The sequence below is a fragment of the Aulonocara sp. 'chitande type north' Nkhata Bay genome, linkage group LG4 (assembly GCF_057382095.1).
Source record: "Aulonocara sp. 'chitande type north' Nkhata Bay isolate Kocher_YH1m ecotype deep benthic linkage group LG4, A_spYH_male_GT1.1, whole genome shotgun sequence".
Taxonomy (NCBI): domain Eukaryota; kingdom Metazoa; phylum Chordata; class Actinopteri; order Cichliformes; family Cichlidae; genus Aulonocara; species Aulonocara sp. 'chitande type north' Nkhata Bay.
The window spans coordinates 33,985,832-34,254,961 of NC_141347.1; the positions used below are offsets into that span (position 1 = coordinate 33,985,832).

At 41.0% G+C, this 269,130-nt stretch overlaps 13 protein-coding genes, 1 long non-coding RNA gene and 1 pseudogene across 22 annotated transcripts; 8 read left to right on the plus strand and 7 right to left on the minus strand.

Annotated features, from left to right (window-relative positions):
* The first annotated feature begins 933 nt into the window (after window positions 1–933).
* On the plus strand, window positions 934–28,193 carry radil2a (Ras association and DIL domains 2a). Its single transcript, XM_086290098.1, has 16 exons — window positions 934–1,472; window positions 2,394–2,738; window positions 3,043–3,278; window positions 5,516–5,844; window positions 8,655–9,347; window positions 10,249–10,286; window positions 11,289–11,458; window positions 11,533–11,645; window positions 15,628–15,847; window positions 16,062–16,234; window positions 19,381–19,525; window positions 22,400–22,581; window positions 22,682–23,039; window positions 25,841–25,974; window positions 26,697–26,836; window positions 27,420–28,193. Exons 1-16 carry the CDS (start codon window positions 1,345–1,347, stop codon window positions 27,520–27,522), a joined length of 3,507 nt encoding a protein of 1,168 aa, XP_086146224.1. The 5' UTR covers window positions 934–1,344; the 3' UTR covers window positions 27,523–28,193.
* Window positions 28,194–32,354: 4,161 nt separating this feature from the next.
* Window positions 32,355–39,690, minus strand: LOC147333132 (uncharacterized). The gene is made up of 5 exons (XM_086290099.1): window positions 39,680–39,690; window positions 37,276–37,426; window positions 36,299–36,419; window positions 36,101–36,214; window positions 32,355–33,084 (listed from the first exon to the last, which is right to left on the minus strand). The coding sequence occupies exons 3-5, from the start codon at window positions 36,412–36,414 to the stop codon at window positions 32,724–32,726; spliced, it is 591 nt and encodes a 196-aa protein (XP_086146225.1). The 5' UTR covers window positions 36,415–36,419; window positions 37,276–37,426; window positions 39,680–39,690; the 3' UTR covers window positions 32,355–32,723.
* Window positions 39,691–49,440: 9,750 nt separating this feature from the next.
* On the plus strand, window positions 49,441–51,207 carry LOC147333133 (uncharacterized). The gene is made up of 5 exons (XR_015128946.1): window positions 49,441–49,545; window positions 49,788–49,933; window positions 50,010–50,091; window positions 50,180–50,291; window positions 50,366–51,207. It is a non-coding gene; the product is annotated as an uncharacterized LOC147333133 (long non-coding RNA).
* Window positions 51,208–53,199: 1,992 nt separating this feature from the next.
* Window positions 53,200–58,990, plus strand: LOC147333134 (GRB2-related adapter protein 2-like). Of its 2 annotated transcripts, none has more exons than XM_086290746.1 (6): window positions 53,200–53,279; window positions 54,982–55,094; window positions 56,324–56,415; window positions 56,768–56,887; window positions 57,622–57,814; window positions 58,519–58,990. In XM_086290746.1, the coding sequence occupies exons 2-6, from the start codon at window positions 55,017–55,019 to the stop codon at window positions 58,696–58,698; spliced, it is 663 nt and encodes a 220-aa protein (XP_086146872.1). In that variant the 5' UTR covers window positions 53,200–53,279; window positions 54,982–55,016; the 3' UTR covers window positions 58,699–58,990. The 2 variants fall into 2 exon arrangements, with proteins under 2 accessions (XP_086146872.1, XP_086146871.1); XM_086290745.1 differs by lacking the exon at window positions 53,200–53,279 and adding an exon at window positions 53,294–53,451.
* Window positions 58,991–76,098: 17,108 nt separating this feature from the next.
* unm_sa1261 (un-named sa1261) lies at window positions 76,099–99,999 on the plus strand. 3 transcript variants are annotated; one of them, XM_086290101.1, is made up of 4 exons: window positions 76,099–76,232; window positions 92,128–92,355; window positions 96,444–96,646; window positions 97,849–99,999. In XM_086290101.1, exons 2-4 carry the CDS (start codon window positions 92,184–92,186, stop codon window positions 98,668–98,670), a joined length of 1,197 nt encoding a protein of 398 aa, XP_086146227.1. In that variant the 5' UTR covers window positions 76,099–76,232; window positions 92,128–92,183; the 3' UTR covers window positions 98,671–99,999. The 3 variants fall into 3 exon arrangements, with proteins under 3 accessions (XP_086146227.1, XP_086146226.1, XP_086146228.1); XM_086290100.1 differs by lacking the exon at window positions 76,099–76,232 and adding an exon at window positions 78,650–78,742; XM_086290102.1 differs by lacking the exon at window positions 76,099–76,232 and adding an exon at window positions 90,545–91,300.
* LOC147333136 (uncharacterized) lies at window positions 85,565–88,164 on the minus strand. Its single transcript, XM_086290441.1, has 2 exons — window positions 87,827–88,164; window positions 85,565–87,416 (listed from the first exon to the last, which is right to left on the minus strand). The coding sequence occupies exon 2, from the start codon at window positions 87,410–87,412 to the stop codon at window positions 85,565–85,567; it is 1,848 nt and encodes a 615-aa protein (XP_086146567.1). The 5' UTR covers window positions 87,413–87,416; window positions 87,827–88,164.
* Window positions 100,000–106,365: 6,366 nt separating the features above from the next.
* Window positions 106,366–112,272, minus strand: LOC147333137 (uncharacterized). 2 transcript variants are annotated; one of them, XR_015128873.1, is made up of 7 exons: window positions 111,899–112,272; window positions 108,983–110,862; window positions 108,477–108,570; window positions 108,350–108,399; window positions 107,448–107,516; window positions 107,053–107,175; window positions 106,366–106,959 (listed from the first exon to the last, which is right to left on the minus strand). XR_015128873.1 is itself a non-coding variant. In XM_086290104.1 (6 exons), the coding sequence occupies exons 2-5, from the start codon at window positions 110,858–110,860 to the stop codon at window positions 107,475–107,477; spliced, it is 2,064 nt and encodes a 687-aa protein (XP_086146230.1). In that variant the 5' UTR covers window positions 110,861–110,862; window positions 111,899–112,272; the 3' UTR covers window positions 106,366–107,175; window positions 107,448–107,474. The 2 variants fall into 2 exon arrangements, 1 of the variants encoding a protein (XP_086146230.1); XM_086290104.1 differs by having other exon boundaries at window positions 106,366–107,175.
* A 1,374-nt stretch (window positions 112,273–113,646) lies between these two features.
* On the minus strand, window positions 113,647–137,427 carry LOC147333138 (uncharacterized). Of its 3 annotated transcripts, XM_086290105.1 has the most exons (23): window positions 136,955–137,427; window positions 133,550–133,627; window positions 133,401–133,466; window positions 132,873–133,024; window positions 131,986–132,070; window positions 131,055–131,226; window positions 127,815–128,001; window positions 126,803–126,896; window positions 122,159–122,257; window positions 120,755–120,811; window positions 120,586–120,654; window positions 120,407–120,496; window positions 120,218–120,327; window positions 119,529–120,024; window positions 119,326–119,364; window positions 119,148–119,240; window positions 116,993–119,029; window positions 116,760–116,907; window positions 116,556–116,673; window positions 115,680–115,839; window positions 115,041–115,142; window positions 114,481–114,567; window positions 113,647–114,115 (listed from the first exon to the last, which is right to left on the minus strand). In XM_086290105.1, exons 1-23 carry the CDS (start codon window positions 137,081–137,083, stop codon window positions 113,975–113,977), a joined length of 4,809 nt encoding a protein of 1,602 aa, XP_086146231.1. In that variant the 5' UTR covers window positions 137,084–137,427; the 3' UTR covers window positions 113,647–113,974. The 3 variants fall into 3 exon arrangements, with proteins under 3 accessions (XP_086146231.1, XP_086146233.1, XP_086146232.1); XM_086290107.1 differs by lacking the exon at window positions 122,159–122,257; XM_086290106.1 differs by lacking the exon at window positions 119,326–119,364 and having other exon boundaries at window positions 136,955–137,426.
* Window positions 137,428–138,891: 1,464 nt separating this feature from the next.
* On the minus strand, window positions 138,892–154,128 carry LOC147333139 (splicing factor U2AF 65 kDa subunit-like). Its single transcript, XM_086290108.1, has 11 exons — window positions 153,947–154,128; window positions 151,017–151,191; window positions 148,884–148,987; window positions 147,752–147,903; window positions 147,556–147,672; window positions 146,895–147,033; window positions 145,850–145,929; window positions 142,189–142,311; window positions 142,028–142,114; window positions 141,633–141,875; window positions 138,892–141,500 (listed from the first exon to the last, which is right to left on the minus strand). The coding sequence occupies exons 1-11, from the start codon at window positions 153,993–153,995 to the stop codon at window positions 141,369–141,371; spliced, it is 1,401 nt and encodes a 466-aa protein (XP_086146234.1). The 5' UTR covers window positions 153,996–154,128; the 3' UTR covers window positions 138,892–141,368.
* Window positions 154,129–155,041: 913 nt separating this feature from the next.
* Window positions 155,042–162,448, plus strand: dhrs7ca (dehydrogenase/reductase (SDR family) member 7Ca). Of its 3 annotated transcripts, none has more exons than XM_086290112.1 (7): window positions 155,042–155,161; window positions 157,156–157,321; window positions 157,439–157,551; window positions 160,325–160,535; window positions 160,607–160,699; window positions 161,457–161,606; window positions 161,704–162,448. In XM_086290112.1, the coding sequence occupies exons 2-7, from the start codon at window positions 157,159–157,161 to the stop codon at window positions 161,907–161,909; spliced, it is 936 nt and encodes a 311-aa protein (XP_086146238.1). In that variant the 5' UTR covers window positions 155,042–155,161; window positions 157,156–157,158; the 3' UTR covers window positions 161,910–162,448. The 3 variants fall into 3 exon arrangements, with proteins under 3 accessions (XP_086146238.1, XP_086146236.1, XP_086146235.1); XM_086290110.1 differs by lacking the exon at window positions 155,042–155,161 and adding an exon at window positions 155,198–155,495; XM_086290109.1 differs by lacking the exon at window positions 155,042–155,161 and adding an exon at window positions 155,518–156,685.
* A 1,197-nt stretch (window positions 162,449–163,645) lies between these two features.
* Window positions 163,646–165,274, plus strand: LOC147333141 (protein NATD1-like). Its single transcript, XM_086290114.1, has 3 exons — window positions 163,646–163,885; window positions 164,558–164,676; window positions 164,764–165,274. The coding sequence occupies exons 1-3, from the start codon at window positions 163,732–163,734 to the stop codon at window positions 164,878–164,880; spliced, it is 390 nt and encodes a 129-aa protein (XP_086146240.1). The 5' UTR covers window positions 163,646–163,731; the 3' UTR covers window positions 164,881–165,274.
* A 765-nt stretch (window positions 165,275–166,039) lies between these two features.
* LOC147333142 (germ cell-specific gene 1-like protein) lies at window positions 166,040–176,178 on the minus strand. The gene is made up of 5 exons (XM_086290113.1): window positions 175,634–176,178; window positions 172,566–172,613; window positions 171,513–171,665; window positions 169,241–169,352; window positions 166,040–167,586 (listed from the first exon to the last, which is right to left on the minus strand). The coding sequence occupies exons 1-5, from the start codon at window positions 175,935–175,937 to the stop codon at window positions 167,283–167,285; spliced, it is 921 nt and encodes a 306-aa protein (XP_086146239.1). The 5' UTR covers window positions 175,938–176,178; the 3' UTR covers window positions 166,040–167,282.
* A 7,065-nt stretch (window positions 176,179–183,243) lies between these two features.
* Window positions 183,244–185,051, plus strand: rcvrna (recoverin a). Its single transcript, XM_086290115.1, has 3 exons — window positions 183,244–183,746; window positions 184,018–184,129; window positions 184,225–185,051. Exons 1-3 carry the CDS (start codon window positions 183,366–183,368, stop codon window positions 184,341–184,343), a joined length of 612 nt encoding a protein of 203 aa, XP_086146241.1. The 5' UTR covers window positions 183,244–183,365; the 3' UTR covers window positions 184,344–185,051.
* A 6,297-nt stretch (window positions 185,052–191,348) lies between these two features.
* On the minus strand, window positions 191,349–224,689 carry gas7a (growth arrest-specific 7a). The gene is made up of 10 exons (XM_086290116.1): window positions 223,977–224,689; window positions 217,308–217,397; window positions 214,931–215,046; window positions 211,215–211,289; window positions 207,600–207,678; window positions 205,327–205,458; window positions 203,087–203,210; window positions 199,739–199,818; window positions 199,103–199,201; window positions 191,349–193,792 (listed from the first exon to the last, which is right to left on the minus strand). The coding sequence occupies exons 1-10, from the start codon at window positions 224,103–224,105 to the stop codon at window positions 193,679–193,681; spliced, it is 1,038 nt and encodes a 345-aa protein (XP_086146242.1). The 5' UTR covers window positions 224,106–224,689; the 3' UTR covers window positions 191,349–193,678.
* A 28,347-nt stretch (window positions 224,690–253,036) lies between these two features.
* LOC147333145 (myosin-1B-like) lies at window positions 253,037–265,524 on the plus strand (annotated as a pseudogene).
* The last annotated feature ends 3,606 nt before the right edge of the window (window positions 265,525–269,130 follow it).

A 269,130-nucleotide genomic window follows, 5' to 3' on the forward strand; every position in this document is an offset into this window, starting at 1 on the left:
CATAGCAGTATTTAATAAAGGTTAAAGATGGGAATGAGATGAAGTGAAGCCTTTTTATTTAGTAAGTCCTGATGTAGCTGCAAGGCAATTTCCTGCCACTAGATGATGCTCTTTGTACATAAATTGGCCACAATTGAAAGAGTGACGCTTCAGATTTAGCAATTTCATAGGTATCATTTTTAAATATTTCTAGGACACACAAACCTATAATTTACATTTAAAAATAACAGCATTTACAATTACAGGTTTAAAAGGCAGGTGAAACTCTATTCTTTCTCACAAATTAGAATTCATAGTGCTTAAATAACCTTATATCCTGTACTCTTTAGAGAATCTTTGCTATATTACTATTGTTCCCTCATTTCAATTAAAACATCTATTTTTCAATAATATTCCTTATTTAATTATTTACTCCTTAACGTTGCCAAAAAGTCTCCAAAGTTAATTTAAGGTTTCTTTTTTAAATGAACTTAGTTATATAACTTAGTTATATCACCTTGTTTCACTAATCTGTTTGTTGGACCCAGTAAAACAAGAAACCAAAAATAATGTTTTGTTTTTTTAAATATTGCTATTACATTTTTAAAAAATATATGAAAGGGCACTCCTATTTGCATATGAGATTCTCATAGATATAAAGTAACGTGTGTTCATGTGTATACCTGTCTCTATACATTTGTGGGGACCGATCCTGATTTAAAACCAAGCTATTGAGGACATTAAAACGTTTCTGTTTTTCACTTTCAGGCGCGTGTTTATTAAAGGTTTAGTCGTGGTTTTAGTGCTTACGTTAATGGCAGGTTAATAGTATTAATAGAGACTCCGCTTTACGTGCCCGCAGGTCCTCACAAAGTAGGAAGAACAGTTGTGTATGCCCGTGTTGCTGTGATTAGCTCCGCCCCCTCGCTCCTTACCGTGACGCCGCGGTGACGTGTTGCTGTAGTGGCTCGTGCAGCAGCAGGTAGTTTCATTCAGTCCGCTTCAGAATTCCGGACGGAGTTAACGGCTTTCTTATCATGGACCTGGCTTTGATTTCACTCGTTTTACAGCTCAGAAACGGATAAAAAGCAACGTAAGCGTCTGTTTTTTTGTATTTCCTCCTTAACGTCGACTCCAGTTTGGATTTTACCCTCCAGCGGTCCGATTTTAGCAGCTTGAAGTTGGTTCTCCTTCAGCATATGTGGGAATGTGAACTCTCATGGATGCCGATACACTGTTGGAGTACTTACACACTTTTTCCTGATTTTCTGGGAGTCGAAATAGTAGACTACGCTCGCTGAAAACTAGTTGTGAATAAAGCCATGTTCACCATGTTTATGTAGAAGCTGAAAAAACGTTAAAATAATGATTTCGGAGGAGAGAAGCAGCCACGTAAATAAACAAACCCTGAACTTTCCCGTGGGTTTACTCATCCGCTCTCCCAAAAGGCGCCTGGCCAAACTGGGAAGGAAACCCAGCAATGGATCTGTCCAGTAAGTCTCTACATGCTTTAATCGAATCTATTTTAATTAGTTTTATTTACATATCGCCAATTTACTACAGCAGTAATCTTACAGTGTAGAATACTGGAGAGTAACTCCAACCTATGATAAATGCTATTGGCAACGGTGGGAAACAAGAACTGCCCAGTTTTCTACCTCCAGTAGAAACATAAAGGTTTATAATCGCAGCAGCATTAGTTTTAGAAGATGTAATCGTTTTAAGTATACGCATTAGCCAGCTCCAGTTATAACTTTGCACATTAAGACATAATTTATATTGCTATATCTGCATTTTATACCAGTGCACCAAGAAATTAAGTCATTTGATGTTGAGATGAATATAAAGATGTGCATGATTAATGCTTGTAATGATGATAATATTAGAAATTAAGACTATGGGGAAAATATTGTTAATAAGTTAACATTTAATTTCATTTACGTTGCGTTTAACTTTATTTTGAGCTGTTGTACTAAAGGATAAATGAGTTATATCTGGTCTTAGGTAGGAGACCTATAATGAGAAAAAAACGAAGTTATAGCTTTAATTGCAACTATATTAATTAAAGGAGCAATTACACAGCCTTAGTAATGACTTTTTATATGTTAGCAGTATTTTGGCCCATGTTTTCTTTTCAGTTAGATTTTATGACTGTATTTCTGCTTTTTTTTTTCAATAGAAATGCTATAAATGAGAATAACATAGTTGTCTATTGATTAAGGTAACATAATGACTTATGTAAAGGTTTAAACAGGTTCACAGAGACCAAACAATTAGCTGATGAGTTTAGATAACTGTAAAAACAAAATCCTGGTTTGTTTCAGTTCTAAATTTGGGTCTGAAGTGGAGAACTTTAGACAGATCATGGTTCGTGTGCAGGATCTTTTAGTGTTCTGTCCTCTCACTCCAATCAGGTCCAACAACTCGAACAGCACTGTCCGCTCTGCTGAGAGCGTTGGCGTCCGGCAGCCAGCCAAGAGCAAAATCCGCCGCCACAACAACAGGTTTTCCACTGTGTTCAACCAAAGCCCCAACCTGAGAGACGGTGGACGGCATGTCCAGGTGGCGAGTGGTAGTGGCGGGAGCTTGTCTGGAGACCTCCAGGTTGTGGACGACCCGGCTGAGCTATCCAGCCAAATGTCCATTCCTGGTATCCTGAAGATCTTTGGCAGTGACATCTGCCAGGGGACCAACTACAAGAGTGTGCTGGCTACCACTCAGTCCAGTGCAAAGGAGCTGGTGAAGCAGGCCTTGGAAAGGCAAGAGGTTTTCTCTTGGTCCTAAAACATGTTGTTGAGTCCTTGCAATAAGATTTATTCCTAAAAGAAACAAAGTAAAAGTGAAGTAGTGCTACTTTTAGGTCAAACTAGATTTTAACATGTGAGAATTTACTGCTTTTGTCTATTTGATCTAATTGTAAATTAAATATGTCTGGATTCTGAGCCGATGTTGAGGACAAAAAGGGGAAACTTAGAAATCAGAAACATTTACGACTGCTTCAGTGTGAAAAACAACTTCCAGACTTATTGCTAATGCTTCATTTCTCTGTTTTTTTCTCTTCAGGTACTGTCTGGAAAAAGAAGACCCCAACAACTACGTGCTGTGCGACGTTATTGGCCAGACGGGGGCTGATAACCAGTGGAAGAGAGAGTGCTTTAGGGTTGTGGGTGACAGCGAGAGGCCCCTGATGCTGCAGTCGCTGTGGAAGCCGAAGGATGGCTTCTCCAGGCGTTTTGAGATCCAGCTGCGGGCGAGCGTGGAAGAGCAAAGTTTAAAGGACAGGGACACGATCACAGCAGGTATGCATGGTGCCTAACACCTGCACCGTGACCCTAACATCCTCCCACTGGGGTTATCAATCACTGAGCCTTAGCCTTGGGAGCCTTAGATGTTTCTTATTGCTGGGTTTCATTGTGCCTCTTATCACTGGTTCAAACAGTCATGCAGCAGAGGTCAGGAGGAAACAAAAGCTGCCCTGCTCTTTGCTTTAATTCAAGGGTCCATAAGGTCCTCGCAAAGCATCAAGGCACAACGCAGCTCTTCCCACCAGGCCTATAGCTGCTGTGTTTTTCTTTCTGTCAGAACTGACTTCCTGCGCTCTGGGGGCTGAGCGGTCCTGTTGACTTTGGCTCACGTTTGTTGTGGTCCCTTTCAGCTCTGGACCGACACTCTGACGGCTTTTTAATCAGGATTGGTCTGATAGCGCGAAGCTTAAATTACAGATAACCTTAATTATAATTTGATTTCTACTGAAGGTTTTCTTCATTTTTTTAAAATTACGGTTTTTGAGCTGATTGTACATTTTAAAAAAGGTACAGTGTTTAGTCTACAGTGTTTATTAGTTTTTAGCGTTCCAGTTTCATTTTCAGATTGAGTTTTCTCATTTATTAGTTTAAGAATGTTTAGGGGTTTTTTCCTAGTTTGTTTTAGCTGTCAGGAAACTGGTTGGTATTTGTCAGATTTTAAGATTTCAGAAGTTTAGTATAAACACAGGCAGTCACAGGTTTCATTATAGGGTAGACCAAATTAACAAAGACAAAAATTAAAGACAGATATTTTTTCCCTGTATGCAGAGTTTTTGTTAGATTCTGTGTTGTTCTATGAGCTGGTAATTTGTTGGTGATTAATAGACTCCATTTCTAAGCTAGCATTAGTTAGTGTTGCTTTGCTTTCAGTTTTCATGGAAAAATTCATGCAGGGTGATTCACAGAGAAAGCAGTTGAGAAGCTGTTGGTGACACATGAGAGTATTGGGTGACTACAAAAATGGTTTAATACATAAAAGACTTATCTAAGTCACATTCAAATATTGGCGTTTAGAGTTCTATATCTGTGCAGCTCTGCATTGGTTCTCATAGCTCTGTGATCTACCCTCCCCTTCCTCCTCTCTGACCGGGGGAAAGCTGCCTTTTACCTCCGCCGGGTTTTTAGGCATCAAGCCCAGCCTGTCACAGCAGTGCTGAACAATGTGGAAAACACCCATTTCCACAGCTGATAAGGGCAGTGGAGCACCGGGTGTGAAGCCGGACCCTGTGGACATTCCACCTCGCTTAATGGCTCCCAACGAGCTGAATAGTGTTTGTGTTACGTCAGGCCGACAGAGCGGCTGCTGGTATCTGATAGAGGTGGTCACATCTCACCTTCCCTGCACATTTCCCCCCTTTTTCCTGTAGTTATGTTGCATTTGAACTGAAGCCAGAGCAGAAAAGTGTTATGCTGGAGTCAGCTCGGATGACCGGAGTAATTTTGGGAGGATTTCTGTTTATCGTAAAGATAACTTTAAAAACACGAGAGGTAGTTCTTCTGTTTTTCCTGGCGCCGATTCAAAGTTTGTCTAAAGCTGACATTATTAATAGAGGCCACACAAATTTGAGAAGTCCAGTCTTCTGCTGTGTTTGTCCTGATTTAATTTTAAATGGTTTATTTCTGAATTTGAATTAGTTATTTTTTAATTAAGTGACACGAGGCAACTGGAGCATCAAACACTTTATGTATCTCTATTTTAGTATATTTAGTTTGATCTATATGATGTTCTTTATTGTTGTTTATATAATTAAGTAGATGTTATGAACTAAATTATACAAAAACCTAAGTAACATAAGCTGTAGTCGGGCTAGTATTACCTGTGAACTACTACTAATTTGTAATAATCACAAAAGTCATCTTTGACCGTAACCCTGTGCAATTCTGCCTTGAATCTGTCAGTTAGAAATATCACTGCAGCGCACCTGAGATTGATTAATTGAGATTAAGTATACCACAAGAAGAAGAGCTGCCGGATGTTTCTAGGTAATGAAGATCTGATAAACTAAGACGTCCTTGAGCTCTGTGGATTTTATTTTAGATCATTTTTTTCTAAGAGACTAACAAGCGGATAGAGTCTAGCATCATCAGCATAGAGTGAATTAATTACTGCACCAAACTTTGGAAGCTTTTTATAGTAAGAAGATAAAGACTTTTTAAAAGTCCAAAATGAGTCGTGAAACATACTCAGGTGTCAACACATTCGATGACATAGCATCTTCTTGTCCACCCAGGGATCAATGCCCAGGCTCGTAAGCTGCAGAAGACCCGCTCCAGAGTGACCTCCCTGTTTGTGGACAGCAGTGGGGAGGACACAGATGGACTCGGCATCTGGAGGAGCCTCAGCGAGATGGATTTGTCCGCGATGGGCAAGGAGGCTAGCAAGGCCCAACAGAGTGCGCTCAGAGAGGATCCCGAGGCTGAGGCCGACAAGGAAGTGCTGCGTCTTGGCATGGAAAAGGAAGAGACGGAGAGCAGCGATGATAACACAACCCAGTACTCCATCCACCCACCCTTTGACTTCCCTTATTTCCTCCTGCTGCAGGGCTACAGCCACAGACAGGTGAGTGGCAGACCAACTTAAGGTATCTGTATATAACTATAATTACCTTAAGCAGATGAGACCTTTCTGAACTCCAAAGTTTCAGATAATGAGGTCATTGTAGGAAACAGTTATCCCTGTAAGCTCAGACTTCAGCCTGCTCTAAACACTCAGTTTCAGTTACTTTTTTTCCTACCCTGGGCTGTGTATGATGTCACATAGAGGATAAGCCTAATTTGGTCAACTCAGGGAAAGAAGTCCCACCCACTTGCTTATTTGTGAGTGGTAGCAAATCACATGAAAGTTAGTCTAAAGTTGGAGAAGCTAAAACAGCTTGTTTTGGATTGAGGTTGAACTGAGGGGCCTGCACGAAACCCCGTGTGAGAGAAATAAGGATTTTATTTGTTTATTTATTTTACCTGCCACTCATGCAAAACTGCTCTGGTATAGTCAAACAACAAAAATATGGATCTGGAAATGAAGAGAACGATGTGCTGCTGTAATATCAGCTACAGGTGGGTGCTGTTGTTCTCTTTCAGTGCTGTTTTCAGCCTGGTCACATTTAACCAAGTTATTGCCAATAATAGTATCCACAGTTTAAAGCTGACCTACAGATGATTGAAAACTTATAATCAAGCAGATTTGCAGGCAGTTTCTGGACTCCTTCTTTGACATTTTAAAGACTTGAGGTTGATTTTTATTGTAAAGTTTTAGTTAAGTATAATAAACCTGGTTCTGTGAAGACCTGTTATTGCCCTTGAGTGTGTCCTGTGAGCGTGTAAGCAAACAAGCTTAAAAGAGACAAGAGGAAGAGAAACATATAGTGGCGAACTGAGCTTGTTATGTAACGCAAGGAGAAAATCCCTCAGTCAGAGAGTCAGACAGGGCGGAATCACTGCTACACAGGTGTGTTAGGACCAGGTGATCCTGTTCAGGCTCAGGGTGAGCCCTGTGTCATCATGTGTCAATGAAAGGATGAAGAACAGAGTGCTCAACCTTCTGTCAGAAGGAAACCTGCTTAGGATCTTTGGCAGAACAAAGAGGCAGTCCTGATTAGAAGGATAAACTGTAGCATGTAAACACTGCTGTGCTGTAATCAACATACCAGTGTACCTGACCTCTGTTTCAAACTGTCCTTACTTCCAAAATCTGTCCTTGTCAACATCGCCTGTTTAAAAATCTCTTTTGCACAGTAAACCAGAGAGCACGCTGTGGCTTTAGCCCATTCCCAGGAACAGGAAGCTCTTTCTCGCAGTGTTTTTATCCCCGCTGCTGGGGATTGCTGACTGAGCAGGATGCTGGGAGCACGGCAGCACACTGAGAGCTGCAGCCGACCTAATCTTACTCTGCAACAATGGGTCGACCCAAAGCCAAAGCAAAGGAACGAGGCGGGTCTGTGGCGGACCAGCAGTCGTGCAACAGGAACTGAAAGCTGATTTTTGGGTTGTTTTTTGAAACTGTGTTGTTGGAGACCAAAGAAACAAAACTGAATTTGGCTTTCCTTGGCATTTATTTCATTGGAGAGAGAGTTTTGATGCTGAGCCGCAACTTCTGCGGTGGCGCGATGCCCATTAACTTTTTATTGTTATTGAATGAGCTGCGTTTTTAAGCAAGCTTGAGTGTGTTTCAGTCAGGATGGTGGAGTCAGCATATGTTTGACTGGTGGAATATTGGTTGATGGTGGAATATTGTTTGACTGGTGGAATATTGGTTGATACCATTACCCATTACAGCAATGCATCCCAGTTATTAATCATTTTGTCTGTAAATAGCCTTTATATCTTAAAAGTAACAAAGCAATAACACCCTCTCATATGAATGCTGTTGTAGCCCTGCCTTCACGCTGAGGCTGCTTGGCTTTAGGCAGCAGAGATGATAGGCTATCATCGCCTGACTAAGAGTCTTAACGTGGTGACCCTGAGCTCCTGGTCCTCACCGTCTCGCTCATAAGCCCTTCCATTCCTGTCCCGCCTTGCTCTGCCAGTTCAAGTTGTACTTTTACCAGATGATCCTACTGCTGCTTGCACGCACACTCCTGGTTTATTTCCAAAGTGTTACACAAGGAAATCAATCCCAGGCTTCCCGCTGACTGCTACTTTGAATGAATGTTTGCTTGAAGAATAGAATTGCATTAGAGGAAGAATTAAGGTTGCAAAATGAAAGCTTGTGTTGTTGCTGTCATGGAAGACACAGCAGGAAGTCTTCGCTGGTGGTACAGAGTCCAACAGCGAGAGCATTTCACTCGCAAAGAGCTGCGCTCGTTGCTGTAATCACAGCCAAAACCTGTGCAGATAAACGGAGAACAAGAGTCTTTTTACTGCTTTCCATCCACCATCAGTTTTCTGTGTACAGGTGTGATTTAAGGAAAAGCTAAAACTGTTGGACTCTTTTTGGCAGTTCCACAAACGAGTTACAAATCACTTCCTGTGCCCAATAGGTGGCATTAGAGAACACCCACTACTCCTATGGCTTGATCGGAACCCACAGTGACAAAGTCATGAATGTTGGATTGTGCTTATCACATTTTAGTCAGTACTGGCAGATTAAATGAAAAGTTTATGCCAGATTGGATAAAGTATATTTGAGTTACAACTTCTTGTGTCATAGAAGTTGTAACCTAACTTATATGGCTTCACAGTTAAATATTGCCAAGGTCTTCAGTTAGAGCTTACCAAAGATCACTCCAGGAGGAGTTGGTGGCGCGTACCAGTGTAAACGGGGGATATTACAATGGAAACCGAAGCAGTTGATCTGCCAGATTTGCAGCTGAATTTATTGTGCGAAACATTTGATACAAATGTCTTCTTCTTTTTTTTTCTTTTTTTTTGCAGGATTTTGTCATCTATCTCATGAGTGGGACCACCACCATCTTTGGCTGCTGCAGGGAGCATCACACTGGAGAAGATGAGGAGAGGCTGAAGGTGGACATCCTCCTGTTTGCTCCAGATGTGTTACCACAGCACTGCTGTGTCAGACGACTGGACTCTAACAGCCAAACTTCCACAGGAGGAGAGCACAGAAAGGCGCTGACGATGCTGAAGCCCCTTCATGGAGCTCCCGTGACCCGAAATGGTTTACTCCTTAAAGAGGAGGTTGAACTGAATCCAGGAGATTTGGTTGGCTTGGGGAAACACTACTTGTTCATGTTTAAGGATCCTACAAGCAAACCAGGATCACTCCACACGCCTCCTTGGATGACCAGACTCTGCCCAAACTCTGACTCAAAGACCTCTTGTTTTTCATGCGGCTCCTTGGTGGCTAGGAAAAAGCTCCAGAGGAAGCCTTTACCTCCTCGTTGGAGAGACCTGGAGGGCACTGAGGCTTCGCTGAGCTATGAACTCGACCAGGAGGAAAGAGTCCTACAACAGATCCTGGACATGTTGGACCCCAGTGGGAATGAACCGAAGCTGACACCGGCTTTCCTGCTGAGTCTCTGCATCCAGCACTCAGCCTCCACATTTGAGCTGACGCATTTCAGACAGCTGCTGCTTCAGCTGTCCAATCAGATCCAGCTCATTACATGGGTAAGGACAAAAACTCGGCAGCACGTTAAATCTAATGACCAAAGCATTATTTGGCAGTTGGGTTTCCAGTCAGTTTTTTTCTTTTTTCTTTTTTTGCTTGGGGTTAGGGTTTTCAAATGTGAGAGTGATAATAAGATTAAAAAGGTTAAGGTTAAAAATCTAACAGCTCTGATACTAGAAAGAAGATTTAGAAGAAGTTTTAAAGTCCATTTTTGATGTCGCAGAGCTCTGTGTATGTGTGCACCGCTGAGAAAAATCACACAGATGCTATTGTGCGCTCTGCAGTTTCCATTATGGAGCAATTTTTGTTTAGAAATTGTCACTAAATACTAGAAAAAGTAATTTGGTTGCCTTTATACTTTGTAAGTAACGCTCTTTATCAGGTTCAGTTGATCTCTGCTCTGTTAGGTTCAGTTTTAAGGACCTGAAATATGTGAGATTTGACTCTAAACATTCACACTGAGGACTGAATGAAGAGCTGCAGGACAGAACCAAATGCCCAGGCACTGCTCACAGCTTTGAGCCTTCCATCTACAATAATTACGCACTCATTCTGATAACAACTTCCCCTGGCTTTCCAAAGAAATCAACATTCCTGTCACAGCTGCATCACGCGGAAAATAAAACATACTTTTTGGGGAATAAAATTTAGTACAATTTACAGTAAATTGTGTGCAACAAACATTATCAAATCACATCTGTATGACTCATTTAAATGGTCATCCACTCCTATTGCATGTGCAATAAGGCCAAAAATGCCTGTATCCATGCTTTTCAGTAGCAAAACTGACACTGCTTTATGTTCGGATATCCTGACAGCAGCTTTCCATCCCATTACATCCCATTAGTAAACTTAAAGCAGCCATGAAATAATGTCTTATCTGTGTTTTGTCCCCCTTAGGAGAAGACAAAGGAACTTGCAGCAATCCAGCCAGAAATGTGAGTACAAGATATATGTCCTCTTATACTTTCTGAATGAAACTAACATGATCCTCTAGAAAAGGGTTAAGTTATTTTAATTTTAGGTTGTGCACAAAAAGCTAAGTTTGTGTTGTGATCACGAATAATCATGAGAATTAAAAACTGTCTGTCTCAGCAAGAGAAAAGCTATCAAAGGTCAACAGATTCTGAGTCAGAGGTCATTGTGTGGGCTTCGATAAAAGGGAGGAATCCAAAGGATCATATGACCTACATGACATGTAGAGCGAACAGCTGTGTAGCAGTAGAAAACACAGCGAGTCATAACAAACCCATAAAAACACCTCCTACATTTGCTTTCAGTCAGTTAACTAATTAGTCCATCACAAATCAGAAACTTTGACTCATTTTATTGGGAAAAGACAAAACGCAGCTTCTTGAAGTGGAGCAGGAACTTGTGTTTAACTGTGCTTAACCACGCACAGTATTTTGCTGATTTGCAGAAATTAAAAAGGAAGTTAACTGTAAATGGTTTGAAGCAAGCAGACATGGAGACCACTTTTTATACTAGATAACCAAAGACTACTGACTAGCATGGCTGTCATGTTGGAGGCAAAACATACGTATAGTAAGTTTAAATATCAGTTAATCTGCAGAATTAATAGTAATTGCTTGATTTTTAAAACATCCCACATTTAATTGTTTAGTAAACTCAAACCTCCCAAAACAACACGTGACTGGTTATCAAAGTACTAATCAGTTAAATGTTAAACCTTAACGGGGAAGTTAAGAGTGAATGGATAGGATAAGATGGAGTTTATTTATCCAGAAAACCAGTAAATTAAAATTTTCATTAAACACAAGAACATAAAAGTTAAAGTAGTTCAATAAAATGCAATAAATATCACATTTGTTGAACGGACACTTGGGTCTTTGTAACAACCTTTTTCTGTTTATAGACAGCTCACAGTGTCTTCTCAGGCTTGCTTCAGATCTAATCTCCCACTGGTTGTTTTATATCAGGAGCTCTGGCGACGAGCAGTCGGAGCAGCTGCGGCTGCTCAGTATGAAGGAGCTGATCCCGGGCCTGCAGCCGCTGGTGCTGTGGATGGCTAACTCCATCGAACTGCTGCACTTCATCCAGCATGAAGTCCCACAGCTGCTGCCATGGAGGCTGGACCAGGAGGATGAAGGTGGGCATTCATCCTTCTCACCGCTGTCTGTGTTTGTGTGTGTGCTGTTAAGACTTATTTGTATGTCTCTACAGGTCTGCTTGACTCTGAGATATCATCCACTCGGACAGCCTGCGAGGAAGCCATGACAGTCTTGGAGGAAGTCATCATGTTCACCTTCCAGCAGACCGTCTACTACCTAACAAAGGTTGGCTTGATAACATAAAGAGCTCACATAAAAATTACATCACATCTCCTTTGGCCTCTCTAATCTCAGTGTTGGTCACACATGAACCAGGAAGTCTAGTGCAAACAGCGTATTCTGTTTTCATTGAGCGTTGTCCAGACAGAAAACACAATAACAGAATGGAAACACAAACTCTCAGGCAGGAAAGGCCTGTGAGATACTGAGCGAGTGTCTTTTCCACTGACCACGACATAAACACACACACAGTCCTCTCCCTCGAGGCTACACTGGTTTGTTAAATAACATAAACCAGAACTGCAATGTGAGCATTTTCTTTAATGTTGAAGCTACATTGCAAAACGCTTTAAAGAACAGCAGGTGTGTTTTAGTGTGGTTTATAGAGGATTTAAACACAAACAAAAATGAACAGCGGAATTATTATTTTGCAGACTAAATGAAAACATAATTAGTGTAAATGTGGCTCTTTAGCCAGGACACAGCTGATGGTGGATGGAGAATATCTGACATAAAATTGAACAATTAAAAGCAAACCAGCTTGTCGCTGTTTTTGTCAAAAAGATAATTAGATGGTGTCTGCTGGTCTTTAAAATGTTTTAAATGTCTTAAATACACTGTTTTCCACTGAGTGCAACATAAACACAGTCTTCTCTCTCTGGGTCACTTTGGTTTGTTGATTAACAAAAGCAGACCCACAATGTGAAAATGTTCTCCAGCTTTCGAGTTACATGACAGAATATTTTGAAAAGCAAAATTAAACGTCGAGAAAAATGCAGCAAACAAAATGAAAAACACATTTTCATGTTCATAATCAGCAGGACTGACCAGAACATATCTGGCAATTGCTGTGCAAAGACGCCCAATGATGCAAAGCCAAAAGTGGTAAATCTGCATCCGCCCAAGTTAAAAATATGCAGCTGTAACTGTAAGATTCAACTTCAGATTAAGATGTGATAACCAACAGACTTTAACAACATGTCCACATGCATCTATTACAAACAGTTTTTTTAGGTCTTTATAGTCTCAGGCATGAATTCTATGTTGTTATTTCACGGGGATACGGTGGTTAGCAGTGTGACCTCATAGCTAGAGAGCATGGTTTGAAGCCTTCCTGTGTGGAGTTTGCATGTTCTTCCCATGAGTTCACTCCAGGTACTCTCTTTCTCTCACAGTCCAAAGACTTGCATCTTCGGTTAATTGGCGGCTCTAAATCGCCAGAAGGTGTCAATGTGAGGGTAATGGGCTGACTGTGTCTGTGTCATCCCTGTGACAGCTGGCTCCAGCATCCCCGTGACCATAACCCTTTCATGCATGAATTATGACAACCTCAATCAGGATTTTTTTCTTAAGTATTTTTATTCATCTTCAGGCATGAAAAACAGAGTTTTGAACTCTTTTTTTTTTTAATATGTACTTTTCAGAGCGTTTTATACATGTACACTTAGGTGGACAACATATGTTTTGACTTATGAATTTGACAAACGCACAAATAATATTCACTCTGTGTTGTGTTTATGTGCAAGTATATCATCAAATACAAGAAAACAGCCTTTGAATAGCTGTACACTGTAGTGACCACTATGCTTGAAAGGGTTAAAAAGAATAAAATGGATGGATAAAAAAAACATGGCCCTTAAATAGAGCCCTGAGGAACACCACAAGATACTGTAAAGGGAAACGTGAGAAACTGACAGATGTTAGGAAGATAATTTATTCTAAACCCTTAAAACCTCTGGGCACACTCTTTGATTTAGACTTGTGAATGTTGGGAATCATCTTGTGTCTGGATTTGGATTTGACAGCAGTCGGGTTTGTAGTTTTACAGCCTGATGAGACACTCCTAGGCTGATTTTATGTGACTTTCCCAGGCTGAAGTGGCACTCTAAGGCTGTCTGGTTTACACCAAATCCAGTCAACATTAAAGCACAAACATTTAAAGCTCTTGTCCACTCCAAAATGATGGTGGATTAAGGTTCATTGGATTGGGTGTTTGAGCTTTATTTTAGAAAACATTAAATATGAAGAATTTAGCAGTGGAAGACTGACAGAGAAAGATAATCCACCTTAAATCTGAGCATAAGACACTACAACTCATATGTTAATGTTAGAGATTTTAAAAAGGGGGGAGGGGTTGGAATTTCAGTTGTTTTTAACTTTAATAATTGCCTTCTTAGAGATAAAATGCCAGACAGCATATTTTTACAAATCTGAAACCAGTCTGGGATGTTGAGGATTTTTATGAGTAGAAACTGCACCACCGCCACAACCCTGCAACTTCTGAGGAAGGAAGCAGGAACAGCCTGTCCTGTTTTGTTTACTCAAAGATTTTTCGAATGACTTTCTGAAAATATAATTCTCTTATTGTATGTTTTTAGTCTTATAAAGTGTTTTGTTTGTCAGACATTAATTTATCACTTTTGAGGCTCTGTATTCACTCAGCTCCACCTTTACTGAGAATATAATGTACTCTGAATTGTCTTGACATGTATTACTTATACATGTTTCACTTGACTGTTTTTCTGTTGGAGAAAGGGAGGATTAGCGGCTATGAGTCTGTTTCCTGCAGAGGAAGACAAGTTGTCATATGAGAAACACCCAAAAGACAAAAAGGAAGGGAGGAGGAGTCAAAAAGGGTCTTTTTGTTAATTTCCTGTGAAGTATGACTCTTCAGTTCTTCTTTTTCTCCCTGCTAAAGCTATTTGTGACTACACTGTAAATAAAACTGTGGAAAAAATGTGTTAAAGAAGCAGAAAAAAGGCGCCTATGTGCACAGAAAGTAATTTTAAACCATCAGCCCAGCTCAACACCTGCAGGTCTGCTGTGTTTCACTGTAAACTATCAGCTGACCTGTTGCCTCAGGCATGCAGGGTTACGGCCTCTGTCAGCGTGTCTGAGCTCATTATCTTAGTCATGTTGTGTGAGTGTGTTGGTGTGTTTGATGAGGCAGCGGTTGATGTCATGCGTGTGAAACAATGGCAGAATTGTCTAAGCAGCAGCACGAGGAGTGATAAGAGCTGACGGCGAGGTAGTATTCAGTACGAAAAGCTTGCAGGTTTATTTATCTACACTGTAAATCTGTCAGTGTAGAGTCTGCTTCCTTCAAGCTGCAGGTGGATTTTTGAGCTCAAAGTAAATACAAACTTGCTGCCATGCAGCCTCAGATTTTCAGCATGGAGTTCACTTTCTAGGAGATCAGAAAAATGCCCACGTTTTCCACACAAACAGCAGGGAGGGTCATGTTTGGGTTATGAATGCTGCAAATATAGCACTACCATACAGTCATTAAATCTGTGGGAGAATGAAACTGTTATAAACAGATTATGTTGTATGAATCATTTTTGAGTGTTTAGTTAGCTTTTCTGGGCACGGCACAGATTTACAAGTTTAAAAAAAAGAGGCTCCGATCAACAATTCAACAGGTGCTCTTGTTCAGTGAGACATATAGAAGCACCAAGAACAAAATGAGATGCAAGTATAACCGTGAAATTATGCTTTAAGTTTATTCTTTGAGCAAATTAGCAGAAAAAACAGACTTTATTCTAGGAGAGCCAAAAACGGTGTGAAAAAGACTTTAAAATACTCGCATGTGTGTCTGAAATAAGTCAAACTGTGGTGTAACTGCAGCATTGGGCTATTCATGTCTCTACAGCTGCCCTTTGTGCCGTGAGCCTCGGGCTTTTCTGCAGGGCTTCCTGTTCACTCTGTGAATGCCTTCCTGTCTTATTATGATGTCCTGCACACCTTACACGTGATTTGTGTTGCACCTCTCTTTGTGTAATTACTTATAAATTAGCCTTTTAGAAAAAAATACACAAGTTTTTCTGCGTATTTAAATTTGCCCTTTTTTGTAAATTCACTATTTTTACTGTTTTTACCTTCAGAGGGCCCTAATGTGCCATTACATGCTTTCAGTTGTTTCTTGAGTCACAGCATAACAAAGGGAGTTCATGTCAGTAGTTCATGATGTCTCCTACCCCCTCCACAGAGCATGTATTCAGCCCTGTCTGGCCTGCTGGATGGGAACCCTTTCTCAGAGAGCGGTCAGCTGCGAGTGCCCGATGGTCTTGAGAGCATCCTGGAGGTCCTGAAGGAGGCGCTGAAGCTGCTGACGGCCTTCCAGGTGCATCCAGACATCGCGTTACAGCTCTGCGCCTACCTGTTCTTCTTCATCAATGCATCGCTCTTCAACACCCTCATGGAGAGAGGTAAGATCTGTTATTTCTCATTTAATGCACATAATATAATATTAACTGTGAGTTTCTTTGTAGTCTGTCTTCTTATTGTTTTCTCATATTTTGTCTTATTTTGCTCTTTTATATGTATGAGAATGTTTATGCTTCTCTTTCTTTAACTTCTAATGAAAGCTGACGTGCAAATAAACTTAAATATCATTCATGTCCTCTCTCTGTTGTTGTTCAGGATCTGTCGCTGGGTTCTATCAGTGGTCCCGAGGCGTGCAGATCCGGGCCAACCTGGACCTGCTGATGGACTGGATCCAGAGCATCGGTCTGGGTGATCTGGCCACAGAGTTTTTCCAGAAGCTCTCTGCTGCTGTCAATCTGCTGGCCACACCCAAAGAAACCCTGCTGCAGGTCAGAGGACATCCTCTTTTCCTTTCCTGTTTGTCTTACCGCAGGCGGGTGTAGCCGAGCGGCAGAGTCATGTTTACGCCAGCCCGAGTATTTCCTCTAATGTGTACGAGTTAAATGTTTCTGGCTCATTTAAAACTTTCCATTTTTGGGGAAATCTAAAGCTCAATTACATTTTCCAAACTCTTGGCTCCTTCTGTCAAACATTATGGTGACCAGTAACACCGCAGAGCAGCGTGTCAGTCATTTTAGATTGTGGTCCCCTTACAGACCAGTTTGATCTTAAACTGGACGAGTAAAAACCAGTTATGAGAAGAGAAGGAGGAAAGGGAAGGGGCACACAAAGGAAAGAAGGATAAAAGGGGGAGGAGAAAAACAACGAAAAGCAAGCGAAGGAACAGAGGAAATACAAGAATAAAGGAAAGACACAAAGAAAGGAACAAAAGGAAAATGAAATGAAGGAGAGAAAGAAATGAAAGAACAAAAGAGAGAAGAGTAAAAAAGAAAGAAAATAGATAAATTAGAAAAATAAAGACGGAACGAAAAATGAAGAAAATGAGCATTGAAAGGGAAGAAGCAACAGAAAAAATGAAAGAAGAAGAAAGGATTTCTGTTTTACCACAAAATAACCGACATCATATTAAAAGAAAAAAGAAAACATACAGCGGGCTGAATCAGACGCACTGTCAGGCCTGTTCTGGCCCCCGGGCCACATGTTTGACAGCACTGCCGCAGAGCCGAGGCCAGTGCTGTCTGTGGAAGCACGCTCTTGCTTTGTGGTTATTGTCCCCTTGAGAACAGCTGCAGTATGAGGAAACAGAGTAAACACACTAAAATGTTTTAAACCCTGATGTCACACTGCCAGTGAAGGTGTGGCTGACTTCACTTGGCTGTGATGAGGATATCCTGTTTGCTCGGACTAACACTTCAGAAATTATCAGGTTAAGGCCTCGTTTAAGGAGCTGTTCAAACACAGAGCGGAGAAAAATCATCTTAAAGGCTGACAGACAATCGGAGAACAACCTGCTCATATTTGTGTCTACACTTCAGCCTGTGTGGTGCTGCGGTAGCTCGCCACTTTAGTCCGTCCTTAAGCAGGCTGTTCACATAGCTACCTATTCAGATCCTGTTTACTCTAAGAAGGAAGCTGAGCTCTCACTTAGTATGTTATTAAACACTGAGCCACTGAAGGGAAACGGACCTGCAAAGTTCCCCAGGTACAAAGCACCTAGAAGGTCATTCAGTTAGTTAACGTTACTTAAGGACACGAGGGCAGTTTAAGCTGGCCCTGACTGAGGGGTGGGCGGGTAAGGAGTTTATATTTAGGCCTTCTTGTGTCAGTCTGAGGTCACATGGTTTGTCTTTAAATAACCTCAGTCATATAAAACAACCATTATTTTTACCAGTGCATAACCTCAAGAAGTCTTTCATCTACAGCACACTTATTGATTATTAAAGAACATGATGTACACTCTCTGTGTTTCATATACCCAGTTTAAAAAACGGAAACATTTACTGACTATTGAACCATAACTCTGGTTTCACACTGCGAGGCTGACACCTGTTTTTACTGCATGACGCGCAGCACCACCCATGACTCATCTGACGGGCGCAGCGTTTTGTCTTTTCTGCCTCGGAGTTGCTGCTTCTCGCCGCCCCTCCCCCCTGGCATGAGGTCGCTTGGTGGCTGCCGCTAAACGGCACACCCTCTGAAGATTTCTGCTTTTCCATCTGGAGCTGCTAAGAGCTGAAGTGGCTCGCTGGCACAGCTGTAAATTACCAGATGTGGGAAGTGGTGTCGCTTGTTGTGCCAGAGAACATGGCATCTGGAGGGCCTTATTTTAGGGGGACATTAAATCTCAGACATCTTTAAAAATTAGACATTTTTAAAGTTTGGGTTGTTTGTAAGTGGAACTTAAAGTTCATCTTCTTCTCCTCGGCTCAGCGTGGCGTCTCTGTGGCCGAGCAGCTTCCAGCTTCTGTTGGCCCCAGCAAGTCTGAGCACTGTCTTTACCTTCAGTAGTTCAAGTGGGAGCAGGCCGAATGAAAGGTGTCATGTTTGTAAAGTTTGTCCTGTAACAGATGCATGAATAGTATGCAGTGAATCACCTGTTTCCATATCCTCAAGCTACTTCCAGCAGAAGGAATCCTCTGTGTTTCAGGAACATCAGCAGGCAGAGTGATGTCATAACATGTCATCATACTAACAAAACAAAAAGGATATAATAAAATAAAAAAGGACAAAGATGATTGAGTATGATTTGGTTATGTTTTTGTTAATTTTGCATCATTTTGGACTTCAAACACACTATGACGCAGCCAGGCGACTCGCCTGTTTCCGTGTCCTCGAGCTACCTTCAGCAGACGCTCAGCTCAGATCAGCTGGCAGGATGACATCACCCGATGTTTCGGAAAAACACTCATTATCAGCGTCTGTCTGTCGTTAAGGCCTGTGCAGCTGAACAAGCACATCTCCTTCTGGGATTCTGCTCATCGTACAAAGAAGACAAAGACAAACTAAACTAATGTTTATAAGGATAATGTTTTTTTTAAGTATTTAATTTTGATCCTTTTGGACTCCGTAGGTTCAATAACACAACCAGGTGACTCACCTGTATCCTTATACTGCTGCACTCATCAAAAGATCAAATATCAAATATTGTCTTAAGTGTGCTTGAGTGGCTGCAGCTGTGAGGCGATCACCATGTTTCACGATGTGGACTTTCCCGCTAAGAGTGTGGAGATAAAGGCGAGTTTACAGTTCTCACGCTGCACAGAACACGCAGGACGAGTTGATTAGTGAAACTTAGCGCGCACCTCTCACTGGAGAGTAAACACAAGAAAAACTGAAACTTTAAGTGCTACTGTGGACACATTTTTCCCATGAGGCCGTGTTACCACAGCTTCCTGTTTGCATGTTATCTAGTTAGTTTAGAATACTTTGCATGTAAATGAGAGAGTTGCTCATATGGAAGCATGATGGGAAAAATACAGTCCAATAAGGAGCTTTTATGACTCCTACTTAAAACTAAAGCATCAGGGAAATTCTTTTATGAACCCATATTTTAACCCATGAAGAGCTTCAGAGGAGCTTTGCCTCGTGTTTATTGATGTTTTTGTCTTTTCTTTGTCGTTTTATGTCCTTCCAGGCATCCTGGGTTTCTCTCAGGACCGAGTTCTCTGCTCTGAAACCCGCCCAGCTTCACCACATGTTGAGGGAGTACAACTCTGGGAAGGCCTGCCCCCCCGGATGGAGCCCGTCACTGGGTGATGCAGAGGACGCCTTCAGAACGGGTAAAGAACAGACTTACTGAATGATGACGTAGCAGCCTTGTGTCCCGTCTGTGGTCATTTTTAGCCTGTCCGGCTTTTTACCAGCTCTGTTCGTGTGCAGCACGTTTTTAGTTCTCTGTGTAACTACAGCCCACGGGCTCACAGTGTCCCAAACACCAAATATTTGAATGCTTCAGAAAGAATTGCTGTTGTGGACGGATCATCGCAGATGTTTTCTTAGCTCAAGTTTGGTCCTTCTCAGTGTCTTCTTCCTGCCATATTATGGTGTTTGAGTCTCTACATGCACTTTTCCTGAGAACAAGTTAACCTTCATTCTATCCTCCAATTCTCATAAATCTTCCCTCTGCTAATGTGTTTAAGAGCCTAACCATATTTCTTTAGGAAGCACAGCACTGTAAGTCAACCCGTCTGACCTCAGCGACCCTCCAAACCTCGCTGCTGCTACATCCAAAGTTATATTAATGCTTTCAAAGTCATGTCAAGTTTTTCTTCTTACTACTAACATGAGTCATAGCCCCATAAATTCTCTCTATTTTATTGTAACACCTGAGAGGACAGCCACACTGATCGATTTATTGTAACTGAAAGAATTTGAAGTGTTTTTAAATCTCAGTGCTACTCAGAGATTGTTTTTTTTTTTTTGGAACAGACACTTGGAGCATTTGGGCCCCAGTATAGTTAATAACAGTCGATTTAACGAGCAGTTTCCAGTTAAAATCGTTCTAAGGATTAACTTAATGCACAGATTCTAAATGATCAATTTTAGAGGCCTGCAAAGGTCACATTATGAGGTTGGAGGGTTAGCAGTGGCCTAGTCAGACCTTTATGTTTTGGTTTTTTCGGGCCTTAAAAACATCTTAGTCAGGTTTAGGAAAACCTTCTGTTTTAGGGCTAAAGCACGGCCCATCACTAAAGTAACCCTGCAGGCTGAAAAACGATGAGTTTGGACTCATCTCAAACTTCAAAGAGCCAAACCTCGTCTGTAATTGAGAGCGTTTAGCACCTTTGAGAAGAATGTTGTTAATTGACTCGTGGCAGGTATGAACGAGCTGCTGTTCTTCAGCTGCTGCCAATCAGAAAAATAAACCAACATTTTCTGATTAAGCAAATTAGCACAAAAAAATATATTTTTCTAATGCCCCTAATATGTATGCAAATATTTGAATGTTTCATATTTACAAATGTAAAAACATCACATTGGGTTTTGGCTAACTGTGATGCCTTTTTTGTAATAACTTTTATTGGGAATGAATAATAAATGCAACTGCCTAATACATTCTCCTGTCATCAACAGTTCCCGTTACTTTTGCTTGGATTTCATAATTAAAAGGCTGTGACAAAGAGCTGACAAAGTGCATTTTAATGCAGTTTTTGTGAAGTTCTTCATACTGCAAGTGTTGTTTTGTTACTAGAAACATTTTCAGTTTTGTCCTCCCTACAAGACGACCTTGTTTACAGCAAACTGCAGTAATCAGACTCCTCACTCAGGAGGAATCAGAACGACCTGTTGTGCAGCTTTGCATGCTCAAACTTGTTGTCAGACAATTTTGACTGAGGAATATGTCATTATAAATAACAGGGCAGGCAGCAGGTTTAATAATGTGATTAAAAAACAAAAAGAGAAGAAGAGACTCTCCTCAGCAGCTGAGAAGCAATCTTGAAATTCCTGAAACATCAGCTGACGACGCCTGTTTATTGTTATACTCACTATATTGTCAGGTATTTATCCTGTGCAGCTGTGAGCGCGTCTCCTTTCATGGTTTTGTGCATATTTATTTAGAGGTCGAGGTGTAGAGGTGTAACATTTACGGAGGCCCAAAGCTGTCAATCTCAACAAAAATCAAAGTTAAAATATAAATGTAAAACAACCATGGATTTCAGATGTCAATCAATATAAATCAATATAATAATCAATAATCAATATAAAGATTATTATTTCAAAAAATGAATTGTTAATTATATCTTGTTAGTTTTGCAAATGAACTGATAACAAAACTATTCCAGAAAGTCGAGCAAACTTCAGAGTTAAAAGATTTACACTCTAACTCAGAGCTGCTGGAGTGAAGCTTCTTCATCGGGGGAGCAAGACTCCGCTTAACGAGCTGAAACTGAGAAAAAAAATGAACATTGGCAGGATTAATGTGGGCGTACGGTGGAGAGTAATCCTGGCCTGTCAGCCTGTTTCCACCAATCACAGTTAACTCGCAGCCACCACCACCACCTCACTCTAACCTTTTTCACCTCCAACTTCAGATTAACCAGATTCCATCAAAGTGATTTTGTTGAGAGGTATTCATCATGCGAAGGATACAAAATATTTAACTAAGTGAAGATAAAACAACCCTTTTATCGCTGTAACCATAAAAAAATGTTTCAGCCGGCACGTCTCCTTCTGAGCTACAGCTGTTTGTGAGAACCACCTTTCACCAGTTTGGCTGACGTATTAGAAGTTTGCGCTTTAATGAAGCTGCATTTCTTTTTATTTGTGGTGACTTCAGATTTTCCGTGTAGGCAGCGAACGATGGTGACTAGGGGATCGCCCCTGATTCAGCTCTGATGCCCTCTCTACAGTCACCATTCTGGTTTAGTGCAACATGCTGCCTGCAGAGCTACTGATTGGTTGCACGTCACAATTAAAAACATAATTTACTGGTCTCCTTGATTACAAAGAATTGGTATCAGTCTGGTGACCCGTGATCAAAGCCTTTCTTAACAGCCTGTAGTGTATGTACTGCTTTTAATCAACGTTAAACCAAACCCAGCAGCTCCACATAAACATGCAGGATCAAATTTTATTAGAGTTGTAATGAAGTTCAGGTTGTTTTTGATGGATGGTGATTGGACTTTCCCTTCTCCTCTTCTTCATTTGCGCAGCCGACATCCTGGAGAGCTTCGACAACCACCCGCCGCTCATCCTGCCCAGCAGCACGTTTCACCTGGAGCTAGGCAAACCCATCGTGGAGCCGGCGCTGTTTGAACAGCTCGCACGTCTGCAGGACTTCATCAGCCAGCTTCCTCGCAGTGAAACCCGAGCCGAACCCGAAGCGGAGGAGCAGGTAACGAGCTCTCTGCACCGCCATAACGAGACGGCAGTAAATGAGACACTTTGATGTTTCCGCGTCTTCTGTTGATTAATTTTACTTTGCCCAAACTCAGCCTGTCAATGAGACGACTACAGACAGCCAGTCTGCGACCTCGGCCTCGGTCAGAGTCGCCCAGGATCCCGCCGAACAGGCGGTCTCCGACCCGGTAGACCCAGACTCTCTTACATCTGCGGAACCAGCTCAGGCCCGAGTCCCTCCCGGTGACCTGAGCAGCTGTGAGGCCGTCCTGGCCCAGAAGCTGAAGAGCCTGGAGCTGCAGAACACCCTCCCAGGACAGGCCGACATGGGCTACCACAAGAGCCTGGCGCTGGACCCATCCTGCCTGCTCACGCCACCCAACACCCCACAGGGGATGGAGCTGGCTGAGCTGGAGGCTGACCTGCAGGAGGGCACCCGCCAACTAAAGAAAGGTAAGAGTGTGCTACAAATCAGGAAAGAAGTATCAGTCTGAATCTCAAGTAAATACAAACCCAAACAAAGCTCTAAATATCTATTTATCTACTCTTTGAACCCTGAACATCAGGCTTTAACAAACATTCACCTTCCATAGGTTTGGTATGAAGTTACTGTCATAAAAGTTATTTATATTTTGTTTCTGCTGTAAAGATGTTTCAAGAACACAACAACTTCCATGTGGGATACGAGGGCCTGAAGCCATTGATGAAAATATATGAGCGTTAATCAGTACTGCAAATCATTTTCAGAGCTCAGCTTATGTTTTTCTGGCTTCTCAGATGCTTTAGTGGGTTTTTTGGTTGTCAGTGAGCGTAGAACATGTTCAGCAGTCACTAAAACAAAGATTGAGCCCCCTTAGTTGGTGCACATGCCAACAACCTGACCACATTTTTGTAGTTCTTTCTTGGCTTCATTGGCACGCAGCACGTTTTAATTCAGATGACACACAGGGTGACTCCCACCTTTGTCTCCTTCTCGAACCCCCTTTAAGTCTTTAGGGGAGTATTTAGCAGCCTGACCCTGTGGGCCGGCTGCATATTTGTCCACATAAAGGTGGCTTCGCCCTCCTCCTCTTCCTCTTCTTCTTTTACTGACTCTGGAGGTCAGGAATTTCAAGTGGAAGGCTGCTCAGGGTGGGTTCACTGTGCAGAGGAAAGAGAGCTTCCTCTCCCACCCCTATTGTTTATGGACGCCTCCGTCATGAGGTCATCTGTAGGAGTGAGAGGGAGTCGCTGAGAAAATAATGAGTCAATTCCCAAGTTTCAAACATTTTTCGACCCAACTGTGAAAAATAACGACATCCAGAGACTGTATATAAAGACGGACAACACGGCATGACGCACACTCACACTGTGGTGGAGCCTTCAGGGGAAATTTGGGTTTCTGTTAGTTGGGGACTCGCGCCACCTCTTGAGCCACAGCCACTGGAGCTGCTTGTTGCCTTCAGCTCTGAGATGTGTTTTTAGTCCCAAAGTAGGTAGAAAAATTTCCTCAAGACATTTACCAAATACACACCAAAGACACAACATGCATATAAAACAGAGGCTGTAATGGTTAAAAGTGCTGTAGTGGATTCAGGAAGGAGGATCTGCTCCAACGATCCCTCACATCTGAACCTTCAGGAACGCTTTTCATCACCTGTGCTAAGGCGCTCGCTGACAGATGCCCCGGTGGGCCTCAGCGCTCCAACAGAAGCAGGATTTGGTTGATCTTAATCAGACGTCTTTACTCTCATTGGTCACTTGTTGCTTTGTGTTTTCCCTCTTAACGCTTTTAACAAAAGTAATTTGCTGAGAAGCTTTGAGGATTACACTGGACCTGAGCCATCTGGCACCTTCTCTCTACTTAAGGGCAGGAAATCCCTCAGTTTAATCTGCACCGTTTATACTTTTATATAAAGGTGGATCCATTAAATGTTAAATGTTCATTTCTTCCACTGTTTGAATAATTTCCTGCTTCTCCTTCTTCCATTACAGATAAGCACTTATGTGTGTGTGTGGGGGGGTTGTTGGTATTTTTATTTAGCCTTTATGAACTAACGATAAAATTGTTTCCAAGGAAAATAATTGGCACATTCCTATATGATTTTAAAATCTGCAACGTTTAACTGTAAATTAAACTAAGACCAAAGTAAAGAGGAAAAGCTTTAGTTTTCTTTTCTCTTTACAGTTTTATGATAAAAGCCCATTGTTGTTCAGTCTAATTGCAGGGGAATTTGAACGCTTCAGTATTTTCATCAAGTATTAAATAAATCATTATGAGAAGTGATAAATTTGTCCCTTCCTAGACAGTTAAAGTTAAGGTTACCCAAGTTCATGTGATAACAACCAACGGCTATTTTTTTCAGTTGTTTAGCTTCTAAAACCTCCAAAATCACATGAAAACTTTATGTGGCATGAATATAACTTCATAAGAACTGAGACACATTCTGCAAGGAAAGCTATTTTTAAAAGTTTTCTTTAAGAATATTGGCAAAAAAACAAAAAAAGAACTTTGTTTTCTTCTGTTTTGTCCTTATAATAATAATAATAATAATAATAATAATAATAATAATAATGATGTTGTCAGTGTTTTGTTTTTTAAAATGAAGCAAATGAATAAAATGAAGCGTTTGAGCATCATGCTGTAAGTTATGTAAATAGAGTTTTTATATTCGTCCTGCGCTCGCCTGCATCTAGCTCTGAGGTTTCAGGTACGCGTGATGATTGGTGAAGGTTTGATGACAGAGGGGAGGTGATGTCAGGGAAGGAAAGCAGCGGCGGATCCGTCATGGGAATTTACAGCTGGGTTGGTGCGTGGAATCTTAATCGGCAGCGGTATTGTTCGGGGCAGGTCCTGCGTGGGGGGCAGACAGTGGGGGAGGAGGGGGGGGGGGGGATCAGGGTTTATTTTTGGGGAGGGGGAAGGCTGCTGTCGATGGTGTTTTGACAGGACGACCCCAAGCGGCAACTTCAGGACAAAAATAAAATAAAATGATGTGAAAATCTGCAGTTCCTCTAATGCTCACTTGAGGCCTCAGATTATGTCATGTGAAACGCTTGTTAGCTTCCCTAACAGCTAACGCTCTGGCCACGCATCATTGGCTGACGTCACTGTGGCTACGTCCATCTTTTATAGCAGCGTGAAAAAGACTGAAAATAGATTCAGTCTGTGATGTACATGCAGAAGCTCCACCCACCAGACTTATTGGAGAACAGTGTGGGAATCAACTCCTGGACGCCTCTTTGATCTGATGTGTTTGTCTGTGTTTGTTTAGTCAGTGGAAGTGTTGGGAGGAAGACGGGAAACGAGGAAGCAGCAGCAGAGGAAGAAGAAGACAGAGAGGAAGTGTTTGCGGTGGAGCTCCACAAAGGGCCTCACGGTCTCGGGCTGGCACTCGTAGATGGGACGGTACGTATTCACAATCACTGTTTGTAAATAAAGTAGTAGGCAGGAGGAAGTGAGTTTAACTGATGAGATCGGACGCTAATTAGTTCAGACTGCAAACTGCTGGAAGGCTGAAAGCTCTCATTTAATCACTAAATGTTCCTGCAGTCCAGACTCTACAGATCAGTGCTTAACACTGTAATGACACTGTGACAAATAAGGTGCTACAACACAATAAAACTCTTACAATGAACTGAATCTGATGTGTTTGCTTCCTTATGCTTATCCCGAAATACGTAGTTAAACAATTGTTTGGCAGAATGATCAGAAAACACCAACATGTAACAAGTTCCACCTACACCGCAATATTTGCTTGATTTTCTTCCATTTTCTTTTTATGTCATTTTTTTAATCTGTTGATTCTGACAGACATCTTTTAAGCTGTGTAATAAAAATACAAATCCTCCTCTTGGGAGCTTAAATATCTTTTTCTGCTTTACTGCAGAGCTTCTGCAGTGTGTCACTCCTCTTTTACAGCAAACTTTCAATCAACAAATTTTCTAACCACCTCTCTAATGTGTTTACAGCATCATGGCAAAATTCTACTCCCACCAGGGATGAAAAAATATTTAGCAAATATGAGGGGCATATAGATTTAAATTATAACTTAATTATAAAAATGTTGTAATCCCTTCAATGCTCCAAGTTATCACATTTTTTTGTCATGTTTTTATGTCTTCATGTAGAAAACACCGCTGAGAATGAGCGGCATTTATGTGAAGTCAGTCGTTCCCGAGTCCCCGGCCGCCAAATGTCAGAAACTCAGAACGGGCGATCGAATCCTGGCCGTGAACGGTGTCAGCCTGGTCGGGATGGAATATAGCATGTGAGTGTAAAAGTACAGATGGCATATCAATTGCAATTGTGATGTTTGCAAAAACTCAGTCCAACATAAACACATGAGAGACCGAGCAAAGAAAGCTAGCTAGCAATAGTTAAGGACAGGAGGAGTCGGTGTCTGATGTAAGTCTATTTGGATGTCGTCAACGTACAATTGATTAGCAGTGCAAAGTTTTTAAAGGTTGATCTAAGTAGTAGCACATATCATGGAAGTGGAGCCATATTGAGGTACAGCACAGGTCATGTAGGCCGTTGTTGTTACCAAAGCTTTAACAACAGCAAAACACATGATAAACTGTGCTTAATAAAACATATACCATGTAAGTAAAGTATAAAAAGCACAAAAAAGAAAATCATATAAAGAAAACTTAAGACATCTAAGAAAACAGTTCACAGATTAATGTGAGGTATCATGGAAATCGCAGCACTGTTTGTATTTTTAATCTTTCGACTCTAAATATAAACATTTTAAATAGAAAGTAGCAGAAATCTAAAACACGTCATTATGGTATCATGGTAAAGCGAAAGGCTCAACAACTGACTTCCAACTTATTGTGTGTTCGTTTCAGTGGGCGGGAACTGATTCGCTCATCCGGAGACACACTTAAACTTCTGGTTGCCAACATGGACTCCAAAGCAGGCATCAAAGCCTCCACTTTGGCAACTTGCTGAAGGAAGAGCGTTAGTGGACGATAAAGTGCAATTTGGGAATACCGGAGGGCGTGAGCTTCATCCCAAAGTCAGTATTTCTCACAGGATGGATTCCCCCCCAACCAAAGGAACACGAACTTCCTCCTTTTTGTTTGTGACTCATTGTGGGATGGAGACAATCAAACTGAACTCAGACTGTAGGCGCTTTGCTGGCAGGCAGAGGGGGAAGACAAGTTTTAAAAGCTCTTTTTTTCTTTACCAGCTTCTAAAAACAAACTCAAAAACGGTGAAAGGGGGAGTAAACCAGCCCCCAAAGAGCGCCGCCAAGCCGCTCCGTGATCCCTCACGTCTGGCTTCAACTGGAACTATTTCCAAATTCATTTTTAAATTCTATCTATTTAAAAAAACTGTGAAGCTTTATATGTTACACTCCAAAACCAAAATATGTTACCCAGTTGTTTACTTTGTTAGAGAGAAGTACCTGCCTGTGGGCATGTCTCAGATCCACATAAGTTTCCAAAACAAGGAAAATTGTCTTTGTGTTGCAGCGTTTGTTTCATCGCAGGAACGACTGAACATTAACCCTCAGTTTTCTGCTGTTTCAGGTTCTTCCTTCTATAGATTCATCATCAGTCTGCTGCTGTAACACCAGAAAATATTATCAGTCGTTTAAAAGTAAAATCTAATTAGCACTTGTAGCGTGTTACTCATTTTTCCACACACACAAACACACACATAAAAAAGCAGGTAAAGGTGTGTTTGGTTTCTTTAACTTGCAGGCAGATTTTCCCCCGAGCAGATTATGTTTCCAGGTTAAACACTAACTCGTGCTTTAAAGCAGCGGTTCTCAAACTATGTCAAACACATACGATTCAGGGAGAGTTATTGCGAGGAAGCTTTAATGTTACGGATTATAGGAAAGTGGATCAGCATGATGTGTAGGAAGCATCATGGTTAAGAGAAGACCGACTCTGAAGATGACATTTTTGATTGACCAGCCATTTTCCAACCCTCATTTATGTCTACGAGTTGTGGGTAGTGACCCCTCAGAAGAAGAAATGCACTTCCTCCTTAGGTTGGCTCAGTCTGAAACATGTGGTGAGGGGCTCAAAGTAGAGCCACTACTTTATGTCATAAGTAGCTGTGGTGGTGCAAACATTCGATCAGGCCTCCTTGAGGCCATCCTTTGGAGGTTTTCCAGGTAAACCCAACTGGGAGAAGATTGTGGAGTAGACTAAGAGTTCCTTGAAGAGATGATCTATTTCTTCAGGCCTGATGACGCCTCAGGATCCTCCAGAAGAATGGGAAAATTTTACTGGGGTAAAGGCTTTCTGAAATACCGTGCTGAGTGAGGTTTAGTAAAATTCAAATATCTTGTTGACTCTTCCCGTGTCAGTCCACTGACTTTAAGTGATTTGAGCTGTTTAGAGCTTCGTTAAAGAAAACAAGAAGCCTTGAAAGTAGGTCCAGAGGAAGCGGATGACATGGAGGAGATCCACATCAGGGTAAAATGAGAAACTGCACCAGATATCCTCAAACCAAAGGCAGTTAGGGTCAGACACATAAAACAAGTGGCCAGGGTTAGGAAAAAAACTGCTGGGTCAGCTTCAAGTTAAATTGCAGGTTAGGTTTAGGCACAAAAACCAAGTGGCTGGAGTTGGGATTAACCATGAGGATCTTTTTTAGGGTATAGTTACGTTGCATCTTTGACCTGTTGGGCATATATGGAGAGATCGGTAACTTCTTCTGGTTTAGACTAAGCCAAAGTGGTTCACCAGGAAGTTAAGAAGTTAAATTAAGACGAAGTCAGAGGATCACAACTAGCACTGCAGGTTATATTTATTAGTTACTCCACAGCTTATTTTCTTTATCTTTTTGCTGTACAAGATGGTACAACCCTTGTTTGTTAAGCTGTGGACAACCAATTAAAAAAACTTGATTAATTTTTAGAGCTACTTTTTTATTTTGTATTAACTGATAAAAATATGTAGGTTGTGAATCTTTGTGAGGCATGTCAAGAGAAAACGTTTGAGAACCGCTGCTTGGACGTTTTGCTGCAATCCAGAGAAACAGAAAAATAAGTTATTGGTAATCATAACCACAGTGAAGCCTCTTTATTATCAATTATTCTACAGGTTATTTGCTTCATTGATCTTTCTATAAAACAATAAAAAAAACTTCATGAGTCCAAACCTAAAGAATATTTTCTTTTGTTTACTTAAATGAAAAGCTGTTTACATGATACAGAGCCATCTGTAGCCTGGCTACACAGAGGTCAGGGTGACGTCGTACACCTATTCCACTTACTGATGCATGACCCACATTTCGATAGGATCAGTTTTTCAGAAGAAAGCTCTGCAGAAGGGGAGGCGTCTGAGGCACCCACACTAAGTCCAGCACAAAGAAAAGAGAAACGCAGCTACTTTAATGTTAAATACCAAACATGGTTCATGTTGTCTTATTTTTTTATGTCAACACACCATTAACTCATTGAGACCATTCAGCAGATTAGCCTCACACATTTTCCTACACAAACGCCCTGTTTGTCCCAGCTTCTTACTGGGATAGTTTATTGGGATTTTGGCACCATAGATGTCGGATTGTGGCCTAAACCATGCAGAGTATTCCTGGTAGTTTGAAGCAGATTTCTTCCTGCTGTGTTAAACATGGAAAAAAAGTAAAAGCACTAAACTTCATGTGAGAAAGCAACTTAAAAGTTGAAAAGCTTTTGGGAACATGACAGTACACATTTTATGAGGTATTGGGTTAATTGCCTCATTAATGTGGCTCTAATTACAGTTTAGTTTCCCTCCAAACCGCAGAGCTCAAATAAATAAGGCCAAAAATAAAAATGAGACATTTAAATTCCAGAACTTCTCCAAACTCCTCTGGAAGAACTCAGTTTATTATAGGAAACATAAACCCGACTTTGTTCTGCTCAGCATTAACGTGTTCAGCTGGTTTAATAAATGAAAGCATAAAACATCTTCTGATGTATTAAAAAAAACTGCCACAGAGCTCGATCACCTGACGTCTGTCTGTGTTTTTCATCTGTTTTGTAATATTTATACTGCGCAGTATTTTTGAGCCTGTGGAATAAATATTATTTTGACTTGGAAAACCTGCCTCATTTTACGGTCTGTTTCCTTAAATCGGGCCTGTGTTAGTAAACAGGAGGAGGCGGCTTTGGGGGTGAAGCTGGGATGTAAAAGCTGGGCTGGGTGGAGCAGCAGCAGCAGCAGCAGTAGGAGGAGGAGGGAAGCTGTGGGGTGTGGTAGCTGCATGGCACGCTTTGGTGGCCACTGTTTATAGCGACTCTGCGGTTTCCACCAGCCAGGCACTTTCCACTGATTCCAGCATGGCAGCGTTCAGCCAACGAGGCCCTGCAGGGAAAAGCGCCACTCTGACCTGGTGTGAAGATTTGCACATGCCGGCTTAAACTGCATCCCCGAGAGTGTAATTAAAGCATGAGCTGACCGCGAGGAGCTGAGTGAGGCGCTCCCTGCAGCTTTCTTACATAAATCCTCCTTTAAATGTTGCTGAGGTCTCACTCGAGGCGCTCATTAGCTTTCATTTATGCTTTGTCTTAATTTTTATTTCTTAATTTAGTTTGTGCGGAGTTCAGTTCTTTTCAATAATAAAATGGGAAGACCTGAGTGAGGTCATGAGGCATCTATCGCCATGTTTGTTAACACTAGCAAACAAAAAAGGGATACTGAAGACATACCTGCATATTTTTATATTTTACGAGCAGCAGAAAACATCTTTTAAAACTGGTTGGCCGACTTACCAAATTACTTGATTCATGGTACTAAATTGTGTTTAATAAAACAGTACTGTTGTATCCACCAGTAAAGCTGTAAAGCTAATATTTACATTAGTAACTGCCAACATGGGGGTGGTTATCCAGCTAGCTGTCACTGAGGTCATCAGGGGCATTAATGTTGTGGTAATTTGGGGCTTTTAATGATTTCTTCAAGGTGTTCTTTAAAGGGAGAAATGGCTGCACAGCATACATCTTTAATGACTAAAACAAATACAAGAACTTGGTTAATGAGTTTGAATTAATTTGGGATTTTCTCTAATCCACACAGGTTCAAATATATATACCCGTTCTGGTTGCCATTAACAACCTGTCACACTTCTGGGTGGATATGTGTCTACGTGGCAGAACTGACAGAGATGATATAAATTGGTTGGTTTGCTGTTGCAGACCTGATTTTTAAACATAGTCCACACAGTTTCAATAGGGATGAGGTTGGGGCTTTGGTTTGGGATCGTTGTCTTCGTGGATTCCAACTGTGTCCAAGTTTAAACTGTCTAGCTGTTGTTGATATCTCTTGTATGATTACAACTGGCAGCGAAACAGCCCCAGAGCGTAACGCTACCACCGCCATGCTTGACAGTTGGGACAGTGTTCTTAGGTTTAAAGGCCTGTCATTGCATTTGCAGCTGCAAATTTCAAGCTTAAAGGGTTTTTCTGGATTTTAGAGCAGGGTCTTCTTTCTTGGTGAGCACACTCTCAGTCCGTGGTGATGTAAAACTTGCTTTCACTATGTAAAGCTGGTTTTACAGCAGTGTCTTGAGTCCTGGTTCCTTGGTTGTTCCTGAACATCCTAACAAGTTTTCTTATTCCAGACCTTGGTAAAGTGATGACTCAGTCACAGACCTTGTTCTTAGGTAAATCTACAATTCCCCTTAGATCTTCTCTGAGCTCCTTGACTTTCCCATTGTTCTGAGTATTTGTCAATCCAATGAATGTTGTCAAAGAAATCATTTTTATCCTGGTAAAGAGGAACTACCAGCTGAAGTCAATCATGACCCCAATGAGAAGTTAATAGCCTTTGGACTTGTCAGGATAATATATTATAGAAAACTCAGCACCCACGTATTTAAAGATTTAAGTGAGTGTATGCTGTATATTTGAGCCTGTGTGGATTAGGAAAATCCATATTAAACATGTGCACCAAATTTTTGTTTCATTAAAGTCATTGAAGATGTCTGTTGAGCAATTATTCCATCCAGGAAAAAGAGGATCCCTGAAAGCCCAGAAAGAACACAACATTCATGTGTATGATTAGGGTGTGTTTACTTCTGACCTCAACTATGTGTGACATTGGGTGCTGTTCGAAGTCACCTTTGTTGTTGTTATATTGAAACTCAGGTGTATAACAAAACTGGTGTCTGCAGTAGGTGCAGGTACCTCAAAACAGCTTTGTAATTCACAGACCCCGATTCGATGCAGAGTCCTGATTCGACCTAATGTAGTGGTCGTAGTTGAGGATGGGACAGTCTATAAATGGCAGTCTGTAGTCATAATACACGGTGGCCTCTGGAGGACTCTCCTCTGGCCCTCCTTTGAAGCCGCACTCCTCCAGCGTGCTCTCCAGGGGCAGGCGGGCCTCCTCTGTTGGCACTCTGCTACTGAAAACCTCCAGGCTCGAGGTCTGGATCCCAGCTCGGTCCTCGATCACACTCATCAGACCAAAAACTGTGCGGTTGCTCGATAAAACAACCTCAAAGTTTCCAGGGTGCGCTGTGGCCGAGGTGAAAGGTATCAGTCGGACACTCAGACGGATGAACCTGGCGGTTTAAAGAAAATGAAAATTTAGTTTTGAGTTTAGACTCTATAAAACTATGTGACTACACTATATATTTTTTATTGAATTGAAAAGAAAAAACAAAAACAATTTCCTTCAGGGTCAACCTTCGGGATCAATAAAGTTTTATTGAATTGAACTGAATTGAATTGAATATATACAGAAGATGGCTCAAAGGTTGGTTAAGTGGATTTGAAAGTCCAGATGAGAGTAAAGTATTCAGATTACTTAATATATTATCATGCTTTTTACAACTACATGAATGTACTATTGCTGTGTGATTTATTACTATTACTGAAGGATACGCAGCGTACCAACACCAACTAGATTTTTAAATCTTAATATAAATGAGTAACAGTAGGTGGACATTAGGTAAGGCTGCACTTTTTGCAGGCATCTCGTAGAGAAAACTATTCTGCGCTTATATAAAACAGGTCCGCGGCTCCAAATCGTAGTAAAGGGACCTCTGACTAATACGTTGGGTTCTGCGGGCTCATAGCTGAAAACTAGCTTTACTTTGTTGTCTGGGTCAACTTTTAATAGCTTACTTACAACTGGACTACACTGCCCATGAGGCTGCATTCTTTAGGGCTATGCCTGTAACACTCTGCCTATTGCCTTCATATTAAATAATTTTTTGAACAATAATTTTTAAAACTATTTCTTCACGTCATTGCGGGCTGCAGTTTGAGATTGAGACACAGGCATTAGAGCCTCTTAATGCGCGTTTTGTTTGGGTTTCCACCGGCGTGGAATTACCAAAAAAAGAGGGGACAGCCTAACGCATAGGTGTCAAACTCTGGCCCGCGGGCCAAATTTGGCCCGCAGGCTAATTACATTTGGCCCGCGAAGCCATACCAAATTACTATTAGAGCTGGCCTACTGGTATTATACAGCTAATATATATATTGTTTAGTATTATGCTTTGCTTGTTCCATATTCAGTTTTCCAGCAAAATGTATTTGAGTCCATAAGAAAAGATTCATTCTTATATCTGGAGGAAGATTTTTTTTTCAATAAATATTAATGTTAGCCCGCGACTTTGTTCCAGTTTTGAATTTTGGCCCACTGTGTATTTGAGTTTGACACCCCTGGCCTAACGTATAAAACAGGAAAAGACCGCCGTGTAATCCATTTATTTCAACAAAGTAACTGTATTCGGAATGCCACCTTTTTAAACGGTAACTGTAACGGAATACAGTTACTCATATTTTGTATTTTAAATACATGTATTCCGTTACTCCCCAACACTGTTTCTAATTAACCAGCAGGGGGGGACTGCTGTGGTATTAAGAATAATGTGAGAATCTTGTCATTTGATTTACAGCGTCCTGATGAATTTCTGGTCTGAATCACTAGTTTAATGTCTGAATGGTCGTCATCATTATAGTAAATTAGGGAATAATTTAGAGCACAGCACTTACATTTGCCATTTGTGACCTGTTGCCAGTTAACCTGATTAGGTACAAAATGTTTCTCCCATTCTTTCTTTTTAGCATAACTTAGTTTTCCAGCCTTTATACTGCCCCCATCCCAGTGTTTTTTAAGGTGTGTTTCGAAAAGAGCCAATGTTTTTCATGAAACATTAAAATATGTCATTTTAACCATTCGATGTGTTTTCCGTGTTAAATCAGATAAACAGAAATTATTCATCTCTAGCTTTTGTTAACATCAGACAGAACGCATCAAGGCTAAATGCAAATAATGAAAATACTGCAAAAACATGTTTGTTTCAGCATCTTAACCACACGTCCGAGAAACAAACTCCAGGCCTAAACCCCTGGAGACTTTCCAGACACGGCGTGCTGTTTGCTAATGTAATCAAGCAATCAGTGGGTTTAAATAACATCAGCTTGTGAAATGTAATGTTTTTGACTCGAAGTCTAATTTTATCAAACCAGTACAGCAAAAGAGGGGGAAAAAAGTGAATTCAATTCAACTCGGGCTGTGCACATTATGTTATGTGTGTGATTTACTGCTAAAACATCCTTCTGTGGCACAGGAAAACAATCACAGCAGCCAGGTCAGAAAAAGGCAACGGCACCTGTCAGCGGGCCAGCTAAAGGTCGCCCCGAGTCCTTTGTTTTCAGAGCTGTTGAGGCTGCTTGTGTCCCAATGTTGTCATTTTGGGCGTCTGAGTTACAGGAGCGGAGTCACAGTGTGATTTACAGCTGAGGGTCAGGAATAACTCAGCCTGGTTAACCTCACTCATGAGGTTTGGAATGAATGTCAACACAGCCTGATTGTGTTTCCCAGGAGCTGCCCAGTTTGTCCCAGTGCAGCCACAGAAACTGTCGAAACTGCTTTTCTCCAGGACATGTCTGATGTCTGTCTGGCTTTATGATATTTTAAAACCAGCTGCTGCTCCTCCCACTTACTCTAAAAACAAGTCAGAGGGATTTTGTGGCTTCATGTCTGCACTGTATGCAAATTTTAAAATTGTAAATCTTTTTTTCTAAATCATTTTCTAGGTAATAAAATCAAGTTAAATTTTAATTGATGATTTACAATCAAAATATAATTTTTTCCACATATTCCACTAAATATTTATATTTATTTTGGTAAATATAAGGCAATATGAACAGATAATAAAAAATAAAAACAAATAATAAAATTGTACATAACTTATAAATAGTAAAATTTATGAAAATAATAAAATATTTAACTCTTTAAAAAATATTGAACTTCAAGAAATTACACAAACAGGAAAACAAGGTTACATTAATTAATTTTTTTTATTTGAAAATTTTCCAATTGCTAAAATCAGCTAATTTTGCCAAAAAAATACACTTGAGAAAACTTTACAAAAATAAAACTGTGATATTTTTCAAATCATACAAACTCATGAAATACCAGAGCCACATCTGTCACATCTATGTTTGTGTATTTGTAAAACGCGGCACTGATTCTTTTATTTGCAAAACTGCGTTCACCTTTATTTTTATCTTTATAGAATGAATGTTCTGTTCATAAAATATAACACATAATGAGCTCAATACCTCTGGGCTTCAGTGTTTTGCAGTCTCTGCTGATGTTTTACATTTTCTGTCTCCACTGGTTCTTGTCTTTTTATGAAGTGCCCTGGTATCTGAGCGTGGAGCTCTGCACTGTCACTGTGGGAAATAAAATCAAGTAAACTCATAAACCTATAAAAGGAAAGATAATCAAATACTGATAGAGAAATAAGTTTGTTTCACCTCAGAGACTGTATTTGTTTCATCAAATCTTCATAACTAATCGTGTCATTGAAGGTCTTCAGCTGCTGAGTCAGCATGTGGAGCTGAAACTGCTGACAGGGGACACCCAAACTCATCAAACCTGCAGCACAGTAAAAACATAGAGAGCGTGCACGTGTAAGTGGAACGCCCTCCTCTGAAATCCAGTTTAATAATAACAGCACAGCCTTTACTCATCTGCACCGAGATTTAGATGGTTGTTTAGTTTTCCTTTTAGGGCTTCAAAGGCCAGGATCATGTGGTGCGCAAGCCATATTTTGCCCACATGTGAGTAATTATCTTTAGGACATGAAAATATCTTAATGGTTAAAATGTGATTCCCTCTTTTCTCCTGCAGCTCACGAGTGCCCCTCACAAAGCTTCCAGATGCTGGCCAATAAAAAAAACGCTTTTATGGAGACGTGTTAAAGACGCAGAGACAGTTTTGTTCAGAAGATGAGATAACCTGAGGTCTCTCTGTGAATCGTGTATGATCTATAAACCTGGAAATGAAGCTATAAATGATCACATTGGATGTGCTGTAAAAGTAATTTATTGATTATTAAGACCTACAGCAGTGATTCTGTGCTGTAGGTCTTCCCAGTCAGAGTCATAGCTGCAGTGTTATGCTGCAGGTCTGCGCCGTAATCTCTCTGGAAGTTTACTCAGTGTGTCTGAAGTCAGACTGACAAAAGGAACATTGTCCTGGTTTTGTTTCCCAGAGCCAGCTACTCTTATCTGTGAGGAGGAAATGAGGCTCCGCTGACATTACCAAGAGCCTGATTCACAGTACCCTCCATAAATACTTCAGCACAATGACACTGTGGCATTTAGTACTGACTCACATATCTCCTTCTCTTCTGCGATTATCTTTATGTGTCACTCAAAGAAGCGAGAGAGCCTTCTCCCATCCTGGCAAAGAAAATCTCGGATTATTCAGGTCAGGGGTGATGGATTACCCAGCTCAAAGTCCTTCAGGCTGACTGATTCACTTCTGTCTTCGTCACCGCAGATGAACAGCTGATCGAACTCCTGCTGATGATCAGAAAACCACCCGATCAACTCGTCCGGGAAGCTCTCAGACTCCCGCTTGTTTGCGTTCACGGAAATCTTTAACCACAAGAAATACCACGTTACAGTAAAATCAGTACAACCATAAACTTTAGAGATGAGACACAATGTAAACATAAATAATAAAAAATTAAATGAGAAAAATCTGTGTGAAGAATGCATGTGTGCAACATGTTTATTTGCAGCGCTAAAAGAGGTAGAACTTCCACAATTTCACCCATTTATTTGGGCCTATCAATAAATATGTGAAGATTTCAGCGTGTTTGCAGCTTTTTTCTCTTTAGTGTTTTTTAATCTGAGCTTTTTTGTAAGTCTGACTCTTAAAGACTCAGTTTCCCAGACATGGTTTGCTCCTGGTAGTGTTTGGTTATGTTTGAGGAAGAAGACTGTCCTTTGGTTTAATCAAGAAAAAAAAAATTCACGTGAGAAGCAATTTAATTTACATTCAGCCAAGACCACCTTATTTCCTGAAGTCGATCAAACTGCCCCACATTTAACCAAACAGACCACCATCTCGATTTTAAACTCGCTGTAATGTGACACTTGCAGGCTTTACAGACCCACCATCCACCCCAACAGCCACTTTCTCAAAGTGTTAAGAGTCACAAGCAAATCTGTTTACACCCAACAAACCAGGGGCGGTTAACACCGTACTTCCTAGAGCTTCATCTTTTTCCCAGAAACACGACTCACGTATCATTCAGAGTAATCGTGCATCTTCAGACACATTTTTCATAGCCTTCTGTTTAGAATAGAATAGAATAGAATTCAACTTTATTGTCATTGCACATGCACAGGTACAGGGCAACGAAATGCAGTTTGCATCCATCCAGAAGTGCTTTAGTGATATAGGTATATTACAATATATATTAGCAATAGTATAGATATGTAAGTATATTACAGAAATGGGTCTATTATGGTATGTTATAATGTACACGGTATGAAGTATGTTGTGAATATTCTATAACTAAGTATGTACAGGCTGTAGTGAGTACAAGCTATGAACAGGATATAAATATGAAAAACTATACAGAATATGAAATAAATAACTTTACAGAAATCTGAGATATACAGCTATACAGAAATGGGAACTATGCAAGTTGTAAACAGTTGTAGGATTAAAGATTATTGAATGTACAGAATGATTATTTACACAGAGCTATACAGTAGTGCAGTTAAGATAAGTGAGGGTGTAGATAGTTTCTACAGAGGCTATATAAAGTGCTAGTGGTTGTGAGTGGTGGTTCACTCCATGTTATTATTGTGTTTGAGGGTACAGTTGTCCATTGTGGGTGTGTGTATGTTCAGTCCATGAGTTTAACGTGGGTCAGATGTCAGGAGGCAGAGTTCAGGAGTCTGACAGCTGTGGGGAAGAAGCTGTTCCGGTACCTGGTGGTCTTAGTCCGGAGGCTCCTGTGGCGCCTCCCAGAGGGCAGGAGGGTGAAGAGTCCATGTGATGGGTGACTGGGGTCTCTGATGATTTTCCCAGCCCTTTTCAGACACCGCTTCCTGTAGATGTCTTTTATGGCAGGAAGTGGTGCTCCGGCGATGCGCTGGGCAGTTTTCACGACCCTCTGCAACGCCTTCCGGTCCGAGGCAGAGCAGTTCCCGTACCAGACTGTTATACAGTTGGTCAGGATGCTCTCGATGGTGCAACGATAGAAGTTCACCAGGATGTCTGAGGACAGGTGGTTCTTCCTCAGAGTCCTCAAGAAGAAGAGGCGCTGGTGAGCCTTCTTGACCAGCTTGGAGCAGTTGGTCGTCCAGGTGAGATCCTCGGAGATGTGGACTCCCAGGAACTTGAAGCTGCTCACACGCTCCACAGCCGTCCCCTTAATGTGGATGGGTGGATGTGGGTCAGCATTCCTCCTGTAGTCCACGATGAGCTACTTGGTCTTCTCGGTGTTAAGCAGCAGGTTGTTTGTGTCGCACCACTCAGCCAGACGATCCACCTCCTCCCTGTAGGCGGCCTCATCGTTGTCACTGATGAGGCCAATCACCGTGGTGTCATCTGCAAACTTAATGATGGTGTTGGAACCATCAGCAGGTCTGCAGTCGTGGGTGAAGAGGGAGTAGAGGAAAGGGCTCATCACACAGCCTTGTGGTACACCGGTGTTCATTGTGATGGTAGATGAGCAGTGGTTATCCAGCCGGACATGTTGGGGGCGGTTGGTCAGGAAGTCCAGTAACCATTTGCAGATGAGGGAACTGATGCCCAGGTCTGTCAGTTTCTTCTTTATCTTGGATGTTCTGTTTGAGAGTGAAACTTTGTGATGTTGGAAGTTTTCTTACATTTTTTAACTTTTTATGCTGATTTTTGGTGCGTCTGACGCGCTGCTGCTTTTTCTTCTTCATGCTGTGGTTATATGAAGAAAGCTGCTCTCTGAGCTCAGCTCGGTGTTTCCTGTCGATGCCACTGTGAAAGAGCAGATGTTGGACAGTTCAAAGTATCAGTATAATAAAGGTCTACGACGTAATTTAAGGTGGACTTGAGAACTTTTAAGAATGCTATGGATTCTATAAGAAACAAAATTGGAAGAACAGTTTGTTTCTAACTGAGGATGATTATGAAAACATAAAGTAACAAATACGGCGTGCAGGGCAACAAACAGGCTGGCAAAACCTGATTCTTTACATTCACAGATGTTACTCTTTCATCATCCCTGAAGTGTGAGCATGAAAGAATCCACTTCTGGTGAATTATTAATGACGGAAAATCCCGGTGTTCCTGTTAGTTATTTATGACGTTCAGAGAAAAAACTTTACTTCTACGACTTCTTATAAAAACCTGTCAGAAGCTATGAGGATGTTGTGCATTGTTTTTCTACTTACCTTCAGTTCTTTATGCTATTGTACTGTTGTATTCTGTCTCTCTTTGCCAACAGTTTCAGCAGTTTTTTGTTTTTATCTGATCCGAATTCAGGTCAGTTTCTGAATTTATATTTTTAAATTTCCATTCTTTCCAGGGACGACAGCTTACGTCACTGGTATTCTTTCAGCCTTTCCCCGTGACAAACAAACCCAAACATGATGACACAGAGTCCAAATGAGCTCATCAGTGACTGGAAACACGCCCCAAAAAGCTTAATGCTCTGCAGAAAGCCTGATAAATGGTTAATCCTGCTCAACCCCACATCACACATCACAGCAGCAGAGTGACAGAATAAAAAGGATAGCCAAGATGGTTTCGTGATGGCTCATCCTTCCTGCTCATCTCAAACAATGAAGGCAGGAAACAAAGCTACGGTGACCAGTCTGCTGTCTCCAGCTTCCTCACTCCCAGTACCGGTCAGTGCCAGTCACAGGGCTGGGACCTCCTGAATCCAGATATCGAGCCCCTCTTTCAGGTACAGACAGAAAATCCTGTCTGGAGATGAAGGTGTATGACCTGGACAGCCAGGAAGATCTCAGTGTGACCAGTTTGTTATTAAGCTGAAATTACACACTTACTGAAAGTGTTGATATATTCACTCCATGGAGTCAAGTCCTGGTACTCGTTATTTGGAGGAAAAGAGTGTGAGTGTTGTAACATACATCAAAAAGACCACAACAGTACTGAAGTGAACAACGCTCCACATCATGTTAGAAACCAGTCTTCTGCCGTGTTCTAGACCAATCACACCCCCAGTGCCAATGACGCTCCCCAACAGCAGCAGCCTCCCCCTCCATTAGTGCTGCCCTAATCCAATCCACCAGAACAAGCCTGATCCACGACCCACTGCCACCATCCTGGAGCTTCCACTTCTTTTGTAAAAAAGATCCACATTTAAACGTCTTCTAAAGGTTTTGTAAAAGATGTGGTGAAGGACAGATAAAGTTATCTTTCTTCAAATGTTTTGTTTTGTTTGTAGGAGACATAATCCACATGATTTTTATCCAGGAAACTGGGGTTCAACTTTTCTTGTGTACTTTTTAACTTTTAAGTTTAGTTTTCCCTCACAGTTTGCTGAGGTTTAGAACAAAACGATCTCGGTAGTTTCCCGACTCTTTAGTCCTATCTTGAGATTTTGATTAAACATAGTGGACGTGAACTTGTTTCATACTTATAGATGCCCCTGAATCCCCCTGTGAAACAAGTTAACGAGCTCCTCCTCTCCTCTGATAAAAAATAGGTGGTGATACAGTTCGTACGCTGATGATACGACTCTGCCTGATAAGTCTGCACCATCTTTTTTATGTTATGTTAATATACTGAAATCCCTCCGAGGGTCAACATGAAACACTGTGAATGAAGAGCTTATTTTATTTTCTGTTTTTTCACAGCTTCCTTTGAGGAAAATGTGACACATGTTGAGTCTTTGATCTCCCGTCCCATAAAAATCCTGCTGGTCTCATTCATATTTATGCCTTGGATTGCTTCAAAGTGCATTTCAGGTTCAACCAGCGTCTCTGGCGCGCTCTTGGTATGTTAGGGCTGTCATTAAGACAAATTCAGGAACACATTCATTCACTTCTGCACAAAGTTATTTATTAACGCAGCCCCGGGTAGCAGCAGTGATGACGCTATGGGCAAAACGCTCAAAGCAGCTGACATGAAACTATCAAAAATCGAAACGCAGAAGGTTTAATCAGACACAAACCGAGCTTCTGTCTTAATGTTTATTCTTCACTCTTTGAACAAACATTGCATTTTGACTTTAATAGCTTTAAGCTTTAAGAGCTTTATCTGCCCCCAGGTGCAGCCCAGGATTTATGCTCCAAAGCACCACCATCGGGGAGCTCTGGATGTTTGATTTGGCAGAGTTTTAGCTTTACTTCCTGACCCAACCCCAGTGCTGTGTAAACCTGAAATCTGTGAATAACACCTGACCGTTAGGATCTGTATAAGAACAGTTCTATCAGTTAACATCAGGTCATGATTGGTCTGTAGGTCAATGAAGTTATTCCCTGCAAGGCTGCAGCTGTTTACAGTATTAAAGTCAACGGGGAGAATCTGACTCACAGCCACCTGTGAGACAGAAAATCCTGAAGTAAATTTGCACCTGAACAACATATTTTGGTTATGCAACTTTACCAGACATGTTCAGTCCTCCACAGAAAAAAAACAACAACCCACCACTGTGTAACTTCACGGTGACGGAGCTGTGCATAGGTGGGATTTGTTTCTGTTGAAAACTGAAAATGTAAAAGCTGAAAACATTTCTAATGTTCTCGGCATAACAGAACACGACCTGAGGAGAGAGTAATCCCGCTTATGTCGAACACAAAGATCAAATCTGCAGTTTGGACTCCTGCTGAGATCCTGCGAGCCTCAAAATCCTCTCTCGAAAACTGATTTTACTCACTTTATTTTAGCTTAAACTCACGGTCACTGCTGGAAATACACCGCAGGAGTGTTTGTGTGCAGCCTGTAGTGTTTGGCACCATAAAAAACCTGATGCGCTGAGTGACTATGAAGTATACGTGAGCCTATAGCGCCCTCTGCTGAGCTCAGTAAGACCTGGAACCAGGTTACTTCTGACATTGACAGGTTAAATAACCATTTATTTATATGATAATTATTTGTGTAATTTATTAAAACCCACAAGAACAGTCACTACAAAAACAAGTTTAATTTTTACAATAAATACATCACTTTTTAACAGTTGAATAAATACTTTTATATAACCCATAAAGTTAATTAATTTTCAATATTTCTAAGGCACTAAAGAGTTCATGTGTTAAGGTTAAACTGTGTGAATCACCTGACACAGTAAAAAAGAGTTACAGTAACAGTTTCGAAAGGTTTCTGAAGCTTCCCATGCAATCAAATGTACATATTTGTGCTTTTTCTTCTGGATTTCAAGGTTAATTATCATTTTATTTTAGCTAAAACTGTGACGTCTGTCTTACGCATCAGTGTTGTGAAAGGGATGGGTCCAAACTTTTGCGCCTGTGTGGATTAATTTGCATTTTAAGTAATTTTGCCAGAGAGACTGGAAATGAAATACCAGACCTGTGTCACTGTTACTGTCTAAACTCCATGACACAAATTTATGTTCATCTTTCCTTCGGTTATATTAAGGCACTAAACATGTAGGACTGTTCCTTTAAGGTGCAAACTTGTAAAATCACCTGTTGGACGTGGTTTTTAGGCTAACATTTTCTAAATCCGCATGTTTGTGTCTTTATTCTGCCCTATGGTCGTTTTTCTTCTTTGTTTAATGGCTTTTCATCTGTAACCAGCGCTACAAAGACAAATAAATACTGCTTGTTTTTCTCACTCGCTGATAAATATCCCCCCCAATCATTTTTATCAGTTCAGCATCAGAGAGGAAACAGACTTACCCTGAATGTGACTCACAGCTAGTCAGTGATCAGAGCTTCTTCCTGTTTGTCACTTTGTTTACTGGTTTCCATGCTGACCAGTTTCAGGCATGGCTGGCTGCTCCAGTACAAAAGAAAGTCTTTTTGTTCCCTCTCAGAGGATTGACAGCAGGCTGTGGTTGGTTTTGTTCAGTTTAGCTAAAGTGAGAAGTAAAAGCAGTGGATGAAGGTCCTGCTGTCTCTTCTTTGTCCACTAGGTGTCGGTAATAATCTGTGACAGTTTTCATTTCTGTAACGAAAATGTTTAGTTTTCATCTTTTATTCTACTTTTTAAATTTCACCAATGAAACCAGAACTTTTAATGACACATTAAATACAAATTATTTGTTTTAATGCGAATGTAAAGTTATTAAATAAATGCAGAAACATCAGGAGATTTTCAGTAAAGTATCTACGAACCATAATATTTGAGGAGTTTATATAATATACAGATTTTCTTAGACACTATTGAACATTTATTTCCTGTTTAGTGAACAAGTGTTTTGTGATATTTCAGTCAATCTGCATTTTCACTCCTATTAGCAGTGGTGGAAAAGACATAAATACAAATATGAAACACGGTGCTGTGCAAAAGTCTTGAGCTGCCAATGATGTTTTTATAATGAGAAACAGGTGCAAGCATACGTGGAGATACAGCATATAAAGCAAAGAAGAGTTTGTCAATATTTGATATGACCGCCTTTATTCTTTAAACACCGTCTGAACTTTATTTCTGTAAGCAGTCTGCAGGAATACTTCCCCTAGTTGATTTGTAATCACGTTCTCTTGTAATTCAGTTAACCTCAGCCTTCACCCCTCATTCAAAAGGGCTCTTTGACAGCTGCCCTTTCACTGAGAGTATTTGTGATGAAGCTTCAGTGAACAGTAGCTGGACCAGCTGAAGGGTCGGGTGCATCTCTCAGGCCCCTTGCAGGAGTTTTCCCAGTCTCTTGTGGACATGACTTTCAGATACTTTCCATCTACTGTAGATAGTTTTTTTTCGGCCTGATACTTTTTCTTCTTTTGTCCTTCACTTGTCCAGTTTGCTCAGACAAATGCTGCGATATGCCAAGTTTTTGGCTGTTGGAGCAGAAATACTATTTTATGTCTGTCAAACTGTGTTATATTTGGCATTTTTCATAGATTCAACTAAGAAATTGGGAACAAAGGATGTGTTTCTGTGACAGGCTGAAACAAAGTGTCTACAGATACAGTTAAGTGGCTTAAACAAAAAAAACAAAACATTCCTCTGAAAATAGTCAGATGGCGTGGACTTACTGGCCCTGTGATTGGCTGGTGGCCCATCCTCACCCTCCAAAACTTTGGAGAATTATTGCTCAAGACCGCTTTAAAGAATTACAAGAATATCTGACAAAAAATTATGGTTGCTGGTGTCAGTATGTCAGTAATTTACTGAAAACTGTACTTTAAAGTTTGTATTTTAAAACTGATCAAACATAAAACTTTACTTGTAAAATTACAGAGTAAAACGTCGTTAAACGCAGTAATAGTATAAGTAGATTGAGAGCGGAGGACTTGAGGTGCTGAATTATTTCTTGTAGACGATGTGATATCTCGGCCGCTCAGACTAGAAGCAGCTCTGTTTTTGTTGGATAAGAAGTTTGATCATGAATATTCAGAACCAGCAGCAGAGAAACATCAGTGGAAATGTTAGAAATGAGTCACAGCTCCTCAGCTTTTTTTAAATGTCCACATCGCTTTGTAAAAGCACTCTCTGCAGGTCTCGTTGGAGAGGTTTGTGTTCTACTTTCTTCTGTGATTCTATCTCTGTCAGGGCGTCATGTTTGACGAGGACGCACAAAACTCTCATCTGAGCTTCCTGATCATTCACTGGAAACTCACTGAGGAAGTTGCACATCATGGATTAATGGGGAAGTTTAAAATAGATGCAAAGATTTAAATTATAAGGCCTCCTCTAACCTCCACCCACTCAGCTTCACATCCTCACTTCTCTGCCCTGATCAGCTGTTACCTCTGAAAGACTCTCCGAAGCACAGCCTCAGTCAGTTTGGCCAGCCAGCCCTTATGCCTTAATAAATAATGTTTTAATACATTTAAAATAAACTTTCTGCATCGGAGGTTTGAGTTTATCCATCGCTGATGTAGTTTTCTTGCATAAAAAAAGTCTCTCCTCATAAAGTACGAAAGAGTAAAAGTAATGATAGAAAGGAGAAAAATATGTATAAAAATGAATAAATAAAATTTACACAGAGTCATTTCAATGTGACAACATAAGCTGTAAACATATCAATAACAATAACTTCACACCGTTACGCTCCCTTAGCTGTAGTCACCTGGCTGTGCCGTATTCTGCGACCTGTAGATCCACCACAGCTGCCATCCATCATCTGGATCTCAGGATCACTGAGATCCAGATGATGGATGGCAGCTCTCCTCCACATGTCTCATCCGGATCTGGCCAAGTGTCTGATTCAGCAAAAGAGCCGAGGTTTGTGCCGGCAGAGAGGTGACGTATTTAGAAAAGAGTGACGGCAGGTCCACGTGCTGCAAACCGTGCAAGGTGAAGGTGATGGAGGGGCGATGATGTCAGAGGACACAGAGAACAGGTGTGCTCTTACACTGTGTGCTGATCTGCAGACAGTTATCTTTACATATGTGTGCATGTTTATTCATTTTCATGACATCTGACATCATATCATCTGTTTCACATTAACAGTAACACTTTTACGAAACTTCTTCTCCTGCTTTGCTCTTGTTTTTTCATCCTAATGACGCTTTAATCTATTAGCCTACTTTTTTTATGTAATACACTCTTACTCAACATATTATGAAATTATTGCTTGCATATTTTTACATAACTCTGCTTCCTTCTTTTCTGCTCATTTTTGCCTGTTATTAATAATAATTTCATGCTGTGACACAGTTTTCTTTTCCTTCTTCTCCTTGATGGATTAATTAAAGATTCAAATGAAGTCATCTCCACGCTGATTAGATGAAACTGAATTTCATGAATTGAAGCCACAAGGGTTTAGATCTTCATACTAGCTGAAACTGTCAGTTTAAATTCTTAAACAATGGTCTGAAAATGGTTTTAACTGGACTACATTTAACATGTGAGCATGAAAACAATCATAACTCATAATCATAACACCAAAAATATCTGAATAAAATCCATCCTTATTGAATGTAAGTGCTGTGTTGTTGTCTCCTCTGAGACTCGTTTGTATTCCCCTTCGGTCTGACGGTGCGGTCGTCTTCCTGTCCGTCCGTGGCTGGACTTTTGAGCTGGCCAATGCTTGCTGATGTCATCCCCCAGACTTCCTGTATCCAACACAACCACGCTCCTTATCCCAAGTCTTCTCTACCACCTCATTTTACAACATGTGGTTTGTTTGCGTGGCTGTTTCTGGGTCTTTTTCATTGTCACGCATGATTCCTCTGTATTGATATCATGTTCTTTTAGTGCTTAAGGACACGTATGTGAATTTTAACTGAATTTAAATGTGGATCCTGAGTTTCCTCATTTGTGTCCTTGTACTAGTGTGCAGAAATAGCTCCACAACTTTTTATGATCATTAGTTTGGCTTAAATAAAAGCCTAAAACGGGCAACACAGGTACCAGTGCAATTTTCCATAAAAGCATCTTATTTGGTTGCACTGCCTTTAGCGAGAAAGACTAAAGAGACTGACCTCATTAATTAGATTTTACTCCTTGTGAAATTCCACATCAGTAAATGCAAGTTTTCATGAGGGAAACACAACATGTGGCTACAAGCTGCTCTTTGCATAGAAATAAAGCTTTAAAATGGGCATTGTTTTTAATGTCTTTATTTAATGTCACTGTAACTCGCGCATCTTTTTTTTTTAATGTCATGTTTGCATCTGTTATGATCTGTTTATTTTGTACACTGTCATTTAAAGAGCTTTATTCTGTATTCAGTACCTCTTTTTATAAAATTAAAGAGTAAAAAAAATAAGGAAATGCATTCGGCTTAGGAGTCTGCCTCCAGTGGCCATTAGAGGAACCGCAGTTTTTGGCTTCATTTTTCAGATTTGGAGGATTCTGCTTGAAAACATCTACAAATCTCCTCTTTTCAGATGCTCATATTTCTTATTTATAATTGTAATTGTTCATTTTTTATACTACACTGTAAATATTGTGTTGATGTATTGTATTGTTCTTGTTTTCATATTTATGTTGTTCCTGATGTGTGTTATTGTTGGTCTTCACCGAGGTTTAAGTGCCGGATGTGCGGCAATCATAATAAAAACCCTTGAATCCTTAGGGGTCACTTCCATCTCACCCTATCCCAGCATCATCCTCTGTCACACCAATCCTCTGCATGTCCTCCTTAACTCCTTCCATAAGTCTTCTCTGAGGTCTTTCTCATTTCCAGCAGCCTGGCAGCTCCTTCTTCTCTTTTTCCCATATATCCACTAAACCATCTCAGCTTTGCCTCTGATAGAGTCTCCTCGAGTCATGTCATCCCCGTTTCTTTTATCTTGTACCCAGAATAATCTGCAGGTAAATTAAAACCTCATGTCAGACCGTCTTTGACCCTTTTTGCCAGTAATGTAAATTGATGGAAATGCGTTCCTGTTGTTTGCTGTCTCTGGAAGCATCCGGTGTATTTCATGAGTCCATTATGCTCGGGCATGAATTAGTGCCAGCAGCAGCTGAGCAGCAGGACCACAATAAAAGGCTGAATTATTCCTGACAGTGAGACTAATGGCAGTATTTTTCTTGCCTCACAAATTCAGTATAACTAAATTTCACTTACAGAGATGGATTAGCTGTTTGTTTCCTGAGGCTTGAAGTGCAGCAGCTCCCGCAGAGCGGTGATCAGTCCACTAATCAAGCAGATAAATTAATAAACATCTAAGTTTCTGTTTCTGCTGAACTTCACTGGAGGAAAATATCAAAGCTGGCCTTGGCAAACGCACATGATGGCAGGCTGACGTGGCACAGAGAGGGCGACGTGTGCAGAGTTTCACCTTAAATAACACAAAATCCTCTAGTTTGGTGCCAGAAAACAGCACTCGGCACACTGAGTTAACCAAAAAGGACAAAAAAGGCTGCAGACTGGTCACTGAGAGCAGCTTTTACTAAACAGCCAGATTTGGATATGTAGAAGTGATTCGAAATAGAAGTACAGGTCATACGTCCCATTCTCTACCCAAACATTTCCAAAACCATCAGATATATGCTTACAGCTCATAACCCTGTATCATATTTGATTTGTGAGTTTTTGTGAGTTTTTCACATTGTCAGTGTGATTTATGCACCTGTGCTGAGGAAGGCAGACTCATCCTGAGTACATGATGTCAGTCAACACTATGAGACCCATAGAAAACTGCAGATTTGGGTCCAGTTTGGATCAAACGCCCCTTGCTATCTGGAGCAATGCTCAGTAAATGACTGGTTTCTTTTTTTTTTTCTCCTATCCACTTCACTGGTTAAATTGTAGGAAAAATATATCAAAAGTGGGATATCTGCTCTTGTGAGGTAATTTTATAATACTTTACATCGATATTTATAAGTTTACAAAGTGGACGTAAGAAATTATTTTTGTTGGCGACTGGCAAATAACAAAATGGTGCATTAGCGCCACCAGCTGGTATGGAAAAGGTCGTGTTTGTAATCAGCACACCTGCTTTATAATTGTTTGGCTAGACCAAGTAACACACAAGGGGCAAATACACTAAAATAAAGCTCATGACTAAATAGACAATGACGCCAACCAAACCCCAAATCACCCCCATGACATGCAGCACATGGTTTGACCCAATAAGGTGGCTTCAGGATTTAAGGGGTCTCAGGCAGCTCACAGGTGTTCCCTTTGTGTCATTTGGGAGAGTCTGCACCTCCAGCCACTTCTGCAAACGTGGTGGTAAGTTTTAAAAAAATTTGAGTTGTTTGTTTGACTCTGTAAATGTAGTTTTTGGGAGGTGGGCTCACTAAAAGTCAAATTTTCTAACTGCTTAAGTGTCTGATTGCAAATGAAGTGCGTCTGTGTGGGTAGATGACGTGTTGGGCCTAATCTGTTCTCGTGGGCATGTGTGGCTATACCTGTAAAATATAGTTTTCTGGCTAAGTTATGAACAGTCATATCTGACTCTTTTATCCCTGCAGGTGAAGCACTTCATGGAGGATTCCCTCCCTGATGGCACCTCTTCTCGTCGCCGTCTTTAACCTTTCTGATGCTTGATTGGCTCGCAGATAAAATCAGAGGGGGACATGGTTTTACACTATAAATGATGAGCTCAGCTTCAAAAAGGGTGAGGCACTGAATATCAGTGTATAAATTGGGGACTCGCTGCTGTTATATCTCTGACTCTTTGTGCTTCTCTGCAGACTCCAAGCCCTGAAGACGGTTGGTGTAAAATGGACGAAGAGACGAGAAAGATTTCTACTACAGTGAAATGCCAACTCCAGCGTAAGAGGCTAAATGCTGATTATCAAGTAGAAATGTACTGGCTGTAAACTGGTTTGTTAAAGGCTGAGGCTTGTGATTATGTGTTCAGGTGGTTCACAGAACAGCAGTTGCAGCGCTGCAGAGGAGCTCCTGAAGACCAAACATGGGAGAGTTTGCTCTGAGGATGCTGGAACTTCACTGGAAACTTCTGCATTTGTCAAGTGAGTTTAAAAACTGAAGCCTCAATGGTTTAACAGATCCTGGTTTGATACATCACACTTGTTTCTTCCCACAGATGGCGTCCATGGTGCAGGCGATGGACTAGCACATCAAGGTGGCTTAAAGCAGGACAAAGCCCCGGTGATGCTTTCACAAGACCTGCGCATACAACTCCAGGTCCACTGGCTCTCAAATGGCTATTGTCTGCACTGCATTTCAGACTTCCCCAGGCAACTGGGTCAGTGCAGCTTCTATCTACAAAGGAGCAGAGATGGACGCTTCCTGAGCCTCCCACACAGGAACCGCATGTTATCATTCAGATGATCGCGTGTTACATACAAGGTTTTTTCTGGTATCGGTAACTTGAGGTACCTTCCTCAGCCAGGAGACGAGGTTTGGAGCTCTACGTTTAGCACTTAATACTCTCCAACTACTCTGTGGTTGGTTTCAGGCACTTACCGAGTCCTCTTAGGTTAGGATTAGGCTCTTATTCCTCTTTGGTTAGGAAATTGTATTTTTTTTAGCACTACATATCGCTCTAGGTTGAGTTAGTCTAGACTCTTCCTTTATTGAACAAAGGCACTTACCGAGTCCTCTTTGATTAGGATTAGGCTCTTATTCCTCTTTGGTTAGGATTTAGGCACTTAACCAGATCCTTAGGATTTGGCTCTCCACACCCCTCCTCGGCTGGCATGAGGAACTCCAGATTCCTCCATGGTTGGTTTGTTACTCTGCTGCTACAAGACACTTTGTATGTAACTGAGATACCAGCGGCTTTAAAACTGCTTTGATGGCTCCAGAAAGAGACCATGCTAGAAATGCCAGACCTGTCTCAAAGCTTGTGGAATCATTTGTGGCCATGTTGCTGATGGAATGGACTGTCTATGTTTTGACTAATAAATAATTTTACACCACTAATCTGCTTGAGTCCTGGAGTTTACTAAGGTGGCTGGTTCTAAAACAAAGATCGCAAATCAGTCCAGCTCAACTTGTGGCTCAATTACATGTCAGAGTTCGGTCTGTTACCTGTTGAAACTTAAACCTACTTAACTGGTCTCCTCCCACCAGTGTTTGCTTTGTCAGATTTCTGCTGCTCTTCTTTAATAGGGGGATCTTGGGCTCTCTGAGAACCTTCAATGATGGAGAACTGCATTCACTTTAAACAGATAGTTGTAGTGAACTTGGCAAACTAAACTGCCTCAAGCTGCAACTCAAAAGGGTTTTAATATGGTGCATGAGTGCATAAATTTCCACTGTACACAATGAGGCTGGAAGTCCAAGCTGAGTGCACATATGTAAGGCTAATGTGCAGCCCCACCACTAGTGTAGTTTTGCGTTCTTGGTGAGCTGTCGTGACAGTCTAAACCTAAAAGTAATGCTTTGGTAGTTGCTTCCAAGAAGTTTGCCTGTCAGTGCCATTTGCAACACTCGGGTTATCTTTTCCTCTAAAGGAGTCTAAAACACTTAGACGTTAGGTCAATGTGCTACTAAAAAGGAAATCTGAAACTGTAATATTCTACAAGTGAGTAAGCAGAGTAGGGGAGGAACAAAAGCAGTTCAGTTATTTTGGGTTGAAGTTGTAAAACTGAAGTTTTCTCAGATTTGACTGGAGCTTCTAAACTAATGTTGAATTAAACAGTTTCGATTTCAGTCTTTAACTCAAACAACATTTAGTTTCATGGTGGCGATCGTGGCTCAACAGCTGGGAGTTTGCCTTGTAATCGGAAGGTTGCCGGTTCGAGCCCCAGCTTGGACAGTCTCGGTCGTTGTGTCCTTGGGCAAGACGCTTCACCTGTTGCCTCCTGGTGGTGGTCAGAGGGCCCGGTGGCGCCAGTGTCCGGCAGCCTCGCCTCTGTCAGTGCGCCCCAGGGTGGCTGTGGCTGCAATGTAGCTGCCATCACCAATGTGTGAGTGGGTGGATGACTGAGTGTGTAAAGCGCTTTGGGGTCCTTAGGGAGTAGTAAAGCACTATACAAATACAGGCCATTTATTATTTAGTTTCAATCATCTAGACATCGAAATGCTTTTAGATTTCGTCAACTACATCTAAAGGTATTTGTGTATACGTCTGTACTTGGGAGGCTTCCCCTGAAAACATCTTGCACAACATTAAATGCAAAATATGTCCACGTGTCTATTTATGAGAAACAGGAAGCTAGTTATACAGTTTCTAACCTTACTGCACAAGGAGCTTACTCCTGATTGGATTACTTCCAAATCGCCTTTCTATACCACTTAATTAGCTCTAATTGGATCTCACCCTACAAAATATTTTCATCTCATTCTTATTTGCTGACTGAAGTGTCAGAACATTTTTTTAGTTATCTTCTTGTTTTCGTCAGCAAAAAACAAATTTGTTTTAACAAAAATGATTGGTCAACAAAACTTACACTGCTCTGTACTTCCTGTTTTTCTTCATTCGGGTCCTTTCAACATTATTTAAACAGAAGCTTCAGAAAAAACATCTAAATTCAGTCTGAGGCTGCTGAGCTGTGAGACTTGGGCTGTGGGTGAATAGTCCAAATAGTCACTTTACAATAGACAGATGTTATTTATGACTTTTTTTGTTTTTTGCTATGAAATTGTCCATAATGTAATACGAAGCATAATTTTATCACAGCAGCATCTTCAGAGGTCAGATGTGGGTTTACAGCCTGATGTTCAATGAACAATGAACAAAAAATATCCTTTTTTTCATCTGAAGGTTGTGAAATTCTTTCATTACAGCAGCAAAAAATGAAAAGCAAACAAAAAATGAAGTAAATGAATAAAAGGGGGATGTGGTTCAGTTATATGAAACACAATGTTACCAAACAAACATAAGAAACCTACTTAACTGATCCTGAAGCCTTCCTTATACATATACTACAGGTACCTCATCCTTGCACCCGCACTCCCCACAAGCAGGTGGTAGTAATACACCTAACTGCCAAAAGGAAGAGGAGGAGGAGAAGAAGAAGCAGCCACGCCCTTTCATGCCACCTGCAAAGGTCTTTATCCCTACCATGACCTCACAGATCACTGGTAACTCACAGAAACAAAGAATGTAATAATTTCTGTGTAACCCTGCAGGCTGAAAGCGTGTGCGTCATCTAAACAGGTTAAAAGCATGATGGTAAAAGTTTGACTTTGAGTAGCTGCAAATGAAATAAACCTGTGCAGGTAGGTGACCATGTGTGGCTGCCGCCATGACAGTCAGTGACTTTTGTTTGTTTAACTGATTCTTCATGCGGACTGTTTGCGCTATGGTATTTTTCTGTCACCTCTATTTTAAGCTCCCAACTAAGTTTGTCCACTCATGTTCTTGGGTTCAAATCAATCTGCCCACTGGTTTGGGTTAATGGTTTAATCTACAAATATTTAGCCCCCATTTAACCTCTAAACCTTAATGAAAAAGCAGCAACAGCTGGAAAAGTTTAAGACGTGCAGCGATTGACGCAGGAGTATGAAGAGCATTTTACAACTCTGCAAATTACTGAATTTAAATATGTTTTTTAAATTTGTTTGTTTTTTGAGGTTTTCATTGGAGATTTTCCTCTAATAACAAACTTGTCTACCTTGTGCTGACCACCATGCCATCCTCTAATCAGTGATGTTCATTTACATTTTTCCATTCAAATATCTTAATTATTTACAGCAGGTCTCCCAGACATGGATTGATGGGAAATGGGTGGAAACATATGTGAACATACAGTATATAAAACAAAACCGGTTTATACATTTTAATGAGTTTGGAAGTCAATATTTGGTTTGACCACCATTGTTCTTCAGCACGGCCTGAACTCTGTTGGGCCGCCTTCTGGTAATTTCTTTTTCATGTGTAGTTCTCCGGGCTTCTTGAAGGACATTCAAAGCTCTTCTTTGGGTGTTTCTGCCTTTTCTTCTGGTCTCTGTCAATGATGTTGACGTCTGTGGAGGCCGATCCATGACTGAGTTTGTGTTCCTCTATCAGAGTGTGCTTTTACCACATTGGTGGTGTGTTTGGGATCACTGTCATGCTGATCCCAGCTGGTATTATAAAGTGGATCAAAGTGGCCACACTGCACACAATGCTGAGATATGCTTTTAGGAATCGCTTGTTCAATTCAAAGAATTGAGAGACAAAAGCCAACAATTAAATGACTCTAAGCACTATGTGGCAATGAGAAATTAAAACGGGAAGAAACCTCTGGCAGAGCCAGGCTCATGGAAGAGCAGCGATCTGCCTCAACCGGTTGGGGGATGTGTATGCCTGTCAAACTGTGTTAATAGATCAGCAAAAGAAATGAGAACAAATTGTGCTTTTCAGACGGGTGGCTGGTAACAAAGTTCCTAAAGATGTAATTTAAAATTGGTTCCTTGCTAGGTTTTCTGTTAGTTGTAGACACAACACTGGCTAACCTCTTGAGTTAGGAGGCTTTTTATACTTGAATGATTCATAGGGTTAGCATTAAGTGGCTTAGCAAACAAAACTTTCCTTTGAAACTGGTAAAAGAAAAGACTGGAAGTGAGTGTAAAAGCAGCCAATGTCAAAAGACAAATTTTGAAAAACCTTCAGAAAGCCTGAAGAACCTATTGCTCAAGACCGCTTTAAAAGTTATAAAGTCTGAGTGCTTTGAAGACAATATAAAGAAATGCAGCTGGGTTGAGACTTTTATCGAGGACTGTTTACTGGAGACCTTTCTCTGATTGAGCCGCTTGTTCTGTTCGCAGTCTTCTAAACCTTTCAGACGCTTGAGCCCCTCCCAATGGAAGCCAAAGGAAAGTTTGACTTTAATGCAGTAACAGATGATGAGCTGGGCTTCAAACAGGGCGACATAGTCAAGGTCAGTGCGTAACTTTACTCAGCTGTACACAGTTTTCATTAGTGCTGTTGTGCTTGTCTTCATAGTAAAGGTTGTGCCTCAGCACTACAAGCAACCCATTTAACAGGCGCAGCTTTTACTTTGAAGGCAAACTCTCTCCTTTACCAGTTTGTGTGGCACTCTTCAGTTTCACAGCTGCTTCGTGAGTATTTGTAGGTAAGTTGCAATCGAGGTGCCAACCTGTGGGTTACTACAACAACCAAAGCAACTCAGTGAAGAGCTCTATACCTCTTTGTGACCAATTCCACCCAGTGACTAAGAACAACCACTGGTCAGTATGTACGACTCGTTTTTTAGGGGTTTCCATCAGCTGGTAGTATTCCTTTTTTTTTTTTTTTTTTTTATATTTATTAATAAAATACCTACTCAGCCAGGGTTCCAAGTGAGGTGAGTTGAGCTGAAAATGTGCTGTCAGCAAACTGCATGCCACTGATTGGTCAGAGAGTGACATCACTGGATTAGCCATGAGAGCGCCTCATTCACGACTTTTGAAACCCCATCCATCCATCCTGATATCCATCCATACTTTTGAAACCCGGCAATGAAAATGGCTGCACACAATCAACAGGTACACCATCACATGGTACGCATTCCCTCAGTTACTATGTTGTTCGTGTCACATGATGTCATGGGAATTTTGGGCCGGGTTGCTATAACAACACCACCAACACAGAGGTGGTAATTTAACTGTAATGGAAAATGACCAAACGCCAAGTTGAGGTGAGTAGGTGCTAGTGGAAAAGAGGCATTAAATTCTAACTCGGCATTCCTCCCATCTTTTATATACAGTCGATGTATGTTGCATGTTTGAAACCATGGCAATCGCCACCTGCTGGCCAATAAAGAGTTCAGGTGACTTTCATTTCTACAGGTTACCTCCAGTCTGTCCCAGCTTCTCAGTTTAAACTGTGGTTTTGTTTCTTTTCCTGTGTTATTTTTCATCATGTTCTGTTCTGCTTAGCTTGTGACTCACAATTTCCCCTTTATTGCAACCGATAATAATAACCGCTTTCCCTGCTTTCATCACAGCAATCGGACGTCACTCCCACAGATGTCCGACTGTGTTAAATTTAAAAACTGTCTGGGATGTTGTCTCAATATGTGGGTTGATGGATGGGAGGTTAAAATGTGATGCAGTCCAAGAAATCTGATACTCCTGTATGAAGTTTTATCTTTTCGCATCTGGACAGATTATACGTTATGACAACATCTGGTGTAAAGCAGAGATGAATGGACAGGAGGGGCTTGTGCCACGTAACTTCCTTGACATTCATTTTCCAAGGTAAGAAACAGATGAACAATAATCCGCTGCAAAAGCAGAAATCCTTTTCATTCTGTGTGCAAACCATTTAAAATGACTACAAAGCAGGAATGAAGAAGATGCCCTAAAGTCAGCTGCACATTTTCCTTCAGTAACACGAATGTACCTGAAAAGTCTCAACATTTTCACACTTTTGAGCTTAGAAGTTCATTTAAGGTCTTAAAAAGCCCAAATTTAGATGTTAAAATCGTACAGGAAAGGCCCAAAGGCAGGATAGTTTTGCTCTTACAACACTGGCTGGTAGGTGTGTGTACTTGCATGTTTGATGCATGTTTGCATCAGATAGTCATGAGCACAGGACCTGTTTCTGCAGATGGTTTCGGGAGGATGCCACTCGTGGAGATGCAGTGGAATTCCTGATGAACAAACACGTGGGAGAGTTTGTGATCCGAGGGTGTCGGACCAGCCCCGGAAACTTCTGCATTTCTGTCAAGTGAGTCAAGTGTGTCTCCCAACTAAGTATTACACACATTACATTGTACCTGATCATTTAGACCTTTTTATTGCCTTAAAAGGGAGAAATAAATACAGTTCATAAGGCGTTTATGATAAGGTCACACTGGGGAAAATGGTGGTAAAAAAGAAAATGATTCTGTTTGCTATGAACTGCCACTCGCAGTTTCCATCTTCAAATTCATTTCTGATACATCAAGACGGTGTTAAAATGGAAATAAAACTGAGTCAGTCTGCTATTAGTCTGCAATTGAATGGGGTCAAATTGGCCGTTGTGTGCAATCTGGTTCATATAATGTGGTGATTAACTTTGATAAACTGGCAAAAATCTCACGTCTGTTGCAGTCTGCACACACAAAAATTGACTTTAACTACTTCCATTCAGTGTCCAGCCAGAACTTTCTAATAAGGATGTATAATTTTGAAATGTGTTTTTAATGTTGTGAGACAGACTTAAAGTTCATAAATTCTCAATTTTTTATTTTCAGTTCAAAGACATTTGTTTGTTTCAGTTGTTCTAAAGAGGTTTATGTAGTCAAATGTCAACCATTCGCCCATTCCCTGTGTTCTTTTCCTCTTAGCATTTTACTAGCATCATTTTTATTCGCGTTTCTGTTACTTAACTGAAACTAGGTTTGAAATAACGTTAAGTATAATAAACTTGGTGTGAGTGATTTATAATAAAGTTATTCTGACTCTTAAATCTGTTCTCAGGTATGAGCAGGGCATGATGCATTACAGATTGCTGAGGGACAAGAGAGGTCATTACTTCCTGTGGAGCGAAAAATTCACCTCTCTGAACAAACTGGTGGACTTCTACAAAACCAACTCAATCTCCAAAAGCAGGATAATCTACCTCAACGTCAATGGGAGCCTGGACCAAGGCGGCCCCTCCGATGATCAGCCAGTGAGACATGATTGCTTTTATTGAAAACCTCAGATTTAAAGAGCAGTTTATGACAACAAGCAAGTTACGAGGCATGCTGCTTCAGTCAGTTTCAATTAAATAGTCCAAGAACATCAGTTGTCTCAAGGTGCTTTACATTTTAAGGTAAAGACCAGTCGATACCCTATGAGGAGCACTTGCAGGATGGAAGAATTCCCTTTAGATAGGAAGTGACATCCAGCAAATGCACGTTCAGGGAGGGACCACCGTCTAATGTGACCAACCAGCCAGTAACTGAGGGAAGACTCACAGATACAAGTTTCAGGCATCTCTCTCACTCCTTTCACTTAACAGGGTGGTGTCACATGTTGGTTGTTTTGTTTGCGCAGTGAAAAGTTAAAATGGTGCCAGCATATCACATCTCGCTTATTCAAATATTCCAGCGTTGCAGCTGTCAAGTCAATTCACTTTATGGAATTAACCTGAGAGGACGAGAGAGTCCGTGCACTTTCAAACTCTGTTAGCTTGCCTTTTGATTAATTAGATATTTTTGATAAGGTGATCACACCAGCAAACATTACAACTTTAAACATGTGGAACACCATCGAAGTGTAGATGCAGCACAGGAGGGCTGATCGGGATGACCTCATCCAGCCTAAACTGTGCAAGCCTCATCAAGAAGTTGTCTGTCGGGTATTGATCAGTGTTTGTTTTTCCTCCCACAGACTAAGTCTTGTTTTCAAGTGATGGCGATGTGCGACTTCCCTGCTATACAAGACGACGAGCTTGGTTTCAACGCAGGAGACGTCATTGAGGTGCTGGATATGTCTGATCCTTTTTGGTGGAAAGGGAAGCTGAAAGGAATTATTGGACTGTTTCCTGTAAATGCCACGAGACCACTGTGAGGAAATCCACCCCTGATGCTTTTACTACACCTGCTTACACTCGGACTCGGCCTGCAGGTGCACCTGCCCTCGATTAAGAGTTTCTAAACCTTAATGAAAAGCAGGCTTTTAGATAATATGCTGCACATCAGCCTTCAACCAGAGGAGTGAGTCAGTACAGCTTTTTATCTACAAACGAGCAGAATAATGATGAATGTCTGCTCATGTTTTAACACATGGATGTATGCCCTACACACACTTTTTTTTTTTTTTTTTAACCTTTTAAATAAAACATTTTATGTCCAAGATTAAATCTGAACTCATTATGAGGGGAGAATTTTTTCACTTTTCTTATTACAAAGTTGATTCCTGTCAAATCTATCCTGTGACATTCCCTGTTACTTATTTCCAGCTGATAGACTGTACATTGAAGATGGAAATGGTTGGTGGTCTGAAAAGTGAATTCCTAAAGCTGCATTCTTTCTAATGGCCACCAGGAGGCAACACCTGCGTTTGGGGGGGAAAAACAAAATCCTCTGGCTGTATTCTGTCTTCTGCCCCATCCATGTTTTCATGGTGGAAACAAAAACACAAAGGTTACAATGTGCTTGTTAAGTGATGATGTGACAGCCCTGTATTTATAGGTCCAAGCATCTCCTTCACTGAACAATGGCCTCGTCTTTTAAACACATCGAGTGGATAAAGAGAGAGTAATTTATCTGCAACCAATCATGTCCCAGGCACCACAGAAAATAATATTCTCTGACTGACTTGGTTAAGGAGCTGAAGTTTACAGATGTAGGTGCAGGAGCAGGGCTTGCTGCTTGTTTCCATTTAGTTTTCTAGCAGATAAGCAATTTAATGTTACTTGATTATTATTATTTATTTATTTTTTGTTAGCAAGATTTAGTATTTATTTATTGTCATTGTCAAGAACAATGAAATTGCGTTTGGGGCTTCCATACAACCCAAAAAAAAAAAAAGAAGAAAATAATAAATACCCCTTAAAACCCAAGTGTACATATTTAACCCAGTGTGACTCCAATGCAATAAGACAATCCTTAGCAATAACATGAGAACATGACAAGTAGTGTTCGTAGAAATTCAGACAAAGACCTGAGAAACATGACAAAGTGCAACAATGCAACCCATTCAATATTATTGTACTGTGAGATATGATATCAGATATGATAGTTATCTATTTAAGAAAGAGGGGGGGCAGGAGGGGGAAGAGAATAAAGATATGATGCACCAATGCAGACCAGTTCATTGCTATTAAGAAGTTGGATATGGTTACCTTCTCCCTGAGGGCAGCAGATGGAAAAGGTGGCGCGCAGGGTGATGTTGGTCCCGCAGGATACTGTGCACCCTCCTCAGACAGCGAGTGGGGAAGATATTGCTGATCTCTGGCAGACTTGTTCCAATAATTCTGCCAGCTTCCTTCACCACCCGCTGGAGTGCTTGCTGATCGGCTTTGGTGCAGCTGGGGAACCACACTAGATTATACCAAAAACTCAGCAAGATCAGTTTTATAAAAGTGTTGTTGAGGTGAAGTGTGGACAAACAAAAGAACCCATCTGACGTACATCAAAGTCACTTTACTTAAAAATCAGCAAAGGAAGGGGGGGCATTTACATAAGTGGAAGTTCTCTACAGGCTTTTAGTTACTACTGGGCCCAAGAAAACACAACACATGCTGTCAAAATGAATCTGTAGCACTAGTAATGGTACTATCAGCTTATTTTATTGCATTTTGATTGTTTAGTTTTCGGAAACAAAATAAGCCACAAAATACTCAGAATTTCAATTTTAAAAAGTTATGGCACACCTAAGGAAAGCTAAATACTAAATGGAAACATGAAGGTTTTAACATGTTACTGTATTTCATATCTTACTGTAAACTATATGTGCATTTTTTTGCATGGTATTAACCATCCTCACTCCAGTGGAAACATTTTTGAGAGCTGTGCTATTTCTGGTTTCCTCGGACAGAATTGTGCAGATGCACACTTCTCTCTTCCAAAAGCTGTCATCACTTTCTCTGCTTCACCTGGAGGTAAACTCTTTTCTCATATACAGAAATTTGGTGTGCTGAAGATTGCACAAGTCAGTTGGTTCAGAATGCCCTGATATGATATTCACAGTGGTAAGAATAAAACAGACTGGTGTGCGCACCTTATAAATCTAATGGGGAATTTCACGTCCACACTAACCAGAATGCTGCAGAAGAATAAGTGATGGCCAACCACAAACCAGTTTCTCTTAAAGTATTTCTTCTGGCCCATTCTGCATTTATCATCATGGTCATTTCTATTATTTTAGTTGTATCCAGAATAGGTTAGCCTGAGGTTGGCTTTAAAAAAGAAAAAATGGAGATTGACCCTCGATCTTGGGACAACCAAACTCTTGAAAAGGTGATTATGAAAACATTCCTTAGAAGTTGCTTCAAAGTAAAGGTTAATGGGCAGGGATAGCTCAGTAGGTAGAGTGATTACCCCATGATTGGAAGGTCGGGGGTTCGACTCCACTGAGCGGCTACCTTGAGGTACCCCTGAGCAAGTTTCCGTCCCTACACACTGCTCCCTGGGCGCTGCATTGGTGGCTGCCCACTGGGTGAATGGGTTAAATGCAGAGGAGTAATTTCCCTACGGGGGCTAACACATACACATAAAAAAAACAAAAACATTAATGCATTGCTTACCTCCCAGTGGATATAAATAAATAAGAATATGAAGAAAGAGGCCGACGGCAGCTTTTAATCCACTGCTTTGATTCTGCAGCTGAAGATGGATAAATGTCAAACTGTGAGGCTAACAGCTGAGGAGCACTATGACCTCACCTCACTGCCTTGTGGAAGTGTAGCTATAAATAAAAGAAGTGTTTATTTAAAAGGCACAATGAGCCTGCAAACATACGTGAATTAATTTTCATTTTCATGTTCAGTTATTTCAGATATATTCATAGATAAACAGTGAAGGTAATTTAAATTTACAGAAGAAAAAATAAACCATGCAAAGGGCTGAAAACTCATCTTTGCGGTTATTTAAATGTTCAACAAAAGGAAGAAGAAAATATTTTATTTTCATTCTTTTATGTAAAAATGGTAAGATTGATTCATTTCAAAATAAAATAAAAATATGTAGTTTATTGTTTATGTTTAAATTTAGGTTTTTCATTTGTTTTGTTAACTTGTGGCCTGACCACTTTTCTCAGTGGATGCATACACTGACCATTGTACATTTAAAAAGGTTGTGTATGTATGTTATCTAATAATCTAATTAGATTGGTAATCTAATAATTGTATTTTTCTGTCCATCCACTCCCTCCTCTCCTGGAGCCTTACATCCTCTCTCAGGAGATTTTAAATCTCACCCTGTTTATTCTTATGTTTGTCGCTGACTGACTCTCACCCTCCTCCACCTGGAGTGTCCTCAGGGATGGAGGCAATTAGGACAGGAATCTCTATAACAACATGTCATCCATGAGGCTAAACCAAGGCCAAGTAATAGAGCTTCCCACTCACTCCCTCACCTGCACTGACCCTGTGCATTTGCAGTCCTGAAGGAAATCCTCCACCATGACAGCTCAACAGAAACAGCAACAAAGAACATTTAAGTTTATTATATATTAATATTTTATATATGGTTTTCTTATAGTCCCAGGAGACTGACCTTCACATGCAGCTCCAGGTTCTCCAGAGTCAAAGGACAGGAGCACATGTCAATTACGTTAATGTCTGAATGCAGCAGGACACACACCATCTGACAGAAATCATTATAGCTGGATGCCCTATTTAGGGTTTAAAAAAGAAGAAGAAAACCAGCAGGGGTACTACAGGCTGATTAATTATAATGGGCTCTGCAAAGGAAGAGAACTAATTAAACACCACACTGACTGAATTCTTGGCCCTGGTAAAAAGGTAATGTTCACCTCTGAGTGTAATGTAATGAACTCAACAGTCTGCTCTCTGCTCAAACAAAACAGCACGTTGGAGTATTTTTGGCTTAATAATAACAAACAAAATCAGGCGAATTAGCAAACAATGCTAAATGAAAGTAGCTATGTGTTGAATCCTGATGTCTGAGTGTGAAAGTGACATCTGCATGAAAACGAAGCAGGCTCCACTAGTTGGGGTTCATTTGTATGCATGTATGTATTGTAAGCAGCAATGTTATATAACCTCCATGATGTCTGTAAGACACATAAAAAACAAGACGCTCAAAAACCAGATGTGCTTTTAACTTACTGTGAACATCAGACCTGTTTATGTTCAGTCTGTTGTGAATCTTACCAGAATATTCAGTCCTTAAACCTCATTAAAAACAACGTATTTTATTAAAATCCAACCATCTGTATTTCTCTGCTTGTAACATTTCTAGAAATCTGACTCATTTCCCCGTTACAGCACCAGACTAGACCACAGATTAGTTTTCGAGCTGCTGTACTCTCTTATTTTTGAAATAATGTGAGTGGCCTTCCACTTCATAAAACTGCATTGTGACTCACCGCCTACAGCACAAAGCTCCTCTTATTATTTATCAGTCTTTGAATAAAGCTGGTGGCCATCATCTGGACTTCAGCTCACCTCGGACGTTTGTACTTTTTGTCTCCTACGGGAAACTTTCAAGGTATTCTTGATGGTTGGATTTGATTTTCTATCTGAATGCATGTTCATTCAGCAGGGGAGACTGTGCCAGGTTTGTCTCATCCACACAAATATGTCTTTAATTTGACCGTGAGGATGAATGGACCTGGAGCCGTCCTTTTTAGAAATGTAAATCTGTTTCCAAGGTCATGGTTGAAAGAGAGAAACAGAGCTGCTTGTAGTTAGCTCTTACTCAGACCAAAGCCACTTAAATTTCACCCATTAAATGTAACAAAATTGTGGAATAATGTAGGAATTTGTAACAACAAGGTCTGAAGCTCTCTAGCTTTTATAAGCTGCAGAAAATTATGTCATAATATTGCTTGCTGCACTTAATGAAAAGCTCCTGCTATAACCATAAAAAACTCTCAGGACTCTCATAGATAAACGGAGCCACTGAGAATAGTTCAGTAAACTCCAAACTGCTTTGAATAACACCAAAATATTAAAGTGTGATAAATCAGCAAACTCTGAAACACATACAGTCCATCAGTAGTTGTTATATCATCATAACAGAGAAAAATATCAACCATAAAGCCTTCTTGTGACTTGCTCTCATAGGAACAGGGCTGGTTATTTATAACTGGTTTATAAACCAGTCAGAAATCCTTTTTAAGATGAAGAGACCACAGTCAGAGCCAAGCCAGAACATATCTAGAAGAGTCTTTCCACTTTCTGTTAACCCCATTGTGCAGAAAATCAAATCATTTCAACCAGAAATGCTCACAAGATAGTTTCCAATGAGTAGGAGTGAATGGAGCTAAATGGCTAAAACAATCTGGTTCTAGTTTTTCTTCTAGGTTCTCAGTCGTAGTCGTTCGCGGTCGTCTTTAAAGCTTGAAAACAGAAAACAACTGGACTTCTTTAAGTCTGTGAGGTCATTTTACCTCTTATCCAAGGGGCTTCTTCAGCTCCAGCTCACTGGTAGAGATGAACTATGTTGCCAAAAGTATTTACTCACCCGTGAATTCAGCTGTTTTAAACACTTCTATGACCACAGGTGTATAAGTTGCATCATCCCCCAAACTATTCCCACAAAACTGGGAGAATGAAAGTGTCCAAAATGTCCTGGTATGCTGAAGCATTACAGTAAGAGTTTTTTCACTGGAACTAAGGGCTGACCCCAACTCCTGGAAACAACCCCACACCATGGCCAGCTGTTTGGCCATGGAAACCCACACCATGAAGCTCTCCACACACTGTTCTTGAGCTTAATCTGAAGGTTGCTTGACGATCACTTTTTGGCACAACTCCTGGAGCTAAGGGGGCAAAACAATTTAATGTGCTAATAGGCAACGTAAAAGCAGAGTCATGATAAACAATATATATATGCGTGTTTGTCCTGAATAATTTCGCCACGTTTGCTGTCTAAGGACAGCGCAGCGAGCACTCTCTGCTTATGACAAAAAAATAAACAAAACAAAACAAAAAGCAGCCCGTTCGTTTTGGTGGAAAAATGCATCATGTCAACCAATCAAAAACTGATATGGCAACATGACATTTGGTTGTTTAGGAAGAGGGGGAAGTTTTTAGAGTGACAGCGAGAGAGAGAGAGAGAGAGAGCGAGTTTTGAGATGTGAGAGATTTGTGACGTTTAGCGTGTTTGGAGTGTGTAGTTAATGTGTTGTCTTGTGTAGTTAGCGTGTAGTGTTGTGGATAGTTTTGTGTTGTGTGTCAGAACAATAAGGCGACTGCTGTCTCCAGGTAGAAACAGGAGTGACACACCTGCTGCTGTCACACCTGCAGGTATCAGGCTGTGATGTTCTCCTTTATAGTGGACAGAAATTATTTTTTTGGAGTGGCACAAATAATTTGTGCGGCATCTTATTGAATGCAGAACAGCTGATTGTTCTGTAAATAGTTTGAAATGGTTATAAAAAAAGAGTAAAAGGTAAATGGCTGCAAATAACTTTGTTGTTTGCAAAACTTGTGCATATGATTTTAAAATTGACAATTTATATTTGCATTTAAGGTTATGAAATATGACTTAATAAACATGTTTGTGGTTGTTACAGTAAAAAATATAACTTTTTCTAATCAGATTTTATGTTTTTCCCCTGATTTTAGATCAATTGTGTTAATACAGTATGTCAAAATGAAAACATAACTGTAAATTCAGACACCCGAGGTTGTGCTGAAAAGAATGATACCAAACAAGGCAAAGTAAATAGTTTTTAAAGGTGAAAAGTAGAAGTAAAATCAAAAGTGGTTAAAAACGGCCAATTATACCCTGGACCCCAGAGGGTTAAACATTTTTCTTTAAAGTAACGCAATAGTTACTTTTCAAGTAATTAATTACTTTTAAAATCCTGTAACTCAGTTACTAACTCAGTTACTTTTTTGAAGAAGTAACTAGTAACTATAATTAATTACTTTTTCAAAGTACTTGCCCAACACTGCTAACAGCTGACTGTGGAATATTTGGTAGTAACACGCTGGAATTCACTGAGCTGGGAGCGACCTGTTCTTTGTAGAAGCCGTCTGAAGGTGCTAGATTATGCCTGTGGCTATGATGTGATTGGAGCACCTGAATCCACTGATGGGTGGATGGGTGACTGAACACTTTTGGCAGTATAGTGTATTAGTTATTAGTGCTTTCAAATCCTAAAATCAAACAGATGAAAACAGTTAATGCTAAATGAACTTGTGGCCTTTTCTATTCGAATGAACAAACCCGTTTTATCCACTTACATGAAGCTTTTACTGTTCAAACCAAACGGAGAGAAGCGTGACATAAAGCAGAGTTGTTTACCACAGCGCGTGACGCTGAATCGCTCTGTCTCTGCAGTCTGCTGATAATCAGACGGTGTTAATATTCTGAGCAGTGAGCTGCAGGGTCAGGAGGAGCTGCCATCCCCGCTGCTGTGAACACCCTGAATATCCTGTTCTGCACGCCTGACCAAACTTATGAGATTCTGCGTGTTTGAGAGGAAAATAACACGAGCATGTTCGTGCACACACATTCGTTAATTATATACAAGCACTTAAAAAAGGACATGCTGAATTATACTCATGAAGAAAAGCAGGTATTAGCCTTTCAGCCATGTGATGTGCTTCACAGAGAAAACAGCTTTTTCTCAAATTTTGTCATAAACTGTGTGACACGGCAGGACGCTGCCAGGAAACCAATCGATTTAAATGAACTATGAAGCCAGAATTTGGCTTTATTCAAAGCTATTACAGTAGAGTTCAGAAATGGAAATATTGAGCTTAACAATAGACTGTAAATTATTTAAAGTGATGACATTAAATGGCTTAATCCTACATTTTTTCTAATGTCCAACAGGGCTGACTCATTTACAGGCACAGCCTCAGACACTTTAAGTTAAAATACAGTTTTGCATTTTTACCTCACTTTTAATTTACTTTTTACTGTAATAACCTTCCAATTACTGTATTTAAAAAACTGCCATACTTTTTTGGTTTCTAGTGTTTGTTTTAATGTGGAGCATCCTGTAAGGTGGATTTTGAAAGGTTAATTAAAATGGGAAGAATAAAATGCCAATCCATATAGCTGGACTTGTGTGTGAACATCCCGGCAAATCATTTAATGCAGATTTACTTCAATCCACGAGTGCAGCGCCTGATACTCTTTATAGCCTCAGGATGCTGCGGTGTGTTTCAGCCAAGAGGATTTTAATCATTTTAATCCTCCTCCTCTCTGGATTGTTAACACGAGAACAAGCTAGAATATTTATGTTGTTGTTCTTTGCGAATTTAATGATTATCATAAACCACTTCAATTAACAGGACGGTTTAGGACGGAGGCAGCGGCAGGAGAGCCTCGGAGGATGGGGAGGCGATGAAAATAAATATTCTCCCTCTACGCAGAGATGTCATCAAGGAGCCGCTCGGGAAGAAGAGCGAGAGAGAAATTAACTCCAAGCGAGAGCGGTGTCAGAGTGCAGTTTATCTTCCTTCAGCACACGTGTCCACGCCGTGTTGTGTCTGCTGCACGAGCTGCTATCATTCGCTGGTGTGTTTTAGCCTGTGTGGTGGGGGCGCTGCTGTCTGCGCTGGTGAAAAGAGCACATGGCAGATGTTCGGTGTGGCACATCCCACCACCCTTCACCTGCTCTTACTTCTGTCCTCTGCACATGTGCAACAACGGGAGGCAGGGAGGGGATGAAGGATGGAGAGTTCTCTCCAGCTTTTTGTTCCATTATCCCACGATGTTTGTAACATGTTAGCGAGGATGTTCTGAATATGAAAGTCAGAGCTGGGGATTTAAAAAAGAATAATCTGTGGATTAGTATCTGAAAACTGTGTCTAATTGAAGAGCTACAGAGAAGGAACACTTTGCAAACACTTGGTCAGACAATTTGTCGTAACCACAGTCCTCACTTCTTATTTTTTGCATATTTGTCACATTTTAATGTTTCAGATCCTCAGAAAATTTGAATGTTAGACAAAGATAACCTTCCTGAATACAAAAGGCAGTTTTAAAATGATGATTTCCAGGAGAGGTCGTCCTCCCAAAATCACTGCAAGAGTCCAGTAACAGAACATCTAAAAACCTGCAGGTCTCACTTGGCTCAGTTAAGGTTCAGAGTTCATGATTCAACAGTAAGAAAGAAACTGGGCAAAAATGACATCCATGGGAGAGTTCAAAGGAGGAAACCACTGCTGACCAAAAAGAACACAAAGGTTTGTTTTTCTTTTGCCAAAAAACATCTGGATGATCCTCAAGACTTTTGGAAAACACTCTGTGGGCTGACAAACAAAAGCTGACATTTTTTGGAAGTTTGGACTCCAGTTACACCGGCATTTCATGAAAGAGCATCATATCAACAGTCAAACATGGTGGTGGTGGGATGATAGTCTGGGGCTGGTTTGCTGCTTTAGGATCTGGGCGACTTCCCATAACTGATGAAACCATGAACGGTTTGTTAACTAAAGACCGACGGCACTTGGGATATTTGATTCTGTTCATTGTTGTCAGTGTTTGAGTTGTGATGAAAACTTACATATTAACAATTATGAAACTGAGCTTATTCCTCATTGTTAGTCAGATATGACATTAAATGCTAGTTTCGGTTGCTATTCAAGGTTTGGGAGACGTGCAGGCAGCTGAGACTGAGAAAGTCACCTGGCTGAGTGAGGAAATATTTCTTCTACTGAAAACTCCAGAAAGTCCAGATGAACAGAATCAACTTTCTGAGATTCAGTGATTGGGCATGCAAGACACACCAGCCAGCCCACCTCTGAATGGCTAAAAAACAAAAGGCTGTGGAGTGGCCTAGTGAAAGTCTGGACTTAAATCCACCTGAAATGATTTAGAATGATTTATACTCAAAACCCTCCAATGAAGCCGAATTAAAATCATTTTACAGTAGGCCAGTTATCGCAAACACTTGATTGCAGTTCTTACTGCCAAGGGTGGCAGTGTTAGCTTTAGGTGGCAATTACTTTTCACACAGGGTCAGGTAGGTTTGGATAGCTTTTTCCCCTTAATACATAAAATCATCATTTAAAGACTGTATTTTGTATTTACTCGGGCTATGTTTGTGTAATACTAAAACTATCTGATGGTCTGAAATATGGCTAATATGCAAAAAACTAAGAAATCAAAATAGAGAGCTCTGTGCACGCATGTTTTGCACATAAATGTTGTTTCTTCACATTCCCATGATGGCTGTAGTTAACATGGGATTTATTAATAGGTCTTTAGAAATGCGGTGAGTAATTACCACACACAAAGCTGAAGTTTTATAGCAATTTTCTGTAATCAGTCTTCACATCCTCCCAAAAACAAATCACTTCTGCAGCATTATAGCTAATTTATGCAAACGCAGCATTTCCAGTAATTACACAACAGCAGCAATCTTCCACCTGATCTTTGCCTCGGCCTGCCGCACTCACACAGATTGCCATCGGACTGAGAAATTGAGTCTGGTTATCTGAGGAGAAGCTCGAACAGACAGGCCGGCGAGCGACTCCTGCGTCTGACTCCTGGTGAGATTAAAACTGCTGGACGTCAGCCCACAGGGGATTCAGGGTGCTGCGTAGCATTCTGGGAGATTGCTACCGTAACCTTTACTGAAGGAATCCCAGTGTTTAGAGGATTTTTATTTTTACCCAGCAGTAGACAGAGCAGTTCGGGTGAGGTCAAACGTGAGGCACAAATCCCTCTGGGATAAATGAATGCTGTTTTTCTGCATGCAAATGTAATCCACGGTGCTCAGGTTTGATTCACCTGCTGACAGATGGCATGTTTGTTTCTGCTGCATGCAATGTGGAGCAGCAACTTCCTCCCAGCTCTGGGATCTCATTATTCCTGCCCAGGGAGAATTGATCAAACAACGTAGTCAAACACGCCGCTGCGATAATGAGCCAACAGCAAGCTAATTATCTGCTCTTAGACCTCCTGCAGGAAAATCACCTCAGCGTGCCCAGAGCTGCTCCTGAGTGCCCTCCAGAACAGTTTGGGCTTCACTGTCAGCCAGCAGGAGCTTTAAAGCAGCTACAGTCCAAATGAAAGGGACGGATCACCTTCAGGATGACAAGGGGACAGCGTGAAAGCTGGAAACCAAGAACAGAACCTTCTAACATGTCTTATACCAGAGAAATGTTTCATTTTTGACTTGAAATCCAAACAGCAGTGTCCCAGTTGATTAACGCACCTTTTAATGGAACTGAAACGCTTTAACACTCGGACGCCTGCGCTATGAAGCAGGATTTGGGGCTGAGCATCAGGTTTAGTCCTGGATTTTCTGTCTTATGGAGGGAGTTCACTTCTTACTGGGCTACGGAGACCTAACCAAAGTACAGATGCATTGACTGACCAATCATCCGTGTTATATAGAGGGACCAGTTTTATAATCTATGTTTCAGATTTTAGGACCAAACATAAAAATATACGCATCTATTTTCTGCATCCTTAACTGAGTACATGCAAATTCACATGAGTTTGCACTGCTGTAAATTTACTGCATGCAAACTCATGTGGTGGCAAATTGTATCATGCATAAAATGTATCTCTACAGCAGAGAATCTGTGTAGCACCTGAAACATACTATAAATTAAATTATAAAGGTGTTTAAGGTGCCATATAATCTAGACAGGTAGAAAGATTCCAACCATCCAACCTTTAGCTCAGTATGTCTCGCTAACCCATTAATCTTCCTTTAGAGTGTTTGAGATAAGAAATCACCACCTACTGACCAATCAATTCCCCAATAATTAGCACCACCGTTACGAGAAGTTCCCTCGGACCTTGCTTTGTAGGTCGGCAGTACTTAAAGTGTTGTCTGTTTGACACCACCAGAAGCAGACTCACAATTAAACCTCTTAAAAGCTTAATTTCTGGTGTGGAACCTGGATAACCTGCCAACAACAAACAACAACCACTCAACCACCCAGTCAATGGCTTCCTCACCTCAAAAAAAAAAAATAATAATAATAATAAAAAAAATACTAATAAATTAAGAGTTGGAGAAATCTGTTCATATTTCATGTCTCAAAAATATTTATAGTGTAATACTGAAATTTTAAAACACCAAAAATTGGTCTTGTTGTTAAAAATGTTATAGCAGTCAGGAAATGGACCAAATAAGCCATTTTTTTCTATTTGGCTCTTCATGTGCATGTTGGATATTTATGGCCGGTTGTTTTATATCTTTTTACCCTTTATCAAAAATAATAAAGTTCCTCTGTCAAAAGCTCTAAGCTCTACAAGCTGTAAGTAATTTCTTCCAGTGTAAATCATAAAAGAGCAATGTAATCTTAAAACCGGGCTCCTGGGCTGTGTGTTGTTTCCTACTTATTGTTGTGATTTCTGTTTTTATACTATTTTTGTAACTGCAGTGAGATGAGAAACACGAATCGGTTTTACAGGGATACGCTTGAATTCGTGCAGACGCTGTTATAGAAGAGTCCAACTCAGAATTAAATGTGAATTAGTAGGAGTAGGATTTCATTTTATCCTCTGTTTGCTCTTCATGATCCTGCCTTGTACCTGTTTTTAACGATGCTGCCAGTAAATGAGAGAATTAATATTTATCCGGGCTGTAGCAAACAAAGATGTTATATTACGATGATATGGTATTAAGACTGTTCATGTTGTCGGTATTGGAAAGACTGTTTGGATTCAGTGTGGCTGCTGCTGGAGCGTGGAGGAGGTAGGACACAGGACGCCCACTCGCTCACTCTGAATGCACCAGACAATGACATGTGGGCTCAGTCGGACATCACGTGGACTTCATGCTGCAGAGCTGGCAGGTTAAAGACTTGAAGTATTTGTCAGTAATGACAAATAACCCTACCTGTTCACCCTTTACTTTGCAGAAAAGCATTGTTTGAGGAAAAATGTAAATAATTTTTTAGGCTGGGTCGCTTTTAGCTCTGAAATTGCCAAGACATTAGAGAATATTTTCTTGAAACTTAAATTAAACAGAGTTTGAGTAAGGGTTAGCATCACTCAGCACTTTTTCAGCTCTTATATATTTATTCCCGTACTACACTGGAGTACCTTTGGTTAAGTCAAAGTTCAAAATAATCTGTATTCATCTTATGGGACCTTGGTGCAGCCCCAAGCTGTTGCTCCTCCCCCTTTAAGACAAATTTCTTAGGTTTAAACAGCAGGTGGGTGGGGCTTCTGTGCATGAAACCATATTCAGATTAACCTCTCTTTATGACCTCACAGAGAGCACCAAGTAGAATAAACTGTTAGAAACCGAGTGTTTAGAGCTATTTGAAGCCTGAGCTTTCCACTCACAGAGATTACATGTGCATATGCTGCCCTCATTATTTAAAAATCTGGCCATGTTTAATGGGAATCCACCATTTTTACAATAAAAAACAGCATAAGGATCCACTTTGTGATGGAAAAGTAGCTCCTGAAATGCTGTACTATATCTTTAATGGTGTAATGGACCCTGTCTTTGAACATGTCCTCACACCTTCACACTTCTGAGATTACTTACTGCGAGGTCACAGCGGTCCATGGAGAAATTTCCTCTCCTCTTCCCATCCTCGTCTTCAGGGATTTGTCATCTGATTTAAAGCATCGTCAGCTTGTCAGCTTTTACAACCGTTCCCATCCCAGGGAGCGAGGAGAGCAGCTAGTTTTTCTCATATAGCAAGATTTAAAAAGTGAGGGGTAAATTTACGACATGGGCTGCTAAGAGAAGCTGTTGGATACACAGCACTGACATGTTGATGGTTGAATAATCAGCTCTGGGATTATCTCAGCAGTGACAGCACAGTGCAAAAGAAAAGGAAAAAAAAATCAATGTTCTTTTCCATCAACACTGTTTTTGCTTCTCCCTGGCTTTCGAGTCACCCGTCTCCCCCCAGACACTATTCCCTCTGCCTGCAGAATAGCAATCTGCTGCGGTGACACAGCCGATGAGTCAGGAGGCCGTGAATTAAAATTATCGTCTGACTTCATCTCACCCAGCGAGCGTGCCGTCGCAGGTGAGAGCGGTCGTGGTGATGCTCTTACAGCTTTCTTTTGTGTCCAAATGGAGACGTCTGACATTGACGAATAATTATAGTTTCCTGATGTTTTGAGGGTCACTCCAAAAATCAATCAGTCCCTCCCACCCGACTGCCTCAGAACTGCAGCTTCGATTCAATGATGTCATGCAAAGATTTTACCTTCGTTCCAGGACTCATTTCTGAGTTACACGCCCTCAAAGTACACAGGGTGGGTTGAAATTTGGTGCTTTTTATCGCACTTTGTATCAAGAAAAGAAATCCACGTGACCTTTACAAGGCTAAAAAATACATTTAAGCTCTGATGATCAGTTTTTACTCCAACTTAAAAAAAGATTCTTGCGTCAGATTGTGTCTCTTTATCAGCAGACAAATTCTGAACAGTATCATGGGATATATCATGTCCACACATACATGGGTATTTTGGTAAATGTAGATTTAAATGCATTTTGTACACACGTAAACAGCATTTTGATTGTATGAAAACTGTGCTTTTACCACAGCTTATGCCAGTGTTTAACTCAGTGTTTAAATCTGAGATTTTGTCTCCCAACGTCAACGTGATGACCATTATTTTCATTTTTATGTCAGACTGTGTGCTGTTGTTGTTTGTTGGCATTTGGTTGTCCAACATTTCCTCACAGTTAGTTTTTTTCTTTGCATTTTTATTTGAATCGGGATATTTTTAACAAACAATCTCACTTTTAATAAAGTCCTGTGTATGTGTGAATGTTACCATGGTTTCAATAATGTCCATGATGTAGAGGAACAACAACAAACATTGGTTTTTCCATAATTGATTGGAGACAACTTCAAAAAGTGCATTATGTCATCATGTATGGTAGGTAGGGTAGGTGGTCAAAACACATTACCGTGTAGCATATAAAGATTTTGATACCAGCCTCATCTTCTAACCAAACAGTTTTATAATATAATCATGTTTAGTGAGTTTAGCCTGTGATTTCACCTTGAATCACTTTTTGAGACCAGCTTCTTTGGTTGATTTTGAATGTGATCTTCAAATTTGGCTTTAAAGACATAAACCTTTGAATCAAAGAGCACATGGAAGCCACATTTTCTCCTGTTGTGTTAATTTAAGTACATGTCATTTAGTGATTAACTACCTTAATTCACCCTGGAGTAATTTGCTTTTTTACTGTCACGTTTTTCTTATACACGTGTGATTACATTTGCAAAGCTGTGGTCTTCCTTTAACACACTTCACAACATCATACAAAGGACTGTGATGAATAGCCTATTACTGACTCCTAATAGACAGCATCGTTCTCTGGTGATTGATTTTGGATTTTAAAACGCCAGTTTAGGGGTTTTTTTGCATTTTGAATATTTTTTAAATCCTCCAATTACCCTGCACTAACAGCTGACTGTAGCCCACAGAGAGCCTGATCAGGTCAAGAGTAGCTGTTTTTACAGCCTTTACCACAACAAACGAAAGAAAAATTTCCATGATCATTCACTTACATTTCCCACTGCAGAAATAAAACATCTAAACACCATCAACGAGTCATTACTTTTTTAAAAGCACACTTAAGTCTCGTTGATATCTTCTCGACAGGCTGTTTTCTTTAACCTTTTTCTGTCTGAAGGAGGTAATAAAAGCACAAGCCGATACTCACACCTATTCATAACCCTAACCCTAACCCTCATTAATTTCAAACTGCATCTGAGCCACAGCTGCACGTTTCTCCGTGCTAACGCCTGCTCTGCTTTCCTTTCGTGCTGCATTCATGGACGTGGGATAAACTGGAAGCCAATTTTTGAGCGTCTAAATTCGATTTTTTAAAATAAGTATTCATCTCAGCTCATTTTTGTAGCTAACACTGATGTATTACGTGCCGCGGCTATAGCGCCCTCTGGTGGAAACATAATTAGTAGTTGCGTTTGCAGCTTGATTTAGACTTCTGTGTGGAGTCTTTGCTGGTAGCTGAGCTACCAGATTTTTAAATCCTTTTGGGAGTGTCCCTAAGAGGATTGTGGACCCCCTATTGTTCCACTACCTAACCACACGAGCCAAGGTGTGAAAACGGGTGTGGGTCACAACCAGCCAAGGTTTCAGGTGAACCCATTGTGAGACCTAGCCCCACCCTATTATGTGACTTACTAAGATCAAATCTCAAAACTGGATTATAGATACAGACAGTTGGTGTCGTAAACCGCCCCCTCTGTTCAAAGATGGTCGTTCACAGTGGACATAAATGGCTTCTTTCTGTGAACAGTGGCATCCTCGAAAGAGTGACCTTTGTCCTTCAGATGCAGATATACAGCTGAGCCTTGTCGTGTCGAGGTGGCTCTTCTAAGTGGCTGTTTGGACTCTCTAATGTAGAAGCCTGAGCACTCCTCACTACCCTGTACAGCATACACTACGTTGTTAAGTTTGTTTTTGCGAGTTTTGTATTGGGGATGAACCAGTTTTTGTCTGATTGTGTGGCTGGGTCTGAAGTAGACTGGGATGTCGTGTTTGAAGAAGACTCTCCTGAGTTTCTCTGATAAACCACTACATAAGGGATGACAACATTGTTCCGTTTGTCCTTCTGATTCTCCCTAGTTAGTGTCTGATCTTATTTTCTGTGCATTTTCATGATTAGGGCCACTCCGCTTAAAAATCTGGGACTCTCCACCAATTTCTCCCAGAACTGAAGAAGCTTCTTGGACAAGAGGTGAAATGTCTTCAAGAAACTTAAAGAGGTCCAGATGCCTTTCTCCTCAAACTACAATGACCTGGATGACTGACAATAGGATGGATAGTTTGTTTTTATGCTAAAAGTTCAGTATGTAGCACACAAAATTGCAATAAATATATTTTTTTAGTTTTAAAAATATTTTAAAATTACATTTAAAAAAATATAGCTTAAACATGCACTATAAAATGTCTGAACTTTTTTGTGCTACCCACCATATGTATTTTATTTATAGCCTATAGCACATTTCATTAACAGAAGTTGACCCAAGTGTTTTAGAGACAGGCACATTCCAGGTCTCCAAAAAAACAGTTTCAAAATAGATGAAAAGCTGAAATGTTGTTTTATTCTATTAACTAATTATTATGGAAAATACAAATCTCACTGATTTAGTGGTCTGTAAAAAGTGCCTTTATAGGTTAAACGTATTGATAATGGTATCGGCGATTTATACAAAAATTTGCAGTATTGTAAACCACTACTGTTGACAGTTTTACATCTGAATTTTAATTCGGTCTAACGTGTAAATTCCTGCAATCCGGGAAGGCGTCACTGACGCTCTGTGCTCTGATTGGAGGTCAGAGGCGGTGGGCGGGGCCGCCGGCCGAGTGCGGAGACAATAGAGAGGGGCTCGGGAGACAGACCACGGCGGATGCACGGTGACAGACAGCAGCCGGTCCCCGCAGAGCCTTCACTCCCAGCCGGTCTCCTGAGTCGCTGAAGGATCCGAACGTTGTCTGAATGGACTGACAGCTTCCAGCACTTTGTCAACGGTAGGAGAAGATTTCGTTTTTCTCCCAGTAAAACCAGTTAACAGCTTACGAAACGCTGCTCGGTGTGTCTTTTCAAGCATTTAAAGCTCAGATTCAGCTTGAAAGTGATGCCTCACTGCTCTGAGGCAAAAGCACAACACTCCACGGCTGTTGTGTGTCTATGCACGGGCACTATATTGGGCTTTGCACTCTGAAAACAATGTATTCTAAATATACAGCTGTAAATCTAAAACAAAGTTCACCCAACCTGAGCAGAACAATAGAGCTGCTGTGAAGCTATTGTCTCAGAGCTACAATCTCTGGTATTGACTTTCCTCCCTCTACATTTACAGAGCAGATTTCTCGCCACAGACATGCTCATGTGCTGCACGCTGTCATGGATATAATGCATGCACGCTTTGTGTCTGCAGATCACATCCATAGTTGATCTCTTTGTGCTGCAGTTTTTATGTCTGAGTGTCTGTAAACAGTGTTACTGACTCCAGATCTGCATCAGGGATACAGACATGGGGATTTATGGTGTTAATGGAAGGTGATTAATCATCAGACGTGGTTCTGGTTCTGACATTTTAGATTTTTTTTTTCATGCAAAAATTGGACAGGCTTGCTAAACCCTAAGAATTCAGCATCTCAGATGACAAAGGTTCACCAGTGTGTTGACTTTGATGCTGATGCTTATCGGTATTTTCGTGCAAAGTTTATTTTTTGTCTGCATCCTCCCTGCTGAGGGCTCCTTCATCGCCTCGCTCTGGCTCCCATAAATCCATCGAGTTTAGAGGAATCTGAAACTTTGTGGGATTAATAGCCACGTCTTGTTACTAGTAGTGGATATATAATTGGCTGCAGCTCAACACGAGACGCCAAACTGCTTAAAAAATAATTTACGCCTACTTTCACAAGCATAGCCTCAATCATATGTCCAAATATAAACAAAGGGACACTTTTGGTGACGCTGATTTTACCTGTAAAACGCTAGCGTGCTGCTAACTCAAGCTGATTGGTCGCTTAAAGGTTTACAGGACACGCTCCCTCACCTTTTGCAAACGAAACACTGAAGCGGCTGGCTGGCACTTGGAGATGATTGAAATGGAAGTGGCGGTGATTCGTGGTGCTGTCGCAGAAAGGAATTTTGCGACAATCGAATCCCTAAAATTGTCTCTTTTGTCTCAGCTTCTTCTGTCCGAAGCACGATGAAAGCCCCCTGTGGAACCTGAAGTCCAGAGCGCAGGAGTTCTTGAGTGCCAGTTCCACACCTTCATCCACTCATGGGCTACAAGCTGCTTCTTTCATGTCGCTTTTAGCTTCTCAGATGACAGGATTTCTTCTTTCTGGTTTTGTTTGTATGTTTGTACAGACAAACACAAACACAACCAACACCCTTATTCAGGGCGTTATTAAACCTCTTATGGGTATTGATAAAACTATTTAAGGTTTCATTGACAAAGTAGCCCCACGTGAATGAGCTTTGAGTGTTTGTGTTGTTACAACAAGGACTTTAAAACATGGATGTAGTCACTGCCATAGATTTTTGGACTTCACACTTATTTGGAGCCAGAATATTGAGATAAGAGTGCAGAGTGCATACATCAGCTAAACCTGGTGAGCTTTCATAGCAAACTACAAACATAAACCTGAGCGCTAGCATTCAGACACAGATGGTGAATAAAACACTAGATTTTCTTTTCACAGAAACTGCAGCATAAACTTCCTGGATGGCCTGCACCACACAGCCCATAATATTTTATTTCACAGAAATATTTGTTAGTTCAGCCCTGCAGAGGAGACGTGAAAATAAAACCATGCACATCTCCTCGGCAGGCAGGAGGAAGACGGTTAGAGAATGTGAGATTAAATCAGACAAAGAGTGTACCGCTGCCTTCTGTTGCGTGGGGATCGCAGCAGCCGAAATGCTTTGGCAGTAAAGGAGAGCGCCCAGTGATGCGCTGCTGAGCGCGCAGGGACAAAGCCTCAGTGTTCGCAGGCGATGTAGGTCGAGCCGGTTAAAGCCGGCTGCTTTGATGTGCTGCACAGCTCCGTGAGCGCCGTGGGAGCGGACGGCCGAGCCTCGCCGGAGGCCGCCGCACAAGAGGACGCTGAACTCCAGCGCCGTGACGGCTGGCGTGATGCAGTCTGACTTCTGCAAACATTTCCAGAGGGACGAGCTGCTCACGGGGCAGAAGTAATCTCTCCGGTTTTGTTGCTTCTCAGTGAGCAGATTTAAAGAACAACAGTTCACACGTTAACATTAGATCAGTGGCGGTGAGCTGAATGACTGAGGATGGAGCTGAAAGGCCAACAACAACCAGCACAGAGAGGGGAAGAGTCAGCACTTTCCAGGGCTGATAAAGGGATAAGTCCGAGGGAGGATGAAAACTCTTTAGCTTTAGTAATATTTCTGTATGATTTCAAACTGATCTCACCCATACTTTTTGTGGCATCACTGAAGTAGACATCTGGTCTTTACTGATGTCTGAAGGTGCCGAGGATGTGGTTTGTACATCTTTCAGTCAGTAGGTACTCGTCTTCCAAATGACTCTTTACTCGTTGTGTAAAATGTAGCAGACCTGGACATGTGCAATTGTTATGAGATGATCAGTGCTGTTTGGAGTTTTAGCCAAGAGGCAAGAAAATCTGCAGTTTCACTAGCAACCACTTGAGGCTTCTCTAAAAGTGAGTCAATCCCCACAGACCCCACGTAAATGTCCAAAATCATCCATGTTCTAATGTCAACGAGCAAAATGCAGAGTCCAGAACCCAATTAGTGATAACCACAGTGGTTACATCTGTCTTTTATAAATAGTGTGTGGTTTTAGCTCATAGCTGTCAGGTGTGGGTCTTTATATTATTCCTTTTGTCATAACCAAAAGCCAAAAATCTAAAAGCTGAAATGATTATTTCAGGATTTTATATACAACAAAAGAAATGTAGTAAATCCTCAGATTAGAGAAACTGAAACCAGGTGATAAGTTGACATTTTTAGAAGCAGTGTCATTTATTAGTTATGTAAGTGGTTGGTCATCTTTTCAGTAATTATAATCTGTATTAGGGCAGGGCAATATGGCCAAAAACATTTATCACGATATATATTTGAAAATTTGCGATAACTATATAACTGACGATATAATGCATGTGAGACTCCACAACTTTAAACTTAAAAGAGCTTATACACACACAATACGGTAACATTATGTTGAAGCACAGTACGTATCACTCCGCGAGGCTACAGTAGCTGTAATGCTCCGACAATCCATCAAGCTGTGCGGCTTCGTAGCTTAGCAAAGTCGTACTGAAACATTTTTTTGACAGATTTTTAAGCGCCGCGTACCAAATTAAATCGGTTCGGTAATAACGGCGGCCCGCTAGCATGCTCTACCAAAAAATGTGCTTTGGTGTGTATCTGACGGACGAAAGCCAAACCAGTTCGACTGAAGTTGCAACATTTTTACAAACAAATTCTGGATCATCCGTTTCATTCAACGATCCACTTTCGCCCTTCTCATTCTCCGTCGCCGCCATGCTCTTTCTGCCATGTGCGCATGAAAACAAAGGCACTGCGCATGCGCGTTTTACCCATATTCTATCGCGATATTTGATTTTCTTATCATTGCCTAACATTGTATCGATATTACCGTGAACGGTATCTATATAGTAGCAAGAACCCACTGTACACACGGTTTTTGCCATGCCCACAGGGCTCGTTTGCTGTGCTTATGTATTCAAAAAAATTTATGTATCATGTTATTCTTTATATCTTCAATATAGAGTCAGATGGCAAAAATGTCTTTTTACAAATGAAATTTGTTCCTAGATTTGTGTTAGAGGAAATCTTGACACGTTGTGATGGGTATTTTTGTTTGAGCTGCAGATAACCTGACAATCACTTCCTTATTTAAATAATCAGTTATTGTCGCGTTAAAAATGTTTTTATGAAGTGTTGTTCATCATCTGCCCTGGTGAGATCTTCTCTGGGTGGAATAGGTGATAATGAAACTGTCATTCTTCTGCTCTAAAAAGAAGAATTGAGATTTTTAAAAGCTGTGACATTCACAGTGTCTCACAGCAATAATTCATGTTTATCTTTTGTTACCAAAAGCCCAAACTCCCAGATTACTCCGTTTACAATCATACCTGACAGAAGCAAGTCGACATGCTTAGCGTGAACCATCAAATGTATGGCATTTGTTCCTAAAATAGTCAATTTATGGCAATAAAAAGCTTACAGGTTGTGAACTGAGAGGAAGGGTCATCAGTAATGGCAAAAAGTCACCATTTTCTTACACTGATTGGCTGTTTTCTTTTAGTTGATTGATTGGACCTGTCGGTTCACAGAGTTCAGTGGACTCAGCTTGACAGACAATGACTGATGACCAACAGCAACCAGAAGACATTTCAGCCCATTAGAGCTCAAACTGAAGCTTTTTTGTAGCATTAATAAAATATACGGTAAACACAAGAAAAGCCCAAGGCTGCTGCTAATGATTGCTTGCGTTATTGATCACTGTAAAGACTTTAGTTATTCTGTCTGTTGAGAAAAGGCTCAAGGAGATGGCCTAAAATGTATTTTTAAAAATAAATTTTTTGGTCACCCCAAACATACTTTGGTCACTGTGAAATAGCTATAGGCAGTGGCAGAAAAACTAAACTGTTGTTGTTGTTTTTCAAAATGGCACATTATTAATCACCTTCTCCTTAAGTGAAGCCATTATTCTCTTTATGGAAAGCTTTTTATGCCTATTTTAAGTACATTAGCTCAGACAGTTAAGCTGCCAGACTGTCGCATCTCAAATCCCACGTGTTTCGTCTGGTCCTGGATTCTGAACATTGCAAGACCGAGGTTATTATCAGTCATTCTGTCAGGGTTCATGCTCTCTGCTTGTGCTGGTAAATACCAAACATTTCGTTTTGAGAACTTGAGTTTGTCTTCAGATTGTCTTCTATTTTTTTGTCTTTAAAGTGGAACAAGGTCCTCCATTAAAAAGGCTTGTAAAGCTTTACTCAGAACACATAATAAGAGCTTTGACACCTTAAAAAGCAGATAATTTGGTATTTTTGTTTTTGTGCTTGATCTCTCTCCAAACAAAGAATAAAACTATAAAAATACTGACACATGCTATTCCTCAACCTCCTAGTAGATGCACCTATCGTATAAATGTGAAAATCTGTGGTGATGTTTAAAAAGAAATTGACCTTTTAGTAGCTGCATCTACGGTATGAATGTTGAAATCCTGCATGATCTGGGTCCCGAGTTATCACATTGACAAACTTGGGTGTTCACGCTGCCTGAAAGATATGTCAAGGACTTTAGAACTGGGCACTTTCAGTGTAGTCACACTAGTTAGCGATTAGAAGTCAGCCATTGCTAAATTCTCATAGAGAACTGGCAAAACAATGTGAGAGATATGGATATTCATCAGAAACAACCAAAATAAAGAAAATACACCTCTAAACCTATTTAGAAATCTTTGAAAAGAGAACGCCTGGCGTCAGATGGAGGCAGCCTCTGGTGTGCTGTTGAGACTGTTACCAAGTCATCACCAAAGAATCCACCAGGGATGGGCTTCGCCAATCACTAATTAACCAACCAGTCATCCAACTTTATTATAGGCCTCTGTAGCATCAGTTATATCGGAAGTGGAGGATATCTCGTTACTGAACGAAAAGTTAACTGAAAGCTTTTTAAAAAATTCAGCGAGACTTTACTTTATCACTTAGTTGTGGTTATTTGTTTGTCATAGGCTAACAAACAATCAGATCAAGTATTTTTCCAAAGTATTTTTTTTTCTTGTTTCTTAATATTTTTTTTTTAAATGTCTACCTTTTTTTCCCCCAATAAGATTCCAAGATTAATTCCACCAGATGGTTGTGAGTAACAAACCATCTGCTGCGACATATTAATAAGCTACATGATGGTATTGCTCTTCTTTAATTTAACAACAGATTTAATTTCTTCCTGTCACCATATTATTGGCTAAATAGACCTGCTCATTGGTGCTTCCATCAGATCTTTTTCTTCTTCCATGTTCTAATCCACTTTTTAAAAACTCATGGTGGGATTTAGATTGGGATTATTTTATGAATTGTTACTTTGACAGCAGTCAGAATCCTTCACATGCTCTCCAGATAGGATTAAAGTCACTGACTGTAGCAGGAAATATTAAAATCCCCCTCTAGCATAAATCCCATACACTTTAATGCTCCACTTAGGCAAAGAGTATTTTAGAGATGAAGGCTAACATCAAACCTGTAACATACCCACTGCGCTAAGTGGGTTTATGTTCTGTACTTGTAACTGCTTTATTTAGCATGTTAGCATGCTAACATTTATTGATATAACGTGCACATGGGGCTGATGTGAGTCTTAATAGAACTGCAGGCTTTTTCTTCAATAGATTAGAATTATTCAAACTTCCAAAAACGGAATAGTTTGTACAACGAAGTTTAGAAGAATAAGACAAATCTTTATTTATTCATTTATTACATTTACTATAGTAGTGCAGTTCAAAGGCCCTGAGTAATAGTGAACGATAACATTTGGAGAAAGTCTTACAAAACTGAGAAATTATCACCAAAAGTTCTTGTTTTATGTTCTCAACTTCAGAGTTGGAGGAGTAACCAACAGGTATTTATCCACTTGTGTTGGAGTGACATAAATTTCAGCACCACAGGGGGAGCACAAGGTGGACATCGATAGTCCTGACAGTTTTTGGCACTCAATGACACCTCACCTCCAACCGACCGTGGCAGATGGCCGCCCCTCCCTGTTCCTGGTTCTGTCAGACGTTTCTTCCTGTTAAAAGGGAGTTTGTCCTTGCCACTTTCGCCAAAGTCCTTGTCTCATAGGGCTTAGTCTGATTGTTGGGGTTTCTCTGTGTTATTCTAGGGTCTTTACCATCGGCGTAACTTTGTGTTGAACATTGGGGGGGGGGGGTCAAGATGTCTGTCTAAATAAATAAACAAATCTAGCTAAATTCCCAAATGATTAAACATGCAACTATTTTGCTGGTAATACCTGAAATGAGTAAAGAAAATCAACAGCCTATATATGCAAGATAATTCATAATTTTATTGGGGGGGTTATTTTGGTTGAGTCGGATAATTGGGGGGGGGGGGGGGGGGGGGGTCATAACCCCCCTGGAAATTACGCCTCTGGTCTTTACCTTACAATATTTAGCACCTTGAGGCAACTGTTGTTGTTATTTGGTGCTAGATAAAGAAAACTGAATTACATTGAACGTTGCAGACTTATAAAAACGAATCTCTGCTCAGATAAACATATAAATTGTACTAGTGGAGCTCAAAGTAAAGCAAAAACCAAAAACCTAAGAGGTCCTAAAGGTTAATAACTGTAGATATGTGTAGCGGTGCGCTTTCAAAAAAATGTTCTTGCTCTTTTGAGTGTACTGGGTACAAAAAGAAAACCACTGTGGTGGTTTATGTTATAATTGTTAGTAAATACCTTGAAATCTTTAAATGTATAAGACATAAAAGATTCTTCAGACTGTGAAGGAGGTCATCTAAAGCTCAGGGGTCTTTTCAAGTGTTTGGCCTGTTCGTTTAGTGTGTTTGAGCACAAATGTTAACCTTATGTGAACAGTCAGCAGCTCAGCAAAGGCGTTAGGATTCATCCTACAGACATCCTGGATATGTGCACCAAATTTCATTCCAGCCCATCAATAGCTGGAGAAATCTGGAGAAATCTGGAGAAAGTCATGATGCTGCTGTTTCACCAGACGTTCACGAAGCAGACATCAGTTCTTCTTTTGTCTTTTATGTCCAAATCATCCCTGAATAGGTCATTTTTTTCCCCTCTTGTTTTTGGAAACTCTCTGAGGTATGAAAGATTTTTGTCGGGAGGAAGGCATAGAGTAAGATGGCAGCCTTTGTTCATAAATATTTTTTCAGCCTGGTGACGCATTGATTTCACATTACAAATGATTAATTGGGTGCCGATGTTTTGCAAGTCGATGCTGGCCTGAACACACACGAGGTGGCAGAGGCTGTTTTTCCTGCGGCACCGGGAGACCATTACTCAGCACTTCTGTCGAGTTTGTCAGGTTTACTCATCGTCACAGCGGCAATACTATTCTTCCTGTAAGTGATCAGTGGTCTCCTCGGATTACTCTTTAGATTACACCTTAGAAAACACAGAAGGAAGCTTCTGACTTTGTCTTTGGCTCAGGTTTTGTGGATCTTTGAGTTCAGGAACAAATCCTAAAACGAAGAAGAAATTTCAGCTTTAAATCTGTCCCTATGCAAACTAAATGTACCTATGGACTCAAACATCAACCATGTGTCCCAGTTAAAACTCTGGCACTCTCTACAAGCTCCAGCATTCCCAGCATTGAAACCAGACCCTTCAATAAATGTAGTCGGTTTGTTTTACTGTGAACGAGACATTATTAGAAACAAGAGTGTGACATTTTGGCAGTCCAAGAGAAGCTCGAGTTCTGCAGGGAACCGCTAGAAACACAAAGCATCGTCAGGCTGTAGCCATGGCAGCTGTGCCACCTTGCTGCTGCTGTTGCTGCAGGAAAATCAAAGCTCATTAAAACTCACAGCTTTCTGACTCTGTGCCACTCCAGCTTTCCATCAACAGGCGCTCTCACCGTTGGACTGCACCCACCTGCCAAGCGGCGCAAAAGACAGGTAACCTTATCAGGGCATAACAGACGTAAAGCAAACTGGTTGAATTCCAGCCGGGCTTTGTTTACCGACTGAAAGAATGATGGGAAGGCGGTCTCGCGCCGCTCATCAGAGGCAGACATGGCTCCTTGATGCCCTTGGGGGAGCCGGGAGCTGCAGCTAAAAAACGTTACACCTAATTAGCGGTGGTTGTGACTAGGGTTGCAAAGGGGCGGAAAATTTCCGGTAAATTTCCGAAAAGTTTCCGGTAAATTTCCATGGTAAGTTAAGCTTGGGAATTTTGGAAATATTCCATATTGGAAACTGTCCATGGAAATAATGGGAATTATGGAAATTAATGGGAATTTAGGAGAACTAACTGGGAATATATTATTTCCAAGCATAAATATAAACAGAAATCATAAGAAAACCTCCATGCAAAATGTTTTCAACAGATATTTAAACAGATTTATTTGTAAGTACAGTAGAATAGAACACGTTTCAATAACTTGTTTCATGGATGAATAAAAACAGAAATGTTGAGTTCAATATTACCATCCCCTAACCCCGCTCATTCAAAAATGCCCCCTGTCCAAAAATCTCCACAAAGTCCCATTCAAAAGGTTAAATGAAAAATGCCACTTATCCTCCAAAACGTCCCATTAAACATTCAAATCTTCCTTCAAGCAATCCTCTTTTCTCATTTTTGCTCAGTCAATAGACTCTTCCTGGACCTCATCATCATCCAACAACATGTCCACTTCCTCAGCATCCAACTCTGAGTCTTCCTCTTCAGTGTCACTTTCCAGCTTTGTTGAGGATGGCTCTGTGTCAGGCTCAAAGAGCCGTAGGTTTGCCTGAATGCCGACCAGCTTTTCCACTCTCACATTTGTGAGCCTGTTGCAAACCTTTGTGTGGGTGTTCCCAAACAGTGACCAGTTGCGCTCGGAGGCGGCTGATGATGGTGGGATTTGGAGGAGGATGGAGGCTACAGGTGCAAGGGCCTCAGATTCACATAGTCCCTTCCACCAGGTGGCTGCAGATATGTGCTGGCATGACTGCCATATTCCATCCCCTTTCCAAAGGCCTTGCTTTGTTCGATACTTTGCCAAACTGCCTAGAACTTTGCCTTTATCGAGACCCAGGTGGTCAGACATGGCTGTAATGACCGCATAGGCACCGTTGATCTCTTCCCCGGAAAGTATGCCCTTGTCATATTTGGGGTCCAGCATGTATGCTGCTGCATGCACTGGCTTCATGCAGAACTCCCTCTGCTGTTCCAATGACTTGACCACAGCCGTTTCCTCTGCTTTCAGTAGTAGGGAAGTGGGCAGAATTGTCTGGATTTCTTCTTTGAGTTCTGCAAAAAGGCACTGGACATCTGACAAGATGGCACCATCCCCCTCTATCTTCGCTATTGCTGCTGCAATAGGTTTGAGGATTTTCTGACTGCTAGATACTCTTTCCCAGAACACATCATCCAAGATGACCTTCTTGATGTCACTGTCGATGCCTACAGACTGGGATATGGCCATCTCTTGCAGAGACTCCTTTCCCTCCAGAAGGCTGTCAAACATGATAACAACACCACCCCATCGCGTTATGCTGGGAAGCTTCAGTGTAGTACTCTTGTTCTTTTCCTTTTGCTTTGACAGAAATGTAGCGGAAGTTACTTGTTTGCCTTTAACATATTTCAGAACTTGCTTCACTCTCTTATTCAGAGTGTCCATTGTTTTTAGTGCCATTATGTCTTTTAGGAGAAGGTTTAGTGTATGGGCTGCACAGCCAATAGTAGTTATATGAGGGTAGGTCTCCTCCACATGTGCCCAGGCAACCTTCATGTTGGCTGCATTGTCAGTGACCAGTGCAAAAACCTTATCTGGTCCAAGGTCATTGATGATCACTTTTAGCTCATCTGCAATGTATTGGCCTGTGTGTCTGTTTTCCTTTGTGTCTACACTCTTGTAGAACACAGGCTGAGGAGTGGTGATTATGTAGTTAATAATTCCTTGTCCCCTGATATTGGACCATCCATCAGAGATGACTGAAATACAGTCAGCTTGGTCAATGGTCTGTTTCACCTTTGCTTGAACTCGACTGAACTCTTCATCCAGTAGATGAGTAGACAATGCATGTCTGGTTGGGGGAATGTATGCTGGTCGGAGAACATTCAAAAATCTCTTCCAGTACACATTGGATGTCAGCATCAGGGGTGAGCCAGTTGCATAGATTGCACGAGCGAAACACTCATCTGTGTTTTTCTGGCTAGTGTCATCCATAAAATCAAAGAATCCTCTGATGCCAGAGGGACCAGGAGCTGATGAGTGGGTATCTGACTCTGATACAGCTGAAACAGATTCATTTTCCCCTTGAGTGGAATTCCTGGCTGCTGCATGTGTTGGGCCTTGAGGAATTTTTTTGCACTTTGCAATGTGCTGCTGCATTTTTGTGGCATTCTTCACGTACGTCTTATCACAATACTTACACATATATACAGATTTCCCTTGTACATTAGCTGGTGTAAAATGTCTCCACACATCAGATAGCGCACGTGGCATTTTTCTGTAAAATAAAACAAGAGCTTGTAAAAATGCTAATGCAATGCAAGAGATCGTAATAATACAATTGCAATATGATAATAAACAGATATAAATAGTAAGGCTAGCTAAACAACTGGAATGATCTTCAAAACAAAACAACCAAATGAGGAAGCTAGCATCTTCTTTATGTTATACTAACTATGGCTTATTTAGCATCTAACAGATGCTAGCATTTTATTTAGCATCTAACAGATGCTAGCATTTTATTTAGCATCTAACAGATGCTAGCATTTTATTTAGCATCTTATCAGATGCTAGCATTTTATTTAGCATCTTATCAGATTGCTATCTACCAGATTAATACATTTTATGTGATATTCACAATTTAAACATTTAATGAATATATTTTCCCATAATATCATCAAAACTTACCTCACTTGTTAAGTCCACAGGCTCAAATGTGTGCCTTTAATACTCTTTGTCCTTCAGGCTCAAAAGTGTGGTCCATGTGTACATGTGATGGAGGCATGCACAGTGCCAGTAGGTGGTCTCAATAGCCATGCAGCAAGCTTGTGCTCTGTACATGTGATTAAGGAATGGCATGGATATTCAAGTGTATTTGAATTGCATTTGTTTGTTTTTGTCAATATTATGCTAAAATATACTTTCCTCAACTATATTTAAGTTCCCTAAGAAGAGCCAACCTTCAATTTTGAAAATTCCCACTTTATTCCCATAAATTCCCGTTAATTCCCGTTTATTCCCATAAATTCCCGTTAATTCCCGTTAATTCCCATGGAAAGATTCCATCTTTGAAAATTCCGGGAATTTTGCAACCCTAGTTGTGACTCCTTTCATCTCCGGGCTGTTTGATAGGACTTCAGTGTGAGAGCACGTGAGGAAGTGTTCACGCCCGGATAGCAGGAAGACACCGAGGGTGAAACATAATTAATGCATATATGTCAAAGTTGCTATGGTTAGGTAAACGTAACGATAGAAAGTAAAAGGATGGTGAGTTCTCTGCTTGATCTGACAACAAAATGCGTCTTTTGTAGAAGACCAGCATTCATATTTGGTCATTTGGTGACATCATTCGACTTGTTGTTGCCAGGTTTTAGTTTTCTAAATTCTCACAAAGTTTCTAGGAAATCAGCAGACCTGAATTAATGAATCATTGAGCCCAGAAATCAAGTACATGATTTAATTAACATGATTTTTTTTTCTTCTTAAATTTTAGTGGGCTAATTTTTAGTGAAAATACAAAGGAGGTGACTTTAATGTTTATTGCTAGTATTGCTCCCATGAGCAGTACTAGCTAACAGTATAATGGAGGATTATGGATAATAGAGTCCAGTAATCTAAAGTCAAGACAAAGTCCAGAAAAGGACAAAAACTAACAGTATAAAGCATAGATAAGAGCAGTTTTCCCAAAAATTAGGAGATTACTGTGGTGGGTTTTTGTTGTTTTGGTTCTTTTGTCTGATGCAAGCTTGTACATGGAGTACTTGTTATTTAAAATAATGATTTGGTTTCACATAATAGCAGCAGTGTCAGTAATAACAATGGTTTTCTGGGCTCCTTTAATGCTCCAAATGAAAGTCTGAAACAGAACAGGTGTGTGGAAAAAACATTTACTGTCCTTTAACAAAAGGTCTCTGCAGTGTCTCTTTGTGCTGTGAAAATGTGTTTGACACACGAACAAAGAAGGGAGGCGCAAAGTGCTCCTCCTGGCATTATTTGATCATCCTGAAAGCAGAGGTGAGATGCTTCGTTCTCTTTGTGCATCTGGTCTCGTGTTCATTTACTGGGCCCTCGCTCTGACCCTGTGAACTGTACTGCTGGCTGAGCAGAAAAACTGTGCAAGAAAACGGCCATTATTTTGAAAAGGGCTCGAATTTTAATTAAAAATCTACCTACATATCTAGCATGTAAAATTGAGATGCCCGAGTGTGTCTGTTTGCAGCTCTAAACACTCTCTGGCTGTCTCATCCTTTCTGTGCTTTATTGACCTTGTCAGAGGGATGCTGAGAGGACCGGTGATAGACAGCCAGTTGGCTCCTTTGGGTTCAGCTGAGTCCTCATTTTTATCAGCTTGTCGTACTTTAATGCTCAGCACATACTGTTTATTTCGAGGGCCATTTCCATCCTCCGCTGTCACTCCAACACAGCCGAGCTCACGGCTTCCTTTCACTGTTTTTTAACGCAGTGTTTTCAGCATGTCAGGGTTTCAGTTTTGAACATGTCAGTCCTGCTTTATTTAGCAGTAACAGAGGTTCTGAAGAAACAACAAGCACAGTTAAATACTACATTTTGTTCAAAGCACAGCCAGACTTATACTGTTAGCTTAAAAATTCAAGATATTCATCACTGATGTCAGTTTGAGTTTTTCTGTGTGTAACAGATTGATGCATTACTGAGATTTGGAGGCAAAGACATAAAACATAGTTGTGTAAGATGTAAGTAGGCTATGAGACTAAATTCACACCAAAAGTAAAATGTTGCTGTAACAATACTGTTTGATAATAAATTTCATACAGTTGGAAAGCCTGTTTATTTCCCCTTGAACGGTGCCGCATATGTACCCACAGCTGCTGCTCAACCCACAGTCATGGGTTGAGCAGCAGAGTTGAGTATGTGGGTTGAGCCCATGGAAAAACTTGCCAAAAATCGTGTTCTGTTCTCAACTCTTGTTCGGTGTCGTTTATATGATTGGACAATTGAAAGCTGAAGAAACGAGACACGTTACATGAAAAGTTCTATTCATGTAACAAACAACTCGGTGGAACGTGGAAGAACCCGACTCACCTACAAACACTCAACGTTTACGCTGAGCGGTCAGTGCAAACCGGAAACGGAGACCTTCAAAGGCTCAACTTTCAAAGTAAGTTGCGCCTTTTGAGTCATGCTCACAGGATGACTTTTACTTTGAAGGTAAATGGTCTGTTTTTACAGTTTCACTACCACTTGGTGAGCAGTTGCAGACAAGTCGGCGTCTTTCAAAAATGAACAGAAAAAAAAATATGACATTAAATTCTCAGAAAAACATTTTTTCCTGTGGGTTGTTGTTGTTGTGTTTTTTTTTTTTTTTGTTTGTTTTTTTTGTTTTTTGTTTGTTTGTTTTTTTCCACAATAAAAACCACCCTGTGAAGCAGCAGGAAGTGTTGGGTTAATAAAGGCTGTTGTTTAATCCAGCTTGAGTACACTGCAAACACTGAAGCTGAGATCAGTGACATTAAAAAAAAATAGACGTCCCGGTTCACGTGCTGCATTTGTTTCAGTAAAGTAAATCTGCATTAATAGGCTTTTATTTACTCAAATCACAGTTTTACTCTCACTGTGTTTTTTCCAAGCGGACCATACTCTGTTGTTGTTTGGGTTCATTGTTTTCACACGCGTTACTTGAGTTTCTCGTACACATTTCCCCATCGTGCACACTCACACTGTAGATGGGAGCCAAGTGGGGACAGATGGACCCGAAACACAGGATGTGGCTAGCATCCCGTCTCCTTCAACACTTTCTCATCCCTGTTAATGAGACATGGTGCAATTCTGCTGGGCCATCAGGGCTGTGAAGTCTCCGCATTCATCCAGAGATCTGAAGTGTTGCTTGGCTCCCCTCGGCAGCAGAAGGAGCCGGAAGGCGAGACAGATTTGCTGAGTGAATGGCAGCAGGCGTGACAGAGAAGAAACACGTCAGTTCGGAATTAGACGTTCGTTAATGTGGAAAGCTCGTTAATCAGCTGCAGAGGATCAGCCCTACAAATAGTAACACTTCTCTGCTCTCAGGGATGGACTCGTTCAATTAATTTTCTTCATTTTCTTTCATCAGTCAGCATCAGGACGTTGTGCCGGGGTTATATCGCCTATCTCACCCAAAGCTATTCAACTTGGATGTCTTTGCACAAGGTTAACAAAAAAGTTTGCTGCTCGGCGACTGAAGTTCTAGTTTTATTTAACACAAATAGAATAAAGTAGAAACAGAACTTCGGTGCAGGGAGATTTTCTGTTTTAACCTTGTGGCTGTAGTAATGACACGTGGTGCTTTTTCCATTATCAGTATTATCTATACAAAGCTAGTTATGTAAGAGTTAAAACCCTTTATAATCTAAAGCAAATGTCCTAAAATATTATTAGAGAACCAGATAATTAGATCATTTTTTTTAAACAAACACTTGGCAACTAAGAACTACCTTTTAACAGGAAGGAGAGACATCTATATCATCTTATATCATCTATATAAACATTTTAATCTTGCAAGGATGCTAATTTACCTTCATTTACCAAACTTGCATCATTTTGTGTCTTTTGTATACTGAATGTAATACAACGTGAATTTGTGTCTGATGCATTATTTGTGCCAATTTTAGTTTCTGTTTAGACTTTGAAGGTAACTGAGCTGTGTGAATAACGAACCTCTGTCTGCATCTGCATATATTAAATGGGCTTTGATAGAAAAATTCCCACCTTTTGTTCTTCGATTATGCTCTCTTTATTGCTATGAGGAGCTGTGATCTTAGAAACTATATTTTCTCAAAGTAAGAACACAGTGTAAAGATTACATAACGGTTCACTGGCCTGGACTCAAAGCGTTTTCACTTTCCCTTTGATACCAGTACAGTACACACATGCAGTACAAGATATGCTTTGCAAAGCAGTGGTGTATAGTTTAGGAATGCAGCCATGGGTGGATAAGTTCCCTCACAGTAAACCTCGTCTTCCTTCCTGCTCTCCAGGAAAATCCATCTCCAGACCAGCCCTCGGCCCCCCTTGCCCCGTCCCTTTAACCAATATGAACTCCTTGCCTCATGGCTCCCGTGCCTCCATCGACATCCTGGAGGAGCTCCAGCTGATTGCTGCACAGAATCTGGAAAAACTGGACATCAACAAGTACTATGAGATCATCCGTGAGCTGGGAAAGGGCACCTATGGAAAGGTGGACCTGGTCATCCACAAAATCAGAGGTATTAACTGTGGCTGCTACTGTAAAGAACAAAAAATTGTATTAATATCTACAGAACAAACCAAAATAAACAACTGGTTGATGCAAGTTTACCACATTTCAAACAAGACAAACATAAAATCCTGGTGGCTATAAATTTTAAAGAAATCACTTTAAATATAATTTCGACTAATAAATGTTCCTGTTTTTTTTTTTTTTTTTTTTTATATATTAAGTAAATTTTTGCATTCTTACCATAAAACACGACCATATTGGTAGTAACAGTGAAACATGGAAGAACAGGTTGTTGGGGGGGGGGGTTCCTGTCAACAGACTCTAAATGGCAAAGTATCTGAATTTTTATTTATTTTGTTTTCCAAAATACAAATTGCATAGAGCACAAGGAAAAGCTTTTAAATGGTGTACCCATGTTGGTACTCTGGGCAGCTGCCTGTAGTGATCAAGTAACTCAGTGTCATTTTAAAACAAATCCATTTACAATAATTTTTAAGACAAATTAATAATGTAAAGGTTTTTGTTTGTTTTCTTGCTCTTGGGGTTAATAGTCAGTTGTACTTGCATTTATTAACTTCTTGGTATTTTTGTCTAAATTTTATTGAACAAAAATACCAAAAGCTTTTCAATAAATAAAAATAACAAAACAGTAAATGGAATATATTTGAATTTCCTAATTCAAATGGCTTTTTAGTTTGGGATCTGCATTAGCATTAACTTCATGATGTAGCGTCAATTAAATAAATTATCATTAGTTTCATTGGCTAGCTAGCTGTAGCTAATAAATGCCATGATGGTTGTTTTTAGCCAGAAAGATGGCTATGATCTTTTTTCCATGTAAGTAAATTTCCTCCTTTTTTTTTTCACATCTGTTTCATCCTCATCTTGCATAAGAGGAAAAATGAACCAGAAGGTAAAGCCCATGAAGACAGTTTTCTTTTTGATATTCAGATCCATCGCTTCTTCTGGGGAGAGATTTTCTGAGAAATTCATTTGCCCACAAAATAAGCAGATCTGCAGGGTTGCACTTGCAGGAAATGAGATGTTGTCCTCATTTGTGGCCCTGTTTTGTGACTCAGAGTAATAACACAGTCTAATATGAAAGCAGCTCTCGAGTCAGATGACGGCGTGTTTGTGAAGGTAAAGTACTTCTGCTCACGACTGAAGTGTTTACTTTCAAAAAAGCCAAATTGGAGGTACTGGAGGTCGCTTTCTTGCAGGGATTTTTAGCCCAGGTCGAGATCCAAACTGCCTCAATTCACCACTTAACTGACTGAAAATCTGTTTAACCTTTTCACATTAAAATCCAAATTGTTGCCCATCTGTTCTCAGCCTCTTAATAGTCTTTTTTTTTTTTTTTTTTTAATGGAGTCACAAAGCCTCTGCTTCACTGCCTATTTCAAGTAGCAGCAGACTCTTGGAGTGACAAATGGTGACCTTTTCAAGCCATTTGAGGTGTGCCGTTAATGGATTTATAAAAAATGTTATATACCTTTTGGTTTCATAATTTGGTAGTGAACCGCCAGCTTCTTCCCAGAGCCGTTAATAAGTGTAGCTTAAATTATCTGACCTTCAGTGTGGAGCAGAAAATCAGGCTACCTGTGGAAATGGATGGACTGAAGGTATAACATTTAACCTTTTTACTTTCTTTTTTTTTAAATGAACAAACTCAAGTGTTTCATCCCCAGATGTTTCTGCGACATGTGTAGAATTTGCGAGTTTTTTTTTTATCCCTTTAGCGACATTTTAAGCAGTCACATGCAGTCTGAAATGCATTTTGTATTTCGAAGTTAAAACTCAATTAAAACCTTAAAAGGTTGTTTTCACAATATCTTATTAATTCAATTCAAATGTCTGTTTCTCTTTGTCATCCTTTTTGATGAATTTGAAATTTGAGTATGTCAATCATTGTTTTTATTTCGTATGTATAAGTACTGATGGTGTAAATGAATCTGTGATATGTCAAAGCTTGTTAATTTAATCTTATCACAATAGCAAAGTTCTGACAGTTTACCGAAGTGGATCGTTAAAAATTTTATTCATTTATTCTTTTTTTGTTCTTTATTTTATTTTATTTTTTTAGATCAAACTTTGAGCAGTTAAAGTCAAATGAGATAAAAATACGGTAACACGGCCAATCAGAGTAGAAGTGGTTGGTTTCAGTGAAAGGATGAAGTGATGGCTGCACAAGTATAAAATAAATAAGGATTATTTTGAACTGGATGTATCTGGAAATGTGTAACTGATGCCAGTTATGAATTATTTACTTATAATTTTAATCACAGTTAAATAACATTAGACATAATAGTCTAATAAAGTCTTAAAAAATGTTTTTCTATCAGTGGTTTGAGATTTGAATAATATGGCAAATTCTATTAACATTATTTTCTATGTATTATTATAATATTTATTTTCAAAAATGTGCTAGCTATATTGGACTGACTCACTTACATAGATTGAATAGTAAAGTATGTAAGCAGAGATTCAAAATGAGAAGGTATATTTCAGTGTGATAGTGACAAACTAGAAACTTAGATTAGGTTATAGAACATCTGTTTTTTAAATCGCCAGTTGCCAAAACAATAGGTTTATATTTACATGAGCAGTATATTTACCTGATGATGAGTTTGTTGTTATGTAAAACTGTAAGTAAGTCACGGTTTCAGAGGAAAACAACCCCAACATCTTTGATGTTTTGTTCAGGGACTCGATTGTTCAGTGGGGTAGATTTATTTCGCCCTAAATATAGGTTATATTTAGTTTCTGCTCTAAAACTCTCAGTCGTAGCTCAACAGGAATCAGCCGAGTCTCCCTGAACAGATGTTGTTTATTTTTGCAGCTTAGCCATCAGGATCTTTTACAAAGCAACTAAACATGATGAAATTCCTGCAGACGACCTGCTGTTGTTGGAATCGGTGCAAATCAGACATGTTGGCGCTGCACAGCCAGGAAGCTGCATTTATTATACTTCAGTCCTGTAGTAATGTTACTAGACAACCTGCTGGTTATTGGGTTTGGTGTTCACTGCAATTAAACATCTGCAAACCCATTTAAAGTGAAATAAAAAGGGTATTTTTTTTTAAAGTCTAGTAACATTTTCTCTTATCAAAGTAATGAAATAATACACTGCAAACAAGAACACATTTTTATGTTTAAGCTAGCACTTTATCATATTTAACTGCTGTTTGAGTTCTTATCAATTCATTTACTTCCTTCAAATGCATCAGGATAGGTTGGCAGAGTAAAAGGATGGACGGTGCTTGTGAAAGACCTCCAGTGGACATCTTTGTAAATATGACTCTTTAAATTATTTTAGATATGATGGAAAGAGCTTTGAGAGAATGAACATTTTCTCAAATAGCTGTTTCATGGATCATGACAATCTCACGAACTGTGGTTAGATTCTGTTGATCTTTTCTGTACAGTCTGTGGTGGCACAAAGTGTTGCTACCAAGAATACCTTTTAATTTATTTCTTTTTAAACCGTGTCACCGACTAACAGAAAATCCCCCTCGACCTTTCTAAAGTGGCTGGATGCTGTAAGAAGCACAAAGCACTTTAGGAGAGCTGATCCGGTGGTATTGGAGAAGTCTCTGCTGACACGCTGCCTGTTGGAGGGGAAATTATAAGCAGACATGGCAGCCGTCCAGGTTATTGTCTGGGGGGTTTTCCCCTCAGCGTTCAGATTATCAGATTAGTCCTGGGAATTCATGTCCCCTCGGTGCTTCTCTTGTTCTCGGCCACTGAGCGGAGGTGAGGCGGCTGAAGACAACGTGCTGTCGTGCAAGTTTTACATTACATTTCCATCTGTAAACGACGCTTTCTGCAAAACTTTAAACATGAAAGCAGCGTCATCCTGCTCACACAGTGCAAATATAACTACTGCAGCAGAGGATTTTAAATACTTAAAGCATAAATCATCAGGATTTGACTCTGTCGAGATTTTAATTATTCATCAAATTGTTTTAATTAAGTTTCTTGGAAGCAATTAGACAGCTGTGAAATAAATCCCTAAACACTTTAATGGGGTGCAAAAGAACAAGAAAGGAGGAGTGAGACTGGAGGTTATGTAACCAGTCCTGTCCTCGTTTTCAGGCACGAAAATGGCGCTAAAGTTTCTGAAGAAAAAGACCACCAAGCTGAAGAGCTTCCTGAGAGAGTACAGCATCTCCCTCTACCTGTCGCCCTGCCCGTTCATCATCAACATGTACGGGATCGCCTTCGAAACCGACGACTACTACATCTTTGCTCAGGAGTACGCGCAGGCGGGAGATCTGTTTGACATCATCCCTCCACAGGTGAGAGCTTAGCCATTCCTGTAGTTTAACAAATAAGCTGCTCCAAATCCTAAGGAGCCAGGTCAGGCGTTTCAGACATGTCCGACTGGGAGGAGATGCCGGGCAGACCCAAGTTGTATTGAGAACACCTCAATATTCCCCTGGAAGAGTGAGAAGCACAGCAGGGGTGGCCGACTGCTGCCGACACGATCCAGACCTGGATAAGAAATCTGAGTGGATGGATGGTTTCTATATTTGATGTAGGTTTATTCAAATAATCCAGATGATTATCCCTTAATCCTCCTTGAAACTGAAAAGCCCCAGCTGCATACATGCTGCAAATTACACATTGGCATTCAGTCCCGACAGCGCTCGGGGTCCTCTTTTTGTGCCAAAACACGAAAATTCACGGACTAAAATGTAAAGCATTATTAAAATAAAAGGCCGTCAGAGAGAAATATTTTATGTGTTTGCTAAAGAGGTTTTTATAGTGCCAAGACCTAAATGAGACGACCTTAAAAAGACATTCTGTAAATTCCCGTCTGTAGTTAACGAACCTTGCACCCTGCAAACAGAATCCAGTGAATCCATCAGTATGAATTTATGTCCAGAATATCTGTTTTGTATTGAAAACTGATGGTAAAAACTGGCCCGTCTGTACTTTATGCTGGTCTATTGTGTCCCGGGAAATGGTGTAAAAGATGTAGATGCCGTGACGTCACGTTTTGCCTCGAAATGAGTGTTCTTGTCGTCAGCAGCCAGCACTCTGCTTCCTGTTTACACTGGCCAAACATGAGCCCAGTGTAAAAGGTCACTATGATGAGCATTTACATAGATGTGTTTGTATAAAGGGAGATTATATCTAAAACTGTGTTAAAGAGCTTTTACCACAGTTAATGGGGATTTAATCTAACGTGACCTACTGTTAATATAGTAGATCGCAGGAAGTGCAGATGTTATCTTGAGGGGAAAAGGAAACGCAAGCACCACCTTTATTGTGTCATCTACAACTGGTTTCATGTTTTTCTATGAGTTATGTAATGTTCAGTTCCCAAAACACAATGTGGGCAGCTTCTCAGGATGCATGGCGCCGGTAAGAAAGTGGTAAGTATGAGGTTTGTTAAAGCAAGATTCAGATCCTCTGAACTTTGTCCCATTTATATGGACCTAAACTTCAGTTTCATGTACACGACCTTCTCCTACTCCTCTTGTTCTCTGTTCAGGTGGGACTTCCTGAGGCAGTGGCGAAGCGCTGCGTGCACCAGGTAGCCATTGCTCTTGACTACCTGCACTGCAAGAAGCTGGTGCATCGTGACATCAAACCCGAGAACGTCCTCATTTTTGACCGAGAGTGCAGAAAGGTTAAGCTGTCAGACTTCGGCATGACACGACGCGCCGGATCACCAGTGAAGCGCGTGAGCGGAACCATCCCGTACACGGCACCGGAGCTGTGCGACACTTCCCGACATGAGGGGTTCTGCGTGGATTACAGCACAGACGTGTGGGCATTCGGGGTGCTGCTCTTCTGCATGCTGACAGGAAACTTCCCCTGGGAGAAGGCCATGCCCAATGATGCCTTCTACGAGGAGTTTGTCCGCTGGCAACGCCGTCGGACCGCCGCCGTGCCGTCGCAGTGGCGCCGCTTCACCGATGAAGCCTTGCGAATGTTTCGTAGGCTCCTTTCCATCGAGCAGGATCGCCGCTGCTCTGTCAAAGAAGTCTTCAGTTACTTCAACCAGTGCTGGATGCTGGATACCGAGAACGGGAACTGTAATGGCAGCAGCGGGGCTTTGGCGAGTAGCGCGCCTCCTCTGGACATCAGCTCATCGTCATCAGAAGAGGACGTACTCGTGGACAGACTGAAGCAACAGAGCCTGTCGCCTGCCTGCGTGGCGGCAAAGGGAGGGATCATGATGGACACCCAGTACTCCTCCATGTCCACCAACAGCTCGCCGTCCTCCACCGGCAGCTACGAGCGAGTCAACAGAGAGAACAACGAAAGAGGGCGCATCCTGGTGACCACGCCCATTGAGATCTGCGTGTAGAGACGGCGCAGCGCTGCCTTCGTGCTACCTGCTCACGCGTGTGTGCTGACGAAAAAGATTTCTCCGAGCGGGAGAAAGAGGTGCGGCGAGCGATGTTTGGCATCGGGAAACGAACGACAGTCTGACGTATGTTGTAGCTTTGTCGTGGATTTGCTCATTTCTGATGAAGATGAACTCTGAGGAAATGACCCGCGACACTCACACAGCTGTAGCTTCCTGTGTGTGGTTTCAGTTACAGGATAAAAAAAAAAAAAAAAAACCAAGAAAAGCTGAGGACAGGAAAACAAAGAAAAGCAAACATAATCCACAAGCAATAGGTTAAAAAAATAAAGAAAGAAAAGAGAAACTGAAGAAGACGACGAACATGGTTTGTGTGTAACGAGACCGTGACTTTGTGTTTAACGTGCTAGTTATGTTCACATTTGGTAGATTTGTTCATGTAAAGCGTTTTTTATTTGAAGTTAATTTATTTATTTATGTCACATAAATTTATTTAGTATTTATTTTATCAAGTGGGACCACAGAGCTGAAGATTGTTTTGTTCTTTTTCTTTTTTTCTTTTTTTTTTCCCCTATGAGAAATAAAAAAATTAATTTTCAGCTACAACAAAAAGAAGAATTGTAGAAGCAGGTGGATTTTCCAGGCCAATGAAAACGTTCACCACAAGGTGGCAGTGTGGTGAATGTTTTTGCATTCTATTTCTGTTTTTTTTAAATTATTATTATTTTGTATTTTGTTGAAAGACTCCTTCAAATCAAAAATTTTCTTGTCTCGAGTCCCCCCCCCCCCAACACAAATGAGCTAAGACTAGCTTAAATAACATTGAAATAGCTCGTGTTAGCAGGATGCTACACTGGCTTACTGCATCACTTTGTGGTTCAAAGTGGTATTACATTAAAGTACCGCCTTGTTTAAACAGTACAAAGACGGCTTGGACATTATGCCGTAGCTGTTTTTCTGTTCGTCCAATTCTTTTGGTTTTAATTTTAGAAGCTTTTAATGTGTTTCTACAAAATTACCTTAAAGTGGCCATGATGTTGTGACCGCTCATAGAATATTTAAGGTTTTGTTTTGGTTTTTTGTTTTTTTTCCCCCATGTTTTCTCATGATTCCCAACAAGCTGTACAGTAGTCAACTTTAGCCTACCCCCATTATTTTGAAGTAATCTAAATGCACACTTTTTATGGTCTGTCAAAGATTATCTGCTAATATTATCAAATAACTACTAAAAAAAATTCTAAACAGTTTTTCTAGTTGCATGGTGCGAAAATGGAAAACTACCCTTTCATTGAACAGTTGGTTATTCTGCGATATGTTTGGACTGTTTTGGGGGGGCGGGGCGGGGGGGGATAAGATGTCACCAAAGCTGTTCAGGTAAAAGAGCAGATTTGATATTTGGTGATACTATAAGTTGTCTTCTTTTTTTAGTATTGGTTTAATAAAAAAAACAAACTGTAAACGCTGAAAATGTGACAGGAGACACAAAATGCTTCTTATACCCCTTTTTTCTTTTGTAAAGTATTGCATGGAGTAACGTTACTGTGGTGAAAATTTGCTAAAATAAAACTCTGAATTAAAAGACTTGTAATTATTAAATACATTTATAAAGAGTAATCAGCAGATCTTACCTGAGGCAAACTGATCCCAGCGAGAGGATAGACTAAGCTTTTTGAGACGTTACTGAAATGATTGAGCAGCTGGAAAAGGGGCCCCAGGTACGTTTTTGGAGCAAAACCTGGAAGGGGAACTTCTGGGTCAAGCCTTAGCCCATGGATCCACCAACCAATAGGGGACCCACTTTGCTTTATAACCAGACAGGCAGCCAAAGGCAAAAAAAAAAAGGCTTGATAGAACCTACTTCCGATGTGTAGACTGGTCCGAGGAGTCTGGAACTTCCCATCTTTGGTAGGAAAGGAGCCCAAGCTAGTTCAGTAGATGGAGTGGTGCCAACTAGATATCACTGTTGGATAGAGAGCTCTATAATTGTCATAGGAGACAACACCACCTCAACAGCTCCTTTGGAAACAAGACTGTCCAATGCCTGGTTTTACTGGAGGTTTCTTCCCGTTTAACCTCCTAGGACCTGGTGTCCATATGTGTGGACGACACATTTTGGGTTGTCTCGACCAAAATACCAAATTTTGCTCTACAAGCGCCTGACATCCCCTTACGAGGACATTATACTGCCACTGTTCCATCGAGATTTAAAACGAATGTCCTCATATGTGGATCTCATTTTTCTCTGAAACAAAAATCAGGTATATATTAAAAAAAAAAAAAATCAGATAATTCTTAGTTTTCACATTCATCAGGTCCCAATCAGCCCAAACGGCAAAGAGAAACTAAATCATGCCATGAAAGATTTTGGGTCTTAGGAGGTTAAAGGGAGTTTTTCCTTACCACTGTTGCCAAAGCGCTTGCTCATACAGGGCATCTGATTGTTTTATCTTTATTATTGTGGGGCCTTTACTTTGAAATATACATTTTCTGAAAACTGAATTGAAAAAGAGGGCTCTGCTCTGAGGTGTTTACAGATGGCTGAAACTACAACTAGCAGTAAAGTTACAATCAGAGACCACACTTATGCAATCACTGGTGACCAACAGTTGGCTACAACACAATGCAGGATGAGTGCATCACATTGATTTATGTGGACGTAAATTAATCAAAGCCCAGCTGCCCCACAGAACAAACTCCTTTCGGCTATTTCTGTCAGTGACCTTGACCTTACCCAGATCACAGGTTAAGGAAGGAACACTGACCAACTGGTCAAGCGACCAGTTCACCTCTTCACCACGAGTGTCTAGCACGTCCCTTTTCTCCCCAACATTGAGGGTTTAATCCCAGACTCTGATTTACCAATGACAGCAGGAAGTCTTTCTGTGTTTTAATGTGATGTCTGTGGTTTTTTATTCAGCAGATGAAACCTTGTGCAGTGATTCCAGCTCATACTCTCCCCTCTCTGATCATTAAAAAAATGAAAACTGCCAATCAGAGTTGGCGCTGGATTTTTCTCTGCTCGGCTTTGAAGCAGGGAACAACTGCAAGCTAGATACTGTCGTTTCATTTGATCAAACTGTGGCTGTATCAGCACATGCATTACTGCTTCAGTGGTTGAAAGCACACTACAGTGTTATTTTTAAGCCTTAGATCAAGCTTTGCTATAAGTCGGTCACATAGTTATGCCCCAATTAACTCATAACGCCCTGCGAAGCTGTAAAAGCACTGAGCCATGTTTGAGGCTTGGCTGTAATGAGCAGTGACTGCCTTCAAAAACTGGCTAAAGAAAGAATTACATAACCCTCCTACCTCTCATACAGTGTTATCCATACATCAACCACAGAGCTACAACAACCTACAGAGGCTTAAACCTAAAGCAGCTGAGCAGGACATTTAAACTGACGCATTTTACAGGCTGATGAGAACGAGCAGGGTGAAGCGAGCCTTTCTGATGCCAGTCCGATAAAACAATCTGCCTGAATACAAAGGAGACGGGAAGCTGAGCTGGAAAGCAAATCATTAGGCATGTGCAGCATAGTAATTACAGCAGAGGCCTGCACTTACTGATCTCAGTTTCTCCCACCAGCGCGTTTACATATTCCGCAACGCCAGTGAGGCGTTTGCTTGTTTAGTTTTATCAAGAAACAAAAAGTAAAATACCCGAGGACTGGAGGTCACGAGGGTTACGCCGCTGCCTTTGATCTGCCTTTGTAGTTGGACCTCAGGCCTTTTGTAAAAGTTTTCACATGTCGAAATATTTAAATGGTGTATATATAGCAGCTGGTTCAGTTTAGCGTAGTGGTAAGCCTACACGCCTTTGAAGCGGGAGTTGTAAGTTTGATTCCCAGCTGGGACATCTGTATCCTGTGAGGGTGCTGGGCTGGAAGACTTGGTAGTAAGCCCTAAATGCGATCGTGATATCGGCTATGGACGGCTATGTGCGAAGATGAAGCCCAAGCGGGGCTCTTGCTAGAACCTCAAGCTCTTTATTCACAAACCAGGTGAAAACAAGTGGCAGGAAATTAATAACCAATTGTAGCTCAGGAAGTAAAGCATGGAGGATAGTTTGATTTGATTTCCAACACCGGATGCAGACAGATGTTGCACACACTCCTCAGAGTAGTTGAGGAAAAATGTGGGCAGAGTTTTTGTAGTATTTAGAACATTTGTCCCAGACCCAGCATTTGGAATTGTAGATGAAATTAAGGCACCACCTTCATCAATTACCCTAAAAAAACCCAAAGGATTTGATTTAAATGTCTCTCTTAATGCTTATTCTTTTTAAAGTAAATGTTTATGGGCTTTTGTTGCTTCTATGTTCTGCTGATGTGCTCCTACATTACGTAACAAAGCGTTGCTCCGAGCGTCGTTCACGTCTTTGGTTCGTCTCGGTGTCAGCAGCAGTTTGTGCTGAGCTGCAGAGACGAGAGGAGGGCTGTGCTCAGCCCTAAGACAAGAGATCCGCTCGAGCAAAGCGTGGCTTGTCCTGAGGCAGGAAGTGAAGAGACGGACTGAAGAGGAGGAGTAAAAGACAGTTTGTGTAAGATTAAAGAGGCAAATGTTGGGCTGCTGTGTCCTTATAATTTGGTTTAAAATGACATTTTTACATTAAAAACCCCAACAAAGCATTGGGGTTTAAAAAATTCTTATCCATTTGTTACTTTTCTGACTCTGACCTTGTCCTTTTGTTGGAAGGATCTTAATATGGAAAAGTTCAACAAGCAAGTCATCGAAAGATCAAAATGAACCAATGAAAATGCAAAGGAAATGTTTCATTTTTAGCTCATGTGATGATCACAGCTGTGACTAAAGGTTTAGTTACCATTTCTTTCACTGGAACATCCAAACAGTCCAACTGAAGTTCAACGTTCGGCTTTCTCAGACCATCTAAAGGAGATGGGGGTCTACGCGCCTGGATGCAGCTTCTGCAGGCATACTAACAGTGTCTTCTGATTAAATGCTGAAAATTTCCATTTTCTCATATTCAAATGACCTCAAACAGCACAGCTGCACATGCAAAAATAACGCCATCGCTATGCCACTACCGCCGCCACCGTCTCCAACAGCCAGGCTTTTTGAGCAGGTGAGACCAGCAGCCCGATGATGATGATGTGACGAAGCAGAGGTGTAAGAAACTCCCAAATATAGAAGCCATCTCTGTGACACGAAGGCTATTTCTATCCAAATGAGTCAAACGGAGCTTCAGATATAAACTGTTGAACATAAGCGATGCAGCAGCTTGCGGCCCACATGTCCTCTACCACCAGGGAACAACTCTGAGACGATCGGTGCAGGTCTATAAAAATCAAAGCCTTACCTGATTTAAGTTTGGCCCGGCTCACCTTCAGGGTCACCTTCTCAGGCCTTACTGGACATTTTTAGATCATTCCCTGGAAGTCCTGTTCAGAAAGCTTTCAATGGTAAACATCAACACATTTGGTTGAAACTGAAGAAGCTGACATGGCTTTCATGTGGAGGATCATCTCTGGTAATGAGAGCCCCATCTTCAGCTACAATTGAGTTGGTTTGAGCAGCTTTGAAGCCAGATTTGAGTCCGTTTGAGTTTATCTTCTTCCCGAAAATGAAAATCAAGCCCATCGCAAGTTAACTAGTGATGACAACGGGGCTTCTGAGACATCTAAAATAGCAGCCACGCTAAGAAACCACAAACAGAGGCCACCAGATTTGACCCAGCCTTACGATTTGGTTATCTGGCGTCACTTTAACATCTGGAGTCAGACTAAGCAGTCATAGAAAGGTGGTTATTATCTTGACAAGCAGAGTGTGTTCACATGAAAGCAACCGCGCCAGCAGCATCTGACTAATCAGACACATGGACAGGTAGCAGCAGAGCCACTGATCAGCACTTCAGACTGTGTGTAAAAACTAGTCCTGCCTTCACACTAACGCCCACAAAGAAAAAGAAAGATGTTACAATAAAGAAGTTAACATTACTGAAATTAAACTCACGTCTTACTTATTGGTTACAAATACTTTGAAGACTTGGAGTGAAATAATCTCCTACGATCGTCTTCTATTAAAGAGAGTTTGTTTCTGATCGTTAAACTTCAGATACCAGCAGCAGGATGTTTTCAGTTGTTTATCAGCAGAAAGACTTAAAGTCTGAGAATAAAACTCTTCAGATGTTTTTTTGCCGAACTCACTACCTGCCCTGCAGCATCAACCATTTTGCTCCTGTGTGGGAGCAGGAATGAAATTTCGGCATGAACAACATTAATAAACTTGGCGAAGCTCAAAGTCATTCGTGCATTTCCAGTTCAAAACACAGACGAGGCTTCAGTTTAACAGACTTTTATTATATAACTTTAACGATTTAGTAATTAATTAAGAGGAAGTGCAGGCATGAAACCAAACGGACCGTTTCCTTAAAAGCTTTTTAAACATTTCAGTCCAGCAACGACAAACACAGACGGACAGTCAAAGCTGCACTAGGCCACTCCAGCACTGCTAAAGGGTCAATTCACCCAAATCACAACTGATCATTATTATTATTAATTTTAATATTATTGATAATGATATTATTATCATTATTGAGGACAATGCATAGACCCTGGCAAAAGTTAAATCACATTTTTTTTTACCCATTCGCTGAACTTTTTAATCACCAAAACCTCCTCAGGCTGCCTGTTTTGGAAATTCTGACGTTTTCTCTTAGATTTTAAAAATTTGTTTTATATTTTAAAACTGTTTATTTTCATAGCTGCTTAACATTGTATTGCAAAGGCTGAATACAACAGCTGAAATAAACTGTAATGGCCCTTTAGCTTTCCAAATTCATCATTATACAAACAACTGAACTGGTTTTTGTCTGGGCTCAGCATCGGTGGTATAGAGTTAGTTACTAGTAATACAAACATTTCCAAATATTTTTCCTGGAATTAAAAAAATTCTTGTGCTCACCAGAGACGTTTTGGCCAAAATTAAAATTATCAGGACTGACAAAACTATTCAAACCAATTTTTAAAGGTGAAGTTTCTCACACTTAAGACACAAAACACTTTTGTTTATCACCTAGCCTTAAATAACAGGAAATTGATAGAAGTCAGCACTGACTAACTGCTGTTTACTGGGCTACAGAGCCCGACTGACTTTTGCCAGCAGGTGGCGCTAATGAATTGACAGTTGAAAAAAAATAGACCTTAAAAAAAAGACTATTGAAAGTCGATGATAATTAAGGGGCTGGCAAGAAAGCAATGTTCACGCTTAAGTCAGAAAAAAAATACAAACTTTAGGAATTTAAGTGTAAATTTCTTCCCAAATATACAATAAAATGAGATATGATGTCATTCTTAGATTACAGGGAATTGCAAGTTTCTGCCTTGTAAAATTCACATAAATCATAAATCTTCCATCTGCATTTCTGATTAAACTAATTTTTGGGGTGTAAATTTACTTTATTTACTTTACTACCATAAATATTGTAGATTTTTAAAATACATTTATTAATTGGGTGTTTTCTCAATTGCAAGGGTTTTTTGCCTTTTGTAAAACTCCTAGCATTAAAAGTAAAATCACCCACCTCAGCTATGCATTTAATCCACCCCCTTCAGTGGTAATAATATCCTATCATGTATCCCAGAAGCTTTACATTTATATCTTAGTTCAGCATTTTCCCATCACCCAAATTTCAAACCTCTAAATAAACGTGTGATTTGACTGAACAGACCCTTTAACTTTCCTTTATTTTTATTATTTAAAAAAATCCTTCTATGTGAGATAAACACTGATAAACATCTTTTTAATGGGTTGAATCTTTTCCTCTATTTGGAGAAAAACAAACTCCTGACACCGCTGAATGAAATGTGCTTGACTCTGGTGAATGTGCAGCTTGTTATCTCCATCAGCGAGGACAGGACGCCCTCGTTTCTAACTGCGAATCTTAGCTTAGTGCAGCTTTATTTAAATTTAAATAATTTAAGTAGAAAAGGGAAGAACAGACGGACATAAATAACAGCTGAGTAATAACTAGTAAAATTAGACTATAAAGTGCATCATAGCAAACAGCCGTGCATGCAACTGGAGGAAAATAAATTATGTTATGACTGAACAGGAATAGAAAAGTAGTACAAAAACAGTAGAAAAAAGTGGCCTCATATAAAGATATTATACTCTATACCGTACATCAATAAAGCTTATTTAAACTCTAACGTAATGTTCAAATTATAAACTATCTTTGTGGCTAGTCCAAGTGTGGATCTCCAAGAGGAGGAATAAATAAACACAAACCATCTCAGCTCAGTCCAGTTGGGGTAAGTGCCTGTTAAAGACCTACAGAAACAGAACCAAAGACACTTCTTACTGAAAATAAACCCAAAGTGGCCGCCTGCTTCCATCTGTCTGCCGTGATGGGTGAAACCTTACCAGAAGGTTTGTTCTTCTGCTCGAGCACACACGTACTTTAATTAGTGTTTGCAAAACAAGGGGAAAAAGAAAGATTAACAGCTGAGGTGAAGTCAGGCAGCTCCCGTCGCACCCTGAGGAGATCTGAGGACACAAACACAGGAGGACGACGTCAGGCAAGGACGCGATTTTTTTCTTTTTAACGCTTTGAATTCACCTTATTTGGATACGTGACACAACTTTTGGTCCTAAATAAGCTCTTCAAAGTCCCCAGATTCCATTTATCAATTTAAAATGCATTAATAAACAGTGTTAGCACTGCTGCACATCCAGCGCACACACCCACAAAAAAAGGACTCTTAAACCCAAGTTTCATGTCCTGGTTTAAAATAAAAGTAAAGGTCGACAGTACAAACCTCCAGTGCCCTCATGTGTCCTCTGTGTCACCTCTTCTGCTGTCTGGTCGCACTTATGAACAGTTTGTTCTGTTGGAGACAAACGAACATCAGCCGCAAATAAAATGCCAAAATCAGGACGTTCACAAAAACAGCTCAGAAAAACAAAAAGAAGAGCAAACGTTTAACTCGTGCTGAGCTTTTAGACAGCATCAGCTACGAGGCTAATGCTAATGGGGTCAAATGCTGCAGTTCCTCTAACGTCCACTTGAGGCTTCAACAGCGAGCCAGTCCCCAACATGCAACTTTACAGCAGAAATAAACGTTCAGCCTGCTACAGGGTCCAGTTTTGACCTCTGGTTTCATCCTACAGCAGGTGGACTGCTTTCTAAGTCAGCTGAGGCTTAAATTCCAGATGTGGCTGCTGCGACTGACACACTTACTCAAACTCCAGCGCCTCGGACTGCAGCTGGCATCGGCAGCGCTTGTTCTGCTCTGTAGATCTTCTGCAGGCTCGAGGGCCTCGTGAAGCAGGTGGAGCAGAACAAAGACTACTGCCGCCAGCTGCAGTTACAAGACGATGGAGTTTGGGAAGAAATCCACTGGAGAGACAGCCGTTTAAATGAATCAAAGTACGACCTCCTTATAACCATTTAATAAGGCATTTAAGGAAAAGACACTGGACATGCACTTTTGATTTTAACTCTTCTGTTAAATAATTAAAAAAAAACAAAAAAAAAAACAGACTAAAATGTTTTAATATCCAGTTAAATTTCAAACTGCTTCTTTGGCCTCGCTGTGTGTAGCATGTGGAAACGTCCCTCTACTTTCACACACGCCTTTAAACATCTGCAAAAAGCAGCAACAGTGACCCCTGCAGGCCAAGCAGCTCCTCACACTCCACCTCATTGCTATGTTTTTACCTTGTGCTCTGGACATCTCATTGAGAAGTTATCCTCATTGAGGACACAGCCTGGAAAAACAAAAGCAGGACATGAAATAACCAAAGGAAAGTCAGTACTGAGCATCACCGAAGTGCTGAACTCGTACCCGACTGGATGGCACATCTGTAGTGATAATTCCTGGGGCAGCCCTTCTGGAAACAGCCCATTATTGCGCCTGTTTGCTGGCAGGTGGAACAAATCTAAAAAAAGAAAAAAGAAAAAAAATATTTAAAAAATATTCATATATTTATTCTGGCTCTCTGATAGAGTAGCTCTGCATGATTAAACAGTTCAGAATAATCCATATTTATGGCTGGCTCTCAGAACAGACATCTCCTCCTCACTTTAAGCCAGCTTTCTTCTGATTGGCTGTGTGTCGGAGATGACCCCATGAGGGATATCCACTGTTTATGACATCACACAGAGCCATGAGAAGAAAAGAAAAAAAAAGTCTGTACCTCAGTGTTTGGGCTTTGAGGAGCTACTTGCTCATACACTGACCTCATAATGTGAAACTGTGAATGTTCATAAGAAACACGACCATCTTTGGGACTTTCAATAGATTAAAAAAAGAAAATCGTGTGATAAGGATCATATGTTCTCAGAACTCACCGTTTCCTGCGCGAGCCGCGCTCCCTCCTCCAACCCGTACAGCTTTCCTCGGATAAGGAAGACGCCGGCAGACCAGATGCCGCAGTCCTCGTGGATCCAGCACTCATCCAGGTGAAGAGGCACCTTTGGGGAGGCGTTGCCATCAGCAGCTCTGCTGTCGTCTGAGGGATTTACCCCTCGGCTTTTAGAGAGTCCGTTTAGCTCCTCCTTCTGGGCGTCCACGCTGGGATAGTAGGGGCCGTGAAGGTCCCCAAGGCCCATGACGTTGGCGGTGTGGCCGCACAGACAGCAGAACAGCGATGACTCGCACCGGCTGTCTGAGCTGAGCCGACCCGGCTGAAAACAGGAAGTGTTGGGAACAAACCCGGACAGAGACTTGCAAGCAGCCCGCCTCCCTCCTTCGCTGCTCCGAACAGTTGCCTCCTCCTCCCGGTAGTTGACCACAGTGCACGCTCGCCGCTCCAGGTGAACAAACGGGCAGAAACCGCCCGATTTCTTCTCCTTTTTGTCCTCTTTAGTTTTCACATATTTGAGCTTGATCTCAGTCTCTGTCGGAGAAAACAGAGACGAAGGCCCAGTCTGACGGTGGCGTTTCCTCCGCCACCTTGCGACAGTTTTTTTGCTCGCCACCGCACTCCTACAGGCTGAAGCATTCTGGTGCGGTGGCGGCGATGGTGGCGGGATCCTACGCTTCTGTTTTGTTCTTCTTAACTCTTTTGTTTTAGGAACTGCAAGCGGCTTCTTTCGTTTGTGATTAACGGTTTTTGCATTTGAAGCTTCGCGCTGATGCTGCGTCTCAATCTGCGGGGACTTCCTGTCCGTCCCAACATCTGCGTCAGACTCCTCTGAATGGCTTCTTGCTCTTTGTGGCGACTTCACCAGCAACTCGTCTGAGCTAGACACCCTCAAGACGTAGTCCATCACTTCATCGGAGTCGCAGCTCTCGTTGTATATACCCACAGCGTCGTGTTTGACTCGCCTGCTCAAGCTATGACGAGATACGTTACAGGTGAGCGGCGGGATTTCTGAGGCCGGCCTTCGTATCCTAGCGCTGCGGCGGACTTCGCTTTGCGGCGCTTTTTCGCTCTCACTCTGAGGAGGAGGAGTCTTCTGGTAGCATTTGTTTTTCTTCTTCTGATCAGTGACAGAAACTTCGATGATGTCGCTGTCATCGCTGGAGATGTCGACCGCAGATTCAGCTGTGTTGGCGTAAACGGCACCGAGGTCGGATAGGAGGACGACGGGCCGGGTGTGATGTACAGGAATGTCCACCGAGCTGTCCGAGGAATCTTCCGAGTACGAGCTGTCAGGGCTGGGCGAGCTCAGAGGCTGAGGTAGGTGGTAGCACGCTCGCTCTTCGTCGAGTGAGGACGCGGCGGGGGACAGGGGCTCCACCATGTGTGCCACGCCGTCCTGCATGAAAGAGCCGCACAGGAGCGGCTCCTTCGCAGCGGACACGAGGAAGATGACATCAGAGCCGCTGTCGCTCTCCTCTCCACCGCTGCTTTCAGGAACGGGGCCACCGCTCTGCTCGGGCCCACAGAAACCCCGATGCCACAGGCTGCCATGGACTCCGTCGTGGTACAGATCCAGCCCTGGACCTAGCGTCGAGTTCATGTAGCCCCCCAAAGACTCTGGGCCGTCCTCCATGTCCCTGCAGCGCACGGGCGCTCCTGGCTGCGTGGAGAGCGAGCCGTAGGAGGAGGAGGAGGCTCTGGATCTGTACGAGGAGGCGAGATCTGTGCTCACTGGGCGTCTGTGGTACCACTCGGGCTTCTTGGCCAGGTCCATGGCTTCAGCGTGGCTGCGGGTCAGTGGGTTGTAGCTCTTTGACAGGTCCATCGCCATGAGAGGAGGATCCTGGGAGGACACATCCATCACTGCAACACACAGACGAGCAAAACCCTGTGATCCAGTTAGCACAGCTTCCCAGTGATTAAAAAAAAAAACACCCCAAAAACACACAGACTGAAAACTGAAAACAGTCAAACCAGAGCAACTGAAACTTTAAGAGCTGTTTTGTTAGTGGGTAACAAATAAGTTAACATTTAAAGCCACACGTGCAACTTAAAGAATATTTATGGAACAGACAAAAACAATCAGTTCAGTGTTGGTAAACAATGGATGGTCATATGACCTGTTTGTTATTAATATGAGTTTACAGGTAAATGATATAATAAAAAAAAATGTATTAGAAAATAAGCATACAAACGCAGATCTGCATAGACCTTTATAGCATGAACACATTACGATAAATCAATGAAAATTTATTTTATTTTTTTAAATTTCTGCTGTCAGTCTCCAGTATTATCAGTAACAGTGATTGGCCCACAGTGACACTGTAATCCATCATTCAATTACACTATCCTTCTTTTTGCCTTTGTACAGCTATGACTGATTACAGACTGACCATGATGCATTTCTGTTTTGTATTTTTGAATCATTTCCCCCCAAAAGCCACGCAATCAATAAAGTTAGACACGAAGTATCATTCCTTTTTTTAAATTTGCATTTTGTTCTTTTTCTTTTTTTTATCCGTGATAATCGTGACATGAAAGCCAGCTCCTATCCAAGAAATATAAGACGATAAAGGATTTAGTTTCACGGTATCGTCCTTTCTAATCAAATTTCGATGTAGATGTAGCTTACTATTATTTTATTTATTTAGCCGGACAAGCAGTAAAATATAAGCTACTTTTAAATAATACACAGGAAATAAATGTAAATATCACAATAATTTATATCTGATGACTAAGGATATGGCTGTAGTGACTGATGGATGAGAAAAAAACCCAACTAATTAATCGATAAGTTATGTCAGCTTTTCCTCTAACAGGTAGGCCCGTTCACTCAGATGCCTCCTAAAACCTGCCTGTTACAGATGTTTTGCTGTTGTCAAACAGCTGGGGATCTTACCCCTGAGGTGTGGGCGGTTGGGGCGGACCTCCCCGATCCTGACACTGCGGACTTTAGGGTGACACCTTCCCCGGAGCAGCGCGAGTAGCGCGGTTAGCTAACGCAGCTCTCCAGGCCCATGGCCCGGACTGGATGTAAACAGCAGCGACGCCAGCCCCAGCTCATGCTAGCCGGACAGCAAGCCGACGTCGGCCCGCTACGCTGCTCCAAAACGCAGCCGATACTTGACGCGACGATGACCCGTGAACATTTCCGCGGAGGTGAAATCCACCAGGTAAACCCCGACCTGCTGCTACCATCGGTATTTTAAAGTTGTCATCATGGACGTCTCTTCCCTCCTTAGTCAAGCCACCGCGAAATAAAGCGGAAAAGAAGGTGGCGTCTTCAAAATAAGAGCTTCAGGAAACCGTCAACATCTATTTGTATTTCAACTTCGTGTCACCTTTGCAGTCACACCGAGCTCAGCACTTCTGTTTTGTTTGATTGAAAACTTTGTTTGTAATCGTGACTTCACCAAAATATCTGTCACTCATGTTTTTTTGATCATTTTCTTTTTAGTATACTTATACTGAAGACTTATTTCACACTTTACCAAACTACTATCCCATATCACCCATAACATCCCCCCCAAAATCTACAAATGTGCAGCTCTATGGGCGATTGTTTCTGCCACTTTTGTGGTGAAGACTTTTGTGGAAAAAAAAATGTGCCAGAAACAAAATTTCCTAAAGTATAGAATTTTGCATATTAATAATTTATTAACTGCATTCTTTTCAATAGTACTATGTAAAATTATGTTCATGGAAATCTGAAATAAACTCCTACGTCACACAAATGGGGCTTTTATTGTGAAATATTCACTTGGAAATCACCTTTAACTTTTTCAGGTATCTTCACTCACTCCTTCTAGCTTTCACATTCTGATTCTTATTTACTGCTGCATCTTCACAAGATGTCAGAATAACTTAATTTAAAAAACTGTTACATTTATCTATTTATTTTTGGTACAAATTATTGCTGTTTTTTATTTTAATTAGAGGCAAAATGACGAAACATGTAGCTCTATGATACGGAGGACCACAACTGCCAAAATAAAGGTAAATGTGTTGATAAAAACTTCTTATATACAGTGGTCCCTCGCTATAACACGGTTCACCTTTCGTGGCCTCGCAATTTTTTTTTTGTGCAACTTCGCATGCTTTTTTTTTTTTTTTTTACAGCCGTTCTGCGTCCTGATTGGCTGTAGACCATTGTCAATCAATCTCGTGCCTGTCTCCTGTCCAGTACAGAATGCGTTCAGCTCGTCAAATTTACATAAATCTTCGATGCTAGCAGTGTGACTCTGAAGTGCTGTACTGTATGTTTGTAAGTTTTCTCCCCAACAAACACAACAATGTCGATGAAATGTTTTGCACCGTCATAGGCTCCTGCGGGTGCCTTTGGTTTAGTTCTATAATACTGGACTTATTTTTCTACGAAGGTTTGAACTTTAAGAGTGTTTAAACAAGAGAGAAAATTCTGAAAATGTTCGTGCCTGTTTGAGTCAAGTGTATAAAGTGTGTAGTGAGGGGTTTTACGGCCTTAAAACATCCATAATAATTGTAAAAAATAAAGTTGGCTACTTTGTGGATTTCACCTATCGCGGGTTATTTTTAGAACATCACTCCCGAGATAGCTGAGGGACCACTGTATAGGAACCCAGTGCAATAATGAAAAGCATTTCACCTTTAGCACAATGGAACACAACATCGCTGGTTCAATGAGACAAATTCATTTAATAAAAATAATAGTTTTACAATAAAAACACTGCAGTGTTAAAGCCTGAATACAAATATAAATTACAGTGCAGCTGTATCAGCCAGAAAAGGAGTTTAATTTAAAATATTTTCCTAAAATGACAAACAACAAAACAAATATTTTACAGTTTTTTATATGGTAATATTCAGCAAATACAAACACATCACAGATTCAGTGTCAGAAAGGTTAAAGCAGTAAAAACATCTTTATCTCTATACAAATCTGAAGTAAACTGTGGGGCGAGGTGGCATATAATGAGAAAATAAAACTGACAAGTCGTCACGGCGACGTCCGTCCCAGCGCCTGATGAGCCAGCCTCAGGTTTTCTCTCAGCTCGTCTGCCTCTCGCTCCGCTTTTGCCCGAACGATGCTCAGCTCCGTGTACATGTCCTTGTACTTCTTTGTCGCGTTCCTCTTGTCCTGTCACACCAAAAAAACAAAACAAAATCTGGTTTATTTAGCCGTTTCGTCCACTCGATTCGATCGGCTCCAGGCACAGATCACCCTCAGTCCTAATTAACACACTCGAACCCTGCAAGTAAGTCACCTGTACACAGATCGTGACTACAGCTAATGTTTGGAAGCCCCGCGCTGGTAGAAGCAACATCATCTGCTTATTTAGTCTGATAGTATGAGCTGTTCAGGCTCAAGCACTCCTTCAGTTCTCAAAATCAAACACTGAGGTTTAAAAACAGATGAAACTCTGCAGCACGGACTGGTTAACTAGCAGATTACAATATTATTAGTAATATTTGTATTATTAGTGCAGCTGCTGTGAAACTGACCCTTTGAGCCGACTGCAGCTCGTCCTTCAGAGACGTGATCTCCTGCTTCAGACACTGGACCTCAGACTCCTTCACTCGCAGCGTGATCTGAAATGAAATGTGTTTTTAACCTTTGAGTCGGCTCACGAGCACATTTACATAGTTTACATATTGTACGTGTGAGCCAATCATGAAAAACCATCATTCTTTATGTGGAATCACCAGAGTGGGTGTAATTTCAGTTTTTACTGCAGTTTGTGTTGATGGAGCCAGAGGGTATCACATGCCGAAAGTTGACACCAGCTCCAGAGTAGCTTTGCATGACTCACAATTCAAAATAATCCTTATTTTTCTGATCCTGGGCCTTGGTGCAGCCTCAGGTTCATCCTCTCCCTGAGCTCCTCTTTCTTTTAAAGCCACCCACCTTTATGCAAGCCTTCTTTTGATTGGCTGCCCCTCTATTTGGACAGCAAAATAGAGGGTGGGACTTCTTCATACTCGGTCCTTTTTAATAACTTTGAATGCTGGAAATAAAGCTGTGGCTAAAATCCTCTCGATGACCATGCAGTAGCCGAACTCACCTCCATCTCGTACACGTCCATCCCCTGACTGAGCGGCAGAGCGTCCTGTTTGGCGAGCGTGCACAGTCTGGTGATCTCTGCTGCCAGGTGGCCGCTCAGCTCCTGAACAAGTAAAAGTGAAAAATAGGAGAAACGATCAAGCTGCTTCACCTCTGACCTCAAAAACACTTTTTTAAAAGTATTTGGAGACATGTTTAAACCCCTACAGCGACAGTCGAGCTCACACCTCTGGTCTCACTGGAGTCTGTGAATATCTTTCGCCTGTTTTTTGACTCCTGCAGCTTTTATTCACAGTGAACAACAGCTCAGCTTTTTAATGTGCGTGCAAAAGATTGTAAAGCCACAAACACTCAAACAATGAATGATTTCTGACATGATCCAAGTACAAAAGTCCATGAATCTACTTAGGAACAGTAAAAACACTGAATTATCCTGATTAGTGTTTCACCAAAGTGTAAACAAAGGCTGCATAAATGGACCTAAACAGAGAACAATCGTCATGTGGAGATTTTTACAATGGCGGCCGCAGACTTAGACGCTAAATCAGAAAGCTGCAGAGGAAAATGAGAGTGATCTGAACTGTCTTTAAATTTCAGGATGTCAGAAGAAGCCGTTAACGGCCTTCATTGTGCGTCTCACCTGGTTTCTGGTCCTCAGGTCCTGGTTTTCCTGCTGGCACTGGCACAGGGCCTTCCTCTCGGCATCCAGAGCCTGGACCAGATGTCCGTTCTCCAGACACTTCAGAGAAAACTGCTGCGATAAAACCTCAAGCTCCCGCTGGCAGGAGGCCAGCTCCTCACTGCAAAGACACACACTGAGAGTCACAACCTATCCGTATTTTCTCTGTTCAGCTCTCCTGTCGGCACACCGAGGTGTTCCCAAACCAGCTGATAGACTCGATCTGTACTGGGCCTGCACCGGGTCCCAAACCCCTCACTGGCATCCTGATCACATGCCTGAAACACCTCAGCTGGCTCCTTTTGATGCAGAGGAGCAGACAAAGGTGCCAATTCTCATCACTGCTGCTTCCCACTCAACTGCAGCGGTTATGACAGGGTGCTGGTTCCCAGTCTGGATCCAGTTTCACTCATTTCCATCAGAAAATAGACTGATTTAGAAACCTGCTGGGAGTATGAGAGCCTGCTGTGATTTACATGTTCTATGTTATGTACGAGCACCTCCTACCTGCCTTCACAGAGGGCAGGTAGGATTTTTTCGGGCTCTGATTGTTGAAAAAAAATATCATGGGATTTAAAACATTTGCCAGCCAGTTCAGTTCAGGCTCTGCACCAGCACCGTGTTGGTGGGGAAAAGGTTTCCTGTGGATTCTGGCACAGAGCTGTGAGCTGCAGGTGCTTTTGTTCTCCCTGTAAAAAACATCTTTGACCACCAGAATCAACAGTCTGCTCTTTGTCCTGACGCCGGCCTGCGGTGATGATTTTTCCAGAATGACATTTTGGTTTAACTCCAGTGTTTCCCTCCTGTCTTGTAAAACCTGCTGGGATGCTCACGTACCTGTGCTGCCTGTGGACTTCCTCCAGGTTTGAGAGCCCATTGCTGTTCTCGAACTCACATCTCCTCTGCACCTCCCTTTGCAGCTCCAGGCGGTGAGCGTTTTTGATGGCTTCGATCGCTGAGAGGAAGAGGAGGAAGTCTGAATATTTGAAACTGAATCGATTTTGGGCAACACCTCATCTCTTACTGGGCGCTTTCCCTCACCTGTTGCAGTAGCAGCACTCTCCTCCTCTAATAGTCTGTCCCTGTCCACCAGGAGGCGCTCCACTTCCTGTTTGTGTCGACGCTGCAGCCCCTCAACCACCTTCAGGTGAGATTCCTCCATGCAGGCGAGTCCACGCTCGCAGGTGACCTGCAGGCACAGCGGACGCTCACACAGGTCACACACAAAGCTCGTGACAGGAAGTCAAACAAAAGTGGATGAAAGCGGCACCTACCTTCAGCTTCTCCGTCTCTTTCTCGTGCTGTAGCTGCACCAAAGTCATTTTGTCCTCGGAGACCGTCAGCTGCTCCTCCAGCTCCTCCACCTTTCTTCTCAGAGCTGAAATCAGCTCCACGTTTCCATCTGGTTCATCGCTCTCCTCTAAGCTTTCATCTGAGACCTTCTGTGGGATTTCCATCTCACCTATCAATTCCTCCTCCTCTTCTTCACTCTCCTCTGCGCCCTGAAGCTCCGCGTCCTGGAGGTAAATCTCATCAGTCTGGCAGCCTGCGTTCATCTTCGATGTGCGTCGTTGTTCAAGGTTTGACAGTTTTGCTTTGAGGTCCTCGTTCTCCTCCCGGAGTTTGGCGCATTTTGAGCAGTTGGCGTATTTAGCCCAAAGCCTGCACAATCGATGGCGGTAAAGTGCTTCGGTTGCCGCCGAGTAAATGAACGACGCTATCCAAGGATGATCTGAAGAGTGAAACTCATACAGTCTGTCTGCTGTCGGCTGGAGTTCCTCGTGCACGGCGGCGGCGCTGAGGGAGGCGGCGAGCTGGTCCAGCATAGACATTTTAATCTGTGTGACGGCTTTGAAACGCTCAAAGTCACTCAAGTCACTCATGCCGCTCTCCTCCTCCGTCTTCGTGGTTTCCAATGCTATATCGTTAGCCTCGCCCTCGCGTCTGCCCTCTCTGCCTTCCTGCGCCGCCTGCTCGGTCTGAAGCAGACGGTGGCCTATGAGCAGCATTCGTGTCTCCAGCACCATCTGTTCTGCCGCCTCGCCGACCCGCACATCTGCGGGCTCGATCAGCTTGGACGGATCCTCCTTCAGTTTCTTCAGCAGCAAACTCCAAAAAGCCTCCTCCCACTCCAGCTGGCTCACCACAGCAGGACTCCTCTCCCCCTCCTCCACCTTCGCCTCACCTCCTTCCAACGTGTCGATCGCCTCTAAAAGTCTCCCCAAAGCGCTCAGCCTTGCGACCATCCCCTCTATCACCTTCTGGGTCTTTTCCTCGGCAGAAACACTTCTGTCTCCTTTCAGCCTCTCCTTCTCTAACTCCTCATTCAGCCTCCTGATGTCAGCCTCCGCCTCCGCCGCTCGTTGGCAGGAAAGTTTCTCCGCTTCCTGCAGCTCCCTGCAGTTCAGCTCTGATTGGTCGAGCTGTCTCTCCAGCTCTGTCAGCTTGGCCTCGGTCGCTTCGAAACACCGCAGCAGGTATCCCTCCGGTTTCTCGTCCCTCTTCTTGTTTTCATCCTCTCCTACCGGGTCGCTCAGCTGCAGCAGCACCTCCGTCTCCCTGAGGGTCTCCTCCAGGGAGCTGATCAGCGTCTGGGCCTCCTGGAGCTCCTGGTTCTTCAAGTTCAGCTCCATCTCCAGATCTTCCACCCTGGTCTTCCCTTGCTGCTCCACATCAGGGAGGTCACGGGGCTCTGAGTACCTGCTGCTGAGCTCCGCCTTCAGCCTTTCGATCTCGCGGTCTGCCTCCGTCAGCTGGTTCAGCATCTCCTGGTTGCGCTGGTTCAGAGCCTCGTTCTGGCTCGTGAGCAGCTCCACCTCCAGGGAAAGCTTCTCCAGGGTCACCTGATCAGGAGTCACCTGCTTCAGCTGGGACTCGTCTCCCTCTGCGGACTCATGGGCCCACGAGCTGAACTTATCCGCCTGTGTCTCTGAGGCAGGAAACAGCTGACGGGCGTCTGCGTGCAGCTGGTCCTGGAGGTCGGCTGTCCTGTCATCGAAGCTCATTCCCTCACTCTGAGAGTGTTGGCTGTCTGATGCAGGTGACAGTAAAGGTGAGGCCGCTGTCTCAGATAATAAATCCTCCAGTTCTTGCAGCTCGCCCCCTGTATCGCAGAGCCAGATGCTGGGCAGCTGTGGTGTTGGTGAAGGTGTTTCCTGGCCGAGCTGCTCCATCATGTTCTGTCTCATGACGTTCTGCTGCTGCAGGAGCTCTCTGTACGCCTCCTTTAGGCTCTTCGTCGGGTCTTTGAGTGGCTTTTCTTTCATATCTGATGGGTAAAAATCAGCTTCAGGACTGACGGGAGAATCCAGCTGGAAAAAAAAAAAGGTCATAAAACTACAGAAACCCGACTGAAACAATCAAAGTCAGTCAAACACAACAAACATCAAACACCAAAGAGTGTCTGAGATAAAAGCTGCTTTCTCACACCTGCTGATGTTGAAATCTTTCTGTGCTGAGCTGAGCTTCCAGTTCCAGTCGTCGATGCTCCGACTCCTCCAACTGAACCTTCAGATCTTCCACCTCCAATAACACAAAGTACACAAAGAGTTAATCTACACAGCCTCACACACCCTCCATCAGGTGAGCCTTACTTTTCATTTTATACCTGTATCGAAAAGAAACAGACGAACTGATTGTATTTTCCCTGTGAGCAAACACAAAAGAATCAACTGTGTCAATTAAAGATATACTTGCAATAATATCTGCATAATTACCTGTTTTTATGGTTTAACTTACACATCAACAGACTCTGAGACAACTTATCATTTATTTCTGGTCATGCTTCTTTAAAACTGAAAGTCCACTCACCGCCTTCCTGTAGCTCTGCAGCACCTTCTCCATCTCCTCTGCATCTCTCCCGTCAGAAAACAGCGGGACCGTCCTCTCCAGTCTGAACATTGTCTTCTCCACCTGCTTCCAGCACTCCTCCATCTCCTCCTCCATTCTCTGCTGCGATTTCGGACTCAGCGCTCGGACGCTGCCGTCCTTTTCTAGCAGAGAGAAGCCCAGCATCTTCTCATACCTCCTCCTCCTCTCCTCGCGCCGCTTCCTTCGCTCCAGGTCACCCAGCTCCAGCGAGCAGGGGGATTTCTGTAGATCGGCGTCCACCGCCGGCTCGCTCTCAGGCTTGAATTCAGCCCAGTCGAAGGTCTTGTAGCAGCCTTCGCGCCGTCTTTCCGTCACGCTGCTGGCTTTGGGGTGAGGCTCGCTCTCCGAGGAGACGTCGGCCGAGGGAGAGTCCTGAGTCACGTCTGGTTTGGGGAGGACCTCAGGTGGGCTGCAGGGAATGTGCTGGCCAGGTAAACTGAGAACAGGATGATTTAAAATTTAAAAAGAATAATCAATCATTTTTATTATCATTTAAGTGCTTTTAGTACGTCAACATTTTATTTTAGCTTCACCTTATCTTTCATCTACTTTTATCTCATCTTTAAATCACCTGTAAACACTTTAAACTGCACAACCTGCACAAAACCTGTTTGATTTGATTTGATCACCTGGCCACATCAGGGGCGTTGGCCGGATGGACGTTCTTCATCAGCGCCTGGATCCAGTTCTTTCGTATCCCCGCGGTCATCGCCGAAAGCGTGAAGACGCCCTTCGGAGTCTGCGACATAAAAACATGTGACTAACCTCCATCTTTAGAGCAGAACATGAAGTGATGACATGCAGAAGCGAAGACTTACGTGGATCTGAAAGCCGTAGTTTCTTTGCACCTGGTACTCAGACACATTGTAACACTTCATTAGGTTGATCTCTCCTTCCAGATCTGAGGCCTGTGAGGAGACGAAAGAAAACGTGGTGAAGATCTGGAAATGCACAAAAACTGTTTATATTCTACTTTATGAAGCCGGGTTTAAAGTACCTCCTCGGCCGTCGAGTCCTTGTAGTATCTCAGACTGTCAGTCGACAACACAAACCAATATTTCTTCCACTAGAGGGAAGCAAAGCACATTTCACACAGGCTGGTAAGATCCTTTAAATCATCACCACAACCTGAAACAGCCAGATTTGGATTACTTTAAAATGTTTACCTGGTCATTTTCATCCAGTTTGACCATCCAGCCTTTCTTGAAGTTTAACAAGTCTGGCTGTACAGAAGATAAAAAATACAAAGTTTGAATAAAACACACAGAAAAGAGAAGAGCTGAGACTGTTTGTTGCTTCCATCATTTTTGACCAGTAGTTTACTTATGTGATCAATTTTAATACTAGACAAAGACAAACCGAGTAAATACAAAATGCAGTTTTTAAATGATTTGAAAAGCTGACTTCACACTCGGCCACACTGTCAGACCGGCTGGATCAAGAAGTCACTTAAATAAACCTGTCTGACAAAAAGCAGCTGCGATCTCTAGAAACAAAGTCACTGACATCTATCAGTCTCAAAGGGATACAAAGCCATGTCTGGGACTCCAGTGAACCACGGTGAGAGACAAAACTTGGAACAGCGGTGAACGTTCCCAGGATTGGCCGGCCTATCAAAATTATTCCAAGAGACAAAAGCATCCAGAACAACATTTAAAGGACTGCAGGTCTCACGTGGCTCAGTTAAGGTCAGAGTTCATTATTCAACATTCAGAAAGAAACTGGGCAGAAATAGCATCCATGGGAGAGTTGAAAGGAGGAAACCACTGCTGACCAAAAAGAAACAAAGGTTTGTTTTTCTTTTGCCCAAAAACGTCTGGACGACCCCCAAGACTTTTGGGAAAAATTCTGTGGACTAACGAGTTGAGTTGACTGCCGTTACGTCTGGCGTAAAGCTAACACAACATTCAGCACCAACAGCCAAACATGGTGGTGGTAGTGTGATGGTCTGGGGCTGTTTTGCTCCTTCAGGACCTGGATGACTTGCCCATCGTGCTCAAAAAACAAAAACAAAATGAAGGTTTTGGAGTTTCGTAAGACTGAGATGTTTTTTTTACCACAAACACTTGGTTGCACGGCTTGCCAAAAGTGGCACATTTGGGTGGCAGTTACTTCTACAGACAGGCCCAGGTAGGTTTAGATCGATTTTTAGTACTGTAGTATTTCCATTTGCAAAACTGAGGGCTGGGTAGGAGGGGGGAACTCCACACCATCTCATGTTTGAATCAGATATCAGTCTGAGCCTGACTGATCTGTAGGACTGTGTTTATTATGCCACAGGTCAGCAGAGTAGAGTTTCAGCAGTTGGAGGCATGTCACACCTGCTCCACCGACAGCTTCTCTCTGTGTGTTTGCAAACGTTTTTGGTCAAAGCGAGTTTAAACGTGCCTGAAAAGGTCAGAACAGACGACGCTTCCCCTGATGTTTCCTTACAGGTAAGAGGAGGGTCTCTACCTCAGCTTTCTGCTGGGATCAGATCAATAATCAGTATCAGGTATGAGTAAAAAGTTGTGCTTAGAGTCACTTCTGGAAACTTCGAGGCTCAAACTGCCCTCGGATCAGTGGCTCACCGTCATGGCCGTGTCTGATGTCCTGTGGTCCAGAGACCTGGCTCTTCTCTGGGGAGGGGGGGCAACGAGAGAGGACGAATCTCCACACGACTGAAGTTTCTACAGAAGGAAAAAAAAAGAAGCCCAAATTAAACTTATAAGAACTTCCCTCACAGGAAGGCTTTCACTGATGAGAAGACGTGACGCGTTTCCTCAATCAGGACGGAGGCTGTTTGCATGTGCTGCCTGCATTCCACCAACCAGAGTAACCGATAGTCTGGACGCTTGGCACAGACGTCAGCTGTGAGGATTAGGCCCGCCGCGGAGCACCACGGGGAGCCCGGCGGGCTTTTCTCCACTGCCTGTTAAACTCTCACTCGCTGAAGCGGGTCTGACCGTGGAATGCATGAAAAAGGTTTTAGAGGATAAATAATCCCCGGGACTCTGCAGCTTTAGTCTTACTTTTCAAAATGATGCTCCAAAACTCAGAGTGAGATTGCCGCACGCCTGTTATGATCAGATTTCATGCCGGCTCTAACAGCACGTATCAGACTCTGGATTACACGCATTAAGTGAAACAAGGGTCCCCTTTTTTTGTTTACTTGAGCCTCCGCTGTTCAAAAGATTCATTCTTCTTCCTTATATAACCACTTTAAAGGGGAAAAATGTCCAGTTTAATCACAACAAAACATTCTTTGTGGTTTTTTTCCTGGCATTTATATTGAAAAGTATCCAAAGCCCCGACACACGGAGGAGCGCGGCGCTCTGACTGCAGACAGAGCCGCTCCTCTGTTCCCTGAAGGCCTCCCAAAACCGAGGGGGAGGAAGTGAGGAAGAAGAAGAAGAGGCTGACTCGAGAATCTCCAGACAGGCTCTTTTGACCTTCTCATGACTAGAAAAACAAACGCACCCAAAGACACATAAATGAACGCGTGGGCCTAAATATTCTGCTGCTGCTGTATTTAAAAAGTAAATCCTCTGGAAAAGGAGAGTGTGTTTAATCAAAGATTAACCGCGGCCACTGAGACGACCATCTGTGATTTAACAATGTTTCTGCAGCAGCTCCGGCTGCTGAAAACAACGATTTACTGTGAAAGGAGCGAACAAACTAAAATAAAGAGCTGAAGGAAGCAGACTAATGTAATGCACTCACGCTGTTTACTCACTGTACACGACCAATTTAAAAAAGATCACCAGCTAATCCAACGTGTACATCTTTGAGCTGCAAGAGGAAGTCGGAGTACCTGGAGAGAGCCCAAACAGGCCTCGGGGGAACACGTGAACTTCACACAGAAGTTCTCAAACTTGAGTGTCCATGCCACCTCCCCACCGGCCCAGCGGGGTGACAAACAAACCCATCAGTCTTTTACAGCTGAGGGGAAAAGAAACTTGCCTGGAGACGGCAGTCTGAGATCTGACTGTCCGTTATAAAATCCATTCATCCGTTTTTTTTACTGGTTCAGAGACACCTGTCCCAGGTGGGGTAGACCTCAGTCGGTTGGGGGGTGGGGTGGCAGTGAACCCGCTTAGAAATGTGAAGCCATGTGTGACCATTTTGGATGTGAGGATGGAGAGGAAAGTTGTCAGCTAAACTTTATGTGTACAATGCACAAACACAGACTTCTTGCAGAGTCAGCACACAAAGCGAGCCATGTTATGAGTCATAAATAAATTTAGAGGCACCAACAACACAATGACAGTTGACTTGAATTAGCAGACACCAGTGAGCTCCAGTGCCGGTGTAACTCACTGGGTAAAGCAGGGATCTCATGTGCCGTAAGGCTAATGCCTCAGGTGGACATGAGAGGAGGGCCAGCTTTTGGCTGAAGGTTGCTGCTCGGTCGATGGTCCCTCTGTGAAACAGCGAGTTAATCTCATGTGTGCTGCACAACACGCTGCCCACAGGCCTCTCCTGCTTCGTTTAATGGACTCTCCTTTAAATCTGCTTTTCTGGCTCATCAGGAGGAATCTGAACTACTAAACCCTCCTTTCAGAAACAGAAAATCCTGAAAACATTTCTGGATATTTACTACAGTGAGCCCAGTTTAACAGGTGATCTCGCTTTAAGTATCATCCGTGGGAATGTTTGTGTTTTGCCGTCACACAGACTCCTGCTGGGGTTTGCTCACCTCCTTAATCACCGGGGTCTAGCCCTGACACACTGACTAGCATTCACAAACAGATGTGCGCTTGGAAACCGGGAGGCGCTCATTCCTCCGAGTTTATCAGTAAATACATGACATCATGTGTTTCTTCAGCCCGTCAGCAGCACTTCAAGAGAATCGCGAAGAATCCCCGAGCGCCTCGGGTCCTCACATTTAATTGGTTTATTCCGAATCCCTGGAAAATAAAGAGGAACGGCGTCTGAACTGCTTCAGGGCATCAAAACCAGTTCTGCTCACAGTGAATCACCAGCCTCCCTCCCACCTGCCGACACATGTGCTCGCTCATGTGAAGAAAGTCATGCCCGGACACGGCCCGAGCGGCTCGTCCACGCGTTTCACGCCACGCTCTCATCACCGGCTTAGACCGAATGAGCGCTCTGAAGACCTGAACGGGTCCTCGGGTTGTTTACACCCACACTGACAGACTGAAGCAAACAGCCTCAGACTGTAATTTGGGAGATTTTCTAACTCTGGGCAGCGTTTGATCAGGTCGGACCTTCGGCCTCAGAGTGACGTCTTTCATGGATAACACCTGGCTGCTGCCTGAGTCATGTTCAAACCAGTCCAACCTCGCGGCCCGTCCCGGTGCAGCCTGAGCACAGCTGGATACGACGGCTGGTCTGAATCACGGCAAACCCACACTAGGATTAATCATTACCTGTTCACGGTTAGCCAACGACCACAGGCAGGAAGCGGGTTTTTAATTGTTGGATGCCGGCGTTGAAGGACTTAAAATTTTATTTTCTCAATCACGTTTTTATTATAAGCTCTGCGCTCCTGCACAGCCTCACCACAATAAACGATTTCACTGAGAATTTTTCTCATCTTGTTGTTTATTGTTACTCTTTTCTCACCGGGTTAAAAATAGGCCTCTTTTGTAATAATGTGAAACCAACCTCCCAGTTACACATTACATAACAACACTGTCTCTGTGTTTGTTCTTGTCTTTAGTTTTCTAATTTTTGGATGTTTCCGTCTGTCTGTGCCGTCACCAGTTCACAGCGCTCTCTGTCTGTATACTGAATATTACAGTGGCCAGCGGTCAGTACGGCTGCCCGCTCATGGCAAAAACATCATTTATTTACCAAAATTATTAAAGAACACCATCTTTTTTGTTTTTAAAGGGGCATTCCTTTAACTTTAAACATGATTCAAATGAAAAACATTCGTTTGAATTGTTAAAAAGAAAATGTGGGTTATTAAGCAGAGACCAGAGCCCAGCGGTGTTTTACAGATGAGCTGAATATGAAGCCTTCTCACACCTCACAGGAAGAAGGTTGTGGGTTTGAATCCAGTGGCTGGTTGGCTATGTGGTTTTTTTTGTGTCCACACAGGACTATGAGTGTTTCACTCTCTTACTCCTGTGATACTGACGACCTGTTCAGGTCTTCCTTCTCCAATAATAACTGGATAGACCAGGTTCTAAATATCGTCGCCCAGTTTGACAACAAAGAAAGAAAACCTCACTCAGATATTTTAACTGAATCTTTCTCTTTGCCTCCCAAAGCCAGCCAAGTTCCGCAGGAAGGCCACGAGATAAATACGTCCCATTGTCTATTAAGAAACTTGACGGTTAAACTAGTTTTAAAGAATGAGCTGTGTTTGTAAACCAGGGTTGTTATGATGCTAGATTTTCAATATCAGGAAAACCCTTGAAGTGTGATGCCATTTTCACTTCCACAGGTGAAAAGCATGGTATAAAATTAAGAGACAAATGTATTACAAACATATTAAATAACATCAATGATGACACTATCTTTAAACTGTAAACCAAACACCCCACAGGCACAGTCAGCACGGTGGTGGGGGGATGACGATTTGGGCATCTTGCAGCCTCTGAGTTGATGATGAGCTTCTCTTTATAATCAGTCAGATGTGACTCAGCAGCAAATCTACAGCAGACTGGCTGAAAAGGAAAAGAACGGAGGAGCTGCAGTGTCCCGGTCAAAGTCCAGACCTCACTCTGACTGAAATGCTGTGGTGGGAAGAAGAACAAAATGCCTCCACAGCGATGTTAAAGACTGTTATTTGAAGTTAGACCTGCTAAAGGTGACTGTACAAGCTACTGAACACTGGGATGTACTTTGTTTGTCTCAGGACTTGAGTTTTTTCCAGAGTCCTGGGAAAACTTTCTTTTTCTCATGGCTGCATAATATTGAGTACTGTTTCATAAATGCATGAACATGCAGAAACCTGCAGAAACTGAACGACACGCCCCATTAATCACTGACTTTAAAGAGGGCTTCTCACAGAAAACCTGAAACATGCTGGAAGGATTTCACTCTCCAATAAAAATATTTTCTATTAGAATTTAGAGGATATTTGAAAAAACTTTATGAAACTCAGCACGCTTGAAGATGAAGATGAAGATGGGGTAAAAGAAGCTGGACGTCGCAGATTTTTGGGCTCACAGTTTCAGACACTCACACTGACCACTCATTTAAAGAGAAAGGAAAACAGATGCAGGTTCTGTGTCACAGAAGCAGTTTTTACATCTCACCTCTCGTTTGTTGGTACGAGTCTCGCTCCTGCCCGTCCTCAACATGGATGCTCCCGTTTCCTGCTCTTTCCTGGTGGCCTCCGATCTGTTTTTGCTGGAAAACAGGAAGAGCTGATTAGATTCTCCTTCCACTCAGGTACAAGGACCTTAACGGGATCCTATACTAGTCTGTGGATGCTCTCCTGCTCACATTCATCCTCCGGGATTTCAAAAGGTCAAAAATGGCATTTTTCTATTAAATCGAGGCAAAAGTCACCAAACAGAAGAACTATAAACCCAGACTTGTGGTATTCATATAGATAAAGACACATGAGGCTGTGTCACCTTTAAAGTAAACCTGGATGAACCTGAAATGAACTGAGTGTTTCTTCTTGTCATGTCCAGCACACTGTGGGGGCTTTTTATAAGAGGCCGGTTTCTTTAACTCCTTTCTGAATGTGAGGATTTGGTGGGTTCAGACACTTCCGTGCCCTCAAACTGAGGTTCGTTCCCTGACTGGCAGGCAGACTGTCAGTGTTGAGGTCCTGAGAAACAATGCCGAGGATATCTAATTACACCAGCGTTTTGGAATTTCTGACCTTATTTGGGGGGGAGGGATAAGGATTTTGTGTTTTCGTTTCCCAAAAAGGCAACAAGAGCGAAGAGCTGACATGATTTCTCCTCACGTCACCCGTTCGCATGCTGCTGGGGCACAAACTGGGAGGGTTTCTCTTGGCTAAATATAAAAATGCAGCAGTCAGATCTCTAATGGAGGGGTAGAGCGTGAGGCTTTGATCTGCCGTTTAGCGGTGTGTGATGCCTGTTCGGCTTTATGCTGGGGGAGGCATTGGATGTCCTTTGTGCTAATTGCTTGCACATTTCTCTGCCAGTATACTTTAAATGGCTCTGATGAGTTACCCACAGATTACACACAAACATAAATAAGAAAAGAAAAAGCTGCTTGCTCCAAAACACGAAGATTTATGTAATCATAAGATGTTTAAAATGAGCAGGAAGCAGCTTCGCTTCTAACCTCCCGTACTGCCTCTGGTTCTTGTTGTTTGCTGATGTTTGGATGTTGTTGGGTTCAGTCAGCCGGTTGTTTCTGCCGGTGTCGGAGCTTTCAGAGGCCGCCAAGTCTGAAGACCCGACCGAGCCGCCGAAGCCGGCTGAGGTCAGAGAGCCCCTGGGGTCCAGGCACAGGTAGGAGGAGGCGTTGCCTGGAGATAAAACCAACACAAAAAAAGTTTCAGACTGTTAGATCATCAGAGAGCAGGAACATCAAACCACAGCTTGGTTTAAGTCCACGAAATTAGGCGTCCCTTTGCCATAAAACCTCAGCCAAGCTTTATTCACAAACCACAAATCATTTCACTCATCCCAACCTTCTCCCGCCGGCTTTTAAGGAAACACCAACACATCAGTGTTTTACCTCATTCAGCACCATTTAAAATAACAAAAATCACAGTTTTTTACCACTCTGATAAAAAGAACAATGTCAAGCTGATGCTTTATATTCAGACTTTTATCAGCTTGTCATCACTGCATCAGTTCAACAGTGCGATAAGCCATAAATCACAGGGTGAAAGGAAAATCACTGCCCCTTAAAATCAGCAGATTTTCACTCTACAGTAACTGTGTAGTGTACCTTCACACTACACAAACAGTCTGAGTTACAGGCCCTCAAATACACAAATCTGTCACTTTCTTCTCTTTAACTTTTTCAGCTGCTTTCGACTTCCTACAGTTTCTGCTACACATTCAACCCACTTCCACCCCAGCTCCACCTTTTCTTGCAGTTTCTGTAATAATGTGTGTCAGTTAGGCAGCTCTGCATATGGAAATAACCTTCCTTTGGCTGCGTCTGAATGAAATTTTTTTTTTTTTTTCGCGATGAGCAAATGAATTAAGCAGAAAGTTAAATCCGATCATTCTGTGTCTATTTTTAATGACTTTAAAGCAGCTTCTCTTGGGAAAAACACGCAGAAAAAGTCATGCAGATGGTTCAGGTGTTTTCGCTTCCTCCCCATTGTGGAGAGGATAATCCCACATTTAGAGTTAATGCTGTAAAGTTGCTATGGTAGCATCAACAGAGAAGTACTCTGTTTACTGTATGACAGCCTATTAATCATTTTGTTTTGGCTGCTACGATACAAAGAGACCCTTAACACTGACAACACTGTGAAAGCGCAAAAATAAAAGCAAAGCCCGACTAAAGAAGCAGAAAAGACAGATTTCAAAGATTTCCCGTCGAGTTTAAGTCAGTAAATTTTCTCTAATGTGCAGGTCTTAATTTAAGTATTCGACTTAGGAAGCTTTGTGGGGATATATGTTACTCATGCAGTGTTGGAAGGGTTATCAGGCCCTTTGTAAAGATCCATAATTCGACAGTGAGAAAGAGTCACGGGTGGAAAATATTCAAGACACTTTGCAGTTTTTCCCAGGAGTGGACGTCCCAGCAAATTCACCCCAAGGTCAGGTAATACTCAGGGAAACTGTAAAAGACCCAAGAGCTCCATCTCAGACTCTGCAGGCCTCTGTCAGCATGTTAAAGGTTAAAGTTCATAACAGTCCAACTAGAAAACGACTGAACAGGTGCGGCGTGTTTGGAAGTGTTGCCAGGAGAAAACCGCGGCAGCATGGTTTAGTTGGCAAAGCTGCATCGACTTCTAGAACAACGTGCCGTGGACAAGCGAGGCCAATGTGGAGATGTTTGGCCACGGGACCTGGGCCCCTTGCAGTCACTGACTCAATCACGAACTCCTGTGTAAACCAAAGTATTCTAAAGTCAAGCGTGAGGCGTTCTGTATGGCAGCTAAAGCTTGGAGCAAATGAAACAGGACAATGATCCTCAGCACAGCAGCAAATCTCCAACCTGACTGAAGAGCTAAAGAGCTGTGCATAAATTAAGGACTGCAAACTTCCATAAACTGAAGCCACACTGCAAACAAGACTGGACCAAAGTTCACGTTTTCTGCCGATACTGATAAAGTCGTACAGAAAACGATTGTTTTGTTGCTGGTAAAGGTGGTTCTACAGGCCGCCAAAAAACCAGGCGCACTTTTTTCACAGGACTGCACATTCACCAAACGTTTAAACATTTTATTAAAGACAAAAGAAAATCCACTCTGTAAAAAACTAAAAAAAACTTTGACATGTCAACAATATGAAACAACAAGTCTGAACTCGGGTTTATCGGATTTCTGTTTGCCTAGTCTGGAAACAAAGAAAGCATCAGCATGTACTGATTAGTGTACTTCTTGAACATTTATTGACAGGCAAAACAATCGAGCCACAAGCCGTCATCATCATAACTGATATCTGTTCAGTGCAAAGGTAGAAGACTCCCTTTTAAGCTGATTTAAGAATAAGTGGATCCATTGTGATTTTACGGTTGCCGCTAACCCTTATTTGTAGCAATAAGTCTGCCGACTATTTATTTAATTATTCCCTGAACCTGCACAACTAACGGTCAAGTTTTACGATCTTTTATTTTTGTCTAAAAATGGTTGAGAGCATCTGTAGAGCCATTTAAAAAGTATTTGTTTCTGAAAACGCAGAGCTTTTAAACTGGAAGGTCAAAGAATCAACTGACTGATGTGTTTGTTTCAGTAAACATTAGAAATCTCCAAATGTTGAAAACATAATGAAATGGGATAAATGTGCAAAAGAAATTAAAAAACTGGATGAGTTCCCCAGAGGAGAGCCTGTTAAGCAGGGGAATCCTGACAGAGGGAGCTTTGTGTTTAGCCTCCATCTCTCTAATGAAGCAGCCTGTAGTCAGAGTCAGCAGGAGTTAATCCAGAACTTCATTATGGGACCTTTCCAGACTATGCAACAAGCCTGATGCCAGATGGGCACTCGTGTCCATTTTGTCGCAGCCTGAAGCTCCAGCAGGGAAAAATACCTGCCCTGTGCCGAACATCAAGCCCATTAGGACTTGTTTAAGAGGCCTTGGAGGGCTCATGTCTGCCGTTTGGCTTTTATGATGCCTGAAGGTCAGAGGCTCAGGATTTCCTGCACATCTCTCCAAGTAACTCCACTTCCTGTTAAAACAGAAACTCATCCAGCCCGTTCCCCCGACTGCCCGCGAGTGAGCGCTCAGCCGGTACGCCTGGTTAGAGGAGGGTTAAACGAAACGGACAAATAAAAATCTGCGAGTGTGCGAACATCTGCAGGACGTTAGGATGGTGCGAGAGGACAGGAAACGGCTGTGATTGGCTGATAGACATGAAAGCCTGTGTGTGTGTTTGTATGGTTTCCTCCGCTGCACCTGCAGGGGTCCGCTCAGGGCCCAGATGCTCGGTGTCCGTGACAGTCCAGATGGGAGTCACATCTGGCCCCCCGTCCCGCTGGTCTTCCTGCCACTGGCCGGGCTCTGGGCGGTCCCTCCCCGAGGATGGAAAACTCGGATCGGTTGCTACCATTTTTGCTGGACTGGGCTCCTGAAGTTTGTTAGAGAGACAAAGAAAATTCACACTTTTAACATTAAATTAATACAGGTACAATAATGTGGCTGTAAATTAACAGTTCATTCATGTTTGAAAACAGATTCTGTACAAAAACAGACACTTTAAACATTCTCATATGCTTCATTCTGCTCTAAACACTAATTTTTTAGACACTGTTTTCTACTCTTGTCACTGTGTCTCTGTGATGTCATGGAGGGGGGATATGCCTAATTTCTGACCACAGATCCACAAACTACCTGCTGTTTAGGAGGGGCAGCCAATCGGAGGAAAGCTGGCTTAAACGGGGAGGAGCTAAAACACATTATTTCAGAGTATTTTCAAACAGAGGATGAACTGAGGGGCTGCACTGAGGCTAAGAGTCAGATAAATAAGGATTATTTTGATCTGTGAATCATGCAAAGCTGGTTTACTGTTACATATTTTAGAAAGTCACCATGAACTCCTCTGATTTCACTCAGAGTTCTCTAAACTCTTTTCTTCTGTCTTCATTTGAAAATGAAGTTGAAACTTTCAAAGGCATCAGAAAGTTTCTTCCTTGGTGTTTCTTTCAGGTTTTCACTGAGGAAGTATCGTCTAAACGTCTCCTGACAGGTGATTATTTACTGGCACATTTGTGGTTTTCATCTTAATAAGACCAGTCTTGATTCTTTGGTATAAACTTGTCTGAAATAAGTCTCATAATCAGCATGCGTGAACACAAAAACTGGACACTTTAACACATGAGCACAATACCTGGTTGGCCACAGGCTCAACTTTGCGTTTCTTCTTCTGATTCTGTTTGTGAGTTCGCAGATAAACTGCCAGCTGCTCACTCCACCTGGAGACAAAACATGACACAATGCCATCAGGACGCCTCTAAATGTAATTCTTTTCAAAATAAAAGCCTCCAAGTAGGTATAGAAAGCTACCAGGATGACAAGAGGTATGTGAGAGTTTCTAAATGTGAAGCCCTATTTAGATCAGAGTTGTCACGCTCATTTGATCTTGAGGAATGAAACTGAGCTTTCTCTCATTGTAATAAAGTTTAACTACACATTTCATCTTAATATAATAATAAGCAGAGTAATTTCAAAAATCTATTTCAGTTTTTGTACATGATAAAAAATCCTTTTGCAGTAAATGAAAGAAATATGTCAGCATGTCTCTTGACTTAAATTGTCAAAAAAACAAACCTACTGATAAAAATGGAAAAAACAGTAACTTATTAAATGTATGAAAAAGCCGTTAAATGTCCAGGTGGCCTTCCATAGCCATCCAGGGGGCCAGACTGTAGATTTTACTGGGATGATTTTGGTCCCTGAGTCTTATGTTTGACATAAAACAAGACCTGAGTTAGACGAATTTATCAAAATGCACTTATATGTCCAGTTTTCAAAACAAAAGACTGTAGTTAGATACAGGAAGCAATGAAGATGCTTCAAGGCTGTCAGAATTTCAGAATAAAGGCCCTTAGTTAGTCATAGTAAATTACCGCTGGCCTTTAACATGCCAACTTTTCAAAATAAAGGCTTTTTTTTTCAACTTATGTTTTCAAGAAAGCTTCTCCCTTTTTGCTCATTTGTGCCCACACATGTTAGCAATCTCTTTTTTTAACGCTACTCTGAGGTTTTTATACCGACCCATTAATGATGTCTTTATTGTCACCACGGATGAATACTTCCTGCTCTGGGGTGACGATGCAGAGGGCGTTCTTCTGGCCCGTCCTGGGCTCTGCATCGAAGATGTCTGTGCACACGTTCACGTTCACCGTCCCCTGTGGCAAAGTGCTGGGCTGCAGGAGAATCAGAACATCCAAATTATTCCTCCAGGGGTCAAAGAGCGAGTTAAGACGTCATGTTTACTAAAACTTCAGATTATGGCCGCTAAACAGAAAGCAGTTTGTGGTGTGAAGTGTGGAATGAAAGGGAACGGGATTTAAGGGGATGACAGAGAAACAGAGAGGGGGGATGTGTGCATTAAAGGACGGGCTAAGCCCACATCATCTGCTGTGGTTGTGTGCACAACATCTGGCTTAAAGATGCCTTCTGGATCCCAACAAAACATACAGTAGATGCAGATGCATGCACAGGCTGGGGCTTACTGTACACTCCGTGTTATGTTTTATGTTTGCATTTGTTTGTAATTTTAGTATCTGTGCTGTTTCTCACCAGCTCATCCAGAGCGAAGCTCAGGCTGCCGTCCTCGTACAGGATAAAGAAGCGCCGCTGCCATCTCTGACGATGAAGGACAGGAAACTAAAATCACCACAGGATCACACTAATGCCACACTCGTGTGTTTTTTAAAAAGTTGACCTACCCTTGACCTCTGCATCGGGTTGTTAAAATCTGTCCCCTCTGGAGCCAAACACAGCCAGCCTGCATAGATGGGTTTGGCCTGGAAGGGCACAGGACAGTGATGTCATATATTAGTCAGTGTTTTGAACTGTGTGGATTTGATGCCTGTTGTTATTGTTGTGGGATTTGAACCTGTAGTCTGACAACAGAAACATGTACAAACCCGCCAAAAACACCTTCTGTTACGTCGTGGATCTGTGGGCTCTTTGTTTTTCCTCTTTCAATATTCACATGTTTGTTTGTTTGTTTTTTAATTTAGAAATATAAAGCGTCTCAGCAGGTTTAAACTTTTTTTCTGAGTGACAGTACATCAGTGATCCAGCACTTTGTAGAACCACCTTTAGCAGCAATAACCTGATGCATGGGTAGCCACAAAACTATATCACAATATTTCAAGAAAATGTGTAATAATGATATTTATGAACATTGAAGAAAACACTGGCAGCGCTCAGTGGTACCCCTCAGCCTCCTGATAGATACACCTATGGGATTAATTTGAAACTCCTACGTCGCTTCGTTCTTGAGTTATCACATTCAGAAACTTGGGTTTCCACTTTACCCACCTGCCCGCCCTGCCGGCAGCGTGGCGGCAATATCAGCCTTTTACATCTGACAGATAAAAAGTACCTAACAGTGTTTTATCGGAGACTGCAGCTCACAGGCAGCAGAGCAAAACAAAGGGCATTTTCAGTCCATGTTCTCTGATGAGACAGAATAACTCATTCAGCAGTACTGTAGTGCAATAACAGTGCCACAGCATAAGTCAGATGTAAGCACATAAATAGCCTGGGATGTGTTTCCCCTGGTAATTTTCAGTAAAAGTACAGAATAACTTATTCAGACTTTAGTTTAAATTTACAAAAACAACCTTGTAACTCTTCAGGAGCTGCACAAAACCCTCATAACAAAACAGAATCACACATATCTCAGACTTGCATGGTTGTGGGGGACGTCTGGCCCACTCGTCTTTACGATGTCACTTCAGTTCATTAAGGTTTGCAGCACTGCTTTACATTCAGCTGTCTGCAGGTCCGACCACAGAGTCTCAGTCAGTTTGAGGTCTGGACTTTGAGTTATTCCACCACCTTGAGTCTTTTCTTTATCAGCTGGTGTGTTTTGGATTATTCTCCTGCTCAATCACCCAGATTGCCTCACATCTGACTCTAGAACACGTTGGTATGAGGAGTTCACAGTCTACTGAATGAACACAAGGTGCCCGAATCTTCATCCTTCCACCACTGTGCTGACAGTTGGTATGAGGCATTGATATGTTGATATGATAAGTCTGGTTGCGTGCATTGTGGTCAAACATCTCCTCTTTACTCTCATCAGTCTAAAAACATTGTTCCAGGAAGCTTTGCAAACATAAGCCCTACAGATATTTTCATTTATCCTGGACCTCTTCCAAACCATCCACACTTGTTCAGTCTCTTTCTAATTTTACACTCATAAACTTGAACATTTATCCTGCTAGCTGAGGCCTGTAGAGACTGAGACTGAGTTCTTGGGTCTGAGCATTGATCAGTAGCACCTGGGTGGTGTTTGCCCTCTAAGTGAGGTTGTACTTAGTTTTCAGTTTTAACTCATGCCATGCTTTACACATTCGCCTAACAAGCAAAAGATCCCTGGTTTTGATTCCATGGGGAGACACAAATCCCCTTAGGATTCAGTCAGGAAGGACATCTGGCCAAAAGAAAAAAAATCTGCTGTATCAAACATGGTGAGCTACCCGCTGTGGTGACCCGAAAGTATTAAATAAACATATTTATATTCTTTGTGCTTCCTCCTGTCTCAGACACTTGGGTTCTTTTGTTTTCAAAGTCATTTTAAACATTAAAACGCTGGGGAAAAGTGCCACAATTACAGCAAAACAAGGTGGTTTTCTCTGAGCCTGCAACGTCACTGGAAAACCGTGTGTGGTGTTTGCAGGTTTGATGAACGGTGTTGAAATTACAGGGCCCGGCAAAAGCAGGCGGGAGGGGGGACACAAAGTGATGGCATATTTGAACAATGTGAGGCATGTAGGAAGCTGTCACTATCACCTCCTTACATCACCTCGCCTTCATAAGCGTGTTTTCAGTCCTGACATGTTTTGCTCAGCACTAAGTACACAGGGCTGAAGCACGCCTGGTAAAAAGATGATGTAATTTATTTTTTCCTCAGGCTTTTGTTTGACAGATTGATGCATTTAAAAAATTTACAAGTAACAGAAAACCAATGAATTCCCAGTCGTTCCTTCATAAACAGAATTAAATCTTTTATTCCATTAGATTTGCTTAGTAACTATTTATAAGTACTGATCCCAAAATACAAAGCAACAACCCTAACAGCACACCTTTAACTGGAATAACAGTTAACAGAATTAACAGTAAACACTATCTATGCATTGATGCATCAGTCTTAATCACATCATGTAATTTAATCAGAGTTCATTTACATATTCGGGTTTCCAAAGACTGCTACTCTGCAGAACAATGGGATAAGGGACTGCAGGGAGGTTAGTGTAGTGGGGCTGGGTGGTGAAATCACAGAATTAGTCATGACTTTTAATCTATTCTGGGTGCAGAGTTTCAATTTTTGTTTCTCCCTTGTCCTAGGAAACTCATTACCCAGCCATATTTTTGCATAGCTGTGGAAGCATTTTTCACATAATAAAACAAACCCCGATCCCTTACCATATTCATTTGGACACAGCTCCTAACATTGATGAAATGGTTTAAAAATGAACTAAAAACTTAAAGTCAACATTTCTTTTTAAGTTTTTTACATTTGTAATATTTTAGGCTATATAAAATTATACCATATAATCTAAAAGTAAAGAAATATTTAAAAAAAAATCATGTTAAAATAAATAAATAAATAAATAAATAAATAAATAAATAAAGAGAATATGTTACATAGTAAATCTAGAAATCCATTAATTAAAAACGTAATAAAAAATAAACCGTTGGTTTGGTAAAATAAAGATTAAATAACTTTAAAAGTCTGATTTTTATGCCGAAGACCACGGAAAATAAGTTTTATTTATAGTTTATAGTTTTATGTGGACCTTGTGGCCCTTTCGACTTGAAGGGAGGCTGATGTGGGACTTTTATATATTCTGGGAGACATGGGACACTTTGAATATATAGACTTCCTGACAAGAACATTTCAGAGATAAAATAAAACAAAATATGACCTTTTCTGATTCTTTTACTGATCAACCAAAATGAAATCTTAAAGTTAGCATCTTCATATTTAATATTTGCATGTTTTTAGACTAAAGCTGGCGGTTTAATGATAACATTTTTTATCCAGAAAGCTCACTAATCCAAACAAAAGTGGCTAAACGTTATGACAGGAGCACCTGAGGTGATCGTGAACTCACCTGCTCCAGGTCGTGGTCGTTGAGCAGATGGAGCTCGCGCGACTTGAAGCAGTTCTGACATTTGCTCTTATTAAAAATATTCGCCTGGAACTTGCTGCAGGGAGTCGCCGCCGCCTTTTCCCCGGACATGTTTCGGTGAGCGCCGCTTCTCCTCCGCGGGGACAGATCCAGACACGGCCCGCTCTCCTCCTCCTCTTCTCGTCTCCCAGTTTAGTAAAGCGGTTTCTCCTCGAACAACATCTGTCACACTGAGCCGCGCGCTCCTGTCGTCATGGCCTCTGACGTGATACCGCCACTCCGCTTCCGATCGAAACCTTCAAAATAAAGCTGGTTTTTAACGGTTTGTTTTAGCTTTAAGATAAAACACACTGCTAAAAAAACACATACAGCTATTACACATCCATTAAACCGTAATGTTTTATAAAAAAAAAAAGAGAAAGGTAGAGTTTACAGCGTCATCTACTTCTCTCACAGCGGCTTAAGTAAGACCTGCGCTCAACTTCCGGCTTACACCTACAAAGTAAAATCGATTATTAATGGAGTTTCCTTCCTTAATTCTTAATTTTTACAGAAATGAATATTAATTAACTAATAATGATTGATTAATAATTAATTATGTTTAAAACAACATATATTTGAGCAAAGTTGAGGATAAAGTTTGAAAAAAACAAAGCGGCGAAATCACCTCATCTTCCGGTCACACCTACAAAATAAAACTCATTATTATAGTTTTTTTTTTTTTACCATTTTGTTTTTCAAAATACTTCACTCCAAACACACACACACACACACACACACACACACACACACACACACACACACACACACCTGACTAATAAAGTTAATTTAAAAAGTAAATAAAAATATTAATTCTTAAATAAAATAAGTGAAATCTGACTTTGTACCAAAATATTACACCTGGACAGAACCTACAAAGTTATTGTTTCCTTATAAATGAGACACATACTCTAAAGAAATACATCAGAAATACATAATATCAGAAATAATAAACTGCTGTTTTCATGGCATTTCAACAAAAGTACAACATACAAAATATTTTTTTTCTTAATGTCCCCGAAACAGCTTCTTGTTTATAAAATTACCAGAAGATCCAGTATGCTAATAATAACAAAATCAGTTTTAAATCATATTCATGTGGGAGGTTCCGATATTACATAGAACTCTGATGAAGATGAAAAAAACAAACATATAAAATAAAAAAAATAAAAATTGTTTTTATTTATTTCTCCAATTGTGAAATTTTGCTGAAACAATAAAGATTTAAAACATAGCACATTTATTCTGAAATGTAGACAAGCATTGGCCAGGTATCCTATAATATCAGTACATCATACCTGCATTGACAGGAGTCATACGATGCATATCTACATTAATACTGTAATACTGCGCTGTAATAGGCTTTATTTATTTTGACAGTATAAACAGGAAATGAAAGGACACATTACATCTAGTTTGAATATAGAAACTGACCTTCAGAGCAAAACTTGTTGTTCTTACCAACACTCATAATTTGGATACTAACACTATACACAAGTTCAGAACAGCAGTGATGCAATCACATTAACTTAAATCTTTCAAAATAAAAGACTGCTTTCTAAAGTTCTACCTGTAATGTTTACAGCACTTAGAATCAGAGGGAGAGCAGCTGGATGTAAAATTTATCTCATGAAAATAAAGGAGGTGAAGGACCACACAGTAATTAACACCACATATATTAAGCCAACATTATAATCAGTGAAACACAGCAGGTGCTCATAAAAGAGTGACCTCTGGTCTCTCCATCCATCTATAAAGGGTTAACATTAAGGAGAAACTAATTATTATATCAATAATCTTATCATTCATCTTTATTTAATGGGTATGTTCAAATACATCTCACAGATAGTTCAGAAATAAAAACATCACAGCAGCAGCCAGGCGGTGGATGCAAGCATTTATTTGAGGCGATGGCGTGGAAGGATGGGGAGTCGTACAAACTAAACATGTTTTAAACCTTTGAACCATTCAAAACTGTAGAAAATACAGCAGTGTGTTTATCACCATCTGATGTGTTCTGTTTATTACAATAAAATACACGTTTGCCTACAGAACATCGCTGCATGTGCAAATACGGGCTTTCCTTCCAGTCTCTGGTGTCTTAGTTCATATTTGTGCCTGCACTTTCTAAGCAGATTTAAGATACTTCAGAATAAATTAATTTCATACATTTTCTTCAACAGATGCAAAACAGCAGCACACAAACAATAAAGCTTAAAAAATGCTCAGTTGGCTATCTACACAACTTAAAGGTGCTTTTCTCAGCATGTGTTCATCTGCTTTGTGGTTTTAATTAAGACCATGGTTACTTCGTCTGATTTTGAAAATTAATTTCTGAATATTTATGGTTAGACGGACACAAGTCGACCTTTTGTTAAACCCTTGCACCTTTTTTTACTGTCACTACAACAGGTTATTCACAAAAATAACGCAGGAAAGTGACATGATGTGTGGAAACTGATTAAAACCAACAACGGAAGAAGCGAAAATTACTTTTTTGAATTTTAACTTCTAGTCCCCCAATCATGGACTTCCTGTTTAATAGAAAGAGACCCAGTCAAGCAGCAGAAGGCGAAGATTTTATGAGCCGAATCTGCCTCCCTGTAAGAAAAACTAACCATTTAAGTTAGGACATTTTATCAACACTAGGTACTAACTAATACTAAAACTAAGATACAACATAAACATTTTTATTAGCTGTTTGGCTCCATTCATTCAGTTCATTGAAAAAGTCACACTCAGCCCCCTGCTGGTCTTCTGGATGAACTACAGCCACCTTTGGGAATACCAGGAAGTGGAATCGCTCTCTAATAAATGTAGAAAACGTGTTAAAATGTATTTAAAAATCGTATTTAAAGGTCTGAAACACTGCTGCATCCCCTATGAAGGCAGCAACGTATAAAATATTTCTGTATCCGAGTTTTAGTAAAACCGCTAGCTTTCATGACTGATCACGAGTTCTGATCTTTACCCAGGTCAAAGTTATCAGTAATCAATAATAAATCAAGCTGAAAAGTGCTGCAAATAATGATGGAGCTACACAGCTTGGCCAGAAGGAGGCGTTTTTGTTTTTTGTTTTTTTACCTGTAACCTAACAAAGTATCACAACAGCCAAATACACATTTGTTGCTCTAACAAAGTTCCTCTAAAAATAGCCTCACACCTTGGCAGACATCCTGAAACTGCTCTGGGCACTTTTTTTGTGAAGCATTATCAAAATTTACTTTAATTTCAGTGACGAGCGGCACATTAAAACTGCTTGTGGAGAATCACAAATCGAATCTGATAAAAAAAAAATTCCCCAGATGCTGTCTGCACTTCTCACATTGTATTTTTTAAAAACTTTGATGTTTTTTTTTTCATTCTTCCCAAAATTGGCTAATCAGAATAAGGTAAGCTTTTTGGGAAGGAAAGGGGGGGGGGGGGTCTTAAAGACGCAGGATCTACAATGGTGTGTTTCACAGAAAGGATGAAAGTGAATAACAGTGTTTTTGAACAGAATCATGCAGAGCTGCTTTAGTGGAGTCCCAGAATAAAGGTGCAGAGTTAGAAATGAGAATCACATACACCCCTCAGGTGGAGGGTTTAACCATGGGTCAACTGTCCCTTTGTCTGATCAAAAGTTTCCAGCTGAAACTTTTCAAATTTGGTTTGGATTACTCTCGAATTAAAGCAGCTTTTAGTGTTTCGCCAATCGAATGTATCTCTGACAGTATTTACAAAGTCGCCATTCAGGCTTTACTGACATGAAACAAGTCAACATTTGGTCTATGTAAGCAGCACACAGCACTGTATATGTTTAAGGAACATTAACATGTGACATATATAGCAGGAAATATTACTCTCGAAAAATAAATAAATAAATAAATGAACACCTTTCTTTTTCTCAAAGCCACGGAAGAAACATTACGATGGCTTTTCAAACCCGAAATGAACGTTTGTGCTCAGGAAGAAAATCCAGACATTTGACGGTTGTTTTTTTTCTCGTACAGTGCATACTTGATAGATAGCTACTCTGAAATTGTCAGGCAGTATTAGTGTAGGTAAGATACATGTCACATTCATTCTACGGCAAATGTTATGTATACTACAGTATCTTTTAAGTTCAGAATGAGTTCACTCACAGTCTGGGTGTTAGGCAAAAGCTGGAAGTTATTTAGTACTGAAGACACACACACACACACACACACACACACACACACACACACACACACACACACACACACTGCAGTCCAGCAATAAAACTGCTCCAGCTCTGGTCTCTAAAGGACAGGATCACGACGATCAGAGGAGGAGGGAAGCAGACTGACGCCCAGCCCACAAACAGAAAACGAGGAGGAGGGACGTGTCTGTGCTTTCAGAACTCGTGTCTGTGGTACATGTCGGGGTCGTAGTATTTGGTGACCACCACTCTGTTGGCAAACTTGCGTCCAGTGAGGGCTTGCATGGCTTTCTGACAGTCTGCAGCAGAGACGTACTCGACGAAGATCTGAAATGAAAAAGCGCCGGTGAGTCCCGAAGAATCGATGCTACTTACGCTTTATAATATATTTTCTGGCTATAAATCCAACGCCCCCTCGATGGCGGCTCACTGGACATGTACAGAGTGTATAAACATCACCTTTCCGCAGCCGGGTACTTCCACGCCGTCGACAGGCCTGGGGATCTCGATGGAGCGGACAGTGCCGTACTTGCAGCACTCCTCGCGGATGTCCTCGAGGATCTCCTCGTAGTCCTCGTCGTCCACCAGCTCCTCGGGCATCACCATATTGAGAAGGCACAGCACCTCTGTGGGCATGCCAGAGTTCTGGAGCCTCTGAAGCCCAGGCACCTGCAGCGTCACCGGCGTCTCTATGATGGAGGTCTGCAGCGCACACACAGCATAAAAACGCTAAAGCTGAGGCCTCAAAGTGCAGAATCCAAAACCAGCGACTGGCAGCATTCCTCTTTTATACACAGACTGTGCACATGATGCAAAAAATGAGACCACAGGTTCATGTTGCCACTTGTACTCACAGGATTGGCGTTTTTAGCTCCCACACTCGCCCTCTGGACGATCAGCTTTTTGTCGCCCAGCTGCATCCCATTGAGCCCGGCTACAGCCTGATGAAGAGCAAACAGACCTGTAGCCAAACAGCACAGCTCAAGATCCCACCAAAACACTTCGTCACCGTTACCTGATCGGTGGCGCTGATGTCTACGTATTCGCAAAAGGCGTAACCTTTCGACAGTGACGTGGCACTGTCCTTCACCAGGTTGAACGCTTTGAGCGGCCCGAACGACGTCAGGAGCTCCTTAACCTGCAAACAAGAGTCCGGGAGCGAGATCTGAGCTGGAGAACTCACCGCTGAATGTGTTTGTCTACTCAGTGAATTCTAAATGTCCATTTGAGACTCGAAAGCAGTTTAAGACCACGACACATAGAAGCAGAATGTGAGTCACTCGTAAGGTGCTGGGCTGATCTGTACACACTGCTGGAGCATTTTACACTGTAAAGATTTCTCACTACTACGCTGCTTCCTGGGAAAACTCAGGAACAACACCAGCACATAAAACTGTTCAAAGTCCTGAGAATGATCAATAACCCTGCAGCTTATTTCACTTTGTCGGTTAATCAATTAAATACAGGCTTTGAGTCATTTCCCCATTTTGCTGAAACAGTGTTTCCCACATATAGAATTTCCTTTGGGCTGGTAAAGGTATATCTGGGGATTGATTTAATAGTGCTGCTTATATTTTGAAAATGTAATCGCTGCTGCCTGGCTTGATGTGCAGGAAGCTGTGATGGCGGCCTTTCACGTCATTCAGCTGCTCACAGGAAGTGACAATTCCTCGCTTCCTAGTCATAATCTATGAATAAACCATACATGCAAGCAGGGTGGCATTTTGGTAGATGAGCCACGGAGTCGGCACCTCCTCATTTACATTAACTATTTGGGCTACTTTATGCAAATCAAGCTAATCTGGTTATACGACTCCTCTGAAAACTAGAATAAACACAGAGATGCTTGTGTGTTTTTTCTGTGTTTTAGTAACCTGCAAGAAAGCCTCCAAGCAAGCTGCCATGCTGGTTTTGTTTGGAAATCTACATCAGTACAGGAGGCTAAAGGAGAGGCACAGCACTGATGTCTCTTTCTAATCACTCTTGAAAAAAGGTTGTACCAGGAGTTTATCATCCTGCAGTCCAACGGACTAACCCAGCTGCACTGCAACTATCCCTGGCAGCACCGGTCCTTCTCCTGCTCTGGAGAACCTACTGTGAGGCTGCAGAGCAGGACGAGGACGACTGTCACCAGCTGCAGTTAAAGATGGTGGAGTCGGAGTCTGTTGTGCTATTGGATGATAGACTCCCTGGAGAGGCAACAAGCAAGTACTACATAATCCTCATTTCTGATTCTTTCCATGACCATGATTTACTAAACGTTCTATAAGACCTGAAATTAGTGACCGAGGCCATAAAGTCATTAGGAAAACGTTGCTGAGGTATACAGTCGACACTCTCCTGTCCAACCAAAGGAGGAGAGAGGAGTCGCCCCCTGGAGGCTTTTACGAAGAAGGCATGCTTAAAGTTATATTGTAACTTTAGAGGGGGTTTACCTTACAATAGAAAACACTTTGAGGAAACTGTTGTTGTGATTTGGCCTAACATAAATAAAACTGAACTGAATTCTACATTGGCTTTCAGATCAATAGGCTACATCCATGTTTTATACCATCTGTGTCTGTAACTTTGTACTGATTATTCGTAACCTTTAGTGTGTGCGTGGCTCCTCCCGAGCGCAACCACTACAAACTGAATTCAGATCTGTGGGAAACACTGTAAAATATGGAGTCTATGGATAATTTAGAGGCTGGAATGACTTAATTTTGTGGTATTTTAGCTTCAAAACAGACAATCGATTGAAGTGTTCAAACATGGTCAAATATATAAACAGATATGCATATAATAGTAATCCCATATTCAGTAGATGGTGTTAAAAAAAATAACTAAACTCCACCAACACAACCCCCAAACCTCAATGATCAATCCCTGGATCTTAAACGCGCTCCAAAAGCATGATGGGAGAAAGAAAGTAGCCTGTAAGCGACCTGCGGACTCGGAGTGTATCCGTGTGAGGACCAGAATGTCTTACTTGCCTTGTGTTACATGTTGGCATGGCAGCAGTAGATGAGTACTACTGAACAAATTATGAGCGCAGACTTAACGATCTTACAGGCCCCTAGCTGGGGACAAAGTGGGGGAACAAAAATGAAAGAGCTGTGAGTATCAACGCAGTGGCAGTGACTGCAAGTATTAAGAAAAAATAAGTCAGAGAATCACAGACATCAGGCTGCATGTGCTCTGCAAACTAACTGAGGCTAAATGAGACAGAATGGACAGTTAGAATTAAGTTTCTCTGCGTACAGGTGCACAAAACAAACTGTTTTTTTAGTCTTTAGCAAAGGGAAAGGCCACCTTTTGTTTGAGCTGCTGCAGCGTTTCTGGAGTTGTTTACTGACTTTCTACGTCCTTTCGTGAGTATGTAGTCAGGCACTAAATTTCCATTTAAAGGCATTTAAAGGTACTTTTTGTAATGACTCTTATTTTAATTAAAATCAGGGGGTGTATTGAAATGTTTCTGGGAAATTCTGATATTATTTCCAGATTTGCCTTTCCCATGATGCCACTGTAAATAACAATGTTCTTATCATTCTAGTAACTGAATGGGGTGTTTTATGAATCCTTCTGTATATCTATGAGTCTCACTGTTCCAAAACTGAGGGGTCCTGATCGCAGAACCACTTTACTCCAACAGCCAGGCCTCACCTGACACTCTGAGGCTGCGAGCTGGCTCATAAGAGCTCAGCATTTCATATTAAAGTAAAACTTTAACTTCTGAAACATGCAGGAAGCTAGTGCAGAGATGCCCTATTTGATGAACTGCTTCATTATGAGGCTAAACTGACATTTAAATGTTACATTTTAAATTGACAAACTGCACTATCTGGTGGTAAGAATTAGTACTGCACTAAAGTACGCCCAGCTGTAGCTCGATTTCAGTCGATATCTCCTCAACATTCAGAGGAATTCTCCATATAAACTTATATATAAATCTTATATATGAGTATATATAGCATTTATATATATTAGTGCTGTCAGCGTTAATCTCGTCAAAATGACGTTAACGCCATAACCGCATTAATGCGGCAAATCTCCGTTAGCGAGTTAACGCGGATCGCCCCGTGCAAGGGCTGCACGGCGTCAACGTGTTAGCGAGTTAATGCGTTAGTGCCGTGCAGCTATATATATATATATACATATATTGTTAAAGGCACCTACCAATCAACAAACAACAGAAAAATCCAGAAAGGCAAAGAAGAAGAATTTTTTTAACTTCTTAAGGTGGACTTTTTCTTTGATAATGACCCACTGGAATAAATACCACAAAGAAGTAAATTCATGTCACTTTAAATATACTGGACTTTGCTTACCTGTCTTAAATCAGTAAGCTTAGCATGAGAAAGGTGTAAGGAGTTTACTTATATTTAATGATTAATGTAAAATCAGAGATTCACCAAAATAAAAGCTGTGACATTATGGAACACAGGCACAAGCACTGTATGTTGTGTTGTTTTCTATTTTGTGCTTTTACACCATGCGGTCCCTTCAGCTATTTTGACTTCCATCAGAAGCCTTGTTACTCGAGACTAACCATATTTTTTTTATATATTTCTCACGTCACAAAGAAATGTGAAACGTAAAACATACTACGCATGTTTCAGGGTGACAAAAACCTCATGTGAGCGTAAAGTGAGGAAAGCTGAGCGCAGCTGTTCAGCCTGCGCTCAGATAAATACCTGGTCGTCATTAAGATAGTTGGGGAGGCCTCCTATGAACAGTTTATGAGGGGAATCGGGAACAACAGTGGAGACGACGCCTACACAAACCACGAGAAGAGAGAACAAACAAATCACAAAACAAATATGAGCTTACAAAGCACAAATGACCCATGAAGTAAAATCTAATCTGCTCATTTCCAGCTAGTAGAGTAGCTTTGCATGACTCACAGTTCAACAAGCTCCTGCCCCTTTAAACTATCTTTCTTCTGATTGGATTTCAATCAAAAGAATGTGTGGGGATGCTAAGGCTGTGTGATTAGTCAATAACGGTAATCTTGACTATTTAACACGATTATTTACTAAGCATCACATGTAATTCAAACGCAAATAAAGAAACCAATGTGGAGGTGGTGTAGAATACAGGCTTGTTCAGAAGGGGAGGTGGGGTCTGATTGGGGGGGTGGTGTTCTTGACCCTAAATCCCATCTCACAAGGTCATCCCAGGACGTCCAGGCAGCAGGACTAACATGCTTTGGGAGACCTGTGACAAAGAAAAATGGGCCAAGACCCTGAGACTTCCTTTAACCATGTGCTCATTGGGCCTCATGAAATCACAGGTGTTGTCAGATATAGATGGGATCAAGATCAAATCTAGACTGAACTAAATCAGATCTGAACTGGATTTCTCGGATAAAGCTGTGATGTCTCAATTATAATAAGAAGTTTATTCATCTCCGTCCATTTTCATCAGTCATTGTTTCATCCCAACTAGTCTACTCCCAAAATCAATACTGAAACTAAACAGAGGAGTGGCCACAGCAGAGCTAGAAGCTCACTGTGACGTCCTGCAGAGGTCTTAGCTCACATATACCGGTACTGATCTCATTATTAAAACCTCATCCTGGCTAACATGAATATCCACCATTAAAAGAACTTGTATATGTCAGGAAATAAGGTCTGGCTTCATGTAAGAACAGGTCATTTTAACTCTAACTAAATTTAATGACGTTAAATGACACTAAATAACTCTGAAGAGAAGAAGAAGAAAGCATCGGAGTCAAACCTGGGACGTGGAACGCCGGCTGCTCTGAGATTCCGGGTAACGGCCGATAGTCGTGAGGTCGTCTGATCTTGAGCGACTGACCCTGGAAAATGATCCCATCGAAGGCCATGGCCTGCGTCGTCTCATCCACAGACCGAAACTAGGAAAGAAAGTCACACTGAGTCACAGCGCCAACAAAGAACAATTCTAATAACACGACTGCTTCAGCAGGAATCTGATAAATCCTACAGTGAGCCGTTACGGAGGGTGAGATTTAACCTTCGGCTCGTCTGTGAAGAATCGCAGCAGAAGCCAAAACTGCGCAGACACCACGCACATGTATGCAGCAGCCGTGAGAGCCTGCAGCAAGTCAGCACGTCGGTGCGCCTCACGTTAACTAGTGCTAGACAGCAGCTCAGACCTCTCAGACAAGCTGCTTGTGCTCAGAACTGAACATGACGTAATGTTACTGTGAGAAGGACGGGCGATTTCAACGGTCAATAAAAAATAAACAAATGAAAATGTAGATAAATAATAAGCACACAACAAATATTTTTTAGAAAGTTTAATTATCTACCAACAGAAAATAATTTGTTAAAAATAGTTCGAATAATAAATATATAAGTGTTATTTATATATTCTTTACCAACCTAAAACACTGAACAGTAATATGAACCCTCACCTCTAGGAAAGCAAAGTTCTTATCCTGGTTAATCTGCACGGCGAGAACGGGGTTACTCGGGGCTTGTGAGAGTCCCGCGAGGCGCATCTGGGCGTTAAAGAACTCGGCCATGGACTCCTGAGGAGACAGAAATCAAACCTGAGGCGCCGCACCAGCAGGTCTGTTTGGTACGAATCTACAGCGACCACGAGAGTACCTCAGTCACTCCAAACGGGATGTTGCCAACGTAGAGGCGCCTGGCTTGTCTCGTCATCTGACTGCCAACTATGGGCACTTGTGTCGGGGCTGCAGCTACTCCAGTAGTGGTGGACGTTGCCAGCAGAGCTATTGTTGGAATCTGGCCGGCCGCTGAGGAAACACGAAGGAGGGACAGTGTTTGCTGCCAAATAGCTGCACACAGACGCCACTATTAATGTGTTTCAGGGATAATATCCCACAGTCAGACTGCAGAGCAACAAACACGTAGTTTTATGAAGCACAGCGAGTGTTTAAAGGTGTCAGCGTGGTTCAGAGCTCATCACAGAACAAACACGAGCATAGATTCTGTCAAATCTGATTAAAAAACTACAAAAAACATAAAATAATTTGGTCTAAATTAACACAAGCATCTCTGAATCCTCCAATCAGAGTGCTACCAGAGACCATGTTAATGGGTTACAGAATGAGATGATATGCTCATATGTTTCCTGGTTTGGCTGCCGATTGGCTTTTGGAGCAGGGACAGCACTACCACCAGTACTCAAAGAGCGCCATGGCTCTCTCACAGCGTCCCTGCATTAGATAATAACAGCAGACATCTCCATCGGCCATCCCAGATCCAACCTTCACACCTACTTCACGCTGTCGCTGACCAGCTGTGCAGAAAAGAGGAAGAAGCCAAGCACTGCCTGTTCAGATCAAGCAAAGCAGAACGAGAAGCACAGACTGACAGTTTTCATCGTTTTTTAAACTCCGGTTACAAAGAAGCTCTTTGTGCGTTTTAACCTGTCTCCTCTGCAGCCGAGCTGAAGGATCAACAACAGCACAAACACAAACCAAAGCAACCGATTCCTTTATTTTCTTTTTACACTGGACCCTGGTGGCAGTGAACAGCAAAAACACGCAGACAGCGCTGTAAACACGACTGTTTCAGCTGGTTCAGGATTTACGGCAGGCTGTCTGACTTCTCCAGCCCACATGTAAAGTAGCAAAGCTCAGATCGGGGTTCAGTGTTGGAGAACAGATGAGTTAGAGAGCTGGGGAGCACAAAGCCGCGAAGCAGAAACTCACTGCAGCTCTGCTGAAGTCTGATTTAGAGGCTAAAGAGGCAAAGAGAACAAGTCGGGTACCTTGCATAGCTTTATATTGCATTGGTGTGATGTGTTCAAAGCCAGGAGGAGGCACGTCCCAATATTTGCAGGTCCTTTTCTTCCTCGTTCGTCTTGGAGAGTGGCTGCACGCAGAAAACACAAAAACATCTGAGTGAAACCTTTCAGTGGTTACGTGAACACACAATTAATTATTGACACATTTAATTATTGACATATTTAATTAATAACACATTTAAATAATTATTGACAGTTTTAATTAATTATTTAATGATTTATTTATTTAATTCATTTTGGCACTTTTGTCCCCTTCATCTCTCTCCTTGATATAATTTTATCTGTCAGCCTCACCCATCAAACTAAGTGGGCGGGGTTAACACTGCCCATGCAGCTTCTCTAACATTTGATTGGTTGCCGTGCAAAGTAAGTCAAGACAAGTCGATCCTAGATAATCGATTGCTTGTGTGGGGCAGCCAGGTATCCCAGAATGAACAGGCAGCAATGGTGGTGGTGTACAGTTTTAGAATACCCCGTTTTTTTGTCACCAGCTACACTTTTAACAGTGTTTTAGCCGCGAATGTCATGGCGGAATCTTCACGTCTGGTCAGGTTGTCAACATAGAACATGTTCACAAAAGTGCTCAGATGTTTTCAGAGATGTCACTAGCTCTGCTAACAGTCAGCTGACAGAGTGCACCGAGCTCACAGCCCCCGTGTTCCAGCTTAACGGGGGGGTGGGGGGAGGTGTTACGTTAACCGGTTTGTTTACATATTCCACTCTCCGTGTTCCACATGTTGCATTCGCAGATTCTCATTTTCACCGAACGATCGTCTCTTTCCGCCTGGTCTTGTGTCTCTGTGCTTCTGTAACATAAAGAACGAGCTGACATTTTTCTCACGACACCAGCGATCAGCTCAGCAGACCCTCAGTTTACCTTCATGCATCCTCCTCATCTGTCAGCTGTTTAACACCTGCTGCTAATTCAAGAGACACGCCTACGTTACCTGGTGATAGTCACAGTTTGAGTGGGCAGCCGGTGCTCGATATAACGCAATGTCGGCGCATTTTTCTGCACAACATAAGTAAATATAGTTCTTTTCCCGAGCGTAGAGCTGCTGGAGCTTGTTTCCCAACAGAGCACTTTATAGGCGAACCAGCTTTATCAGCGGCTGATGTCCAATCACCGGCACACAGCTTTGAAACCTCACCTGAGTTTTAACTCTCAGTGGTTAAACGCTGGACTTCATTCACTCAGGTTCTGTCTGTCGGGTCATTTTTACTTCGCTGTTTTATTTACAACTGAAAGAATCGGTTTGGCTGAGGTTAAAGTTACGTTTCATAACTGCATAGTTTTACTGAAGTTTAATGGTTCACTCTGTTAGACTTCATCATGAAGACTGCAACCTGGACAGAAATATTACATCATCAGTTTTTGCCGTGAGACTGGGCTGGGCAGACATCTCCGAAATCATCGAAGCACTTTTGCAAAGACGCTGTATCTTGACAAACCGACCAGACAATATTAAAACGGTATTTGGTGACACACAAACAGGGTTTTTCCAAAGTTCAGTTCTGTTAGTTTCAACATGCCGGTTGTTGTGTGCTAAAAACAATGGCCACCAGGCCAAACCAATGGTTTTGACTCCATCAGTGTTAACCCCGCCCCCTGGGTTTGATGGGTGAGGTCGACAGATAAAATTATTTCATGGTGAGACCTGAAGGAGTCAACTGTGCCAAAATGAATTTAATAAATTATTTAATGGTGTATTTAATTCATTCATTATGGCGTCCTGGCGTTCCATACAACTCTTTAGGTTTAAATTGTGATAAATAAATGTGTAAAACTACAGATAAAGTTCTGGTAGCTCATTGGCCAGGCCGTCCTGAGCCTTATGTTTGACACCCCTGTGTTTACTGTTTTGGCTGCAGGAATATCCAAATCTCTGGGGTAAATAAAGAGTATCGTATCTTTATGTGACAGTGATTGGAATGACATCTTTTGCTACTTTATGAATTCAAAAATATTGAATTCAGAATTCATTCATTCAGTAATGAAAATGAACATTTCTTTCACTTTGTTTATGGTCTGAGGATCTACAACCAAACACGGTGTACACGGACTCATCCTTCCTAGGAAGCCATGCAGTTTTCCACCTGTGCTTCTTGTGGTCTCGGGAGGAGCTGCGGCGATCCCGGCTCTTCCTGTCCCGGCTACGGCTGCGTTTCTCCCGGCTGCGGCTACCTCGGTCTTTGCTCCAGCTGCGATGCTTGTCACCTCGTCCGGGAGATCCGCTGCGACTCCTCTTCTTGTGCCGCTCCCTCTCTCGCTCTGTGAGGTCAGGAAAAACACGGGATGACAAACACGACAGAGCAGCGGCGCTTCTTTTTTGAGCAATAAAACCAAATGTTTTCAGGCTGTACCGACACCGCTTTACTTCAGGTACACTCCGAATGATTTTACTCGTCCACCTCACCTGAGATCAGCCTGGTTCCCAGGAAATAAAACTAAGTTGACATCTCTAGTTTCACAGGAGTTTGCCCGGAATATTGGAAAGCTTCAATAAACTCTGAGTTCAACATAAAAATTTTCCCCAGTGAGCATCCAGGCCAGTAGATCAGAGTTTTACTGGCCTCTTTTACTTACCGGCAGCTTAATTTCAAAGAATATTACTTAATTTATCAGCACATTTAGGGGATAATATAAAAGTATAAGAGAGGAAAAACATCAGCTAAAGCAGTGCTAGAGCAAATACTGAGACCGGTGGCTGGATTTAAAGATACAGACAGTTTTCATTTCTTCCTCATTCAGTTGGCTGTCGTGTCATCGCCATCAGTGACCAACCAGCCCTAACCTGCTGCTCTGGAGATGGACAACAAGGACCTTGTTATGGACAAACTTTAAACAGATGTGGATCCATGGCAGTCAGAATTCTTATTTCTTTTGTACCTTAAAGACTTGAGAGAAAAAAGACTTTACACATATTCAGACAGACAGCACAAGGTTAGGGTCTCTGCTGATGAAGTCCTGAACATCAGAGGGTTAATGATGTCTGGTGGTTTAATGGCCTTTTAATGTGAAAATACTGACTCTAAGAAGAAAGTAGCCATTAGTGAAGGTTCGTTTTGATCGGTGGAAACAGCGTCACTTGCCCGAATGGGTCAGCAGCTCATAACCCTGGTGTGGTTGTTTTTTAACCTCACAGGCTGTGATATCGCTGTAATTTTCCATCAGTAGAAGCACAATTTACTACTGTGGATGTGACAGTGCAAACAGCTCTGCTGGAGATGAGTGGGGGTGTCAGCCTCTTTTTGCAGAATTGATTATTTTCATGTCATTCCATTAACTCTTTAATCTTTTGAGTTCTACAGATAATTGCTTCATAATTATGGTGTAAATATTTAATAGATCTACCCTTTTCACCGCTGATAATTAAAGAAATTCTCCTTTCTGTAGTACCTGCAGGGTCTGACACCCTTGGATATGTTGCTGATCATATATCTCTGAGAAAAGTGGCAGTTTAATGTGGCCTTTCTTCTTGGCTGTACAGTTCTTAAGACCTTTTAACAAATCGATAAGAGGTATTCTTGTTTTCTGTGTGGATCTGATCCAGCTGTACCGGAGCTCTTTGATTAAATGTCAGGCTGTGGACGAGGTCTGTTTGACTTTTTATTCTTTCTTTGTGACTGGAAACCTTGTTTAACTTCGCTGGCATGTTTTTATTATTGCAGGTATATTACGCATTATAAGAGATTAATAACACCTAAATGAATGAATATAATAGCAAATATTCACTGGAGAAGCTGGGAAAAAGTTAAAAAGATTCAAAATTGATATTGGGTTAAGTCTGACTGCTGTGACATCATTCAAAGATGTTAGTGATGGGAGAGTTGGACCGCTGCATAAAGTTATCCCAGCTTATCCCAAGTATTCTCAGTGGCACCGGGTGTGCAGTCTGCATTGGCCAAGAAGTGTGTGAAAATCATGTCTCATGCTTACTGAACCACTCTTGCACAATCTGAGCCCAACGAATCCTGGCATCATTATCTTGGAATATGCTGACCAAATGAAGGAACATCTGATCACAAAACAATATTCTACTCTTTTCTTTACAATTTTTAATACACACACACACACACACACACACACACACACACACACACACACACACACATGTATATTTTCATAGGCACGTGAGCTTGTGAAACATAATATATTTTTAATAATATATTTTTTTGACTAACACGACTTGAATGAATTTTCATTCATCCAAGTAATAAAAAAATTTTTAGCCAATGAAATATGAAAAAAATTTCAATTTCAATTAAAATTTTAATTATTAAAATGTATAAAATAAAATGACATTTTGACAGAACTTCAAAACAGATAATAAATAATAAATGAAATAGGCTTTAAAATAGTATTAAAAATAATAAACTAGTGTAGGGATTGCATATGCAGATACACGCAGACATAAGTATAAAGTGATGATAAGTATGTGTTAAGCTCAGCTCCAACTCCTCATTATTACTAAAACAATTACAAATAAACTGTTTCCTTCATTTTTTTGTCCTTTTCTAATTTCTTCCCTAGTGATGCTGTTCGATCCATCACTCAAAGATTATTTTTTTAATTAATTTGTTAATAACGCGTTGCAATACTTGTTAATGGATGCCGAATTCAGAAACAGTACCAAATGATTCAGAAAGTGCCGTGTTACTACATTTCTGCCCGCAGGTGTCTTCACGGTGCAGGAGAAAACTATAAAGAGGTGCGCGGTTTTCCTGGAGTTTGGCCTCCTGCTGCCTCAGGTAAAATTGACTGTGCGCTCTTACCGGCACCCAGACTGCGTCCAGGGCTGTGTGACAGATTTAGCAGCTTCAGAAGCAGGCTGAAGTCTAATCAAAATATGATCGCACAGATAAGACAACTAAGCTGAGTCATAGAGAGGAAAAGTACGCGCTGAAGTTGGTGTCAGGTCGCGATATTCATTCATAAAACCAACTGAGCGAGCTAACGGTCCGCGCCGGCGCTACGCTGCTAGCTTGCAGAACGAACTGGGGCACAGACGGACGGCAGCACTCACCCTGTCGATTCTCGCTCAGCTGTTTCTCAAACTCCTCGAAATCCGACATGATGTGTGTCACGCTGCTGTGAAAAGAAAAATACGGCGGCTCCGATGTGTCTGACGGGAAAGATGAAGCGACTTGTCCGCTCTGTCAGCGCAAAATCCAAGAGCTCCTCAGAGTCAAGATAGACTCACAGCATCCGGCAAGCCCTTCAAAATAAAATCAAGCGGAAGTTTAAAATTGTAACATTTAGCGGTCGCAAAAGAAGAAATTAAAATCCTAAAACAAAAAACAACATTGCATTTTATATTGTTTTTGTTGTTTTAAATCTTCCCCGTTATCAGTATTACTTTATTATTTTAAATTATTTACCTGCTGTTTTATTTATAGCTGGTATTTAGTCCTTTCAGCTTAAGTATGTCACACAGTGTTAGAACTCCTGAATTTTTTAACGTTTTGGTGCATTAATTTTCTGCACATTTCAAACATGTTACACATATCTTTGTTTTGGAATGACTTTTAGGACATAGCTTACCTGACGTGGACTTCAGTGAACACTGAGCAACATTTTCTTCTTTTCTTCATCCCCACAGTTGCCAAGTTATTGAGTCCACCTGGTGGTCTGCTGCTTTTAAAGTCCTGTTAGCACCAGGATTGTGGTTCAAAACTTGACTCAGTATCTTTAAAATAGCACATCAGGTTATCAGATTTCATCTCTGTTAGAGCTTGTGTCATACTAAAGACACATAGGCCAATTCATATCTGGTCCACCCGCTGACCTTAGTGTAAAAACACTAACACAACATTAATTTGGGATTTGTAGGTTTTCAGTAGGTTGTAGTAAAATTGAATTTGAATCCCTTATTTCAGGTAAAATGCAACCTGCAAGATAAGAACCACAGACCTCGGGATGCTTAGAAATACTTACAGTATGTGTGCTGTTTTATGCAGCAATGCGTAATTATTTATGGGTCACAGAAGAGGGGCAGCCTCCTGTAGCCAGTAGGAGCCCCATCTCCTCCCCACCTGTCATTCTAAACATACCATGTTGACAACATACATGGAAAATAACTGACTCAGCTGTGCTGCTATTAAAAGAGCTCAAATCCTAAAGTATTGCAATGCCTGGCCGGTTGGGCTGCTGTCATGTCACAGGAGCTGTGCTGAGCAGAGCAGCTACAGCTCCTCAGGAGAGGAATTAAACTCGACTACCTGCAGAGGCCCAGGAAGCGGTAAGCGGTGGCTGCTAATTCAATTCCTTGCAAATGTCGAGGTTGGGTGGCTCAGCCACTCAGAAATGAGCTGCTCATTATAATCTAGCTGTGAGTTATGCAAAGTGCAGAGACCATGTGAGGACGGTGGGGAAACTTTGCTTTAATGTAAAATTCGACCGCAGACTCAGAAGGCAGAGGGACTGAGAAGTGCTCCGTTATTTCCCGACTTTGTTTTGGAATAACCTGGCGAGTCCGGGGTGACACTGAGCCTTTGTGAGGGCCACAGCATCTATTTTTAGTGCAGTGTATTTTTAGAAAACTCTTCTTGGACGAACAGCCAGTGCTTGGCATGGTGAGCCTTAACTGAAAGGTTATCCTCAAATTCCTGGTTGGATACAACATGCAAGTGTCTGTCTTCACTGCCAGATGAGAAATGTGTAGAGTTAACGGTGGTATGAGGTGGCCAGTGGACTAAACACCAAGTAACTTTACACTGAAGTCATTTTGTGTCTTTTTGTTGCTGTTTTTTGTGCATTTGTCGTACTTTCAATCTCAGTCACCAAAGACTGAGTACAGAGTAATCCAGACTCACACTGGACCTGTTGTCATTTTGTCTCTTTTCACAACTTTTTTTTTTCTTGTGTCTGTTTGCTTTTTTATATTTGTGATTGTGTTTTATCTCGTCATTTTTTTCTCTTTGTTTAAACTAATTTTGTGTCTCTCTGTTGTTATATTTTTTTTGTTTTGCAGTTGCCTTTTGTGTGCGTCGGTTGGATAAATATCTGTTCCTTTGTTATTTTTCTCTTTTCCTGCAACTTTGTCTTTTCATTGCTTTTTTGTGCATTTGCTTTGCAGTTTTTTCTTTCTTAGTTTTCCCCTGTTGTGATTTTTTTGTGTTTTGTGTTCTAGTGTTTACTGTCATTTTTGTCTCTTATTGCAGGCTTGTTTTTTTCTCTCTTTGTAGTAACTTTTTGTATCTTTTTGTTGCCATTTTTATCTTTTGCGCTACATAAACAGTATAAATGATGGATGTACCTAGAGTGACGTCATCCACTGGTTTCTGAGGTCGTGTTTTTAAGCCTCGAGATGAGCATTTTCTCCGTTGCCATCTTGGTTTAAAAAAAGTGGATGTGATGAGGACGAGCAGGTCCAACTGTCAGACGGTCACTGGCTAGTGGTTATCACAGATATGGTAACCCATCCAGGGATCTGGCATCATTTCCTAATGCCTAACTCTAACCCTACGATTCACAAGACAAATTTGTTTAAAGACTTTAAATAATAGTGTGAAAAGCTGGACTTGATATCAAGTAGTTGATGAGAACTTGTGTATAAATATTAAAATATCCAAGTATACTGTCTGTACAGAAGAAAGACATTAATGATCTCTCATTTGTCTTTATTTTGATTACTGGTGTAAGAACGTGGTTTAAAAACTCTTCTCTGTTTTTGTTTCAGAGTCATAAGAACACATAGTTAGACTTAAAAAAGGTTGTAAAGGGTGAGATGGATTCCAATGTAACAGAGCCGGAGAGCTTCTGGGTATGAAACGCATGTAATGACTCACTTCCATCCCATCTCATCTGCATCAGTAAAATTCAAATAATATTCAATTTAAAACGTAAATCCATGTTTCAGACTTGAAACATGCTTTTTGTGCCTAACCACGAGTTCAAGAGCATTTGTGGCTGTAAATGAGCACCTACCAGCACCTGTACAGCTCACACAGCAGCTGGAGTCCCATTGTCGTTGCTAAGACGCAGAACAAAACCCTGACAAAAAGGCAGAATTACATTTTTACACTTTGGTAATTGTACTGACTGCCAACCGAGGTCATTAGAGGACTGATTTTTCTCGGCTAGACTAACAGTTTCCCACGCTGTGTTAGAGGTGTGTCTGTGTTTCCTCAACATTTTGTCAACAAAATGTCAAACGTTTGACATATATCAAATATCTAGAAAGAATCATCCTTTAATTTCATTCCTACATGTTACAACTAAAACATTTTTCAGGAGATGGACTCGACGTGGACCACCACTGTGCTCCTGGTGCCCTGCGTGGTCCTGCTAACTGCTGGATTTTTCTACCTCTATGGTGTAATCATGGGACTGTTGTCCAAAAAGTCTGTACGCAACAAGGTGGTGGTTATAACTGATGCTTTATCTGGGCTTGGAAAAGGTAACACACACACACACACACACACACACACACACACTTTGGTAATTTTAGGTGAACCTTTTCACAGCATCTTTAAACTGAACTTGGTTTCTTAGCAGTTCTGTATGTTGTGTGAAGAGTGTGCAGGCGTGTTTCACAAAGGAGGCGCGAGGCTGATCCTCTGCGGGAAAAACTGGGAGAAACTCGAAGAACTCGCTGATGATTTGGCAAATTCTTCGGATCCAACAGTGGTAAGTCTAAAAGCACTGAAATTAGAGATTATAACAGCTCGTAGACCGAAGGACCGTTGACAAAGTACTCAGTGAAGTACACTATATTGCCAAAAGTATTCACTCACCCATCCAAATCATTGAATTCAGGTGTTCCAATCACATTCATGACCACAGGTGTAAAAAACCTAGGCATGTAGAGTGATCCCAACTTTGTGCAAACAGTTTGGGGATGGCCCCTTCCAGTTCCAACATGGCTGGGCACCTGTCCACAAGTCTGTGCTGGAGACTTGTGAAATGGATGAGCAAGTTTGGTGTGGGAGAACTTGACTGGCACAGTCCTGACCTCAACCTGACAGAACACCTGTGAGATGAATTACAGTGTAGCCTGTGACGCAAGCCTTCTCGTCCGACATCAGTGTCTGACTTCACAAATGGGCCTCTTGAAGCATAGTCAAAAATTCCCAGAAACAATTCTAAACCTTGTGGAACGCCGTCCCAGAAGAGTTGAAGCTGTTGTGGTTGCAAAGACTGGCCCAACATCTCAGTAAACTCTGTGGATTAACAATGGGATGTCAGACGAGAAAAATCCTTTGGGCAATATATTGAATCAGAACACTGTAAAAGATGTAATCACTAATAATGTGCAGTAAAGCTTCCTTTTCACTGGCATTTATTACCAGGCTGCATTTTTTGCTGGTGGAGCTGCTCTTAGGGTCTTTGGTGGATTGTAAATGTCAAAGTAATTTAAAAAATGAAGAAGTGAAAACTTACATTTTCTTCCCTTTTAAGATGATGAAACATTTTTGAATTAACTTGAACCACCTTTTCAGAATTACTAGGCTCCACATAAAAAGAGTAATTTCAGAGTTTTTGCTGTTCAGTATAATCAGAGTTTGCAGTGTGAAATAATGACTTAAATGTTTGAATGCAACAAAGCCAGAGAGCTTCTGAGTATGAGACACCCGTTTTTCATATAATCACATTATGTGAAAATCACCTTAATCGGATCCTAATTAAGGGTTTGACTGAAAAGATCAAAGTGAAGCGACAGATGTGCATGAAGACTTGATGTTTCATGAGCTTCAAGCTCTTTTATCAAAGCTTCATAGATAATATGAACCCTCAACGGTCCTAGAACCTGTATCTTTTCTGACCCTTAATAGGCCAATCGAAAAGCTCTAACTCTCGTCACGATGTGCTTCCCTCTCGCATTATCAAAAATGCCCTGAACACTATAGGACCCTGCATCTCACTTCTAATGAATTCATCCCTCTTATCAGGCTAACCCTCGCCAACCTTCATTGGCTCCCCGTCAAATACCGTATGGTTTTTAAAATCCTTTTATATACTTTTAAAATTTTAAATAAATTGGCACCCAGCTACTTAATCGACCTCCTTGACCTATACATCCCCACGAGAGCACTCAGATCCTCTAACCAGGGGCTCTTAATGCAACCAATGTCTCGACGGAGGAGTAGGGGGGATCGTGCTTTTGCTTTTGCCCAAAACTCTGGAACAGTTTGCCGATTGATGTCCGTGCGTCGGAATCCATCCAATCCTTTAAATCACGTTTAAAAACCCACCTGTTTAAGCTTGCCTTCCAAACAACTTGGTTTTTAACTTTTCCCTGGTTCATGCTTGTTGCCACGTCACCATCTTATAACTGTATATCTTTTGCTGATAATTGTATTTTCCTGCTCCTTTACTGCTGTAACCCCGCAAATGCGGCTTGTCTGTGAAACACTTTGATGTACCTGAGACTTTTAAATGTGCTATAAAAATAAAATTGAAACAGAAACTGAACTGAATATCATAGATAACTACAGCATCAGGAAAACTAGGAAAACACTAAGAATTTACTGGGGAAAAAGAGGTAGAGCAGACAGTGAAGACAACAGTTATGAATATACAAAGACTGAATACAGGTGGAAACAGGTGGAAACAATCAAGGGATAACAAGATAAAGACAGTAAAGCTAAAGACAGACAGCACAAAAACTACCAAAATAAAACAGGAAGTAAAACAGGGAATAAACAAATCACTGGGGCACAGGGGAGGCAGGATAAACAGAAACTCAAGTAATTACATAAAAACAAAACCACAACCAAGAAGAGAACAAAACTCAAACATGTGAATACAAACATAAAGAAACCAACCAGGAAACAACTTATAAGAATACAAATCTCAAAACATCACCACACAAAAATCCCAAAATTAAAACCACAAATCAGGCACAAAATCCTGACATGATATTCTTAGCGTAAAGAATGATAACATGAAGCCAGCACTTCAGTGCATTTTGTCAATAAGAAAAAAAATTCTTCCACTTACACAACAGGAATTAAGAAGACTCGAATATAAATTGGCTGTTGTTCTGCTGTCACATCACTTCCTGTGACCACTATTTGGCTTTATAGAACAGCCACTAATGTTGCTGCAGGTCACGTAGAGCCCACCGTGCAAATGTCACACATGATGCTACACTGAAATTCACCGTAGCACCACACCCGTCAAGAAAAACTCAAAACCTTCCACATTTGTTCTTCTAAAGACTTTTGTGTATGAAACACAAACAATTAATTATATTATTTCTGTCTCTGCACATTTATGTAAATTCTGTGTTTTTCAGCATGTTAGCTATTATTACTGCTATTACTATTACTACTAATAATAAACAGATTTTAATTGCTCAAATCATAAGTACTGCATTACAAGTGAAAGTAAATGAGATGTAGTCACCATACAGCACTTTGCTGCCATGCAGACCTCCTCTGCTGTTTCTCCTCTTCAGACGTTTCCTCCTAAGTTGGTGCTGCTGGATTTTGGAGATACGGACAGCATGCCTGAGGCAATCGCAGAGATCCTGGACTGTTATGGGTGCCTGGATATTATTATCTTTAACAGCAGCATGAAGGTGAAAGCTCCAGCACAGACTGTGTCTCTGGAGGTGGACAAACTGCTGATGGACAACAACTACTTTGGGCCCGTCACTCTGGCTAAAGGTAGATGATGGGAACATGTTCAACTTTGACCTTCTAAGGGTGAGACGATGAAGGCTGAATTTCTCTTTCAGGCGTGCTGGCCTCCATGATCTCCAGGAGAAGTGGTCACCTGCTGCTGGTTAACAGCATCCAAGGGAGACTAGCTGTGCCTTTTCGCAGTACCTGTGAGTTTTTAAATTCCCTTTTTCATGAAACATCAGATAACTTCAGTCTGCATAATGTTCGTATTACAAAAACTGGTTTTAGTTTATGGTGAACTCATTTGCTGTATGTTGAGGTAATCTGTTGTAAAACTGCTTAAACTGTTTCTGTGGAAACAACAGAAACGTTAGTTCAGTCTGTATTTTGTTTCTGATCAGTTACAAAGCAAACTCGAGATTTTTGACAAGAATCAACAGTTCTAATTACTCATTTCTTTGATATTTGGTAACAGCAGAATTAATAATAATCTTAGTAGCTAAATGCAAGAAATGGTGATGTGTTATTTTCTCTATTTTTCTGCCAATAGTTTTTCTCAATATTGCACATAAACACAAAAAAATATGAAAAAAATATCTAAGTTACTAAAAATTATATATATTTGAAAAATATTATTTTATTGAAAAAAATTCAAATTGGTATGAAGAAAGTTCATTTTAAATAACTAATGTTAGCCTAACGCTAACATTGAGTTACCATTAACACTTAGCATTAAGCAGCAAGTATTCAGATTTGGACTTTTTTTTATATATATATATTAAAAATGACTTAAAACAATCCATTATCAAAGTTTTCAGACTCCTTCAAAGACGATTTTTAAAAATTTGAATGTAAACATTTTAAAATTCCAGTGCAGAGTTTAGATTAGATTAGAAAACAAGTTTAGATTATTCCTGCTGTTTCCTCAGAGAAGATGATGACAGGTTTCACTCTGTATCTTAGACGCAGCCTCTAAACACGCTGTTCAGGCCTTCTTTGACTGCCTGAGAGCGGAGGTGGAGGAGTACGGCATCTCCGTCAGCACCATCAGCCACAACTTCATCAGCTGCTCTGCGTCTGGAGCCCCAGCCACCTCCAAATCCCTGTGGTCGTGTGAGTAAACTCAGAGGAGGCAAGACAGATGTTCAAACACTTCTTTTATTGTTGAAAATGCTGAGTGTTATTTCCTCTTCCTGTCGGCTCACTGCAGTGTTGTACACTAAGAAGCCCCTCGGCGTTTCTCCTGATGAAGCCGCCGCGGAGATTGTGAAGACTTTAAACAATAAGAGGAAAGAGGTGGTGATTGCTCCCTCGCTCCCTAAGATGGCCATTTACGCCAGGTCCTTTTTCCCAAATGTGTTCTTTGCTGTGATTGGTGCAGGGGTGAAGAACGCCGCCATCGCCGCTGAGATGTAGATACTGCCTCAGCACCGGGATGATGGGACACATGACATGAGGTTTTTAACAAATCAGTGGAAGTCAAAGATATTTTAATGATGTTCGTGCGCATGGCGCATCAGTTCCAGATTTAATCCACATCACATTATCTGTTGCTGTTGGTTTAATTGAATTGTGGGAAAATCAGCGATATGATTTTCATGAATCATGAAGCTGCCACACAGAGTGGGGGCCAACAGGGGTCCAACAACAAATGTTTGCCTCTGAGCTCCTAAGTGGGTAAATCCAGCCTGTGGATTAGTGTTTTGTCTTATACTCAGATTTGTGTGTAAAATATTGATTTTCTTCATTTTAATAAACAGAGTTTCCTTAAAACTCAACAATCAGGAGTTACAGGACTTACAGCACTTACTCATATTTATAAATGTTCACTTCTTCTTTAGTTTTCATAGCAGTTCTATCAGAAGGTGACGTATTGAAGAGATTTTGCATCTGTTGCCGAATTTATGGACCTATTGCTGTAGGTTGTTGTTGTTGTTTTTTTTGTTTTTTAAAAAGGCTTGTTAACATATTATTGTTGGCACCGAGATCATATGTAAGACTATGGACAAATGTTATTTTACAAGTTTGGAATTTTCACATGATCTTAGAAAGAATTTCCTGAAAATGACCACATAATTTAGTACTTATTATGGCGACAATGGAATTTTTATTGTATTTAAACTATAATCAAAGTATTAACTATGAAATATTATTAAAAAATGAACTATTTACTCATTATTCATTCATCATGAAATGTGTCATTTACTGTATGAGTCATGGTTTGAAGTGTAATAATTACTTTCACTACTGCCACTGAAAATAAACTGTACAAATAACAAGCTTGCTAAAAGCTCAAAATTTCAAATTATTTCTGAATAAGTTGACATTTCAAGAAACTAACTTGAAATTTGTAACTTCAGAGTGGCGTTTTTTTTTTCAAGAAGAAGAAACCAGCTTCCATACCTTACTGACTAAATCTCACAGAGAACTTAAAATTGTATCTATATCTATAGATATAGATATATATGTTTATACATATACATATATATATTTACTGCTCTATAATTTACGCCACACTTTGGAAATGTTTGTACTTACTTGATTCAAATTAACAGATACATTTACAAACAGCTTTTACATGAAAGATGTTATTGAGCTTTAACAGAACGCTTGGAAATAAGATACAGAAATATTTTCATATTTGGGTTCATGTTTATGATCGAAATAGTTAGGGATGTTTCATGGTCATGAAATTTATGACTGTGAAGAAACACACAGCTATATAAATATATCCTGGCTGCTTTTGTCCGAGGTGCTCTTTGAAATAAAATCACTGGGTTAAATAAATCAATCATCTTGAAACACCTCTGGGCTCTTAATTGAACAGTTATTTTGAAGAAAAATCGAAATTAATTTGAACTTGAATTTCAATTGTGGGACATAAAAACTTCATGCATGGAACAATTATTCTTAAAAATCATTTTATAAACTCTGTTCCCAACCACAGATGTCAACTTGTGGTTCTTTCAGTGCCAAATTTCTCTCTTATAATGTCTCTCAGTAGAGAGTTACAGAAATGGAACCAATAATTATAAAAAATACTAGGATTACTGTTCTGATATGACAGTTTTCAGTGAGATGAATATCCTATGAATCCCATTATTTTGTTTTGAAGGTCAAAGGAATTTAATGATTAACTCCTGCCTCATGGCGCACTCTGGCGGACAAGTCAGAGAAGACCTGATCGTCGACGCGCTGTCGTGTTTTAGCTGTTTATTTAATTTAATTTTTAAAATAAATGGCTTTTAGAATACTTTCCAGAGTCTGTACACTGAGTCACGGACTGAAATCCTCTCAGACCGCCTTCAGTACGTTAAGCTCCGCCGGCAGTTTAAAGGTTGAACATGACCGACGTAACCAGCGCTTCACGGTCACCGCAGGCAGCAGTACTGGTAAGCACACAGCCCGAGTTGCAGCTCCCCTTCCCGCGTAGAGCCTCTAAGAGAGCCCGAGGTGTCGTCGCGGCCTGATGGAGGACATTTGAGATGATTAATTATTTTAAATTCAATATTGTGTTGTGTGATGTGTTTCTCTTTCAGTTGTTTATTTGGATCCCTCTCACACATAAATCCCTCTCACACATAAATTGTGTGTAGCAATCAGAGCGCTCAGCGAAATTCCATTTAAAAATGTGTGTTTTAATGGTTTCTTTGGTTAAAGTCAGCTTCTTTTTAACCCATATCAATGTCATATATTTTAAAGGGTTCAGTGCCACTTAGCTAAGAGATCGGCATACTTATTGTGATCTGTACTAATGTATTTTGGTGAAATCTTTGCTAAGTCAAGACCTAGCACAACAAGTTGCAGGGGAGAAGTTGGGGTTTAAATTAAGGTGTTTTTGATGGGAATTTGGTATTTTCTGTTCCAACTGATTTAATTTTGCTGAAAGTTTCACAAGTTCCCCATTTGAAAGAAAATGAGCTGTATTACTTTCTATGAAATAGCATGAGATAATTTAATCTAGGAAATACAAAAATCATGTGGTGATTTTTAATTTTTTTTTCTTCCTATAAGCATCTGCTTAATATTATTGTAATAAGGAGCCATTACTGTCCTCTTTCTAGCGGACCATGAATGTGGGGTGCTGAAATACAGATTCACTGGGGAGAAGGAGGTGGACCTGATGTCGACCTTCGTACCCGAGACATACAGGGGCCATGGTGTTGCAGCTCTGCTGTCGAGGGTAAAACTCCAGGTGTCAGTCAACTCGTTTCAGGTCATACGTGATTTTTTTCTGAGTAGTTTTAATGTTTGTTTTGTTTCTTAACAGGCTGCGCTGGACTTTGTGGTTGAAGAGAACTTAAAGGCTCATGTCTCCTGCTTGTACATAAAGAAGTACGTTGAAGAACAACCAGAGCAGAGATATAAAGAGTTTGTCATCACTTGACTGCAGCTTCTATGGCACCTACATGCTGTATGTCTGTGAAGGTTCTCAGTCATCCAGGTCTTCATAGTTTAAGGAGTCCAGACGCTTTTCTTTCCAAGCTCCTTAGACTACATACTGTAATTCTACCTCTAATTAACTACACTCGCACAGTGTGCAATGTACAAGTGAGAAATCTCACATCATTCAATGTACATTTAAACAATTTTAAATGTAATGTGGACTATATTTGGATAAAATAACCAAAAATATAATTAAACCAATGGGTTGAAGGTGATATTTGTATTATAATAAGAACAGTTTAACAGATAAACTGTGATTCTTTTAAAAATATCAGACTGTGTGCATGCATGACTGAATTTTCTACCAATAAAATTCATTAAAATGTAATTAAAAACCTTTGTTATACTATACAAGCGTATTATTATATTATACATGCAGAATTATGTAGTTGATATGTAGAGTAAATAATACAATTTTTATATTAAAAAGTTTACATAAAGGGACATCTGCTCATTTCCACATGTATATTTATTCCTGGACCCCACTAGAGTAGCTTTGCATGAGTCACAGTTCAAAATAAGTTTTATTTATCTCATACTAGGCTTTGGTGTGACCCCTGACTTCATGCTCTGTTTGAAAGAAGCTTTCTGATGATTGGCTGCCTCACATAAACAGCAGATGAGTGGGACTTCAGGGTTGATTGACCATAAAGTGGATATCCCCACTGTATGAGATCATACAGAGGCAAGCGTGGGGAAAAAACCAAAACAAACTAGTAGAGTCTGAGATTTTAATTTACAGGAATTACTTTTATATACACTGACCTCATAATTTGACACTGTGGCCAGAGACTTTATGTATTTCTGTCTGTATATTAAGAAGGCAGTGTAGGTCCTAATCTGCAGTTAACAGAAGTGGACTAAAGCTAATTAGTGCAGTTGATTTAATTTTTCCTGGCTGATCAATCCAGCTTTAGACTGAGAGATTGCTTGCAATTAGCATAAATAGTAACTAATCACAGAATCATGCAGAGGCAAAAGTAGAAAAGACTTTGTAAACCTTAGTGTTTAAAGTATCCTATCTCACATGTATTACTTGTACATACTTTGACCTCTTTGGTTGAAACTTTGGCCTTGTGTAATACAAACCATATGGAACTAAGACGCAGTGTAATGTAGAAGCTTGTTTAGGTATCAATGTTATTAGTAATATAACTCTGTTATAGTGAGCCTACGTTAATAAATGCAGCAGAATTAATCACAAAAAGAAAGATTGTGGGGAAAATGGGCTCCGGTGTTACCACGAGCCTCGAATCACAGATGAAATCAGCGTGTTTGGCGAGCACAGCTGGATTCTCGCCAGCTGATGAGATTAATTCCCCCACAGCAACAGCAGCAGCAGCATGACAAGAGATTGGCCACAATCGAGCGTTTAATTGGGTTTGCTTGCTAGTTTTTAGAAGAGCAACAAAGTCAGTGAAAAGCACAGCTGTATTTAATTTCATCTTCATTACATCCTCAGTGACACAAACTGTGAGCTCGAGAGATATTGTGCTTTTTTTATTGTCTGCTTTTGTTCCAACAGATGTCAATCTTACTCCTGTAAACATGTTTTCCTGCACTTCTGTGTCGGCCTGATGCTGTCAGCGTTTGAGTTACAGCATGTCTCACATCAAAAGTACCAGAGTATAAAGACAGCAGCTGTTTCAGGGGAGTTGACAGAAAAGGCAAATTCCTGATGTAACATCTTATCAAGAGATGTTCTTTAAAAAAAACAAATCCTGAACAGTCAGTCGTGGAGAATATCTACAAACTTTGCAGCTGTCTTGGGTTTTTTCATTGTTGGAGTGGCTGTTTTGTGGTTGTTTCACAGGTTCAGTGGTTGTTTTGTATGTCTTGGCAGACATTTGTGTCCCAGTTTGCTATTTGACATTAATTTGTCATCTTTTTAAAATCTTTTAGAGCTGACCGACTGTCCAACATCAGATGTTACTGGACACTTCAAACAGAGTCTAGTCTGTGCAGGTAGACCTGCGGTGATTCGGCGATACGTCCCTGATGGTACAGAATGAGGTAATTTTCTCTTCCTCTTGCTGAGCAGATCATTGAGCCTCGTTCTTCAGAGGACAGTTTGATCAAACATAAATGAAACAGGCTGGCTCAGCAGAAGCTAAAGCAGAAATGAAGGATCAGTCTTTCATCAGGAGCATTTACATCCAGTTTAGTGGGAAATGTAGCCCGTTTCCCTTCCCCACTTCTCACATTATCTTTTTTTAAGAACCAGACACATCTGGTGTGTGGAGAGGAACAAAATATACAAAAAAAGTCCTGAAGTAAATATTTAAATCCAAGAACAAGAGTCAGTGTAGGTCCAGGAAATCAACCCCAGAAACGTTTCCATCTTTAACAGTACGCCTCTCCTTGTGGTTCTGGTACATTGCCCATTTCGACCTCGTACGCTGTTCCTGTGGACGGCTTGTGGCCATTGACCGGCAGTTCTAGAGGTGCCTCGGCATCAACCGGCACAGTAGTCAGGTACATGTCCCACATCTGCTCGGGGACGTTCATCTCCATCATGTTCTGCTTTATCATCAGGCTCTTCTCGATGTTCCGCCGTTTGTATTTAAACTCGATGATTGTCTTTGTGTAGCGGTTCAGTGCCGTCACTGCAGACCCCATGCAGGTGCCGAAAGAGCCCCATGCTAATCTGTGGAGAGGGTTAAAAAGAGGGTTAGCCTACTGCTGAGCTGCAGCTGTAAGAACCCCAACAATAAACACGGCTCTACACAGACGTACCAGCAGTGTTGTTTGTGCTGTGTGCTATTTTAGTTTACAATCAAGAACTGGTAAAATGTAATCCCATTCCCAGGGCTTCTGTCGCCTTCCAACTCAGTAGTTGTAACTGTATCCAGTCCTACGGATATAACCAATCGTGTCAGCTACCTTGACAGCCGAGAGACAGACCTTTGCATTGACGACTTTTCAGTAACAAGTCCTCAGCTAATAAACATGCTCTTGATACTCCTCTTCTTCTGACTCTAACACTGATTATAATCTTCAGCTGTTTTTAGTATGACCCAAAATTAGCGATTGGGCCCATGAACTCACCAGCAAAGCATTTACTGAGTCTTTATTGTGAATAACTGGAATGCATGCATCCATACACTGCAGTCATAATATCAACCCATCTGTCAACAAAAATAAAAACACAAATGGCAAAACTAAAACTCCCAGATTTTTGGGCAGGTATGCAACACTGCACAGTGTAGCAACAGACATGCCAAATCCTTCTCTTTAAATGTGCCCGGTACCCTTCATCTTCATTGTTCAGTGAGTACCATCTCTTCTGCACATAATCGCGTAGTTTTGGTGCAGTTAGTGAAAGCCAGTTGAACAATCTGACTGTTCCAGGTGCTCCTAATCAAATGTACCAATTAAAATGATCAAAAAGTGTGAGAATTTTTGTAAAAGCTGACGTTTTGGAAGTTTTTCATTCATGTGAAATACGTAAGTAATGCCACAACCAGGTATGGGCATCCCAGCAAATTCATCCCATGGTCAGACCGTGCAATGCTCAGAAAAGTGCAAAAATCCACAGAGCTAAAACTCACTTAAAGTTCATGACAGCAAAATTAAAAACATTCTGAACGACTATTGTGTGCAAAGGTTGCCAGCACAAAGCATGTTCTCTCTAAAAAGAACATGGCAGCATGGCTTAGGATTGCAGAGGTCAATCTGAACCAACCACAAGACTTCTGGAACAATGTCCTGTAGTTGACCATAATGCACAGCGCCACATTTAGAGAAAAACAAACACTGCATATCAACACAAACACTCCATACCAACTGTAAGCACAGTGGTGCAGGGGTTATGATTTAAGCTTGTTTTGACAGGTAAAAATCTTGGCCCAAGCTGCACCATACAACAGTTTATTATTTCAAACACAGGAGCAAAACTACAATAGAATGGCTATAAAAAGAAGAATCGAGGTGCTGTACCTGTGCAGAAATGTGAATGGGAAAGCATGCCTCACCTCAGAAGTGTGACTCCTGGAAACATAAACTACTGTTACAACCTCAGAAAGAGTCTGCTAGAGTTTGGCTGTGGACAGTAGAACCACTGTCTACCAATGTCCGGTTCATCATGGAATTTTTGAACTCAGTTAAACCCACAATACTGCTGCCTAGCTGACTGATCGAGCGCCTGCATACAATACGGTGGCTGTGGATGAGTCTCAAGCCAGAGAGGCAAAAGATTGTTTAGAAAATGGAAGGTAGTGAGCCTTAATTTGGGCCGTGATTATTTGATCTAGTGAGTAAAAATGTCAAAACAGCCAGAGATGAAGGTTAAAGTTGCTTACAAATAAGACCAGCTGTAGTCCCATGTTTTGGGTCTCCAATCTTCTGGCCCGGTGGCAACAGCCAGCTGGAATATGGTAGTAAACATCATGTGGGCCACCATCCCACAAAGGCCTGAGAACAAAAAAAGATAAAAAGACACCAAGTCAACAAGTGACTGCTCATTCAAACCGCAAAAAAAGACCAAAACTAAATTTAATAGAGTTGGGTTTGTGAATCTGTGACAACCGAGAGAGGACCATACTGATGGCTCTTTATCGTAAAAGTTATATGAAGCAATTTATTTGTGTATAAGATTAATATTTGGTTCTTTTAGAGGCTCGTAGTGCTAAAGTATGAGTAAAAGATCACCTGTTTTAACATGGGAGTAGACAGATCCCTACTTCTTTAAGATTCCAATCTTTCCAGTTTTTATGCTGGATTTTTATGTTTTTCCTGCTAATATGTTTTTGTGTTATTTGTTTTCTATGCCTTTTGTCTTTTCAATGTTTTTTTTATCCTAATGTTAATCTTGTTATGCTAATGTAGTGTTAGCATAACAAATTAAGTGTTTTAATACTGATATAATGTATTTCTGTTTTTAATAGAAATACATTGGTTTTCTAAAAATAATTTTTATGAATTAGGAGGGGTAAGAAAATAGAATTTAGTTGAATATGAACTGCACGGCCCCTTAGTTCCAGTTAATGAAACTCTTATTGATTCAACATATCAAGAAAATTTCATGGTCCCAACTTTGTGGGAACAGTTTGGGAATGGCCCCTTCCTGCTCCAGCATGACTGCACAGCAGTGCACAAAGCAAGCTCAAGAACAGTTTCCTCCCAAAAGCCATAACCATAAACACAGTTCCACCCCCCATTCCAAGGACTTCCTTCTATAAACCACCACCGTGCAATATTTAATTCTACGTGCAATAACTCAAACTATATATACATAACACTATTTATTTACATATTTATTTCCTTTTTTTACTGGATTGTATATTTGTACATTTTATATATTTTTTTCTCTAAATACTGTTCATATGTATATAATGCTGCAGAAACTGTGCATCTCATTGTACATCTGTATAGTGACAATAAAGGCATTCAATTCTATTCTATCCTCTAAGCTCCATAAAGACATGGGTGAGTGAGTTTGGTGTGCACAGAGTCCTGACCTAATTCATAGAGGACCTTTGGGATGAATTAGAGTGGAGACTGTGAGGCAGGCCTTCTCATCCAGCATCAGTGTCTGACTGCACAAATGTGCTTCTGGAAGAATGGTCAAAATTCCCATTAAGTCACTCCTAAACCTTGTGGAAAGCCTACCAGAAGAGTTGAAGCCGTTATGGCTGCAAAGTGTGGGCTAACATCATAAAGCTAATGGATTAATGGGATGTCACTGAAACTCATATGCGTGTGAAGGCAGATGAGAGAATACTTTTGGCAATGCATTGTATTTATGATTTGTGAAAAATGATCACATGCAGTAAAAGACATAAACTCCAAGTGTGGATGATCCACATTTGTAAAACATTAAAAGAGTACATGAAATGACTGTAGTGACGGCTGAAGCCTGAAACATCCCTGTACAACGCATACGTGATTTTCTGACTGACTCTGGGTGAGGTGGACTGGCCTGCCTGATCCAGGCTCTCCCTCAATCAGCAGCCTGCCCCTTCACAGCTGCTTTTCTTGGGATTAACTAATAACAACAGGGGGGATGGGAGTCGGGGGATGGGGGGAGTTGAGGGGGCGGGAGGATGCTCCTCTGGGCAGGTCTTGGCGCAGTCCAAAACCGCAGCCCCGGCTTCAATCGGATTAGTCCAGAAACCAGCAAATCCTCCAAGGCAGCGAGTGGACGCAGAGCAGTTAGCTGCTGCGAGCGCTCGCTCACTGTCAGCCTCATCTCATCCAGCCACCATGACCTGCTGCCCTGCTGCTTTTATTTACCGCCACACGAGCTTCACCTATAATTTATCTCCATGTTTCTTGTCGATGTTAAAGGCTCTATACTTTAAGTCTCTCCTTATTTAGTATTTAAAGATTTAATCACGGGTTTAGGATAAAGTTGATTTAAGCAGTCAGCAGCTATAACTCCTCTTATGAGCAACTGTTGGCTTTAATAAACATGTCCCACCAACATCCATTTACAGAACATTTATCAGCAAAAAACAAAAAATTGTTTAAAGGTTTAATTAAAAGTAAAGAGGCATAAATGCTTAAGGGGAATTTAAGTTGTGAACATGAATGTTTTTATAACCTGCACTGGAGCTCATTATGCAGTGTTACCTGACAGGGCAGTGCACATGGCAGCAAAGGCACTGAGCTTCAGTTTGTTCATGACACTGAAGCAGGGGCACTGCTCCAGAGTCATCAGAGCCCCGCCCGCGAAGAGCAGGGTGAGGTACAGGGTCTCCGCCACGATACACAACCACAGCACTCCTGTGAATACAAAAAACAAACAAAAACAGGGAGGAAGCATAATCCTGCATGTCTAAAGGCAGACAAGCATGCATGTACAACAGGTCTGCTCATTTTATGTCTGGAGATCTGAATGAGTCTGTCTAGACTGCATGGATTTATAAAATCAGGACAGCAGCTGCTAATTCTAGATTCCTTACAAGCAAGACTTGCAAAGGTAAGATTTCTCAGTATGAGTGTAGTCGAAGGCCCTTTCCCAACCATTGTACTGAAACTGCATTAAGTTTTATAGCATTATTAGAAATAATGTTGGATAACATATTTAGAAAGTCACTGATACTTAGATATCAAGCATGTAAAATACTGTAAATCATCTTGAGGCATTCACGGTACATGTAAGTGTAAGACTGTGTCTTGGTTTAGAGACAGAGACATAATGTTTGTCGTTGTGAGACTCGAGTGTTTTATATGCCCCACATCCACCCTGGACTCCTGAGCTGCATTAAATTAACCCAGTTAAAACTGGAATAACAACAGGTCAACAACAAGTCCATGTAATTTACATTGATTTAATTCATATTAGTTTATGGCAATGTTTTTAGTTTAAAATCTTCTTTAATACAAAGTCATGTTGCTTTTGTAAATTATCGTCCCGTTAAGCATCAAATAGAAACTAAAGACGGGCATAGATACCTAAGACCATGCAGCATCCTTGACTTATATTCAGATGTTTTGAAGCCCCAAAATGGCAAAATTGGAGATTCCCGAGCGGGCCTTTATGAACTAATGGTTGACATCGTGGGAACTATGTCCATCTTTTATATACAATCTATGTTATCCTCTTGAGGTCAAAGTACCCATAAGGTAACAGAAAACTCTAAGAAATCAAAAGACAGTTAAAAATATAAAAATCTCACCAACCTCTTTCATTTTCAGGTGCAATATCTGAGAATTCTCGACATTCAAACCCTGAAAAAAAAGGGGAAAAAGTAAGTTTTCTTATGTAGAAGAATCCACTTTGACACTAATCACGAAAACACCCTTAAAAGCTGCAATCCCCAGCATCAGTTGTACGCCGAAATTATTCGCTGGGTCATTCCAGCTCAAATCAACGTGGCCATTCTGCTCGACCATCTCCCGTTTGCTGTAAATTTCATTATGCACAGTTTGGACAAATACAAGAAAAAAGTTCTGTATAGATGGATTTAAAATTTCATAGCAGTCATTTTATATGCCCAAACTTTGGACCATAAACTTTTTATGCAAATTGAGCAGAAAATGTTCTACAAACTTTGCTGATTTAATATGGAATTCTTTTTTAAATGTGTATCTGTAAGAAAATCTCACATTCATGGTTATTTGTTCAATCAGCTATGCAATTCTTGTGATTGTTAATAAAATGAATTAAGTGCACTCAGTAGTATCAAAAATACTTACAAGTATTTTTTTTACATGAAGTCATGACTTTTGAATATTATATATTTTTAAAAGTATATTTTGATATAATGTGAGTCCACAAACACTGACATCTTTGCACCGCAGCCGCATATATAAAACTGATTGTAGCATCTGATGATATTGTTTTGTGATACGTAGAGCTGGGCGATATGAGATTTTTTCATATCACGATATGTTTTTTTCATTTCAGGCAATAACGATATCTATCACGATTTAAGCCAAATAACTATATTTGTAAGATTTAAATGTGCCGTTGCTCACAAGTAAAATGTGAAATAATCAGCAGCTTGTTTTTATTTAAATATTTATTTCCCATAATAAGTTCAACAGGGTAGATGTACTTAAGGAACATGAGACTTTTTCAGATAAATAAAGGCAAATATTGCAAACTACACAAAAGGCAGCCGCTAAAGCGTTTAAGTTTCAAAATAGAACAAACGAAACAGACTAAATTGTCAATTCCACTTAGAAACAAAATATTAATTCTAAAAATAAATCTTAGTTTGTTTTACAGAATAACAGACAAAACTGACTAACTTTTGTCAATATCAAATAAACTGAGAACTAAAAGGAAATTCTCAATCTCTCCTTGTTGTATAGCTGAGCTTTTCAAACAGTTTTAACAGTTACTTTAGTCTGACAAAAGCCGAATGACGAATTAGCGCTTCCAGTCAGAGACTGAGGCTACGTCCACACGTACATGGGTATTTTTGAAAACGGAGATTTTCCGTTTTCGTTTTAAAAAATAATCCCGTCCACACATAAAGGCAGAAATGAAGAAAAACGCTGCTATGAACATGCCAAAGCAGCAGGTGGCGCTAGATTCCTAACCGTGCAGAAATGTTGGCCAATCAGAAGTCTAGAAGCCTCGGTGGGAAAAAGTAAACAAAGCTGGGGCATAGAAGCAGAACCGAGTCGTATGTGTGGAGGGACAGTAACTGTGTGTACATGTAAGCATTTAAACACTGCAGAGAGTAGAATTAACAGTAACAGTATTGTAGAAATCCATTTCACCGAAACAATAACGCGGCGCACAGTGTGACGCATGCACCAGTTTATTGTATTTCCAGACTTGCTTTCGGCACAATTTACAGTGCACGCTACTCTGTTTTTTGTCAGACTTGAAATAGCCGAAATACCTTCACACTACGGAACTTCTATGGCTCTTCCGTTCGACAATCTCTCCGGCATTGGAACCATCATCTGTTTTCTCTTCGGTCACGCTCGGTTGATTTTTCTAGTCGGCACACTCATTTCCTCCATTACGCGCTGGCTCCATTACCCGCTGGCTGCTTCCCAAACAAACACGTGCGGCTTGGCACTTGTGCTGTACGTAACAAGTCACGCGACGTGACGCTGCGGCTGTGATTGGTTCGGCTCTGCGCTACTTAGTTTGGATTGGCTGACCTTTTTTTAAAATTTTTTTTTAATTTTTTAATTTTAAGAGGACAAGAGCGGCGAGGTCTATCGCGATAGCTTAATTTCTCTATCGAGTAAAAGTTATATCGCGATACATATCGTTATCGTTCTATCGCCCAGCTCTAGTGATACGGCACCTTGGTGTTGGAGCTCCCAAGGAACTGACTCTTGTGCTCTGATCATATTGGTGAAAATCAGTAGACAATTTGGCTCTTAGTTGCATGCAAATCCTTATAAAAATGTATTTTTCTGAGATTTATTACCAGAGCTTATGAAACCAACTGGGGCGGCTTGCATGCAACAGCAATGGCTGTAATCTGGAAGCTTTACTGTTTGATTATTTTGCTCTGTAACAATGACACTTTCATACACCCTACATATGTCCTGTAACGTGAAATTTTTATAGTGAAATTTATTTCTCTTTGAAAACATTTGTATTTTTCTTCCTCCATACCAGGCAGATTGCTGCTTATCTGTCAGTATGATTCCTGTGGAAAGCATGTACACGTTTGTAATTAGGTTTTATGTTTCGCTTGATGAGATTTAGCTTTGACCTCAAGTAGAAAGCTGTAGTTATGATGCAACATGAAGGACCTTTTTGCAGTACCTGCATGCAGCATGTCACAGCTTTAATCCTAATCTGTACTTTGTCTTTTTCATTTTCCTCGTGCACTACCTTACCCCCTCCACAGGTGTAGCTTTTTCATTCGTTATTATTGGTCATAATGACCCAAAATATTACTTAAGAACAATATTGCACTGTTTGAAATGCTATTTTCCTATACACAGGCATAAAACAATAGGAAATCTAGCTAAAATGTGCTGAATTTAGACCTAAAGAGAATTTAACCCAGCTTACTCGAGTGCCAAAGCACACTCGCAGCTGTTTATCTCACCTTATCTGTGCATTATACATAAATGACCTTAAATGACTCAAGAGATTGCGTCCAGATGGTGCGATTCCAGTAACTGGGTTGACATTTATAAGCTGTAGATTAACTTGAGAGACTGTCTTGTGCGTTTACAGGAGCTGCTTCCTCCATTAGCTCTTCCTGTTTTTGAACGTCTGCAGCCCCAAAGCTAAAGGGCTGAAGAGCTTAGGGTCATCTTACCGTTCATGTCGGCCGCCTCCTCGCAGGAGAAGAATATCCCCGTGTGGAACTTCCTCATCAGAAACTTCTCCTCCCCCGTCTCAAAGATGTACTGCACTAGGCGGCTGTCGTTGAGGTTGGTGCTGTTGAAGCGGATGCAGTACCACTCCTTCTTGTTCACCGGTGGGCCTGTGCAGAAGGGTTTGGCCACCTTCCTGGTTCCCTCGCACCAGTAGCTGGTGGTCACCGCGGATAAGGCAAAAGCAAACGCCACAAAGTTGAGGGTGAGCGCCAGAGAAGCCCGCCGCCCGCGCTCTAGCCTCATGGTCAAGGCAAGGCCAGAGGAGATGAAATGAAAAGGCAACTAATCCTGGCTTTTGATATGTAGCCACCGTGTTTCGCCTCCCAGCGGATATATCAAATCTTCATAATCTTGTTGCATTTGGGGCTCCTTGGGTGAGAAGTGTGTACATCCCTCTGCCGGCTCTTCTGATGTGCTGCCACCTTGATGAAAGGGTGCATCCTCTGCACTCCCACAGAGACAATAGAAACCCATGGCACTATTGGTTTTCCTTCATTTGAACTCGTAAACTGTCCCCTCTGTGCTGCCACTCCAAACTCATCGCTCCTCCCCTTCTACAAAGCTCTGCCTGCAACATTATCCATTACAAATGGCAAATTATAGTCCAGACTTCCTTTGAACATATTAGCAAAAAGCAAAGATTACAACAAGCTTAGATTGTAATCCAGAAGCAGGCTCTTCCCTGAGTTTCCTGCATTTGCAAAGTAATTGCAGCCGCAGGCATAAGATCAAGTCCCTTTTTACAGTTGGTGACCTGTGACATAATGTGGACAGTCTCATATGAAAATCCATTCACTGCGTGTGTGTGCAAGCACGGCAAATCTCTTCTAATAGCCTGCTGATGTAGCACACAAATGAAGACAAACTACTTAGAAGTACAGTATCTGAAGGAGACAGATGGTTGGAGGAAACATCTGCTGCCTTTACTCTGATGCTTTTGTCTATAATTTGCTGTCTTTAAACTTGTCGTAATTTTCTGCAGCTCAAGAGTTTCGCTAACAAATGTGTCGTCTTTGCTTTGACCTATAGACAAATGACTTTAAAAGCTGACATGCGCAAGTGTCGTGCGTAAGTTCCTCAAGTCTCATCTATTATTAGAGACTTTCTATGGAGAATGTCGAGTAAATCAAACAGACTTGCTCTACTTAAACGTGCCTTTGGAAACATTTATCATCCATCACAGTCTTTTCATTTTCAATGTCCCAACAGATTTTGATGTAAACAAAGACTTTTGCCTCAAACAGCAAGTAGGCAGTGCATGAAAAACAGACACTTGGCCCTGTGAAGCTCTCCAAACTTAGCTGATTCCCAGCTGTTAATGGTGTTTTACAGATTGTGAAGCTGGCATTCACAGGTGGTGAACTCCAACGTGATTACCATCACGAACTCTAACAAAAACACTGATGTTGTCTATTGTTTTGCTACCATCAAAATTATTGTTTAAGGGTACAAATAATAAGTACAAACTACAAAAATTATGCTTCCTGTATTTGCCACTTCAGGCTGATGTTAAAATACGAAAATGGCACTTAAGCATGATAATTAGTATGCTAACTGTGTCGTACAATAAACCACGTAGCAGCTTCTATGGACAGTTTCTCTCTTTGTAGCAATTGTAGAAGTTGAACTGCTTCATAATGCTGAGTGATTGGATACTGCAAAGCCAATCCACCATAACACTTATTCTGGAAGAAATCAGTGTCTAACTTTGTAAGCATTTTGGCAGAAATATTTTGTTTTCATTTAGGGATTTGAGATTACATAATTTTTCTAGTTATGACTTCAGAGTACTCTGAGACAGTAGCAATGTCTATTTCAAGTAAAACTACCAAAACAACAACAACAACAAAAAGATGCCATTTTAGAAGACCTGTTTCTTTATTGTTTTGGTAGTTTTAGCTGTTAGCCTCGATGAAATTAACTGTAATAACCTTGGTGGTCCCTGCATTAGGACAAATCACAAGTGGACCAGAGAGGGTTCTAGAAAATCATCTCTTGGTGCCCACAAGAGGCAAAACTAATGCAGCGGCTAGCTCAATGGGGCGGCCCCCAGAATCCCCACATAGGGGTCCAAAAGGGCAGCCCACAGTTCACCTACAACCAAGCTTGCTAGCTCAGCCGATAACTTCAGTTATGTACATATAGGAAAACTATTGTTAGCTAACATTAGAAGAAAGCTAGTTTTATGTAATGATGCCCATCTGGGCAAAAGTGGAAAGCTGCCAAAAGAGCACTCAACTTTATTGTTTTCAAAGGTGTCTCTGAGCTGTTGTGTCCAATAAATAATGCTAGCAAACACTGATGTCACTGCTCACACAGTCAAACTGCAAGTTATTGCAAATTAAACTAAAATACTGTATGAAGTAGATGAGACTGTGTAATTGTTTCTAAATCTTAAGGCTGATTTGGTAACTTTGTTTGCCAATTAATTATCTCCAGGTTACCTGTATCTTAGTTGCTAACATTATCCTTGCAAGTTTGCTAGATTACTGTAGATTACTTTGATAACTAAAGTAATTCCAACTTACTTAACTGATTTAGCCATCAACAAATCATGTAATGGCATGAAACAAACATATATTGTCACGGTTTGGCAGGGCAAACCGTGGGGATGTAGGGAAGGAGGACCCAGGCGCGGAGCTCTGTGTGTAAACAGTGCGTTTATTTACAGTGAAAAAACAACAATAAATCCCCGTGCTCTCCCCTGACTCCCGTGTCGTGTCTCTCCGTGAAAAGTCCGTGTCTTAGTGCTCTCCGCTCCCGTGTCTCAGCACTCCTCGTGCTGGCTGCTGTCTGGCGCTCCACACTTCTCCTGGGGACACAATAACAGCAGCCGTCAGGACACATACAACCGTGGGGACACACACATTAACTAAGCTCAACTGGATGACTAACGTGGAGTCTCACACAATGATCCCACACCAATGGGAGCGACCAAGACTCTCCTAAGTAGCTCCCCCGATGAGCCCTGATCAGCAGCAGGTGTGTGGCAGGAGCTTCGGGTGTGGCCAGTCCCCTAGCAGGGCCACACCCACCAGGCCTGCAGGTGCTTGACATCCATCCTACAGCCAAACACATATATACACACACCCACACCTGCCTATACAGAAATGTGGACACAGAACAGCAGCACAGTATCACCTATACATATAACAATATAATTCATAACTGCTGACATAAATAACTAACAGCGTGGGGCAGTTAGCCAGTTAGCTGTAACCTAACTGTGCAGCATGTATTTGACATTTTGCCCAAGCTGTTATAAGTACTGAAACTCAGGTGTACAGTATATGCACTGGTCTCTCAGTTTTTGTTTACACTGCCCTGTGTACAGTAGTGTGAGCACTGGCAGCTGTGCAGATCATTTAACTGCCCTGGATTTGTAAACTCCTTTAAAGTATCCGAGATGTCGAATTTTCCCTCTCATCATCCTCATCATGTTTTTGGAGTCAAATCGAGTCAAATCCAGAACACACTCAAACGATTCATATAAACTAAAACACAAAAGCTTAAAAAGAAACTGTACTCCGGGATTAGTGTGATGAAAATCCACAGTAATGACCACGATAAACTCATGTAGGGACAATTTGACTTAACCGTGTTACACAATGTCCACTACAGTCATAAGATTTAAAAGACAAGGCCATATTAAAATGGGTTTCATCTGGAGTAGACACTGATAGAAAATAAACAATAACAAATAATATAAGGGGGATTTTTGACCGTCTGTATGTTTGCCTCATTGCTGGCATTTATATGGTAAGTAGGCATAGACTTTTAGTGATTCCTCTGAATGCACATAGATTATACTGAACATTAGCTTCCATGTAATAAATTACAACCACAGGATACTTAAGTCCAGCGTTACACTTGATGAAGTGGTAAGCCGGTTGGTACAATGAACAGTTCCCAGGCTCATTGCTTTTTACATAATAATACCTGCCAGTTTGCGAATGACAGATGTGAGGTTTGAGCGAATGCCTTTTCCCCTGACGTACAGATGCTCAACATTTTGTGCAATTGTGAACTAAACCTAAACGATTATGTAAAAGTATGTGATGGTATTTTAAATGTGAAATGAATGACCTGGACTTTACCTAATCTGATTTTGCAAAGGTAGATGCAGATTTACACAGAGACTCTCCCGGATTATGTTTATGCATAAAGGAAAATTTAGGATTGCTTTGTCCAACTTTAACTTCATTTAAAATGCAGAAAAATCCAAATAAATGTGCACTGGCTTTCACTTCATTCACCAAAGCTGGTACACCTTGCACAGGATGAAACAGGATTATAATCAGCTGTTATGTGTGTCAGCAGTGACCTCTTGGTCCCTGACGCGTGAGAGCTGCCGATAGATTATTGTAGATTAATTCTGATGCTGATCACAGTATAGCACAAATACTCAGTTGTGGTTAGAAGTTTACATACACTCATCGTGGGCATGAATGTTGTCATTTTGGGCTTTTAATGATTTCTTTGAATTGTTCTTTTTCAGGGTGTAATCATCGTACAACATAAATGTTTAATCACTTTTAAAAAACATGAATCGGATACACCAGTTTTCATTTATTTTTGATTTTCTCGAATCCACACAGATTAAAAAGTATATGTTCAGGATCAAGTATATACATAGACCCACTTGAATCTTTTAATAAGTGGTACTGAAGGTTTAAGAATGTCTTTAATCTTGATAAAACCCTCAATTGGATTGACCAGTGCTGAGGACAATGGGAAACTCAGGGATCTAAGAAGGAAACATGGCGATATACACAAGTTGGAAGGTCTCTGTAGATTTGAAAATTACCAGATAACTGTATTGAAGTACAAATTATTCAATGTGTGTGCCAATGTCTGGAAGGAGACCGAAACTGTCTTTATTTGTCAAATTGTTTGACATCACAAACTGATTGTTATTGTATTGTTTCTTAATGGTTTCTTTAATGGTTAATACACCAGTACGCATAAGCTTTCAATATGATGTCTTTAATGCTAAAACATAATTGTTGTTATCTATGATTTTTCAAATTTACTGTTTTACAAATACTGTTATATTAATACTACTTTAAATATTAGTACCTTATAACATACAGTTGATTAATTGTTTTCCTAAAATTCAAAATGCAATAATTTGCTTTTTAAGTCTTCCGATTTCTCTTAAAATCAGAGACATTTTTTTATTTTGCTCCTGGTCAGTTTCATTACTTTTATTCTTTTTGATTATTTTTTTAAAAATGGGGCTTTTCTTCCTCATTGGGCTGCAAAGTTATGTTTGCACTTAATTCGGAAAAGGCGTATCATCGGGCGTAAGTATGTTTGCGGCTGTTTGTCCCCAGATAAGATTATCTGTGTCTCCACTATAATAGTCTTGGACCAGATTACAGCACAATCTGCTGCAGTGGTGGGAAACCTGCAGTGACTGAAGGTAATTACAAATGGACAGTTTCTGGTGTTTAAGCCTCTGCAGCTCTCTTTAGGGCAACCAAACTCAAACACTTGGCGACAAATGGCCCAAACCACCCAGTAACATATGATTAATTAACCTCATGTGGTGGCTGGATCATCTCTGACACCCCCTTCATTGCACTTTGAGCTGTTTCTTTGTCTTTTTCCTGTCACATCACATTCAGGCATTTGACCTAACTGACCCACATCGTGAAAACAATTTAATATTCAACCTAAGACACTGCTGTTCTTGATGCGCGCTCAATCATGCAGGTAAGTAAATCCCAAAAAGTTGATTCTGTTCATCTGGACGTAGCGTTTTCAGTGGGCGAAACGTTTCGTCACTCATCCAAATGACGGTCTCAGCTGACTGCATGTTTATCCAAACTTGGTGGGTGATCGTGGCTCAAGAGTTGGGAGTTTGCCTTGTAATCAGAAGGTTGCCGGTTCGAGCCCCGGCTTGGACAGTCTCGGTCGTTGTGTCCTTGGGCAAGACACTTCACCCGTTGCCTACTGGTGGTGGTCAGAGGGCCCGGTGGCGCCAGTGTCCGGCAGCCTCGCCTCTGTCAGTGCGCCCCAGGGTGGCTGTGGCTACAATGTAGCTGCCATCACCTGTGTGTGAATGGGTGGATGACTGGATGTGTAAAGCGCTTTGGGGTCCTTAGGGACTAGAAAAGCGCTATATAAATACAGGCCATTTACCATATTTACCAAACTTATAAACAGTACCTTTTCACAGTGGCTGAACTTAGCACACTGAATAACCAATGTGCTGTGAGATCAGTTCCTTGATCATAAATATGGAAAATATCATGACCACTGATCAACAACCACTGATCAAAGACCATGAGTACCATTCACAGAGAGCTGGGGAATGGCTGCAATCACAGCATTGTAAGATGGTTAAAGTGGTTACCCTTAGGCCCCCTCCTCGATTCAGAGATGGTCTTTTTCTTCTCAGGTAAATGGTCATCCTCATCATTGAAAGAGTGTCCACTGGCTTGTAGGTGTAAATAGACTGCGGAGTCCTGGCCTCCGCTTAGCCAGAGGTTTTTGGTTTCCTCGATGTCTGCCACTTTTCATATCCTCCCCGTTGAATTAGATGTTTTGGTCCCCCGAGTTAATGTGATCCATGAATTGTGGTCCTGAGATGTATCATCAATGAACTGACTCACAGCCCGTTATTAGCTCACTGGGTTAATTTCAGTCATTGTGCAAAGGTACTGTTTATAAGGTTGGCAGTCAGCTGAGACTGAACAAATCACTTGGATGAATAACTAAACATTTCTCCTACTGAAAAAGTTCCAGATGAACAGAATCAACTTTTTGGGCTAACATTGCAGAAACAATGATTAGCACGGTTACCAGCAAGAAGATCCTGTAGTCCAGGGTTTTCTGTGTGGCGTTTGCATGTTCTACCCATGTTTGCATGGCTTCTCTCCAGGTACTCCGGTTTCCTCCCATGGTCCAGAGACATGCAGTTAGTGTGGTTAGGTTAACAGACGATTCTAAGTTGCCCATAAGTGTGAATGGTTGTCTGTCTCTTTGTTAGCCCTGCGACAGACTGGCAACCTGTCCAGGGTGCACTCTGCCTATCGCCCTAAGACAGCTGGGATAGGCTCCAGCCTCCCCTTGACCCTCAGTTGGATAAGCAGAAGAGAATGGATGGATGTATTAACATAAAGATGATTTTGGAAATTACCAAAACTGTTAATTTAGGACAGCTGTAGAATAAACCTTACATTGGGTGGTGGTCTAATACATTTGTTTAACACTGTCTGGTTTAGTGTAAGCAAATTCCTCCATAGTGGCAATGATAAAAGATGGCACCAGTCTATGCTCGTCTTTCTTTGGCCCCAAAGTCAGTATTATTATACTTCAACCCTGTAACTAAATATTAGAGTGTATTTACACAAATTCTGCTTAAAAAGGCAAATATCCTCCCAGATGTTGAGCTTCTAAGTAACGGCCACCTGCCGCCTTTAATCCGCTGCGCTTGCCTCCTGTATTTAACTCTGTCTTCAATATAAAGGTGTCATAGCAGTGTGACGCAGTTATCCCCCTTAATCTTCAAGACAGCTGTCTGGATTTAGGCAGTGATGATCATAATCCCATTTGGCACCTTGAGGGGCTCGACAGAGCGAACACAAGACAGAGCGCACAAACTCCACAGAAGTTTAACGGCCAATCGCAGGAGATACAAGAATTTAACCTTTCTTGATCAGGATGGGGAATACTAAGAGCAGCGCTTTGTCAAAGGAGCTCCTGGAAGAGCTGAAGTCCAACACCAAATACACAGAGGCCGAACTGTGCACCTGGTATCAGTCCTTCCTCAAGGAGTGTCCCAGTGGGAGGATCAGCAAGCAGCAGTTCGAGGGCATCTATGCCAGCTTCTTCCCAGACGCGGACCCCACGGCGTATGCGCGGCACGTTTTCAGGAGTTTCGACACTAATGCAGACGGAACTTTGGACTTTAAGGAGTACATCGTCGCTCTGCACCTCACCTCCGGGGGAAAGACTCTGCAGAAGCTGGAGTGGGCTTTTGGCCTCTATGATGTGGATGGAAATGGAACCATCAGCAAAAATGAAATCCAAGAGATTGTTCGGGTACCTATACTTCATACTAATTTTATCTGTTCTGAATACACTAAAATTACATGACTAAACTGAATTCGCGTTACATTCATCTATTGAATAATCACGATCACTTCTGTGAATGTGTAAATGGACCTTTGATGATTTCAATTTTAAGCCACAGCCTCCTCTAAATTATTCCACTTACAATTACTCAAAGAAAATGTAATATTCCGACGAATATTTGATTAAATTCATCATGAATCATTGGTTAAACCTATAAAATGCGTTTACTCTCCTGCAGTCAATATTCAACATGATTCCTGCTGATGCACAGAAGAAGCTCCCTGAGGATGAAAACACGCCGGAGAAAAGGGCTGAAAAAATCTGGACATTTTTCGGAAAGAAGGAGAACGGTAAACCACACTTTATTAACTCTCATCTCGTTATCTGCTGCACCTTTACAAGGCACAAGCATTTTGTTGACGCTTCTTTTTTTGGTTCTTTGCAGATAAAATCTCAGAGGGAGAGTTCATTCAGGGCGTGATGGACAACAAGGATATCCTACGCTTGATACAATATGATGAACCTCAGAAAATCAAAGACAAGCTGAAAGAGAAGAAGCAGTAGAGTACAGGCTAAAGACAGAGCAGAAAAAAACCTCACATGGTTTTAAGACTGATTTCTGTGGCTATATTTTAACCGCTTTAACCACATTTCTCATTTTTTATTGTAATTAATCATGTTCATGTTCTTTCTGGTAAACTAGTTAAACAGTGTTTCATTTTTTGTCATTGCAAGTAGTAATTAAATAGGGTGATTAGGCACATTTGATAAAATAAAATAAAATAGAAGCTGAACAACTGTGCAATGGATGAATTTTAAACAGTGTAACCGCTCAGGCTAGAACAGGGATGGCAACGTGAATGTTGGGAGTCAAAACAGTGTTCACGTTTAATTGACCAGAATCAATTTCTTCACATTTTTACTTGTGTTGCAATAAATTTTATTAATAACTCCTTTGTGGATCCATATTCACACTTTACAAAGGTATCCATAGGCTGGATTGGACGTTTTTGGCGTGTCCGTTTTGTTTAGCCTCCTTGGTTTAGATGTTGTACTTTGTGTAAACGAGCTGATTTCATGCAGTTAAATCTTTAAATCACACAATTTACAATGGACAGCGCACAAGTTTGTTGGTTATTTTAGTTTGTTCAATTTTGTTCAAATATGTTTTGTACGTTTTTTGTGTAGTTGTGGCAGTGAACACGTTAACTCATTATTTGTTTAAATGTTCTCTTTTGTGTACATGAAAATGAAAACCTGTCTGTAAAGGTGTATGTGTGTTATGTGTTGTGCTTTTAAAGTGTCGTTGTATAACATGGTAATATCCACCAAGGACACTTCAGCCATGTCCTCGACTCTTTTAAAAAGCAGTGTGTCTGAAACATGCATTTTGAACACACTTCCTTTCCACTTGGAATTTGTTTTAACTGATATATTTGTAGTGTTTGCACTGTTTCACAGAGTGACTCATCTCAACCAACTGTAGTTTATATACAACTTTATTTTGGATTATCTTTACACATATATTTACTCTGGTTTGGTTTCCAATGAAACTTAGTTTGGTTTCTGTATTTTAATTCTTAAACGTTTTTAATTACATTTATATTATCTGGACTATTTATTAAACAGCCACTAGACACACCACTGATTTTTATATTAAACAGGTGGAAAATACAAATGAGGACAGAATTATTTGCTCCCTTGTGAAAATTCCTATTTTTAAAGGTAATTTGGAGAGGGAAGGAATTTGCAAAAGCTTTCCCAAACATCCTACTGTTATTTTGGATGCTTATATTTCTTTACTTTGTATACAGAAACAATATTATTTCACATTAACTACCCCCGATGATAACAGTCACTGTGTATCGTTTTTCCTTTTCTGCAGTCTGTTGTTTTAGTCGGTTGATCTGATGGTCTTCTGTCATGAACTTTGGACTTCAGTTCACCCCACAGATTTTCAGTGGGATTCAAGTCAGGGCTTTGTGACATAATCAGCGTCACTCTGAGAACGGGGTATAGTTTCATTCAATCTTTCCTCGGGTTGTCCTCGGCATGCCTCAGTCTGGCTTGAATGTGCCTCTTCTGCAGAGTTTTTCTTGGTCCACAGTCTCAGAGTGCATTTCTCTGCAGGCTTCTAGTGATTGTCTTTTCTGTGAATACACATCCCTACTTGGCTAACTCCTTCACTATCGTCTTGGCAGTTGTCCTGGGGTTAGTAGACACATCTCTCACTAGTTTTGTTCACTTCCTACCTCCACCAGACTTGTTCTGTACTGTATGGCTCTTTTTAAATATCTTAATACTTCTCACTCCAGTTCTTGAAATGCTGTGATAACTTTAGATCTTCATCTCCTGCTTCGTCTAAACTGATTTCTTTTGTTTTTAGAATGATATTTTCTCAAGTGACAGCTCAAACCCTTGCTGAAGTTTTTATACTGTGTAAATTGGAAGATAACACATAGTTTTAGCCTGTTTTACAAGCACAGCAATAAAAAGGTCAGTTTGTCAGGGCGCTAATATTATTGCCCTTTAAGGTTTTTTATTTTTTCTGGAATAATTCGATGGTTGTTTCCAAATAGAAATCATTTATTCGTTCCAAGGAAAACAAGTATGATTAAAAATGGAGAAATCCCTTGCTCTGTTAACAAGCACTTGGGGAAAAGAGATCACTTTTGATGACAGGAATATCCAGCCTGGTGATAGTCACCTCCTCTAACATGTATACCTAAAGACTCCGTTTCCTGACTCTGCAGTGTTATGAGCCGTCCTGACACTCAGTGGTTGCATGCCAGCCTTTTATTGACAGCCAATTTACTCTCTAATACATCTGGCAGCTCTCCAGCGTGTTTTTTTCACACTTGGATTCATTCATTAGATTGAAAGCAAGAAAATCTGGATGAGAGCTCCTTATGAAGGGAATTAGGCTCAGGTTAACAATCCTTCTGTATCAGCCAATCCTATTAGGAGCTGAAGGTCAGTTGAGACACACAGCCAACTCACAGTTAGGATAATGTGGGCTTGGCACAGAGAACGATACACTGCTCCAACATGCTCCCCCGCATAGATCATTTGCTTCCCGCGGTCCAACTTGAATCCATTAGTATATTTTACTTTTAGTTTAACTTTTCTTTGTTAAGCTTAGGCTACGTCCACACTAGCCCGGATAGATGTGAAAACAGCGTTTTCGTCTGAAAACGCTCCGCGTCCACACTAGTCATTTTCAAAGAGTCCACACTAAAACGACCGAAAATGGTGACGTTGCAGTTCTGTGCATGCGTGAAACGCAAGATGACTCGACCTGCGTCATTTCCCTCTGCCGTTTATTTACATTCCGGCTCTTTGAATCGTGGCAGCGAAATGGCAAGACAAAGCAACGAATTTTTCAAGTGGACTGATAATGAGGTGGAGTTGTTGCTCTGAGTCACCAACGAGTACAAGGTTTCCAAAGCAAACGAGAACATCGACTGGGAGACGGACCAGAACAAATACGCAAAATATTGGACCGCCTCAAAGAACAGTATCCGGTTGTTCAGTGATGACGCGACGAATCCTACTTCCGGGCCTAAAGTAGTCTGCGTTTAATATGGCTTTTGTGTTGTTAACATGTTTAATGTTTTGTATTTTCTTCTATTTAATCTCAAAAAGCTCCTAAAACAGTCAGTGATCACTGTTGACCTCCCTCGGCTTTTATTACCGCTAATCATTTATTTAAGCTCAGTTTTTAAAACCTTAGGATGTAACTACAGCCCAGCCCATGCAGCAGTATATGAATGACTAACCTCGTATTGTGGATGGATTATCTCAGTTGTTCTCCTGGCTGAAGTTTGGTCCTTTTACAGCATCCTGCCATGCGATTACATTTGTTCCTGACCACCGAGAACACTCACGTTAACTTTTATCGAGTGGAAAAAAAAGTTAGCTTGTTTAAATTATGCTAACATAGCTGTGTCGCTCGCAGTCACGTAGCACATCATTATATACCAGCTAGCCAAATTTCAGTAACCCTACAAACGTCACTGCTGTTTAGCTTTCTGTCTTCATTTATGTTGGAAGTGATAACAGAGCTGTACGTTTGAATTTGTTTCCAAAACCCCGCAGTCAGGACATGCTATATTGTATTTAGATAGAAGCTAGCGAGCTAACTCCCTGCTAACTTCTAACTCCGTTAAATGTCATAAATTCCGTTTTCATGGATGCCTGGATGTTAAACTCAATTGTTACACCTGGTAGAGCAGAACGCTGATCATTTTATTAAAGATGAAAGACTTTAGACAGTTTTTCAACTCTCAGTAATGCCACAGTGATCGTTTGATATATGGACCTGCAGCGGAGTTTAGGTCCAGACACGGCTAGTGATGTCAGACTGAACAATCGGATTACATGACTGGGTAAGTGGTCACATGACTGCATCATATGACCAACATGCGTCATCGTTTTAGAAAGTCTGCGTTTTCAAGTGTCCACACTGCGACGGGACAGCTCCGTTTTGAAATGTATGCGTTTTTGAGAGCGTTTTCAAAACGCCGTCTCAGTGTGGACGGGAGGCCAAAACGGAGAGAAAACGATGTGTTTTCAAACGAAAACGCTTTAGTGTGGACGTAGCCTTAAAGCGATAAACAAGAAGACAGTTTGTGTTTGAAGTGACACACAATCCCTTTTTTATGCTAATTAAGAAAGATTCAGGTACTTTTTAGGCATATATTTCAATTTGTGATTAATGCTTAAATCTCCCTTGTTGTTGACTGCCACCTATCTTTTATGGTACTCTGTCACAAAGACACCCAGTGATCTCTAAACACAACACACAGAGCTCTGAAACTCCCAAACTAAATTTAAAGGAAAGTATAGTTAGTTCTCCCTGTTTTCTCTGTATTATTGTAGAGTCTCTACGTTACCTTACAATATAAAGAAATATCAGGGAACTGTTGTTGTGTTGCTATATAAATAAAATTGAATTGACATATTTCATTTGTAGTTTAACACAATAGATAAAGGACTGCTGTGCAGTCAGTTAATATGGAATCTAGCTCTTATTTCCTAAAGTGGGATGAGCTATGACTATATAGACAGTGTTTACCTTTCAGTCTGCCTTTGGTAGCTTTTAGGCCAGGATCTAAGGTTGGGACAGCGGGCACAGGAATGTGATCAGCTCTCCTGCTCTGAGGAACACTGGCTGGTCTTGTCCATGCCACAAAGCTGACACACCAAGTCTTTGTGTGTCATGGGGTGCACCTGCTTGGCACTGCTCATCTCACAGTGCAAAATGAAGGCATTTGTTGTTGCAGTGTCCAGGAAGTGCAGCAAGATGATCCTCTACCAGGGAGCAGTGTTTCTGTGGGTGGAGTAGTGCAGAATGAGCTGATCTGACAGGTCAGCTCCACCCATATCTTTGTTGTAGGCCATGATTGGTGGCCTCACTTGCAGTTTTAACCTTGCTAGTGTTTATCTTGAAGCTAATAGTGTAGCCACTGCTTGATTCAGCCAATAAAAAATGTCATCCCTGATTTAGTTGGCTTGGCCTTCATATATTGTGTCAAACCAGTTTTTGCCGCCTTTTTGGAACATGTTGTTGGTCTCAAAGGTACAGTTTTATCTTGGTTTAAATCCTATCTCTCAGAGAGGTCGTTCTCTGTTGCTATGGGGCAACACTCCTTGGCTTCTGCCCCTATTTATTGTGGTGGTCAAGGGTCCGTGCTCGGTCCTGCTCTTTTCTCTTTGTACATGTTGCCGTTGGGATTAATTTTTAGAAAACATAACATCTCCTTTCACTGTTATGCCGATGATATCCAGATTTATTTACCTTTGAAATCTGATGTGACTGCTTCTTTGCAACCTCTGTTCAACTGTTTGCATGAAGTTAAAATTTGGTTATCACATAATTTTCTTACATTGAACGAGAATAAGACCGAAATCATAGTCTTTGGTAGTCACACTCCGCTAGACCAGTTAGCTGATGCCCTAGGCCCTCTCGCTAGCCATCCTTCGTCCACTGTAAGAAACCTCGGAGTGTTCCTGGATGGCTCTTTTAAACTCGAGAAACAGGTGTCCACTGTGGTAAAAAACAGCTTTTACCAGTTGCGTCAGATTTCCAAAGCAAAGCCGTTTCTTCCTTTAAAAGATCTTGAAAAGCTTATCCACGCATTTATTACATCCAGATTGGACTACTGTAACTCCCTCTACTCGGGCCTCCAACACTCCTCTCTTTGCCGGCTCCAGTTAATTCAAAATGCAGCTGCGCATCTTTTAACAGGTACGAGAATTCATGAACACATAACTCCAATTTTAGCCAAATTACATTGGCTCCCTGTTAAATATCGTATAGATTTTAAAATTCTTTTGTTCACTTTTAATATTTTGAATAATTTAGCGCCCAGTTATATTTCTGATTTACTCCATTCATACAATCCCAACAGGGCACTTAGATCATCCAACCATAGGCTCCTAGCACAACCTAGGACTCGAATGAAGTCGAGAGGCGACCGGGCCTTTGCATCCGTGGCACCCAGACTCTGGAATAACCTCCCCGTTCATATTCGCACTGCCGAGTCTATCCAGTCTTTTAAATTACGTCTTAAAACTTATTTTTTTACTTTGGCTTTTGATTCTGTCTAGTTGGCTGTTTTAGCTTGTTGCGTTGTTACCTATTGTTTGTTGTCCTCTTCTATTGTTTGTTTTAATTGTCTCATGTTTTTATTGACTGTGAAGCACTATGGTCAACACTGTTGTTTTTAATATGTGCTATAGGCTATAAATAAATTTTGATTTGATTTGATTTTGATTTTTTTCTTTTTTTACCCCCGTCCTTTTATCCGTCCTCAGGTCTTCTACCTTGCCTTTTATACAGACTTCACAGTGTCCGTGGAATAGCTGAGTACTCACCTGTAAGCTTGTTTAACTTAACTATTTAATGTTTAAATCCAATCTGTATGTTGTACCAGTCTGATCAGGTCTCATATTTGCCATCATTTGGCAATTATTGGCATTATTTGAGGTTTAAAGCTGTTTTTGAAACTTGCAAAATGCGAGTATCTGTGGGCTTGTTAATTTAGCCTAAGTCGAATATAATCACTGGTTCGTGTGTCCATGGGTTCTAGTCGTTGGTACTTCAGCCTGACAGCGGCCTCCTCCTTTTTCCAAATATTTATTTATAAGTGACTTATGTATGTATGTATGTATATATATGTATATATTGTACTATTCTTAGTTAGCGTATTGTCTGTCTTGTCTTAATGTTGGTTTAAAATGGAGCACTGTAACAAAAAATAATTTCCCCCAGGGATCAATAAAGTATTCTGATTCTGATTCTGATTCACTTGTGTGACCATCTGGGCCTTATATTCATTCTTCCAGTGAACAAGTACTGAATGCAAGTTCAACACCTGGAATCAACTCCAGATCTTGTATCAGTTTAATTCAGAATAATGAGGGAACAGATCTCATATGCTCATCAAACTTGTCAGCTGTTCAGTTTAGTTAGAGCAGAGGTGTGAAACATAAGGTCAGAGGGCCTCCAGTTTTGAAACTTTTGGGGCTTATAAAGTATTTTTTAATAAGTATTCCAGCATTTTCTTAATGATAAAGACATTCATTTTCATTTTTCATAGTCATTCATGTTACAAAACACAGATAAGCAATTAAATGACAGAAGATTTCCTGTTTTGTCACTACTATAATTTTTTTTCTTTTCTTTTTTACAATGGCTCCACAGTACTTAAAAAAGGACAATTTCTGTAAATTAACAAACAAAAATCATTTTTTGTAATTACAGGACAGCCTCGGCAATGAGCTACCAGAACATTCTCTGTAATTTTACACATTTAATTGTTGTAATTTATGACCAAAGACTTGTGGCAGCATTTCTCTGTTATGCAGAAAAAACGAGATGTACTGCTGAAAATAGACTTTCTAAGATACGTCAGGGTTAAGAGTGTAGTTTACATATTTACATTGATATAAAGGGGAGTTTCCCTGATCCGGTCCACAGACGGCTATATAACTTTCACATTGCTGCTTTTTATAAAAAACATCTATAATTCCCAAACAGTTCATGCTAGATGTCTGGAAAACCTCGTGAATTAAAGCTGATATTGATTGTGCCATTGTTCAATAATATAATTCAGGTGTAAAATGTAAAAAAAACCAACCCCATAATAATCATATTTGGATTCATTATATGAAAATCTGTAAGAAACACTTGAGCAGTGTTATGAGCTGCAGGTTTAACATAAAACATGTTCACCAGGTTTATGAGTTTAAATTTTTTTTATTCACATCAATCAGATCTTAAATGAAACATCTTGCAGATGTAACTGCCCATTTCTAAACCCCCAGCCCCCCCTGGCAGAGTTACATAACGACACGCTGTGGCATTTAATTTTCAAAGAGGAGATTTATTTTGGACACTGCATTCCTCACTACACCGTTGGGACAGAGGTCACCTGTGATCCAACATTCTTAAAAACATTGGGAAAATCGGATTAAACTCACGTTAATGAAAACAGTCACCACAGAAGGGCAGTTAACTCAACCGTTATGTCATTGTGGATTCTGGTCAAGAACATTTAGTTGGAACATAACTCGTCACACTTAGTGCACAACATTGAGACACACTTATAAAAACCTCTACAACAAATACACTATTTCAAACCTACACATGAAGCCGTTTTGGGGGTGGGGGTCAAAGCAAAGTCTGAATGTGCTGCAGGGGACGAACGGTCAGTGTTTTTCATAAGGCAGCTAAGCATTTCTTTACTTTTTCACAACTTTTTTTGAGTGCCTGGCAGCTGGATTAAAATCTTTATTATTTAACTTTGTCCTTCTGGGAACATAGAAAAGAAAAATTATTCCAAAACAAACAAAATGTAAAGACCGCGACAGACAAACACATATATGTAAACACGGACACGTAGTCTACATGCAGTCTCTGATATTTCTATCACCTCGCACTTCCCGCTGCATGTCGACCCTTAAAGATCTTCTCTTTAAGGGTCGACAAAACGTGAAACAGACGACGTTGAACAGTGCAAACATCGAACCAGTATGTACAAATGTACACCGATGCAGAGAAGAATAAATCAAGGACATTCCAGGTATATAACCGTTAGGCACTAAAAGGTGTTTCAGTGTAATTTGGACCACCTTTTCCTCCTTCGCGCTGATTCAAAATAGACCCTGGCCTAAATCTTGGGACTCCATCTTGGGACTTGTGCTGAGTGTAATCAAATCCCGATTGCAAAATGCTTGGAAAAGTTGAGGTTTCTGGATATTTATGCTGTACACTTTCCTTTTTTTAAGTGGGAGAAAGCTCCAAAATTATGGACAAGATAGAGAATACCTTGTTTAACTTCCATAAACTACACCGAAACAGCCATCATGGTTCCACAGAGTGTGCAGCTCTCCACGTACAGTGAAAACAATATATTCAAAACATGCATTTCCACCAAAATGGACCAGCAAATTATGAAAATATATCATTCCAAGCTCTCAGTATGCTTCAGTATCCAAAATAATATCAATAATCAGACTTTTTTTTTGTTTGGTTTACTCAGACTGGAAAAGTGTTGGCTGACGCTAAACTGAACAATTCAAAATACGTACATTTTTTTTAATAATCTCAACTTTACAACAGGTAAACAGCAGAATATGTTAAATGGCATTCAGTAAGCTAATGTGGATTATGATGGGGTTTAAATTTAGAAGGAACATGCTGGTACTTGGGTCCGTTACTGTTAGCTGGACTGTTTTCCTCCTCACTGTTCCACTCAGAGAGAGGATGAGCAGACCTCAGGGGTCTGAACATGCACCGTCCCCGAATCAGTGTCATCAAGTGTTCCTGGATTCTGTGGATGTGTTTTAATACTGAAGACAGGACAGCTGATCCCAGGTCAGGCCGGGACGAGCTATATGTCCATATCCACAGGCCGAACATCGCCGGTTTTGTTCTCCTTCACCCACAGCTCTCTGTCTTTGGCGGGATCCACATTCTGCAGCAGCTGGTCGACGGGCTCAACCATCTGAAAAGATATTAACAGTAATGTGACCCCTTAAAACTTCAGTCTTCATTCAGAGTTAAACACCTAAAGGTCAGGTGCTCAGGAGGTGCTGAGCGGTCAATTGATTGGATAATCTGCCCAAAAATCCCAAAAGAGTTTGGTGACAAACTAAACCACAAACTTTAGTGACAGTTTTTATATAACAACATGTTTCATTACTTGCAAAATCAATGACTTTGACCCAAATGACTTCTTCACAATCAGCTGATTTTTTTCAGGCCCCCAAACTGCAGTGGAGGAGGTCGAAATGCAGCGTTTTTGAGCCCTCATAACCCCACAAGTACAGGAGATATCCACATGAAATGTTCAGGACTGAAAATCAGGAAGCTCATCACCCAGTGTCACAAATATTAGCACATTTTTGAGTCTGTGTGGCCTGGATGTCAAAAAGGAGACCTTATTTTGAGCAGCTACCTGTCCCACCTGGTGACATGAGGCTTTTAACTTTACCCAACATGCACCTTTTTAGGTTTTCTCTTGCAAATGATCAGAAAACAATTTAAACATTCAGGAGAACAGTGCTTCTTTTCCTGTTTCTCTAATTCTCTTTATAAGGAGCTCTTATTCTCAGAGACGTTAACCAATGCAGTTTATTCAAACTGTGATCCCAAAAATGATTCTAGAAGCAAATCATGCTGTACATAGATGAGATTTTGGACATTTGGAGCAACTCAAAAATGCAAGAACAAGTCCAAGAGGGGAATCCACCTTTTTCCAGATGGGATTCATATCCTCGGACTTCACACTCGGCTGCACAAAGCAAAGAATGTAAGCCTCAATCAAGCCAACGGAAATGCAACATGAGGCCGAGACCATGGTCGGGAGTTCAAGGTTCAAGGTTCTTTATTATTTGTCACATGCATAGTTATACAAGTATAACACACAGTGAAATGTAGCCTGACACGCTCCTCGACATGTGCAAAAATTGGGGGGGGATCACTCTCTGGAGAGCTTTTTGGTCCTTCACACAGCTGTTCCCGAACCACGATGTCATGTTCTGTGTGAGGATGCTCTCCACAGCGCCTGTATAGAAAATCCTGAGGATCTTTGGAGAGACCCTGAACTTCCTCAGTTGTCGTAGGTGATACAGGCGCTGCCTAGCCTTTTTGGTCTGGACCTGAATGTGGGCAGCCCATGTCAGGTCTGAGGAGATGTGGACACCAAGATACTTGAAGGACTGCACCCTCTCCACTGGAGCTCCATTGATGATAATGGGCTTGTAGTCTCTGTGCTGACCCCTTCTGAAGTCCACCACCAGCTCCTTGGTCTTGCTGACGTTCAGCTGGAGGTGGTTGTCCTGGCACCATGATGCCAGATTCTTCACTTCATCCATGTAGGCCACCTCATCGTTGTTGGAGATGGCACCCAACACCACTGTGTCGTCAGCAAACTTCACAATGGTGTTGGAGCCATGGGTGGCCACACAGTCTGAAGTGTAGAGGGAGTAGAGCAGTGGCGAGAGGACACATCCCTGAGGTGCTCCTGTGTTGATGGTGATGCTGTTGGAGAAGCACCTGCCCACCCTCACCACCTGAGTTCTGCCAGTGAGGAAGTCCAACACCCATGCACACAGACGGCTGTTAAGTCCCAGATCCCTCAGCTTTGTGAACAGTCTGCAGGGCACTATTGTGTTAAACGCTGAACTGTAATCAACAAACAGCATTCGCACATAGTTACCCTGTTTCTTGTCCACGTGGCTGAGTGTGGTGTGTAGGACGTGGGCGATGGCATCCTCTGTGGATCTGTTGGATCTGTAGGCGAACTGCAGCGGATCTGTGGTGTCTGGGATGGAGGAGGAGATGATGTTCTTCAGCAGCCTCTCAAACACCTTCATTACTACCGAGGTCAGTGCAACTGGCCGGTAATCGTTCAGGGATGAGGGTTTGCTGTTCTTGGGCACAGGGATGATGGTGGATCTTTTGAAGCATGTGGGGACCACAGACTTCGCCAGGGACTCGTTAAAGATGTAAGTGAACACACCTGCTAGCTGGTCAGCACAGCAGCGCAGCAGACGGCCGGTGATACCGTCTGGCCCCGCCGCTTTCCTTGTGTTCACTCTCCTCAGTGCCGCTCGGACGTCATGCTCCGCGATGCTGGTCACCGGTCTCTCGCTGATGACGTCACTGTCCTCGGTAGTCAGGCGGTAGATAGCATTAGCCGCCTGGCTAACCTCGAAACGGGCGTAGTTTTGTTTTGTTCATATGTGTGATTAAAGGATGTCTGAATGAGAGGGAGACAGGTGGAAAGGTGAACATCCAAGGAGCAGAGGTAGTAAAAGCAACCTTAACTAACTTGGATCAACCATCCAAAGCAACAGAGGTGAAGAGGAGAGTGCAGGCAGGGTGAAGCAGGTGGAGGTGAGTGTTAGGGGTGAGTTGTGACAGAAGGATAGCAGCAAGAGTGAAAGCGAAGGTGGAACGGCTATGGTGTATGGATTAGAGATGATGGCACTGGCAAAAAGACAGGAGGTGGAGCTGAAGATATTAAGATCTAAACTGGGAGTGACCAGGACAAAGGATGATGAATATGGAGGATAAGAAAAAGAAGAAGAACTAATGATGTGAACCAGAGATTTTAACTCAGAATACTGTGAGTCTTCCATAAAGTCTGTGTGCTAACAGAGGCTAAACCAGATCATGAGATTACCGTGGCCTACGGCTGCAACTCCCATCTGTATTCATTAGTCGGGTTCATTGAGCTTCAGTGTTGCTGCACATTTAAAATCTTCCTCTATGCAGACGAAAACAAAAAGTGAGCAATCCAAACGTAAAAGCTGTGTGACTTGAACTGTCCTATATTTTGCTTGCAGATGATTGTATTGGTTTCATCTCTGGTGCGTCTGTCACCTCTGCGGTATTCATGTTGTCAGCTTTCACGCAGAGAGGCGCCCTCGTTCTGGAAGCTTCCTACAGCGCTGACAGAAAACGTCTCGTCACATTCAAAGGCCTTTGGCCCTAAATGAGCAGAACGTCTGGGCGGGTTTCTCTGAGGATCTGAGAGAGCTCAGCCGGCGCGCTGCATCAAAGGCTGACGCGGGATCGCCCAGGGCTCGCTCTGTCACAGCACCTACGCTCGCCAGCTCAAGAAGCACGAAGCACGAAGTCGCATCACAGCAGTGACACCACTGCTGATGGTTTACTCGGACCCGTAATGCACCGATTAGCTGATTATTCAGTCTGTTGTTCAGTAAAGGTGAGAATCACCAGACGGTCCACGATATGATGTTATCACAAAACTTCTTATTGCGATTTTTATAATATTCTGCGATATGCTCAGTATGGCAATTACATTTATCGTGACTCAAAGTTAAACTTTGTTAATATCTGTTTTAGCCAATAAAAAGGTGTCACTTCAGTTACTTATTTTCTGCAAAATGAAATTGTCAAGCATACCAACGCTGTCACCGTCTGACATCAGACTGCTACTGAATGGGGTCAAGTCGGCAATTACATGTAATCTGTTACTGATAACACAGCAATTAACTATGATGTTGACATAGACAGAAATCCACATTTAACTACTAAATGTGAGCTCAGCAAACTTCCTGGTCTATAGGAATGTAACCAGAATAAAACCAGCTGGTGGCAAAGACTGATTCACTGATGGTAACATGTTGGTTATCTGTCTGCATTTATACACTAAACTCAATTATTTGCAAAGCTACAACAATCTCCGAGTGTGACTGCAGTCAGTCCAAGTTAGACTGAGCCTTGTATCAGGAGACCTGTGCCTGGTGATCTAAAGATGCTGTGAGTGTGCAACACCCTCAAGCTCCGGGAAACCATTTACTCACCAAAACTAAACTAGGACGTAGCATTGTCATGGTGTTCAGTGTTGGTTTCTCGTTGAGCTGATTTAAGTTTGCTTTGCTAACGTTATTATAGGACAGCGGTGCATGAGATGAGCCCTCTGGTTCATACTGTTCCCATATCACCACACACACATCGCGATGCTATGCTGTATCGATTTTTTCCCCGCACCTCAATCATTTGGTTCAGAAAATGTACGTTGCCAGGCGGCCTCTTCACATTTTATAATTTATCATACATGACAAAAAAAAAGGAACACGTCCCTTTGAGATGCTGAACTTTGGATTTTCCCCCCTATTTTTGCCACAGAAATTATTTATATATCATATTAGTACTACTTTTGATACTTACACCCTCGTTAAGGCACTGGCTTGGTGTAGGCGAGAGGTGTGGCATGGGTTACCCCAAATACTTCCATCAGACTAAGCCTGAATGTGGCCCAAAGAAAACTGCAATGTGTGACCTGTTTTAGGTGGATTAACTAGCCAATATTTTCACTCTGACTCTAAATACAAAAAAAGTTATGATATACAGTGATGTGAGTCTATAAGAAGCAAATCAACTCCATTCAGTATTAAAACCAACTGTTTTAAGGATAATGCGGAACTACAAATTAATAGAATGTAGCTAAAAAGCAGGGATTGAAAAGATGTTTTTCCAAAGTCTGACACTGAAGGCTCTCGCCGACAGTCTCTGCTTGGATCTGGAAAAAAGGGAACTGCAGTGTTACTGTGGAATAAATTAGGGACGCTAGCTTCTGGCTCCGAAGTGTGTGGGTACATCCATCATTTACAAGCCATCTACAATCTTAAGGGTGAGATTTCTGTTTTCATCTGTGAATATGAAATGAGTACACAACATCAGTGGCTTTGGAGACGGATTTAGAGTTCTTGTGATCAAAAAACAGCAGGAAACACAGAATTACAGTTACCAGGAAAACTGAGCGAGAAACTGAAGTGATTAAGTAAAAAATAAGGTGAGAAAAAGGCTCTGCAGATTACACAAAGACTAGAAACCTGCAAAGACAGAAGCAGAAACTATTAATAATAATAATAATGGATTGGATTTATTTACGCTTTTCAAGGTACCCAAAGCGCTTTACAATGCCACTATTCATTCACTCTCACATTCATACACTGGTGGAGGCAGCTACAGTTGTAGCCACAGCTGCCCTGGGGCAGACTGACAGAGGCGAGGCTGCCATATCGCGCCATCGGCCCCTCTGGCCAACACCAGTAGGCAAGTAGGGTAAAGTGTCTTGCCCAGGGACACAACGACCAGGACAAAGAGCTCAGGGATTGAACCGGCGACCTTCCAGTTACAGATGCGATTCCCAACCCCCTGAGCCACGGTCGCCCCAAAAGACAAAACCATTACAAAAAAAGAACAAAAACAGGACACAAAATGACAACAGAAGCCAAAATAATACCACAAAAAAGTGCTAAAACTGCCACAAACTCACACTCTGGTTGAACATGTCTGTTTCATGCCGTAGGGTCGTATACTGTCGTAAATGCTGCTGAATCCACTCGATCCGCTCCACCTCCAGTTTCTCCAGCTCCTACACGGAAAAGGGAAGACAAATGTCCTACTTAGTAAGACAGACAGCCGATAACCGCTGTACTACTGACATCACGCAGATTATCAGTCCTTCATTAATGAGCAGAGATCCCACCACTGAATATGTTGAAATAAAAATCCAGCTTTTGCTCTTTTCTCTGACCTCATATATAAAACGGCCGAGGTTCTTTCAACACAAGCTTAACTTTTACATTTGAATATAATATCAACAGTATTTAGGAAATATTATATCTTGCAGAGGTTATAAATATGATTTAAAACCAGATAAATACTATTTTTTAGACAAATACCTGCACACAATGCTATTAAGTGTCCACTGTTAAAAACCATAACACCTTTAGTTCATTGGTGTAAATGTTTAAAGTCTAATTACAGAACCTAATTGTACTTATTTGTGATTTTCCTGTACAGTATACATTACACAGTATAAAGTGTCACAGCTCAGACCTAGAAGAGAAGACATGCATCATATTTTGTTTCGGTCTTTTTGGCTCGTGAATCACACACAGCTGTTTACCATGCTGGTTGTCACCATTTCTTCAAACCACTTGGACTGGGTTTGGTTGTAGAGGTCCACACAGCGCATCAGGTCATCACCTGGAAAAAACACATAGCAACACGATGAGAAGAACAGCTGATGGTGTTTTATTTTGTTTCAGCTCTGAATGCATGATCGTGGATCTGCTGGTTAACACGTGCTGCAAGGCCTGTAACGATCAGCAGAGGGCGCTCAGGGATCAGCATTCAGCGAGCGCAGCGCCATCACAGATGAATCCCAGCTTCTCGTCGACCTGTACTATAAATGTTTAGCACCTTTCAAGACGATAGAAGCGTTTAATGAACGGTTTACAGCACACTGCACTTCAGCTATAAGCAGATGTAAGGACATTTCACGTGTCGAGAGGCAGCTTTGTTTTACTGTGAGCGGAACGTCTAATTGTGGGTGTCCACAGAAGAAATCCTAAATTTCAGGAGATATTTTGTTGCTGTATCTGTATATTCAGGCTGTGGACAGCTTTTTGCCTTTATGGTACTTGTTAAAGTTTTTTCCTTGAGCAACTTGTTCAGATTTTAGTTTATTTGCTGTCTCATTTATGTAGACCACAATGACTGTGACTAAGTTTTATGGGGCATACAACAGTATTAATCAGCATGCTTCATCCCTGCAGTAATGCGTTATATAAACAGTTACTTTAATAATAAAAAATCTTCTTACAAATCATGACCGAAGGGTACTGAATGACCAAAGAAGGATATATTTTTTTCCCTTTTAAATTTGTGTTTAATAAATAATCAAAATGTAAATAACAGTATAGTATTAAATTATAATTATATGGACATTCAACATAATCTAATAAAAGATGAATTGACCCAGAAGGAATCACGGCTAAATGATGAGCCTGGATGTCAAACAGTAGGTAAAAGCAACTCCTTTTATATGATATAATTCGAGCAGCCATCTCTCCATCATGTGATACGATCCCTTTACAGTTTAACCAAAATGTAGTTTTCTGCTGTGACGTATCAGGAACAGATATTCAGATATTCATGGCTGTTTCTGTTCCTCTACGCAGCCGACATTAAACTGATGGTTGTGGTTTTTTAACAGAGCTTAAATTTGTTTTTCATCCCTGAAATCTTCTGTAGATATGTGCTGGAACAAAGGGCCATACTTCAACCTGCCCTCGACCTTGAGGTCCTGTAACTGTGAAATATTCACAGGATGAAGGTAAAGTTTTACATGACTTTTTCATTTCCTCCCCTCACATGATTCAAGTAAAGAATTGAAAGAAACAGAACATTTTATTTGTTTTATATTATAGAAATACTGTATTTTTTATAGTAAATTGATAAAACTGCTTTGATGTTGCTATGTTTGTGTTTTGTTTGTGTTATATTGTATTTCATCAGCACTGTGGTTTTTATTAGTTCAAGCTCAGTTCTTAGACAGTTGCCTTTATATGAGGCTGTAAACAGGATTTCCAATACACGCTAAACGTCGACAGTTAAAACAGATGCACGTAGCTTCTGGCTCTGAAAAATGAAGACGACACACAAGTGCCTCTAACCTGTATTCTATTTAATAGCCACCAGGGGGCGAAACCTGTGAAAACAAAAGGATTTCTGGTCCTCTTGAAGTGTACAGGACCTCTCTAAACACTTTCCTGATGATATTATGGGCTCAGTCACTCGTTTCATTGGGTAAAGACTTGTGACTGAAAAGTCATTAGCCATTGAGCATGCAGTCTGTCCCTCGCTCATCACACTGAGTTTGAAAGATGTTGAAAATGCTCTTCTAAGGCTTCAAAACTGGACGACAGCACTGCAGCTACTGTCTATGATCCTAAACATCCTTTTGATGTAGTCTCTCCTTCCAGTTTCTTTACTGCCGACCAAAGACGGCAGGAAGTTTAAGCTCTTTGCATCCTTACACTGAGCTAGGAAAAGAGGAAAACCATAGATGCTTTTTAAAATTCCTTCAGTGCAGGTAAAATGGGTAAAACACCTCCCTGTGTTTAGCAGCGAGTAGTATTTGGCCCAACTTTAAGGTAGCAGCAGCACAAAGCCGACATCAATCACCTGAGCCTCGTGGAAGTTATTGATTAGTGTTGTGAACCGTGACTAATCTACTGAGGGGCGGACAGAAAGATTAGTTCCTGCAGAGCGTTTCCTCTCCAGAGGAGAAATATGGAGGGAAACTATTACAACAGGATCTTTTCTCATCAGGATGCCAAACATAGAGTTTCTTCTCTTTGGCGAGAAAACCCCCCACATCATAATAACAATGCATCCACACAGTCTGCAGAATATTGAACATATGGCTGATATTTTAGTTTAAGCCTTCCACGCTGCAGATGGATATGGAGGATGAAAAATGCATAAAAAATATCACAAATCAATATTTATTTATTAATGTACTTTACAGTAACAGTTTTATTTCTGCACATATTTAACTTTTAATTTGAATTTTTGCATTTAATTCTGTACTTCTTTATGTATTTATTAATGTAAAATAACCAATTAATTTTTTAAGTAATGTATTTATTTTACTTAAGCGATAGAACCCTAACTGTAAAGTTGACCAACTAGAAGCTTAGAAAGTTATTATGCAAACAATAACATGACAATAACGTCTAAAAAGGATATAAAGGCACACACTGTTGTGATGTTAGAGGACCAAATATTCGACTTCCTGTCCACACACGAGTGCAGAACTTGAGTTTTTGAAAACTTTAGTCTTCAGTGACATAAACAGATGTTTACATGTGTGAGCGAAATGTCAAAAGGCATAAAAAAAAGGTAAGTTTTCTAAAATACTCAAGTAGGTTTGGGCAGGGTCATCCTGATGTGCTCAGCAAGCAGCTGCTAAGTACAGCTGATAATGATAATAACAGCCAGTGATTCTGCAGTAATACTGACACTACATGTTGTAGAGTAATCAGTTTTATGCAACAGTAACTACACAAACGCGTGAGTGTGCAAACTTTAGACTGCTACTGTAAGTTTGACTTCCCTGTGCAGTACAAAGCTGCAGCCAGGTGAGCTTAGCTCAGCATAAACGTTAGAAAAAGTGGTACGGTAACAATAAGGCTGGTTTCCATCTTCTCCTTTCTTTAAACAAAAACAGGTTTACTGTCCAAAACGTCAAACTGCTCCTTTACCCCAGGAACAAGGGGAACTAAAACCACTTACAAACCTCTTTTATCGTTTCCAGCTGCTCACAGATGTGCTTTAAAACTTCATTATCCTGTTCTTTTATCCAGCTGTTTCAGATTCCTGTAAACTTTCCCCCCTCACATAAAATTCCCTGAATTTTCCATTTATTATTTGACGACTGTACTTTTGTGAGACTTTGACCTCTGACCTGCTTGTGTGGATTTCCGCCGGGCCTTCTTTATGTCCTCCTCCGTCTTATTGCTGAGTTTAATTTCCAGCTGCTGGGTCTTCACCTCCAGATCCTTCTGCCTGTCTGCCAGGGCTTTACGTGCCTGCGGCGCGCACAGAAACAATGAGTCATTCGTGGTAATCCTCAGATTTACTGCACCTACATCTATTACTACAGTCATTATAGCCTTTTCATGCTGGCTTCTGACTTCCGTGCTGCGATCCTGGTCTCATCCTTTAATCTTCTTCTAATCCATACCATTGAGTCTTTCCTCTTATTCTGTACATAGGCAACTCTCCAAGGTTGTGCTGTGATTGTGTTTGAAATGTAAACACAGAATAATATAATAACGGCGATGTGAGCCAAAACAGCCCATTTTAAACCTGAGACATTGAGCAGCAGATATTTCTTTTCAGTTTTATCAGAGTTAAGACAGAAAAACCAAAAAAATAAAGCATAATGCAGATATTAAAAAGTGGTATAGTACACAGTAAATCTGAAGACTGTTTAAGAGCTTAAGGTAAAAATCTAAAAGAAACTGAAAATAGAAACGTATGTAAAAAGTTGAATATAATTCATTAAAGTGTCTACAGGACAAGAACTTAATAAGTCCATCCATCGCAGTCCAGATCACGAGGACGGCTGTCTAAGTAGTAATGCCCAGACCTCCATCTCCGCGGACCCTCTAGCTCTTCTGGGGGATACCAAAGTGTTCCCAGGCCAGCCAAGAAATCTCTGGGTCTGCCCCAGGGCCTCCTCCTGATAGGACAAGTCTGGAACATCTCACCCAGGAGGCGCCCAGAAGGCATCCTAATAATCGCTCCTTTCAATGTGGAGGAAGAGTAGCGGCTCTACTCTGAGGCTGTCCTGAATGACTGCACTTTCACGCTCTCTCTTCACCACGATGGACCAGTGCAATGTCTGCATCACTGCAAATACAGCGGGTAATGAAAATTACCCTTTTCATACCAAAAACCACGGCCTCAGACTGAGATGCAATTCTCTTTCCAGCTGCTTCACACTGGTCTGCAAACAGCCCAATGTGAGCAGGTCAACGCTCGACGATCTGCAAAAGCAGCGACGAGATCCCGAGGCCCACAAAAATTCTGAACAGCATCTGGACAGCCATGGTCGCAGAGTCCAACACCCAATGAGATGAATCTGACTTACAGCTGGCAATAAAAGGGCCAAGCAATTATAGCGGTTGCACAGGAGGACTTCAATACCCTATACTTCTAAAATCCAGATGCTCTGAGTACACAAAACACATGTAGACTGGTTAGACAAACTCCCACACATCCTCGCATAGCATTGAGAGTATAAAGAGCTGGTCCAGTGTTTCAGGACGACTGGCACATCGTTCTCCTTGAATCCAAAGTGTGACTAATGGGTCCTCTCCAGCACCCTGGCATAAGCCTTCATGACTTCCACACAGTATCGCTGAGGTGTCGACCACAACAGCCCCACATCATCCAGAGCTTTCAGAAACTCAGGGCATCAGAGTGAACTTCATCCACCCTGCCACTGCCACCAGACTCTGCCTCCACCATAGAAGGAGTGTCATTGGGACTAAAGAGAAGCATTCCTTCCAAGACCTGACTATGTCCTAAGCTAAGGTCAGCTGAACGCCTTCCCCAACGTACACAGTGTGGACAGGAAGCTGCTTAACCCTCCTGAGTCGCCTCATGGACCAACCGACACAGCGTTATCTTATTTTGCTGAATAACTACGATGCAGCAAAATAAAAACAGAATAAAAATGGCTTTCTACAAGTAGGAAATGATTTCCACCTATGTTATGTGTGGCACTAATAAGACCAATAATCTTAATGGAAACAGCAAAAGGCTCCCTAGATCTCTAGTAGAAATGACGGTGCATGAACAACTGCCAACAAAGCGAGGTTGTTGGCTCTGCTTCTAGCTCTTCTGGCAGTGAAAACACAGTGTTCACATATTGCTGCCACCCACCACAACATGCCACAAAAATAAAAGTGAAAAGCAGAAAAAAAAAGATCTGTGCAAGACAGAATCCGCATCCATTCATGAGCTGATACAGCAGGTGGGAAGCAGCAACAAAACACCGACTGCCATGAAGGGCCGAGCGTAGGAGGTACCGGAGCTGCTATCATTATGTCATCACTCTGATCCAAACAAACACTCGTCTGCGTGAAGTTTTACTGCATGTTTTGTGTGCATGTCAGCGACGGCATCACCACGCACCTTCTCCACGCTGGCGTAGCGGCTGGCCAGCTGCTTCCTGAGGTCGGCGATGTGATGGTCGTACTTCTTCAGGTCCTTCTTGAAGTTGTCGCCCCTGAAGGTCAGCAAGGGCTTCTCTACCTCCGTGTGGAGCTGTGAAAACAAAGCAGTCAGATATCAGTAATGTGCAGCGTGCTTTAAGAGCTTTCTGGTGTTCCTAATGCTTTGCTCTCTCATTTTCAGTAAAATGCAGTCAAATACAAAACCACCCACCCATGCACAAAATCAGAAATAAATCTAAAGAATGACTTTAAGCTTTACTCAGCTATTCAGCAATTATGGCAGAGCTGCTTTAGGTGCCCCTCCCTGAGCCCGGTTCTGCTTCCCTTTGTCACCAAGTGCTTGCTCAAAGAGGGTCATTTGATGGGTTTTCTCTCTATTATTACAGAGTCTTTACCTTACAGTCCTTGAGGAACTGCCGAATTTAACTGAATTAAATTAAAGTTAAATTAAAGCTTGAGTCCACGTTTAAACTGAGCTTAAAGTAGAAAAAAGTGGATATACACGAACTAGAATCTTCAATCTACCAACAGCACTCATGGTGTGGTTAATTTTACCTGTGATGTAAATCTGAATACAATGAATTATTCCAAAGAGTGGTCCTTGGCTTTACTTCATCTATATGAGTAAGATCCACTCCTGATCCTCACAGGTTGGCAGGTGGTGACACCCCTAACCTATGGGCACGAGTTGTAAGTGACCGAAAGAATAAAACCGTGGATACAAACAGCAGAAACTAGTTTCCATTGGGTGGCTAGGCTCTGTGTTGAAAAGAGCTAGCTGAGGTCCTCTGGGCATCTGATCACGATGCCTCCTTCGTATCTTTCTTTGGAGGTTTTTGGTCAAAGCGAGCTGAAAGGAGAATCTCTGGTTCAGCCACAACTAGCTGGAGAGACTTTATATATCATCTGGATCACATCGTGCAAAAGCATCTGGAATACACTGCTTAGCCTGCTGCCACTATAACCCAACTTTGGACAAGTGGAAGAAAATAGATGGATTTTATCAGTCTAGAAGAAAGCATTTAGTCTCCAAGAGCGGCTCTAGAGGTGTAAAGCTAACCCGATGTTTACGATTGTTACCATGTCTTTTATACTTTGTTTTTTTCTGAAGAACACCTGCCCTTTTACTGCATCAGCCACTGGTAGTCTGTAGCTTTAGGTAATTTTCAGTGTTTACTGGTAGCGGCTAACTCCCTGGTGCCCGGCAGCAGAGTTATGGGGTTGTATCAGAGACCTCACGCACCATTCAAATGTTTCTGGGATTTACATGTTTGTGGATTTTGATTGTTTTTTGCTTAATTTTGACAGGGGGATGTAGCATGGAGCGTTTCAGCCCACAGTTTGGTTAGTAATGTCTACCTGGATCAAAACTTACTCCCATTTATGTTTATTGGATCCATATCTTAAAGTGTGAACAGCACAATTTGCAGTTTTTAGGCACCTTAAAATCAATACATACATTGGCAGTGCATTTAACTTGGATCTTTATTAAACTGTGGAAAAGTGCAGCTAAATGGGTGTCAACTGTCTCTGTCTCTCAGCAAAAGTTTGTCCAATATTACGATTTGTTTTTTTAAATGACATTTCAATGGACTGCGAGGTGCCTTTCAGCACTGATGGCTCTGCATGCTGAATACTAATCTGGTGCAAATGGCAAAGCTTGAAGCTACTGATGAACTGTAGCTTATTTAAAACTCGGAGAGCAAAACAAGTTGCGGCTTCTGCAGGCTTGATAAGACTCCTCATTCCTCCGCCTTGTTATACTTTACCTCCACCCATGATAACAAAGCATGGAGCCCTGCTGGAGCTGGGAAAGGCCTGCATAGCCTTCGGCGTGGGGCTTGTCAGAATACGTAGCTAATTAATTAGACAACAGAGAGCTACGAAAAGCTCAGAGGCTGCCTTTGCTTTATTTAAGGCTGCCTCTGAAGCCACTATGCTGTTTCTGCATCACCGGTAATCGGACTCACAGACGGGTCATTTTCTGTGGTCAACACAGGCGAGGCTGAAGTAAACAAAACCCGTCACCTCAGGATGTGGTCGGATCAAGTATCCGTTTCCACAGCTGACTGAAAACATTCAACACTTGACCTGAAGGTGCACAAAACTGAAAATTTAAGGCAGAAGAAAAAACCTTCATGATTCTGTCTACAGGATAGAATAATAATGCTAAAGTAGAGCTGATCAACTAATTCAATCCTGGTGTTTAATCTGTATATGAGAAGATTTTACCTTGTTGGAGAACTTGAGGTGAACTTCAGCCTCATCATGGAGACTCTTCTTAAGCTGAGTCCACGCTTCTCCGAGAGTCCTGAGAGAACATCGACGTGAAAGAAGTTAAACTCACAGATCAAAAGCATTGAACGGTTGGGTCAAAGTGTACAAACGAAGCAGATACAAGATGCAGAATTATTACCTTAACAGCATAAAAAGCAAAAGCAGATTCTGTGCAGCAAAACAAATAATCCATACGTACAGAACCCGAGCAAAGTTTCAAATAATGGTCTCAGCTTATATATAACGAAACAAAGAAAGTCCTCAAAGGACTCTGTGCAGACCTCAACAAACAAAACAAAACAAAAAATAAATTTGCTCGTTTAAGTTTAGCTTTTATTCTTTTCATTACTAGTTTCTTCTTTTCGGTGTTAGCGACAGCTGTAAAAGGCTGATGGAGTATTGTCGTCACCCGCTGGGCAGAGAGAGTGGAAACCCAAGTTTGAGAACAAAGTCGCTTAGGATGTCAAATTGATACCACAGGTGGACTGGCAGCTGCCAGTATTTTTTATAAATGATACCAAAGGATCATATTTGTCAAGGCCATGGATCAAAATGTCATGTAGTGTGCTGTGAGCGGCAGGAGGAAGGATCCAAATGCAGGACTCATAAAGGGCAAAAACTTAAAGCAGCAGCTTTATTTGCTGGGAAAACTCAAACATGAATATAAGGAAACTAAAACCAGAAACACGAAGCACTAACTAGAAATCTGGGGAAACTAGAAAACAGAACTGAACAGCTAACTACAAAGCTACCACAAACACAGAGGAGAAAACACAGCGTGGAGAGCATACGATGCGACGCCTGACAAAGAGAAACACAGGACTTAAACACACCAGCAGGACAACGAGAGGATGGGGAACAGGTGGTAACACAGCTGGGACAAATCAGACCTAATGAGACAAAGGAAGCAAAGCAGAATACATGGACAAAGGACACAGACTGTCAAAGTAAAACAGGAAGTATAACACAGAGGAACATGGAGGAACACGCAGACGAGCGTCACAAGACGAGGAACATGAAAAAGACAAAATAACAGAAACCAAAATCCTAGGACTAAAAATATAACACAAGCAGAACCAAAATCCATGAATCACAATAATCAAAGAATATAACTAAAACCCACACAAAGACACTGCGTCACAGACCCAGTACTGTGACACAAAAAGCTCAGAACATCAATACAAACATGTGACTGACAGTTTGCAAAAATCCAAAGCTTCATCAGCCTGGTTGTGTTGGAAAATTTCACCAAACTGACAAAAGGTAGAACACGCTTTTCTTTTTTTGAGTTACTTTCATAAGAATGCAGGATTGTTTCTGGTTCTGAACTCTCCTTTTAGTGGCAGCAGTTTGATCCCTGGCTCCTCCAGCCTGTACGTCCAAGTACCCTTGGGTGGGATACTGAACCCTGAGTTGATCCTGAAGCATCTTTTGGACTGTGTGTTAGATTAAAAGTGCTTAGGCATAAAAAAGTGAATGTGTGTGTTTGAATGGGTGAATGTAGCAAGAAGGCACTGAGAAAGCTCAAATTGAGCAGAAAAACATTTTAAAAGTACCAGCCCGTTCCTTTTTTTTTGTCTTAGCTTTATACTGTCACTGAGAACAGATGTCAGCAGCCAATGAGAAGAAATTTGGTTTAAATATAGAGCGGCCACAAAAGTAGAGGAGGTCAAATGAATTATTTTGTTCAAGTAGCTAAACCAAGCCCCAGTTTAAGATAAACATGGATTATTTTAAACTATGAGTCATGCAAAGCTACTCTAGTCCCAGAATGAAAACATGAAGCTGGAAATGAGCAGAATTTGTTACCATGTCTTTTAAGATGATCTCGAGATTGTACAAACAAAAATAATTATTGATATTCTATGTATATGTTTGACCTGATGCTTTGTATGTTTGAATGTGGGGGAAATAAATAACGATCTGAGTGTTTTTGAAGAATTGGTTTGACCTCCTGCTGCCCTGTGAACATCCTACGACCAAACTGATCAATACAAGCAAAGGTCAGTCCAGAGCAAAGCAGTACATACTGATCAATCATGACATCAAAGCAGAGAAGCAGTGTGGGGAATGTTTATGGACTTACCTGATAATGCGACATAGTCTGCATAGGCTTTAATGAATACTGGTAGTAGAATACTTATTGAATGAGTACTTCAGTCTGTTAGCACTAATTAGCAGGTATCAGTTTCTGTGTTCTGGCTGCACCTTTAGCATTAGCTCGTAACTTAGCACTCTGTCTGAATATGGTCACTTCTGGCTACAAAACCCTAACATGAAGGCGGTCAAAACGCTAAAGTTGATGCTTCACGATAACACAAACCAGTGGGTGACAACTGGTTTCATACAGAGCACTTGTAGCTCAGTCACAACAGAATAAAAAAATGGACAGCAACCTCCACGCCACTGTCATCTCAACAAGAATAAATTAAGTTGTTGAATTTCATACAGATCCTACATGATTTAATTACGTTCACCACAGAAACATGAAATTATTTTGTTCACATTACAAGTTTGAATTTTGTAAATGTAATAACTGCCCACTTTCATTTTTTTGAGCGTACCTAACGTGCCTGGTTGCCGTCATAGCAACGCCTCTGGTTGTCGTCATAGCAACGTCATTAATATGCAACACGAACGCTTTAAAAAAAGGTGGACGTCGAGGCAAGAATATACCCGCTCCTCGGTCTGTGGCTTGAGAGATGCTCTCATGACTCATCAAGTGATGCTACTGACCAGCCAATCGGTGGCATGCAGTCTGATGACGTCACATTTTAGTCAAGCCGAGTAGGTACTAATGGAAAAGGGCCTTATGTGCATCTTCTACATACAGTGTGCGGTTTAGCTGCATACACCCCACAAAGAAAAGAGAAACACAAACCATTGGTAATGTAAATTTCTTAGGCCAACACCAAATGCAGCAAATGCAAAGGCTATAAAATCAGTTTGCTTGCACACTTGATTTAAATATTTTCTTTATAGTTCATGTCTTGAGAAAGGAAATACACATGTAACAGGATCAGTCACACAAATCTCAGAGTTCCCACCTCTCACATCTAATCTTGTCACTAGTTAGTAAATATGGCCCCATGTCATCAATGCTGTGTTTTTCAATCATTTCAAATAATATTATAAATATTTATAATTATAATATTATAAATATCATAATATTTTAAAGTGGTCACCTAAACTTTTTTACTGGACATTTTTTTATATATCTCATTGAATTCTTTGATATTTGATCTTCAGGTTGCATCTAATTTAATATAATACAGTTTTTATGAGTGTCGGGAAAGCAGTTAAAGTCCACCGTTGCCAAGCCTTTCCCTTTCTACCAACTGCTTCTGGGATCGACTCATAGGCCGTCGTGTTATTTTGCCGACAGACAAACACGATGACAGGAGTCATCTCTGAAAGCAGCATCAAACACAAACAGGATGAATCTATTTTAAAATCGTCCTATCTTTAGAAGCGGTTCTGGTGATTATTGAAACTGTCTCCTGTTTCAAGAGGAAGCTTTTTGAGCTGCACTCACTGATTCATCTCACAGCTTCTGTTTACTGCACTCACCCTTCCTCCTGCGCTGCCAGGGGGCTGAGAGACAGCTTGGAGAGGTTCTTGGCATATTCCTCCTCAATCTTTATCCTGAAACACAAACAACAAGATGAGGAACTGTCAGCTCAAGGGAGGACAGACAGAAACAGCTTCAGTGGTTGGAAGAAAATACTTTAACACAAATACTTTTCTGACAGGAATCTTAAAAAATCCAACACCGGGCATAGCTCTGACCCTCGTGCATCGGCAGCCCAGCCGAGCCCCTGCTTTGCTTTACAGCAGTTCGTTTTCAGAGCGGCTCTTCACGCCTTCATTGTGAGATTTACTAATTTTCGCCCCGGGCTGCGTTCAGCCCCGGTAGCCGTGTTTGTGCCCTCTGTGACATTCACTACCTCACATTTACCGGCCACACCTGAGTAAATCTGTCACCCAAAGAAGGTCACCAGGCCCGTTCCTTGACTTAATGCCTTGACTTAATTCTCACAGGCACCGAGCAACCCAGAGAAATGGGAAAAGGTCAGCTCCGAGTGGAAATCTTCCCAAAGGAACTGGGAATCTTGAGTCAATTCTAAGTATATTCACAGGAGATTCCTCATTCACTTCCCACGACGTGAATGGAGCTTTTGTTGGATAAGGTGGAGCTAATTCTATGGGGAGGCGTGAGATCGGATGTAAAGGTTATTTGTGGTGTTTTTGACGTCCTGGTTCTGATTCAGTAGGAGGATTTTTCCCGCATACGAGAAGATTTGGCACACCCTCGCGTACTCAACCATAAAAGGCATTTTGTTTGTAAAATACCCAGAAATAACAGGAAAAAGCTCAGACTTCTCTTAAGGAAGGTAACACTGACTCTTTGTCTTAATGAAGCTGTGGATCAGTCGTGCTAATGTGTAACGGTGACCTCCCAAAGGCTCATTTTGAGCCCAGAAATATCCTGCTGAGATCTACAGCTCTCTAATAACAGAGTGAAACCACACAGGGGAATGTCTGGGATCATTTAACCTGCAAGTTTACTGTGTGTGGATTTAATGTGCTGCACATAATAAAATCATTTTAGGTATGCTTTCGTCGAAAAGCTTTCATACACATCAACCAGGCTAAGAGGCTTCCCATTTCTTACAGAGAGCGAAAAAAATAAATGCTTTATTACAGAGTTTTACTTTAGTTTCAGTTTTTAAGGTTTAGTTTACTTTAGTTTCACTTCATTTTTTGTTCAGTTTCACTTTTAAGGAGGTTTAGTTTCAGTTTATTTTACTTGAGTTTCACTTTTTAAGAGGCGTAGTTCAGTTTGGTTTAGTTTCAGTTTATTTTTTGTTCAGTTTCAGTTTTTAAGAGGTTTAGTTTAGTTTTACTTCTAGCTTTTAAAAAATATTAAGTAGCTGATACGCTCATGCGATACCTCTTTGAACCACAAGTTCAAACAGAGACTCATTATAGTGTCAAACTTGGTTTAGTTAACTCTTAGTTACTTTATTAACTTGACTTACTTAGCTACTTAGCTGAACACAACAACATTACACGACAGGTGTGTTGAAATATGAAATGATTGACTGAATAGGAGTGTGAATACGCTTGTTCCACAGTGTTTGTTCTTGGTTTAAACCTGGACCTGTAACAGCAGTGTGTAATAACCCTGAGCCACACCACATGAAGATTTTAAAGTAATTAATAAGATCCTACATTTGTTTCTGTAACGAGTGTGAAGCTGGTTAAATTCTGCGAGGACTGGAGTGATGTGTTGCCTACATCCAGCATTTGTCAGGAGTCTTTCTGCCATGTTTTATACTAACTCTAGATGCGATAACGCTGCATCATTCAGACAAGTGCAAAACTCTTATTGGGAAGAAACGAGGGTGTGTATAAAGTGTCCAGTTACATTACTGGAAAGCACTGTTCTGTCCTCGGGTGTATTTCTAATCTGTACACAGCAAAACTGAAGAAGACTCCATGCTTTGAGCAGGTTGAAACTGAAATGTTGATAAAACACAAAGAACTCAGTTGTCATGGTCCTGGGTCCCCTGACCCAGCGTTTTTAGTTCCTTGTGATGTTTGTAATATTGTACTTGTGTGAGTTATTTTATGGTTTCTAGTTTCGATCCCTTGCCCTTCATGTTTCTCTGTGTCCCCTCTGTTCTGTGTAAGTCTGTGTCTGCATGTTTGATTTCCCCCTCTGTGTCTTTCGGTTCTTAGAGTCCTCTGCCTTATGGTTTATGTCTCTGTGTTTCTTAGTTCAAGTTTGCGTCTCTGTGTGATCCTTCCTGTTTTACTTTGAAGTTCCGTGTCTTATGTGAATGTGTCCTGCTTTGCTTGTCTCGTCAGTCCTGATTTCTCCCAGCTGTGCCCTCCTTCTGTGTCTCATTCCCTCGTTATCCCTCTGTGTATTTAAGCCCTGTGTTTCTCTTTGTCAGTGTCGTAGTCTTCTGTCACAGTACGGCTGTGTGCAGGCAAAAGTAGGACCCAAACGCAAACTCACAGAGACAAAAGGTAAACTCAAAAAACACAGCTTTATTGCTGGCGTGGAGTGGGACACGAAAAACAATACAAAATAAACTAAACTGGAAAAACTAAAGCACAAGGAGCCACAGGGAAAAATCACACAGCTATGATGGAGACTACGACACTGACAAAGAGAAACACAGGGCTTAAATACACAGAGGGATAACGAGGGAATGAGACACAGAAGGAGGGCACAGCTGGGAGAAATCAGGACTGACGAGACAAGCAAAGCAGGACACATTCACATAAGACACGGAACTTCAAAGTAAAACAGGAAGGATCACACAGAGACGCAAACTTGAACTAAGAAACACAGAGACATAAACCATAAGGCAGAGGACTCTAAGAACCGAAAGACACAGAGGGGGAAATCAAACATGCAGACACAGACTTACACAGAACAGAGGGGACACAGAGAAACATGAAGGGCAAGGGATCGAAACTAGAAACCATAAAATAACTCACACAAGTACAATATTACAAACATCACAAGGAACTAAAAACGCTGGGTCAGGGGACCCAGGACCATGACATCAGTGTTAGAGATCTGAACTTTCTCAGCGATGCTGATTTTTACTGCCTAATAACCTGTAATCAGCACCTACAGCATGCATTCACAGGGTGGAACGACCCCTGCTTATTCAGTTTATTTCAATGTAATTTAAGTTATTCAGCACAAAATCACAACAGCAGTCGCCTTAGAGTGTTTTATATGGTAAGATAAAAACGGCAACGATTCCGACAACCCTCTTTGAAAAAGCACTTGGCGATAGCGGGAAGGACAAACTCCCTTTTAACAGGAAGAAACTGGTAGAAACAGGGTAAGGGAGGGGTGAGGGCAGGAAGACGCACTGTGGAGCAGAGCCAAAACACACCGCGAGTGTTTATTAGGGTGATAATGACCTACTGGTAGGAAAAAGAGACCAATGAGTGTGAATTAATAAAAACAAACGCAATGACTCAGTGGGTGGATAAGAGTGGGGTCAGATGATCAGACTTTAGATGGATAAAAAATACTTATAAAGTCAGTGCAGACTACAAGACAATCGAGACTATGACCAGACTTTTCCATTAATAGCCTTGGTAATCCTTCCATTCACAAAATGTGGTTTTCCAGCTCCAGCTCTGGGATTATTTCTGACTCCAGAGCAGCTGTGTGTCTCAAACTCTTGTTAGTTAATTAATTTAATCTCCTGACACCAAACTGCTTATTTCCAGCGGAGCCGAGCCGTTACCTCTCGTGGATAAACTCGGCCATCTCCTTCTGCAGCTGTTTGCCCTTCAGCTGCTTCTGCAGGAGAACCTCGAAGCCCGTCACCAACGTGGTGCCCTGGGGGTCTTTCCTGTCGGTCTGAGGAAGAGGAGCGCATCATTCAGTCACAGCAACAATGAGTTCACGGACAGACCGTCCACTAACACCTCCTAGTTGTTTACATCTGAGAGCGTGTGGAGGACCGGGCGGTGTTGTGAGGATGAGCTGCCGGTGTTGAGTCACAAGCCGTGCTCATGAAAGCGTGACTCACACTTGCATGTCAAGGAGGGCATGCGTTGGTGTGCGTGCGTCAGTCACCGGTGGGTGGGTGTGTGTTACATGTGTGTGTGTTACATGTGTGTGTTCCTTTTTTTTTTTCTGAGCACATGAATGTCACACGAACGGTCGGGCCGGGATGTGCGGAGCTCGGCATCATTTGTGACGGCAAAAGAGGAACAGAAGTGTCAGATTCATGTCGCACAGCAGGTCCGAGCAGCAGGTCAGCTGACAAACAAGACAAAACATCGCAACACGACATGACAGGCCGCAAACGAGGAGCCAAACAGCAGCAGAAGAGGCGGCAGGGGGACGAGGATTGGATTTCAGTCACTTAGACAGGCTGAAGGGTTTTTGTGTACAAATCTAATTAAGGATGGTAATGTTTGGAAAATTGCAGGAGCCACGGGAGAGACGTCATTTGTGTTTGCATGAAAACCGATAACAGGTTTTGTTAAATGAGAAGGAGAGTGCTGGATCGACATATTGACCGTTTTCTGTCAGCGCACATAATTTAATGTGAGCGTTTTGCTTTTATTTGCTTTTAGCGGCAAAGATTTGCTCAAATGGTCAACAAAAGGTGCTGACTGGAATAAAACAAATCCTTTGTGTAATGCTTGAAAAGGCTAGTTTATGTGCTGGGTAAGAAAAATGGAAGATCCAACGTCACATTTGCAAAGAAAACATAATCACTTTACAGGGAAGAGCTGCATGGATCCTCATGTCTGTAGTTTCATCACAAAATAGGACTTTTAGGACTTCCTGTCTTTTATTAAGCTTATCCACATTTTCAGATTTAATGATGATTAGATACCAAAATATTCTAGTTCTGGATTCAGAACATTGAACATTGATCGGTCAAGAAAAGATTCATGTTCTGTGGCTGGTTTTTCTTCATTAGTGAAAGGTTCCTTTATTTGCTTGTTCAGTCTACACTTAGGTAAAGTCAGCACCCGATGGGCAAAGAAAAACACTGTCACATGGCAGGAAGAAGACACCAAAGATGGGTCAGAGAACATCTAAGTTGATCCATCCACAACACGAGATTAGTCATTAATATCTCACCTGGTGTATGAGCGTCTACCAGAAGTCTTTAATTTAGGTACCAGAAATCTTATGGCACTTTCTAGTCCGCCTATAGCAGCAGTCTCCTACCTTTTTTGCGCCATGGACCGGTTTATGCCCGACAATATTTTCACGGACTGGCCTTTAAGGTGTCGCGGATAAATACAACAAAATAAAACTAGTACCGGTACCGAAAAAAAGAAGATTTATTCATAACACACGTGAAAAGACCAAGGAAAACCAAGTAAACGATAAAAACGATAACAAAATAACGCTGAAAACCGATAAAAACTCTGAAAACCATACATTTCACACCTGAGCCTCAACTCTCGCGGCCCGGTACCAAACGACTCACGGACCGGTACCGGTCCAAGGCCCGGGGGTTGGGGACCGCTGGCCTATAGGACAAGATCATGTGTTATGTGAGTGTTTCACCATCACCCTGTTGGTGTTTTTCAAATGAGACGTAATGAGTGAAGTGTGGATCTGACAGTGAAACCTCAAGCTCCTTTCCTGATGACTTGTAAGTGAATATCTCAGATAATCCTACTCTCTGACGCTCACGATAACCATAATTTATAGAACGAGCTTCACTTGTTGTTCAGTATGACATGCAACTCATCGGGAAAGTGTTTACTGAGGTCGCAGAGAATCGAAATCGAGGGCTGTTTTCCTGAAGACTTTTGTGCAACCAGAAGACTTTTCCAACTGGAGGAGCTGCCCCCGTGCTGTTTTAAGGCACTTCTAGCTTGGCTTCATTCTTGGTACCTTTCTTGTATATAAATAGATACATTTATGCTTAAACATTTGTTAAAATGGACTTCTAAAATTAAACGTTGTTTACATTTTAATCTATGAAGCCAAAGCTAAAGAGAGTAATGTACAAAGCTAAAAACAGCGGCTGCACTTCACAAAGGTTTCCGCCTCTAAGGCTGCTGATGCTGTCACAGGAGATGCAAAAATAAAGCCCGGGAGCGAGTCAGGACTCTGCTGCGTCTCTGTGTTTTTGAGGAACTCACCCAGAAGTAATCGCAGTAGCTCCATTCGTCGGGCTTGAGGAGCTGCTGCTCCGGACCTTCTCCAGGCAGAGGAAAAGTCACACAGTTTATCTGAAGTAAGAAACGAGAGGAGACAGAAAGGTGACGAGTTATGACCCAACTGAAACAGAGCTGCTGAAGTGCTGCGGGAAGGAAACTGAATGTGGACGCAAGCAAGGTTAGAGTTTTATCTGGATCATGCGCATGGCAGGAAAAAGGTCAGGCGTGAGTAAACGTATGTGGCGATGAGGAAGGTGACCCATGGAGGCTTCAGGGAGGCGAGAGAGACAGACTATCACCGAAAACAAAGAGAAAGCATTTCTTCTGTACAGCTCAAATCGAACAAATTAACTTTGTAAACTTGACAATATGTAGTGTGAGAGATAAACACACCCAGCACTCAGCCTGAATACAGACTCCATGGTCCACGGCGTCTTCAATTACTCTCTGAGTTGCAATTATGTAATGTTCACCATCTGCGAGTCCTCCCTCTTGGCACTGCAAGATACCCTCTGTGCCATGTCAACCGCTGCTGCAAACTGCATGGGCATCCAGGCAGGCTGCTTCATCCACAAACGCACAAAAACACACACTGACTCACACTGTTTACAGCATGAGTTCACCACTGTACTGCTGTCACACAGGCTGGAGAGAAACAACATCTACCAGCTGCTTCTTTCTTTTCACTCCAGCATATGAAATAAAGAGCAGGACAGGGCTCGTTTTAAGCAACACAATATCAGTCATGTGCATCCAGGTTTACCTCTCCAGCTGGTGAGCGATGCTTCAGGATTAAAGTTTGGGGTAGATTCAAAGCCAGGGAAGATTTATTCACAGCACACTCTGTGTGGTACCCATCAAACTAAATATAAAGCATCAAGCAGAATGCTCAAAAACAAAGCGGTACTTTTGCTATTATTGTGTGGGTGGAGCTCCTGCTTTGCTATCAGATCTGCAGAAGCCGGTAAACATGGATCTCACAAGCTGCTGTTCGGGAATTGGTTTATCTTTCACAGTGTTTTTCATATATTCAGTGCTTCTCTAGTGCCAGTGTTTTAATGAAGCCATTCTCAGGTCTGGAGTGCTGCGGCTCACTTACATAAGAGAAAATGCCATGAGGCCAACATCACCTTAAGCCTTCACTCTACTCAAAATGCAAGAGAAAGTGATGTATGTCCTTGAAATTGTTATTCAAAAAACACAAGCAACACAGGTAGTTGGTTATAAACTGCTAATGCTACACAACCATAAGACACAAGAAAGAGTAATGAGTGATATTACAACCAACCAAAATCTTTAATTTACTTATTAAAGTAAATTTATTTAGTAAATTCTTTTAAAGTAAACTACGGCCCACCTGCAGGACCTTCATGGCCGAAGAGGGTCCCAGCCCACACTTTGGGAATCCCTGTTTTAATAGGTTGACATGTAAGTTAAAAGATGGTTGGATCTAAGAGCATCCACAGTACAATAGATGGCCAGTTTAGCATACCTTGGATAATAAGAAAGAGTAACCTTTGTCCTTTAGATGCAGATGGACAGCTGAGTCTTGTCCTGTGGAGGTGGCTCTTCTATGTTGTGGCATGCGCTTGTGAAGTGGCTGTTTGGTCTCTCCAATGTAGAGGTCTGGGCAATGTAAAGGTCACTCTTTCGAGGATTCCAATGTTCTCATTTTGGACAGAGAGGACAGATGGTTTGAAAGAGGAGTGAAAGAAGCCATCTATGTCCACTGTGAGCGACTGTCTTTGAACAGAGGCGGTGGCTTACGACACCAACTGTCTGCCATCTATAATCCAGTTTTGAGATTTTCCCTTCCCAGAGGCCTTAATGCCCACTCACATCCTGGGCCATCTGACCTCAGGAAATCACATGATAGGGTGGGGCCAGGTTTCACAATGAGCTCACCTGAAACCCTGGCTGATTGTGACCCACACCCGTTTTCACACCTTGGCTCATGTGATTAGGTAGAGGATCATCAGGGGGTCCTTTTGTCCCTCTTTTGGGGGGAAACTCCCACTGGGTTTAAATCTGGGACTCTCCACCATTTGACCCTCGAACTGAAGAAGCTTCTCGGATGAGAGGTGAAACGTCTTCAAGCAACTTAAAGAAGTCCAGATGCTTTTCTTTCCAAGCTCCTTAGACTACGATGACCTGGATGACTGAGAACCTTCACAGACAATTGGAACAATACTTGGTCTGCGACACTCAAGTACACATATTGAGAAAGGGCCACAGTCTCCAACCAAATAAAAACTTACTTGCTAGCAGAGAAGCGAGCTAAGATTAGCCAGCTAACTGTTACGGTAAACAGTCATTCATTTCAGTTGGCTGTTCAGGTAACATTAACCACATTATTGGGTATTCAGTTTATGTAGGCATCTTGTCTCAAACTCAGTTTTGACACCTAAAACCAAGAAGTATTTCAAGCCAATGTTAGCAAACACCAGGCTACTTGCATGACCAAATTGCTAAGATGGCTAAGAAATTTCTTTTTAATACAGTCACAGAATCATTAAAAAGGATTAAAAGGGGTTTTTTTAAGTGTAAATGCTCTATATTGCTATATAAATATAGTTTATATTTATTTATACCAGGGATTATAAAGTGTAATATGTACCCATTTTTAAAGCAGCTTTGTTTCTGGCCCCTACCATTTCTAGCTTTCACTTGAAAATGGTTGCTCTTTAGCAACAAAATATATTTATGTATATATAAATATATATATACATACTGTCTTTAACGATTGCCTCTCGCTGTCTTCTGCACTGTAGCTGTGGCCAAATACAATACCATAAGAGCAAACCAAAACAGTAAAGCCTTGGAGGCTGGAAAAATACACAAGGAAATAAAATTCACAATGAAGCTACGCTAAGCTGATAATTATCTATTTTAGAGGCAGATGACGCCTGATTTTTAATGGTAAAATAAAAGTGCCATACTTGTGTATATTACAAGCTCTCCTGTACAAGCCATGCAGTAGATTTATGACGCAAATATCTTTATGTTGGAGGGCTCAACAGAGAAGGCAAGAAAGAAGTATAGAACAGTTAATGTTTTTAGATTTTCAGTATTTGTGACAGAGGAGTGTGAATATTTCCATATACAGGTATATTTCCACATAAAACCTTGATTATTTTGCACTTAAAACTTCACCAACCCCAGCATTAATATGTAGTGGGCTTCCTCACTCTCCTCTCTTTGCCACCACAAACAAAGCATCATAACAACTTCCAAAAAACAGAACGTAAAATAGATGAGTAATGCTCTTCTTCTCTTTGTTATATAATCGCTAAAATCCAGAGGACATGTTAATATGGCAAACTGCCACTGAAACTCACGGGCATGGTAGCAAGCTAATAAACAACATTAACTCACAGCAGCACATTGTAATGTAAAGGAGCAGCAGTGTGATTTACTCTGTGTGCAGACCAGTCACTTTGTTAATTTTCTGCCTCAGAGACCATACTGATTGTCATGGGCACCAGATTTTCCATTACACTGGCTCCACATTTATCATGACTGTTGTTTATCTGCCTCTCACATCCAGCAAAAAATGAGACCATTCATCTAAGGGAAGCCTGTCTGGCTAACTTACTTCTCCCTGATGGCTGCTTAGTGAGGTACTCTGGGGCTGAGAATAAAATATTAATATAGATTACCTTTATGCCACAGCGTGTGATAAATCAGACCGAGGCCAGTCTTGGGGGGGTGTTTGAAGTCCAGCCATCGGGCTTGACTGTTTGAATTTAGCACAAAACAAAGCTGCAAGCTATATATGAGTGTAGATTTGCTGAGTGAACTGGCACATTTAGTCCTCAGTCAGCATTCATAAGCATTCGCCCTCATGAGAGTTTAGTATCCAAGCTACAGGCAATGCTTATTTCATTACATATTTTTGTGTTTATTTATTTTGCTGACGAGAGTCGGGGGAGGGGGGGGGGAAATCAAGTCAAAGAACAAATGGTCCGTGAGAGACGTAAACCTGGCAGATGAACAAACAACTGAAACGCTCTCTTGCGAATGTTCGTTTTCGAGCAGCATATAGCACATTTCCTGCAAGACTCCACCTTCACAGCCGTACACAGGTTCACCTTACTATAACCCCCACTCAGTTTTCTTCTTTATTGTCTGTTAATATTGTTTCCAAGCCTGGGAGCAACCAGGAATGTTCTTAGTTTATTAGCTGATAAAACAGGAGACAAAACGAGGTTAATCATTGTTAATACAAATACTAACTGTAAGATACATTTAAAGCCATTAATCACATATACAGGTTTAATATCTAAAACATGTTTTAAATTAAAGGTAGCTGAAATATATGGTGCCATTTACACCATTTGCACACACAGATGTTAGGCAGCATTGACACCGATTAATTTCAGGCTTCAACGCTCTTGCTTCTCATTCACATGCATTGGATGATGTCACATGTTGCTGAACTGAATTATGGCTCCGTCGCTTCACTTTGCTCATGAGAATGATGCGGTGGCGTGCACAGGCATCAAAAAATAGGAGCTAATACTAACTTTTAATTGTAGCTTGGCTAGCTTGCTTTTGATAAAGGCTGGTTGCTAGCATAATGCTGCAGTCACAGCCTGAATGCAAATCACAGACTTGTCTATGAACACTATCCCGCTCTTGGCCATACTGTAGTGATACTGAGCAAAGAGCAACACAAACCAGAAATGGAGAAGGTTTATTTTACTTTCAAGGTGAAATTTTCCATTTTGTTACAAGTTTTACTAGCAGTTAGCGCGTTTGTGTACTGCTAGCGACCAAAGCAATCGATTTCATCCAGTAACCTCCAAGAACGAATGATGCAGAACAGATGCGTTTCCCTAGCAACCAGTACTTAAGTCACATCCATTTTGGCTCTTGATCAATGTTCACATGATGCCACATGAAATATGAGCGTAATGATACCTAACCACTTTATGAGAGATCATATGTTAATTAGCTGAACTTTTCTGGCATTTACTTTTTCACCAGCAGCCCAGATACGTTTTTTTTATTTTACTTTTCAGAAATACTTAACATCTTCTGATAGTGAGCCAGCTTGGTAGCTAACTCTGATGAACCTTGTGAATCCTTTTCACAGTAACATGGCAAAAAATCTGGACCGTGTTTTAACTCTTCTTTCCATTTGTTCGGACCCAGATTGCCGTTTCTTCACTGAAACCTCCTCTGCAAAGATGCCAGCTGACGTGGTACCGAGCACGTGCAGCCCAGCAACAAGTCAAACCACAGGGGCATGAATGTTTCACTAAAAACCTCAAGTCTCAAAAATTATTAAATCTGATCCGATCGGTCAGATGTGGTGAAGGTGAAAACAAGGTCGCAAGGCGGCTGCTTCTCGTGTGTGAAGCCTCGGCGCCCCGCGAGGGTCCATTTTGCCAACAGTCATGGATGTGAGCGTCTCCATGACAACTGTGGAGGGGTTGTGTAACGTGAGGTGCACCACGACGAACAAAAAGACACCTCTGAGGGCCGACGTCACTGATTTAGTTGTTATCACCTGTATTTTTTTTTCCAGCTGCTGCAGAGACATTTAGCATGCATGATTGTTTTTTTTTCTTCCCAAGCATCAAGACTTCCCAGAAATTCCTCTTTTTTTTAGTGGAGAAGGAAAGAAATCTCTCCATGAGAACTCTTTGGATGAAGCCAAAGAGTACAACAATAGATCTGCGAGCTGTGAAAGGCTTTGGAAAAGCAAACAAAGAGGAGGAAGAAATAATCTTCAAAACAGTATGTCTTCTGTGAATATCTGAATGGTTCCCCCCTCCCTCTCAAACCACCACCACCACTTTCTCCTATGGCGGTGTTTTCCATTTCAACACCCATTAATCAGTGCTATTGCCTTTGTCACCATGGAAACTGGACTTGCTGCATCTCTCTCAGGTCTGGTGGTGTTTTTCACAATAGCCAGACTGACGGCTCCCGTGGCTGCAGCAGGTCAGCGAGCCCACCGAGTGCAAAATCAGCCCCTCGCGAGACACAAAACCCACCTCTGTCTGCTTCTCCATCAACGCACGACCGCCTAACCGCTGCCCCCCACCACCCCCTCACCACAGCCTGCATTATGGACTGAGAGATTACATAACTGCAACTACTGTCTGGGTATCTTCACACAAAGCTACTGTGTACATTATAGAAAAAAATCCCTGCACCGTGGTGAAGACCTCAGTTTCTACTCCGAGTGTGACCTGCAGAGGGTGATAACAACTGGAGGAGACAAACACACACTTAATCTGACATATCATAAAAATACCAACAGGATTCTGCAGGCTCCTCACTTATCAGTCATTAAAAACACATCAGAGAGTCTCCAAAGCGTGAATTAATCTTTGACAGACATAAAATCAATATTATAGACTGAGGCCGCTCAAGTCAATGAGACCGATATGAGTGCGAGACTCCCGCACAGCCTCTTCATTCAGATGATTGAGGTATCCAGTATTGCAGGGAACCCCCTCACATTACTCCACAAGGACATGTAATGCATTATGATTTGAGTTTAACGTCAACAGATGGTAAAAGAGAAAAAACAAGTGATTTGAACTTAATTGAGGTGCATGAGGAGCTTCAGCAGAGGATGCACAGATAGAAGCACAAAGAAGGAGAAGAGGAAGGATTAAGTTTCTCAGTACTCACAGTGATCTTGGTCTCCTTGACCTCCTTGATCTGCCTCTTGGCCGGCGAAACAGAGCCGGGGGGCTGCGGGGCGAGACAGGAGGGATCGTCAAAACTCTCCTCAGTGTCAAAGCTGGCTTCCATCATCATCCCTCTCACCTCCTCCTGCTTCTCTATTCTGGGAAAGCCTCACTCTCTCCTCTCTCCTTTCTCTTTCCCTCCACGCACCAAGGCTGCCAACGGTCTCACAAGCCGCGGAGCGAGCGGAGAGGAGTTGCGTTGCAGGAGGGGGAGGGAGGGAGGTGTGTGTAACTGCGGTGGGAAGGTAGCATGAGGGAGGAGGAGGAGGGAGGCAGTAAGGGGAATTGTGGCGGCTGTGGGAGCGTGACAAAGTCTTGCCTCCGGTTAATCTGCTGTCACATGAGTTTTAAGGTTGTAGCCCAATCACCACCTCACCTCCACACCTGCCTTCCCCTTTCACCTCACCCAATGATGTCCATGCAGGAGGAGAGATAAAAGATGAAGAAACATCACTGAGCTAGTTCAGGGATGGAGGCACTGGAGGATGGGAAGAAGGGAAATTTCCGAGGAAAGAAGAAAAAAGAGAGAGGACAAGGAGGCAGATGAGGAGGGGGGGGGGGGGTGTATTTACATGATCCTTGCCCCCCCTCCCTCCCCAGAGACCCAAATAGTGAGGGAGGAGGGAGCAGCAAGGCGTAGGTGTTGGTGATGGGGGTTGGCTTGATGGAAATGGCTGAATGATGATATTTAAGAGACAAATTACAACTGGGAGGAGGGGGGAGAGAGCAGGAGGGAAAACAAGCAGCCAATGAGAAGCAGCGTCTCTGATTGTGTGTGTGTGTGTTTGGGAATGAGACACATGCACATTACAGGGTTAAGCAAGTGCTCAGATTCAGCTGTGTGTAAACAGTGTGTTTACACCGGCAGCTACATCGCTATCGTCTTCCTCACGTGATGCCGCTTCACCCGAGGCATTGAACGTAAAAGCTGCGCACGGAGCAGCTTCCTCGCCACACCTTCGTACAACACCCACCTGGTCCAACAACAACACCATCAAACGAGAACGACACCGAGGAGCGCGACAAACATGTTCTCACCTTGGTCGTGCAAAACATGGCGGCTGGCAGCTCTGACCGCAACAACCACAGTCCAGGTTTGGCGGGATCCGTGGGCCCGGCGCTCCCAGAGCTCCCAGTGTGAGCTTTGATTATTTGTTATTATTTTTTGGCTGGCCTGCTTCTTCACAAACTCTAACATTTGTCCAAATCTCAGACGCCCATATGGCCCAACTGTCCGTCCACCTATACTCTCCTGTGTGATCATGACACTGTATGCCCTCATCTGACTCGTAATTAGTCACGTGGGTTGGCATGTAATCGAAGTTGGCCTGGGTCCATCGGAGCTGCGGGAGCGGCCCTGCTTTCAGTGGAAAGAGAGCGCCAGCTTCCTTTGAAGTGGAATCTTTTACAGGAAAACTGTGGCTGTGGTGATATGGGTGATTGTGACCACAGAACAGCCTGACCAAACTAAAGAGCGTGCTGTGAGTGCTGCTCGCTTTTTACAGAAAGGAGGATGCGAAAAGACACGATGCACAAACAAAAACACGCGACTTTTTGGCAGTTCAGAGTTTTAGCAGCAAATCTGGGCGATGTCTCACTGAGCTGAAGTATCTAGTATCCAATCCTGACAATCATTGCTAAAGAGTAAGACAGCCAACAGGGCATCATACAGTAATTCTTTGGGGAACAGGCAGTGATTCAAGACTGCATGGAGGTTCTAGAAAAAGCATAAAAGCTTCTAAATACTGAACTCTGAAAGTGAGCTTTTCCATTTTTATTTAAACAGATGTTTTAGCCATTTCTTGCCAAATGTGCAACAAATGAGCGAGCTATCAGCTATTCTTAGTAAATATATCTTCAGAGAAATGAATTCCAAGTGCTCAGATACCAAGGTTACATTCTCAGACTGTGTTGTTATTATCCTAAAGCAATTTCAAACAGTTTTAACCTGAGAACAGCTGCAGTTTGTCATTTCTGAGAAACCTTCAAACCTAAACTTTGCCAAAATGACTGTGATCACCTCATGTTTCAGTTTAAAGTAATAAAGAGAGGGAATTATAGGTTAATTTCTTCCTGGTTTTGGAGTCCTATGCTATAAAAGAAGATGAGACTGGAATAATTACATTTATCAGCATTAATGAGGGTGAAAACCTTTGTTACTGTAACAGCAAATTATTTTTTGACAGCTAAGGAAAATCTACATGTAAGTGATCTTAAATAGACACGTGGTGCACTCAGTAAGAAAACTGTCAGAGTGGAGGATGCTTTAAGTAAATAGAAAGCAGTCTTAGCACTTCTGATCTATTCATAGCTTATGAGTTACTATTAATTTAGAAACGTTACATAAAGGTGATTTGTATGAAATCAAACTTAATTTTGGTTAATGATTGTCCAGTTTTATCAACCAATCACCAGTGACGGGGTATCAGATGCTCAAATTTGAGATACTTGTTGGTTAAAAGACGAATGCATTGACCCTGTGAGACTGTGATGGTGATGGTAGGTAACTCTGATGTTAGGTTTGGCAAAAAAAACGGATGTAAGCCAACTCCTAAGAAATGGGTGTTTTTATTGGACGAGAAAGTGGAAAGTGGAGAGGAGACTTGCTTTGATTAAAATGTGATCACACCATAAAAGTAATCATCATCATCATCTGCTGTTACTTCAGACTCAACATCATTGCGCGCCTCTTTCGGCTTACCTGCTTGTGCATCGCAGGTTTCCTCAGAGAAACATTAGCGACCTCTGCAGGCTGACCTTTCTTTGTGCTGCTGTGGCATCCGTTGGCTGAAGAAAAGCAGATAATTACTCACGTTAGAGTTTAAAGTATTTTTCAGCACTGAGTTGACAAAAACGAGCAGATGGTAAGTGAACGAGTTACATCCTGACATGCAGAATTTCAGAACAAGAAAGAACTGTCAGCGTTAATCTCGTTAAAATGACGTTAACGCGACAAATCTCCGTTAACGAGTTACTGCGGATGTGTGAGGCTGGACGGCGTCAATGTGTTAACAAGCTAACGGCATTGATGCCGTCCAGTCCCAAGCACGGTTGTGTTAACGGGTGTGTTAACAATAAGGTGTTAACATCACCTTATTGTGTCAGACAAATTGAACTGCAGCTGCAGGGATTTATATTTTGATCCAGAGGACAGGGAACACCTGGGAAAGATGCATCAGTTAGGGATTCTCTTTGCGCCATAGTGCCCCCTTGTGGAATAAGTAAAACAAAGCAATCTTGTTTATGGCATCATTTGATTTAATTTAGTTGGATTTGGTCGCCATCCATCCAAACATTTTTAGCCAGTCACAATAAAACCATAGATGATATCTCAAATTAAACACAAAGGCAGTGAACGGATCATCCAGTCATGGTGACGGGAAAAGCGTCATAATGTAAATGGGCGGGGCTTCTACCGTTCAGCCGCTAAATCTGTAGAAGTGTAGAATTCATAAAATATGAATCTACATTTTTACAATGTTTATCTACTAATTTTACCCTTGTTGGTTTATACATGAGAGAAATAGTAAAAACTGGCTAACTGATGTTTAGCCACAAATACCTTTTATAAGTAGTGACACTAGAAAAACTACAGCTAAGTTTTTAAATTAAAAAGTAAACGTCTATAATAAAGGCACACATCCTTGAAACATTTTCTTTACAGGCTACGTCCAACTAAAATAAGACATGAACTCTAGAAACAACCCAAAATATCATGTTAACTAGCTGCTGATTCAGTAATTCATTGAATAATTCAGCAATCAGTGTTTAGCTGTTAGACCCTTTGGAGGACACTGAGTATTTTTTACTACTACAGTGTTCTAATTTCACATTGGTACAGTGTGGTTCTGTCCTCAAACTCACACAGAAAAGCATATTGAGATATTCATAATCTGGGCCCTCGGGGTTCACAGCTCTGTAGCATGTCCCTGGTTTCATCCTACAGGCCCATGATGGTTCCTCATTTCTTTGTGATTCATGAGCTGTCGGCTCGTTGTATATCAAACCGGCCCATCTCCAGCTCAAGGTAAACACGTGATCCCGGCAGAGCGTGACCCCCGAGGCCACGCGTCACAGCCGGGGACGCTGATCGGATCAGGGCCCCTCCAGGACACTGAGGCCTCTCCAGAAATAGGGATGAACGTCACTTTACTCAGAAGGGCTCTAAAGAATCCACAACCCTCGGTGACCTTTGTCAGTGACCATAAAACTGAGTATTGGCAGGTTTCTGATCCATGTGGTTTGGACACAAAAGAGAGCAGAAAGGACCCTGTGAGGCCTTCTGTTAAGAAGACAGCTTCAGGGTGAAAATGGGACTCTTGAGGATTTAAACAGAGACAGGAAATGTGGAACAGCTAGCCTGGCTCTTTCTGAAAATACAACAGATCGACTAGTTAATAAACTAATTTTCTTGACTTTCAATGTCGAGAAAATTAGTTTGTGTTGACTATTTCTCACTGACTGACCTCACAAGAACAGCATGAAGAGAGCCAGAGATTAAAAATAAGCAATAATTAAATGCAGAGAGGTGAGAGAAAAAGGCAAATGAAAAACACTCAATGCATCATGGGAATCCCCAGCAGCCTAGACCTATTGGAGTGTATCTAAGGGAGGATTCAGAGTCCCCTGATCCAGCCCTAATTATATGCTTTATAAAAAAAAGTAAAGTTTTAAGCCTAATCTTAAAAGCAGAAAGGGTGTCTGTCTCCAAAGTCCAAGCTGGGAGCTTGTTCCACAGAAGAGGGACTGAAGACTCTGCCTCCTATTCTACTTTTAAACACTCTAGGAACAACAAGTAAACCTGCAGTGTGAGAGCGAAGTGCTCTAATGGGGTGATATGGTACTACGAGGTCTTTAAGAAATGATAAGGAGTGTTTATGACAACACGCCTGGTACAAAAATCAGATTTTTTAAAGTCACAGTGAAGAGAAACAGAATATGTGAGCAGGAATATTTATGAGTAATGTTAAAATGCAATAAGCATAATGCAGCATGACTGCCTAATGTAGCTAATAGTCCAGTATGGTTTAATATGATATGCTACATTTAGGTAACCACACATCGGCCAACTACCTTGCAGAGATGACCGTCCACAAACATGGGCTCTTAGATTGTTTTCTCATTTGATCTAAAGCAAAATAAGGAGTTCAGAACATGAAAGGGTTCCAACTGAGAACCATAAAACATCAGGACCTGAAGCAAGAACGAGTTATCAGACATATTTTTTCACAGATACGGCCCCAGTACCAATTTCTGTTTCCATGTAGCACTTTCATAAGAAGTCACAGAAAATTCCTGCCACCAAAGTTGGAAGCAGGAACATCAGCAGCTACGGAAAGGACTGCTGCAAGAAAATCAGCAATTTCCAAATTCTTTGCAGCATGAAATTGCTTCCCACGATGATTAGAGGACAGAGACGTAAATAAAAAGCAAACAAAAGAAAACACAATCTGTGTTAGCTGTTACAACAAACCTAGAAACTCAATAAAGCAAGGACTCAAAATAAAAGCAGGAAAAGCCCAGGGAACACTTGGAGAGTGAACACACAGAGTGTAACTTGACAAAGTGACAAGGACAAAGGCAAAAACGAGAACATGTATACATCCAACAACAGAAGGTTGGTTACAGAGCAGACCCAAGTGGGAGCAAAAAGAATAAAATCTGAAGTAAAACCAAAAACAACACATAAGAAAACAAACCTGTAAAGAAAGAAAAGACAAATAACAAACACGGAACTGTGAAAACTGACACTAAACAGAATATATCTGGGACCACATCGCATGACATTTTCCAGCCAACATGAAGGCAGACCTGTCTCAGCACCGGCACTGCATCAGTGAAAAAGAGGTAAGCCTGTACTGTATGTCTTCAAAATATCCACAGGTGTGCAACTTATACTAAAAAATACAGTTTTTCAATACAAAGTCTGGCTCAGAGGTAAACTGGAGTCACTGTAGTTTCTCTGGGTGCACCCCGCCTGTAGGAGCAGAGCTTCTCTGGTGGAAAAGCAGTGATGGTTTTCAGTGACTGCCTCGTGCAGCTGTGGGAGAAAAAGCATCTGCACACCTGCTTACCAGGAAACATCTCTGATTCTAGCTGATCAGCACAGTCTCTTTATTAACTAAGGAGACAGACTCAGAAGGTGCATGTTTATGTATCTGTTGTCCTTAAACGCGTGTTAGGCAACTCCGTCTTATCTTCTTCCCGTTGGATGCCGTGCCGTTATTTCTCCCTGCCTGCTCGGACCAGCTGCTCAGATCCCCGGTTCCCTTCCAGAGGTCAAAGTCAACATTTGTGCGGCTCAGATCTGAACTGGGCCTTCGCTAAACGTCTTTTTCTCCGAGGAGGGATCGCGCTTGCCTGGTTAAACGCTGACAAACTCCCCTGCAGCTGACTGCCTCCCCGGTTGTTCTTCCTCTAAGTGTGTTTGGGCCACATGCCAGCACAAAGAAGCAAACCATCTGCTATGTGCAAAGATGTCGTTAGCGAGGATGCTGGCAGCGATGGAACATAATAAGCCACTCATTAAGAAAGTGCAGGATTTCCTCTCGTAGTGTTGGATGAGCTTCATGATAATGTAGCAGAGAAATGTATTACGAGAGATTTGTCAAAGGTTCCTTAAGAGCCTTTTGGAAAAACATTACAGAGTCTCTGGAAAAATGATTAGTATTGTGTCACATTTAGCTGAAGGAACATGGTCTTAGCATAATAAGCAGATTAGCACTGATGATGAATGATTGCCAAAAGGCTTAATATGTCTGACTGGATAAATGTTGAAAAATTAAGTTATAACCTGTAGCTCCAAATGCAAATAACCCCAGTGATGGAAGGAGTTTATGCACCGAGATGACACTCATCAGCTTGTTTTTGTCTCTCTTGGTCATTCCTAACCACACAAACCTCCTTTCTCATTCCTTCAGCGCCTATTTTCTGCTCTAGGTGCTCTTATTTTGTTTTCCGTGTGATTGTGCCTTTTGCAATGCTTTCTAAAAATGGATGACTAGGATGATGAAGGCCAAGTTTTACCATATGGTGAGGAGTTCTGTCGTGCCAGCGGTCTCTGCGGGGCTTCAGCTGACGAGGACGGACGTCGCCATGTTGTTTCTGGAACGATATAAACAACAGGAAGGAGGACAGCGTGGAAAGAAGTCAAAACAAAGACAAAAACAGAACTTGCTTTAACGTGAATGTGCAGGGCAGCTCCTCAGTCACTGCTTCGCAGTTGTTCAAGATTAAGGACGGAAACAGCTTTATAGAGACTTCAGGTGTATAAATATGAAGCACAATAGAGCACAGAAGGTCAACGATGCCTTAATTTGTTGGTTTCAAAATCTAGACAGTCAGAAGATGCCTTGTGAGACAGTGGGAAGGAAAAACTCCTTTTTAACAGGAGGAGACCTCCAACAGGCTCAGAGAGGGGAAGCCATCTACTGAGACCAGCTGGAAGAAGAAGGGAAGAGAGAAAAGAGCAGCACAGAAAGCCAAGGACAACACAAACGGTGGGAGAGAGTAGAAAGTGAAAAGAAGTCCTGCAGCATGACTGAGGATAGTTCAGGGTCACATGATCCAATCCTAACTATCAGCTTTACCAAAGAAGGAAGTTTGTAGCCTCATAATAAAAGTAGACAGGGTGTCTGCCTGCCACTTTTAGAAACTCCATGAACCACAAGCCTGCAGTCTGAGAGTGAGGTGCTCTGTTACAATAATATGATACCGTGAGAGATGATGGAGGCTGATCAGGATGTTGTACGAGGAAATCAGGGTTTTATTAAATTTAAATTCTGCATTTAAGAGGCAGCCAATGAAGAATCATCCACCGATGTGCTAGCACAAAAGATTTTTCTAATGTCATGGTGACTTTGTCAGCAGAAGTTGAATTAATCCACAGTTTCTTCTGTTGCAGGAGTGCATGAAGACTCCACCAAGCAGCAGGTTATATGATTGGCTTTTCTGTTTGTTAGCAGGATTACTAGAGACGCTGTGGAGTTACGGCTTACAAGTAATTAACTCTCAAAACATTTTTTCATTCTTTTCTACAGCGGCAGAGGACAAAATTAGATGTTCATGCAGCATCTTCACAAATATAAAACTGAAACAGGGCGACATTGTTATGAATTTCTCCAAAGAATTTCGCAAACTAATTCAGATCTTTCTGCATCCAGAACTTGATTCATGCAGAGGGAAGCTTCTCAGTCGCTGACTGATTTTGTTTTTGCTCTTGTTACAGCAAAACAGTCGGAGTCAGACTGCTGGTCTGTGTGACCAAAGCAGCCCAACGGCCAATAAAAATGTATGTACAGAGGGTATGTTTGTGTACATGTTGGTGTAGAAATAATTTGGTAAAATTTAAATATTAAAATTTTATTTGAAAATGTGGATTCCTGTTTATTTGATTGTTTTTGTGACATTTTATCTGGATTTTTCCCTGTTTGATTTTCAGACCTCATCTCAGCACAGAAAAGCTGTTTAGTACTTTAAATGTTTTTTTTTTCAGACATTGGAGAAATGACTGCAGATAAGGGCAAGAGGATAAAGGAGAAGTTTTCGTATCCTGAAAAATGCAATAAAAAAAATTAGACTGTACTCATCCATGTATGCAGTCCTTTTAGGTGCAAAATGCCATTCTGGATAAATTTCAACTGGCTTCCTGTAGTTTAGCCGTTTAGCATCAATCATTCCACTTAGCAGAGCAGGAAGTCCTTTACGCTGCAGTAACTGTGGGTGAATTAGTGTCGGTCCTTATGTGCAATCAAACAGCTTCTTCTAAGAGAAACACTAAAGTGTGGATTAGGAGTGATATTCAGCAGCAACGTTACTGTTGTGGCAAGAAAGCTACACACAAATGTCCAAATAGGCATGAAAAGCTTAAAGTCAAGAACTTCTAATATCTGTTATTGCAATGAGGACACTTTAACTTATAAGTCACTGGATATCACATTGCATACTTTATTAATTAATTAATACTTAAATTAGACCTACTAATTTAGGTAGACACTGAAGAGCAATATTTTGGTTTTGTCCGTGTTTTGCTGGTGATTTGTTAGAGCAATGCTCCTGCTATTTCTAATCTGAGTGACTGAATTACTGAGGCCCAAGAGTGAAATTATGGGGAACTCCACAAGTGTAGTGAATGTGTTTTTGTTTGTTTTTTTACACCAGTGGTTATTAAATAATTATGTGTGATCAAAGGTAAATAGTAAATGCAATTTTGTGTCTTCCTGCAAAGTTCTCGATATGTAGGTGAAGGGTGGCAGTGATATAGGCTGTAGTTTTAAGCTGGTTAAGTTTAAATACTATGTGAGGTTTGGGCACTAAGAAGTAGATGGTTAGGTTTGGGTTCTGAAAGCTCCTTGGTTAGGTTTAGGCAATAAAACCTCAGTTACACAGAACAAGAGACTGGTCAACAACCTCCTTCCGGTTGCTACTTGAAATCGTATCCCCCAAACAGTTGGTGAGTGGTTGTTTGAGTTTGCTGGGTGAAATCAGCCGCAAAGAGGGTGCTGCATCAAAACTGTTAACATGTTAATCTTACCTGGTATTTCCCTCTCTCCCACATAAACATGGCAAGTGGTTAATTTACATAAATGCTTTTATTGTAAGAAGCTGTAAACACAAAACAATTCTCCTGTATCATTAAATATCTTTAACTGTTCATTGGCAGGAGGCACATTGCTTCATCAGCTGACTGTATACTGTTAGTCAGTTCTTCAGCACCAAAGGTTTTCATGCACAATAACAAAGCCTCAGCTCCTGCCTGTGAATCTTTTTCATCATTCCAAATCCCACTCTCATATTTGCAGCTCCAAAGGGACTAATTCTGTTGTTTGTTTTAAACTTCCATTGTTTTCATTCAAATTCTGTTGTTTTCATTCAAATTCCGTTGTTTTTGATCAAACTCTGTTGTTTTCATTCAAATTCTGTTGTTTTCATCCAAATTCCATTGTTTTCATTCAAAGTCCATTGTTTGTTCTCAAACTCTGTTGTTTTAATTCAAATTCCGTCATTTTCATTTTAATTCCGTTGTTTTCATTCAAATTCTGTTCTTTTCATTCAAATTCCATTGTTTTGATTCAAATTCTGTTCTGTTCATTCTAATTCTGTTGTTTTCATTCAAATTCTATTCATTTCATTCTTATTCCATTCATTTCATTGAAATTCCGTTGTTTTCATTCAAATGCTGTTGTTTTCATGCAAATTCTTTTGTTTTTGATCAAATTCTGTTCTTTTCATTCAAATTCCATCGTTTTCATTCAAATTCCATTGTTTGTTCTCAAATTCTGTTGTTTTCATTCAAATTCCGTCGTTTTCATTTTAATTCCGTCGTTTTCATTCAAATTCCATTGTTTGTTCTCAAACTCTGTTGTTTTAATTCAAATTCCGTCATTTTCATTTTAATTCCGTTGTTTTCATTCAAATTCTGTTCTTTTCATTCAAATTCCATTGTTTTGATTCAAATTCTGTTCTGTTCATTCTAATTCTGTTGTTTTCATTCAAATTCTATTCATTTCATTCTTATTCCATTCATTTCATTGAAATTCCGTTGTTTTCATTCAAATGCTGTTGTTTTCATGCAAATTCTTTTGTTTTTGATCAAATTCTGTTCTTTTCATTCAAATTCCATCGTTTTCATTCAAATTCCATTGTTTTCATTCAAATTCCATTGTTTGTTCTCAAATTCTGTTGTTTTCATTCAAATTCCGTCGTTTTCATTTTAATTCCGTTGTTTTCATTCAAATTCCGTCATTTTCATTTTAATTCCGTCGTTTTCATTCTAATTCTGTTGTTTTCTTTTAAACTTCCATTGTTTTCATTCAAATTCTGTTGTTTTCATTCAAATTCTGTTCTTTTCATTCAAATTCCATTGTTTTGATTTAAATTCTTTTCTGTTCATTCTAATTCTGTTGTTTGTTTTAAACTTCCATTGTTTTCAGTCAAATTCCATTGTTTTGATTCAAATTCTGTTCTTGTCATTCTATTTCCATTGTTTTGATTCAAATTCTGCTCTGTTTATTTTAGTTCTGTTGTTTTCATTCAAATTCTATTCATTTCATTCTAATTCCATTCTTTTCATTGAAATTCCGTTGTTTTAATTCAAATGCAGTTGTTTTCATTCTAATTCTACTCTTTTTATTCAAATTCAATTGTTTGTTTTAGAATTCTGTTGCTTTCATTCAAACTCTGTTCTATACATTCTAATTCCGTTGTTTTCAATCAAATTCCATTTTTTGTTCTCAAATTCTGTTGTTTTCATTTTAATTCCGTTGTTTTCATTTTAATTCCGTTGTTTTCTTTCTAATTCTGTTGTTTGTTTTCAACTTCCATTGTTTTCATTCAAATTCTGTTGTTTTAATCCAAATTCCATTGTTTTCATTCAAATTCTGTTTTTTTTTTCATTTTAATTCCGTTGTTTTCATTCAAATTCCGTTGTTTTCATTGTAATTCTGTTCTTTTCATTCAAATTCCGTCGTTTTCATTCAAATTCCGTTGTTTTCATTCTAATTCCGTTGTTTTTGTTCAAATTCTTTTGTTTTCATGCAAATTCTTTGGTTTTTGATCAAATTCTGTTCTTTTCATTCAAATTCCATTATTTTCATTCAAATTCCGTTGTTTTCATTCAAATTATGTTCTTTTCATTCTAATTCCATTGTTTTGATTCAAATTCTGGTCTGTTCATTTTAATTCCGTTCTTTTCATTGAAATTCCGTTTTTTTTTCATTCAAATTCTGTTGTTTTGATTCAAATTCTGTTTTTTTCATTCAAATTCCATTGTTTTGATTCAAATTCTATTCTTGTCATTCTATTTCCATTGTTTTGATTCAAATTCTGTTCTGTTCATTCTAATTCTGTTGTTTTCATTCTAATTACGTTCATTTCATTGAAATTCCGTTGTTTTCATTCAAATGCTGTTGTTTTCATTCTAATTCTACTCTTTTTATTCAAATTCTATTGTTTGTTTTAGAATTCTGTTGCTTTCATTCAAACTCTGTTCTATACATTCTAATTCCGTTGTTTTCATTCAAATTCCGTTCTTTGTTTTCAAATTCCGTTGTTTTCGTTCAAATTCTGTTGTTTTCATGAACATTCTTTGGTTTTTGATCAAATTCTGTTGTTTTCATTCAAATTCTGTTGTTTTCATTCAAATTCTGTTGTTTTCATTCAAATTCCGTCATTTTTATTCAAATTCCATTGTTTTCATTCAAATTCTATTCTTGTCATTCTATTTCCATTGTTTTCATTCAAATTCCGTTGTTTTTGATCAAACTCAGTTGTTTTCATTCAAATTCTGTTGTTTTCATCCAAATTCCATTGTTTTCATTCAAAGTCCATTGTTTGTTCTCAAATTCTGTTGTTTTCATTCAAATTCCGTCGTTTTCATTTTAATTCCGTTGTTTTCATTCAAATTCCGTCGTTTTCATTCTAATTCTGTTGTTTTCTTTTAAACTTCCATTGTTTTCATTTTAATTCTGTTGTTTTCATTCAAATTCTGTTCTTTTCATTCAAATTCCATTGTTTTGATTTAAATTCTTTTCTGTTCATTCTAATTCTGTTGTTTGTTTTAAACTTCCATTGTTTTCAGTCAAATTCCATTGTTTTGATTCAAATTCTGTTCTTGTCATTCTATTTCCATTGTTTTGATTCAAATTCTGCTCTGTTTATTTTAGTTCTGTTGTTTTCATTCAAATTCTATTCATTTCATTCTTATTCCATTCATTTCATTGAAATTCCGTTGTTTTCATTCAAATGCTGTTGTTTTCATGCAAATTCTTTTGTTTTTGATCAAATTCTGTTCTTTTCATTCAAATTCCGTTGTTTTCATTCAAATTCCGTTCTTTGTTTTCAAATTCCGTTGTTTTCCTTCAAATTCTGTTGTTTTCATGAAAATTCTTTGGTTTTTGATCAAATTCTGTTGTTTTCATTCAAATTCTGTTGTTTTCATTCAAATTCTGTTGTTTTCATTCAAATTCCGTCATTTTTATTCAAATTCCATTGTTTTCATTCAAATTCTATTCTTGTCATTCTATTTCCATTGTTTTCATTCAAATTCCGTTGTTTTTGATCAAACTCTGTTGTTTTCATTCAAATTCTGTTGTTTTCATCCAAATTCCATTGTTTTCATTCAAAGTCCATTGTTTGTTCTCAAACTCTGTTGTTTTAATTCAAATTCCGTCATTTTCATTTTAATTCTGTTGTTTTCATTCAAATTCTGTTCTTTTCATTCAAATTCCATTGTTTTGATTCAAATTCTGTTCTGTTCATTCTAATTCTGTTGTTTTCATTCAAATTCTATTCATTTCATTCTTATTCCATTCATTTCATTGAAATTCCGTTGTTTTCATTCAAATGCTGTTGTTTTCATGCAAATTCTTTTGTTTTTGATCAAATTCTGTTCTTTTCATTCAAATTCCATCGTTTTCATTCAAATTCCATTGTTTGTTCTCAAATTCTGTTGTTTTCATTCAAATTCCGTCGTTTTCATTTTAATTCCGTCGTTTTCATTCAAATTCCATTGTTTGTTCTCAAACTCTGTTGTTTTAATTCAAATTCCGTCGTTTTCATTCTAATTCTGTTGTTTTCATTCAAATTCCATCGTTTTCATTCAAATTCCATTGTTTTCATTCAAATTCCATTGTTTTCATTCAAATTCCATTGTTTGTTCTCAAATTCTGTTGTTTTCATTCAAATTCCATCGTTTTCATTCAAATTCCATTGTTTTCATTCAAATTCCATTGTTTTCATTCAAATTCCATTGTTTGTTCTCAAATTCTGTTGTTTTCATTCAAATTCCATCGTTTTCATTCAAATTCCATCGTTTTCATTCAAATTCCATCGTTTTCATTCAAATTCCATTGTTTTCATTCAAATTCCATTGTTTGTTCTCAAATTCTGTTGTTTTCATTCAAATTCCGTCGTTTTCATTTTAATTCTGTTGTTTTCATTCTAATTCTGTTCTTTTCATTCAAATTCCATCGTTTTCATTCAAATTCCATTGTTTTCATTCAAATTCCATTGTTTGTTCTCAAATTCCATTGTTTTCATTCAAATTCCATCGTTTTCATTCAAATTCCATCGTTTTCATTCAAATTCCATTGTTTTCATTCACATTCCATTGTTTGTTCTCAAATTCTGTTGTTTTCATTCAAATTCCGTCGTTTTCATTTTAATTCCGTCGTTTTCATTCAAATTCCATTGTTTGTTCTCAAACTCTGTTGTTTTAATTCAAATTCCGTCGTTTTCATTCTAATTCTGTTGTTTTCATTCAAATTCCATCGTTTTCATTCAAATTCCATTGTTTTCATTCAAATTCCATTGTTTTCATTCAAATTCCATTGTTTGTTCTCAAATTCTGTTGTTTTCATTCAAATTCCATCGTTTTCATTCAAATTCCATTGTTTTCATTCAAATTCCATTGTTTTCATTCAAATTCCATTGTTTGTTCTCAAATTCTGTTGTTTTCATTCAAATTCCATCGTTTTCATTCAAATTCCATCGTTTTCATTCAAATTCCATTGTTTTCATTCAAATTCCATTGTTTTCATTCAAATTCCATTGTTTGTTCTCAAATTCTGTTGTTTTCATTCAAATTCCGTCGTTTTCATTTTAATTCTGTTGTTTTCATTCTAATTCTGTTCTTTTCATTCAAATTCCATCGTTTTCATTCAAATTCCATTGTTTTCATTCAAATTCCATTGTTTGTTCTCAAATTCTGTTGTTTTCATTCAAATTCCATCGTTTTCATTCAAATTCCATCGTTTTCATTCAAATTCCATTGTTTTCATTCAAATTCCATTGTTTGTTCTCAAATTCTGTTGTTTTCATTCAAATTCCGTCGTTTTCATTTTAATTCCGTCGTTTTCATTCAAATTCCATTGTTTGTTCTCAAACTCTGTTGTTTTAATTCAAATTCCGTCGTTTTCATTTTAATTCTGTTGTTTTCATTCTATTTCTGTTGTTTTCTTTTAAACTTCCATTGTTTTCATTCAAATTCTGTTGTTTTCATTCAAATTCTGTTCTTTTCATTCAAATTCCATTGTTTTGATTCAAATTCTTTTCTGTTCATTCTAATTCTGTTGTTTGTTTTAAACTTCCATTGTTTTCAGTCAAATTCCATTGTTTTGATTCAAATTCTGTTCTTGGCCCTGTGCTTCGTACGTCGCTTACTACATCCAAGATCAAATGAAACATCCAAGACCAAATCATCGCGCTAACTCTGAGCTCGCTATTCCGGTTCCCCGAACACACCTGTTGTTGACGATTAGTATAGCTGGATGAAGTAATGTGAGATCACTGGGTGGCCCAACAGGGGCTACGCATCGATAGTAGAAACATTGATCGGCAACCCTTTGATTGGTCGGCGAAAATGTCGAAGGAGCGCGCTCGGTATTTTTCGGCAGCAGAGCAAGAACTCTTGAGTGAGGGATTTCAGGAGTTTCAGAGTTTAATTAAAACGCAAGGGAACACTGCAAAGGCTGCAAAAGCAAGGAGAGAGGGCTGGCAGAAAGTTGCTGACAAATCAAACTCGTAAGTAATTCAATAATAACAATAATAATGGAGTGGATTTATATAGCGCTTTTCAAGGCACCCAAAGCGCTTTACAATGCCACTATTCATTCACTCTCACATTCACACACTGGTGGAGGCAGCTACGGTTGTAGCCACAGCTGCCCTGGGGCAGACTGACAGAAGCCAGGCTGCCATATCGCGCCATCGGCCCCTCTGGCCAACACCAGTAGGCGGTAGGGTAGATTTATCATATCACACCATATTATCCAATATTATATTACATTATATTATATTATAATATGTTATATTATATCCCCTTTCACATTAGAGCCACAACAGGACCCACTAGAACATGGGAACAAGTAAAAGTGAAATATAAGAATATTCTACAGAATGGTAATATTTATCACTTATATTGCTTTTAGTCTCTTGGAAAGAGACCCTGGAATAATCTGTTTGTTTGTTCATAACAGCAACCAAGAAAAGGGCAGAGCAAAAAAAAAAGACAGGTGGTGGTCCTGCACCCCCTCGTCAACAAGTTGGTTAAGTGAATAATACCCTCACGGGAATATCGATATCTCTCTATGAGCACACTGTCGCGCTGAGCTAAAGGATCCTGTCTGTCCCGCAATATACGCTGAATTCTGAGGACTCTCCTTATCAATCTTGCACCTTCCGCAATGGGTTGCTCGCGTAAACGGACAGGACATGGCTGCGACAGGCTTCCCAAATCCACCTTCGCTTTTATAGCCGTGGTCTCTCATCTTGATTACACGAAGTAATTTACAATTACTACTCTGAAATATGAATTACATCTGTAATAATCACATACATGTAATAGAATGTTAATAGTTCATTTCCCTTTTTTAGGGAATGACCTGTATGTATCTGTGTGAAATCAATAAAAGGATCAAGTGCTGCATTATCTTTAGTTACATTGATGTTATTTATTTATGGTGAAACAGTGGTGGAATATCGCTGTTGCTTTCGTATGAATGACGCGGACATACCTGCGTGGCTGCGATCTAATCCTGTTTACATAAAGTAAACCTGCTCCCCAGCAGGTTTACGCTTACGGCTCTGTTGCTATGACAGCAAGTCCCGGATGGGCTTCGGGGAACCGAACGATCCAGGATCACGCGAAATCGTCAACAATCTCATCCAGCTAACTCACTTAGAAGAACAGGCCCCTTGTCATTCTATTTCCATTGTTTTGATTCAAATTCTGTTCTGTTTATTTTAGTTCTGTTGTTTTCATTCAAATTCTATTCATTTCATTCTAATTCCGTTCTTTTCATTGAAATTCCATTTCCATTCAAATGCTGTTGTTTTCATTCTAATTCTACTCTTTTTAATCAAATTCTATTGTCTGTTTTAGAATTCTGTTGCTTTCATTCAAACTCTTTTCTATATATTTTAATTCCGTTGTTTTCATTCTAATTCTGTTCTTTTCATTCAAATTCCATCGTTTTCATTCAAATTCCGTTGTTTTCATTCTAATTCCGTTGTTTTTGTTCAAATTCTTTTGTTTTCATGCAAATTCTTTGGTTTTTGATCAAATTCTGTTCTTTTCATTCAAATTCCATTATTTTCATTCAAATTCCATTGTTTTCATTCAAATTCCATTGTTTGTTCTCAAACTCTGTTGTGTTAAATCAAATTCTGTCGTTTTCATTTTAATTCCGTTGTTTTCATTCAAATGCTGTTGTTTTCATGCCAATTCTTTTGTTTTTGATCAAATTCTGTTGTTTTCATTCAAATTCCGTCGTTTTCATTTTAATTCTGTTGTTTTCATTCAAATTCTGTTCTTTTCATTCTATTTCCATTGTTTTCATTCAAATTCTTTTCTGTTCATTCTAATTCTGTTGTTTGTTTTAAACTTCCATTGTTTTCATTCAAATTCCGTTGTTTTTGATCAAATTCTGGTCTGTTCATTCTAATTCCGTTCATTTGATTGAAATTCCGTTGTTTTCATTCAAATGCCTTTGTTTTCATGCAAATTCGTTTGTTTTTGATCAAATTCTGTTGTTTTCATTCAAATTTCGTCGTTTTCATTCAAATTCCGTTGTTTTCATTTTAATTCCGTAGTTTTCATTCTAATTCTGTTGTTTGTTTTCAAATTCTGTTGTTTTCATTCAAATTCCGTTATTTTCATTCAAATTCCGTCATTTTCATTCAAATTCCGTCATTTTCATTTTAATTCTGTTGTTTTCATTCTAAATGGAAAGATTTCAGCTGATCCTCCTTCGTGCACCTCCTCTATTACAGTAAATGACACTGGCTGAAAACAACAAGCAGCTTCCTAATAAACACAACGATGTACGCTGGCATCCTGGTGGCAGCTGTTTTGAAGCTTCATATTCAGACGTGAAACAACAGCAAACTAACAAATGAAAAGAGACTGCTGCCGCACATGGCTTCTGAATGTAAAAATAGCTTTTGGGTTATTTTTTTCTGCACTGTGTGTCTGTTTGTGTGTTTGTGCTTGAGCCAAAGAGCAATCGTTGCCAGAGGTGCTGTGGGAGCAGCCTCAGTTTGTCCCGTGGGAGCCCATCCTATCCCCCTGGATTCCTTTCCAAATGAAGTGTAACACACACACACACCGGAGCAGATGTTTGTGAAAGGTCACCTGCCTTCGAGCTTCTGTATTAGTACGACTCCTCAGCGGTGGGAGCAGAAGACAAACAGCAGAGAAAAGACACTTCTGAATCCACAGTCTCACTGCTCGGTATCGAGTGCCACACGTTTAAGATAATCAGATTAAAGTGGATCGAATCGGCAGGCCTTTCTCCACATGAACAGGCTGCTGAGATACAATGATGGGGAGGAATGATAATGAGGCCTCTCACCGTTCACAGTGTTAAAGCGCTGAGAGCTGAATGCTGAGATATATAAATTAAACCAGATCTGCTGGAATCAGCACATTGGAGGTGTAGATTTACTGTAATGCCCAACGGCAATAAACAGTACAGTTTGATTGTTTAAGCTGATTTTCAGTGGATTCAGATGGAACGTTTTGTTCCTGGGTATCAATTCCTTTGCACAAATATATGACGGTGTTTAACAAAAAAAGGAAAAACCATCATGGATATGCAGAACAATTAATTCAGTCAGAAAGCACTTTTGTGTAGACGTCTCTGTGACGATGAAGGGCCAAAAATGCAAAAACAAAAGGAAATAAATGTCTTAATAAAAACCAAAAAACATCATGAAATGCAAGTAAATGTTTCTCATATGGTTTTAATTTTCAGTTGTTAAATATAATAATAATAATAATAATGGACCTGATGTTGTGTTTATCATTAATTATGTTCAGTTTGCTTCATCTTTATTTTTTCACCCTCGTGTGTTTCCTGTCAGTTTATCCTCAGTTACAGGTGCTGTTTGTTTTGACCTCTCGGTTTAGTCTTTGGGTTTTATAGTTAGTTTCCCTCAGGTCCCCCTTTCTGCAGGTCTTCCTGTATGTTGCTTTATGTTGTTTTATTTTGGTAGCCTTTGTCCACGGTCTCGTTTCCCTGATTGTTTGCACCTGTGTTTTCTCTACAGCTGTGTTCACCTTCCCTCAGTGTGTCTGTGTGTGTTTGTGCTCTCGGCTTGTTTCTGCTCGACATACTGTTTGCTGTGTTTTCTGTTATCTCCTGTGGTTCCTGAATTCCTGTTATTTTCCCCAGTGTTTCTTTTGCTTAACCATGGACTTGTTCTTTAGTTACCTTTTGCACTCCTGTTACACCTGCAATAACGAGTCATCTTTATTTTGCTCTTTGCCTGCTCACAAACCTGCTTTGGTGTCCTCATTCCTTCTTTAACCATAAAAAGCTTTGCAATAAAAACCAAGCTAATGTTTGGATTCCAAAAACTGGAGTTCCTAATGGTCAGTTTAGTCTGGATACACAAGTCAGTCAGTCCCCACAGACTGTCATAATGACTCTACAGAGGGTCAATTCTTTATATTGATTACCAAGCTGGTTTTGTTAAGACTTAAAGGTAGGGGTGTGGCAGCTTTGACCTACGTGTGCTCCAACACAGGAAGCTGTAGATTATCAATTAGGCTTCAGTTAACTGGAGACCAGTTGGCAACCATCTTACAACAACTGGTCACAAGAGAAAAATATGTTTTCTGTGACTGGTTGGCTGTGCTGCACAAAAGCATTTAGTTACCTACTAGCAACTAAAGCAATTGCAAGGAGGTTTTTGACTTTTTATAATTTATTTCAGCCACAACTTCCAGAAATCACTTGTCAACTGGTTGGGAAAACACATTTTTCTCAAGCAACCTCTGTTTGATAGGTCATGGACTGGTTTCTAAACCTGTGTGACTGAAGCCCGATGCTCTACCTCGACAAGCTAGTGTGACTGAATTGGGCGTCTGTCATGTTTACGCTGTTGGTTTCTTATGAAGCATTTTTTATGGAATCTGAAAAATAAGAAGCAAATGGGTTGATGCAATTATGGTTACATCCAACATATTTAGTGTGTGATTACAACTGTTTTCCACATGTTAGAGGAACCATCATTTAACTGGTGTATCTAATCTCAAGCTGGTGTTTTATTCAGTGCTCTATCTGTACCTTTACTGGAGCTGTTGACATAATACCGCAGTCCCTCAGGTGTAATGTAGCTGCTCCATCCCGGGGGAAGAGGCCGGCTGTCAGTCTCCTCAGTGGGTGCGGCAGAGCTCTCAGGGGCTGGCTTCTGTCACAGAACAAATTCCCAGTTTACTACCACATAAACCCAGCATGTGTCCAGGTGTTTCTGCATGAAAATATTACAATACATTATTTTAATATGGATGTACAGCCTGCAGGAGACAACATACTGCTATGTTTGACCTTAACTCCTGTTGGTTAGCTCCACAATATTTTTAATTAGGCAGTTTGTCTCCTAATTTCCTATCAAGTTGCACAGTGCACATTTGGTTGATTAATCCCAGACACACGGAGCTGAAAGCTAGTTTGGTTTAATAACGTGGCCATTAACTGCTGGGGATCCTGAAGGCTGTGCAAATAGATAGCTGAGTTTACCCCGAGTGAGGGAAGATTGAGTAAACGCGTTTGTAATGTGATGCTGCTGCGTCATTAAAGTTTATATCACGTTACCGCCTCTACACAAGCTTGCATACACAGTAACTGTAAGGAGTCATGACAACCTCTGGGATAAGTAATGTTATTATCATCGTATTCCCATTCGGCTTTTCAGCGCTTCGCACTTGCTACATAATGGTGTTATTCATGTGGTGAAATATGATCCACTGAATGGATAAATAATGATAAATGCTCGCTCCACCTTATCAGCAATCCCCAGGAGCCTCCGTCATGCTGAAGCCATTTTATTTGGGCTGCACTCGGAGCGCGCAGGGCCAGAAATTACTGCAGCGTGCTTTACAAGGGAAAAGTCGTTTTTAATCTGCAGGGATCGCCGCCGCCCGGCTGTTCATTTTCAAACGCAGGCTAGCGTGGCCCGTACAGATCTGTCTGCTGAGTCTGACAGAGGCTCTGCTGAACTCCAGGACGGTGCACTCCAATCAGACATCTGAGGGGAGGTGGGCGGATGCGACGGGACAGATATATAAATGGAAGATTACAAGCGGAGTGATAAAGGAGCTGTATCGTGTTTCTTTGCTCGGATGGGTAACAGGGCAGAGTGGGTGGATAAAGTCGATTGATGTGCAACATTAAATGGGTCTCATTGGCTCTTTTCTATCCTCGCTTCTGATGTCGGTGTGCTGTGAGAGCAGCAGATAACTTCAGCTGTGGATCTCTGCAGTGTGTTAGATGCTGAACTCACAGCTAGGGGATGTTTACTGCACGGACAAGATAAATGACATCCTCTCCTGACAGTGACACCTATGCCATGCGGAGGCAGCAAGTCTTTTTTGCACCAAGCATTAAATTATACCTGTTAAAATGCAACAATTACTGGGGCATTAATTATGAGAGAGAATGTCAGATGGTATCGTTATAGAGCGTGATGCATATGGTTCCACCTTCCTTTTTGAGGAACCCAGATGTTCTGTGCACATCTGCAGTACTGTAGCATATAGAGCATGTTCATTAGTGTCCTATTTGAGACTGACTGAGCCAGCTTTAAGGTGAAGCGATCGAAGCGTCTACCAATGCAAACAAAGAACAACACTGAGTTTATCAAGCGTTTGCCACAAGAAGACAGTGCACATCACTTTGGTTCCTACAACAAGTTTTAAGTTGCCACCACAGGAAGAAACATAAAGGTCACGAAAAATGCAAAATCAGTTCATTATTTAAAAGAAAACGACACCGTGCTCAGTGTCCAGAGTTCCTGAGTCAGACTCGGTCCCCATCAGTACAGATTCAACTCTGTTAGCACATGTAACCCTCCATTTGCTTGAATGGAGGGTTACATGGAACTTGTAATTTATTCGTTATTAAATATTTCTGTACAAATCAGCGTGCCATAATTGCTGCACTGCCCAAAAATTGGAGTTGTGAGGAGCTCAGGGTTGATGGGCGGGTCAAAAAAGAAAAGATACGAAAAGGAAAAAGACTTCTACATGGGAAACTTTTGATATTGTCTTTGATTTGATTATTAGGTTAATTACAGTGAGAAAGGGCCGCAGTATTAAAAAAATCTAACTAACCTAACATTCAACTCTTTGGACTGTGGGAGGAAGCCGGGGGACTTGGAGAGAACGCTGTATAGAACGATCCTGGAGGGCTGGTGGAATTGGGCCCAGAACTTTCTTGCTGTGAAGCAACTGGACCTGGTTGACCACTGTTTTCCAAATTTCTGTGCCCAAGGCAGGCCAAAAAGCAGGTCAAGCCTTCAAAGCACACCTGTATTATTATTTTTACAGAACCCTTCATGGCAACTGGAGTGATTTCATTCTTAACTTTTAATTGTTTTCTCAGATGAAGGCACTTTTGAGCACGACACGTGCAGTTGCTTTGCACATAAATTGTACTTATCCCAGACATTTTCATGTAGTTGCATGCCCTTACTGTCCGAAGTGAAGATCCTGGGCTCTTTGGGATGTTTGGTTTGGTTTCTGCGTGGCTCTTTAGTTTCCTGGCTGTTATTAGTAAACCTCATCAAAAACAAATGACACACACACCACACTACTAACACAGTCTTTTTAGATTTCATTCATCATTTAAGTTAACTAATAATAATAATAATAATGTTTGTGGTCTCCAGGCATGCTTGAATGTAACTCAGTGCACACTGTGGTTTGTATCTATACAGAGCAAAGCATCCACCGGCAAATAATATACCAACTTCAATTCAGATGGTTGTTTTGTAAAAAAATGATGTAATAACACAACTGTCACCCTCTCAAGACTAATCTCCCTAATTTTAACGTGTCTTTAGATAGCGGTGGAAACAAAGTGGAGGAAAAGTTCCCTATTTTTGATGGAAGCACAGCTTCAGGGAACTGGAGTGTTTATCTTGTTCATCACAGAAGTGCTGGCAGGGCTGTGGCCTCCCGTTAAACGACAGGAAAGAAGACGTCTTCTTGCTTAAAGAAAGAAAGAACAAATCAGCCTTTCAGCGGACTGAGTAGGGCATCTGTGAGATAATTTCCGGGCCCTCCTCTTTTTTCTTCTTTTCTTTGTCTAAACCAGCGTCCTGTGTGGAGTGGTAGCACACCCTCCCCGAGGCTTCCTCTTGCTTTTAAAATTGCTTCTGTTTGAAAGTCTGAGCAGCTGCCCCGGGGCACAGAAACAAACCTGTGAGAAATTGTGCTTTTAGATGTTGTCGGAGCAGTCTAAAATTATACACTGGTGCTTTTCTCTTTTTGATATTTTAAGTTGCTTTAAAACCACATTCAGATTAAGAGCCTCAAATAGGTTTGAGATTACTTTGACTTCTCAGTGAAGCGATGTCCCAATTTGAAGTTCTTTCCACCCATATTTTCTGTGGAAGTCCTTAATTTACTGCTGCTCACAGTCTGTTTTTTTTTTGTACTGCGTCAGCCCTCGTCAACCAGGAGAAGCTCATGGAAAGCAGCGAGAGGTCTACACAGCCTGTCTTGTTAGTTTCTGCCTTTTCAGAGAAAACCGCCCTAACGCAAGTGGAGGGTAACATTAAGAGCAGAACCCCAGAGGATTGTGGGATTGGGCTGAGATATCTTACAGATCTGTGTGGGTTTTTTAAAGCTCAGATATCACTGGGCTGCACTATTCACTGCCAGCCAGAGGACGTGTGAAATCAATGCAATAAGCAAATCAGCAGCTGATAAGAATCTAATGATAAGGGTTTATCTTCACACCTCAGGGCCAAAACAAGTCAGGCATCCTTCAGTTCTGGTTACCTGTATGATTATAAAATTTAGAGATTTATAATGTTTTGAGCCACAGTCCTACCATGAATGGTCCCAAACTTGCAGTTGGTGCTCCTACAGGTAAGATAACCAATCTTTGTGGCTGATATTTTTTAACCCTAAAAATCAGCGGACTCACACAATAACAAGAAAGGACTGGATGCTGTACATGTGTTGCCAGGCGACATAAAAATATAAAATGCAAAGATATTTGTCCCTCAAGTTTTTCCATTTCTTTACCTCACACCTGTTCTGATAATTTCAGCGATCTCCCTCCGGTAATTTGCCGACATTTGCGAATCTTTATATTGATGCAGCGATTATTATTCCTTCAACTGTGGCGATAATTGTTATTCTCTCACTGATAAATCCAAAACTGTGAAGCAGAAGTAGCCGGAAATGCACAGGAGGAATCGACGGTGCAGAACAGGCCAGTCACAATAATTGCAGACTTCTCAGGAGGTGTACATCAGGTTATGTGTCACATTAGGACGTAGATTTCCCGGTGAAGCTTAAAGTGGGCACGAGGACGAATGCAGCAACCTCCAACAACCACTCACCCACCCTAACCGACCTGTGTGACTGCAGCCGAGCTCACACAAAGAACTTTTCATGCCTAAATCTAACAGCAGCTTTACATGCTAATAACATGAAGTATTTTTTAACCCTTTCATGCATGAATTATGACAACCTCAATCAGGATTTTTTTCTTAAGTATTTTTATTCATCTTTTGGCATGAAAAAAAGATTTTTGAACTTCATTTTTTTACTGTACTTTTTAATGTACTTTTCAAAGAGTTTTTACATGTGCACTTAGGTGGACAACATCTCCTCTGAAGTGGGTGGCAGGGTATGGAGTGACGCATCAGTGTCCAATGTACTGGTTTATGTGCAAGTATACCATCAACAGCGACACAAATACAAGAAAACAGCCTTTGAATAGCTGTCCACTGTAGTGACCACTAAAGGGTTAAAAAATGAGTGATGAAATAATTGACTCCACAGGCTTCCAGTCCAAATTTTTTTTCCTCTAAAAGTGGAAAATATTAATTTTGTGTACATGGACGTTGGTCAGTATCCCACATACGAGACCTCTTAGCATAAAAATGTTTCCAAGAACATGAAAAATTTGAAGATTCATGTTCAGAAAAATAGAAAAAGATTAAAAGCTATGTATATTTTATAAACTGTCAAGAGACTGTGTTGACCTCCTCAATATGCTCTAAAACCAAAGTATCCATAGCAACAAAATGTGTTTCCTTAGAAAATTAAGCTTTTAAACCCTTTGTTTGTACTTTTTTTTTACAGGAGCTTTGAATATTCACCTCAACTCAAATCAATTTTCTTAGAATCATAAAAATTTGCTACATGTCTCCATTTCTGCTTCATTTAGATGTAAAAAAGCTAAACTAAATACAAGGTTTCACACAGTTGCAGTATTTCCTTTTAATAATTAGAGTCCATTTGATGCTACTCCTTTTTTTAATCACATAAGGCAATTAAAATAAAGTTCCTACCATGCTGTTAAGCTGAGGAGCAGTCAGTCATCCAGCCAGTGGAAACGAGTAAAGAGACTGAAAGGATTATTAGAGCTCATTACTGTCCAAAATGATCCAACGTCTCTCCAGGGTCACAGCTCAAGACACAGAGGGAGCAGAGACACTGAATATCTTTTTCATTAAGAGGCTTTTTTCCCTGCTTGTACCAAATGAAAGCCCTGGCAGAGAGGCATGCTTTGGTTGTGATCAATGCGGGACATTTTCTATGAAGCTTTGTCGAGCAGAGAAGGCCAGTGGTTGTCAGTCTGTTTTTGGGAAACACAAAAGCGGACACTGTCAGATGGAGCTGTGATGTTCGGGAGGGGGACAACAAGAACTTTTCTGTCTCGCCGGCTTGTTCTCTTCTGTTAAACTGAATTAGCTCTGCATGTATTGAGTATCAGACTGCTCATGCTCAGACAGACGAGGTCTGTCTCTCTCTCAGAGAATAAAGATGCTTGTGGCTGCGGCACCTCCGGCCCTGCAGGATTTCACAGATATGAATTTGCACTGTGCAGATGTGCATGAACGTGCACGAGAGCAGATTTTAGGGCAAAAATTAAAGCCGATGAAGAATTTAAATACAGTAAAGCGTATTAATATATGTATATATGTATATGTATACTGTATCAAAAAGAAAAACTAGTTATGAACAAATATGACATACAGAATGATACAATTTCATTAGTTTTTAGTTTAGGTTTAAAAATGCTTTGTTTTCTTTCATTTTAATTTATTTTATTAAGTTTAAAACAATCATGTAGACATCCCAGTGCCTCGTTTAAGCTCTGCGTTTGCAAATTTGACCAGTTAGACATAGTCACGAAATATTGCTTCAGTTATTGCTTAGTGTGGATAAAGAAAGCATAAAGTGATATAAATATAAACACTGCATTTACTGATCCATAAACTGACACTTTTATTTTATGTTTCTAGGCAAACTGAGTTTATTAAATTAATCAAAATATAATTTCCATGTTTGTCTAATGTTCTGCGTCTTCTCCTCATTCTGTCACTGGAGTACACAGCTGCTTGGTCTAAAAGTTCAAAATAAAGAGAAAAAAAAACAGAAAACTAGGTCATTTTTGTTAGGTTGTCATTTTTCTTAGTGTAGATCAAAAGAACTTGGCTGTCTCATTGGAAAGGAAAAGATCCAAAGAGATCTAATATTAATGTCTTTTACATCATCAAGACACTAACGAGCTGTTTTGAGACCAGTCGAGGGGAACAATCTCGTACACGCCTGACAATAAACTGTAAAAACACATTTTCCTTGTTAGTGCTGGTTGTTTAAGGTTGTATCATGTCTGAAAAATCAAAAGCAATAACCTTAAAATGAGTGGATGTGACGCATGACAGTGACATACTTCTTTAAACTCGATGGAAAGATCAGTGTCATGTTGGTTTAATATTCCAGAATCATGGTTATTGGCTGGTAATGGTTACTGCTTTCCACCATCTTTGGTCCAGGATCCGGGGGTCCCAGCAGGAATCTTTATAAAGGAGCTGAAGTTTCTTTAACAGAGTGCAGACTCAAATGTCAAAATGTCCACCACATCTGAAGGTTTCATAATCATGGACAAGCGATTTATTCACCAGATTTAAACAAAAGTTTGTTACCCAACGACCAGGCTTCTCGTCTCCTTCTCGGTACCTTTCAAGCTATTGCTGAATAAAAAAAACATCCTTGGTTCATCCTTCAGATTTAATGGATTTTTTATGTGCTCAACAAAACCTCTAATGCTTTAAAAGGTCTATTTATCTGCTGGTGTTGTGTGATTTTGTAACCATTTTGGAACGTCACAGAGAGACAGTTCAAAGAGAACTGCAATCAAAGTGAAACCAGACGCGAGGTTAAAATCCCGTCCCTTACTTCACCTTGCTTTTGATTTTATAACCTTTAGCAAAAGCTTCTCCTGAAACGTTAGCCACAAACAACTGGCAGCAGCTCTCGTCCACACTGAAGATCACCGAGCGTCCTCTCACATAAGCAACAATGCACTTCTCGCACCGGACTGTTTATTTTGGAGCGTTGCCAGGGCTCATTGTTAAAACAACAGTATCCTACTCAGGCTTTGATGGCCTTTATTTCCTCACCAGCTGCCTGCAATAATCCTCTAAAAGGAATATAATCAATCCGCTTCAAATCCACTTTTAAGGTTGTCTGCCTGCTCGTGTCCGGACATTAATCATCGCTTTCTATAGAAATATAGAAGTTTAAAACCCCTAAAACATGCTGGCTAATCAGGGGACACATTGAGCTTATTTCCCATGGAGATAGTATAAATAACCTGCAGCATGTCACCTCTGTAATGTAGGGGTTGAGCTTTTTTTGTTATGCAGGATTTGGATGAAAATTTGTGTTTATGATTGTTTATTTGGATGCATTAAACAGAAGAAGGCTTGACCAAAAGAACCACAGTTTACTTTGGATTGCAGTGTAGCCAGAAAATGTCTGAGTAAGTATATAACCTTTACAGTGTCCCAAAACAACGATTACAACATGGCATCAATACTGGCCAATGATGACATGACTTCAAATGGCTTTTCTGTCAGATTTTCTCTAAAATCAAGGGTCTTTTCTCAGTATTTACAAGTTCATTGAATACCTTTGTACTGGTTTTATGTATGCTTTTTTCATTTTATGGTTTTACTGTATTGTAATTAGGGAACTTAAGAGAGTACTCCTATGGCCTTCCCAGTTTAAATAATACTAATACTTTTAAATGGTGACTTTACAAATAATTTTTCTTGTAAACAAAATAAGGATAAAAAGGTCAAGGTTGACCGAATTACTTGTTTTTGGACCTTGTATGTTCATTCATACCACCATATTACTATTTTAGGAATTTTCTACAGTAGCTTTGCATGATTTACATTTTCATAGTTCAAAATAATCCTTCTTTGTCTTATTCATTCTTTCTTTTTTTCTTTTTTTAGCTGATTTATCTCCTCTCCCTTTCAGACAATTTTCCTCTGACTGGTTGTCTCATGGTAACAAAGTGGGTGGGTGGGCGGAGCTTCAGTCCCTAAGAGCTCTCTCTTTGATCTGATATAAAACCAGAGCTACAATTTGTGTAAATACATGCCCAATACATTTGTGTTTTATTTCTGTTCCATCATGTTATTTTTTATTCAACTGTTTAATTGGTTAGTCCACTTTTCTTTTACTTTGCCAGCTTCACATGTGCCAAACTTACATTAAATATTCTATTTGTCCCAGTGTACTATTCTCCATTTGGGACATTTTAAGGTGTCTGGATCTAAATATAACTGTAGCTTGCACCTTGTGTTTAATCCATGATCCATCCTCATCCGCGATGGGCAGCAGGTTTGTGTAACTCTATCAGTGTATGCCCATGTAAAGGAAGAAGGCTTCACACCAAGGACAATGGTGTGATATAAAAAGGGACAGTGCCACTGGTAAAACCACAGGGTAACGATCCCATTTAACAGCTTCTGCGCTGGAGTTTTGGAAAAGCTGAGACACTTTGTTTGTGATCAGGTCCAAACGCAAACTGTTCAGTGTTTCTGTTCTTGTACTTGTGCAGCAAAGTGGGTGAGTATGATAATGTTCGGGATGCATTTTTTAAGTGTTATGTTGACATAATTTTTAATTCAAGAGACGATTGGTGTGTGTTTTTTAAATCTTTGATTTAGGAGAAAATGAGCACCGATGGGGAAATGACAATTTTTGGGGTGGCTGCCCAGTACCTGCGCAAGTCTGAGAAGGAGAGGACGGAGGCTCAGACACGGCCGTTTGACAGCAAGACGGCGTGCTTTGCGAGCGATGAGAAAGAGATGTATGTCAAGGCTGAGATCCAGGAAAGGGCAGACGGCAAAGTCAGTGTGAAGACGGCGGATGACAGAGTGGGTGGACTGAAGTGTTGCTCTAATAAACTGCTTTGGTGACAACTGAACACAGCCTGGGAAAAAAAGAGCTTTCTGTATATGAGATGTCTCACGAGGACATTATTCTTTCTAATATTTTAGAAGGATTTTATACAGCTGTCATAAAATCTGCAATAAAAAACCTCCTGAACTTTATTATTCTGGCTTTCAACTGAGACATTTAATCTTGCCTGAAGCCCTAAATGCTGCTTCAGTTTCCACAAAAGTAATAATTTGAATGAAAATGTGATTCCACATTATTAAAACGTGTAAAGGCAGTAATTATCCTGCAGGCATTTGGCCTTTGAAAGACCTTTTTCCCCCTTAACTTTGGGCATCGTGTTTCAATATTCATCTTTTTTCAGACTTTAGCTGTCAGAGAGGACCAAGTGTTTCCCATGAACCCCCCAAAGTTTGATAAGATTGAGGACATGGTGATGATGACACACCTCCATGAGCCTGCTGTGCTGTACAACCTCAAGGAGAGATATGCAGCTTGGATGATCTACGTAAGTCAAACATAAAATATGAAGCTGCGCGCAGAGTTAATTAAAACAGCGAGGCGTTAAAAATTGGAAACCAGATTTTCAGATTATTCAGAAGCTGCAGTGTGATTGTTTAGAAACAGATGACTTCACTCTGGGCTTCATAAGTTATATAAGTAAAAATGCAAACTTAAATTAGGAGTTACTGTCGTTTTTTATGAATTATTTTTGTAAAAAATACTAAAAGTTTTAATTTTATAACTAGGAATATACTTTACTTTATTAGAGTGGATCCATAATGTTAAAAATTTGCTAAAATCCAATTTGAGATTTTTTTTTTTTACATTAAAAAAAATACATTATACTTCATCTGTACTGTAAAAACCAAAAGTGTGAAATTGTCCATTTTCATACAGTATAACTAATTTGATAGTTGTGCCACAATTTTCATATTTATACAGTTTTTAGTATTTAGCTCCTTAGATGTGTGCACAATGAGAAATAAGTTTCACAGTCTATTTCTGAATAGATTCACCTCACACACACAGATACCTGTGAACTGGTGTTCAGCAACATAGTAAGAAAGTGCTAGAATTTTCTGTAAATGAAGCACTAACTTACTAGGCCTTTTAAAAACTCACAGCAAGATACATTCTCCAAAAGGTCCCATTCATTCACTCATTAGGAGGCCTAATCGATAGCAAATGGCTACAGGTACCTGTGTCGGCACACCTGTCAATCAAAGCAGCTGCAGGCCTAACTTTAAGCTTTATCAACATCTAAATGGATGAGCTATAAAAACAAATAAAACACAAAAATAAATAAATAAAAAGTACCCCTCAATAAAACTCTTTTAAAGCGGGAAACATATTTGAAACAAACTTTAAATCTTATGAAGTTTGGCATGTTAACATGACAGTCTGTGGGGACTTGAGTCTGTCTTGTGTGGAGATTAGAGGAACTGCAGTTTTGGGCACTTCTACATTGGCTCAATTTTCAGCCCCAGAAGAAAGGACAGAAAAATCCAAAACCAAGTTAATGAAATACTCTGTTTTAATGAAGCAGACTAATGTTCCACATGTGGTCAATATAACTTTTGCTGTGATGCAGATTTGAAGGCTGAATTACTTATGCAGCTGCAATGAGCCACCTGATGTTGCAATCGAAAACCTGAAAGCCTCTTCCGTGTTTCCCACGCAGACCTACTCTGGACTCTTCTGTGTGACTGTGAACCCTTACAAATGGCTGCCAGTCTACAACCCAGAGGTGGTCCAGGCCTACAGGGGAAAGAAAAGGATGGAAGTCCCCCCTCACATCTTCGCCCTGTCTGACAACGCCTATCAGTTCATGCTCACAGGTGCCAAAGCAGAAACGTCTCTGCAAAAGGAATCTTTACATTTTTTGTCTAACTTCCATTTCTTCTGTCCTCAGACCGTGAAAATCAGTCTATACTAATCACGTAAGTTTAACAGAGACTGTTTCTCTTCACGAGGACTTTGCATCGAATGACTCGTAGGGTGAAATGTTGGCTTTTTCATTTCTTTTGTTCCTCAGTGGAGAATCTGGTGCAGGAAAGACTGTCAACACCAAGCGTGTCATTCAGTACTTTGCAACAATTGCAGTGTCTTCAGACAAGAAAAAAGAGGCAATTAACAAAATGAAGGTAAGTTCATCAGCAGTCAGTCAGTCAGTGTTTCAGAGTGCAGTGGGCATCAGATTTACGTGAAGGTCCGCTCTTCATCAGGGGACTCTGGAGGATCAGATCATCCAGGCCAACCCTCTGCTGGAAGCTTTTGGGAATGCTAAGACTGTGAGGAATGACAACTCATCTCGCTTTGTGAGTGAGCCTCAGGGACTTTACACTTTGATTTAATTTCCCAGATGGTTGTGAGAAATGAGATGCCCCGTTTTTTGTGTTGAACAGGGTAAATTCATCCGAATCCACTTTGGTGCGACTGGTAAACTGGCATCTGCAGATATTGAGACGTGTAGGTTTATACTCACTAACTTTGGATAAAGAATGAGGTAAATTATCTTTCCACAAAGAGTAAAATGTTTTTTCTTTCTGAAAGATCTGCTGGAGAAGTCGAGGGTGACATTTCAGCTGCGGGCTGAGAGAAGCTACCACATCTTTTATCAGCTTACCTGCAACAAGAAGCCTGAACTGATAGGTGAGCTGATGAATTGTTTTTGAACTACTTTGATGCTCTCAATGCTCATTTGCATAAACCTCATTTCTTTCCCTTCAGATCTACTTCTCATCACCACCAACCCCTACGACTTTGCCTTCATCAGTCAGGGAGAAATCAGTGTGAAAAGCATCAATGACGCTGAAGAGCTAATGGCTACAGACGTGAGTGGACTCAGATCTCGCTGAGCTGAGTTACAGCTCATTCAAATCTGACTTGGCCTCTTTTATTTTAAATACAGGAAGCTTTTGATGTTCTGGGCTTCTCCTCTGAAGAGAAAGCATCCATCTATAAGCTCACTGGCGCTGTGATGCATTATGGGAACATGAAGTTCAAGCAGAAACAGCGGGAGGAGCAGGCTGAGCCAGAGGGCACTGAAGGTGAGGGCGATACAAACAAATAAACAAACAAAAGAAAGAGCTATGAATGAGGTCACATATCTATATTCTTCTGTTTTCCCTGCAGTGGCTGATAAAGCAGCGTATCTGATGGGCCTGAACTCGGCAGATCTGCTGAAAAGCCTCTGCTATCCCAGAGTGAAGGTTGGAAATGAGTACGTCACCAAAGGGCAAAATGTTCAGCAGGTAAGCTCAGAATCTAAAAGCGTTTCATCCTGATAACAGCTCAGTCACACCAGAGTAAAAACAAGATGGAAACCTCTTTGCAACTATGTAAAAAAATCAGCAGTTGCTACGGTGATTGATTTCCTTTTTTCTGAATTTGCCAAACATTTGTTTGGCCAACATCCTCAGTCTCTTGGCATCCAGAGGTTGCAATTGCACAAGTCGCCTGTAGGGAAGCAACCTGTCTCCAAACAACAGCAATCTAACTCAGACTGACTGAATGACATTTAACAGATTGGCGAATGTTTAGAATTGTAAACGCAGCCAGATTGGCAGCACTTTGTGATCAATATGTGCTGATGAGCATTTCATGGCCCCCCTCCATTGTTTTCCCTGGAGTGACTGTAACATAAGCAGCCTACACACTCCGAGATTCTGAAGTGTGACGCTGAACGAACTAACTTTGATAGGACATCAAACATGATGCATGCAGTCTGTACAACAATATTACTGAAATGAGGCCAAGATGCGAGGCTATCTATCTATCCCGTTATGCTGCATCCTCCTCAGCTTAGTCTTAGATGTCTTTTGTGCAGCACTGTATGAAGATAATTCACCATCTTTCCAGGTGTACAACTCTATTGGCGCCCTTGCAAAATCAGTCTACGAGAAGATGTTTTTTTGGATGGTCGCAAAAATCAACCAGCAGCTCGATACGAAGCAATCCAGACAACATTTCATTGGAGTTCTCGATATCGCCGGCTTCGAGATCTTTGATGTGGGTGTTTAAAATATATCTGTACATTCCTCACAATCTCACAGAAATTTGTTTATTTACTTGAATAACATATTTTATGTGTTTAGCACAACAGCATGGAGCAGCTCTGCATTAACTTCACCAACGAGAAGCTGCAACAGTTTTTCAACCATCACATGTTTGTGCTGGAACAAGAAGAATACAAAAAAGAAGGGATTGACTGGGAGTTCATTGACTTTGGTATGGACCTGGCAGCCCGCATTGAGCTCATTGAAAAGGTATTATATGCAGTATGATTTAAAAAATAAGAAACATGAAACTTAATGTTTCAAATACGAGAATGTTATTAACAAGAATTTTGGGTTTCCAAGCCAATGGGCATCTTCTCCATCCTTGAGGAAGAGTGCATGTTCCCAAAATCAACAGAGACGTCTTTCAAGAACAAACTCTATGACCAACATCTTGGCAAGAACAACTGCTTCTTGAAGCCCAAACCAGTCAAAGGGAAGCCCGAAGCCCACTTCACGTTGGTGCACTACGCCGGCACCGTGGACTACAACATCACCGGGTGGCTCGAGAAGAACAAAGACCCGCTCAATGAGTCGGTGGTGCAACTTTACCAGAAGTCATCAGTCAAAATACTGGCCATGCTGTACGCGCACTACTCTGGATCAGACGGTAAGTATGCCTTTTTTCCACTAGCGCTCGATTGTTTATTAACATGATACGGTCGTGTTATGTTTTAAACTGTCATTGATGCAGAGACAGCTGCAGGAGGAGCCAAAAAGGGATCCAAGAAGAAGGGGGCATCTTTCCAGACTGTGTCGGCTTTGTTCAGGGTAACATAAAATTTACCAGTGGTTTCTAGGGTGTGCATCAATTAGAAATCATCCTGGAAATCAGTTTAAATAAGTAAAGATTGTATTTTTTAATATTCTATTAAAAAATAAATGGTAACACCAAAACCCATCGTTTTCTTCACAAATTGTTTGGGGGGGGGGGGAATTAAGCTTGTGGTGTAGTTTCCTTCGTCCGTATTTTTAATGCTTGCCCCAGATTTGCTCAAGGTTAACAAATTAAGCCTTGCAGTGCCTCCTAGAAAACCTTTTTTATGGGTAATCTTAAATATTGCTAAGCAACTGCTAGTCATGAGCATAACAAAAAAGTATTCCTGAGTTTAAAAAGAAGTCAAAACTATTAGAACAAAACTTCTACACGTGTGGATTTTCTGCAGGAGAATCTTGGGAAGCTTATGACCAATCTGAGAACCACTCACCCTCACTTTGTGCGCTGCTTGATACCAAACGAGACCAAAACACCAGGTAGTTTTTAATAATCCACTTATTCTGACATTTATATAACCACAGTAATGCAACTAAAATAATTACTGCCTTCAATAACAGGCATAATGGAGAACGGCCTCGTTATCCACCAGTTACGATGCAACGGCGTGCTGGAAGGCATCCGGATCTGCAGGAAAGGCTTTCCCAGCAGAATCCTCTATGGTGACTTCAAGCAGAGGTAAACACTCAAAGCTTTTGAATATTTCATACCTTTTGCTCTTATACTCAGATTTATCATTTCTCCGACAGGTACAGGATTCTTAACGCGAGCGCAGTTCCAGAGGGACAATTCATGGATAACAAAAAAGCTGCGGAGAAGCTCCTTGGCTCAATCGACGTGGATCACACGCAGTACAAGTTTGGACACACTAAGGTTTTTAGTTGTTAACATATAACAAGGGTTAAATGGTAAAGAAGAGCAATGAGAAGTGAGAGTGGTAATGACCTTTCATTTCAGGTGTTTTTTAAAGCCGGCCTGCTCGGCGCCTTGGAGGAGATGAGAGATGAGCGACTGGCACAGGTCGTGATGTCCACTCAGGCTCTGTGTCGCGGATACCTCGTCCGGCTAGAGTATCAGAAGATGATGGCCAGAAAGTAAAGATGCATACTGCATTCATGTGTGGTGGACTAAAAACAAAGAAAGAGGAAATCATACATTAACTCTTATAGGCTGTGCCAACAGGCCCTGCATGCTTTATAGATCCATCACAGCTAAAACCTGCATCTTAAATGAAATGAAATTTCTACTTTGACAGGGACGCAATCTACACCATCCAGTATAACTTCCGTTCCTTCATGAATGTAAAGCACTGGCCGTGGATGAAGCTGTACTTTAAGCTGAAACCTCTTCTGAAGAGTGCTGAGGCTGAGAAGGAAATGGCCCAAATGAAGGTGGACTTTGGAAAACTCAAGGAAGATCTGTCCAAATCAGAAACCCGTCGGCGGGAGCTGGAAGAGAAAATGGTCTCCATCGTACAAGAGAAGAACGATCTGTTGCTTCAAGTCCAGGCCGTAAGTTAAGAACCACTTATTGTCCACGTGGGTGCTGCGACTTTTGAGAAATAATGTTAGCCCACAATCTTGATATCAGGAGGCTGACAACCTGCTGGATGCAGAGGAGAGGTGCGAAGGACTCATCAAAAGCAAGATCCAGCTGGAAGCCAAACTCAAGGAGGTGACCGAGAGACTTGAAGATGAGGAGGAGATCAACGCTGAGCTGACCGCCAAGAAGAGGAAGCTCGAAGACGAGTGCTCTGAACTGAAGAAGGACATCGACGACTTGGAGTTGACCTTAGCTAAAGTGGAGAAGGAAAAACATGCAGTAGAAAACAAGGTGAGTCTCCAATCAACTGCTGTATCATCTCAGTAGAGGAGAATTGTTATATCTTCCTTCTTAATCATCGCTGTAGGTAAAAAACCTAGTAGAAGAAATCATGAGCCAAGATGAAAACATCACCAAACTGTCCAAAGAGAAGAAAGCCCTGCAGGAGGCTCATCAGCAAACACTGGACGACCTGCAGTCCGAGGAAGACAAAGTAAACGCGCTTACCAAAGCCAAGACCAAACTGGAGCAGCAGGCGGATGATGTGAGTTATCCTGCATGCAGAAGTACTGAAGTGTACAGCTGCTGTTAAGATGTGTAAGATGGCTTTATCTTTAGCTGGAAGGTTCACTGGAGCAAGAGAAGAAGGTCCGTATGGATCTGGAAAGAGCCAAGAGGAAGCTGGAGGGTGACCTGAAACTTGCTCAGGAGTCAATCATGGATCTGGAGAATGACAAGCAACAGCTGGAAGAAAAGCTGAAAAAGTAAGGACTCAATGTTTTGGTGCTGAAAAGAGTGTTTAAAAATGTTATTTTCTTTATACATATAGGAAACTGAGTTTGTAAGATAGTTAACAGTTTATGGGCAAACAAAGTTTTGAAGCCAGGAAAGGTGTTAGCTGTGAATGGAGGGGCTGTGAGTCACAAACCCACAAAGAATTAATCTGTAGTTTCCCTCTGTGCAAAGTTTTATCATCTCCCGGCTCACTGTTTTGGTTTCTGTTTGACATTCATGCTCCAAACATAAGAGACCAAAAGGACCAGAGCTGGTGGAGATGATAAAGTTTGTACACAGGCAGCTTTATGCAAACATATTCTTCAAACCAGCTCTTTAATCTCACTGCTTACAGCTTGTTGCACTATTTAATGTGTGTTATATATTCATTTATGTGGCACTGTGCACTCACTGGTTACTTTATTAGGTTGCTTGCTAGTACTGGGTTGGAGCCCTTTTTATCCTTGAACATGGTCAACTTGAAATAATGACAGATCCCTCAGAGTAACATATTTCTTTTTAACCCTTCAGGCTTCAAAAATAACAATTTTCAAGCATTCAGCAAGTTTTCCTTTTTTTTTTTACAGGAAAGACTTTGAGTTGTCACAACTGCAGTCAAAGATAGAAGACGAACAAGCACTCAGTGGTCAGCTGCAGAAGAAAATCAAAGAGCTCCATGTGAGAATTGTTTTGAATTACCTGAGCTGGTGTCCACTTCAGGATTTACATTATTGGCAGATAATATAATGATGCAGATGAGAAAGGTTCATCGACTGTATATCTACTTATTCTGCTTTGAGTAGAAACACAACATAACAGATACAGTACATTTTATCTCCATCACTGCAACGTCACTAATATGAAGCTGATTCTGTGCTTTTCTGTAGCGGTTTTCAACAATAGCACTCAACTGATTTCCGATGATGTCCAAAACATTATGGCCAATAACATTTCCTTAGACTGGAGCGCCTATAGCCTGTACACAAAAGATGGACACTGGCTGTAGCATCACTGGACATTGCATCCTGATAGTGACACTAACTGGGATCATAGTTTACAAAATAAACGTCTTGTGTTCAATAAGACCTAAAACTAGTGATTGAAACTTTAAAATAATCAGGAAAGTGTTTACTGAGGTCATAGATTGTAAATAAAATAGGCAGGAAGGCAGAAAATGAAAATAAGTCAGGTTTAAACCTCTGCAAGCGAATAAATAAAGAAGGCTCCACAAGACTGACATCAGTGGCTACAGGAGGGGCCGTATCCCAAAAAATCTGACAAAGACATGACTTCAATTTCATCTGTGTAATGTTTCATTATCAAAACTGGCAAAATGTGAGCTGGTTTTAACAAAAGCAACAAGAAGAACTGGTGAAAAAGGAGGTACAAGTTGCTCTGACCCACTTTTCTAAACTTTTGGTCTTAAGAAAAGTGGGTCAACTAAAATGTTAGCCACATGAACTGGATGTCTCACGTGTCCCAGGTTAAAAAATACCACACATGCACTAAAAGCTTTCAATTTAAATGGTGCAACCATTTTTAAATAACAAATAAAATTCCTGAATCACATTTGCAACTCAGGCCCGAATTGAGGAGCTGGAGGAGGAAATCGAGGCCGAGCGTTCGGCTCGAGCCAAAGTGGAGAAGCAGAGGTCTGATCTGTCCAGGGAACTCGAGGAGATCAGCGAGAGGCTGGAGGAGGCTGGAGGAGGCCGGAGGAGCCTCCGCCGCTCAGGTGGAGATGAACAAGAAGCGTGAAGCTGAGTTCCTCAAACTTCGCAGGGAGCTGGAGGAGTGCATGCTGCAGCATGACGCTACCTCTGCTGCTCTGCGCAAGAAACACGCAGACAGTGTGGCCGAAATGGGAGAACAGCTGGATAACGTGCAGAGAGTCCGGCAGAAGCTGGAGAAGGAGAAGAGTGAGTTAAGGCTGGAGTTGGATGACATGTCGAGCAATATGGAATCCGTGGCCAAAACAAAGGTTGGTCATTAAACTTGTCTTTGTCTTTACGCTCCCTTCAATGTAAAAACATTACAAGGTTTATGTTTTTGCTTTCTTAAATTTGAAGATCAATTTAGAGAAAATGTGCCGATCACTTGAAGATCAACTGAACGAGGTGAAAACCAAAGAGGAGGAGCATCTGAGGCTCATTAACGACCTTTCGAGCCAGAAAGCTCGGCTTCAGACAGAAAACGGTAAGGAGTAAAGTAAACAAGCTGGAAGTCAAATAAAGTCACAGATACACCTGCTTTAATTCTCTTTACACCTCCCATCCAGCTGAGATGTCTCGGCAGCTGGAAGAAAAGGAGTCCCTGATGTCACAGTTAACCCGCGGTAAGCAAGCCTTCATTCAGCAGATCGAGGAGCTGAAACGGCTTCACGAGGAGGAGGTGAAGGTAAGCTGTGCCAAAACACACTAGCCTGAATGTTTGGCAGTTTAGTGTGTTCATGGTGTCGCTTTCATTCTGCTCAGGCTAAAAACGCCTTAGCTCACAGTTTGCAGTCATCACGTCATGACTGCGAGCTGCTAAGGGAGCAGTACGAGGAGGAGCAGGAGGCCAAAGCCGAGCTGCACCGCTGTCTGTCCAAGGCGAACAGCGAGGTGGCTCAATGGAGAACCAAATACGAGACAGACGCCATCCAACGAACCGAAGAGCTCGAGGAGGCAAAGTAAGAACAGTCTTCATTTCACTTTAAATGTTGTGCTAATGATGACCCGAATTTCTCCTACAGGAAGAAGTTAGCTTTCCGTCTGCAGGATGCAGAAGAAGCTGTGGAGGCCGTTAACTCCAAGTGTTCCTCTCTCGAGAAGACGAAGCAGCGGCTGCAGGGAGAGGTGGAGGACCTAATGATGGATGTGGAAAGGTCTAATGCTGCTGCTGCCACTTTGGACAAGAAGCAGAGAAACTTTGACAAGGTTTGGTTTTCATGAGATATCCTAAAATTGCTGATGTGACTGATGCATTCGTTAAGAGGTTCAGTAAGAAGAATATCCTGCAGGAGGAAGGTAGAGTGGAACAGGTGAGAATTACTTTAATAGTGGTCAACACTCCCAAACCTCTCTTTACGCAGCTGTTAATAAGACAAAACTCGTAGGATAATTAAAGTACTGACTTCAGTTCAAGCCATAACTATTTGTCAGCAATCTGCTAACACTGTTCAGTTGTTTAGCAGCATTATAGAGGATATCTGGTGCCAAAGACCCAAAGGAAGGATAAAGATTGTATGATACCTGATGTCTTGTTGAGCGTCCATATGCAAGCAGCATCATGTTTTGACAATAAAGTGATATATTTATCTGAAACCATTTATTGATATGTGAGCCTTTTATTGTAAAGGTTGTTGCTGAGTGGAAGCAGAAATACGAGGAGGGTCAAGCAGAGCTGGAGTCAGCTCTAAAAGATGTTCGCTCTTTGGGCACGGAGAACTTCAAGATGAAGAATGCCTTTGAGGAATGCCTGGAACAAGTGGAGACACTCAAACGGGAAAATAAAAATCTGCAGCGTATGTCAAGGTCCCCCTTTTTATAAAAATCTCTAATAATGCAGCAAAATGTCGATCGTTATCATGATTTCCTTCTCCCTGCAGAGGAAATCATGGATCTCACGGAGCAGCTGGGAGAGATGGGGAAAACCATCCACGAGCTCGAGAAAGCAAAGAAACAGGCTGAGCAGGAGAAGTTAGAGGCTCAGACGGCTCTGGAGGAGGCAGAAGTGAGTAGAAGAACAATATTTAAACAAACTCTGCTGTCTCTGGGTATTATTACTGCATGTCCTTGTTCAGGGCTCACTGGAGCACGAGGAATCCAAGATCCTTCGAGTCCAGCTGGAGCTAAACCAGGTGAAGTCTGAGGTGGACAAGAAGCTAGCTGAGAGGGACGAGGAGATCGAACAGCTGAAGAGGAACAGCCAAAGAATCATCGACACAATGCAAACCAATCTGGATGCTGAGGTCCGGAGCAGGAACGACGCCCTCAGAGTGAAGAAGAAGATGGAGGGAGACCTGAACGAGATGGAGGTCCAGCTGAGCCACGCTAACAGGCAGGCGGCCGAGGCCCAGAAACAGCTGAGGAACATTCAAGTTCAGCTCAAGGTGGGCCGCGTGTAGACAGCGAGAAGAGTTTGTTATTACCTCAGCTTAAGAACATGCTTCTATTTATAACATTTCTGTTTAGGAGGTCCAGATTCAACTCGATGACGCCCTGAGAAACACCGATGACATGAAAGAGCAGGTGGCCATGTCGGAGCGCAGGAGCAACCTCGTGCAGGCTGAAATGGAGGAGATCCGAGCAGCTCTGGAACAGACCGAGAGAAGCCGCAAGCTAGCGGAGCAGGAGCTGCTGGATGCCAGCGAGAGAGTTCAGCTGCTACACTCACAGGTTCAGATCCACCAGTTTTACATGTGCACACATTTTTTTATTAGCAATAGATGGCACGACCACAACGGACAGCTATTGACCATGAGTTGGTGGTAGGGTTGAGAAATGTTGGGGGTCAGGCCAGAACTGGGGTTATATTTATGAAGAATGTGCAATCAGATGAAAGGCATCCTGCAGACTAAATGATTCAGTAAATGATATTAAATGATCAGGCTGCTCTCCCTGAGGTGAGATCGGTGAAACCTGCAACCTGCAAATAATTTATCTAATTTAGCGAATCGATGTCAGGTCATAAATTTGTTGACGAAAATCTGTGTCAGTGTCTGTCAGTAATGGGTACAAACCTCAGAAGTATTCCAGTTCTTTGTTTTTTCTTACTTATAAGTTTCAATAGATTTAGTAGAACAAATAAAAATATATTTGGCAAACTTTTCAAACCAGATTTTTAATTTTCTCAGAATTTTCTCAGATCGCAGCAGTCGTAGCTCTACAGTTAGAATCCACTTTTTCTCTGAAACAACATCTATTTAAATATTTGAAGGTATCACGACTCATCATCATTATTTGTCCCTCTTATGTTAATTCAAATCCTCGCCTGCAGAACACCAGCCTGCTCAACAGTCGGAAGAAGCTGGAGGCGGATCTGTCTCAGATTCAGAGTGAGATGGATGATAGTGTCCAAGCAGCCAGGAACGCTGAGGAGAAAGCCAAGAAAGCCATCACTGATGTAAGTCGATTTTTCTCAGTGTAAGCCTAAAAGATGCAGCAGTATCCTAGCCATTTTATTACTTTTTTTCAGGCGGCCATGATGGCGGAGGAGTTGAAGAAAGAGCAGGACACCAGCGCTCATCTGGAGAGGATGAAGAAGAACCTGGAGGCGACTGTCAAAGACCTGCAGCAGCGCCTCGATGAGGCCGAGAACCTGGCCATGAAAGGCGGAAAGAAGCAACTCCAAAAACTGGAAGCCAGGGTAATCTGACCAAATAACATCTTTCATCAGCTTTAGGAACAGGAGGGTGTTGCTCAAAAACACAGGAGACTGATGACCAAACATTTTCGCCCTTCCAGGTGCGAGAACTCGAGAACGAGCTTGAAGCGGAGCAGAGACATGGCTCAGAGTCTGTGAAAGGTGTGCGCAAACTCGAGCGCAGGATTAAGGAGCTCACCTATCAGGTAGAAAAAACCCTGTTCACTTTCACAATGCAAGGTTTTTACAAATGTTTCAAAAAATGGAGATCGTTTCTTTTCTGTCACCAAAAACTAGTCCGAGGAGGACAAGAAGAACATGATGAGACTGCAGGAGCTGGTAGACAAACTCCAGCTGAAGGTGAAAGCGTACAAGAGGCAGGCTGAGGAAGCTGTGAGTGTTTTTTCTGTCAAACATGTTGTAGTTAGATGTTTGGAGAATTTGGAGAATTTGATTTAGTTTGTTTTTTTTTTTTTTGGTTGTTAACAGGAAGAGCAAGCCAACACTTACCTGACTAAGTTGAGGAAGGTGCAGCATGAGCTGGAGGAGGCCGAAGAGCGAGCCGACATCGCTGAGTCCCAGATCAACAAGATGAAAGTGAAGAATCGAGACACGAGCAAGGTGATCGAATCAGCCAAAGCTAATGCACCTTAAACTCACTGTAATAAGCGCTAATAAGCGGCGATTAAAGGGCATTAAGATGATATCGAAAGCTGAGTCTCTGAAACTCATTTGAGCTCATTTACAACATATTCTTAATCAAACGTGTGTTTTTCTTCCATTTAAAGCCACTGTGGGTATAATTTATGTAACTTAATTCTCAGATAAAGACCTAAAATTGGTGGAGAACAAAATCAGAGATAAAAAGATGAAGCGGTGCTCAGTTACAGAGCAGTACTGCCATGATAACGTTGATCTGGACGCTGTAAAACGAGCAGCAGCATCCTGCCAGCGGCTGATATTTTAATAACTGAAAAATAAAAATTCTGTCTTTGGCTTCCTCCCACAGTCCAAAGACACATTTAGTAAGGTTAGGTTAACAAATCTTCACGTCATACACACAGTGACTTTAAACCTTAAGCGAGGCAGTTATCTTCTGTATTTGCTTAAATGTATTTGTGTTGTGTTATTGAATGTGTGTTGCCTCAATTATAATAAAATCCTTAATCTTAAAAAAAAGTGTCCATTAATACAAATGGCTATTGATGCATATGGAATAAAAACTGAGACCTTGTGATTGAATGAGTCGGAGCAAACATGAGACAAAGTAGGTTTGATTTTAAAATTGTTTAATGCTGCTCTAAAACTGAAGACAAGACCAGAGAAGAAGAAGAAAAAGAGGCTGTCACTGGGACAAAAAGGAAAGACTAGACGTGCTGGAAGTTCTGGATACTAAACATTTAGTTCTGCTAAAACGAGCTGCTTGGTGCAGATTAGCATCATGCTGCTGAAATTCTACAGGATGCTATTTGTGTCAAAATAACAAAAAGTCAAATTTAGTTCAATATTTCTATTTCTGTTCAGAATTTTACAGAAACATTTATTGCATGTTATCATTTGCCATCCTGAGAAGTTATAAAATAATTTGTATATAAATTAAATCATTGCACTCTGGTTCACTTTTCTCACCAAAAATGATGAAACTGAAAAGTGACCCAGGAGCAAAATCTTGATCACTGATAGAAAGGTGGGAAAATTGTAACCAAATGCTTCATAAATGCATCTTCCAGCCTCCATTCTGCACACTTTCAATATTAATAGTTACTTACATGCATTTCAAAGACAAGAGCAAATGTGCGCACATCCAAGCAAACTCTATTTATGTGCTAGACCAAAGAAACGATATGTTCCTACAAAACCGGGAAACATCTGCGGACTAGTTTTTAATTCTTGTTTCTGATCTGCAGCTACTGGCAGAGAAAAAACGCTTTTGTGTAAATTTTTTAAGAATGAAATTGGTACATGGAGCAAAACAGCATCAACACCTTTCCCCCTTTTTTCTTTTATTTTGACACAAATTTATTATCCTAAATGTCTCTAAGTGGCATCTTATAAGCTTCAAATGTGTAAAGTTAGAAGTGTATAAGTGTTAGTGTTGATTTGTAATTACTGAAAGCATCTGCTGACCTTTAGAAAACAGGAGACCAGCGTCTTATATTTTCATGCCAGCAATTAAATGAAGTGATGTTGATGTTATATAATCAATCCCACAGGTGTCCCCTTCAATTAAAGTCATCAACTTTGGAGCTGTGGTTGTGTGAGAAGTTATAAGTGTTAAATAAGCCGCTTAATTACTCTGAGACATAAATACTTTAAGCTAAAGCATCTAGAGAATTTATGCCACTCGTTAAGCCGTGTTTATTTTAATAGGTGTTAACATGCTATGGTATTAATGTGAGAATCGATGAACTTTTATATATCTGCACTGGTGAAGTGCACTCTGTTACTCGCCCTGTCCCTCCTGGGCCTGGAAAACAAGCAAATTGATGCAAAAAACAATACATTTTTTAACCATTTATAAGAAAACACAAAGCTGTTACTTTCCAGAGTGCTTGCTTCTGTCATATTTCTGCCCTAAACCTAACATGGTGGGGAGTGTATGCCTGTTATTCTTTCAGAGGAACAGCTAAACACTCGTAGCTACAGTCTACATCGAATGCAGTACCTTCGAGCCTATTTCACGGCTCTTGGCTCTCATCTTGTTGGCCAGAGATTCGGCCATGTCAGCTCTCTCCTCGGCCTCCTCCAGCTCATGCTGAACCTTCCTGAATCTGGCCATGTGCACATTGGCCTGCTCCTCCTGGGGAACAATTGTTTTCAGTGTGATGGCGCTCTGACACTTCACTGTATCTCTGAATATATTTGTGCCGACAGTGATTCACTCACAGCTTCTTCAGCTTGTCGCTTGTAGGTTTTCATCTTGCTCTGGAGTTTGTCCACCAAATCCTGCAGCCGAATGTTGTTTTTCTTGTCTTCCTCGGACTGAAAACACAAGATGAACATCTCTTACAAACAGGAGAGACAAGAAAAGACAAATATCCATTCTCATTTTCTTAACTGCTAAAAACACCAGCTAATTTTACCTGATAGGTTAACTCTTTGATTTTCCTCTCATATTTTCGGACTCCTTTGATGGCCTCAGTGGAACGTTTTTGCTCGGCTTCAAGCTCGTTCTCCAGCTCGCGGACCTGGAGACGTGAGGAAGTAGATTTTAATGTTACAGTGAGCTTTCAGTTTTCTGTAGGGCTTTGATTTAACTGAAAATGTGTAAAAATGTTTGCAACCAACTTTAACAGCACACTTTTCATGCTCAGTACACTCATGTGAAAACAAAAGTGTATCCTTTTTAAAGTCGGAGGTTTTCCATGTC

Coding starts and splice junctions, on each gene's coding strand:
- LOC147333132 (XM_086290099.1), bottom strand. CDS start 36,414: ATGAGTTTGGGTGTCCCCTGTCAGCAGTTTCAGCTCCACATGCTGACT. Junction 36,215..36,298: donor AAACAAATACAGTCTCTGAG/GTGAAACAAACT, acceptor TATTTCCCACAG/TGACAGTGCAGAGCTCCACG. Junction 33,085..36,100: donor CAAAACACTGAAGCCCAGAG/GTATTGAGCTCA, acceptor TTAAACCGCCAG/GTTCATCCGTCTGAGTGTCC.
- LOC147333141 (XM_086290114.1), top strand. CDS start 163,732: ATGGCTTTTAGAATACTTTCCAGAGTCTGTACACTGAGTCACGGACTG. Junction 163,886..164,557: donor CACCGCAGGCAGCAGTACTG/GTAAGCACACAG, acceptor TCCTCTTTCTAG/CGGACCATGAATGTGGGGTG. Junction 164,677..164,763: donor TTGCAGCTCTGCTGTCGAGG/GTAAAACTCCAG, acceptor GTTTCTTAACAG/GCTGCGCTGGACTTTGTGGT.
- dhrs7ca (XM_086290109.1), top strand. CDS start 156,650: ATGGATTCCAATGTAACAGAGCCGGAGAGCTTCTGG. Junction 156,686..157,155: donor CAGAGCCGGAGAGCTTCTGG/GTATGAAACGCA, acceptor AACATTTTTCAG/GAGATGGACTCGACGTGGAC. Junction 161,607..161,703: donor CTCCAAATCCCTGTGGTCGT/GTGAGTAAACTC, acceptor GGCTCACTGCAG/TGTTGTACACTAAGAAGCCC.
- LOC147333134 (XM_086290746.1), top strand. CDS start 55,017: ATGGAAGCCAAAGGAAAGTTTGACTTTAATGCAGTAACAGATGATGAG. Junction 56,416..56,767: donor CTTGACATTCATTTTCCAAG/GTAAGAAACAGA, acceptor CTGTTTCTGCAG/ATGGTTTCGGGAGGATGCCA. Junction 57,815..58,518: donor GCCCCTCCGATGATCAGCCA/GTGAGACATGAT, acceptor TTCCTCCCACAG/ACTAAGTCTTGTTTTCAAGT.
- LOC147333137 (XM_086290104.1), bottom strand. CDS start 110,860: ATGGATGTGTCCTCCCAGGATCCTCCTCTCATGGCGATGGACCTGTCA. Junction 108,571..108,982: donor CGCGGCTCGCGCAGGAAACG/GTGAGTTCTGAG, acceptor TTCTTTTTTTAG/ATTTGTTCCACCTGCCAGCA. Junction 108,400..108,476: donor CAGATGTGCCATCCAGTCGG/GTACGAGTTCAG, acceptor TTGTTTTTCCAG/GCTGTGTCCTCAATGAGGAT.
- LOC147333136 (XM_086290441.1), bottom strand. CDS start 87,412: ATGCCACGTGCGCTATCTGATGTGTGGAGACATTTTACACCAGCTAAT.
- LOC147333138 (XM_086290105.1), bottom strand. CDS start 137,083: ATGTCCGGGGAAAAGGCGGCGGCGACTCCCTGCAGCAAGTTCCAGGCG. Junction 132,071..132,872: donor AATAAAGACATCATTAATGG/GTCGGTATAAAA, acceptor TTTTGTCTCCAG/GTGGAGTGAGCAGCTGGCAG. Junction 122,258..126,802: donor CTCGTACCAACAAACGAGAG/GTGAGATGTAAA, acceptor TTCCTTCTGTAG/AAACTTCAGTCGTGTGGAGA.
- LOC147333142 (XM_086290113.1), bottom strand. CDS start 175,937: ATGAGGCTAGAGCGCGGGCGGCGGGCTTCTCTGGCGCTCACCCTCAAC. Junction 169,353..171,512: donor CATGTGCACTGCCCTGTCAG/GTAACACTGCAT, acceptor TTTTGTTCTCAG/GCCTTTGTGGGATGGTGGCC. Junction 167,587..169,240: donor GACTACAGCTGGTCTTATTT/GTAAGCAACTTT, acceptor CCCTCTCCACAG/ATTAGCATGGGGCTCTTTCG.
- LOC147333139 (XM_086290108.1), bottom strand. CDS start 153,995: ATGTCGGATTTCGAGGAGTTTGAGAAACAGCTGAGCGAGAATCGACAG. Junction 147,904..148,883: donor GCAATATAAAGCTATGCAAG/GTACCCGACTTG, acceptor GTGTTTCCTCAG/CGGCCGGCCAGATTCCAACA. Junction 142,312..145,849: donor ACTATCTTAATGACGACCAG/GTATTTATCTGA, acceptor TCTTGTTTGCAG/GTTAAGGAGCTCCTGACGTC.
- unm_sa1261 (XM_086290100.1), top strand. CDS start 78,718: ATGTGGTTTGTACATCTTTCAGTCA. Junction 92,356..96,443: donor GGTCATCCACAAAATCAGAG/GTATTAACTGTG, acceptor CCTCGTTTTCAG/GCACGAAAATGGCGCTAAAG. Junction 96,647..97,848: donor TTGACATCATCCCTCCACAG/GTGAGAGCTTAG, acceptor TTCTCTGTTCAG/GTGGGACTTCCTGAGGCAGT.
- gas7a (XM_086290116.1), bottom strand. CDS start 224,105: ATGATGATGGAAGCCAGCTTTGACACTGAGGAGAGTTTTGACGATCCC. Junction 217,398..223,976: donor TCAAGGAGACCAAGATCACT/GTGAGTACTGAG, acceptor TTCTTACTTCAG/ATAAACTGTGTGACTTTTCC. Junction 199,202..199,738: donor AAATGGTGACAACCAGCATG/GTAAACAGCTGT, acceptor TTTTCCGTGTAG/GAGCTGGAGAAACTGGAGGT.
- rcvrna (XM_086290115.1), top strand. CDS start 183,366: ATGGGGAATACTAAGAGCAGCGCTTTGTCAAAGGAGCTCCTGGAAGAG. Junction 183,747..184,017: donor AAATCCAAGAGATTGTTCGG/GTACCTATACTT, acceptor ACTCTCCTGCAG/TCAATATTCAACATGATTCC. Junction 184,130..184,224: donor TTTCGGAAAGAAGGAGAACG/GTAAACCACACT, acceptor GGTTCTTTGCAG/ATAAAATCTCAGAGGGAGAG.
- radil2a (XM_086290098.1), top strand. CDS start 1,345: ATGATTTCGGAGGAGAGAAGCAGCCACGTAAATAAACAAACCCTGAAC. Junction 11,459..11,532: donor GCTGGACCAGGAGGATGAAG/GTGGGCATTCAT, acceptor ATGTCTCTACAG/GTCTGCTTGACTCTGAGATA. Junction 25,975..26,696: donor TGGCACTCGTAGATGGGACG/GTACGTATTCAC, acceptor GTCTTCATGTAG/AAAACACCGCTGAGAATGAG.